This window comes from Mobula hypostoma, chromosome 6 (assembly GCF_963921235.1).
Source record: "Mobula hypostoma chromosome 6, sMobHyp1.1, whole genome shotgun sequence".
Classification (NCBI taxonomy): domain Eukaryota; kingdom Metazoa; phylum Chordata; class Chondrichthyes; order Myliobatiformes; family Myliobatidae; genus Mobula; species Mobula hypostoma.
The window spans coordinates 76,671,429-76,959,786 of NC_086102.1; the positions used below are offsets into that span (position 1 = coordinate 76,671,429).

General features: G+C 41.1%; 2 protein-coding genes across 4 annotated transcripts; one reads left to right on the forward strand and one right to left on the reverse strand.

Annotated features, from left to right (window-relative positions):
- Positions 1-403: 403 nt before the first annotated feature.
- fancb (FA complementation group B) lies at positions 404-31,743 on the reverse strand. Of its 2 annotated transcripts, none has more exons than XM_063051031.1 (9): positions 31,659-31,743; positions 25,342-26,763; positions 24,340-24,495; positions 23,759-23,857; positions 15,747-15,875; positions 14,903-15,069; positions 11,317-11,774; positions 5,303-5,531; positions 404-3,577 (listed from the first exon to the last, which is right to left on the reverse strand). In XM_063051031.1, the coding sequence occupies exons 2-9, from the start codon at positions 26,272-26,274 to the stop codon at positions 3,139-3,141; spliced, it is 2,610 nt and encodes an 869-aa protein (XP_062907101.1). In that variant the 5' UTR covers positions 26,275-26,763; positions 31,659-31,743; the 3' UTR covers positions 404-3,138. The 2 variants fall into 2 exon arrangements, with proteins under 2 accessions (XP_062907101.1, XP_062907102.1); XM_063051032.1 differs by lacking the exon at positions 31,659-31,743 and adding an exon at positions 31,508-31,603.
- Positions 31,714-161,638, forward strand: mospd2 (motile sperm domain containing 2). 2 transcript variants are annotated; one of them, XM_063051034.1, is made up of 15 exons: positions 31,714-31,731; positions 31,894-31,951; positions 61,397-61,552; positions 66,108-66,194; positions 72,397-72,551; positions 77,220-77,280; positions 83,599-83,637; positions 83,722-83,846; positions 98,904-99,080; positions 107,778-107,866; positions 123,267-123,363; positions 132,278-132,374; positions 145,268-145,400; positions 154,695-154,800; positions 159,470-161,638. In XM_063051034.1, exons 3-15 carry the CDS (start codon positions 61,507-61,509, stop codon positions 159,593-159,595), a joined length of 1,338 nt encoding a protein of 445 aa, XP_062907104.1. In that variant the 5' UTR covers positions 31,714-31,731; positions 31,894-31,951; positions 61,397-61,506; the 3' UTR covers positions 159,596-161,638. The 2 variants fall into 2 exon arrangements, with proteins under 2 accessions (XP_062907104.1, XP_062907103.1); XM_063051033.1 differs by having other exon boundaries at positions 31,725-31,798.
- Positions 161,639-288,358: the final 126,720 nt, after the last annotated feature.

Below are 288,358 nucleotides of genomic sequence, written 5' to 3' on the forward strand. Positions count from 1 at the left end.
TCATGAAACACACACCTCCAATATTTTCCTTTTCCGAATCAGCAGTTCAGTCCACACGGAAATTCAAGCAGTCTTTTGGTTTGGCTGCTGTATCTGGCGTGCTGGGAGACAGGCAAGTCTTGCTCATAGAATACAACAGCATAGAATACATGCAGGTAGATTAGGAAAATCAGGTTGGTGCAAGAGAAAGAAACTCCAGAATGCCTACAAAATGGCTTTTTATAGCAGTTTGTGTTCAAGCCCACTAGGGAAAAAGCAATTCTGGATTGGATGTTGTGTAATGAACCAGATTTGATTAAGGAGCCTCAGGAGGTAGTGATCATAATACGACACAATTCGCCCTGCAGTTAGAGCAGAAGAAACTAAAATTGAATGTATCAGTACTACAACTGAGTAAAGGTAACAACAGAGACATGAGATGAGCTGACCAAAGTTTATTGGAAGGGGACATTAGAGATATTACAGCAGCAATGTCTGGAGTTTCTAGGAGTAACTTGGTAGATGCAGGAACAATACATCTCAAAGAAGCATTCTAAAGGGAGGATAAGAAAAGTGGCTGATAAGGAAAATTAGAGACAGTATAAAGACAAAAGACAGAGCATACAATACAGCAAAAACTACTGTGAAGCTAGAGGATTGGAAAGCTTTTAAAAATCAAGAGGCAACTAAAAATGCAATAAATATAGAAAGGATAAGATATGAAAGTAAGTTGGCAAACAATGTAAGAGGACAGCAAAAGTATTTTCGGATATATGAAGAATAAAAAGAAGCAAAAGTGAATATCAGACCACTGAAAAATTATGGTGGAGAGGTAGTAATGGGGTACAAAGAAATGGCAGACGAACACAAAAACTATTTTGCATCAGTCTTCATTATGGAACAGCATGCCAGAACTTCGAGTGTTGGGGGCTGAAGTGAGTGCAGTCACTATTACTGAGGAGAAGGTGCTTGGAAACCAGATGAACTGTACCCCAGGGTTCTGAAAGAGGTAGCTGAAGAGATTTTGGGGGCAGTGGTAGTGATCTTTCAAAAATCTCTAGTTCTGGAATGGCTCTGAAGGACTGGAAATGACAAATGTCACTCCGCTCTTCAAGAAGGGAGGGGGGCAAAAGAAAGGTTGATTATATACCAGTTGGCCTGACTTCAGTGGTTGGCAAGATGCTGAAGTCCATTATTAAGAATAAGGCTTTGGGGTACTTGAAGCACATAATAAAATAGGCCTAAGACAGCATGGTTTTATGAAGGGGAGTCTTGCCTGACAAATCTGTTAGAAACCTTTGAAGAAATAACAGACAGGATAGAAAGGAGAGTCAATGGATGTTGCTTGCTTGGCTTTTCAAAAACCCTTTGACAAGGTGGTGTACATGAGGCTACTTAACAAAATAAGAGCCCATGGTATTTCAGGAGAGATTGGAGCAAGGACAGATTGGCTGATGCTAAGTGTCTTGAGGGACCTAGTGGATGATTCCCTGAAAGTTAACTTACAGCTTGCTGGTAGAAAGGAAGGCACTTGAGAGTATTGTAAGAAAATTTGGGCCCCTTATCTAAGAAAAGACGTGCTGCCATTGAAGAGGGTCCAGAGGAGGTTCACGAGAATTATTCTGGGAATGAAAGGGTTAGCATATGTGGAGCATTTAATGACTCTGGGGCTATATTCACAGAAATGTAAAAGAATGAGGGTGGATCTCATTGAGACCTACTGAATACTGAAAAGCCTTGGTGGTATGGTCAGGGAGAAGGTATTTCCAATATTGGGAAAATTTAGGAACAGTGGGCACACCCTCAGAATACAAGGACATCCCTTTAGACCAGAGATGAGGAACTCATCCTGCAGAATTCATTGCTACAGATATCTGTGAAGTCTCAGTCATTGGGTATATTTAACGCGGAGGTTAATATGTTCTTGATTAGCAAGGGTATCAAAGATTACGGGGAAAAGGCAGGAGCGTGGAGCTGAGAGGGAAAATAAATCAGCCATGATCAAATGGCAGAGTAGACCTGATGGGCCAAATAGCCTAATTCTGCTCCTATGTCTTACTATCCGGACAGAGTTAATCAGAGTCTGGTTGCAGTTAGCCTTAAAAGCATTGTGTTTTTTTATATAGCAATCTAATTACTCCAGGCAACCAGACTTCATTGATGAACTGACCGTCACTCAGACAATGTGAGTTTAGAGAAAATTACTGCTGCCTCCACAACTCCTGGTTCGTATTGATCGATATATCATGGGCTGTATATACGTATTTGGAATGTTACACAACAAAGTTTTAACTTCTTGAGATGCTGCCAGTTGGTACCAGCAAAGTGCTTGTAGAAGAAAAGGTGAGAGCAATGTTGACACAATTTGCCAGAACAGTTCTACAGACTTGCTGCACTTTCGATTTCTGTGCTGAACTCATTTTAAAGGAATTTCCAACTTTGGTTTAATCTAGTTTACTTATATTGGAAGGACTGAAGAGGCCTTCTGACAGAAACCTGTAAAGTAATCCATTGGCAGGACCTTAGTTCATTCTACCTGAAACACAGTTACCATACGCGGTCTACCGAACCTCAAGAAATGACCAGTATACGACCACAGGTATTTGGAAATGTACACTGGAAACCATGTGCTGCTAATACATAGAGTGTTAGTAGAGTTAAAGATAATAGTTACTGCAAGGCATATGCCTGGATCAGCACAATCTGATCCAATAAATACTCTAAATTGTATACTTGATAATGTCTGAGAATAGAAAGGATTAAACAGAATTGAAATTTAATTTTGATGTAGCATTTGTATCTTTGATGCAAATAATTCCAACAGGAACTACAATATATATTAAGACAAAAATACAATTTAAAAAAAAAAGTATTTTAACACCTATTAACAATTAGGTTTCTCCTACCATCTTCCTCAATTACCAACCTCTCATACGACCTCCCCATTTCCAAAGCAGTAACTAAATAGAGAAGCTTGTTATATTGACAACAACGCACACAGCTCTACATGAGCATGAAAACTGTTCTGGAGACAGGACAAAGACTTTTTACAACAGCATTTCAAGGGATGAAAACAGCAGAAAGGATGAAAGAAATATGCACTTTTTGTCTAATCAAATTAACTTCTCTGTTGAATTCATGGAAATTAGATCTCAATTATTAAACAGAAAATGAAGTGTGGAATCTACTGAGCCTCCATGCAGAGCTATCAGTGTTCAGCTGCATGTTAGTCAGCTCCTTTGTTATTTCTCTGTACTGAGGAACTGTGATTGACAGGTTCATCCCCAAAATACTTTGTTCTTGTTCGACTTTGAACTTCTCTCTGTACTCCCGTAATTTTGCCTCACTGTCTAACAGAGGAGTGCTAAGAAAAGTGTTCTTTTTTTTCTCTGCTTTAGCTCTCATTGTGAATTCATTCTCAGCTTCTACAATTGCAGAAATAATGCGATTTCTGAAGGCCAGTGCCTCTTGTTCAAGATCATGTCCCAAAACGTCTGTCATTTGGTCTTCAGTTCCAGCACTCATGTGTGTTATTTCACAACCTTGTGTAAGGATTTCAATAAGACTACGAAGGAACGTCAGCAAAACTGATTTATTCCTAGGAAAATAAAATCAGAAAATTATAAATTGATGATAGAGGTGGAAGAAAATTTATTCTTGAAAGTAGAGAAAGAAAGCTTAATTTATATAACTTGTTTCAATATCTCGAGATTCCAAAATGTTATTCAGCCAATGCAATACATTTTTTTTTATCAAAGTGCAGTCACTGTTGTTTTACACTGTCTAATCTGCAACCAAATCCCACAAGCAGCAAATGAGATAAATGTTTTTTTTTGGCATTGGCTGAGGGATGGATATTGGTTTGGACCCCAGGAGAATGCCGTCTTCCTCTTCAAGATATCATGGGATTATTTTTTATGCATGCACCTGAATGAACAAATAAATACAATTTAAAAGCTCAGCTGAAAACAACATTCTATTATAACGTACAATGTCCTCAGTATTGAAATAGACGTTGAATCATCTTGGAGAGATGAACTGGCTGAATTACAATCTTTCAACAAGTGAAAGACAGCACAAGGGTGCATGACTGAACCTATTACATCGGTATTAAGGATTCTCAATTTTTTTTCAATGACTACTGTGAAATTAAACAGTTGATATAAAAACCCTATTTTGTGTGGGACAGCAGTACATTCTATTGCAGTTAAAGAACAGGTATCTGAGGAATAAGGAACATTATTTACTAGGGATTATTTATTTTATTAATAGATTTGGTGAACATTAAAAACAAAGGATCAAAAGGGGAAAGCTTATTTCAGTCTTATACCAGAAATTCTTGTGCTGTATTTCATTTGTCAAAAGAGGTGTAATTCAGCCCCAATCTCCAAGATTACTCAACATCCATTTCAATACTGAGGAAATCTTACATTAAAAGAGAATGCTGTTTTTAAATGAGCTTTTATCCTATAATGACAATAATTCCTTAAAATCATTCATACTGTATAAGAGAATTTCATTTATACTCAGTGGACACTTTTTTAGGTATACCTCTACACCTGCTTGTTAATGCAAATAGCTGATCAGCTAATTGTGCGGCAGCAAACATGTTCAAGAGATTCAGTTGTTCAGACCAAACATCAGAATGCGGAAGGAATGTGATCTAAGTAACTTAGATTGTGGAACGATTGTTGGTGCCAGAAGGGTGGTTTGAGTATCTTAGCAACTGCTGATCTCAGGGGACCTTCACACACAACAGTCTCTAGAGTTTATACAGAATGGTGTGAAAAACAAAAATAAAATCCAGTGGGTGGCAGTTCTGTGGGTAAAAATGCCTTATTAATAAGTGAGGTCAGAGGAGAATGGCCAGACTTGTTCAAGCTGACAGGAAGGTAACAGTAAGTCATATAACCAGACATTGTAACAGTGGTGTGCGGAACAGCAGCAATGAATGCACAACACGTCAAACCTTGAAGGTCTTCTGCTACAAAAGCAGAAGACCACAAACATAAACTCAGCGGCCACTGTGTGTATAATTACATTTGATATAACTTATTCTGACTTTTCAAAAGTGTTGTTTTAAGGAACGCGTTCCCTGACAAATTAAAAGGAAATTGCAACTGTGCAAAAAAATCTACAATGATGAAATAATTTATTTCTGCAAATTTCTGTATTGCTGGTGTAGCAATAAAATCATTCTGAACATTTCAATGGCATGGTAACATGTTTATTACGGCAAATTTGCTACTTGAGAATAAAAAGCAAATGAGAAAGAAATATTATTAAGTACTATTGTAGAAAACAAAATCTCACTGAACCTTACCTCCATATCACTGTTAAAATTCCTTTAAAGGGATTTTGGAGATGCCAGTTAAGGAGAAACCCCATTTTTAAGCACTGCCAATATGCTGGATAGATTTTCAGAGGCTCACATTGCATTGGACCTAATAGCCAATCTTTCACTGGAGGAAGTGTATAATCATGGGAGAATATTCTGAAGAATGACCTTTGGGAAGCGGCTATAATAGCATAAAAGTCTTCTGCAGCCTCGTCTAAGGAAATAAAAATATAATTCAAGTGAATAAACTGAGGGACAGACATATAAATGCATGATTAATACAGTGGATTCCAGTTAAATGGGCCATTGATTAATCGGAGCAGCTGTTTATTTGGGACAATTTATAAAGAACAATTGAGAAGATAGCTGGGATTTCCTTTGTTTATTTGGGCCAGTCTGCTGCTTAAATGAGACAGAAGACTGTTGTTGAACATGTTCTAACCAGCATCATTTGTGCGCACTTGTATGGCTGTTAGATGCCTCACTGTACTTAGAGCAAACAGTTTTTAAAATAGCGTGAGTTGCGTGTGTTTGTGTTCAAAAAGCAGTAGTATCTGTCACTGATAGCTGGCAAGGAATAAGCAGTAGGGCGATTCAGAACTGTTTTACTCACTGCAGTTTCATGCAATGAGGCTTGGACATGCCAGAAACAGCTGGAAGTAAAAATGAAATGATTTCACTACTTCAGCAAGTTAGGAACTGTGAAGAATTTGAAGGCATTGATAATCATCTTGATTGTTATAATGAAAATGAAGATTTGGAGGATGCAATTATCAATAATATTGTATTAAGGCAGTCCATTATCTGCACTTATTTTGTTCATTGCCTACATTGGATGAATTCCTCCATTGATAACTATTAGGAACTAATACACAATTTTACAGTGCTATTGGAAGTGTGCTAATTTGTTTTGGATTTCATTTAAATACATCATTTGTTATTCAGTTACTTTTTTTTACCTTTTTAATTATTTACCAATTAACCAGAATCCACTGTATTTTATCAATATATTTAAATAGTTATTCCATGAAAGCTTAACCTGAAAATGTGGCATACCGAATTCTGTAAACTGTAAGAGAGCTTGACAGAAATATTTAATCAGATAGTAGAATTTTTTACATAAGTCTGCCAGGTTAGTTAATCACTGCACAGTAACAAAACGTAAGAAAACAACACTGCTCATGACACGGCCTATTTAAAATTTACAATAGTGTAAAATATCTACAACAGTAGGCAGTGTTTTTCTAAGAGAAGTCTTACTGAGAAGGATAATAGCAGCAGTAACACAGCTAATTTATAAGTGATGTTTCATAAAACCTAAATCATAGCCAAACCCAAGGATTATTTAAAATTGGATTTTGTTTCCTATTAGAATAAACCTCACTTTTTGTATTTCATTTGAAAATTGTTTTGGCTCATCTGGGAGGACAGAAAGTTTACAAAAAGGTGAAGTAAAAAATCATTGCATTAATTACAAAAACTGAAGCTGTTTAAACAGGTAATGCATCTGAAGTAATTTAGATAAAATGAATCAGAATTTAACCACTATGCCAAAAGGTCCTAGAGCAATTCTAGTTGTCAGCTGAAGGTTCATTTTCCAATCAGAAAATGATGCACACTGTGCATTTGAATGAGGGTAATACATTAATCAGTCTCAATCTATTTTGTTTTCTTTTGAAAAATCATGAAAACTATTGTGCATTAACAGACTATACAATGCTGCTAGATTTTAAATTTTATTTACAAACATCTTATTTTCTTTCATTTCATGCACAACCCCTCACTGGGCTCATATACAGACTTTGCTTGTTAGCTAACTCTGCTAACCGCCACATGACTCAGCGGTGAGAAAGCCACCTTTCATGAGCAATATATGCTCGAGTCAGCATGATTTGGGGTTCAACCAAATAGGAAAGTGAAGATGAAAGTTAAGGAGCATTGGTTGTCGTGAATGCTGTGTAAATACTGCCCCATACAGGATGATAGGTCACCAAGAAATGACAGATTGTACACCAACATAAAATTATACAGAGAGTATATTTACCAATTTTTCAACTTTATCAAACAGTTAACAGGAAAAGTAAAGAATAAAAAGGCCCATTACAGTTAAACCAGTCCAATGTGCACATAAATGTTGGAGCTCATTTCAGGAGTAGTTGGGTGTATCACTTTACTCACATGCTGATCCCATTTCTGCATGAAAGACACCAGTCACAGTTCAAACTTCCTGTGAAGACCATCTTGAATGAACTGGCTAACTCAGGAGTATTGTCACTTCCTCCTTAGAACTATTTGTCTAAATAAAGCACTTCTTACAATGGGCTCTCTCCTTCAAGCACCATTCTGCACCTTCCCTTGTGCCCCGCTCTGCAGCCCTGCTGGAAGACGCCGGACTGCTGTCCTCCAGAATCTGATCCTGTCCAGCCCCCTTGAATGTTCCATGACATCCCACTAGGCAGTAAGTTATAAGTACCACGACGACCCCAAATGGCTGACACAACATTCCTAAGTTGGACAACATGACTCCTATCTTTAGCCAAAGCCAAAACATTCTTACTAGCAGAGCAAAATGCTTTTGCAGAAAACTGCTAAAATAAAAATGTCACAGCATAGCAGTAGAAATAATAACCATATCACTACACATGCTTTTATCATTTACTGCTTCATTCACTTCACTTAATCAGAAGTAGATAATATAAACTGATAGATTTGAAAGACTGTTGCTGAACAGTTTTCAACTAGTGCTAGTCGTGTGCACTTGCATAGCTGTTAAGACTCGAGACCATGCTTAGAGTGAACAGTTTTTAAAGTGTCAGTTGCATGTGTTTGTGTTCAAAAAGCAGTGATTTTTGTCACTGATAGTTGGCAAGAAATAAACACTATGACAATTCAGAACTGTTTTGCTCACTGTGGTTTCAAGCATAATTGACGATGCCAGAAACAGCCAATGGACATTATAGCGTGAACAGTTTTTACAGCATCCATTGCATATGCTTGTGTTATGTTATCCATTTGGGCTGACTCAAAAAGCAGTGATTTTTTATCATTTTCCTTTTTACTTTGACCATGCAGGAAGGCAATGAAGGCAGTCCATTATCTGCACTAGGTGTCTGCGCTGATTTGGTTCATGTACAGTCAATTAAGAGAAAATGGTAGCAATAAATTCTTCCATTGATATCTATTAGGAACTAATACCAGTTTTATAATACTGTAGTAGTATTGACAGTATTCTAATTTGTTCTGTATGGCCTGATCTTCTTCAGCTTGAACTCTCCATTTATGGTCAATATGGATTAGGGGATTGGTACTCCTCACCAGCGGGTTCATGGACTCCCTCAGCTCAATGACCAATGGAGTTTTGTCCTGCATGTACCCCAGGCTGATGGATCTCAGTGGCGGCTGCAACATGTTCTTCCCGAAGAGGTCAGTGTCTGAAAACACCGAGACAGCCCCAGCCATTTGCAGATATGCGAGTTGGCTATCCCAGTTAGAAAGAGCTGTGCAGCTGGATAATAAGGTGTAAATGCCACGTTGAAGTGGTTTGCACGATCAAGAATTCTTCTTTATCGTACAAGAAGTTTGACTAGTCTTATAACAGCAGCAGAGAAATTGTCCTTAAGCTCACAGGTGTGCGTTTTCAAGGTGCTGTATCTTCTGCCAAATGAAAAGGAGGAGGAGAGAGAATGCCTCAGATTGAAGAGGTCTTTAATTATGTTGGCTGTTGTTCCGAGACAGTAGGAAGAGTAGACAAAATCCATGGTTAAAGAATTATTTTTGAGATAGACTGCACCTATGTGCTTGGATCAGGACAAACCGGTGTTTTATGACTTAACTAAAAAGTCAAAACTGCTTTCTTTTTTAATTTGAACTCACAACCTATTATAAAATATAAGTACATTCAACAAAGCCATAACTAACACATTGGTCAGGCTCCTTAACAAAAGAGATGTAATGACAACTATTTGAAATGCTATTAAATCAGGGATGATTACAAATTTTCCTTATAAACAATAAAGTCCCCAATTAGCTGCTATAACAAGATGAAGGTCACTTTCGCTACTGGTTTAAAAATAGTTAAAATATTTCATTTTCCTGAAATGCAAACTAAAAACTACACAATGACTGCTTGTTAAGGAGCTTAAATTATTTAAGAAAATATCGGAATAGATTTAAGATTGGGAGTTAGTGATGTTCAAAGATTTATTTTAACTTTTTAAAATGGTGAAGGAGAACCAATGTAATTATTTTCAGAAAAAGAACTGTAACATAATGTGTGCTAATCTCCTTTAACTAATGCTCTCATTGTCACACTGTTTTAGATTCACTATGATTAACAAACAAAAAATTGACATACATTTATTTAAAAAATAGTTCATAGGCATTCCGGACAGAGCATTGGAGGCTGCTCTTGCTCCCTTGAGTGCCTAAACATTTAAGAACGGAAGACAACACAGTGAACAAAGTCTTAAACTTAACTCTCAGATGATCAAATAAAAATATAACAGAATATTGTTTGTGAATTCCATCTCCAGCCACATATGGTGAAAATCGTGAGCAAAATTTGTACAAAATTCCAGTCAAAGAAATGGTTTCATATTAATTGTTTTCTTTTCTACATGGTTACTGAAATTATCAATAAGTACAACTCTAGACAGTCATATTTATGTATTATGTACTGATGTATTTCCTATTACAGGTCAGTTAGAAGCTTTTAAAAATAAATGTAAAAGCTAAGGTATTTCAATCCTGACATAGATGAAATTATTTAAAATCCTTTCTGTACCAAGATTTCAAATTGATTTGTTTTATTAGAGAAAAAGTACATGTTCAATATTGACACAATGAAAGGAAATAGAAAGATAATTTGCTCAGTGAAGGGGAAATTTTCAAGTCTACTTCAAGCAACAGAAGTTCTATAAAATGCAGTCTTTTCGAGATGCATGTTATGAAATATATGACAAAAGCCACAAAAAAGATAAATCTGCAACCAACTGATGACATATTAGTGGATGTTAATGAAGTTGATCAAGTGCTTTACAAGTTAGCTCACTAGTTTTAGGCTAACAGCAGAAATCAGAAATTATTCTACTGTAAATGAAATTGAAATATTTAGAGATGAAGCAAATATATAATGAGACATATTTTAATACTGTTTCATTTAGTCTCCAATTTAATAATCAACTGCTAAATAAATGTTACTTTAAATTAATACTTATGGGAAACACAAAGTTGTCAATTCCAATTTATTTTGACTGTGAAAACAGGTTACCTTATCCAACTAATGAATGAGGAAAGTATCAGTTTTGCACACTCTTTATTATTAGACAGGGAAGGGTTCAAACTTGACCTCTCAGGTAAAATAATCATGAATGTGGCCCTATGGTGAAATGATACCTCTTGGAAGTACGCAACTTTTCAGTGTACTTTCCTGAAGAATGGGAATATATTCACACTGAAGACAAACTTTATAAATGCAGGGGACAGTAAGTTTGCATGATTGATCTTAATTTATATTTATAAACAAGCTTAAAAAAAAGAAATGGGAGCCCTGGATGACTTGTCTACAAAATAATGGGTATTCTGGGCAAGTATAGATACAGACATTTGCTAGCTAACATAATCCAGTATCCATTATTGCCTGTAAAACTAAAACTTGAGAAATTTGACAATAATTTTAAAATAGCTTCTTAATTGATTTACAACTTTTGAGACTTGATGCATAGTTGTCAAGTCTGACATTAAATTGATAAATAAACTTCAAGGCTGTTAAATTATGTATACAGGTAGATGCAGGCAGATTGGGTTCCCTAATAAAGTACACTGAATGTATAACACCTTGTAGCCCAACCTGCTCATGCCAGTGTTTCTCCACCACTCAAACCTTTTCCATCAGATAAAGAAAGACCTTTCAATGTCAATCATTTCAGGCAGCTCAATAAATAACAAAAAATCTTTACTTTTACAAAAACTAATATCAATTTTAAAAACTTTAAAGTTACCTGTACATAGTGAAGGATTCTGCATTAAGACTGTTGTATACTTTTCATTCCAGGTGTCCTCCAGGTTTAAGGATACCTTCCCACATGGTGAGATACTTTCTATTTTTGATAATTCAGTTTTCTGGTTAGAACCCATCATCATACCATGCAGTAACACAGAACAGTGAATATTACTGAAAACCAGCAGTGGAGAAAGATTTGTTGCAACTGTGATGGTCTGTGTATGATCTTTGTAAATCTGAAAACATGGATCTTCTATATGGCAGCTGTTCAAATTTTTTGTATCTTGTAAGTCCAGTCTTGATTTCTTTAATGGAGGCTCTACTGGACATTGAGGAAGTAATGATGATGTTCCAGGTTTTCTTAGCTTCAGTACTTTACTTTGAGAGTGAATCATTGCAGTAGTATTTAGAGGGTCAGGATCCATCACTAGTGACAAACTCACAGAATCAAATATTCTGGAAAGAACCAGACACAAGGTTCAAATTAATTAATCAGTGACCACTAAAAGATGGTTCAAGAAACAGCTCTATCATAACAACCTGTCTGAATTCTCACTGGAGTGCTTTAGAAACTGATATTTAATGTCTTTATTGTTGTTAAGTAGGTTAAAAACAAAACTAAATATTTAGCATACAACAATAAGGAAGGAAGGAGAACACTTGGGGAAATACAGAAATTATGCAATTTCTACTGAAAATATCTATTACAGCATAAATTCAGTTCACTGGCATTTTACAATCCGGCAGACTTCAGTAGTTGATCTTGCAAAATGAGCAACCAAACCTTTGTAAAGGTAACGTAGAGGGAGTTGCCAAGCCAACACAGACATTGCCTAGGGAGTGATTTGGTTGATGCAGGAGCAGCACTAAGGCACAGACAGGCCAGCACTGTAGGCAGAATAGAGAATGTGGTTGGTCTGACTAACAAGTAACCCTTGTGCTTGATTACCTGGCAGCTGGACAACTGAGCTTTTACCGCGTACATAATATTTATATCTTCTGTTCTAGTAACGTATCATATGTAGAATGGTTTGACACAGAATGGAAAAAGGTCTGCTTCAAAGTAACAGACACAAAATGCTGTAGGAACTCAGCAGGTCAAGCAGCATCTATGGAAATGAATAAACAGTCAACGTTTTGTGCCAAAACTTTTCTTCAGGACCGAGAAAGGTCTTTATGTGTTCTACAACCATTGATTATACTTCGAATATAGTGTTTTGTATATTAAAAAAGATGCAGAAATATAATTTTCAAGAATTATATCACTTACTAAAACTAGAATCTCAAGTAATCATACTAAATATAGCACACTTAATGGCATTTTTTTGAAATGCCCACCAAGAATATTTGTGTTTTTCATTCCTCTGCTATCTGTAGCCAAGAAGAATGAATTGATCAACTTTGCTGAAGCCAAATGGCAACTCAACAAGGGGTATCTCCTTTTACTTACCCCTTGAACAGGACCCCAATAAGGGGCATCAGGCCACTATCTCCCACACCATCACCAACTTCATTGCCTCTGAAAATCTTCCACTCACTGCCACCAACATCATGGTTCCCATACCCTGCATTGCTCATTTCAACCTCCTACCCAAGATCCACAAACCTGACTGTCCTGGTAGGCTCATTGTTTCTGCCTGCTGCTGCCCCACTGAACTCATATACGCATACTTCAGCTCTATTTTGTCCCCTTCGGTTCAGTCCCTTCCTACCTACTACCTACATCTTGACACTTCACATGCCCTGGCCCTGATCATCTCATTTCCACTATGGATGTCCAGACCTTATACACTTCTACGCCCCCAATCGAAAAGCTTTAAAGCTCTCCACTTCTTTCTGGACAACAGACCTAACCAGTCTCTTCCATCTCATGGACCTGGTTTTCACCCTCAACAATTTACCTTTTGGCTCTTCCCACTTTTTCCACACCCAAGATATAGACATGGACACCCACATGGGCCCCAGCTATGTCTGTCTTTTCAGCAGCTATGTGGAACTGGCCGTATTCCAAGTCTACACTGGAAATGCTCCCCAACTCTTTCTATGCTACATTGACAACTGCATTGGCGCTGCTTCCTGCACCCATGCTGAGCTCATCAATTTCATCAACTTTGTCTCTAACTTTCACCTTGCCCTCAATCCATCTCTGACACCTCTCTCTCCTTCCTCGATTTCCCTGCCCGCAGAGATGAGGATAGACTATCTACTGATAACTTTTACAAATCTATTGACTCTTACAGTTATTTTGACTATACAGTACCTCTTCCCACCTTGTCACTTGGAAAAATGCCATTCCGTTCTCTCTGTTCATCTGTCTCTGTCGCATCTATTCTCAGGATAAGGCTTTCCATTCTAGGTCATCTGGTACACCCTCATTTTTCAAAGAATTGTGTTTCCCTTCCAGCACTATTGATGCTGCCTTCACCTACATCTCCTCCATGTTCTGCACGTCCGTTCTCACCTCACTATCCCACTGCCATAACAAAGATAGGGTTCCCCTTGCCCTTCCAAGCTTATTTCATTCTCCCTCTCCATCCACTTTCCTTCCTGTTCATTTGTTCTCTCCTATCACCTGCTAGTTTGTACTCCTTCCCCTCCTGCACCTTTCTGATCTGGCTTCTGCCCTCTTCATTTACAGTCCTGATGAAGAGGCTCGGTCTGAAATGTTGGCTGTTTATTTCCCTCCATAGTCACTGCCTGACCTGCTGAGTTCCTCCAGCATTTTGTATGCCCTTTCCCCAGACTCCACTCTTCTACATAATAATAGCTATTTACATGGGACAATTAACCTATCAATCAACACATTCTTGGATTTGGGAGGAATCCACATAGCCATAGAAACACAAGGCATAGAAACAGGTCTATCATCAATCAGCCATTTTAACTAATCTTACGTTAACGCATTTAAAAAAAATTCTCTCCACATTCTCACTAACTACAAGGCTGACTCTACCGCTAACCAATATACAAGTAGCAATTTAGTGGCCAATTAACCTATTCAAAGGTCGCTAGTTCGAGCCTTGGCTGAGGCAGTGTGTGTGTCCTTGAGCAAGGCACTTTACCACACATTGCTCTGTGACAACACTGGGGCCAAGCTGTATGGGTCCTAATGCCCTTCCCTTGAACAACATCGGTGGCGTGGAGAGGGGAAACTTGCAGCATGGGCAACTGCTGGTCTTTCATACAACCTTGCCCAGGCCTGCGCCCTGGAAACCTTCCAAGGCTCAAATCCGTGGTCTCACAAGACTAACAGATGCCTAACCTATTCATCTGCATGTCTTCAGGATGGAGGAGGAAACCCAGTCATAAGAGAATGAGCAAACTGCATACAGACAGCGTCAAATTGAATTTGGTTGATGGAACTGTGAAATAGCAACTCTATAACTGTGTCACACATATTTTAGTAATATTTTATAATCAAGGTGTTCACAATTCATTGTAAGGTAATAAAATAAAATAAAAAGAAACTATGCATAATACAATCATTTCCACTGACTACAGATATCCTTTTCTAACTCCCAGGAAGTTTAATTCCATTGGCCACTGGTGATTATCAGATTTCGTCTTTTGCTAAATTTACTTACAGTGTGGTGGATTCAGATATTTGTACTCCTACTATCCAGCTGTCATCTACTACACGTTGCCAGATCTTCTGTACTGGGTTATTTAATGTCTGATCGGTAGAGGAAATCTTTTCTGTGGAGAGCTGTAGGTCAGTACCCTCATCATGCCAGAGAGAAACTAAACCTTCCTATGGAGACACAGAGGTTTTATTGCTAATAATGATCAGATTGAATTCTACTTTCTTGCAACAAACAGCCTCATTATGATACTTTAAAACCATTATAAATTGACAACTGCAACAGATGAAGTACAAATATTGCAACTGATGATTTGTGCAAATGAATTGAAAGAATTCCAAATTCAGTCACAGTGTGATTCTTAATACTTACTTACTGCCTGTAACGCCATTGGTGCTTAGGGCATCAATGAAGGTCCTCCATCTCCTTCTGTCCTTAGCCGCACACAGATATAGAAGGATTCTTCATTATTGTTTCCCTAGTAATGTTTTTGGCCAGTCAGGGTTGTTAGCCCTGAGCTGAACCCCCGAATCTGGAGGACTGGCAGACTGCTCTTAGTCTGGCCTCTATCCTTTGACCTTTTTGCCATGGGTGACCCTATCAAGAGTCAAAGCACAAGGCCCTGACTCTGACCAACATAGCTCTCCAGGTTCTTGAGGCACGCAAACCTCCAAACCCTACGACACGGTTGTGGTTCTCTTGGAGGTGGATTTGTAATATGCAATTTAAATTTATTATTCTTTATGAAGATTCATGGAATGACACAAGATACCAGTACAACATTTCACCCATTAGCTAAAGGCCTCATTAATACGTTATTTGTTGTTAATGCCTGTAAGTTTCTTACCTCTTCAGCACTGGGTAACGGGGAATGTTTTCCCTCAATAAGATTTATTAAGGCCTTGGAAGACAGAAGTAATACTCTTTCTTTGGCTCTTAGCAGATGCTTCAGCTCTTTAAGAGATGTCAAGCCTGACTAAAAGGAGTGAACAAAAAATATCCACATTGAGAGGGCAAATTACAACAGCTCTATATGCAAAGATGTTATTTAATATAAGATATCCAAAATTCAATGTTGGCACTCTGAAATTTGCCCTAGAACTCTATTTTCTCAAATTAAAGTTTAAGTGCTCAGGCGACTTTAGTTGAGTAAGTATGTAAGGAAGGAATATATTCTGTAACACATTAAAGTACGATATATGAATAAATGATAAAGCATAGGGGTAGAACATTTTTCTCCCGCTGAAGGGTCACGACCCAACACGTCAAGTGTACTCATTTCCATTACTGTTGCCTGGCTTGCTGAGTTCCTCCAGCATTTTGTGTGTGTTGCTAGCATTACATCCTTTTATATTCTAGCCTTCTCAAAATGAACGATAACATTCCATTTGCTTTCCTAAACATCGATTCAATCTGCAAGTTAACCATTAGGGAATCCTGTCTGAGGTTTCCTAAGTTCCTTTGCACCTTAGATTTTTGAAATTTCTGCTCATTTAGAAAATAGTCTGCACTTTTGTTCCTGCTATCAAAGTGCATGATCATACATTTCCTGATATTGTATTCAATCTGCCACTTCTCTGCCCATTCTAATCTGCTTCCTCAACTCTACCTGCTCCTCCATCTATCTTCATATTGTCTCAAACTTGGCCACAAAGCCATCAATTACATCATTCAAATCATTGACATAAAAAGCAATACCAACACCAACCCCTGTGGAAAACCACTAGTCACCAGCAGCCAGAAAAGGCTCCCTTTATTCCCACTCTGCCTCCTGCCAATCATCAATCCTCTATCCATGCCAGTATTTTTTCTATAATCTCATGGGCTCTTAATTTGATAAGCAGCCTTAGGTGTGGCTCCCTGTCAAAGGACTTCTGAAAATCCAATTACACAACATCAACTGATTCTCCTTTGCCTATCCTATTTGTCAATTCCTCAAAGAATTCCAGGTTTGTCAGGCAAGATTTTTCCTTAAGGAAACCATGCTGACTTTGGCCTATTTTATCTTGTGTCTCTAAGTACCCTGAGACCTCACTCTTAACAATCGACTCTAACACCTTCCCAACTACTGAGGTTAGGCTAACTGGCCTATAATTTTGTTTTTTCTGTCTCACCCTCTTCTTAAAGAGTGGAGTGACATTTGCAATTTTCCAGCCCTCTGGAACCCTGCCAAAAAACGAGTAATTCTTGGAAGATCATTACTGATGCCTTCATAATCTCTTCAGGCACCTCCTTCAGAACCCTGGGGTGCAGTCCATTTGGTTCAGGTAACTTATCTACCTTCAAACTTTTCAGCTTTCCAAGTATCTTCTCCATAGTAATAGCAATTGCACTCACTTCTGCCACCTGACACTTTTGAACTTCCAGCATACTGCTACTGTTTTCCACAGTGAAGATGGATGCAAAATACAAACGGTACTTATTTATTTCATCTGCCATTTCCTGTCCCCCATTACTACCTCTCCAGAATCATTTTCCAGCAGTCCAATATCTAGTTTTGCCTCTCTTTTACATGTTAAGCCTGAAAAAATGTTGGTATCCTCCTTGATATTATTGGCTAGTTTACTTTCATATTTCATCTTTTATCTCCTTATGGCTTGTTTTACTTCTGCTGGCTTTTCAGAGCTTTCCAATCCTCTTTCTTCCCATTAATTTTTGCTCTATTCTATGCCCTCTGTTTCGCTTTTAAGTTCTGTTAGACTTCCCTTGTCAGCCACGGTTGCATTAGCCTGCCTTCAGAATACTTCCTCTCCTTTGGGGTGTATCTACCCTACATCTTCCGAATTTTCCCCCAGAAACTCCAGCCATTGCTGCTCTGTCGTCATGTCTGCTCGTGTTTCCTTCCAATCAACTTTAGCCAGCTCCTCTCTCATGCCTCTATAATTCCATTTACTCAGGATTAAGGAAAACCCCAAGGCATTCTACAAGTATGTCAAGAGCAAGAGGATAAGACGTGAGAGAATAGGACCCATCAAGTGTGACAGTGGAAATGTGTGTACAGAACCAGAGGAGATAGCAGAGATACATAATGTATACTTTGCTTCAGTCTTCACTATGGAAAAGGATCTTGGCGATTATAGGGATGACTTACAGTGGACTGAAAAGCTTGAACATACAGATATTACGAAAGAGGATGTGCTGGAGCTTTTGGAAAGCATCAAGTTGGATAAGTCACCGGGAACGGTCGAGATGTACCCCAGGCCAGTGGGAGCTGAGGGAGGAAATTGCTGAGCCTCTGGTAATGATCTTTGCATCATCAACGGGGACCAGAGAGGTTCCGGAGGACTGGAGGGTTGTTAATGTTGTTCACTTATTCAAGAAAGGGTGTAGAAATAGCCCAGGAAATTATAGACAGGTAAGTCTTATTTCAGTGGTTGGTAAGTTGACGGAGAAGATCCTGAGAGGCAGGATTTATGAACATTTGGAGAGGCATAATATGATTAGGAATAGCCAGCTTGGCTTTGTCAAAGGCAGGTCGTGCCTTACGAGCCTGATTGAATTTTTTGAGGATATGACTAAACACGTTGATGAAGGTACAGCAGTAGATGTAGTGTATATGGATTTCAGCAAGGCATTTGATAAGGTACCCCATGCAAGGCTTATTGAGAAAGTAAGGAGGCATGGCATCCAAGGGGACGTTGCTTTGTGGATCCAAAACTGGCTTGCCCACAGAACGTAAAGAGTGGTTGTAGATGGGGCATATTCTGCATGGAGGTCGGTGACCAGTGGTGTGCCTCAGGGATCTGTTCTGGGACCCCTACTCTCTGTGATTTTTATAAATGACCTGGATGAGGAAGTGGAGGGATGGGTTAGTAAACTTACTGATGACACAAAGGTTGGGGGTGTTGTGGATAGTGTGGAGGGCTGTCAGAGGTTACAGTGGGACATTGATAGAATGCAAAACTGGGCTGAGAAGTGGCAGATGGAGTTCAAACCAGATAAGTGTGAGGTGGTTCATTTTGGTAGGTCAAATATGATGGCAGAATATAGTATTAATGGTAAGATTCTTGGCAGTGTGGAGGATCAGAGGGGTCTTGGGGTCCGAGCCATAGGACACTCAAAGCTGCTGTGCAGGTTGACTCTGTGGTTAAGAAGGCATACGGTGCATTGGCCTTCATCACATCGTAGGATTGAGTTTTGGAGCTGAGAGGTAATGTTGCAGCTATATAGAACCCTGGTCAGGCCCCACTTGGAGTACCGTGCTCATTTCTGGTCACCTCACTACAGGAAGGATGTGGAAATGATAGAAAGGGTGAAGAGGAGATTTACAAGGATGTTGCCTGGATTGGGGGGCATGCCTTATGAGAATAGGCTGCATGAACTCAGCCTTTTCTCCTTGGAGTGACAGAGGATGAGAGGTGACCTGATAGAGGTGTGCAAGATGATGAGAGGCATTGATCAGAATGGCTAGTATGGGAGGACAGTTTTAAGGTGCTTGGAAGTAGGTACAGAGGAGATGTCAGGGTAAGTTTTTTTATGCAGAGAGTGCTGACAGCGTGGAATGGGCTGCCAGCGACGGTGGTGGAGTCAGATACAATAGGGTCTTTTAAGAGACTCCTGGATAGGTACATGGAGCTCAGAAAAATAGAGGGCTATGGGTAACCTTAGGTAATTTCTAAAGTAAAGACATGTTCAGCACAGCTTTGTAGGCCGTAGGGCCTGTATTATGCTGCAGGTTTAATATCTACATGCTCAAGCTTTTCAGTCTGCTGTAAGTCATCCCTACAATCGCCAAGATTCTTTTCCGTAGTGAATACTGAAGCAAAGTACTCATTAAGTACCCCTGCTATCTCCTCCGGTTCCATACACACTTTTCCATTGTCACACTTGATTCGTCCTATTCTCTCACGTCTTATCGTCTTGCTCTTCACATACTTGCTGAATGCCTTGGGGATTTCCTTAATCCTGTCCGCCAAGGCCTTCTCATGGCCCCTTCTGGCTCTCCTAATTTCGTTCTTCTAATGTTATAATCTTCTAGATCTCTAATATTACCTAGTTTTTTGAACCTTTCGTAAGGTCTTCTTTTCTTCTTGACTAGATTTACAACAGGCTTCATACACCACGATTCCTGTAACCTACCATCCTTTCCCTGTCTCATTGGAACGTACCTACGCAGAACCCCACGCAAATATCCCCTGAACATTTGCCACATTTCTTCCGTACATTTCCCTGAGAACATTTCCAATTTATGCTTCCAAGTTCCTGCCTGATAGCCTCATATTTCCCCTCACTCCAATTAAACGCTTTCCTAACTTGTCTGTTCCTATCCCTCTCCAATGCTATGGTAAAGGAGATAGAATTGTGATCACTATCTCCAAAATGCTTTCCCACTGAGAGATCTGACACCTGACCAGGTTCATTTCCCAATACCAGATTAAGTACAGCCTCTCCTCTTGTAGGCTTATCTGCATATTGTATCAAGAAACTTTCCTAAGCACACCTAACAAACTCCACCCCATCTAAACCCCTTGCTCTAGGGAGATGCCAATCAATATTTGGGAAATTAAAATCTCCCACCACAACAACCCTGTTATTATTACACCTTTACAGAATCTGTCTCCCTATCTGCTCCTCGATGTCCCTGTTACTATTGGGTGGTCTATAAAAAACACCCATTACAGTTATTGACCCCTTGCTGTTCCTAACTTCTACCCATAAAGACTCAGTGGACAACCTCTCCATAAATTCCTCCTTTTCTGCAGCCGTGACACTATCTCTGATCAACAGTGCCACGTCCCCACCTCTTTTGCCTCTCTCCCTGTCCTTTCTGAAACATCTAAAGCCTGGCACTCAAAGTAACCATTCCTGCCCGAGCCATCCAAGTCTCTGTAAAGGCCACAACTTCATACCTCCAGGTACTGATCTATACTCTAAGCTCATCTGCTTTGCTCATAATACGCCTTGCATTAAAACAGACACATCTGAAATCATCGGTCTGAGCGCGTCCCTTCTCTATCACCTGCCCATCCTCCCTCTCGCACTATCTCCAAGCTTTCTCTATTTGTGAGCCAACCACCTCTTCCTTCATCACTTCAGTTCGGTTCCCACCCCCCAGCAATTCCAGTTTAAATTTTCCCCAATAGCCTTTGCAAACCTCTCCGCCAGGATAATGGTCCGTCCCCTTGGGATTCAAGTGCAACCTGTCCTTTTTGTACAAGTCACACCTGCCCCAAAAGAGGACCCAATGATCCAGAAATCTGAATCCCTGCCATCTGCTCCAGTCCCTCAGCCAGGCAATTATCCCCCACCTCAGTCCAATCCTATACTCACTCTCACATGGCACAGGCAGTAATCTGAGATTACTGCCTTTATGGTCCTGCTTCTCAAATTCCTTCCTAAACCCGTTTTCCTACCTATGTTTTCAGGACCTCTTCCCTTTTCCTACCTATGTTTTCAGGACCTTCTCCCTTTTCCTACCTACGTCTTTGGTACGAAGATGTACCACGACCTCTGGCTGTTCTCCGTCCCACTTCAAGATATCGTGGACGCGATCACAGACATCCCTGACCCCGGCACCTGGGAGGCAAACTACCATCCATGTTTCTTTCCTGCGTCCACAGAATCGCCAGTCTGACCCCCTAACTATAGTTTCCTATCACTGCTGCCATCCTCTTCCTTTCTCTACCCTTCTGAGCCACAGGGCCAGACTCCGTGCCAGTGGTGCAGCCACTGTTGCTTCCCCCAGGTAGGCCGTCTCCCTCAACAGTACTCAAACAGGAGTACTTATTGTTAAGGGGGACAGCTGCTGGGGTACTCTAGTATCTGCCTCTTGCCCTCCCCTTTCCTGTTACCCACTTATCTGTCTCCCGAGGCCCCTATAGCTCCTCTCTATCACCTCCTCACTCTCCCTGACCAGACAAAGGTCATTGAGCTGCATCTCCAGTTCCCTGACTTGGTCCCTAAGGAGCTGCAGATCAACGCACCTGGCGCAGATGTGGTCATCCGGGAGGCGGGGAGTCAGCTCTTTCTCCCAGTTATTATCTTGATGAATCTTTGTTCTTTAAGAGTTGTCCCAAATAAGCAGCCGCCCTGATTAACGATGACCCAATTAGCTGGAATCCACTGTATTTTAAACAACACAGTATATGTTTATATTGTGTACAATTACACGTATGTCATTAAATCAGGATCCTGAAATTAAATCAGAAATCTTTTACTCTGTTTCTTTGAAGAAAAGATGCAATTCCAAAACAAAACCTAAGCTGAGTTAACAGGTAGAAATTTCTACATCTCCAAAAAATGGAGAAGTTTAATCTGTATTTTTTTTTAAACAGGAGTCAAAGAGATGTAGTTTAATCTTATTTGACAACATATGGGTAATTTTTTATTTCTAAATAAATGCAGTATTTTCTATTCCTCTCTTGAACCATGAGTAGGTTTTGTTTGAATTCCTTTAAGTAACTCCTGTAGGATATTTCAAAAGAAGAGTATTTGTTGAAATTAGTCTTTTGCCACATTTGTTTAGTTACTTGTGTTATCCATTTGCATAAGTCAAACAGCTACCTGGACGATACCTCCTCCCACTCTGTTACTTGTAAAAGCGCTATCACTTCTCTCAATTCGATCGTCTCTGCCACATCTGCTCTCAGGATGAGGCTTTTCATTCCAGAATGAAGGAGATGTCCTCCTTCTTCAAAGAAAGGGGGTTCCCTTCCTCCACCATCGACACTACCTTCAACTGTTTCTCTTCCACTTCACGTGCGCCTGCTCTCACCCCATCCTCCCGCCACCCTACCACGCATAGGGTTCCCCTTGTCCTTACCACCTCACCAGTCTCCAGTCCAGCGCATAATTACATAATTCTCTGAAACTTCCGCCATCACCAATGGGATCCCACCATCAAGCACATCTTTCCCACCCCCCCACTTTCTGCTTTCCAAAGGTATCGCTCCCTACGTAATTCCTGTATTCATTTGTCCCTCCCCACTGATCTCTCTCCAGGCACTCATCCTTGCAAACAGAACAAGTGTGACACCTGCATCTAGCCTCTACACCTCCTCCCTCACTACCATTCAGGCCCCCAACAGTCCTTCCAGGTGAGGCGACACTTCACCTCTGAGTCTGTTGGGGTCATATACTGTGTTTGGTGCTCCTAGTGTGACCTCCTGTATATTGGGAGATTGGGAGACCGCTTCACTGAGCATCTACGCTCCAGCCGCCAGAAAAAGCAGGATCTCCCAGTGGCCACCTATTTTAATTCCCCTTCCTGTTCCTATTCCAATATGCCTATCCATGCTCCCCTCCACTGTCGTGATGAGACAACACTCAGGTTGGAGAAACAACACTTTATATGCCATCTGGGTAGCCTCCAACCTGATAGCATAAACATCAACTTCTCAAACTTCTGGTAATGCCCCCCAGTCTCCTTTTCCCTATCTCACCGTATCTCCTTACCCGCCCATTGCTTCCCTCTGCTGCTCCTCACCCCTTTGCTTTCTTCCATGGCCTTCGCCCTCTTCTATCAGACTCTCCCTTCTCCAGCCCTGTACCTCTTTCACCAATCAACTTCCCAGCTCTTTACTTCCACTCTCCCCCTTCAGGTTTCACATGTCACCCTGTGTTTCTCTCTTCCCTGCCCCACATTTTAAATCTATTCCTCACTTTTTTTTTCCTCCAGTCCTGCCAAAGGGTCTTGGCCCGAAATGTCAGCCGTACTCTTTTCCATAGATGCTGCCTGACCTGTTGAGTCCCTCCAGCATTCTGTGTGTGTTGACTAGATCCCAATGTTACATTATAGTGTCTGGAACAGCAATGTCCTCTGCTGACTCAAGTTTTCATTGTTATCAAGTACAATTCAAATAAGCATCCCGGAATACTGAACATCTTTCAAACACAAATATTTTACTTAAAATTACAAACCTGCAGCCTTGCCTCCAGGGCTTGAACTGTGTGGTGACGGTTCACATCTGCTGTGTTATTAATTTGCACTATTTTGTCTTCGGCAAGCCCAGAGTTAGCCTAAATCACAAAAATATTTTTAAAAAGGATTAGAAGATTGTGGAAGTGGAAATGTCAAGAAATACCCCATTTCCTAATTCTGTGAACCTGCTACACATGCAAACTTATTAAACTGAGTTACTTTTATGCATTAATTCTTCTACGTCATAAGGAATTATGGAAAATTTGAAAGATGCCTTCAGCCCACTTCCATTATATAATACATAATTATGTTCGACAAGAGACAATACTTTAAGTCTTGTGTAACTTATTAAATTCTCAAATGAAAATATTCGAAGGGTCAGTTTTAATAGTTTGCTAATTTGAGTAGCCATCATCATGGCATGGAGTAAATGTTTAAATCTACCACATTTTTGCAACACAGGCGTAGCTCTTTGAACTTTGTGTAAAAATGAAGGGTAGAAGGCAACAGGGAGCTGAAGATTGAGTAAGCTTAATAGAAAATAGCAAAAATATTCTAAAATAAGAGATCTTTAACTTACTCTGTAGCTATATTCGCCGAGGTCAGTCAGTATAAAATCTTTCAGACAATTTTCACTAGTGGAACATCCCCTAGGGAACAATAAAATTTGCTCGGTCCCAATACCCAAGAAATCATCCAACTGTATTGACCATATGTCTTCCCAAACAGCAACAACCTAAAGTAAAATAAAGGTAACTCATATAACTAAATGCATCTTAAATTTCATGCAATTATCCAAGGGACTGCTATTTAAACCAATAAATCACCAACATAAAGCACGTTATTTGAAAAATTGCAGAAATTGTTTTTAAAAAAATCAGTCATTCTTACTTATGGAATCTTAATGTCCAAGGAGTACAAATAACTTGACAAATGTTGTACTGTTCTGGCCAGGCAACTAAATCATTTTACAATGAAGTCACTTTGACTATCATGCCACCCATCTCCACTTTCGGATTCTTTCCTTATTTGGCAAAGATGACAAACAAAACTTTAATACTGTAATGCAATCACAAACGAGAGAAAATCTGCAGGTGCTGGAAATGATCACCAATACAATTTTAGCTTAGTTGAGCTATTACAAAGCATCAATATCATCATGCAATTAAACACATTATATTCAATAAAAGTTAATTTCTCCAAATCCCTACGTGATACAAATAATCTTTAATTGTATTTGTGTTCAGCTTCAGGCGGTCTTTCATAAACAAAAAAAAATTCTGAGGAAGCAACACTAAAAAAAATTGTTATCCAGTGTTATCAAGGCAAAGATTGTCACTTTTTGTTTATCAATGCTTCACTGAATCCCAGTCATAGAATATATATTGTTTTGAACAGCTTAGTTCAGCAAAAATTCATGACACTTTACATTCACACCTATTGCAGTAATTCTTAATTTCTTTGGAAAAGCAACACTCTTCAACAGCAGAAGTTGTCACTGCATTTGTTTAAGCCAGCCTATGAAAAGTTGGTGTGTAGGACCTGCCAGAGACTGAAAACAAACATAATCACGCAACCGTACCTGCCAACTTTCCTTTGAGACAGCACAAACATTTCCACTTCTCGAAGATAAAAGGATGAGATGATTCTCTCTGCCAGTTGTGGCCATTTTTATTTCACAGGCATCTTCAAAAGGAAGCTGACAAACATTCTTGGGGATGCAATTTTCAAACATAATCAGTTGATTTTTGCATGTGATTGCTATAATTGTGGTCTTTAATGGATCCTCGGCATTAACAAAAGGACAATTGAGTATATGTGTAACCACTGTGCTGTAAGCATTTGGAACGAAACGGCGATTGCACATTTGTTTCTTTTTCATGGAATAAGTGATAAATTCACTACCCCAGATCTGTTTATCAGCTTTAGGTACTACAGCTTTATCTTGTTTTATAGGTCTATCCATTTTCCTTGTACCCAGAATAATAACATCTCCATCAGAAAGCTCTCCAATCCATGTAACTGCAGTAAACAAAAGTGGAATGCTTACAATGCCATTAGTTTGCATCGATACATGTAAAACTTGATTGTCACAACTCCAATAAACACTAGGCCCAGTCAAGAGTGTCAGATTCTCTTTCATTTCATAGTCCAGTTCAAAGTCCAAATGATGCTCAATTTTATTTGAATTCTGTAATATTAGTAAAATATATCCAAAGTTAGAACCTTTTTTATGCTTCTTTAGCAAGATACAAGGAAAATGTTGTCCTGTTCTTGAATCAATAGTGCAACTACAGGCAACAATTTGTGAATTGGAACTTTTTTTATCTGTGGCATATTTCCCTGCAAATTTGTTCATCCATTTCCCGGATTCTGAATTAAACACCATTCTTCTGAACTTCAGTATGCAAACATTTTTCCCACTGGGATGTTTTTCCTTGGATACAATAAAAGAGATCACCTCTCCATTTAAAGTTGTTACATTTACATTCTTTTTAATGGATTCCAGCTCCATTGTAAATATGACTTTGTTTTAAAACTTGAACAGATCTGGACTTGGAGATGAAAATTACAATTACCAAAACAAGTTCTTCAATGATGTTGTAGTGTGGTTTAATTTCAGGTTCATTCTGAAATGCTATAAATGATTTTTGTACAGCAGACTCAGCTTTGATAGCACATTATTCGTAATACTTCTTTAGCAAAAACAACATGCATCATCTCAAAAGTATATGGTAAATTCCTTGGTGGGTAGATAACAACACCATATTTATGACATTGGAACTATTCTTCAATGAATGTTATGATATTCCATTCTGGATATTGTTGCCACAATTCAGCAGACACAAACATGCATCAATATCTTAGGATCTTGTTCTGCACATACAGCACACCATCTTTGGACTGTGGGGAACTTCATTTCAGAGACATGATGAGATATAAGCAGGGTAGTCATTTCAGAATATTATTTCCAAACTGTGGAAGTGGCACTTTGGTACATCACCTGCAACAAATGGAGATATAACTAATTCAGGCACCACCAAATGTACAATGTTGTATGGTCGGCTACCTATCACAATCAACCTCTTCCATGTCCCTGAGCTTAAATATGACCCCCAATCCAGCTGTTGGTTGACAGGCTTTATGCTTCTAGATCAGAGGTTCCCAAACTGGGGACCACAGATCCTTTGCTTAATGGTATTGGTCCATGGCATGAAAAGAAAGGTCGGAAACCCCTGCTATAGGCTGTCTGAGTATACTACAGCCCTGCTATTCCAGTCAAACTTATATTCAGTTAGGAACACCCTTGTTCAAGTCAGACCAGCAATATCTATTAAATGTAGAGTGCAAGTCAGCCAGAAAAATCTGAGCCATGTATCTGGCTTGTGCCTCGATTTAAAACAACCGTGATTTTTCTATTTCATAAAATAGTTGTGTTGCTGCGTAACAAAGGTACCTCGGCTGGTTTTATGATTTTTAAAGAATGGAGGTTTACTGTCAGGGTGGCTATGTCTGGATTCCAGATGCTGGTCTTGTGAAAGATAGAGATTCAACACAAACAACGCCCCCCCCCCCCCCACCACCACCAACCTACCTCCTGACTATGTACCCTGTGGATGCCACCTACCCTCGATCCTGCACCTGAAGGACTCTGCCAAACTTACATCGACTTGGGAAGACTCCTATCTACACCCTATTCCTGTATCCAGTGAATCTCACATACCCTGACCCGAACTTCGTGATCCCTCCCCCCACCGACCCGAAGCCCAGTGATCCCTACCACCCCTCGACCCCGTAAACCCTCCTGTTCACTGAGCCTGTATTCAGTGACCTGCTTGCACCCTGCCCTTTAACACTGTGATCCCTCCCACCTGTCCCATCACATTCTACCTATTAACCCAGGTGCACTGTCCCTGCACCCAGTTTCCCTCTGATCTTGTACCCAGTAATCTCTCCCACTCTCTCACCCTACACCTGGAAACACACCTGCCACCCCTGACCCTGTACCTATATAATCCACCTGCCCACGGTAACTTATCTGTACCTGATCCTGCACCCGATGATCCATCCACTTCTAACCCAGCACCCTACCCTCTGACTCTGTACCTGGTAATCCAATTGCCCTCTGACCCTGCACCCAGTGACCCAACCGTCCCCTGTCCCCGAACCCAGTAACCCACCCATCCCATCTCCTGTCCCCGAACCCGCTGACCCACCAGTGCCCTGTCCCTGAAGCTTTTATAGATATGTGAAAAGAAAAAGATTGGTTAAGACAAATGTAGGTCCCCTACAGACAGAAACAGGAAAATTGATTATGGGGAGCAAGGACATGGCAGACCAATTGAATAACTACTTTGGTTCTGTCTTCACTAAGGAGGACATAAATAATCTTCTGAAAATAGTAGGGGACTGAGGGTCTAGTGAGATGGAGGAAGTGAGGGAAATACATGGTAGTAGGGAAGTGGTGTTAGGTAAATTGAAGGAATTAAAAACAGATAAATCCCTAGAGCCAGATGGTCTGCATCCCAGAGTGCTTAAGGAAGTAGCCCAAGAAATAGTGGATGCATTAGTGATAATTTTTCAAAACTCTTTAGATTCTGGACTAGTTCCTGAGGATTGGAGGGTGGCTAATGTAACCCCGCTTTTTGAAAAAAAGGAGGGAGAAACCAGGAAATTATAGACCGGTTAGCCTGACATCGGTGGTGGGGAAAATGCTAGAGTCAGTTATCAAAGATGTGATAACAGCACATTTGGAAAGCGGCAAAATCATCGGACAAAGTCAGCATGGATTTGTGAAAGGAAAATCATGTCTGATGAATGTCACAGAATTTTTTGAGGATGTAACTAGTAGATTGGATAGGGGAGAACCAGTGGATATGGTATATTTGGATTTTCAAAAGGCTTTTGACAAGGTCCCACACAGATTAGTGTGCAAACTTAAAACACACGGTATTGGGGGTATGGTATTGACGTGGTAGAGAATTGGTTGGCAGACAGGAAGCATAGGGTGGGAATAAACGGCACCTTTTCAGAATGGCAGGCAGTGACTAGTGGGGTACCGCAAGGCTCAGTGCTGGGACCCCAGTTGTTTACAACAGCGGTTCCCAACCACCAGGCAGCGGACCGGCACCGGGCCGCAAAGCATGTGCTGTCAGGCCGTGACGAAACAATATGAGTCAGCTGCACCTTTTCCTCATTCCCTGTCACGCACTGTTGAACTTGAACATAGGGTTGCCAGCTGTCCCATATTTGCCGGGACATCCCGTATATTGAGCTAAATTGGTTTGTCCCATACGGGACCGCCCTTGTCCCATATTTCCCCCGCTAAGGTAGAGTGTTCCTATGAAACCATTCGTGCCGAAATGGCGTGAAGTGAAGAAGCAATTACCATTAATTTATATGGGAAAAATTTTTAAGCGTTCCCAGACCCAAAAAATAACCTAACAAATTATACCAAATAACACATAACACTTAAAATAACTAACACTAACATATAGTAAAAATGGGAATGATATGATAAATACACAACCTATATAAAGTAGAAATAATGTATGTACAGTATAGTCGGGAACATGAAGGCAAAACCGATTTGTGGGGAAAAATCGGCACGTACGCGCATGCGCACACAGGTGCCCGCACAAGGCTTCATGGTCATTGTAGTCTTTCTGGGGTAAAGTGCCCAGCATTTGACTGCTACTTTTATCCCTTATTTGGGAGTGAGAAAGTTGGCGACCCTAACTGTAAAAGACATGTTGAGGTGAGTTTAACCCTACTTGAACACTCCCCCCCCCCCCGCCCCCCGGGGCAGCCGGTCCGCAAGAATATTGTCAATATTACACCAGTCCATGGGCCAAAGGTTGGGGACCTCTGGTTTGCAATATATATTAATGACTTAAATGAGGGAATTAAATGCAGCATCTCCAAGTTTGCGGACGACACGAAGCTGGGCGGCAGTGTTAGCTGTGAGGAGGATGCAGGGTGACTTGGATAGGTTAGGTGAGTAGGCAAATTCATGGCAGATGCAATTTAATGTGGATAAATGTGAGGTTATCCACTTTCGTGGCAAAAACAGGAAAACAGATTATTATCTGAATGGTGGCCAATTAAAAAAAGGGGAGGTGCAACGAAACCGGGGTGTCATTGTACACGTTATTGAAAGTGGACATACAGGTACAGCAGGCAGTGAAAAAGGCGAATGGTATGCTGGCATTCATAGCAAGAGGATTCGAGTACAGGAGCAGGGAGGTACTACTGCAGTTGTACAAGGCCTTGGTGAGACCACACCTGGAGTATTGTGTGTAGCTTTTGTCCCCTAATCTGAGGAAAGACATCCTTGCCATAGAGGAAGTACAAAGAAGGTTGACCAGATTGATTCCTGGGATGGCAGGACTTTCATATGAAGAAAGACTGGATGAACTAGGCTTATACTTCCTGGAATTTAGAAGATTGAGGGGGGATCTTATTGAAACGTATAAAATTCTAAAGGGATTGGACAGGCTAGATGCAGGAAGATTGTTCCCGATGTTGGGGAAGTCCAGAACGAGGGGCCACAGTTTGAGGATAAAAGGGAAGCCTTTTAAGACCGAGATGAGAAAAAAAACTTCTTCACACAGAGAGTGGTGAATCTGTGGAATTCTCTGCCACAGGAAACAGTTGAGGCTAGTTCATTGGCTATATTTAAGAAGGAGTTAGATGTGGCCTTTGTGGCTAAAGGGATTCAGGGACTATGGAGAGAAAGCAGGTACAGGGTTCTGAGTTGGATGATCAGCCATGATCATACTGAATGGTGGTGCAGGCTCGAAGGGCCAAATGGCCTACTCCTGCATCTATTTTCTAGTTTCTATGAACCCGCTGACCCACCAGTGCCCTGTCCCCGAACCCGCTGACCCACCAGTCATCTGTCTCTGTCCCCGAACCCGCTGACCCACCCGTCGCCTGTCCCCGAACCCGCTGACCCACCCGTCCCGTCTCTGTCCCCGAACCCGCTGACCCACCCGTCCCGTCTCTGTCCCCGAACCCGCTGACCCACCCGTCCCGTCTCTGTCCCCGAACCCGCTGACCCACCCGTCCCGTCTCTGTCCCCGAACCCGCTGACCCACCTGTCCCCTGTCTCTGTCCCCGAGCCCGCTGACCCACCCGTCCCGTCTCTGTCCCCGAGCCCGCTGACCCAGCCGTACCGTCTCTGCCCCCGAACCCGCTGACCCACCCGTCCCGTCTCTGTCCCCGAACCCACTGACCCACCCGTCCCGTCTCTGTCCCCGAACCCGCTGACCCACCCATCCCCTGTCCCCGAACCCGCTGACCCACCCATCCCGTCCCCGAACCCGCTGACCCACCCATCCCGTCCCCGAACCCGCTGACCCACACGTCCCATCTCTGTCCCCGAACCCGCTGACCCACCCGTCCCGTCTCTGTCCCCGAACCCGCTGACCCACCCGTCCCCTGTCCCCGAACCCGCTGACCCACCCGTCCCCTGTCTCTCTGTCCCTGATCCCGCTGACCCACCCGTCCCCTGTCTCTGTCCCTGATCCCGCTGACCCACCCGTCCCCTGTCTCTGTCCCCGAACCCGCTGACCCACCCGTCCCCTGTCTCTGTCCCCGAACCCGCTGACCCACCCGTCCCCTGTCCCCGAACCCGCTGACCCACCCGTCCCCTTGTCCCTGAACCCACTGACCCACCCGTCCCCTGTCTCTGTCCCCGAACCCGCTGACCCACCCGTCCCCTGTCCCTGAACCCGCTGACCCACCCGTGCCCTGTCCCCGAATGCAGCGCTCTTTCTGGCCTTCACGGAACCCTCTCGGCCGCGCTTTCCCGTCCGGTTGGAAGTGCGAGGGGGTGGGGCGGAACGGAACGCCAGCGAGAGGCCGTCCACAAAATGAAGCGGGTGACCAGCTTACCTCTCCTTCCTGGCCCGCCACTTTCCAGTTGGCGCGCGGCCCCTCGCGACGGTGAGGCTGAGCGGTGCACGAGGTGAGAGGTCAGGCCGCTCACGTGACTGAGCCTGGAGCGCGCTGTGATGGCTGCCGATCGGCTGCCGGTGAGAGCGGTGTCGGGGTACGGTGAGGTGGTCGGTATTGAGGGCTCGCGGGTAGCCGTTTTCTTACTAACCACTTGTGTTCTTGTCTTTTCCAGGACAAAGAGAAGTTAATAAGCGAAACGAGGCAGCGCTTTACGAGCGAGTATTTACAAGGTACCGTGCATGTTGCGTATGTGGGTAGTACTGGTGTTGAATCTGAGCTCTCATCCCAGTTTATCTCTGTGCGCTCGACATAATTCGTATTTCTACGTGCTCGCCTCCTCCCCGTTCAATTCTCCGTAGTGTTGAGTGAGTGCTGTTTGGGTGAGTGGGCAGGGCTGGCTGAGAATTGCTTTCTCTTAGTGGAAATGTGCAGCTGTATGTACCTGGGGTTACTGGTTAACCCTGTTTGTGTTTTCAGCTGCACCTTCCTTCAGTCACCTTTCTGGGGGCAACTGCAGAAATATTGAGAGCTCTTCTCTAATTGCCACTTTCTATGTAAATATATGCAAATTCTCAGCCTGTATAAATAAATTCCAAGCAATCCCCTAGTATGTCATCTGACTGAGTAAAATTATTAAAACCGACGGTAACGTGTCACAAAATGTTTTCTTCAATTTCTGCTTGTGTGTTAGTGTGACAAGCTTGTCAGGCCAGTTGTAACTTTTTTTGAAAATTGAATAATTTAAGACCATAAGACATAGGAACAGAATTGGACCGTTTGGTCTATTGAGGCTGCTCTGCCATCCAATCATGGCTGATTTATTTTCCTTCTCAACCCCTTTTTCCTGTTTCTCCCCATAACCTTTGGCCAAGAATTTACCAACCTTTGCTTTAAATATAGCTATTGACAGTCTCCACAGCTGTCTGTGGCAATGAATACCACAAACTCACCACTGTGGATAAAGAATTTTTTTTTTCTCTGCAGTAAAGGGACACCCTTCTATTCTGAGGCTGTGCACTTGGGTCCTAAACTCTCCCATTATTGGAAACATTTTCTCCATGTCCACTATATCTATGCCTTTTTATTAGGACTTGAAAGATCTTGAAATATTTGCACATCTCTAACAATATTTTAATGTGTAAATTAGTATTTTGTTGTTTCAGGAGCATCTATGTCTATTAGTTGTGGTGGTGGATACATTTCCTTTATTTGTGGTCAACTGCAAACTGTATATAATGTCAAAATCCAATGCTTCTGCTTCTGCTAACATAATGACAACTTGTGACCTAAGTGCCCTATTTTATCCTGGGTTCATAGCTTCCACAGATTCAAGTTTGACTTTTGTATTGACATTCTGATATATATTTTGGAATGGTTGATATTCAGCTGAAAGTTATTCCCTTCTCAGTTGTCATTAAAGTAATGGAAAGAATGGCTGACTGTCTTTTGGAGTGGTTTATTACTGCCCCGACAGCCTTGTACAGCCATGATCCAAACTCAAATGAAGGAACAGAGTTCTGAGTACAAGGTAAAAATGGCTGTAAATCAAAATAACATTCGATTGATTACAGAAATTATTAGGCTTCAAGACAAATGCCTTTGGGTAGAGTCATAATTTGAATTAAGTGAGAAAGTTATAGTTGTGGGGGGGGGGCGGGAGTCAATCAGCAGAGCTGCAGGAATCCCCTAGGACTGTGTCCTGGACCCAAACACCTTCAGCTGCTTTATCAATGATATTTCTTTGATGGTAAAATCAGAAGTGGTGATACAGATCCACAATCCCTTATCCGAAATTCTGAAATCCAAAAAGCTCCAAAAACCGAAGTTTTCTTCATGGAGTGTGGAGCGTGTCGTAACGAGGCTTGTTTGGCGTGCCAACAGCAGACGTCACTCAGGTGTGACGTGGCAGCACTAGCAGAGGCTGCCAGATGTCAGTTGTGGCTCAGTGCTTGTACTGGTTATGCGTGCATTTGCTGTTTGCTGATATTTTGTGTTCACTGTTGACTTTGTGTTTACTTCTACTGTGAAAATGTCAAAAAGAGCTGCAGATACCCCTATGGGTAACAATGAGAAAAAGAGAAGGAAGCATCTATCATTATCAATAACGCAGAAAGTGGAGTTATTGCAGAAGCTTGATCGTGGTATGTCTGTGCGGCGTCTTACTAAAGAATATGGTGTCAGAACTACTACTGTATATAATTTAAAGAAACAGAAAGACAAGTTTCTGAAGTTTTATAGTGACAGTGACGACCATAAACTAATGAAAAATAGGAGAACACTGCATAGGGCAAAAAATGAAGATCTTGACCATGTGTTGATTGATTGGATTAGACAACGAAGAGATTATGGCAGTTTACTGAGTTAAAGAGAGATTGCTTAGACATAAACCTATGTTAATGAGACAGATGACACTTAAAGTCTTTAAAAACCGTAGTGCTGCTTCATAACTTGAGAATCCTGTAAGTATTTAGCTTTGTTTGCCAGACGTAATGCAACTTAACTGGAGGTACTTGTATGTACTTAGCTTAGTTTGAACCTGTATATGTCCTAGAATATTTACGTTCTACATTTATTCCAATAAGTCATTTACCATGTCATTCCCTACTCCTCCCTCCCCTTTCTAGATCTTTCTTTCTCTGTCTCTGGAGACAGCTTATCCACTGATGTCTACTATAAGCCTACTGACTCTCACAGCTATCTGGACTATTCCTCTTCTCACCCTGTCTCTTGCAAAAACGCCATCCCCTTCTCGCAATTCCTCCGTCTCAGCCGCATCTGCTCTCAGGATGAGGCTTTTCATTCCAGGACGAGGGAGATGTCTTCCTTTTTTAAAGAAAGGGGCTTCCCTTCCTCCACTATCAACTCTGCTCTTAAACGCATCTCCCCCATTTCACGTACACCTGCTCTCACTCCATCCTCCCGCCACCCCACTAGGAATAGGGTTCCCCTGGTCCTCACCTACCACCCCACCAGCCTCCGGGTCCAACATATTATTCTCCGTAACTTCCGCCACCTCCAACGGGATCCCACCACTAAGCACATCTTTCCCTCCCCCGCTTTCTCTGCATTCCGCAGGGATCGCTCCCTACGCAACTCCCTTGTCCATTCGTTCCCCCCATCCCTCCCCACTGATCTCCCTCCTGGCACTTATCCGTGTTAGCGGAACAAGTGCTACACATGCCTTTACACTTCCTCCCTTACCACCGTTCAGGGCCCCAAACAGTCCTTCCAGGTGAGGCAACACTTCACCTGTGAGTCGGCTGGGGTGATATACTGCGTCCGGTGCTCCCGATGTGGCCTTTTATATATTGGCGAGACCCGACGCAGACTGGGAGACGGTTTTGCTGAACATCTACGCTCTGTCCGCCAGAGAAAGCAGGATCTCCCAGTGGCCACACATTTTAATTCCACATCCCATTCCCATTCTGACATGTCTATCCACGGCCTCCTCTACTGTAAAGATGAAGCCACACTCAGGTTGGAGGAACAACACCTTATATTCCGTCTGGGTAGCCTCCAACCTGATGGCATGAAAATCGACTTCTCTAACTTCCGCTAATGCCCCACCTCCCCCTCGTACCCCATCTGTTACTTATTTTTATACACACATTCTTTCTCTCACTCTACTTTTTCTCCCTCTGTCCCTCTGAATATACCTCTTGCCCATCCTCTGGGTCCCCCCCTCACCTGTCTTTCTTCCCGGACCTCCTGTCCCATGATCCTCTCGTATCCCTTTTGCCTATCACCTGTCCAGCTCTTGGCTCCATCCCTCCCCCTCCTGTCTTCTCCTATCATTTTGGATCTCCCCCTCCCCCTCCAACTTTCAAATCCCTTACTCACTCTTCCTTCAGTTAGTCCTGACGAAGGGTCTCAGCCTGAAACGTCGACTGCACCTCTTCCTAGAGATGCTGCCTGGCCTGCTGCGTTCACCAGCAACTTTTATGTGTGTTGCTAGTCATTTACCATGTCTTTGATTCGGTTTGTTTGAAGCTGTATATTTTTATGTTTTATTGAATGTTTTTGTTGGAAATAAAATATGCTAGTGTATTTATGGTCTATAATTATCCCACTATTTCATTTATCAGTATATTACTCTAAATAAACTGTAATAGTATTTGTAAAAGAGTGCGGATCGGGAAAACCCAGAAGTTCTCTCTCCAGCACTGGTTGTTTGAGCATGTACAGACTTCTTCTCTTGTCATTATTCCCTAAACAATACAGTATACCAACTATTTACATAGCATTTACATTGTATTAGGTATTATAAGTAATCTAGAGATGATTTAAAGTATACGGGAGGATGTGCGTAGGTCCGGAGCTCCCCCACACCGAGACGGATTAATTATCAATATAATTATTAATTTTCTGAAATCCGAAAAATTCTGAATTCCGAAATGCAACTGGCCCCAGGGATTTTGGGTAAGGGATTGTGGACCTGTATAAGCTGATTGCAGTATGTTCGATTCTATTTGCAACTCCTCAGGAAATGAATTAGTCTGTGCCTGCATGCAGTAAAAGCTGAATGACGGATGTGAGAATGAATTCCAGTGGCATGCATTCTTCATGGGCAGGTAATGACAGTCACTAACAAGAGGGCCTGACACTGACCTCGGATATTCAATAGCATTGCCAGTGTGAATTCCCTCACTATCAAAATCCTCAGAATCTGGTTTATTATCAGTGCTATACATCATGATATTAATTGCTTTGCGGCAGCAATATGGAAATTAATGAGAGCGAAACAGCAGCAAAATAATGTAGTTGATGGTGTGGAGGGTAGTGCTTGTGATGGAGCTGCCTGAGTCTGCCACTCTTTGCAGCTTTGTCGATCCCGTGCCTTGAAGCCTCCATACCAGACGGAATGCTCCCCATGGTACATCTGTAGGCATATGCTAGAATCTTTGGTATTATACCAATTCTCTTCAGACATCTAATGAAGCCTTGCTACTGGTGTGCCTCCCTCATGATGCATTGATTTGTGGGCCCTGGATAGATCCTCTGAGATGTTGACACACGGGAATTGAAGTTGCTCACCCTTTCCACAACTGACCCCCACTTCCCCTTACTGAAGTCTGTAATCAATTCCTTGGTCTTATTGGCGTTGAGCGCAAGGTTGTTGTTGTGACATGGTTGAACCGACTGACCTGTCTCATTTCTGGTCATCATTGATTTGGACACCTAAGTGGATTAGCCACATTTAGTTAGTGACTGACACCCCAGATCTTTTCCTCTGTCTACAAGGCCTGAGTCAACAGTGTGATGGTGTACTTTCCACCTGCCTGGATGGGTGCAGTGCAAACAGCTCGTATGTCAATGCAGACTATTTGATTGGCATCTCTCAAACATTAATTTCTTACTGCCACCATACTGTGGCTGTAGTGTGAACAGCTGTAAAAAATTATCTGCAGTTACTTATTCAGGCAACTGCTAACAGCACCTCTCAGATCCATGGTACCTACCACCAAGAAGAACAGGGGCAGTGAGATTGGTGAACATATTTTGCCAAGCTTCATAGATTTATAATTATTCTTCATGAATTAGTTTCCATTGAATTCAGATTATTTTGGCTTAATTTCTTTGGATTAATTTGTTTATTTATTTATCGAGCCACACCGCTAGCAATTCCCTCCAATTTAATCTGAGTTTAATCACAATTTACATAGTCATAGTCATACTTTATTGATCCTGAGGGAAGTTGGTTTTCGTTAGTTGCACCATAAATAATTAAATAGTAATAAACCATAAATAATTAAATAGTAATATGTAAATTATGCCAGGAAATAAATCCAGGACCAGCCTATTGGCTCAGGGTGTCTGACCCTCCAAGGGAGGAGATGTAAAGTTTGATGGCCACAGGCAGGAATGATTTCCTATGACGCTCAGTGTTGTATCTCGGTGGAATGAGTCTCTGGCTGAATGTACTCCTGTGTCCAACCAGTCCATTACGTAGTGGATGGGAGAATGACCAATTAACCTACCAACCAGTAAGTCTTTAGACTGGGAAGAAACCGGAGCACTCGGAGAAAACATACAAACTCCTTAGGGGTAGCAATGAGAATTGAACATGGGTTGCTTGTACTATAAAGCATTGTGCTAATCACTATGCTACAGTGCTGCTCCATTACCTTGGCCTCCAGTACAATAACTTAACCATTGCCTTACTGTACCCCTAAACCTAAGGGCCACCAATTATTACTTTGAAAATGTGCCATTGTATTTGTGATTGTTATCATTCTAATCAGTTACTGCTATTTCTTTGCCATTGGCATCTTGCTCAACATTGGTTAATAACCGTCAAGATGATACTTCCTGCTCCAAGAGATAGGAATTGCCTTCATTGTGTTTGCATTCTGTCACCTGTTGGGAATAATGTCTAACAACCATGCACAAATCGTTGTTTAAATTAATACTTATTTGCTGCCACTGATTTCTGGGAGAGATCTGCGTGGAGCTATGAGAATGTGATGTGGCAAGAGTAATTTGGCTACACTGGTTATCTTTGTCTTCAATGGCATATTGGCATTTGGTTTGAAGGCAGAAGTAGTTGATAACAGCAACATCTTTCCGTTGAGATCTGATAATAGCTGAAGTACAGTACTGAATGCAGTTAACACCAACGTTCAGGGCCTTGTCTATTTTTTCACTGTATTTTTGGGATTGTCTGATCTATTGAATAAATATATTGTGCAGGATTACAATACTACAAAACACTAGGACTTAAGAATTTGAAAATCTGGAGAATAGCGTCTAGGATTCTATGCCAAATTAGAAATGACATAGTTGTGATCCTTAGGGATAACTACACGCCCCATCACTAAAATGTTCCCACATTCTATGGTTTCTCTTTCAAGGACTCTTCAACTCATATTCTTAATATTTTTTGCTTTATCATTTCTTTCTTTTTGTATTTGTACAGTTTGTTGTCTTTTGTACACCTGGTGTAGTCTTTCATTAAGTGAGTATGGCCACAAGAAAATGAGTCTCAGGGTTGTGTGTGTGTATACACTTGGATAAATTTACTTGGAACTTTGATTAGAAGGCAAAAGATTGGGACTTGAGGGAAGATGTTATCTTTTCAATAAATATTCTACTTCACTTCTTTTAAACTTTATTGTTATTGTTTTGCCAATAACAGAACAAACACGATAAAAACAGGGTCATCATAGGTGCAGTAAAATCCGTATCTTATAATAGAAAAAATGAATAAAGAAATGGGTTACATTGCTGTATCAAGGTTAACCAGACTCTTGTGTCTATAATTGTCCTTCAAAGTCTAGAGGACCTTAAGATTTTAAGGTTCATTTTGCAGGTACCCTCATAGGAAGAATTAAAACAAAATTATTCAAATGAAATAAATGTACAGTGAAGAAGTCATTTCGGGTTCAAATAAAATGTCCAATTTTCCCAGTATCTTTCAAATTTTTTAGTGGCATGTCCCAGAGAGAAAGTCAATCATTCCATAACATAAATTTCTTGAACTATTTCTATCCATTCCAGGACTGTAGGAGACTCTTTGCTTAGCCCTTTCCTAGTAATTGCTTTCTTACTGGCTGCTAGTAGTATTTGTAACAAATATCTTTCATGCTTTTTGAGCCCATTTGGTACATTACCCAAATAAATAACTTTAAAGTCAAAATTAATCTCTGGGCTGATTATTGACCTTATCTCTGTTATCACATCTAACCAATAAGACAATCTTTGGACACTCCCAGAAAATATGAAAATGATCAGCCAACATATTATCACACATTCTCCAACATTGACCCCTTGTTCAGGTTGGTTACTTCGTTACTCCTTTATTTTTGGCGTTATAAAAAATCTTAAGGTATTCTTCCAGGTGAACTCCCTCCACAGACCTGAACTTGAAGTAGTCGAATGTGTTCTGCATATGTTTAACCAATCATCTTCTATCAATTTTATGTTGGTTTCTTTCTCCCATTTTGATTTGACGCACATTGTGGAGAGACCCCTGTTAGATTGTAAAATCGAGTAAATCCTGGTTATCAGTTTCTTTTTAATATTACCTTTATACACATCAATGAATATATTAATCTGTCTTAACCCTTTCTCTCCAATAGTTTAAATATTTTTTTTGAAATATTGTCTTAGTTGAAGATATCTAAAGAAATCTTGTTTCTCTAAGTTAGTGGTCGCCAACCTTTTTAACCCCAAGATCCCCTACCTCGGCCTTAGTGAAAGGGAAGATTAACCTACTAAATCGTGTAGTCACACGCATGTGCACCGGGCTGAAAAGACCGGAAGTAAAAGCCCTCAACCTGGAAACAATCTCTCTTTACAAACAGCTTTCAGTAGCTAGAGTATTGCTATATTACCATTATCTTAATTAGTATTACTTATTTTTATAATGCTCACATTACAACACCTTTAATTCTATGTTTCATTATTTAATTTTATTTCAACACGAAAAATAAATGAATAAAAGTTGACTGTTGCAGTCACTGGGGCTGAATACTTTCTGCTAGTTCCCTGAAATTTGGCTCATAACTATGGACAGCCAGTTTGAGACCATCTGTGAGGTGTCTTTTATTAAGACAGCTCCTGTACTTAGATTTCATAATTTTCTCATCTGTAGCAGCACAGTGTCCCTCGCAAACCTCCTGACAGACTGAATATTTGAATGGACAGTTTCCTTTGTTAGACTGAATGTTGAATCTGTCACGTTTTTCAGGTGTTTTGTATTGGTAAGCTGTTACTGAGACACTAGTATAAGTTTCAGAGGTACGCAAGATAATGACACCACTGTTTTTTTTGTTTCCCAGTTATTTACATTTGGGAAATGTTGGAATTTAAAGGTGGAGAAGTGTTGTAATGTGAACGTTATAAAGATAAGTTAATACAAATTAGGATAATGGTAATATAGCAATACTCCCGTTACGTGGCTATGGAAAGCTGTTTGTAAAGAGAGGTTGCTTCTGGGTTGCGGGGTTTTACTAACCATCTTTTCTACTGTGTTGCATGGTGGGGGAGCTATACACACATGCGCACTAGGCAGAAAGAACGGAACTAAAACCCCGCAACCCGGAAACAATCTCTGTTTACAAACAGCTGTAGTAGCTGGAGTATTGTTATATTACCATTATCCTAATTAGTATTACTTATTTTTATAATGCTCACATTACAACAGTATTTGTATTTATTTATTTTTCATTTTTTTCGGGATCTACTGGGAAAGTCTCAAAGATCGACCAGTCGACCGCGATCACTACTCTAAGTGATATGTTTCTGTGAGTTGTTGAAAGGACTCCAAACCCTTAATGGAGAATATTGTACAGTATGAGGTGAATCCCTTACTTGTCCAATGTGTAAATCTACCATCCAATTTTGCTAGAAGGAATTCTGTGTCATGTGCCACCCACCAAGAATTAGAGATCAGACATTATAGCTGCCTAAAAGGATAAAGGTGGATTGCTGTGCCTTGCTTTGAAGACTATTATAGAGCAGCACAGCTGCACAGTCTGGTCTGTTGGTGTGACCCTAATTGTGAGGCAAAGTGGAAGGATTCAGAACAAAGTCTAATAAATATCCCTCTCCAGTCTTTACTGGGGGATAAAACACTCCAAAAGAAGCATATAAATAAACTGATTAATTGGACAACAGTCTCTTTAAACATCTGGTATAAAGAATTTAAAGACCCAAAATTTGTATGAAATGTAAGAATTCTACTTCACTATTTTAATTAATTTTTTTATTTAGCAAAAATTGAATTCCTCTAATGGAGCCATTTTAAAAGCCGTTCTCAATTAATTGCAGCATTTGGAGTTGACAAATTTCCAACTATAGCTTTTCTGACTGGCAAAGGCTTTTCGAGAGAGTTTTCTGTGCTTTCAAAAGGTCAGTCATTGTTCTGACCATGCTGCTGGACTGTAATGTGAAGGTCTATTTGTTTTGACGTGCTGCACCTAGAACAAATGAATGCAAGCTCTGGGGTGGTAGTTGTGGTGATTTTTGTGATGGGAAAGAATTGAACTAGCAATAATAGGTTTGTAATTTTTCTTGGCTTTTGGGGAAGCTTAGAAGCCTCAAATTATAATGCACTACTTCCCTTTCAAGTGATAATATGCTTAGAAATGTTACTTGCCTTTTGCTTTAGAACATAAAATAATACAGCACAGGAGCAGACCCTTCGGCCCACAATGTTTTGCTGAACCAACATATTGGAGAGAGAAAAATAGAATATTTCACTTCCATTTGACTTCTGTCTGTGATCTTGGGCACTATTACATTAAGGTCCAACCCAAGCTTGTGCAATAGCACCTCATCTTTCATTTTGACATATTGCAACTTTTTGGACTTTATCAAATTGTATAAGTTCTGACACCTGACTGGCCACTTCTGCTCTAAGTCATCTTTCAGACATTCGGTGTACCTTTTGTTTCCAGTAGAATAGTTGTACCTGTTAGGCATGTGTGACAGTTCTGCATTTGTTAATATTTTACAGTTCTTTATGTATTATCACTGTACAGCCACTATTAATCCACCAGCCACTAATTAGACCTGCAGCAACCCTGGTTTCGTCCTATTTTGGATACATTTCCTTTCATTTATTCATTTCTCCCTCAACTCTATGTTGCAGAGGCTAACGAGCTTTTCTCTTTCTCAGTTCTGACAGAGGGTCTTGGATTTAAAAAGTTAACTCAGTTTCTCTTTCTATGGATACTGCCAGATCTGCTGATTCCAGCATTTTCCATTTTTTATTTGTAACTTATGTTGATGTTGGATTCTTCAGAAGCACAGTCAATAGAAACAATTCAAATATGGGGTTATGTTTGTCAGACAGTGGTTTAATTTGTCTTCAACTAAGCTTTTAAGTCTATCTAATTAAATAAGTTTAAGAATAATTCATACTTTTTATACTTGAACCCATTTTGTTAATACTAATTTGGAAACAATTGAGAATGTCTCCTTTCTGAAGGTTAGGTATCTACATTTGTTAAGAGACTGGTCAACAAAAACTGAAGCTTGTAAAGGAAGTCAAGTGTATTGAATTTAAACGCAAACAACAGGAACGCCTGCTGCGTTCACCAGCAACTTTGATGTGTGTTGTTTCAAGTGTATTGACTTGGCTACAAAATTCATTAGTGTGTGTTGGAAGGGGGCAATAATTGACCCCTTGGATTGGACTGATGTGAATTGTGATGCTCTCGAAAGATGTGTTTGACCTTAACTATTCCTTGCCGGTAGATTAAGGGAATGTGTTTACAATCCAAAGGCCATTAGAAGTAGTATAGATGAAACTATACAGCTGTAAATAGTAGACTGAAAATTAGGCAGAGTTCTGGCAAATTGAATGTGGTGTAGACAAATTTGAGCTTATAACCATATAACAATTACAGCACGGAAACAGGCCATCTCAGCCCTTCTAGTCCGTGCTGAACTCTTACCCTATCCTATTCCCACCAACCTACACTCAGCCCATAACTCTCCATTCCTTTCCTGTCCATATATCTATCCAATTTAACTTTAAACGTCAACATAGAACTTGCCTCAACCACTTCTGCTGGAAACTCATTCCACACAGCTACCACTCTCTGAGTAAAGAAGTTCCCCCTCATGTTACCCCTAAACTTTTGTCCTCTAATTCTCAACCCATGCCCTCTTGTTTGAATCTTCCCCACTCTCAATGGAAAAAGTCTAACCATGTCAACTTTATCAATCCCCCTCATAATTTTAAACACCTCTATCAAGTCTCCCCTCAACCTTCTACGCTCCGAAGAATAAAGACCTAACTTGTTCAACCTTTCTCTGTAACTTAGGAGATGAAAAATTATCTTGAAATTTTAAAAAAAGTAGTCTGGAAATGGGGAAAGTTTAATATTTGAAGTGTATTTGCATAGATTATTGAACTGGAGAAGGATGGATAGAGAAAATAATTCAGAATTTCTAACACAATTTTGGTCTTTTGGCCATTAAGAGATGGGGTTTTGGTGTGGACTGCAGTCAGTTCACAGACCAGTCATTATCTGATTAAAATGACAGAACTATTCTAAAAGGCTGAATAACCTATTCCTGTTTCGTGATATTTTCTTGATAATTCTATTCTTATTTGCATTTTATAAAATTACTTAAGTAGAATTCAAATTACAGATTTGAAATGCTCTAAGACATTGAATATCAGAAGATTTAAAAGAAGTAGGTCTTGGGACTTGCTAGTGAGTTCCAACAGCACCCTAAAAGTGACCAGATTTCAAATTGTTAGTCAAGAAGTGATTGGCTTATTGGTGGCACACATTGCAACCGCTGTGAAAGTAGGCCAGCCTAAGAGTAAGCACTGAAGCTTTGGCTCAAGGCTTTGGCATGAAGAGGCAGAGTAAATGGCCCAGTTGTGGGGTGTGAGAGCAGCACTTTTATATAAAAAGCTTCAGTGGGGACATGCAAGAACAAGTAAAGTTTTATTTTGTTGTTCATTCTTCATCCTTGATTCAGTATAGGCAGGATGGTAGTTAGGGTAGTGCAATGTCTCTCAACCTTTTATAGCCCAATGCTCCTCCCCCCCCCCACACAAAGCACTTTCATACTTGCCAATGCCCCCCAAAGCACCTTCATACCCCTTTTAAGCACAATATACTTCCTGGTGTCCCCATAGTGTAAAATCATGTCTACCATATGTTAAGAAGAGAAAAAAAGATTTTGCTTTAAATTTTTATTTGTCTTCAAACCTAGCTTACAGAGTACTTGTGTGTTGTATAGCTGCTTTCAGTATCAATGTGATCTTTGAACTTTATGGTGTTTAGCAAGAGTTGAAATATCTGGTTCAAGTTGTGACAGCAAAACGCGTAACAATGTGGTTCTGTTATTTGTGAATGTGGTTCACTGTATTGAAGCCTCTTTCAACAAGGTAGGATGGAAATAAAGTGAAGAGCAGTTTCGCTGTTCTCCAAAAACCAGGAAACTTCATATGACGGTGTAGCTGCACACCACAAAAGGCAGCATTTTAGAAAAGCATTTTTGCTTCATCATTCTGAATTTTGGTTTCTTCTTGCAAGTTCTCTTCCTGTTCATTTACCATCAATGAAATGGGTTAATTACTATAGTCCAGAATTTCCAGATCGTTCAAATCCTTGATTAGATTCTGAAAATCATTCAGTGATTGCAGGTGTACACAGTACTCTTGCAAATCACTGTTTGTGAAAGATAATACCATGCAGGGGGACTGAGGATATTCTTCTCCCAATGCTTTGCTTGTATTTTTCCAGTTTTGTGCTAGAAATGGATACTGCACATTTTGCCTGGATTAAATTGAAATTCTCACCCTGTAATTTCATATTTAGAATGTTAATTTTGTCACACAGATCAGCTTGGTATGCCACACTTCTACGTAGAATTTCAGTCTTGTTTCCCAAGCTTTTGTTGACTTTGAGCAAAAATTCAACCATAGTGTCAAAAAGATCAAAGAAATGTTTTAAGCAGTAGCATTTTGACAGCCAATGCACTTCAGTGTGAAGTAGCAATCATTCAAACTCTTCATCGTTATCTTGGCATAACTGGCAAAATATTCTGTATTGAATGGATGAGCTTTAATTTGATAGCAGATATTACAAGAGTCATGCCTGAAAAAAGTCGCTGATTGAGGTTTTTGGCTGCAAGATATTGTTGATGAATTACACAATGGATTGCAAACAGACTTGGAATTTTGTTTTTCATAAGTGCCACTAAGCCAGCATGGTAACCTCTCATGCATGGTGTTCCATCTGTTGCACAAGAAATCATGTTCCTAATTGAAATATTTTTCTCAATATACACTTTGAGCTTCTTGTAGATTGATTCTCCGTTGCTATTTTTTTTCTCTCTTTACACAAGGGAATCCCTTCATAAACTTTTCCATTTTTTGATAAACCGGACATATGCCATTAGCAATGCCTCGTTTTGTACAGTTGGTTCATCCAGTTATATCCCAATTTCTGCTTTTTGTAGCTTTGTGAACAGTTGATGCTCAGTTTCTTCACTCATTTCATCAATATGATGAGCTACAGAGTTATTATTCAGAGAAACTGCTTTTAAAATACTGATATACATCAAAGTTGCTGGTGAACGCAGCAGGCCAAGCAGCATCTATAGGAAGAGGCACAGTCGACGTTTCAGGCCGAGACCCTTCGTCAGGACTAACTGAAGGAAGAGTGAGTAAGGGATTTGAAAGGGGGAGGGGGAGATGCAAAATGATAGGAGAAGACAGGAGGGGGAGGGATAGAGCCGAGAGCTGGACAGGTGATAGGCAAAAGGGGATACGAGAGGATCATGGGACAGGAGGTCCGGGAAGAAAGACAAGCGGGGGGGGGGTGACCCAGAGGATGGGCAAGAGGTATATTCAGAGGGACAGAGGGAGAAAGAGGAGAGTGAGAGAAAGAATGTGTGCATAAAAATGAGTAACAGATGGGGTACGAGGGGGAGGTGGGGCCTTAGCGGAAGTTAGAGAAGTCGATGTTCATGCCATCAGGTTGGAGGCTACCCAAAAGGAATATAAGGTGTTGTTCCTCCAACCTGAGTGTGGCTTCATCTTTACAGTAGAAGAGGCCGTGGATAGACATGTCAGAATGGGAATGGGATGTGGAATTAAAATGTGTGGCCACTGGGAGATCCTGCTTTCTCTGGCGGACAGAGCGTAGATGTTCAGCAAAGCGGTCTCCCAGTCTGCGTCGGGTCTCACCAATATATAAAAGGCCACATCGGGAGCACCGGACGCAGTATATCACCCCAGTCGACTCACAGGTGAAGTGATGCCTCACCTGGAAGGACTGTTTGGGGCCCTGAATGGTGGTAAGGGAGGAAGTGTAAGGGCATGTGTAGCACTTGTTCCGCTTACACGGATAAGTGCCAGGAGGGAGATCAGTGGGGAGGGATGGGGGGGACGAATGGACAAGGGAGTTGTGTAGGGAGCAACACCTTATATTCCGTCTGGGTAGCCTCCAACCTGATGGCATGAACATCGACTTCTCTAACTTCCGCTAAGGCCCCACCTCCCCCTCGTACCCCATCTGTTACTCATTTTTATGCACACATTCTTTCTCTCACTCTCCTTTTTCTCCCTCTGTCCCTCTGAATATACCTCTTGCCCATCCTCTGGGTCACCCCCCCCTTGTCTTTCTTCCCGGACCTCCTGTCCCATGATCCTCTCGTATCCCCTTTTGCCTATCACCTGTCCAGCTCTCGGCTCTATCCCTCCCCCTCCTGTCTTCTCCTATCATTTTGCATCTCCCCCTCCCCCTCCAGCTTTCAAATCCCTTACTCACTCTTCCTTCAGTTAGTCCTGACGAAGGGTCTCGGCCTGAAACGTCGACTGTGCCTCTTCCTATAGATGCTGCTTGGCCTGCTGCGTTCACCAGCAACTTTGATGTATGTTGCTTGAATTTCCAGCATCTGCAGAATTCCTGTTGTTTGCGTTTAAAATACTGATATCCATTTTGGTGAGCACTTCTCTTTCAATATTTTTATTAATTTATATACAGGTTTCCCCCGCCATCCGAAGGTAGAGCGTTCCTATGAGACAGTTCGTAAGCCGGAATGTCGTAAAGCGAAGAAGCAATTACCATTTATTAATTTGGGAGAATCTTGTGAGCATTCGCAGACCCAAAAATAACCTACCAAATCATGCCAAATAACACATAAAACCTAAAATAACAGTAACATATAGTAAAAGCAGGAATGATATGATAAATACACAGCCTATATAAAGTAGAAATACTAATTGCCGGCAATGTTCTCCGTAGCGAAAATCTCACGCAAGCACTCTTGGCAGAAAATCTCACGCAAGCGCTGTTGGCAAAAACACTCTCTCCAGTAACCTTGAAGCTATGAAGCTGCCAAATCATACCAAGTAACATGTAAAAATACACAGCCTATATAAAGTAGAAATAATGTATGTACAGTGTAGTATCACTTACAGGAATCCGGAAGACAGCTTGCCGAGCACACTGATGATGGTGTGTTAGGCTGAATCGTCGGAGTTTGGGTGATGCAGTGGCCCCCACCCTCCGGGCTGCCGACCGATACGCGAAGCATGCAGGGGTACAGCAGTAGCTGGAACGCACTCAGCACATCTTTCAGGAAAAAAAAGCCAAAATAAACAAGCTAATTAATTAGGTGCCACCCGGCACGTAAGTGTCGGCCCAGATCAGAGGCAGTCGCAATGCGATCAATTGCGCATGCGCCGGTCGTGCATGCAGCCTGGTACAGCCGTTCCGATCTATTCTTACTTTTTTCTTCTTACTTTTTAATTTACGTTATTTTTTTTCTCACGGTAATACGTCGAAGCTGCACCCTCTCTAACATGCTGGTAGAGAGAGTTTTATTTGGGTTTTCTTTAGCGCTGGAAATGGTTGCATCCCGACACGCGGGGCAGAAGCAAGGTCACATTGTGTATTCCACGGACCAGCAAAGACCGGCTGGCTTAGTGAACAGAGCGGCGGACACCCCTGCTGAAATCCGGAGGAAAACACAGAGGGGGATCACAAAGCCGAGGAAAGAGGACCAGGTCGAGACAACAGGGACTTTTGGAGAAGAGGAGTTCGGTGGGTAATACCATTCTGGCTGACCGGAAGTGCACTGAGAGCAGTAAGTGTAAAGGAATTGGGTGCTTACTGTTCTGGCTAACAACGGATGGTGCAATCCGGGGTATATTGCGATCGAGGAACGTGTTTGCAGACTGGATATTGAACTTTTCACTGTTGGACTTCGGCCACATTCCACTGTGATACAACACTTGGCGGCACGGGAGGTCGTTCCTGCCTGTGGCCATCGAACGTGCAGCTCCTCCCGTGGTGGGTCAGACACCCTGAGCCAATAGACTGGTTCTGGACTTATTTTCCATCTGGCATAGTTTGCATTTTGGTGTTTGATTGTTGGGGATTTTTGTATTGCTATATTTACGCTCTATTCTTGGTTGGTGCGGCTGTAACGAAACTAAATTTCCCTCGGGATTAATAAAGTGTATCTATCTATCTATCTATCAATCGACAATCGCCTCTGATTTGGACCAACATTTACGTGCCGGGCTGCACTTAATTAATTAGCTTGTTTATTTTGGCTTTTTTCTTAAAGATGTGCTGTGTGCCTCCCGGCTACCGCTGCATTCTCCGCGAATCGGTATCTGTCCGCGGCCCAGGGGTGTGGGACACTGGGGTGTCGTCTGTTTCCATTAGGGCAGGCAGCTCATCTTCTCCTATGTCTGTCTGCCTGCCTCGATGTCAAAGGTGGAAGTTCCTCGTCTGCTGTGGCTGATGTGGAAGGCTTGCTTGACTGCTGAGCCTCGGGCATTTTTCTGTCATACAGTTCTTTGTAAGGACTCAAACTATCCTGCAAATATGCCCTAAACTGACGTACCTTTTCAAAATTAAAGTCGTACTTTATCATTGCAACGAAAATCTCACGTAGTTGCTTCACGTTCAGTTCCTGGACGACTTCACTTTTGCTACTGAATTCGGTTTTGATTGTTCCCCTTTCCTCTTCCAATTGCATCAGCTCTTCATCTATCAGTTCTTGGTCATGAGATGCCAAAACCTCTTCAACGTCATCTTCGTCAACTTCCACAAGCCAAACTCACGTTGTCCTTACTTCGTTCACCACGATTGAAACACTTAATTATGTCTAGTTTTTCGCTAAGTGTAACACCCTTATGAGCTCTTTCAGGCTTTTCCGATACCTTAGAACTCATCTTGCTAACAGATGCTCACAGGCACGTGTTTAAGCAATGCTGGCGAGAATGCCATTTCGAATCCGGGGGAGAGCGGCTGCTTGGGGCGCGCGCTGCCTTTCTTCGCAACAGTGAAAACACCTGTCAGCGAAAACAGGTAACTAATGTAGGTCTTTTGTAACAGTGAGGTTTTATAAAGCGAACGTTCGAAAAGCAGGGGACACCTGTGTGTATCTATATGAATACAGAGTACAGGGAAAAAAATATATATGTCAATACATTGAGCTAAATCGTGTATAAAGACTCCTTACCCTATATTTGTACAAGTCAATTAGTTCGTAGCATTGAAAAATAATAATTCTATTATATTAAAAAAATCTAACCCACTACCAAGACCGAAGCTGATTAGTAGAAAAAAAAAGAAAAAAGAAAAGAGATTGTTAGTCATCATCTGTACCTCAACAGCAAATCAAAGGTTTTTAAAATAATTCAGAAAAGGCCACAATGTTTGAAAGTCTTGATCAGATTCAAAGATTGAACATCGAATCTTCTCTGAATTTAAATATGACATCACATCATGTAACCATTGGGCGTGAATAGGAGGGGCCAAATCTTTCCATTTAAGCAAAAGCATCCTTCTGGCCATTAGAGACATAAAAGCCAAAATGTGCAAATCAGATAGCAAAATAATATCCTTTCCTCCAACAATACCAAATAAAGCAGTCAAAGGATTAGGCTTGAAATTTACTTTAAAAAGTATTGAAAAGGTTTGAAATACTTTCCAATATTTTCCAAGACTTGGACATGTCCAAAGCATATGAATGAGTGAAGCTTCTCCATTATTACATTTATCACAATACGGAGATGTATCTAAATAAAAACAAGACAACTTATCCTTAGTCATATGGGCCCTATGGACCACTTTAAATTGAAGGAGAGAGTGACAGGCACATAACGATGAAGTGTTGACCAATTTAAAGATTTGATTTCAAGTTTCCTCAGAAACTGAAGTCTGTAAATCTTGTTCCCAAAGATTTTTAATTTTATCTAAAGGAACACTTCTCATTCCCAACAGCAAATTATAAATATTAGATATAGATCCATTATAAAAAGGTTTCAGATTAAAAATTACATCTAGTAGATTCTTATCATGACTTTTATGAAATGTACTTATTTGAGACTGTAAAAAATCTCTATTTGTAGATTGAAAAAAATGAGTTTTAGGTAAACTATATTTAGTTCACAATTGTTCAAATGAGAAAAGACTTCCCTCTACAAACAAGTCCTGAAAGCATTTAATACCTAACCTATCCCATTCTTTAAAAGCCACATCAATCATGGAGGGTTTAAAAAAAAATAATTAGAGAAAATGGGACTCAAAGAGAAAATCTCAATAAGCCAAAATACTTTTGGAATTGTATCCAAATCCTCATAGTGTGTTAAACTATCAGGTTATCAGTTAACTTACTCAAAGACAAAGGAAGTGAGGATCCAAGAAAAGAAATTATAGAGAATTTATTAACAGAATTAGCTTCTAAGAAAACCCACATCGGGTAATCCTCACAATTTAGCAGTTCTGATACAGCAGGCATTATTGTTCACCAATTGTATGAGACCTTCCCCACTTTGCTATCATTTTGGAAATGTTATAAGAAACAATGAAACCACTATCAAGGTCATTTTTAACTTTCTTGGCAAATAATGAGTGGGCAACACTTTTCAAATGCTTCTTTCATCTCTGGAACTGAGTAATATCATAAGTAGCCTTTTCAGGGTGTCTTTTACGGAAGTGTTCCTGCAATCTTTTTGATTTCATGGCTTCATTAGTGCAGTATTACAAATAAGGCACATGAGGTGTCGTTGATCTGACTGGAACAGAATAAAACCATATTCCAGGTATGTAACAAATAACTGCACTTATGAAGCTGGAGTTTCTTTGAACACCTCAGAGGAATCCTTGGTCGGCAGGTTCACTGATTGGCTCTATTCAACATTTAGTTCCGATCAGTGCAGTGTTGCTGCATGACCTGTTTTCTGTAGATCCGTAGAGAAAGTTGAGAGAGTGTACTTAACTTAGCAGCTGTTAAATTGCATGAACTAATTACGTGCCATGAGTCAAGGGGAACTGTTGAGTACCCTGGTTGCTAATTTATGTTATGCATCCCCAATAATGGCTGTTTGGTCGGTAAGATTGGATGAGTTTGCTGAGTTTCAGAGGCATTATGACAATGAGTGCTCATAGCCTGTAGAGCTAAGCTTCTTCCTGAGTTCCAGTGCCTTATCCTTTTTTTTTGGTGGGGCCGGGGGGGGAAGTGCCTGCTCTATAAATAGAAGATCAGGTCTAGTGTCTCAAGTTGAGATGCTGCTTACTCCCCCTCCCCCCATGACTTCTATTTCCCCTATTGTCCCCTTAGGACACGTAACCACCCTGTTGGGAATCAGTGGGGTAGTGGAATACTGCTCCTGCAAAATGTGGGAAGTCAGGGAACTTCTATCCCCTGACAACTCCAACTATAGAAAGAACACATATCTGCAGCTGCTGACAGATTGGTCCGGGAACTGGAGTTGACGTTCTCGTTATTATCTGGGAAGCTGTGGGCTTCATGGATGAGATTTTCACTGAAATGGTCACACCCATGGTACAGGCTTCAAACTGATGAATGATCATCAGGATATGTAAGGAGAGTTGGTCGTCAGTGCAGGCTTCCCCTATTACTAAGGCGAATGGCAATAGGGGAAGCCTGCACTGACGACCAACTCTCCTTGCATATCCTGATGATCACCCATCAGTCTGCAGCCTGTACCATGGGTGTGACCATTTCAGTGAAAATCTCTTTGGATACTGCTGAGGTGAATGACCTATCAGGTCACAGCCACAGCAGTCATGTCCGTGACAATGTGACCACTTCTGAGGCCCAGCAGGGAAGGGTAAAGTTAGGCAGAGCAATAGTGAGGGGGAACTCATTAATCAGCGGTGCAGACAGGAGATTGTAGCCATGAAAGAGATACCAGGATGGTGTTTGCCTCCAAGGTGCTTGGTTTGAGGATATCTTCGAAACTGCAGAACATTCTCAAGTGGGAGAGTGAGTAGTGCACACTGGCACCAGTGACATGGGTAGGAAGGGGGAAGAGGTCCTGCACAGGTAGCATGAGGAGTTTGGAAAAGATGTTGAAAAGCAGTAGAAGTAGTAGTAGAAAAGAGAACAGTACAGACACTTTGGCTCGAAGTGTTGTGCCAACCTCTAATACGCTTCTCTCCTTGTATGGCCCATAATCCTCGATTTTTCTTACATCTATAGACCCAATAAATCTCTAAAATATCACTATTATATTAGATTAGATTTAGATTAGATTCAACTTTATTGTCATTGTGCCGAGTACAGATACAAAGGAAATGAAATGCAGTTAGCATCTGACCAGAAATGCAAAGAATAGTGTTATTTACAAAATAACTGCGAATAAAAAGTGCTGCAGCACACAAATATAAAAGTACTGAGACAGTACAATATGGGTGCAATACTGCCTAGCGCTGTGATGTGAGGTTCAGCAGGGTCACAGCCTCAGGGAAGAAGCTCTTCCTGTGCCTGCTGGTGCGGGAGCGGAGGCTCCTGTAGCGCCTACTGGATGGGAGGAGAGTAAAAAGACCATGGTTAGGGTGAGATGCATCCATGATAATGCTTTTCATCCTGCCCAGGCAGCATTTATGGTAGATGTTCTCAATGGTGGGCAATTGGGTGCTGATAATCGACTGGGCAGTTTTCACCACACGATGGAGTGCTTTGCGGTCCGATACGGGACAATTGCCATACCACATTAAGATGCAGTTGGTGAGTATGCTCTCAATGGTACAGTGGTAAAAGTCCGTCAGTATCCTGGGACGGAGGTGAGCTTTCTTGATGCTGTTGCGCCTTTTTGATCAGGATGGAGGAGTTCAGGGACCAGGTGAGATCCTCGGAAATGTGGACACCAAGGAATTTGAAGCTTGATACATGCTCCACTACAGCTCCATTGATGTAGATGGGGACGTGGAAGTGGCTCCTAGCATGCCTAAAGTCCACAATGATCTCCTTGGTCTCCTGGGTGTTAAGGGCCAGGTTGTTGTCGGCACACCATGCAACCAGGTGCTGGACCTCGTCCCTGTAGACCGTCTTGTCATCCCCTCTGATCAGGCCGACCACCATGGTGTTGTCTGCGAACTTGATTATGGAGTTAGAACCATGTACAGGAACGCAGTCATAAGTGAAAAGGGAGTACAGAAGAGGGCTCAGCACGCAGCCTTGAGGCATGCTGGTGTTCAGGGTGAGAGGGGAGGAGGAGAGGTTTTCTCACTTAACTGATTGGGGTCTGTTAGTCAAAGTCCAAGGTCCAATTGCAGAGGGATGAGCTGATACCAAGCTGGCGATGTTTGGTATATGCATCTACCACAATTCTTGGCAGTATATTCCAGGCACCTACCACTCTGAAAGACCCATGTCTTATGTGTCCAAGTATCTTCCACTCACTTTAAATAGTTGTTCTGTAGTATTGGTCATTGCCACCCTGGGGAATAAATGCTGACCGTTCACTATCTGTGCCTCAATCTTTTAACCTCTCATTCTCATTCACTCTATTCAGAAAACACTTGGTCATTCAACCTTTGCTTATATGATGTGTTCTGTAGTCCAGGCAACATCCTGGTAAATCTCTCTGCACCCTCTAAACCTTTTACATTCTTCTAGTGTTGAGGTGACCATAACTGAACACAATACTGTATGTTCAATGGTTCAATTTAATATCAGAATGTATACAGTGTACATCCTGAAATTAATCTTCAAAACATCCACAAAACAGAAAAAAGAACAGATTAAAAGAAAAAAATCAGAACCCCCAATGCCCCCCTCCCCCGTTCATGTACAAGCAGCAGCAAAAACACTGACCCCCCCCCCCCCACCATGCAAGCAATAGTAAAGCCCCCAAAGCTTCCATGATCTGGAGTCCATCAACAGTCCATCACAACACTTTGGTATCACAGACAGGTCCACTCTCATTAGTGAGGGAGAGAGAGGTCACCTGCAACAAATGAGAATGAGGGACCAGAGGAGAGTAAATAAACAATAGAATGTTTAAAAAAATAGGAAAATTCATGTTTTGGAATGGCCAAGTCAGAGTCCAGTTGAGATGTTGTGGCATGACCTGAAGAGGACTGTTCATCAATATTTCTGGGATACCTTGCATGAACTGAAACAGTTTTGTATGGAGGAATAGTCCAAAATTCCTCTTTGCTGTTGTACAAGTCTGATCAGCAGTGGTCCCCAACCACTGGGCCGCAAGGCATGTGCTGCTGGGATGCAAGGAAACGATATGATTTGGCGATAGGAGTCAGCTGTACCCTTCTTCATTCCCTGTCACGGCCACTGTTGAGCCATTACGCATGCGAGGTCATGACCTGCGCGTCATCCATGTCAGCGCGGGAAGAAGATCAACTCCTCGAGCTTGCAAATGGCGATGGGCTGAAAAGTATGTTTGATATAACATCTCTCCCGGCATTCTGGATCAAAGTCAAGGCTAAATATTCTGAGATAGCCACGAAAGCACTGAAAACGTTGCTTCCATTTCCAACATATCTCTGCAATGAATGCAATGAAAACTAAATTGCAGAATAAACTGGACACAAGGAACCCCCTTCGAGTATCGCTGTCTCCCATCATCGTGTTGTTGCAGGGAACAAGCCCAGGGCTCCCACTGATTCAGCGATATTGATGTGTTGCAATGATTTTATATGTTCATGTGGGGAAAATATGTGCTGTGTGTTTAATATCCAAACATTACTTAAAATGTTATGATGCTATTGACTTATAAGTGACTTGTATAACCATATAACAATTACAGCACGGAAATAGGCCATCTCGGCCCTTCTAGTCCGTACGCTAATCTCACCTAGTCCCACAGACCTGCACTCAGCCCATAACCCTCCATTCCTTTCCTGTCCATATACCTATCCAATTTTTCTTTAAATGATAATAACCCGCTTCTGCCACTTCTACTGGAAGTTCGTTCAACACTTACTTCAAGCTCCCCTGTCTGCCCCGATAATTGACATCACTGTATTCATGCGAGGAAAATAATTTGTTTAATATTAAATTCGTTAGATAAACCCATTTAGAAATGAAATTGAGTGTATTAGTCAGTTATCACCGGTATTCCAGTCATGATTAACACCCCACCCCCCCCACCTCCCTCCTGGACAGAATTGCCAAAAGTGATTTGCAGGAAAAAAAATCGGCGGATACACACATGCGCACTGGTGCCCGTGCAGGGCTTCATGGTCATTGTAGTCTTTCTCTGGGTAAACACAACGTATTTGACTGCTACTCTTGTCCGTTGGCAATCCTACCCCCCCCCCATCCCACCCCCACACCCCGGTCGGCTGGTCCACAAGAATATTGTCAATATTAAAGCGGTCCGCAGTGCAAAAAAGTTGGGGACCCCTGAGCTGCAGGAAATATCTGGTGAAGGTTATTGCTGCTGAAGGAGGTTCTACCAATTATTAACTACAAGGGTTCACATACTTTTTTCAGTCTGGACTGTGAATGATGTGTTCAATAAGGACATGAAAAGTACAATTGTTTGAGTGCTGTTAGTTTAGGCAGATTGTGTTTGTCTATTATTGTGACATAGATGAAGATAAGGTAACATTTTATGAGTAATTAATGCAGAAAACCAGATAATTGCAAAGGGTTCACAAACCTTTTTCTTGCAGCTCTAAATACTCCCCGTCAACCCCTTAGCCTCCCAAATGATCCAGAGTTCTGCCTGTTTTGGCTCCAATTATCTAACGCAGTCTCCAAAGTCTTGCACTTCTCATAGCCACAGCCATCAGGAACACAGATCTCCCTGAATTCCCACACTTCCTGCAAGAGTATACCACGTCCTTTCTGACATTCCCACTGATCTAACAGTGCAATAAGAGAGAGACCTTACCAAAACCTCAACTTGGTCTCCACTCACTTCCTCCACCTCTTCACACCAATATCTCAAGGTCCCATTGTTGCACTGAGCCACTCCTGCAATTACTGCTCCCCTTAAGCTTACCTTCTTCATATTAGCATCTGCTGCCTAAACAGCTAATCAATGAGACTTGCACTTTTAATTCCTTCCAACTCTTGTTGTTGCTCCTGTAACATGAAACTCACTAGCAATGAGACTTGCTCTTTTAACCCCTTCCTGCTCTCGCGCCTTTAAAGTAATCTTTGGATTACTCCTGGTGCCACGTGCTACTCAGGGAAGGTTTAGAAAGGCAGATCAGATGAATGAGTGGTTGAGGAACTGCTGCAGAATATAGGGATTCATATTCTTGGATCAATGGAATCTCTTCTGGCACAGGGGTGACCTGTACAAGCAGGATGGGTTGCACCTTAAGTGGAGGGGAATCAATATTCTAGTTGGGAGGTTTGCCAGCCTTCCTCAAGAGTGTGTAAGCTAGTTTGGTGGGGTGGGGGAGGTGGGAACCAGAGCACCAGGTCAGAAATTGGAGGGATTGAGAGAAAGGTAGATGCCATGACTAATAAGAAACTGCGGGAGTGGGGTAATAAGTACAATGGGACAGATGGGTTGAAGTGTATGTATGTTAATGCTGGGAGTGTAATAGAAACATAGAAACATAGAAAATAGGTGCAGGAGTAGGCCATTCGGCCCTTCGAGCCTACACCGCCATTTATTATGATCATGGCTGATCATCCAACTCAGAACCCCGCCCCAGCCTTCCCTCCATACCCCCTGACCCCCGTAGCCACAAGGGCCATATCTAACTCTCTCTTAAATATAGCCAATGAACTGGACTCAACTGTTTCCTGTGGCAGAGAATTCCACAGATTCACCACTCTCTGTGTGAAGAAGTTTTTCCTAATCTTGGTCCTAAAAGGCTTCCCCTCTATCCTCAAACTGTGGCCCCTCGTTCTGGACTTCCCCAACATCGGGAACAATCTTCCTGCATCTAGCCTGTCCAATCCCTTTAGGATCTTATACGATTCAATCAGATCCCTCCCTCAATCTTCTAAATTCCAACGAGTACAAGCCCAGTTCATCCAGTCTTTCTTCATATGAAAGTCCTGCCATCCCAGGAATCAATCTGGTGAACCTTCTTTGTATTCCCTCTATGGCAAGGATGTCTTTCCTCAGATTAGGGGACCAAAACTGCACACGATACTCCAGGTGTGGTCTCACCAAGGCCTTGTACAACTGCAGTAGTACCTCCCTGCTCCTGTACTCGAATCCTCTCGCTATAAATGCCAGCATACCATTCGCCTTTTTCACCGCCTGCTGTACCTGCATGCCCACTTTCAATGACTGGTGTATAATGACACCCAGGTCTCGTTGCACCTCCCCTTTTCCTAATCGGCCACCATTCAGATAATAATCTGTTTTCCTATTTTTGCCACCAAAGTGGATAACTTCACATTTATCCACATTAAATTGCATCTGCCATGAATTTGCCCACTCACCCAACCTATCCAAGTCACCCTGCATCCTCTTAGCATCCTCCTCACAGCTAACACTGCCACCCAGCTTCGTGTCATCCGCAAACTTGGAGATGCTGCATTTAATTCCCTCATCCAAGTCATTAATATATATTATAAACAACTGGGGTCCCAGCACTGAGCCTTGCGGTACCCCACTAGTCACCGCCTGCCATTCTGAAAAGGTCCCGTTTATTCCCACTCTTTGCTTCCTGTCTGCTAACCAATTCTCCACCCATAGCAATACCTTACCCCCAATACCGTGTGCTTTAAGTTTGCACACTAATCTCCTGTGTGGGACCTTGTCAAAAGCCTTTTGAAAATCCAAATATACCACAACCACTGGTTCTCCCCTATCCACTCTACTAGTTACATCCTCAAAAAATTCTATGAGATTCGTCAGATATGATTTTCCTTTCACAAATCCATGCTGACTTTGTTCAATCATTTCACCGCCTTCCAAATGTGCTGTTATCACATCCTTGATAACTGACTCCAGCAGTTTCCCCACCACCGACGTTAGGCTAACCGGTCTATAATTCCCCGGTTTCTCTCTCCCTCCTTTTTTAAAAAGTGGAGTTACATTAGCCACCCTCCAATCCTCAGGAACTAGTCCAGAATCTAATGAGTTTTGAAAAATTATCACTAATGCATCCACTATTTCTTGGGCTACTTCCTTAAGCACTCTAGGATGCAGACCATCTGGCCCTGGGGATTTATCTGCCTTCAATCCCTTCAATTTACCTAACACCACTTCCCTACTAACATGTATTTTGCTCAGTTCCTCCATCTCACTGGACCCTCTGTCCCCTACTATTTCTGGAAGATTATTTATGTCCTCCTTAGTGAAGACAGAACCAAAGTAATTATTCAATTGGTCTGCCATGTCCTTGCTCCCCATAATCAATTCACCTGTTTCTGTCTGTAGGGGACCTACATTTGTCTTTACCAGTCTTTTCCTTTTTACATATCTATAAAAGCTTTTACAGTCCGTTTTTATGTTCCCTGCCAGTTTTCTCTCATAATCTTTTTTCCCCTTCCTAATTAAGCCCTTTGTCCTCCTCTGCTGAACTCTGAATTTCTCCCAGTCCTCAGGTGAGCCACTTTCTCTGGCTAATTTGTATGCTTCTTCTTTGAAATTGATACTATCCCTAATTTCTCTTGTCAGCCACGGGTGCACTACCTTCCTTGATTTATTCTTTTGCCAAACTGGGATGAACAATTGTTGTAGTTCATCCATGCAACCTTTAAATGCTTGCCATTGCATATCCACCGTCAATGCTTTAAGTGTCATTTGCAGTCTATCTTAGCTAATTCACGTCTCATACCTTCAAAGTTACCCCTCTTTAAGTTCAGAACCTTTGTTTCTGAATTAACTATGTCGCTCTCCATCTTAATGAAGAATTCCACCATATTATGGTCACTCTTACCCAAGGGGCCTCTCACGACAAGATCGCTAATTAACCCTTCCTCATTGCTCAAAACCCAGTCCAGAATAGCCTGCTCTCTAGTTGGTTAAGGGTGATGAACTTGGTCCCATGTACTGATCTATGCATATGTTGTGAGCATTCGTTTGAGAGAGAGGCAAGAATGGATGTTTAATCTTCCAGGGTTTTGACATTTTAGAGAAGATAGATGGCGATAAAAGAGGGTAGTTGCTGTATTAATCAGGGACAGTATCACAGCTGCTCTCAGATGGACATGGAAGGCTAAACCACTGAGTCTATATAGGTTCATTCACTCTGGGCAGTATATTGGGCAAGTCCACATCTGACATGTGGTGCATGTTTAAAGACCAGCTGCGTAAAGTACAGGACAGGTACGTTCCAGTCAGAATGAAAGATAAGGATGGCAAGGCAAGAGAACCTTGGATGTTGAGAAAGGTAATGAACTTAATTAAGGAGGAAAGGGAAAAGTGTGTAAAGCTTAGGAAGCTAGAATCAAACAGAACCCACGTCAAAGTTGCTGGTGAACGCAGCAACTTTGATGTGTGTTGCTTGAATTTCCAGCATCTGCAGAATTCCTGTTGTTATCAAACAGAACCCTTCAGGATTATAAAGAAGCCAGAAAAGAACTTCAAAAATTAGGAAAGCCAGAGGAGACCATGAAAATCCTTGGCTAGTAGGATTAAAGAGAACCCTAGGGCATTGAATTAAGAGCAAGAGGATAACTAGGGAGTGAGTTGGATCACTCAAGAATAAAGGAGGAACATGTGTTTGAAGGTGGAGGATGTGGGTGAGGTCCTAAATAAGTCCTTTGCATCAGTATTTACCAATGAGGAGGACATGCACGAAAGGGATATAATTGTGGAACATACTAATATGCCAGGGCATTTTGAGATAAATGAGGCATCGTTAGGTTTCTTAAAGCTCATTATGGTAGCTGAGTCTCCAGGACTTGATGGGATATACCTCAGGTAATTTAGAGAGGCAGGAATTGAGATAGCTGGTGTCTTGACCAGTATCTTCATGCTCACCCTAGCCACTAGCCACAGGGGAGATCCTGGAGGGCTGGTGAGTAGCTAATGTTCCATTATTCAAGAGGGAGATGGGGATAATCCTGGAAACTATAGTCCTGGGTCTCAGATGAGGATTAAGGAAGTATTGGGGAGAATTCTTCACTTGATCTAGGTTGGTTTGAGTAGTCTCAAAGATTTGTGCATTTTTAAATTTAATACTTCTCAAATTTTATCGGGATCCTTAATGCCTTTACAACAGTTTTTAATGAGTTCTATATAATGGACTGTTAATAAAGCCTTTTTAATAAGGAATTAGATTAAACACAGGTTACTAATTAATCATAAAGTGTCATCAATTGCTTTTAGGTTTGGTGTCTGAAAATATTCACTTTTGTTTGAGGTTTTTGTATAGATGAAATTGCTGTTCAATGACTAAAATTCAAAGTTACTCCTATCATTTTGGATCTCCGCCTCCCCCTCCAACTTTCAAATCCCTTACTCACTCTTCCTTCAGTTAGCCCTGACGAAGGGTCTCGGCCTGAAACGTCGACTGCTCCTCTTCCTAGAGATGCTGCCTGGCCTGCTGCGTTCACCAGCAATTTTTATGTGTGTTACACCAAGAGAGTAGTTGTTTTTAAAAAAATATAATATCTATCTCTTATTTGCCATGTTGTATTTGCATTCTTGCTACATTATGTGTCAGAATTCTTGCAGTTTGGTTTGGTGTGCTTTATGTATGTCACCTTTGGAACCCACACCACTTTGTCAGCTATTGTTTAAGTATTAATGCAAATAGACTTCATTTGAAATTTACTTTTACAACTATGTTGTTACCTCTATTTGACCCTGAAGCATTGCAGAGAGATATGACAATGTAAGCAGAGTAGAACTTAATGAATGAATTTACAGACATTTGAGATTTAGCAGGGACTGAGGACTTGCATGGTATGACTTGGTAGAAAGGTAATGAACCTTGGTTCACTAATACAAAAATACAGATCAATATGACTGATGACCAGTTTAATTATGTTTGGGAAGGGTTTCTTCACATTACTAATATGGTTTTCTTTTTCTGTAGATAAAACTGAGAAATACGATTCTCGAGATGTTGAAAGATTAAAACAAGATGATGTGTGGGTTGAGAGCTATTTGCAATGGAGACATGACAATGTGGATGATACTTTGAAAATGATTGATGAGAGTTTTCAATGGAGAAAAGAATTTTCTGTTCATGGTAAGTTGTCGGCAACGTGAAATTTTTGTTTACTTCAAATTTTCCCAGTAGACCTTTAAACCAGGTTCTAAGAATACTTCTGCATTTCAGCCTATGAATGAAAAGCATATCTAAAAGCTTGTAATTCTTTCATGGCCGCTCATTCAAATACTGTACAACTTGGTGGCATCTTAAACAATTATACTGTAATCAGTTTTTATTAAGTGCAGTGATGTCTGTTTTGTACTTGCCAAGATTGCACAATGGACAAATAATTGGTTAACCACCTTTCAGTGTCCTTTATTTGGATCTTTACTTGGCAGTGTGCGGGTAGGGAAAGGTACATGTTGCCCAATTCCAGTATGTAGCAGTAAGCGAAAAGATTATGCTTAAGAGATGTGCATGAGGATTTTAAAGTAAAACCATAATGTACAATCTTCAAAATATTAGTGTTATATATTATTCCTCGTGTAGCACACAACCTGGATTGATTTTATCCAGCTACTGAATTTAAAACTTCGAAGTTTTTTTAAAATCTATTTTGGATATTGTCAGATAAACAGACTTCAGGCATCCTTTCCTTAGTAACAGAAGTAAGTGATTTGGTGCTGTAATTTGATTTGTAATTTTTTTTTTAGAACTTTGATAGGATTTTTAACCAAGAATTTATTTATTTGTGAACACAATTGTTGTAATTTCATGTATGAATGTGAAGGAGGTAGGTTCCTGTGCCAAACAAATGTTTACACAAAACTTGGGGAAAGACTAATGTCAAAATAGTGTAATTTAATTATTGCTAAACTGAACATAGGGGTAAGATGAGGGGGAACTTCTTTACTCAGAGAGTGGTAGCAGCGTGGAACGAGCTTCCAGCAGAAGTGGTTGAGGCAGGTTCGATGTTGTTGTTTAAGGTTAAATTGGACAGCTATATGGACAGGAAAGGAATGGAGGGTTATGGGCTGAGTGCAGGTCAGTGGGGCTAGGTGAGAGTAAGAGTTCGGCACGGACTAGAAGGGCTGAAACAGCCTGTTTCCGTGCTGTAATTGTTATGATCACTTTAGAAATTGCTTGAGCAGACTAATTTTCTGAAGTATTGTGGAAGTTTCATTTTGTCATTTAGTAAGAAGAAATAACTATGGTAGATCTTTTGATTTTCAGTTTCACAGTTCCGTAATTTAACACAGTTTGAATGAATCATTGTTGGTATTGGAAGTATAAAGCTAATTGCAAAATTAATGGATGATTTGTTAATATATATTTAAACCAGCACATTAAAGACCAAATTCTTTGTTTAATATGTAATTTTCAAAATAAAAGTTTGTTATTCTAAGATAATTAAGTAATTAAGTTCAATTATTCTCGTTGTTTAAAATAATAGCTCTACTTTCATGAGTTTTTTGAAGCCTGATTTAACTATGGAATGATAGAGATCTAGACGATTATAAGGCTAGCAGGAAGGAGCTTAAGAAAGAAATTAGGAGAGCCTAAAGGGGCCATGAGAAGACCTTGATGGACAGGATTAAGGAAAACCCCAAGGCATTCTACAAGTGTGTGATGAGCAAGAGGATAAGACGTGAGAGAATAGGACCAATCAAGTGTGACAGTGGAAAAGTATGTATGGAACTGGAGTAGATAGCAGAGGTACTTAATGAATACTTTGTTTCAGTATTCACTACGGAAAAGGACCTCGGCGATTGTAGGGATGACTTACAGTGGACTGAAAAGCTTGAGCATGTATATATTAAGAAAAAGGATGTGCTGGAGCTTTTGGAAAGCATCAAGTTGGATAAGTCACCAGGACAGGACGAGATATACCCCAGGCTACTGTGGGAGGTGAAGGAGGAGATTGCTTAGCTTCTGGTGATGATCTTTGCTTCATCGGTGGGGACGGGAGAGGTTCTGGAGGGTTGCGGATGTTGTATCATTATTCAAGAAAGGGAGTAGAGATAGCCTAGGAAATTATTGACCAGTAAGTCTTACTTCAGTGGTTGCTAAGTTGATGGAGAAGATCCTGAGAGGCAGGATTTATGAACATTTGGAGAGGCATAATATGATTAGGAATAGTCAGCATGGCATTGTGAAAGGCAGGTTGTGCATTACGAGCCTGATTGAACTTTTTGAGGATGTGACTAAACACATTGATGAAGGTAGAGCAGTAGATGTAGTATATATGGATATCAGCAAGGCATTTGATAAGGTACCCCATGCAAGGCTTATTGAGAAAGTAAGGAGGCATGGTGTCCAAGGGGACATTGCTTTGTGGATCCAGAACTGGCTTACCTACAGAAGGCAAAGAGTGGTTGTAGACGGGTCATTTTCTGCATGGAGGTCGGTCACCATGGTGTGCCTCAGGGATCTGTTCTGGGACCTCTACTCTTTGTGATTTTTGTAAATGACCTGGATGAAGAAATGGAGGAATGGGTTAGCAAATGTGCTGATGACACAAAGGTTGGGGGTGTTGTGGATAGTGTGGAGGGCTGTCAGAGGTTACAGCAAGACATTGATAGGATACAAAACTGGGCTGAGAAGTGGCAAATGGAGTTCAACCCAGGTAAGTGTGAGGTGGTTCATTTTGGTAGGTCAAATATGATGGCAGAATATAGTATTAATGGTAAGACTCTTGGCAGTGTGGGGGATCAGAGCGATCTTGGCGTCCGTGTCCATAGGACACTCAAAGCTGCTGCACAGGTTGACTCTGTGGTTAAGAAAGCATACGGTGCATTGGCCTTCATCAATCGTGGGACTTGGTGTAGTGTGCTCAGTACATGGTTGCCTCACTACAGGAAGGATGTGGAAACCATAGAAAGGGTGCAGAGGAGATTTACAAGGATGTTGCTTGGATTGGGGAGCATGCCTTATGAGAATAGGTTGAGTGGGGTCGGCTGTGGCACAACAACATCGGTGCCGGTCCTGGGAGTGGAGGTTCCCGGATTTGAAACTAGTCGGGTCCGCTCCCAAGTACGCTTTCCATCCGTGCCGGGTTGAGTGTCGAGACTGCAACTCGACCTCGTGTAACAAAGTGAAAATGCTGCGAAAATGTCTATGTGGGGAGTGGTGCGATACACAGTCTTCCTCTCCTCCCCCCTCCCCCCTCCCCCTCTCTCCCCCCACCTTGGAAAGAGCCATGAAAAATCCATCATCATGGATGCATGCACGGGACACATGCAGGCACACACGCACAGACCCGCACGCTTGACCTTTTTTCCTTGGAGCGACAGAGTATGAGAGGTGGCCTGACAGAGATGCATAAGATGATGAGAGGCATTGATCATGTGGATAGTCAGAGGTTTTTTCCCCAGAGTTGAAATGGCTAGCACAAGAGGGCACTGTTTTAAGGTGCTTGGAAGTAGGTACAGAGGAGATGTCAGGGGTAAGTTTTTTACACGGAGATTGGTGAGTGCATGGAATGGGCTGCTGGTGACGGTGGTGGAGTCAGATACAATAGGGTCTTTTGAGAGACTCCTGGATAGGTACATGGAGCTCAGAAAAATAGAGGGCTATGGGTAACCCCAGGTATTTTCTAAGGTAAGGACATATTTGGCACAGCTTTGTGGGCCGACGGGCCTATATTGTGTTGTAGGTTTTCTATGTTTCCATGTTAACAGATATTAATGACCCATGTTTTATATGAATATTTGTTGTTCTTTACACCTGAAGACACTGGAATTTCAAAATCTAAAATTAGCCAGTTGACCTCAAAATTCAAAGCACTTATGTGCCACTCTATGCAACCCTGAGATTCATTTTCTTGTGGGCAATTACAGTAAATACATGAAACACAATAGAATCAAAGAAAGACCATACCCAACAGGGCAGACAACAACCAATGTGCAAATACAAAAAGAAAGGTGGAAAAACTAATAATTAGAGTAAAATAAATATCACGAGCATGAAATGAAGTCCTTGAAAGTGGGAGCAGTTTAGTGATGAGAGGAATGAAGTTGAGTGTAGTTATTCCCTGTAGCTCAACAGCCTGATAGTTGAGGGGTAATAACTGTTCCTGAACCTCATTTGGTGGATCTTGAGGCTTCTATACCACTTTCCTGATGGCACCAGTGACAAGAGAGCATGACCTGGGTGGTGGTGGTCCCTGATGTTGGATGCTGCTTTCCTGCGCCAGCGCTCCGTGTAGATGTGCTCAGTGCTGGGGAGGGTTTTACCCGTGATGGACTGGGCCATATCCACTACTTGGGGTATTCCCCCCACCCCCTTAAGAATAGGTGCATAGAGTTGACCTCAGCTGAGGGTTCTTTTATTAATCAGGAAAAACAGGCACTGGTTGTCTGTAGAAGTGATCTTTTTTTGGTCCAGATCTGTTAATCTCTTAAATTTTTTGACCTTGTATTTTTCAATTGAATTCACAATGAGAATTCTCAACTGATAACCCTGGTTGTAATTTTTTCCCCTTCAGTTTACAATGCCTTAATAACTGTATGAGAGACTAAATAATTTCATCATGGTGTTGTATATAATTTGTGAATCATATTTTTGAAGTCATTCCCAGAAATCTTAGGTTTAAGAACATGTTGACTTGTAGAGGCAATGGGAAAATAATTTTTATTCTGTATACTTGTAGATTTAAGTGAGTCCAATCTTCCTAAATGGACCTTTGAAACTGGAGCTGTTTACCTTCATGGATACGATAAAGAAGGCAACAAAATATGTGAGTTTCAGTTTGTTTGCTGTATAATTTGCACATTAGGTGGATAAATGAAGTTAAGCACACATCATACATGACCGAATTGAATACTGAAATAGGTTTGAGGAAATACTGGTTATGTTTTCTTTCAACTGATGACACAAAATGTTTCTGCCCTCTTAGGATTACATTTCCCTCTTTTCATTGCAGCCAATAATATGAAATTTTATGAGATATTACTTGGTTAAGTAAGGCAGGATTGGAAAATTTAGAATCTGTTTATTGTTGTTATCACATATAGCAAGATACAGTGGAAAAACTTGAAATGCATACTGGTCATTACAAAGTGCATTGAGATAGGTCAAGGTAAAACAATAACAATACAGAATAAAGTGTAACAGCTATGCAGAAAGTGCAGTGCAGGTAAACAGTAAGGTGCAATATCATAATGTAGATTGAGGTCAAAAGTCCAATTTGTACTTGAGGACTATTTAATAGTCTTATAACAGCAGGGTACAAGCAGTTTCTGAGCCAAGTGGTACGTGCTTTCAGGCTTTTGTACCTTCTGCATGATATGCAGCTTGTTGATCATGTTGGTTGATTTGCTGAGTCAATGAGAAGTATACAACCAACAAAGACAAAATGCTGGAGGAGCTCGGCAAGCCAGGCAGCATCTATGGAAAAGAGTGAACAGTTGGCGTTTCAGGCCGAGACGCTTCATCAGGACTGCATCAAAGAATCCTTTTTTTCTTATAAGTAATGCTCTTTTATATGAATTTATTACCCATTTAATTTAAAGAAAAATAATTTTCATTTTAAAACATATAGTCTTACATCTTTCAAGAATGGCCTATTATCTGCTTTGCATCATAACACTTTATTTGCTCCTGACCGCTGTTAAAGGGATCATTTTCATCACAAACTCCTTTTGACAACACCTGTCTCTCGTTCAGATTTGGGACCTGACTCTGCTGGCTGCCTACTTTTAGAAATGTATGAAATTCAGATTTGTGCTCTGATTGAAAGAAAATTGAGACTTGTCCTGTTTGTCTTAAACTAGATGACATTAAAAATTGCGTTGTGCAATTTATTTCCATTTCCTGTTGATACACACACAAAAAAACATGAGTTTTCTTTTGAGATAGCTGCTGGCTGTCCAATATCTGAGTAAAAAATTATCAACTATTGGGCCCAAAATTCTATATTGACGCTGTTGAAGGGTCTCAGCCTGATATGTCAACTGATTACTCTTTTCCATAGATGCTACCTGGCCTGCTGAGTTCTCCAGCATTTTATGTTTGTTGTTTGGATTTCCAACATCTGCAGATTTTCTTTTGTCAGTGAGAAGCATAGACAGTCCATTGTGGGGAGGCTGGTTTCTGTGATTTGCTGAACTGTGCCTGCAGCTCTCTGCAGTTTTTTTGTGGTCATTAACAAGGCAATTGCTAAAACAGGCCATTATGTATTCAGATAGGATGTTCTCTATAGAGCATAAATATATATTGTTAAGAGATGACTGAGCCTGCCAAGTTTCTTTAGCCTTCTGAGGAAGTAGCGGCGTCAGTGAGCTTTCTTGGCAGTGACGTCTACTGTTTCAGAGACAGTGACCACAACTCCCTGACCTTTAGCATTGCCTTGGACGGGGTTAGGAGCAGATGGTACGGGAAAGCATTTAATTGAGGGAGGGTGAGTTTTTATGCTATTAGGCGGAACTTGGGAATGTAAATTGGGAACCGGTCTACTTGGAAATGTACAACGGAAATGTGGAGGTTGTTTATGGAGCACTTGCATGGGGATCTGGAGAGCTTTGTTTCATTGAGGCCGGGAAATTATGGTAGGGTGAAGGAATCATGGTTGGCAAGAGAAGTGTAACATTTAAAGAGGAAGAAGAAAGCATATTTACAGTTTAGGAAGCAAGCATCAGACAAAGCTCCTGAGTTATAAGGTAGTCTGGGAGGAGCTTAGGAAAGGACTTGGAAGAGCTAGGGACTTGGTACAACTAGAAGGTGGCATGAGAACATCCTGTCGAATAGGATTAAGGAGAACCTCCGCAGCATTCCACACATGAAAAACAGGAGGAGTGCTAGAATGGGGGTAAAGCTGATCAGGGATAAAAGTGGAAACATGTTTGAGGAGGTAGTGTATACTTAGTTTCAGTAATTTTTTAAAAAGGTTTTTAAAACAAAAGGACATGCTGGAACTTTTGAAAAACATTCAGATAAATAAGTCTTTGGGACTGAATGGGATATACCCTGGGTAATTACGAGAAGTGAAGGAAGAGATTGCTATGCTTTTGGCAATTACCTTTGTGTCCTCACTGGCCACAGGAATAGTACCAGAAAGTTAGAGGATTGTAGATGTTATTGCTTCATTCAAGAAAGGTAATAGAAATAATCTCTCAACCGGGGGTTCTAGTCCAGCGGGCCTTGCATCCGTATTGGGCAAACTATTGGAGTGGATGCGTGGATGATTTACGAGTATTTGAAGAGCATTACCTGATTAAGGATAGCCAGCATGGCTCTGTGAGGGGCAAGTTGTGCCTCATGAGCCTGATTGACTTTGAGGAAGTGACAAAACAAACTGATGAACGTAGAGTGGTGAACATATATGGATTTTTGTAATGCATTTAACAAGGTTCCCTGTGGTAGGCTCAGTCAGAAATTTGGGAGGCATGGGATCCAGGAAATGGATTTGAAATTGGCTTGCTTTTAGAAGACAGAGGGTGGTAGTAAATGGAGCATATTTGACAATGAGGATGTTCAAAATTACTTATTATTTTCCCTGACCTTTCTTGTTGGGAAAGGTGTATTTTTGACCATCAGTTTTAAAAATTGTATTGTGATAAGTTGATCAACACACACACAGAATGCTGGAGGAACTCAGCAGGCCAGACAGCATCTATGAAAAAGAGTATTGTCAAGGTTTTGGGCTGAAATGTCGACAGTACTCTTCCAAAGATGCTGCCTGGCCAGCTGAGTTCCTCCAGCATTTTGTGTGTTGCTTGGATTTCCAGTGTCTGCAGATTTTCTCTTGTTTGTAATAAGTTGATAATTTTTTTAGAATTTGGCAAAACATATCTGGGCATATGACATTGTTTCGTTTTGCTCGTCTTTTCCTGATTCTGGCATGAGTCTTATTTTTGCATTAGTCTTGATGAAACTGCTATGCATGTATTCTAATGTATAGTAACTTGCATTCACTAAAGGTTTTTGAATGTGTCCATGTGCTCTTGGCCTTTGGGCCATGTTTTTAAACATTTTACTGTTGAATGCACTTAATTCTTTAGAAGATCAATTGCTCATGTCTGAAGACCAACTGTTTTCAAGGTTGGTAAGTCAGAAGGAGGAACATAAGATTATTAAGTAGAAGTGAGAGTTGTCCTCTCAATACCATTCAATAAGGTCATGGTTGATTTTCTTACTTCAGTGCATTTTTCTGTGTTAACGTTCATATGTCCCTGATCTTTTTTTTGTTCCAGATAGATGATTAAAAAAAACGGAGTTTCAGTCTTGAATAATGTAACTGAGCCTTCACAGTCCTCTTAGTGAAGTAGAAAGATGTACTGCTCTCAGAGTGGGGAAATTTCTTATCTCTATCCTGACCAGCCTAACATTTGTTTTGAGAATGACCCCTTGGTTTTAGGCATCCAGGCAAAAGAACCACGAATTCTACATGTATCAATTCTGTTTATTCAGAAAAATACAAGCACACAGATATAGTTTGCTCATTTGTTCCACATGCAACGAATCTGCTATCCTAGGAATCAAACTGATGAATCTCTGTTAGAATCTATAATAATATCCTTTATTTTGGGGTAAAAATAACAAATCCATATATAGCATTTTCGATGCAATCTCACCAGGGATATCTGTAATTGAGGCAATGTTGTTGTAAAAGGATTTGGATATAAAAACATACCTACTTTTATACCCAAATCCTCTTGCAGAAAAACCAAGGCATCATTTGCCCTTTATTGCTTGCTGAACCTGTGTGATAGCATAAATAATTTGTACATAAGGACTTGACTCCCTCTGAATGCTGCTGCCATTTAAAAATACTTTCTTTATTTTTCCCTACCAAAACAGTTCTCATATTTTTCTATAATAATTCCATTTTCCATTTTTCTTGCCCATTTACATCATATTTCTATTCTGTTAGGCCTTCATTGTCCTTGTAGCCTGCACTGCCACCTGGCTTTGTATCATCCAGCATACTTGAAAATATTGCATTTGATCCCCTTACCTATATCATTGAAATACACTCAATGAGCACTTTATTGGGTACTCCTATACACCTGCTCATTATTGCAAATATCATGTAGCAACAGCTCAATGCATAAACATGTGCAAGCATGGTCAAGACGTTCAGTTGTTCGGACTAAACATCAGAATGGAGAAGAAATGTGATTTAACTGACTTTGACAGTGGAATGACTGTTGGTGCCAGATGGGGTGGTTTGAGTACCTCAGAAATTGCTAATCTCCTGGATTTTCACACACACGTCTCTGGGGTTTGCAGAGAATGGTGTGAGAAACAAAAACAACATCCAGTAAGCAGCAGTTCTGTGGGCGAAAATGCTTTGTTAATCTGAAAGGTCAGAGGAGAATAGCCAGACTGGTTCAAGCTGACAGGAAGCCGACAGTAACTCAAGTAACCATGAGTTGCCATGGTGGTGTGCAGAAGATGATTTCTGAACACACAGCATATTGAACCTTGAAGTGAATAAGCTACAGCAGTGGAAGACCACACCAGGTTCTACTCCTATACCTGATCAAGTGGCCACTGAGTGTAGATTGTGAATTGTGATCCCAGCATCGATTCCTGTAGCATCTACAGCAATAGTCTCCCAACTCAAATGCTGTTTTTGGCCCATTATTTTTTTAAATCTCACATAGCACTTTTTGAAGACCTTCCACAAGTCAACACGCTGTACATCAGCTAACTCACCTTTATCTCTGGCCTGTACCCTATCACAGATGTTTCTTCTATTTACTCCACTGCTTCCCTGGAAGTTGAAGTTTGATTTTGTTTATTACTTCGTTGCTGGTGTTGACTTGTTCTTTCTCTGGATATGCTTCTTCACATGCTGGAAGCATTTAGAATATTTTGTTTCAAATTTCCACCATCTACAGATTTGTTTTTCTCCTGTCGCTTTTCTGAATTGACTAAGCAACCAGTCAAAGTGAGGCTTGAGGAGGACAGGTAGATTTCAGACAAAGCCAAAGCAAAGAAGCATAGATAAAAATTCAATTAAACTCATTTAGTACAGAAAGCAAAACATATCTTAAGGGACATTAGAGACAAATGTTGAGCCATTATTGAAAGATAAATTCATTGCTTTTTAACAAAAAAAGAATTATTGCATGTAGGACTTTGGCAGTGCTAGAAATTGTTATGCCATTAAATTAATTCATAATTTTATTTTTTACTAACATTTTCCAATGTGTTTAATTTTGCATCCGGAATGCCAAATTTCTTTGTGTAATAACAATGTAGTGATTGCTTGTGAGGAGCTAGCCACATTGGTCCCTTTAACCATGTATGTATGGAATCAAAAACTGAGATCCAGTAAATCCTGACCTCTTCAGTTACTTTACCTCAATGTCTGGGCCAGTTAGTGTCTTTCTGTTGATATTTAAAAAAAATTTCACTGATGATAAAAACTGACTTCCAGGGTTTAATAATACAAAATAACTTGACTCATTTCAGCTGAAATGGCAAAATAACCAATGCCTGTTTTCAATCAAGACATGTTTTTTTTGCTGATAGTCATAACTCTGATATTACTGACCTTTTAGAAATTCTGGTATTTGCATTTTTCAGTGTAAGCGCAAAAATAAGACTTATCAGTAGTTCCATAAAAGTGATCAATATTTCCGAGTTAGTTTAACAATATTGTAGAGAGCAGTACTCACACTGTCGTGATTCACAGTATATTATTGTCCCTCACAGTTGATGAAGCTTAGTTGACCTCAATATGCCCTCTATTGTGCATATTGTCCTGCTTATTATTTATTGTAATGACTGCACTGTTTTGTGCACTTTATGCAGTCCTGGGTAGGTCTGTAGTTTTGTGTTGTTTTTTACGTAGTTCAGTGTAGTTTTTGTATTGTTCATGTAGCACCATGGTCCTGAAAAACGTTGTCTCATTTTTATTGTGTACTGTACCAGCAGTTATGGTCAAAATGACAATAAAAAGTGACTTGACTTGACACATTGTTTTGCAGTTTGGTTTAGAGTGAAACTGCACAACAAAGATACAAAGACAGCTTTGGAAAAAAAGAAGTATGTTGCCTTCTGGTTAGAACGCTATTCCAAAAGAGAGCAAGGAAAACCTCTTACGGTGGTATTCGACCTGACTGAAACTGGAATAAGCAATGTAGTAAGTGCCACATAAGCATCTTTTCTTACTAATTGCTGTTGAGTGGAGGATGAGATACTGATTGGGTGGGAGGTGCTTGGGTTTCATCTTTCTAACTAATAAATCTCTTGTAGCACTTTAACAATTCTGTTTTTATTCAATTTTTAATCCATATTTTGATTCCCTTAGTCTCTAGCAAATTCAAAAGCATATCTAAAATAGATCATGGAATAGTATTACAGACATCCCACCTCTCCCGGAAGTTCCGGGAGTCTCCCACAAATTGATGGTGCTACTTCCCTGAAATGAGTTTTTTCAGGGTAGGATGTCTGGTATTATGAAGTGTAACCATATTGAATTTGTTTTTCCTATGTCATAAACTGTTTATGGAATGAGCAAATGAAGGTGCTTACCCTTTTGCAGTCAGTAAGGTGGTTTGCAGAGCTTTTTTTCCAGGGCCCAGTTTCAGTATCATAACAGGCCTATTGCTTAATCTTTTCGCTGTGTATAGATATCTAGCTGAGTAGAAATTAATACATTTACAAGAGCAGCTCTGTTAATGCCTGGCAATAAGCTGTCATCCTTCACTGAGTGGGTGCATATTTTCTATAGAAAGTCATTTCCACTCTTAATGTCTAAGCACAATGATTCTTAGCAGTATTGTGGATGTGTCTGAAATGCAACAGTTCAGAATAGATATTAATCTAAAACCTCACTTCATTCTCTAGTGAATGTGAAAGATGCTAATGCACCATTTGAAAGAGCAGGGGCATTCTTGCAGTATTCCAGCAAATGTTTCTGTCAGTCAATGTCACTTGCAACTGGGACCAGCACACAAGTGTCACCAGCACAACAGCACCTCAACCTTCTTTGAAGTTTGCATAGATTCAGCATGTCACCAAAAACTTTGACAAACTTCTGATGTAGTGGAGAGTATCTTAACTGAGTGCATCACTGTTTGAAACGCCAATGCCCTGGAACTGAAAAGGCTACAGAATCTGCTGGATATAGCCCACCTATCACAGGCAACCCCCCCCCCACCACTACTGAATACATTTGCATGATGGACTACCACAGGAAAGCAGCATCCATCATTGAAAACTCCCATCCCCCCACACCACCACCACCATCCAGGTCACGTCATTAGATAGGAGGTACAGAAGCAAACCACCAGGTTCAGAACAGTTATTACCCTACAGTCATCAGGCTTATGAACTGGTGTGGATAACTTAATTCATCACTACTCTGAACTGATTATAGAACCTACAGATTCACTTTTAAGAATTTACAATTTGTGCTCTCAGTATTTTTTTATTTACACAGTTTAGATTAGATTATGAGGACACTCAGTCCTCGTTTATCGTCATTTAGAAATGCATGCATGCATTAAGAAATGATACAATGTTCCTCCAGAGTAATATCACACAAAAACAGGACAAACCAAAGACTAACACTGACAAAACCACATAATTATAACATATAGTTACAGCAGTGCAAAACAATACCATAATTTGATAAAGAACAGACCATGGGCACGGTTAAAAAAAAGTCTCAAGTCCCGATCAACTCCTATAGTCCCCGATAGCAGGCGACAAAAAGGGAGAAACTCCCCTGCCATAAACCTCCAGGCACCGACAACTGACAATCGCCAATGCATTGGAAGCACTCGACCACAGCCGACTGAGTCCGTCCGAAAACTTCAAGCCTCCGACCAGCCCCTCCGATACAGCCTCCCGAGCGCCTTCGACCTCGTCCCGGCCGCCAAAACAAGCAAAGCTGAGGACTCAGCGGCCTACTCCTCTGGAGATTCTGGACCACACAGTAGCGGCGGCAGCGAACCGGGCATTTCAGAATTTTCTCCAGATGTTCCTCCACGCTTTCACGTCTGTCTCCATCAAATCAGAATTGTGCACGGTACCCTACTAAACGAATACAGATATCATACCGGAGTGGCCGCGCGCGCTGTGTCGTGCCGCCATCTTCTCTCCTTCCTCCTCCAGTTTCTTTTGCACATTGGTGTTTGTCAGTCTTTATGTAGAGTTTTATGTAAAATTCTATTGTATTTTTTTTCCTGTAAATGTCTGCAAGAAAATGAATCTTGACATGGCTTAATGTTAATAGGGGGAGGTTGAGATGCAAATAACAATTCCCATAATGAACCTTTTAGTTTCATAAATTCAGTGTTGGCAAATTTTAATCTTTTAAAAACAAAATTTAAATGCAATCTTGCTTTCATGTTCTCTGTTGCTACTACAGACCAGTTGAAGAACCAAGACCAAAATCATTTAAAGGTCTGTGATTCTTTCAATTGGATCTTTCAAAAGGTCTGTGATCCCTTAACTGTCAATCTCAGTAAAAACAATGCACTACAGGAAGGAAAGGTACATCGCATCCGGAGTTTCTCTGGTTAGTGGACGATTTCCCTCCAAGCTTCTCTGAGTGATTTTCCAAAGAGATCACCAGCTCGTAACCCAGCACAGATAGAAAGCGTGCAGAGTCGGCTGGGTTTGAACTCGGGAACCTTTCGTCCCAAAGTCCGACACTGATGCCACTACGCCACCAGCCGGGTCTGCGCTACAGTAGAGAGGAGAAAAGTGGTGGTGTTTTCCTGTCATAAATCCCACTCTATTACATTTCAGCATGTTTTGAGATGGGAACATTTTCAACTGGTACGATTCCATGTTTTGGTTTTTTAAGTAAAGAGTTGGATAAACTTTTTGATTTGGAAAGGCTTAAGTTTCTTTTAGGAGTCACATTTTCTTCCTTTCCAATGCTTCCTCCTATATATATTTTAGATTCGATAATTAACCTTAATCCATGTCAGAAAGGTGCATCGGCTATGATTTATAATATTATTATGAAACTTAGGAAAGCTCCATTTGATAAGATTAGGGTAGATTGGGAACAGGAATTGGGGCTTACCATTTCTGTGGATGATTGGGGGCAGATTTTACAATTAGTTAATACTTCCTCTATTTGTGCTAAACATTCCCTAATTCAATTTAAAGTGGTTCATAGAGCACATATGTCCAAAGATAAGTTAGCGCGTTTTTACTCGCATATTAATCCTTTCTGTGATAGATGTTCGGGGCAGATAGCCTCTTTAACTCATATGTTTTGGTCTTGCCCTACTTTGGAAACTTTTTGGAGAGATATTTTCAATATTATTTCTAAGGTATTAAATATAGATATCTCTCCTCACCCTATTACTGCTATCTTTGGACTACCTAAAATTTCTAGTAATCTTTCCCCTTCAGCCCGTAGAATGATTGCATTTCTTACTTTAATGGCGAAAAGATGTATTTTACAACATTGGAAAGAGCTTAATGCTCCAACTACCTTTTTTTGGTTTTCTCAGACGATTTTATGTTTGAATCTGGAGAAAATTAGAAGTAACCTTTATGATTCTTCATTTAAATTTGAACAGATTTGGGGACCTTTTATTCGATATTTTCATTTAATGTAATATTTACCCTTCTTGTTTTTTTTCACTGTTTTAATGGAGGTCGGGATTGAGGACGTGATTTTAAGTTTAACTCTGTTTGGTTTCAAGTTAGCCCATTGCTTTGCTTTGCTTTTAGGTAGTTGCACGGTGGGTTTTTTTTTGGGGGTTTTTTTTTTCTTTTTTCTTTTTTTTTCCATTGATATATATAAAATCTAGTATACTATTATGTTATCTTGGTTTCTTATGCTTAAATTACATTGTTTGTAGTATTTTCTTTTTGGTATTGTTATCTTTTGGAATTTTATTGTACTTTAACATTGTATTAATGTTTATATGGCTTACCTTTTTTGTATACTTACTCAATAAAAAGATTTAAAAAGAAAGAAAGAAAGGAGTCACATTAAATTGATGAAAATCTGCATGTCTAGGTTTCAGTATTGAATTTATTAGGTAGCATCAGCCTGAGAAGTCACTTTTTTAAAAGAAGTTCTTCACACTTTCCAGCAATAAACAAAATACGAGATAAAATCACAACAGAATCAGGTTTATTATCACCGGCATGTGTCATGAAATTGATTAACTTAGCAGAAGCAATACAATGCAATTCATGATAATACAGAAGGAAAAAGTAGATCAATTATATTAAGTATATATAATATATGCATATTAAATAGATTAAAATAGTGCAAAACAGAAATGATATTTAAAAAATAAAAGATGAGATAGTGTTCATGGGTTCAGTGTTCATTTAGGAATCGTATGGAGGAGGAGAAGAAGCTTGTTCCTGAATCTTTGCCTTTCTGAGGCACCGCTCTTTGAAGATGATTTGGGTACTATGGACACTTGTATCCAAGATGGAGCTGAATAATATTACAACTTTCTTTAGCTGCTTTTGATTCTGTGCAATAGCTCCCCACCCCCCATACCAGACAGTGATGCAGCTTTTCAGAATGTTCTTCACCGTACATCTATAGAAGTTTTCAAGTGTTTTAAGTGACAAACCAAATCTCTTCAAACTCCTAATGAAATATAGCCGCTGTCATGTCTTCTTTACCCTATCTGCATAGATGATTGGGACCAGGTTAGATCCTCATTAATAGAAGTCTGATATTCAGATTTTATTTTTGAGTAGCTGTGAATTACAAATTTACTTGTTTTACAGATGTGGAAGCGGTTGTTCATATCTAAGATGGGATTTTTCAAAAAGTTTTTTCTCATGTAATGTATTTTCTTTTAATTTCTAGGATATGGACTTTGTGCGTTTTATCATCAACTGTTTTAAGATATATTATCCTAAGTACCTTTGTAAGTACTTTGCCACATTTTACCACTTTAAATATTCATTTTTTTGTTCGATTTTTTTTCTCAACAAAAAATTTTCATTTCATAGTGATGGTGGATGATTATGAGGGACTGAAGAAGAACATATAATAAGACATTAAAGCTTTCTATGCTTGTTTGAATCTTGAGTCTGCTTTAGTTTTCAAATGGGCCTCTGACTGCCCCATGTATTTGGAGAACAGCGATGATTTACTTGGATTCAGGAAGGTTGCAGATCCTTTGGCCCAACAAACACATGCTGCCTAATTACACATGTGATCAATTAATCTTCTAACCCGTATGTCTATGAAAACTGGGAGGAAATCTGGGCACCCAGAGGAAGCCCGAACGATCACTGGGAGATCATATGAAATCCTTATAGTCAGCAGTGGAATTAAACCTGGGTCACTCGCACTGTAATAATGTTATGCCAACCACTATAATACTATGTGCTGGTAAACTTCAGCATTGATAACAAAGTAAAAGCCTTTAAATGTAAAATAGGAAAAACTGAAAGGGGTTGAGAATGCCGGTGTCACAGTAGATAGGATGATATCAATCTTTTTTAAATTTAAACTAACATCACCCAATGTATATTCATTTCTAGAACTCTGATATTTTCAGTTGTTGTCACACTGTGACCATGTAGTAAGAATTATAATGCTGTTCAAGTATTAATTCAGCAAAAATATTCTTGTTGCTCAAGAAAAGGCTTCATTCTCAGTAACTTGTCTCACTTAGCAACATGTATTTATTAAATTTTGTTCCAGTGTAATAAGCAATAACATTCAGAAGTCTCAAAGTTATTGTGAATTGCGGGAGAGGAAATTTGACAGGAGTTGTGTGATAACTGCAATGGAAAAAACTGCATGCAATATTCCTGGTCATTATGGGGTACTTCCATTATATCAGTTTGAAGAAGTCTAACAAGCTATCATCAACATCTCACCTGCAGAACATTTTCAACATACTGAAATCGCTGTCACATAACTGTCAAGAACTTTTCCCATGCCATCATGCAACTTGTTCCATCCCACACTTTGGCATGTTTGATCACCTGGCTGTACTTCTCCCAGCACATAGGCTGAAGACCGCAGCACAAGCAGTAAGGGTGGCAATGGTATGGTTAAGGGAGGTGGAGGAGCATATACGGGATGGCTGTGAATCAGTAGACTGGACCATATTCAGGGATTCATCTTTGGATCTGAATGCCAACGACTTCATTCATTTCAAGTTTTCCCAAGCTAGAAGCCCTGAATGAACAAGGTGATTCAATCTCCTGAGGGCTAGATCTCTGGTGGTCAAGATCATTGGTTGAGAAGCCTACAAAAGTGGTCCCCAACCTCCGGGCCTCGGACCGATACGGGGCCACGAAAAATGTACTGGTACAGCGGTAGCTGGAATGCACCCAGCACATCGTTAAGAAAAATGCGGAAGTAAACAAGCTAATTGATTAGGTGCCGCCCGGCACGTAGATGTCGGCCCAGATCAGAGGCGATTGCTGATTGCGTCACCTCTGATCTAGGCCTACATTTATGTACCGGGCGGCACCTAATCAATTAGCTTGTTTATTTCAGCTTTCTTCTTAAAGATGTGCTGGGTGCATTCTGGCTACTGCTGCACTGCTGTATTCTTCGTGGCCCCGTATCGGTCCGCAGCCCGGAGGTTGGGGACCGCTGTCCCACAAAAAGTCTAGGTATGACCTACAGAAGATCATGAGAATGATAGGTAGTTCTGTGTAAAATTAGACACAATCAAATACACAACAATTATGGCAGGGTTTGCATGTCATAATTTCCTATAAGGCAAAACTAACAGCATAAATAGCTGTGATGCTTCAGTCCCGGATGAGTTTCGTGACCTTTATGCACACTTTGAAAGGAAGAATAACACGACACCTGTGTAAACCCCCAGAGCATCTTGTGATCTCTGTCTTGGAGGATGATGTCAGAATATCTAGGCGGATGTTGAAAATCTGTGCAGACTAGCTGGCTGGAGAATTGTACATCTTCTGTGGTTCCCACCTGCTTCAAAAGTCACACTGATGCACAAGAAGGGAATGAGCTGCCTCAATGATTACTGACTTGTAACATTTGTGTGATAAAGTGCTTTGAGAGGTTTTTTGTTGCTAGGAGTACTGCAAATCCTGTCTGAGCAATACCTGGACCCACTGCACTTAGGCTAGCCACCGTAACAGGTCTACAGTGGATGCAATTTCACTGGTCCTCACTCTACTATGGAGCAACGAGACAACAGCAAATTGTCTGTTGGGCTCCTGTTTAGTGATTATAGCTCGGTGTTCAATACCTTCATCCCTTCACTAAACAACAGATTTTAAAACCTGGACCTGTACCTCCCTCTGCAACTGGATCCTCAACTTCCTTTTCAGGCGACCACAGTCAGTACAGTGGGGTGCCATGATAGCATAGCAGTTAACGTGACACTATTACAGCTCAGGTCGTTGGAATTTGAAGTTTAATTCTGACATTCTCTGTAAGAAGTTTGTACGTCCTCCCTGTGAGTGGATGGATTTCCTCTGGGTGCTCCAGTTTTCTCACACAATCCATAGATATACTGATTAGTGGGTTAATTGATCAATGTAAATTGTCCTGTGATTAGGCAAGGGTTAAATAGGTGGGCCCTTGGGTAGTTCAGCTCTTGGATCAAAGGGGCCTGTTCTGCACTGTATCTCCAGATAAGTAAATAGATTAATGAAAACATTTCTTCACTGATGATCAACACAAGTGTTCCTCAAGAATGCCTGCTTAGCTGACTGCTCTACACTTGTGACTGTGTGGCTAAGCACAGCTGAAATGCCATTTATAAATTCGCAGGTTACATCAGTGTTATTGGTAAAGTGTTAAATGGCAGCAGGGAGACTACAGGAACAAGATTGATTGGCTGAAAGAATAGTATTGCAACAACAAGTTCACACTCTAAGTAAGCAAGACTAAGGAATTGATTGTGGACTTCAGGAAGGGGAAATTGGAAGTAGATGCACCAGCCTTCATTGGGGGGCTAGCAGCTTTATATTCATGGGTGTCAGCATCTGCAAGGATGTGTCCTGGGCTCAACACTTTGATGCCAGCGGCTCAGTTTCTTTAGGAGTTTGAGGAGATTTGGTATGTTCTTAAAGACACTTGCAAATTTCTTTTGATGTAAGGTAAAGAGCATTCTGACTGGTTGTATCCCATCCTTGTAAGGTTTCAGTGCACAGGATCAAATGAGGCTGTAGACTTGGCAAGCTCCATTGTGGGCACGACCCTCTTTATCATTCAAGAGGTGGTTCCTCAAGTAATCAGCATCCAACAGTAACGGCCTTCACCATTTGGGACATGCTCTTTTTTTCTACTGTTAGGGAGAAGATACAGGGGTTTGCAGACCCCACTCAACAATTCAGGAACAGCTTTTTTATTCTCTCCAACAAATGTCAGAATGCTACCTTTTTTTTCTTTTTTGCAGTATTTATCTGTTTTGTAATTTATCTTTCTTTCTTTTTAAATCTTTTTATTGAATAAGTATACAAAAAGGTAAGCCATATAAACATTAATACAATGTTAAAATATAATAAAATTACAGAAGGTATCAATACCAAAAAAAAATACTACAAACAATGTAATTTAAACATAAGAAACCAAGATAACATAATAGTATACGAAATTTTATATATATATATCAATAGAAAAAAAGAAAAAAAAAACCCAAAAAAAACCCCACCGTGCAACTAACTAAAAGCAAAGCAAAGCAATGGGCTAAGTTGAAACCAAACAGAGTTAAACTTAAAATCACGTCCTCAATCCCGACCTCCATTAAAAACAGTGAAAAAAAACAAGAAGGGTATATATTACATTAAATGAAAATATCGAAGTGTTTTGTAATTTATGGTAATTTTATTTTTACACTGTACCGAATAGCAAACCTCATGTCATACAAGACAGAATTATAAATGTTTTACGCTAACCTCCTCAAACTGAAATTTATGCTGTTTGGAATTTTGATGCTGTAGAAAGCTATTGGTTTTTTTTGAACCAACACCGGTGTTCATTGAAAGAGAACAAATAAGAGATTTTAAAGTTTTTTCAGTTTTTATATGTTTATGTTAAATTTATTCTATGGGAAACTTGATTTTTCTAGCTATCTGCTATTTTACAAAATAATAAAATAAACATGGATATTCTTTCTATTTGCGAATTTCACAATATGAAAAAAAATACCTTTACCTGCTTTTCACTTGTGAATATTGCAATTGAAACTCCTTTTAAATCGCCCTGGTTCAAACTGCAAATCTGAAGAACTAGATGGGCCAAGAGTCTATTTCTGTGCTGTAGTATTTTGACTTTAAGAACATTGGAGCACTGGATCAGTACTTATGTGGTTAAGGTCAATTTCCGGAACGTTCAACAGATGAAGCCATTGCCATCACTCTCCACCTGGCCCTAACCCACCTGGACAAAAAAGACACGTACATTCAAATGCTGTTCATAGACTTCAGTTCAGCATTCAACACAATCATTCCTCAAACTGATTGGAAAGCTGAGCCTACTGGGCCTGAACACCTCCCTCTGCAACTGGATTCTAGACTTCCTGAATGGGAGACCTCAGTCAGTCCGGATCAGAAGCAGCATCTCCAACACCATCACACTGAGCACGGGGCCCCCCAGGGCTGTGTGCTCAGTCCACTGCTGTTCACTCTGCTGACCCACGACTGTGCTGCAACACACAGCTCGAACCACATCAAGTTCGCCGATGACACGACCGTGGTGGGTCTCATTAGCAAGAACGATGAGTCAGCATACAGAGAGGAGGTGCTGCAGCTGACAGACTGGTGCAGAGCCAACAACCTGTCTCTGAATGTGAACAAAATAAAAGAGATGGTTGTTGACTTCAGGAGAACATGGAGCGACCACACTTCGCTGAACATCGACTCCTCCGTAGAGATCGTTAAGAGCACCAAATTTCTTGGTGTTCACCTGGCGGAGAATCTCCCCTGGTCCCTCAACACCAGTTCCATAGCAAAGAAAGCCCAGCAGCATCTCTGCTTTCTGCGAAGGCTGAGAAAAATCCATCTCCCACTCCCCCCCCCCCGCCCCCCCACATCCTTACTACATTCTACAGAGGTTGTATTGAGAGCATCCTGAGCAGCTGCATCACTGCCTGGTTTGGAATTTGCACCATCTCGATTCACAAGACCCTGCAGCAGATAGTGAGGTCACCTGAGAAGATCATCGGGGTCTCTCTTCCTGCCATTACAGACATTTACACCACATCCTGCATTTGCAAAGCAAACAGCATTATGAAGGACCCCATGCACCCCTCATACAGACTCTTCTTCCTCCTGCCATCTGGCAAAAGGCACCGAAACGTTCGAGCTCTCACGACCAGACTATGTAACAGTTTCTTTCCCCAAGCCATCAGACTTCTCAATACCCAGAGCCTGGACTGACTATTATTTATTGTAATGCCTGAACTGTTTTGTGCACTTTATGCAGTCCTGGGTAGGTCTGTAGTCTAGTGTAGTTTTTGTATTGTTTCATGTATCACCATGGTCCTGAAAAACGTCGTCTCGTTTTTGCTGTGTACTGTACCAGCAGTTATGGTTGAAATAACAATAAAAAGTGACTTGACTTGACTTTACTAGAGAAACTACAATAGGAGTTCATTAGGGTTGTCGCTTTCTGGGTGTATGACAGTAACCGACATGCAGTGCTTCAGCGTTCACAAAAATAAAAACAGGACTTTAAGCCATCAGTTATTCAGAGAACATGCCGGGATTCAGATTAAGATTCCTCTTAAAAAGAAAAATGATGAAAAAAATCAATACTTTTTTACTACCTGTTGTTCTATAAAACTATTTATCCATTTCCCAAATAGAAATGATAGGCTGTATCATACTAAGTTTTGTACTACTTGAACGCATGCTGTTCAATGTTTTTAAAAGCAGGGTTTTATTACTCTTGGTAATAATTTTGATTGTCTTGAATGTCATATCTATTAAGAAGGCCCAAGGTATGAAATATTTTTCTGGCGCAGATCTAATTGTTGTGCATTCTTTGCTACCCATGTAAAATATATATTTAGATGCAATTGATACATGAAAAGTCTCTAATTAATCTGCTCTAGATTAATGTTTTAACAAGCTGGAGCAATGTTTTAACTTTTAATTGATTTTTCAGTCTTGAATTTATGAAGATCTTGCAGTTAGCTCATTGATTAGATTACCTGAAAGCATTATATTGAGGAATGCTTTAAATTATATTGTGGTTTCCTGCTTTCAAAATTTTGTAATGTTTGCTTTTTTTGCAGCCAAAATGATCATATATGAAATGCCATGGATTATGAATGGTAAACAATTTATTTAAAATTAAATTATTAACTTTAGATGGATGAACGTTGATCATCGCATAAAGGTAATTCTTTTATCTGCAGCTGCCTGGAAGATTGTGAAAACCTGGTTAGGACCGGATGCCTTAAGCATGCTGAAATTTGCCAGCAAAACAGAAGTACAGGAGTACATAAATGTGGAATATCTGCCAACACACATGGGAGGAATTGTAAGTTGTATCACTGATTACAAATGCTTGCCATATATGTTGTTGATAAAATAATACTTAACCTGTTTGTTTGATAGACAATATTCTCCAAAATTTCCATGTTTAAATGTGGTTTGAAGATTTTATTAATTTAAAAATAATGTTGACTTCACATGAACTGGGTCTGAAGTACAAAGATACCATGTTCTTAAGTATGGTGCATAATTTGAATGTATTCCAGTTATCATATGGAGTGTAGGCTAGCATTAGTATGACGTTCATCACTATATCCTACATTATATTGGCCTTTTGAATTATTGAACATCGTGCAAATGACATGGACTTGGGGCCTCTGAACTTTTTTGGACACCACTATATCTGGTTTTTATTATTTTAAAAAAAATGTGGTTCTTTCCTTTAGGTCTGCACATGGGTTGATTTGATGTGTCAGCAGAAGTTGAAATTTTGCTCTCTATGGTATCATCTTTACAGAAATAGAGGAAATATTTGAAGACCCCACTCTGATCCTTGGTGTTTAAGTACCATACTCTACCATTGGAAAACTACCAAATAGTGTTACTCCCTGTTCTTGAACAGATGATTTTGCTTTCAATACCATAAGCTTTGTACCTCCCAGTCTTGTTGACAATGCAAGTAATATCAGTAGATATTCTTGATCTACAATTTTAGTTGCATCTTAATTCATAAAAATGAAACATTGTGAATGCTGGAAAATAAAAGCAGAAGTTGCTGCTAAGTACTTGGTGATCCAGAAAATCTCCATGGTGTGGGAAATGTGCCACTTGACTTGCTGCTTTTCTGTTCATTAATGTAGCATGCCAAAGCTTTGAAAAGTGCTGATATATCTGAAGATTTTTGGGGTTGAAAGACAGTAGAGTAATGAAGCGGTAATCCTCTGAAGGGATTTAAAATGTGAGGAGTCCTGTAACCTCGACATCGGAGAGAGTTCAGAGAAGATTCACTAGAATGATTCCAGGAATGAGAGGGTTAACATATGAGGAACGTTTGACCGCTCTTGGACTGTATTTCTTGGAGTTTAGAAGAATGAGGGCAGACCTCAGAAACATTTTGAATGTTGAAAGGCATGGACAGAGTGGATGTGGCAAAGTTGTTTCCCATGGTGGGGGAGTCTAGTACAAGAGGACATGGCTTAAGCATTGAAGGGCGCCCATTCAGAACAGAGATGCGAAAAAATTTTTTTAGCCAGAGGGTGGTGAATTTGTGGATTTTGTTGCCACGGGCAGCAGTGGAATTCAAATCATTGGGTGTGTTTAAGGCAGAGATTGATAGGTATCTGAGTAGCCAGGGCATCAAAGGTTATGGTGAGAAGGTGGGGGAGTGAGACTAAATGGGAGAATGGATGAGCTCATGATAAATTGGCGGAACAGACTCGATGGGCTGAATGGCCGACTTCTGCTCCTTTGTCTTATGGTATATCAGGTTGAAGCTTAACCAGTTAACATAGGCCACTGATAATGGGCAATAGATAAGAAAGATGATGTAAGATGAGATTTTTCATTTTTCCTTTTAAAATAGGCCATTTGGCCTATCAAGTCTATGCCAGCTCACAGAACTACCCCATGTCCCACTAATTTTTCTTTAACCTTTATCTCTTCATGTTGCCAATTATCTCTTACTTCCTCTCTATTCCCTCCACCCTATTCTGTCACGTTTACAGCAGTCAATTAGCCAGCATGTCTTTGGGATGAGGGAGAAAACCAGATCACAAGGCTGAAGCTTGTGGTCACACAGAGAATATGCAAATTCCACATCAACAGCACAATGGATCAAGGTTGAGCCTTTGTTGTCAACTGTGAGGTAGCCACATCATTAGCTGTGCTACCTTGTCCTGAAGCAGGATATGAACAGAGTTTGCAGTGATTTCGTATTTACAGAGGGTTGGCTGTATAAGACTGGTTAGGATTGGGGAAAGACTTAGAGTTAATTTTCCCATAGACGTTAGTTTTTAGTAGCAGATTTCAATGGCCTTTGGTGTTGAACGAGGATTGGTTTGGGAGTGGGAATAAACAGCCAGGTGATAACAAGTACGTGGTTAAAATCTCATTAAGGTTAGTTTGATAAATTGTGATCAGCTTTTCAGAAAATCACTACAGGGTGGAAGAAGTTGGTGACTAGGGAATAGTGTTAATGTTTGAATGAAGATAGCATATGGAATAAAGTAGATGATCTGGAAGCACAGTTAGAGATTGGCAGGTATGTGGGCATTACTGAGTTGGGGCTGAAAGATTATAGTAGTTGGGAGCTTAACATCCAAGAAGACAATTTGTATCAAAAGGACATGTAGGTTGGGTGGGGTGGCTCTATTGTTTTTTTTAAAAAAGAAAGTAAATTTTTAAAGTTGACATAGGATCAGAAGATGTAAAATCATGAGTTGAGTTAAGAAACTGCAAGGGTAAAAAGACCCCGATGAGAGAGTTATATACAGGCCTTTGAACAGTAGCCAGGATGTAGGCTACAAATTAAAATGGGAGATAGAAAAGGCATGTAATTAGGGGAATTTTACAATCGTCATGGGGGATTTCAATATGCAGATAGATTTAAGAAAAAAAGTCAGGTTGGTGCTGGATCCCAAGAGTGGGAATTTGTAGAATGCCTACAAGATGGCATTTTAGAGTGGAAGAATGGGGTTGAGAAGGATAATAAATCAGCCATACTGAAATGGCAGAGTTACCTAATTTTGTTTCTGTCTTATGGTCTTGTGGAACGGAGTTGGTGTTGTGGCCAGGAAATAGTTTTGGTCTTCGTGCTGAACAGAAACAAATTTAGCTGAAGAAAGTTATGTATATCTGACAATTCGGGTAAATTGGGATGTAAAATTAGGTGTTGGTTAATGATGTCAAGGATTAGAATGGAGATGAAAAAATTGAAAGTATGAGGGATGGATCTTTTGAGGGCACCTGGAGCAACAGTGAAGGCCTGGAATGCCCAATACACAAGACAGTATGGGGAATTGAGTGATCTGCAAATTTGTGGTTTCAAGTACATGAGAGGAGTTTAGTGCTTTTGAATGGAGAGACTAGAGAAATGTGCATGCTAAAGGCAAGTATATAATGTACTGCTTCGGAAGGTTTCACTTGGGGTGTGGGAAAGGGAGAGAAACAAGAGACCATATAACCATATAACAATTACAGCATGGAAACAGGCCATCTCGGCCCTTTTAGTCCGTGCCAAACTCTTACTCTCACCTAGCCCCACCGACCTGCGCTCAGCCCATAACCCTCCATTCCTTTCCTGTCCATATAGCTGTCCAATTTAACTTTAAATGACAACATCGAACCTGCCTCAACCACTTCTGCTGGAAGCTTGTTCCACACAGCTACCACTCTCTGAGTAAAAAAAGTTCCCCCTCATGTTACCCCTAAACTTTTGCCTTTTAACTCTGAACTCGTGTCCTCTTGTTTGTATCTCCCCCACTCTCAATGGAAAAAGCCTATCCACGTCAACTCTATCTATCCCCCTCATAATTTTAAATACCTCTATCAAGTCTCCCCTCAATCTTCTATGCTCCAAAGAATAAAGGCCCAACTTGTTCAACCATTCTTTGTAACTTTGGTGATGAAACCCAGATAGCATTCTAGTAAATCTTCTCTGTACTCTCTCTATTTTGTAGACATCTTTCCTAAAATTCGGTGACTAAAACTGTATACAATACTCCAAATTTGGCCTTACCAATGCCTTGTACAATTTTAACACTACATCCCAACTCCTATACTCAATGCTCTGATTTATAAAGGCCAGCATACCAAAAGCTTTCTTCACCACCCTATCCACATGAGATTCCACCTTCAGGGAACTATGCACCATTATTCCTAGATCCCTCTGTTCTACTGCATTCTTTAATGCCCTACCATTTACCATGTATGTCCTATTTTGATTAGTCCTACCAAAATGTAGCACCTCACATTTATCAGCATTGAACTCCATCTGCCATCTTTCATCCCACTCTTCTAACTGGCCTAAATCTCTCTGCAGGCTTTGAAAACCTACTTCATTATCCACAACTCCACCTATCTTAGTATCATCTACATACTTACTCATCCAATTTACCATCTCAGCATCCAGATCATTAACGTATATGACAAATCATTGGACCCAGTACAGATCCTTGAGGCACACCACCAGTTACCGGCCTCCAATCTGACAAACGGCTATCCACCACCACTCTCTGGTATCTCCCATCCAGCCACTGCTGAATCCATTTTACTACTTCAATATTAATACCTAACGACTGAACCTTCCTAACCAACCTTCTGTGTGGGACCTTGTCAAAGGCCTTACTGAAGTCCATATAGACAACATCCACTGCTTTACCCTCGTCAACTTTCCTAGTAACCTCCTCAAAAAAATCAATAAGATTTGTCAAACATGACCTTCCACGCACAAATCCATGTTGACTGTTCCTAATCAGACCCTGTCTATCCAGATAATTATATATACCCTCTCTAAAAAATACTTTCCATCAATTTACCCACCACTGACGTCAAACTCACAGGCCGATAATTGCTAGGTTTACTCTTAGAACCCTTTTTAAACAATGGGACAACGTGAGCAATACGCCAATCCTCCGGCACCATCCCCGTTTCTAAAGACATTTGAAATATTTCTGTCAGAGCCCCTGCTGTTTCCACACTAACTTCCCTCAAGGTCCTAGGGAATGTCCTGTCAGGACCCGGAGACTTAGCCACTTTTATATTCCTTAAAAGCTCCAGTACTACTTCTTCATTAATCATCATAGTTTCCATAACTTCTCTACCTGTTTCCCTTGCCTTACACAATTCAATATCCTTCTCCTTAGTGAATACCGAAGAAAAGAAATTGTTCAGAATTTCCCCAATCTCTTTTGGCTCCACACGTAGCTGTTCACTCTGATTCCCTAAGGGACCAATTTTATCCCTCACTATCCTTTTGCTATTAATATAACTGTAGAAACCCTTGGGATTTATTTTCACCTTACTTGCAAAAGCAAGTAAACTTATATCTTTTAGCGTTTCTAATTTATTTCTTAGCTTTTCTAATTTCTTTCTTTCTTTTTACATACTTCATATTCCTTGAACACCTCACTTACTCCATGCTGCCTATATTTATTGTAGATATCTCTCTTTTTTCGAACCAAGTTTCCAGTATCCTTTGAAAACCATGGCTCTCTCAAACTTTTAACCTTTCCTTTCAACCTAACAGGAACATAAAGATTCTGTACTCTCAAAATTTCACCTTTAAATGACCTCCATTTCTCTATTACATTCTTCCCATAAAACAAATTGTCCCAATCTACTCCTTCTAAATCCTTTCGCATCTCCTGAAAGTTGGCCATTCTCCAATCAAAAATCTCAACCCTGGGTCCAGACCTATCCTTCTCCATAATTATATTGAAACTAATAGCACTGTGATCACTGGACCCAAAGTGCTCCCCAACACATACCTCCGTCACCTGACCTATCTCAGTCCCTAACAGAAGATCCAACACTGCCCCTTCTCTAATTGGTACCTCTATGTATTGCTGCAAAAAACTATCCCGCACACATTTTACAAACTCCAAACCATCCAGCCCTTTTACAGTATGGGCTTCCCAGTCTGTGTGTGAAGAATTAAAATCTTCCACAATCACAACCTTGTGCATACTACAAATATCTGCTATCTCCTTACAAATTTGCTCCTCCAATTCTCGCTCCCCATTTGGTGGTCTATAATACACCCCAATAAGAGTTGCTACACCTTTCCATTCCTCAATTCCACCTAAATAGCCTCCCTAGACGAGCCCTCTCCTTTATCCTGCCAGAGCACCGCTGTAATATTTTCTCTGACAAGCAATGCAACACCTCCCCCTCTTGTTCCTCTGATTCTATCACACCTGAAGCAATTAAATCCAGGAATATTTAGTTGCCACTCACACCCCTCCTGTAACCATGTTTCACTAATAGCTACCACATCATACTTCCAGGTATTAATCCATGCTTTAAGCTCATCCACCTTTCTTATAATGCTTCTAGCATTAAAATAAATGCATTTAAGAAATTTTCCACCTCTTTCTCTCCGTTTATCACTAATGGTGCAAACAACTTTACTATTTTCTTTTTCTTCCTTCTTCCGTACATCTTTTCCTACACTCTGGTTCCCCTCCCACCTCATATCTAGTTTAAATCCACCAGAGCCTCTCTAGAAAACCTACCTGCAAGAATATTTTTCCCCTTCCACTTCAGATGTAGACCGTCCTGCCGGACAGGTCCCACCTTCCCTGGAAAACTGCCCAATTATCTATAAATCTGAAGCCCTCCGTCCTGCACCATGTCTTCAGCCATGTGTTGATCTGTGCTATCTTACTATTTCTATACCTGCCTTCATGTGGCACTGGTAGCAATCCTGGGATTGCTATCCTGGAGGTCCTGTCCTTTAACTTTGCGCCTAACTCCCTAAACTCACCTTTCAGGACCTCCTCACTCTTCCTATCCACGTCATTCGTCCCTACATGGACCACGACATCTGGCTGCTCACCCTCCCTCTTGAGAATTCCGAGAACTCAATCCGAGATATCGCGGACCTTGGCACCAGGGAGGCAACCGACCATCCGGGATTCTCGATCTCTTCCACAGAGCCTCTTATCTGTCTCCCTAACTATGGAATCCCCTATCACTACTGCTCTCCTCTTTTCCCTCCTTCCCTTCTGAGTTGAGTGTCCCACTTTGGTGCCAGAGACGCAATCACCACAACTTGTCCCTGGTAGGTCGCCCCCATCAACAGTATCCAAAACGATGTACTTATTGTTTGTGGGAATGGCCACAGGGGTGCTCTGCTCATTCTGTCTATTCCCCTTCCCTCTTCTGACAGTCACCCAGCTACATGTCTCCTGACTCTTTGGGGTGACTATCTCCCTGTAACTCCTCTCTATTTCTGCCTCTGTCTCCTGAATGATCCAAAGTTCACCCAGCTTCAGCTCCAGTTCCCTAACTCGGTTTGTCAGGAGCTGCAGCTGAATGCACCTTTCGCAGGTGTAGTTATCAGGGACGATTGTGCTCGCCCTGACTTCCCACATCCTGCAAACAGAACACTCAACTGTCCTAACTGCTGCCTCCATTACCTACTGTTAAGGTAATTAGATTTATTAAAAGAACTTACCCGGCCTTACCTCACTTGGAGTGAAGCTCTTCCTCAGCCTCTGCTCGCCAAAGCCTTCCTACTCTGTCTCCCTCTACTCCGTCGCCTGCTCCATTAATCTACTCTCTTTTAAATATTCCCGCTGCCTCACGGTCTGACTTGCATGCGCTCACGCAGTCATGCCCCATTCAACTGTGGAAGACAAATTATCATCTTTTGAAGTGGTTTTTTTTAGTTAATTTCTAGTTTCTAATATTGAGGCACTGTTTTCTCCCACTGTGTATGGCAGCAGCTGATTTATTTGTGGTTGGTAATTTGGTAAATTAAATTGTTAACTTTGTTGGTCACGTACTGAGGTACAGTGTAAAACTTGTCTTGCATGGAGTCTGCAGATCATTTCAGCAGTGCATTGAGGTTGTAGAAGGTAAAACAATAACAAAAGGTAAGTTTTCGTGACCGTAGTATCTGCGTAGTTAGGCCGGCTTGCTTAGAGGTCTCTTGGTAACCTGGTAGCGCGCCCCTCAGGAATCTGTACAGAGTTTGGATATGCCCCTTTGTAACTCAACTTTTCTGATCTGTTCCCTGGTCCATTCCTTAACATTATAGTTCTTTCCAAAGTGTTAAACTATACCTCACAGATAACAAGTATTGCTGGACCAGGTTCTGTTCCACCATAATTCTAAAGTAAGTTATTTGAATACTTTTTTCCTCAATACAGCCAACTGTCTCTAACAGAGGCTCAGTAACTCAAAGCAAAATTGTGTTTAAAAGTTGTAATAAGCTTGTGCTATTTCACTTTACACCATTATGCATCTCTGCGCTTGAGCTAATGTCTGAGGGTTAATTTACAAACTTCGGTTTTAACAAGGAACTGGGAGTAATTAGCATAAGGGTTATTTTCAGAAACACTGTTGAAGGAAATTTGTACAATTTCCAATCTGATTCACAAATGGTAAAACCTGCATGTATATTTAAGCATGTCAGATTGGTTCCCAGTTTTGAACTGTGAAACTTAATAGCTGTAGGCTAAATTTGGTATTTCCCTTGAAGCTTTTTACAACGTAAAGTTTATGATCATTGTAGCTGGACCTGGGGTAACAAGCTGTCAATGAAATCTTTGAACCAGGAGCCTGAGTAAATGCAGTATGAAAGGAAAATGGAAATTGCTTGAATTAAAATAGGATTTCTTAATTATTGATTTGGCGGGCGTTCTGGATTCCATTGGCCTATTTAGTAGAAATTTGATTTCATTTAATGAGAAACTTGTTCATGGAGCGCACTTCCTTTCCTACACCAATTGTGAGCTAGTTTCTTTTTCAGTGAACCAATCTAATTTGAAGCTTTCAGAAGGGGTCAGAGGCTATTTTTGTTTTTTTCTGATTTAGGCTGCAGTAAGATTCATTAAAATTTTAGTCATGGCTGACTGTATTTCTGTTTATTTTTGTCGGCTATATTCATGAGTACAATGGATACATTTCCAGTGAGAGTTTTCCTACTAATTTCAGAAATTTCAACAGTAGCACCTAACCTTTTGAAATAGTAAATAGTATCCAGCGCTCTTGATGTGGCCGCCTCTACATTGTCTTAAACTGGGGACAGCTTTGTCTAGCACTTCTGCTCCATCTGCCAAAAACGGAACTTCCCGGTGGCCAAACATTTTAATTCCAATTTCCATTGCTGTTTGGATATATACCAAGTTGAGGTCACCCTCATTCTTACCTGCCTATCACTTCCCCAGAATCCCCCCCTCCTTCCCCTTCTCCTACTCACCATTCCTATCAGATTCCTTCTTCTCAAGCCATTTATTTTTCCCACCCACCTGGTTTCACCTATCCCCTTCCAGTTCGCTTCCTTACCCTCCCTCCACATTTTTATTCTGGCATCTACCCCCATTCTTTCTGGTCTTGAAGAAGGGTCTTGGCCCAAAATGTTGGCTGTTCATTCATTTCCATAGCTGCTACCTGACCTGCTGAGTTCCTCTGGTATTTTCTATGTGTTGCTTTCAATTTCCAGCATCTGCAGACTTATTTTAGTGTTTTTGAAACACTAAATGGTGGCATCAGTTAGTCTCGCAAGACCATGGATCTGCGCCTGGAAAGTCTTGCTTCAGTCTGTCGTGGTGAGGCAACACTGGAGTGTCCTCTCCAGGACGCAGGCCTGGGCAAGGTTGTATGGAAGACCAGCAGTTGCCCATGCAGCAAGTCTCCCCTCTCCACGACACCGATGTTGTTCAAGGGAAGGGCAAGGGCCGATGCAGCTTGGCACCAGTGTTGTCACAGGAGTTGCCAGAACGAGGTTGAAGGCAACGTCAGACTGCCTTAGGGACTCCAGCTCTGAATTTGTCCTCAGCGTTTACCCCCGAAGCCTTTCCCGTGAGTGGGTATGACCGCAAGGCAGCGGAGGTTTGAAATCAGAGTTTTTCCTCCCTTAGATGGACTGCCTTCCCAGGCTGACGAGCTCCATCTACCCAAAGCACTGGTTTTAAGGCGCCAGGACCCGCCTTCGCCCCTTCTCCTGTCAGTAGAAACAGTTCCTCCGGGCTTAGAGGCTAAACCACACGAGAAGGCCAGGAGTTGGACTTGGTTGTCAGAGGCTATTTGAGGCACATGCCGTGAGGAGCACTTTTAGGTAGTGGGAGCTTGTCCCCACTACCGCTCCTCGGCTTGACAATCTTGGAAGCACTAAGAGTTACAAAATACACGTGGACTAAGATGTTAACTGTCCTGTGCTATCACCAGTGGGATCATCAGTTGATCTGCCACCTGTCTTCAGGAGTTTCGGCCCGCTTATGATCAAGACTCCCTCGAGGTGGTGGGCCAGCAGTGCTGAAGCACCACCTCCCACTGGTGAGCTTAAAAACTTGGCATCTGCCTCTGTAAGTCACTTCCATCTAACAGATAGTCTGCTCTTCAGGTGTCTATGCAACTACTGAAGGGTTTGCAAAAGATGGATACGCTGTCTGACTATCTGCCCCTCTGGACATACTTGGTTCACACCCATGATGATCCTTTCTCTGCTGCCTCAGCTACAGGCCTGCTGGTTGACTTGATCTCTCTCCTAGTGAAGCCAAGGTCATGCAGCCATTTCTGGAGAGTGAACGCAATAAACCCACGGCAGCCTACTTCAAATGGATAGCATGAGACCTTCCACCCTCTGTCTCTGCACTCTGATCTTAATTCTGCATACTTGGTTAACTTGCGCTCATGGGCTTCATCGATGTTGTCTTCCCAGGGGACTGTGAGTTCACCAATAACCACTTCTCTACTGGTGACAGACCATACGATTATATCTGGACGCAATGTGGTGAAAGCTATTTGCTCCGGGAAACTGCCTTTCCTGTCCAGGTCAGCCTTGACACACCAATCACTGGCTGAAGAAAGTATGCTTGATCGTGAGCCTGTGCTGTGCACCCTTGACTTAGAGCCTTAAATACAGCACAGAATAAAGTGGACCTGCAGACTAAGACCTTTCTGCCATCTGTGAGGTAGAAGTCAGAAATGTGATGGAACACACTCCACTTGCCTGTATAAATGCAAGCTCAGAAGTCTCAGACAAAGCATCCTGTTATATCGAAATAATCACCCTGAGTATTCATCCCTTCCATTACCAGCTGTAGTATCTACAACTTCTATATAAAAAATACTCTACTGTAACTTGTGCAGGTAACTCTGACAGCACTTCCCAAACTGTGACCTCTGCTGCCAAGAAGGAGAAGAGTAGCAGATGAATGGGACCGTCTTCTCCTACAGCTTTCTCTATACCCCCACCTGCCATGTCATATGCAATTCTGTTTCGAAAATGTCACTGGTCCTTCAATACTTGGTCTGATTCCTAGAATTCTTTTAAAATAATTTTTCCTCATTCATCTTCATTATGTGCCGTGTCATATGACATAAGTGATCATGGTCCATGGCCATGATTGTTATTGGCAAATTTTTCTGCAGAAGTGGTCTGGGCAGTGTCTATACAAGACAGGTGGCCCCAGACATTATTAATACTCTTCAGAGATTGCGTGGCATCTGTGGTCACATTACCAGGATTGCTCATATGACCCAATCACATGATCCTGATTGGGTGGGGGAGGGGGGAGGTGGGTGGTGAGGTGCTAAGCAGGTGCTACACCTTGCCCAAGGGTGATCTGCAGGCTGGCAAAGAAAAGGAGCACCTTACACCATTGGTAGAGATGTATCTCCACCCTGCCACCCTTTGCCTTCTCTAAACTGCACTAACATGCTTACTTAAAAATGAGATCAGAGCGGTACATAGTACTCTAGATGTACTCTCACTCTGGTCTTGTATAACTGAAGTATAATCTCCATTCATTTATTTATAGTTCCCTTTGCAGCAAGCAAAAGTATTCTGATGGCTTCCCTAATTGCATTGTGGCGTTCTATGAATGATGCACTCAGCTGCCTTTGTAGGCATGAGATGGTAAATGCTGGAATCTGGTGGAACTCAGCAGGTTAAGTAGCATCTGAGAAGAGAAAAGGAATTGTCAATATTTTGAGTAAAAAAAAATCTGCATCAGAACTAAGTGGAGAGGGAAGGTAGTCGGTATAATGTGGAGAAAGGGAGGGGCGAAGTGGGACTCGAAAGTGATAGGTGAAGCAAGCAAGGGTGAAAAATGATGGATTCTGCGTGCCTCTATTTTTGAATAAAGGTGTTTCTCCAATGTTACTTGTATCCCCTGTGTGAAGACAATGGTAATGTACCCATTGAATTCATTTGCCGCCATCTGGTTTTCCTGCAAGTGGATTCCCACCATTGCCGGTAAGGAGTTTGCACATTCTGTGATTGTGTGGATTCCAACAATGTGCAGTTTGGTTTAGTGAGTTGTTGGTGCCAGAAATATAGGGTCACTTGCGAGCTACTTAGCGCGACCCTCGATGATTCGATTTGACACCAGTGATGCATTTCACTATGTTTCGACAAATATGTGATAAATAAAACGCTAATCTTGGAATCTTTCATCCAATGTGGATAGGAATGCATTGAAAAATGTTGGTGTTCAACGGAGTACGTCGGTGCCCTTGTACACAATTCATACAGATACGACTATGTAGAGATGAGATATGCCCTCCAATTATCTCAGCCCCTGGCACGACCACACTTGGAACATTGTGTGCAGGTTTGCTCTCCCATCCCAGTAGGACAGACTTAAGATAAAGGAAATGCAGTGAATGTTTACTAGATTGATTTCTGGGACTTTAACCTCATCATAGAGGAGAAATTTGACAGACTGGTCTTGTACTCTAAAGTATTTAGAAGAATAAGATGTTTTGCCACTGTAATGCAGTCTTAATAGACTTGACACAGCAGATGCAGGATGCTGCTTTTCCTGACTGGGGTGTCCAAAACCAGAGGTTACAATCTCAGAATAAAAGGCCAGCAATTTAGGACTAGGATAAGAAATTTTTAGAGAGGGTGAATGTTTGGATCTCTCTACTTGGAGGAATGTGGAGGCTTAGAGATTATTTCAGACAGGGATTGATAGCTACTTAGGGAATCAAAGGATATGGAATCAGGAGAGAAATACTGAGAAAAACAGGCATGATGTTCAGACAGGCCTGTTTCTTCGAAGTTGTGCATGGTGATGAAACTAGCAATCTTCTGATGTGTGGGAAGAAATGACTACTAAGCTAAAATTGACATATATAGCACAGTTCTCCGTGATAGTACCCTGAATTAATTCATACTTGTATCACTTGTTAGCAAGACCTTTCCAGATGGAAATTTTATATTCCTTAGTTCCTAATTAAGATTATATAATTGTACCCATTTAAATTTAGGGAAGTGGAAAGAGTAATTAACTATTTAATTATCTTTTTACCTGCAGTGCTTACTCATGCTGGCAGTACATTTAATACTTATGCAGTGGAGATGGGGCCTCAGTTTTCCTTTTCCCAGAAGGTTGTACACCACCAATATGCAATTGTGCAAATAGCCTTGTGGAAAATGCATGGTCATGCAGTTTGGTAGTAGAAATAAATGTGCGGACTATTTCCTAAACAGGGAGAAAATCCAGGAACCTGAGGTGCAGAGAGACTTGGAAGTCCTTGTGCAGAACAACCTGAAGGTTAACTTGCTGGTTGAGTCGTTGGTGAGAAAGGCAAATGCCACGTTAGCATTCATTTCAAGGGTCTAGGATACAAGAGCAAGAATGTGATGCTGAGGCTTTATAAGGTACGAGTGAGGCCTCACCTTGAGTATTGTGAACAGTTTTGGGCTCCTCATCTTAGAAAAGATGTGCTGGCATTGGAGAGGCTCCAGCGGAGGTTCACAAGGATGATTCCAAGAATGAAAGTGTTATCACATGAGGAATGTTTGATGGCTCTGGGTCTGTACTCACTGGAATTCAGAACGATGAGGGGGGGAATCTCATTGGAAGGCCTAGACAGAGTAGATGTGGAAAGGATGTTTTCTATGGTGGGAGAGTCTAGGACAAGAGGGCACAGCCTCCGGATAGAGGGGCGCCCTTTCAAAACAGATGCGGAGAAGTTTCTTTAGCCAAAAGGTGGTGAATTTGTGGAATTTGTTGCCACATGCAGCTGTGGAGGCCAGGTCGTTGGGTGTATTTAAGGCAGAGATTGGTAGGTCCTTGATTGGATATGGCATCAAAGGAAACAGGGAGAAGGCAGGGAGCTGGGGTTGAGGAGGAGATAGAAAAAAGGATCAGCCATGATTGAATGGTGGAGTAGACTCGTTAGGCCAGATGGCCTAATTCTGCTCCTATGTCTTATGGTAATGGAATTAAATAATTGCTTCAATAGAAAATCCTGCAAAATATGTTTAAATTTTTTAACAAGGTTGTATATATTCCCCCTCTTGAATTAGATGATTCATGGACGACTCACATTTCAAAGTGATGTTATATTGTTCTTTTGTAAGCTAGACCGAAAGAAAAAGTGCAAGATATTTAAGTCCAACAGTATTTACAACCTTAATATCTCTTGGATGAAGCAGATAATTTTTTTTAAGTGCATCTGAAAAAATGTATTTTTCTGGGATTTTCTGCTTTTACTTCAGAATTATTTCAGGTATAACAATTTCAATTTGTTTAACTGATCTTTTTTCCTTTCAGATGTTAAGAGGCTGTATCTTTTCCCGCACCTTAAGATTTTGTATGCATTCCCTTTCGACCTACCTTGGCCAGATGTAGAGTGCTTATAGTCCTGGTGTATGATCTTATTCCTATGCTGCTGCTTCCAGTTCCTGCCAATATTTTTGGATGTTCCGTTTGTTAGTTCTGTAAAACTTGTTAGATATCCTTTCTTGCCAAAACTACCACTGCTAATATGAAATGGAGGACAGATCAGGAAATCTTTTTAAGGAACGTAACCTCTGAAACTTTTGTATCTAACTGACAAATTAATTTGTTTACAATCCACATATATTTTAACCTGCAATGTTTATTGAAACACAACAGCATTTTCCAGAGCTTTGCTTCTCTGTTGCAAAATGTATTGATACTTTAAATGGGCTTATGGAGAAAACACTTCGTTTTGAGTGTTTAATTAACAAGAAGGTGCTTTCTTTTTCCAAAAACAACCTTCTTGCAACAGACTGTTTAGTATTATAACGAGTGGTGCTGCTTGTCTTACATCTCCAGTGACCCAGGTTTGATTCTGACCTCTAGTTCTTTCTATGTGGCATATCTTTATGTCCATATGAGTCTTCACCAGGTGCTCTGTGGGTTTTAAGGTTATTTGGCTAATTAAATCGCCCTCAAGTTTAGTCGGGCAGCAGATGAATTTCAGATGGACAACTTGGATGTAGGTTACAGGGAAGTAAGTGAGGAATGGAATTTATGGAATTGCTTTGAGTTAGGAGTCAGGGAATGGGCTAAATGGCCTTCTGCCCAAAAAATGTGATGTCTAAATGTGGAAGCTAGATACATTTGATTGTTTTCATCTAAACTTTGATCTGATATAATTATTCCCTTTTTAGGATCCTTTTAAATACAGCTACCCACCATTGCCAGATGATGATTTTCAAACACCCATATGCGAAAATGGTCCAATCCCTAGTGAAGATGAAGTGGATGTTAAAGAAAAAGGAGACGGAGATTGCAAAGATGCTGTTGATACCAACCACAATGAAGAATCTTTGCTGAAAACTAAAAAGGTAGCATTTTATATTTCCTTGAATTGTCTCCCTAAATGATAGTTTAAAATCTCCAGTGATCATTTGAGTTTTCAGGACTTGACTTCCCTTTCATAAAAATCTTAAACATTTTATTTGATAATTGCATTATTTCATAATTTTTTTCCCATGTCATTGGCTTAATATGCTGATATATGATAGGTTACAGTCAGATAGTTAGGAAGCCTAGTTGAAAACAAGTACAAACGTGGGGAGAAGTGGGTAGATAAAGTTCATCAGACTTTGGGCATCAGCAGCATTGGGTTGTGTGGCCTCTGGCTCCCTTACAGTTGATAAAGTTAATTTATGAAGGACAGAAAATGCAGTATGATTCTGTAAAGGTTCCTTCATTCAGTAATGGTCAAAATGAATCATTAATGTTTATAAACAAAACATATTTAATGTCTTTTCAGTTGTACTCGAAGGCTTTGGAAATTCAAAAAAAGATTGAAGTCTAATGTATAGCTGGCCCATGCCCTTTTTTTTTGAAAAGATAAGGTGAGGTTAAGCAGTAGTAGCCACAAAAAAAGTCTGAGGCAGATTAAAAACAAATTAAACATGAACATAATGTCTGCAGATGCTAGAAATCCAGAACAACACAAAACGCTGGAGGAACCCAGTAGGTCGGGCAGCATCTATGGAAATGAATAAACAGTTGATGTTTTGGGCTGAGACCCTTCATCAGGACATGTGAGGACAAATATGCAAATTGAGCAAGCTACCAAAACAAAAGGAAACAAAAAGTATTGAGATGAAATGAACAATGTGAAGAACTTTTTGGTGACTCAAAATAAAACCGAATATTCTTATGAATGCAATGCCTAAGAGGGTTGTAGTGCTATTAAAGACACATTTAAGTAAGACTGCAATAGACAGTAGCAAGGTGCCTGACTTGTAAATGAGTATTATTCCATTTCACATTTTGTAAAATGTGCAATAAGTCTCTAGTACTTTAAGAAACATAGAAGAAAAAGTCAAGGTAGAGGCTAGTAAACTTTATTATGGTACAAGAAAGTGTAGATTTATCATGGACACACCTCTCTGATTGCTTTAAATCCAAGCTGGTAATGACTTGATTTTGGGCTACAATTTTTTTTAGATCTGAAGTCCCCAATTTGAATTTGAGTAGGAGAGTGCAAAATATGTTCTTAATGGATCTCCATATCTCCAAGGGAACACAGTGAGTTTTATTTACCCAAGGTGAAGTTCATGTTAAATTGTTATTCAATCATACATGAATACCCAAGAATACAGCCAATCGAAACAGCGTTACTCTGGGGCCAGGGTGCAAAACACAATACCAAAAGTTGTACACAGCACAAGGCACATATAAGATAGTAAGCACTTAAAACAGTCACGTAACAAAAAATATAGTCCTCGTCCCTGAGTCCATGAATGTTGCAGCAGTCTGCAGTTGAACACAGTACAGTTTATCCTCTGCTGAGTAAATACTGGGAGGCAACATCGACTCCAGCACGCTGGTGGAGCATCCAGCTGTGATGCCTCTCCCTGGGTGGCGGTAAACAAGCGATACTGCAGCTTGAGACTTAGTCCTCGCCATGACTGAGGCCACATAGCTCTCTCGCCTTCTGCCTCTGCTGTTCACCAATGAACTAGTCTTGCAGCATTGGACACCACCAGTGTCCAACAGGCAACCAAACAACTAAGACAATTTCTCGCTGTTAGACTGCACGCCTCCGTCGCACACTGATGCTTCTGTCACTGGCAACATCACGGTCTGCACTAAGTTTTCAGTTTCTCCGCCAACGAAGAACTCGCTGATGGGGCAGTACTTTGAAGTTCTTAATATCCAGCAGGGTCTTGCGGTCACATAAAATAAGTTTTTTAAAAGAAAAGGCGATAGTACCTTCAGTTGGCCCCGTAGAAGTCACTAGTCCGAGAGCATTACCATCTTGCCCGAAGGAGAGATTTATCTTATTGAAACTTTGTGAGCAGGTTTTTTAAAAAAAAATTAAGAATAATGTAACAGCAATCTTTATCTTGGCAGTGCTAGTATTATTGATAAATGACCTGATAAAAGCTCTTGGACTCTGTTTTGGGTGCTCTAATACTGGAAGGAGTTACTGGTCCTGAAATGTTTACAGTATTCATTTCTAGAATGTTGGTAAACTATTCCTGGTAAGTTCCGAAAAATATATAACTTGACTGTATTAATGAATTTAGAATCTTTGAAAGAACATTTTAAAGTAGAGGACTTGTAGAGAGACAGACGTTTGAGACCATTGAGGTAAAAAGCAATTTCGAAGTTCAAAGTAAATGTTTCAGTGATTGAGTAAACAGGGCTGAAATAGCTAGCACGAGAGGGCACAGTTTTAAGGTGCTTGGAATTAGGTACAGAGGAGATATCAGGGTAAGTTTTTTACGCAGGGAGTGGTGAGTGCGTGGAATGGGTTGCCAGCGATGGTGGTGGAGACGGATACGATAGGGTCTTTTAAGAGACTCCTGAACACGAATATGGAGTTCAGAAAAACAGAGGGCTATGGGTAACCCTAGGTAATTTCTCAGGTCAGGATATTTTGGGCCTGTATTGTGCTGTAGGTCTTCTATGTTTCTAATATTTGTTATCAGAGTACATACATGTCACCACACACTATCCTGAGATTCTTTTCCCAGCAGGTATATGTAGCAAATCTATGGAACGGTAACTATAAACATGATCAATGAACAATAAGTTATGCAAATACACATAAATAAATAGCAATAAATAATAATGAGAGCATGAAATAACATGATAGTCCTTAAAGTGAAACCATTGGTTGTAGGAACACCAGAAATAGAACGAGTGTAGATATCCCCTTTTGTTCAGGAGCCTGATGGTTGAGAGATTTTTATTTTTATTTTATTACATAGAAATAGACCAATAGGTGAGCTGGTGGGAGTTTTTGTATGCATTTTTTTAAACTTTCCTTATTTCAATCTCGGGTGCCCACCTGCTTTGAGGACCACTATCCTGATAGCTTTTTAAAAAAAAATGTAATGTGCGTAAATGACTCCTGGCCAGTGACTCTGACATCCACCATCAGCATGTGGCAGGTCATGGCAAACATCAACTACAACCTCCTGAAGAGTCTAGACCCACTGCAATTGTTCTTACCATCAAAACAGATCCACAGTGGATCTTTCAGTCCTATACTTATCTCTACAGCAGTTGTTCAGTAAAGACCCCTACCTTAGACTATAACTTATTTACTACAACTCTGCCTTCAATAGTATAATTCCAAGCAAACTAATCTTCAAGATCCTCAACCTGGGACTTGACTCATCCCTTGGCATTTGGGTCCTTGACTTTGTGAGCAACAGGCCACTATCAGTAGGGATAGGCAGCAACATCTATATGACCTGGCGTTTTTGCGGTATCTTAAAGGACTCAGTGAACTGTGCTCTTGAGAATGCAGCCCTAGCTGTGGTGGCTGTTGCAGGAACGGACTTGGGGCTGAGCCTGAGAGCAGAAAGTGTGCCAGTGTTTGTTCAGTTTAAGTGCTGAGCCTGATTTGAAAGATCAGGGTGTCAATTGCGAGGGTGAAGGACAAACCGATGGTCAGCTCACTGCTCTGCGAGGATTACTTGCCTCAGTGCTGACCTGATTCTGCAGCCATCTGGCTCCTGGACTGGCTTCACTCACCCCAATGCTGATCTAGCTCCGTGGCTGTGGACTTACTTTCGGGGAGTCTGCAGTTCATGTTTTGTGTGCTATTTGTTTACTTTTTTGTTGTTTGCATGATTTGCTCTTTTTTAAACTTTGGCTGTTTGACAGTCCTTGTTGTGTAGAGATCTTTTTAATGGGCTCCATAGTGTTTCTTTGTTTTGTGACTGCCTGCAAAAAGATGAATCACAAAGGTGTAAATACAGGTTGACCACCAATTTTTCAGCACTCTCAGTTCCTGAGCCTTGCCAATTTAAAAGAGATCATGCAAAAATGGACTGTAGAATCTTAAAAAGGATTATTAATTAAACAAAAATTACATGTAAATTTATTAATTACAGTGCTTACAAGGAATGTTGCTTCTTGGTTATCTTTTTAGACATCTAGGCGAAGTTGTTTCATGTGTTTTGATCTCTCCCTGTGTAATTTTTCTTGCATCAAATAAAAATTATTTAACATGCTTCATCATAAAGATATGTTTCTCTAACCCTTTGATTAAGTCAATGAACAACTCAATTAATTTGTCCACAATAAATCTTTCAGTTTCATCTGTTTCATCATCATCGCTACATTCATCACTTGCAGTGTTTTTGTCAGCATTCAGAACACTGTCTATAATTTCCGAGTCTGTAAGGTGATCCACAACGGGTGTTTCATCATCGACAATCATCTAGTCGTGTAGATTTTCTTCATTAGTACTATTTACTATATCTTTGAAAGCTGGTTATGTAACATTTTTTTTGCATGCGCAAGCAAATCAGGAACAAAATCCTGTAAAATCCTTCATGTTAAATTATTTAATAAATGTGTACAGATTTGCCAGCATTCACCTCATCTAACAGACATTCAATGAAAAGTGAGTGATACCTGGCCTTTAGAGAGTGCAGTGTTCCTTAGTCTTGGATTTGGATAAGCAATGTACAGTTTAATAGTAAATACACTGTAAAATCATTATTCTTACACAGGAGTTCAGCTTTGTTGAAAAGCTGAAAAGTTATCCAAAATAAGAAGAGTTTTGCAATTTTCGATTAGCCCTCCAGATGTGCAATGTGCTGTGGCTTCTGGCAGAAAAATTTTAACACCTTTCAAGGCCCTAGGGCATTTACGGTGGTTTACACCTGTGAGTACCTGCTGTGTTGGAGCACCCCAAAATGGTAACTCTGTCTTTAGATTGTTTCAATCCTGTGGGATTTCCTTCGTCTTCTATTGCTAATATTTTCCTAGGTGTGCATCACCAGTATAATGCAGTTTCATCTGTGTTATACACCTGCTCAGGACTGATGTTTTCATCAGCTATGAGTTTCTTAAATTCATTCGTACTCGTTAGCTTCTTTGTGGTTTGCAGACCATTTTTCTCCACACACTTTATGCCGGGAAATTCCATGGCATTTCTTAAACCTTTAAAGCCATCCTTGGCTACAGTTGCACGCATGTTCTAATTTAAGTTCTTTATGGAACAACTTAGCTTAGTTCATTCTCATACTACCCTACAAGTCGACACCATCGCTCCAACGCTGGTGAAACCATTCAGTCATCACTCGATCATGCTCAGTGCTCTTACCAACTTTCATAGTTTTTCTGATGCTCATTTGCTTTAGCAAATCACTGTTTGCATAGAATTGCAATTTTTTTCCTTTGGTACTTTATATCATACACAGTTGACGAACCAATGCCATACAAGTCACATAGCTTACAGAAACACCTTGGTCCAGTTTTTTCAACATTTTAACCTTCTCTTGGATCGATATGGACAAGTTTTTACGTTTGACACCACTACTGGTACTTGTGCTTATCTTTGAAGCCATAGCTAGGGTTAAATTTATATAAAATAAGTTCAAAATATCGGAACTACCACCAAGTGCAAAGTAAATAATAAAAATAGCGTGCTTTTGTCAACACAGTGCCATCTGGTGGCCGTCCTGTAAACTACGTCTCGTAATTTCATCCAAATTAAAAGAGGTGCCGAGCAATCCATTTGTAGAAAATCGGTGGTCAACCTTTAGTATACATTGATAATAATTGTACTTTGAACTCTGAACTTTTGAACAATTATCCTTAGTACTGCTGCCTGCATGGATGTATCCTCAGCCCCCTACCAGGCTCTGCTTTGATTTCATGTACAAGTTTGTAGATAACACAGCCAAAGTGGGATAAATGTCAGCTAACAACTAGTTGGAGTATCAGAAAGAGATGAGGAGCCTAGTTGCATGCTATCTTGACAATAAACTTCCCTTCAATGCCATCAAAACAAAAGAACTGGTCATTGATAACAAAGGGCACCGTACTTGCTGCTGTTTATATTAATGGTGCTGAGGTAAGGAGTTGAGAGCTTCAAGTTCCAAGGAGTGAAGATCATCGCTAGCCATTCCTGGTCCAACCACATAAACACCATAGCCAAAACAGATGTACCAGTACCTCTAGTTTCTCAGGAGGCTAAAGAAATTTGGCATGTCCCTTTTAACCTTTCCCAACTTTTATGGATGCACCATAGGAAATATCCTATCGGGGCATCACAGCTTGGCTTGGTAACAACTGTCCATGAGACTTCAAAAAATCCTGCAGTGAATTGTGCTCAGCACATCACGGAAACCAGCCTTCCCTCCAAGGACTCTATCTACACTTCTCATTATCTCAGTAAAGTGGCCAACATAATCAAAGGCCCCACCTTCCCCTGACATTCTCTCTTCTTTCCCTACCCCACTCCAAAATACATTTGTAGATTGTCATGTGTACTTTTTTTGAGTCTTTTGTCACATCTTTTTTGATTTTATTAATCTTCCTGGGCCATGTCATTTAGAACATAGAACGCTACATCCAGTATAGACCTTTCAACCCACAGTGTTGTGCCGAGCTTATAACCTACTTTAAGGTCAATCTAATCTCTCCCTCCTACATAGCCCTCTATTTTTCTATCTTCCATATGCCTATCCAAGAGTTTCTTAAATGTCCCTAATGTATCTGCCTCAGCCACCACCCCTGGCAGCATATTCCATGCACTCACCACTCTATGTGTAAAGAACTTGCCTCTGACATCCCCTTCATACTTTCCTCCTATCACCTTAAATTTATGACCCTTCCTTTTATCTATTTCTGCCTCTGGCTGTCCACTTGATCTGTCTCTTATCTAAGTCGCCTCTCATCCTCCTTTTCTCCAGAGAGAAAAGTTCTAGCTCATTCACATATCCTCGTAAGACTTGCACTCTGATCTAGGCAGCATCCTGGTAAATTTCTGTGTCCTCTAAAGCTTCAACTTCCTGTATTGAGGTGACCGAAATGAAGTGTGGTCTAACTGCGATTTTATAGGGCGGCAACATTATCTCATGTCACTTGAACTCATTTCCCCAACTAATGAAGGCCATCACATTGTACGCCTTATTATCCATCCTATCAACTTATGTGGCAACTGCCAAGTGATTTATGGGCATGGGCCCCCAAGTTCCTTTTGTTCCTTCACAGTATTAAGAACCCATTAGCCACGTATTCTGCCTTCAAGTTCAGCCTTCCAAAGTGAATCACTTCACACTTTTCTGGGTTGAACACCATCTTCTATTTCTCAGCCTAGCTTTGCTCCTTGCCAATGTCCTGTTGTAACCTAACAAAAGCCTTCTACACTGTCCACAACTCCACCAACCTTTGGGTCACTTGTGAACTTACTAACCCACCCTTCCACTTCCTCATCTAAGTTATTTATAAAAAATCACAAAAGAACAGGGTTCCTAGGTCAGATCCCTGCAGAACACTACTGGTCACTGACCTCCATTTACAACCACCTTCTGCCTTCTATAGGCAAGCCACTTCTGAATCCACATAGCCAATTTCCCTGGATCCAATGTCTCCTAACTTTATAAATGAACCTAATATGGGGAACCTTATTAAAAGCCTTACTAAAATCTATATATAGTATGTCCACTGCTCTACCTTCATCGATATGTTTTGTCACTTCCTTGAAGTCAGTCAGGATCGTGAGGCATGAACTGCCCCTCACAATGTCATGCCGACTATCCCTAATCAGACAGTGCTTCTCCAAATATTCGTACATCCTGTCTCTAAGAATCTTCTTCAATAATTTGCCCATCACTGAAGTATCACACCCTGGTCTACAATTCCCAGGGTTTTCCCTATACACCTTCTTGAATAAAGGAATAACTTTTGTCACCCTCCAATCATCTGGTACTGTTCCTGTTGTAAATGAAGATGCAAAGATTATCACCAAAGGCGAACAATCTCTTCCCTTACTTCCTGTATAACCTGGGGTATATCCCATCCAGTCCCAGGGACTTGCCTATCCTAATGTTTTCCAAAAGTTCCAATATGTCCTCTTTCTTAATGTTGACATGTTCTAGCATGCAAGCCTGTTTTACGGTGTCCTCACAAACATCAAGGTCCTCTTGGTATATATCATCTAGGAGAACTACCAGAAATTACGCAACATTATCTTATTCACTCCTTTTTATGAAATTTTCTTGACCGTATGTATTAATGTTCCTGACGACTTTAGAAAATTATATATGGAGGTGAAAAATTCACAATGAACAGTGCATAATACACCATTTTCATTAATTATTAATATCTATTGTATGCCATAGAGTTAAGATGCAACAAAGCCAGCAAAAATCCAGAGTAATTTGTTGTTCAGCTCAGATCAATTGGGCAAATACCTGCCTCCTTTCGTGCTCATGAACTGCTATATGATACAAAACTAATATGTTTGGGATATATGAGTGTCTTTCTATCTCATTTCAAATATTAAATGCATTACAAATCCAGTACCTCAAGGATGGCTTTCTTTCCAATTATGTAATCTGAAAACATAAGCTTGTAATGTGTGATTTCAAAATATTCAACATGTACAGATGTTGCTGACTGTGGTAACTGCACTGTGGAATTTTTTCACTCAGATACATTATACTTCTACATTCATCCAGAAGTCTGCATGTCTATTTTTTTTCATATGAAATAGATCTAAATTGAATAACTTTTTTCTCTTTAGTTAATGATTTTGTTTTTACATGCAGGTCACCTTTGAAAATGAACGATCAGATATGAAGTCTAAATCAGTTAAGAAACCACAAACTATATTTAGAGGATCATTGCTGCATATAAGGTACATTGGTTACATTCACACATCTCTTGTCATATACTCAATATCAAACTAAATAGCATGCAATCGAGGCAAATATTTATAGTGATTAGATCAGAACTGTCTTTCAGTTATTTGATTAATTGTATTCCTGGTTGGAATTTGGCTGTCACTGGTTTAATGGCAATTGAATATCTATATTCTGAATTGTTTTTGTTTTAAGGCCCTTTTAAAACTTAATTAAAACAGGAAAATGATGGAGTTTATAATTATAAGCAGCATCCAAACAGCAGTGAGAAAGGGATAATTTGGTGATTTCAACAGAATAGGGAGGATCAAGGAGAAGGTAGTGCCAGCGAGCAACGCTACCAAAGATGACACCCTCAAGGCGGCTTATGAAGCTACTCTTTTCACTTCTTTTGTGTCTTCCTTTTATTCCAAATGTGGCTCTACTACTGGTGATCTACATTCTGGTGGTGTATGTTTGGGCCAATTGAGCGACCTGACTTGGGCTTTGCGGTTTCTGAGAGGGTTCCATGAGGCTGCAAGCAAAGCATGCAGGAAGCCTGGAAACGGGTTGTAGGCCTATGATCGACTCCATTTCTCACCGATCTTGCGGACCAAAGCACCGAGGAAGATTGAAATTGTCGAGGCGCATGTGGAGGGTGGCTAAATATTCAGTATAGCCTACCAGCTTCTTGCTCACTGCTGAAGGAGGAAGGTGTCTGCATGTGACTGTGTGTCTCTGTTTCTCCCCCTCGTTGCTGGCAATGAATCGGCAGAAAAACTCTCTTCACCATAGAGAGAGAGAGAAAGAGCAATCACTCAACTACAGAGACCACCGTTTCGCAGCATCTGCCGCCACAAAATCCTGCTGTTCCTTCTCCTGCGACGTCTCAGTCAGCAGTACCTGCCTGGAATCGGTTGTTCACAGGACCGCGCAGGGGAGGCGCAAGTGTTCCAGGCGGCTGCTGGAGAATGTTGGAAAACAGTCAGTCATTGAGCTCCAGGAACAGGCATTTATCCACCATGAAAAACTGCAGTTTGAGTGCTGTTGCAGATCACAGACTGCGACAGAACCCTAGCCACCTTGAAAAAGGGGCAAGAAAAGGCATTAAAGAGAGGAATTTAAGCTGTTTCCACAGAGAAGTAGCCATTTGGTGCCATCTTAGCTCCACTCAGAATCCTACTTTTAGTAGGATTTTCCGTTCAAGGGCTTTGGTGTTTCTATACCAGGCTGTGATGCTACTAGTTGATATACTGTCTATTACACATCTATAAAAGTATGTCTTAAGTTTTAGATAACTTGCCAAATCTTCACAAATTCCTAAGGAAGCAGAGGACATTCCTTTACTTCGTAATTACACTTGCGTTCTGGGCCCAGGGCAGACAGCTTCTCCAAAATAATAACACTGAGGAGTTTAAAGTTGCTGACCCCTTCCACCTCTGATCCTCCGATGAGGATTGGCTTGTGGACCTCTGGTTTCCTTCTCCTGAAGTCAATAATCAGCTCCTTGGTCTTTCTGACATTGAGTAAGAGGTGGTTGTTGTGGCACCACAGCCAGACTTTCAGTCTCAATGAATATGCTGATTCATCACCACCTTTGATTCACCTACAACAGTGATGTTGTCAACAAACCTGAATATGGCATTGAAGCTGTGCTAAGCCACATAGTTATAAGTGTAAAATGAGTAGAGCAGGGGGCTTGTGATGCACTTCTGCTGTTGGTGATCAGAGATGTTGCTAATCCAAAGTGAGGAAGTTGAGAATCCAAGTGCACAAGGAGGTATGGAGGCCAAGGTCTTGAAGCTCATTGATTAGTTTTGAAGGGATGATGGTTTTGAATGCTGAGCTGTCATTGATAAAGAGCATCCTGATATATGCATCTTTGCTGTCCGGATGTTCCAAGGTTGAGTGAAGAGTCAATGACTTGGTATCTGCTGTGACCTGGTGGTCCAGTAGGCAAATTGGAGTGATCCAAAACACTTCTTGCCAAGCCAGGGGCAAGAGGGTGTGACTGTAAGAGAGGTGGGTAGTGGGATCCAAGAGACCGTGCTGGAGGAGCCTCAGCCCTTGAACTTGTCCAACAGGTCTGAGATTCTTGCTCCGTGTGGATGACATTGGGGGCTGTAGGAAGGATGTGTAACCTAACTGTGGCACCATAGTTCAGGGAGCCATTCAAGAGCGGGGAGAGAAGAGAAATATAGAGGTAATTGGGATAATGTAGTCAGGAATGGACAGTTCTCTGTCGCGAGGATAGAGCATCCTGAAGGCTGTGTTGCCTGCCTGGTGCCCGGGTACAGGACATCTTATCTGACCTGCATAGGAATTTGCAGTGGGAGGGGAAAGATCCGGTTGTCGTGGTCCATGAGGATACCAATGACAAGGGTAGAATAAGGAAAGTCGTTCTGCTAGGGGAATTTGAACAGCTCGGGACTAAATTAAAAAACAGAACCAAAAAGGTGGTTCTCTCTGGATTACTATCTGAGCCACATGCAAATTGGCATAGGGTCAAGAAGATTAGAGAGTTAAATGTATGTGTCAAGGATTGGTATGGGAGAAGTGGAGTTGAATTCATAGAAACATAGCACAATACAGGCCCTTCGGCACACAAAACTGTGCCGAACATGTCCTTACCTTAGAAATTACCATAGTCCTTTGTTTTTCTAAATTCCGTGTACCTATCCAGGAATCTCTTAAAAGACCCTATCATATCCACCTCTACCACCGTTGCCAGCAGCACATTCCACGCTTTCTGCGTTTTAAAAAGAAAATTTGCCCCTGACATTTCCTCTGTACCTACTTCTAAGCACCTTAAAACTGTGCCCTCTCATGCTAGCTATTTCAGCCCTGGGAAAAAGCCTCTGACTATCCACACGATCTGTGCCTCTCATCATCCTGTACACCTCTATCAGGTCACGTGTCATCTTCCGTCGCTCCAAGGAGAAAAGACCGAGTTCACTCAACCTATTCTGATAGGCATGCTCCCCAAACCAGGCAACATCCTTGTAAATCTCTTCTGCACCCTTTCTATGGTTTCCATATCCTTCCTGTAGTGAGGCGAGCAGAACTGAGCACAATACTCCAAGTGGGGTCTGACCAGGGTCCTATATAGCTGCAACATTACCTCTCGGCTCCTTATATTCAGTCCCACAATTGATGAAGGCCAATGCACCGTATGCCTTCTTAACCACAGAGTCAACATGCGCGCAGCAGCTTTAAGTGTCCTATGGACTCAGATCCCAAGATCCCTCTGATCTTCCACACTGCCAAGAGTCTTATCATTAATGCTGTATTCTGCCATCATTTTTGACCTACCAAAATGAACCATCTCACACTTATTTGAGTTGAACTCCATCTGCCACTTCTCAGCACAGTTTTGCATCCTATCAATGTCCCGCTGTAACCTCTGACAGCCCTCCACATTATCCACAACACCCCCAACCTTTGTGTCATCAGCATATTTACTAACCCATCCCTTCCACTTCCTCATCTAGGTCATTTATAAAAGTCATGAAGAGTAGGGGTCCCAAAACAGATCCTTGAGGCGTGCCACTGGTCACCAACCTCCATGACCCATCTACAACCACTCTCTTTGCTTTCTGTGGGCAAGCCAGTTCCGGATCCACAAAGCAATGTCCCCTTGGATCCCATGCCTCCTTACTTTCTCAATAAGCCTTGCATGGGGTATCTTATCAAATGACATGCTGAAATCCATATACACTACATCTTCTGCTCTGCCTTCACCAATGTGTTCGTCACATCCTTAAAAATTTCAATCAGGCTCGTAAGGCACGACCTGCCTTTGACAAAGCCATGCTGACTATTCCTAATCATATTATGCCTCTCCAAATGTTCATAAATCCTGCCTTTCAGGATCTTCTCCATCAACTTAGCAACCACTGAAGTAAGACTCACTGGCCTATAATTTCCTGGGCTGTCTCTATGCCCTTTCTTGAATAAGGGAACAACATCCGCAACCCTCCAGTCCTCCGGAACCTCTCCCGTCCCCAGTGATGATGCGAAGATCATCACCAGAGGCTCAGCAATCTCCTCCCTCGCCTCCCACAGTTGCCTGGGGTACATCTTGTTCGGTCCCGGTGATTTATTCAACTTGATGCTTTCCAAAAGTTCCAGTACATCCTCTTCCTTAATATCTACATGCTCAAGCTTTTCAGTCCACTGTAACTCATCTCTACAATTGCCAAGATCCTTTTACGTAGTGAATACCGAAGCAAAGTACTCATTAAGTACCCGGTTCCATACAAACTTTTCCACTGTCACACTTGATTGGTCCTATTCTCTCTCGTCTTATCCTCTTGCTCTTGACATACAGGTGGCTCCCGTTTTCCGAACGTTCGCCTTATGACACCTCGCTGTTACGAAAGACTTGCATTAGTTACCTGTTTTCACCAACAGAAGGTGATTCCACTGTTACGAAAAAAGGCAGCATGTGAGCAAAGGCAGCGGGCAGTAAAAGAAGCAGCGCGCGATAACAGGCAGCGCATGCCAGATCAGCCAAGCTCCTCCCCCGGAACTGCATTCTACCCGGCATTGCTTAAACATCTGCTTTATGGCAATTTATTTTGAGCATCCTTTAGCAAGATGAGTTGTAAAGTATCGGAAAAGCCTAAAAGAGCTCGTAAGGGTGTTACACTTGGCGTAAAACTAGACATAACTAAGCGTTTCAATCGTGGTGAATGAAGTAAGGACACTATCTGCGTGTTGAACTTGCCTGCGTCCACCATTTGCACTATTTATACGCAGAGAGAGAATTTTGAAAGCTGCCGATGTTACTGTTGGTTCTGCTCGTAGCAGAGTGGACTCTTAGTCGACATCTAATAATGCACAAAATGGAAAGTCTATTGCTTGAGTGGATTGATGGGTGTACAAAGTACGGTGTTCCGTTAAGTTTTCTTATACTTAAGGATAAATCAGTCAGTCTTTTTAATAGGCTGAAACAGAAAGCACTGGATGATGGTGATTAAAGGTAGTCATTTCTTTTGTACGTTTCCCTGATGACTTCTGTTTCCAATTTATGCTTCCAAGTTCCTGCCGAAACAATGGAGACTGGAATGGATGAGGGTGGATTTGGCTAGTGTAGACTAAAAACACAGGCTATATGGTGGGTATGGTTGAGGAACAGTAGAAGACTTACAAAGAGATTCTTCATAGTGCTCAACAAAAGTATATTCCAGTTAAAAGCAAGGACAGTAAGGGTGGGAAGAGCCAGCCTTGGATAACTAAGGAAATAAAAGCAGGCATCAAACTAAAAACTCATGTATACAAAGTCACCAAGAATAGTGGGAAACTGGGAGATTGGGAAAACTTTAAAAAGTCAAGTCAAGTTTATTGTCATTTTGACCATAAGCTGCTGGTACAGTACACAGTAAAAATGAAACAACGTTCCTCCAGGACCCTGGTGCTAGATGAAACAACATAAAACTACACGAGACTATGTGAGACAACACAGGGCTACAATGGACTGCGTAAAACAACATAAAAACTGCACTAGACTACAGACCTGCACAGGACTGCATAAAGTGCACAAAACAGTGCAGGGCAGTACAATAATTAATAAACAAGACAATAGGCACAGTAGAGGACAAATTACAATATAATGATAAATGATGTAGATGTCAGTCTAGACTCTTGAGTATTGAGGAGTTTGATGGCTTGGGGGAAGAAACTGTTGCACAGTCTGGTCGTGAGAGCCCGAATGCTTTGGTACCTTTTGCCAGATGGCAGGAGGGAGAAGAGTTTGTGTGAGGAGTGCGTGGGGTATTTCACAATACTACAGGTTTCCCCCGCCATCCGAAGGTAGAGCGTTCCTATGAAACGGTTCGTAAGCCGAAATATCGTAAAGCGAAGAAGCAATTACCATTTATTTATATGGGAAAATTTTGTGAGCTTTCGCAGACCCAAAAATAACCTACCAAATCATGCCGAATAACACATAAAACCTAAAATAACAGTAACATTTTGTAAAAGCAGGAATGATATGATAAATATACAGCCTATAGAAAGTAGAAATACTTTTCCACAATCATTACTGAACTGTTCTCCGTAGCGAAAATCTCACGCAAGCGCTGTTGGCAAGAACACTCTCTCCAGTAACCTTTAAGCTATGAAGCTGCCAAAGTATACCAAATAACACATAAAAATACACAGCCTATATAAAGTAGAAATAATGTATGTACAGTGTAGTATCACTTATGGGAATCGGGAAGACAGCGCAGAGCGCACTGATGATGTTGTGTTAGGCTGAGTCGGAGTTTGGGTGGTGCAGTGGCCCCCACCCTCCAGGCCGCCGAGCGATACATTGCCGAGAAGCATGCAGGAATGCAGCGGTAGCCGGGAGGCACACAGCACATCTTTAAGAAAAAAGCCGAAATAAACAAGCTAATTAATTAGGTGCCGCCCGACACGTAATTGTCGGCCCAGATCAGTGCCGATTTCCAATTGCGTCGTCTCTGATCTGGGCCGACAGTTACGTGTCAGGCGGCACCTAATTAATTAGCATGTTTATTTCGGCTTTTTTCTTAAAGATGTGCTGTGTGCCTCCCGGCTATCGTTGCATTCTCTGCGAATCAGTATCTGTCTGTGGCCTGGGTGTTGGGGTGGTAGGACACTGGGGTGTCATCTGGTCATCGTCTGTTTCCACTAGAGCAGGCAGCTCATCTTCTTCTATCTCTGCCCACCTCGATGTCGATGGCTGATGTGGGAGGCTTGCTTGACTGCTGAGCCTCGCGCATTTTTCTATCACACAGTTCTTTGTAAGGACTCAAACCTTCCTGCAAATATCTCTTAAACCGATGTACCCTTTCAAAATTAAAGTTGTACTTTATCATTACTCATTTGGTTTCGATTGTTATCCTTTTTTCTTCCCAATTGCATCAGCTCTTCGTCTGTCAGTTCTTGGTCATGGGATGCCAAAACCTCTTCAACATCACCTTCGTCAGCTTCCACAAGCCAAACTCACGTTGTTCTTACTTTGTTCATCACGATCAAAACGCTTAATTATGTCTAGTTTTACGCTAAGTGTAACATCCTTACGAACTCTTTCAGGCTTTTCCGATACTTTAGAACTCATCTTGCAAACGGCTGCTCACAGGCATGTGTTTAAGCAATGCCGGGTAGAATCCGGGGAAGAGCGGCTGCTTGGGGCGCGCACTGCCTTTTATCGCGCACTGGTTTTTTACTGCGCGCTGCTTTTGTTCCATAACAGTGAAAACACCTGAAAGTGAAAACAGGGTACTAATGTAGGTCTTTCATAACAGTGAGGTTTCGTAAAGCGAACGTTCGAAAAGTGGGGGACACTTGTATTAGCTTTGTGTGTGCAGCGTGTGGTGTAAATGTCTGTAATAGTGGGAAGAGAGACCTCGATGATCTTTTCAACTGACCTCATCTATCTGCCGCAGGGTCTTGTGATCCGAGACGGTGCAATTCCCGAACCAGGCAGTGATGCAGCTGCTCAGGATGTTCTTGATACATCCTCTGTAGAATGTGGTGAGGAAGATGGGTGGGAGATAGGCTTTTCTCAGACTTCGCAGAAAGTAGAGACACTGCTGGGCTTTCTTGGCTATGGAGCTGGTGTTGAGGGACCAGGTGAGATTCTCCCAGGTGAACACCAAGAAATTTGGTGCTCTTAACGATCTCAACGGAGGAGCCGTCAGTGTTCAGCGGAGAGTGGTCGCTCCGTGTTCTCCTGAAGTCAACAACCATCTCTTTTGTTCACATTCAGAGACAGGTTGTTGGCTCTGCACCATCTGTTAACCGCTGTATCTCCCCACTGTATGCTGACTCATCGTTCTTGCTGATGAGCCCCACCACGGTCGTGTCATTGGCAAACTTGATGATGTGATTCGAGCTGTGTATTGCTGCACAGTCGTGGGTCAGCAGAGTGAACAGCAGTGGACTGAGCATACAGCCCTGGGGGGGGGGGGGGCGCGGGGGGGCGCAGTGCTCAGTGATGGTGTTGCAGATGCTGCTCCTGATCCGGACTGACTGAGATCTCCCAGTCAGGAAGTCTAGGATCCAGTTGCAGAGGGAGGTGTTCAGGCCCAGCAGTTTCAGCTTTCCAATCAGGTGCTGAGGAATGATTGCGTTGAATGCTGAACTGAAGTCCTTGAACAACATTCGAATGTATGTGTCTCTTTTTTGTCCAGGTGGGTGAGGGCCAGGTGGAGGGTGTCGTCTATTGAGCGGTTGGGACGATACGCGAACTGCAGGGGTACAACAAAGTAGCACTAAGTGAGCAATAAAGAAAGGGAAGCTAGATTATGAAAATAAACTAGCACAAAATGTGAAAACAGATGGTAAAAGTTTTTTTATTTATATAAAGCAAAAAACGGGTGGCTAAAGTGAATGTAGGTCCCTTGGAGGATGAGAAAGGGGGAATTGATATTGGGTAATGAGGAAATGGCAGAGGCTTTGACTATCTTGTGTCAGTCTTCACGGTGGAGGACACGTCTAACATGGCAAAGAAAGATGTTATAGATGTGATGAGAGGTGAGGACCTCGATACAATAGCTATCACAAAAGAGGTAGTGCTGAGCAAACTTGTGGGCTTGAAAATAGACATTGGTCCTGATGGAATGCATCCCAGGGTACTGAAAGAAATGGCAGAAGTTATAGTAGAAGCTTTGGTGATAATTTATCAAAGTTCTCTGGACTCTGGCAGGTCCCAGTGGATTTGAGATGGTGAATGTCACGCCACTGTTCAAAAATAGATGTATGCAAAATGCAGGTAACTATAGGCAAGTTAGTTTAACATATGTAGTTAGGAAAATGCTTGAAGCTGTTAAAGAAGAAATGACAAGGCATCTGGAAAGAAATGGATCCATCCGGTAGATGCAGCATGGATCCAGCAAAGGCAGGTCCTGTTTGATAAATTTACTGGAGTTCTTTGAGGATGTAATGACCACAGTGGATAGAGGGGAACAGATGGACGTTATTTACTTGGATTTCCAGAAGGCAAAGTATATTCCATAAGGTGTCGCATAAAAGACTTATCCATAAGATAGGGATGCATAGAATTGGGGGTGATGTATTAGCATGAATAGAGGATTGGTTAACTAATAGAAAGCAAAGAGTTGGTATATACCTGTTACTCTGGTTGGCAATCAGTGATGAGCGGTGTGCCACAGGGGTCAGTGCTGGGCCCGCAACTCTTCACGAAATACATTAACCATCTGGAAGAGGGGACTGAGTATAGTGTGTCTAAGTTTAATGATACTAAATTGAGTGGAAAAGCAAATTTTATAGAAGATGGGGAGCGTCTGCAAAGAAATATATATAGGTTAAGTGAGTGGGCAAGGGTCTGGCAGATGGAGTACAATGTTGATGAATGCAAAGTCATCCACTTTGGAAGGAAAACATGAAAGAGCAGATTATTATTTAAATGGTAAAAAAAAAAATTGCAACATGTTGCTGTGCAGAGGGACTTAGACAATAGACTATTGGTGCAGGAGTAGGCTATTCGGCCCTTCGAGCCAGCACCGCCATTCACTGTGATCATGGCTGATCATCCACAATCAGTATCCAGTTTCTGCCTTATCCCCATAACCTTTGATTCTGCTATCTTTAAGAGCTCTATCCATCTCTTTTTTTTTTTTGAAAGCATCCAGAGACTTGGCCTCCACAGCCTTCTGGGGCAGAGCATTCCATATATCCACCACTCTCTGGGTGAAAAAGTTTTTCCTCAACTCCGTTCTAAATGGCCTACCCCTAATTCTTAAACTGTGGCCTCTGGTTCTGGACTCACCCATCAGCGGGAACATGCTTCCTGCCTGCAGCGTGTCCAATCCCTTAATAATCTTATATGTTTCAATAAGATCCCCTCTCAGCCTTCTAAATTCCAGAGTATACAAGCCCAGTCGCTCCAATCTTTCGACATATGACAGTCCCGCCATCTTGGGAATTAACCTTGTGAACCTACACTGTACTCCCTCAATAGCAAGAATGTCCTTTCTCAAATTTGGAGACCAAAACTGCACACAGTACTCCAGGTGTGGTCTTACCAGGGCCCTGTACAGCTGCAGAAGGACCTCTTTGCTCTTATACTCAATTCCCCTTGTTATGAAGGCCAGCATGCCATTAGCTTTCTTCACTGCCTGCTGTACTTACATGCTTGCTTTCAGTGACTGATGTACAAGAACACCTAGATCTCGTTGTGCTTCCTCTTTTCCTAACTTGACTCCATTTAGATAATAATCTGCCTTCCTGTTTTTACCACCAAAGTGGATAACCTCACATTTATCTACATTAAACTGCATCTGCCCACTCACCCAGCCTGTCCAAGTCACCCTGCATTCTCATAACATCCTCCTCACATTTCACACTGCCACCCAGCTTTGTGTCATTGGCAAATTTGCTAATGTTACTTTTAATTCCCTCATCTAAATCATTATTATATATTGTAAACAGCTGCGGTCCCAGCACTGAACCTTGCGGTACCCCACTGGTCACCGCCTGCCATTCCAAAAGGGACCCATTAATCGCTACTGTTTGTTTTCTGTTAGCCAGCCAATTTTCAATCCATGTCAGTACTGCACCTGGAGTACTGCATGCAGTTCTGGTCTACTTACTTGAGGAAGGATATACTGGCTTTGGAGACGGTGCAGTGAAATTTCGCTAGGTTGATTCCAGAGATGAGGGGGTTAGACTATGAGGAGAGATTGAGTTGCCTGGGACTGTACTCACTGGAATTCAGAATGAGAGGAGATCTTATAGAAACACATAAACTTGTGAAAGAGATAGATAAGATTGAGACAGGAAAGTTGTTTCCACTGGTAGATGAGACGAGAACTAGGGGAAGTAGCCTCAAGATTCAAGAGAGTAAATTTAAGACAGAGATGAGGAGGAACTGCTTTTCCCAGAGAGTGTTGAATCTGTGGAATTCTTTGCCCAATGAGCTATGGAAGTGACCTCAGTAAATATAGTTAAGACAAGGTTGGATAGATTTTTGCATAGTAAGGGAATTAAAAGTTATGGGGAAAAGACTGATAGGTGGAGATGAATCCATGGCCAGATCATCCATGATATTATTGAATGGCGAGCAGGCTCGATGGGCTAGATGGCCTACTCCTGCTTCTACTTCTTGTGTTCTTGTGTACTGCTCAGACAGGAGTTAGAAACGTAGAAACATAGAAAACAGGTGCAGGAGTAGGCCATTCGGCCCTTCGAGACTGCACCGCCATTTATTATGATCATGGCTGATCATCCAACTCAGAACCCCGCCCCAGCCTTCCCTCCATACCCCCTGATCCCCGTAGCCACAAGGGCCATATCTAACTCCCTCTTAAATATAGCCAATGAACTGGCCTCAACTGTTTCCTGTGGCAGAGAATTCCACAGATTCACCACTCTCTGTGTGAAGAAGTTTCTCCTAATCTCGGTCCTAAAAGGCTTCCCCTTTATCCTCAAACTGTGACCCCTCGTTCTGGACTTCCCCAACATCGGGAACAATCTTCCTGCATCTAGCCTGTCCAATCCCTTTAGGATTTTATACGTTTCAATCAGATCCCCCCCTCAATCTTCTAAATTCCAACGAGTACAAGCCCAGTTCATCCAGTCTTTCTTCATATGAAAGTCCTGCCAACCCAGGAATTAATCTGGTGAACCTTCTTTGTACTCCTTCTATGGCAAGGATGTCTTTCCTCAGATTAGGGGACCAAAACTGCACACAATACTCCAGGTGTGGTCTCACCAAGGCCTTGTACAACTGCAGTAGTACCTCCCTGCTCCTGTACTTGAATCCTCTCGCTATAAATGCCAGCATACCATTCGCCTTTTTCACCGCCTGCTGTACCTGCATGCCCACTTTCAATGACTGGTGTATAATGACACCCAGGTCTCGTTGCACCTCCCCTTTTCCTAATCGGCCACCATTCAGATAATAATCTGTTTTCCTATTTTTGCCACCAAAGTGGATAACTTCACATTTATCCACATTAAATTGCATCTGCCATGAATTTGCCCACTCACCCAACCTATCCAAGTCACTCTGCATCCTCTTAGCATCCTCCTCACAGCTAACACTGCCACTCAGCTTCGTGTCATCCGCAAACTTGGAGATGCTGCATTTAATTCCCTCATCCAAGTCATTAATATATATTATAAACAACTGGGGTCCCAGCACTGAGCCTTGCGGTACCCCACTAGTCACCGCCTGCCATTCTGAAAAGGTCCCGTTTATTCCCACTCTTTGCTTCCTGTCTCCTAACCAATTCTCCATCCACATCAATACCCTACCCCCAATACCGTGTGCTTTAAGTTTACACACTAATCTCCTGTGTGGGACCTTGTCAAAAGCCTTTTGAAAATCCAAATATACCACATCTACTGGTTCTCCCCTATCCACCCTACTAGTTACATCCTCAAAAAATTCTATGAGATTCGTCAGACATGATGTTCCTTTCACAAATCCATGCTGACTTTGTCCGATGATTTCACCGCTTTCCAAATGTGCTGTTATCACATCTTTGATAACTGACTCCGGCAGTTTCCCCACCACTGACGTTAGGCTAACCGGTCTATAATTCCCCGGTTTCTCTCTCCCTCCTTTTTTAAAAAGTGGGGTTACATTAGCCACTCTCCAATCCTCAGGAACTAGTCCAGAATCTAACGAGTTTTGAAAAATTATCACTAATGCATCCACTATTTCTTGGGCTGCTTCCTTAAGCACTCTAGGATGCAGGCCATCTGGCCCTGGGGATTTATCTGCCTTCAATCCCTTCAATTTACCTAACAACACTTCCCTACTAACATGTATTTTGCTCAGTTCCTCCATCTCACTGGACCCTCTGTCCCCTACTATTTCTGGAAGATTATTTATGTCCTCCTTAGTGAAGACAGAACCAAAGTAATTATTCAATTGGTCTGCCATGTCCTTGCTCCCCATAATCAATTCACCTGTTTCTGTCTGTAGGGGACCTACATTTGTCTTTACCAGTCTTTTCCTTTTTACATATCTATAAAAGCTTTTACAGTCCGTTTTTATGTTCCCTGCCAGTTTTCTCTCATAATCTTTTTTCCCCTTCCTAATTAAGCCCTTTGTCCTCCTCTGCTGAACTCTGAATTTCAGTCCTCAGTCCTCCCAGTCCTCAGGTGAGCCACTTTGTTTGGCTAATTTGTATGCTTCTTCTTTGGAATTGATACTATCAATTGATAGGTTCAGGCAGCATCTATAGGAAGAGGCGCAGTCGACGTTTCAGGCCGAGACCCTTCGTCAGGACTAACTGAAGGAAGAGTGAGTAAGGGATTTGAAAGCTGGAGGGGGAGGGGGAGATGCAAAATGATAGGAGAAGATAGGAGGGGGAGGGATAGAGCCGAGAGCTGGACAGGTGATAGGCAGAAGGGGATACGAGAGGATCATGGGACAGGAGGTCCGGGAAGAAAGACGGGGGGGGGTGGTGACCCAGAGGATGGGCAAGAGGTATATTCAGAGGGACAGAGGGAGAAAAAGGAGAGTGAGAGAAAGAATGTGTGCATAAAAAAGAGTAACAGATGGGGTACGAGGGGGAGGTGGGGCCTAGCGGAAGTTAGAGAAGTCAATGTTCATGCCATCAGGTTGGAGGCTACCCATGCCCCACCACCCCCTCATACCCCATCTGTTACTCTTTTTTATGCACACATTCTTTCTCTCACTCTCCTTTTTCTCCCTCTGTCCCTCTGAATATACCTCTTGCCCATCCTCTGGGTCACCCCCCCGCCCCCCCGTCTTTCTTCCCGGACCTCCTGTCCCATGATCCTCTCGTATCCCCTTCTGCCTATCACCTGTCCAGCTCTCGGCTCTATCCCTCCCCCTCCTGTCTTCTCCTATCATTTTGCATCTCCCCCTCCCCCTCCAGCTTTCAAATCTCTTACTCACTCTTCCTTCAGTTAGTCCTGACGAAGGGTCTCGGCCTGAAACGTCGACTGCGCCTCTTCCTATAGATGCTGCCTGGCCTGCTGCGTTCACCAGCAACTTTGATGTGTGTTGCTTGAATTTCCAGCATCTGCAGAATTCCTGTTGTTTGAATTGATAGGTTCAGTCATGTTGTTCTCTCCTGGTAGTTTGGATGGCAGTTTTATCTTAAGGACTTGGCTGAGTTATATTAATGATGAACATCGGATTTCATGATGTTCATCATTAATATAAAATGCAACTGAAGATGCATTCTGTCCTTGCTACTTTCATGCATTTCTAAAGAATTGTTCTGAAGATTGAGGAATGCAGATTCATTAGCTGAGAGAAAACAAGGGGTTGTAATCAGAAGGTTTCTTTGCACATATTTGTTATAACGCATTGAGGGTTTGAACAATCAAGTTTGAAGACTCCCACTGCCACTTCACCTGTATCAATCTCCAGGTAGGTCAAAAGATCTTTAAGCCTGAGTTATGATTCTCCTAGCACAGCTCAAGGCATTTAACTTACAACTCCAATTTATATTGACCTTGAGTCACACAAGTCAAGCTGGGTAAGGGAGGCACACATTCCCTTTCCTAAAGCAGCGGTCCCCAACCACCGGACCGGTAACGGGCCGCAAAGTATGTGCTACCGGGCTGTGAGGAAACGATATGAGTCAGCTGCACCTTTCCTCATTCCCTGTCACGCACTGTTGAACTTGAACATAGGGTTGCCAACTGTCCCGTATTTGCCAGGACATCCTGTATATTGGGCTAAATTGGTTTGATCCATACAGGACCACCCTTGTCCCGTATTTCCAACGCTAAGGTAGAGCGTCCCTATGAAACCTTTCGTGCCGAAATGGTGTGAAGCGAAGAAGCAATTACCATTAATTTATATGGGAAAAATTTTTGGGCATTCCCAGACCCAAAAAGTAACCTGCCAAATCATTCCAAGTAACACATAAACTCTAAAATAGCAGTAACATATAGTAAAAGCAGGAATGATATGATAAATACACAGCCTATAATAATGTATGTACAGTGTAGTCAGGAAGATTAAGTCAAAACTGATTTGTGGGGGGGGAAAAAAATCAGCACGTACATGCATGCCCACATCACGCATGAGCACACAGGTGCCCCCGCAAGGCTTCATGGTCATGGTAGTCTTTGTCAGGGTAAACACTGTCCTGTATTTGACTGCTACTTTTGTGCCTTATTTGGGAGTGAGATAGTTGGCAACCCCAACTGTAAAAGACATGTGGAGGTGAGTTTAACCCTACTTGAACACCACCACCCTGCCCCCCCCCACCCTGCCCCAGCCGGCCGGTCTGCAAGAATATTGTCAATATTAACCCAGTCCGCAGTGCAAAAAAGGTTGGGGACCCCTGTCCTAAAGGGTTATTCATGATAAGTAATTTTGTGGGCAACATTATAGATGCTAGCTCATGTAACCAATTTTCTGTGTCCACACAATATATGTGCTTTTTTTCAACAAATCATGTGTTAAATAGTTCTTTTTATTTGAAACAGTCCTGCTGAAGATATTCACTTTGGTTGTAAAGAAAGTGGAGAAACAAAATGTTTGATAGTTTTGACCAATGTGACAAGGAACCCTGTTGCTTTCAAGGTAAGTTGTTTGATAACCATTCAGTTTGCCGTCATGTAATGAAAGTTGTATAGTTGTGGAAGTTAGCTGAAATTAGAGCAAATGTTCTTGAATTATGTCAGAAGAAATATGGATTTAACTTATGTTGTTTTCCTATTGTTATTCCGTGGTGAACAAATAATACTTGATTCTTTGGGGCAATGGATTGTAAACAGGTTTGTTGTCCATTTTTGATGTGTTGCCATGGGAATTCAGAATCTGGAGTCAATGTTAAAGACAGCCAGGGCTGGCCGCTCCCAGATTGTGCCTCTATGTTTTTCATTGGTCGTTTGCTGGTTGGGTGGAGGTGCTGATGGAGGAACCTGACATGTAGCTAAGAGGTAGGATTCTGTGCAGACACACAGAAGGTGGTTTATGTTCAACCATGTTGCACAATATCCTCTTGCAAGACGCAACCAATTAAGTACTTTAAGGATTATCTATTATGTAGAAAATGGAGTTGTTAATTTATGTATGGCAAGATTGCACCAACTGCTGCTACTTTGAATACTCTTAAATATTTTGCTTCATGACTGTATTAAGCTGCAAGCTGCTGATTTTCATGTTACTTTGAAGCACTCACTTAACATTGCATTGAATATTGATTCTGAAGTTTTGAGTGGCAAAGAATACTTTGTCATTCACAGTAGTTTGCTCTAAGATGTATTTGCATTAACCATCTAATAGACAATAGGCAATAGGTGCAGGAGTAGGCCATTCAGCCCTTGGAGCCAGCACCACCATTCACTGTGATCATGGCTGATCATCCACCATCAGTATCCAGTTCCTGCCTTATCCCCATAACCTTTGATTCCGCTATCTTTAACAGCCCTATCTAACTCTCTTTTGAAAGAATCCAGAGAATTGGCCTCCACTGCCTTCTGAGGCAGAGCATTCCACAGAACCACAACCCTCTGTATGAAAAAGTTTTTCCTCAACTCCGTTCTAAATTGTCTACCCCTTATTCTTAAACTGTGGCCTCTGGTTCTATACTCCCCCAACATCGGGAACATGTTTCCCACCTCTAGCGTGTCGAATCGCTTAATAATCTTATATGTTTCAAATCAGATCCCCTCTCATCCTTCTAAATTCCAGTGTATACAACCCCAGTCGTTCCAGTCTTTCAACATATGACAGTCCCACCCTCCTGGGAATTAACCTTGTGAGTCTACGCTGCACTCTCTCAATAGCTAGAATGTCCTTTCTCAAATTTAGAGACCAAAACTGTGCACAATATTTCAGGTGTGGTCTCACCAGGGCCCTGTACAACGACCTCTTTGCTCCTGTGCTCAATTCTCCTTGTTATGAAGGCCAGCATGCCATTAGCTTTCTTCACTGCATGCTTACTTTCAGTGACTGATGAACAAGGACACCTGGATCTCGTACCTCCCCTTTTCCTAACTTGACATCATTCAGATAGTAATCTGCCTTCCTGTTCTTGCCACCAAAGTGGATAACCCACATTTATCCATATTAAACTGCATCTGCCCACTCACGCAACCTGTCCAAGTTACCCTGCATTCTCATAACATCCTCCTCGCATTTCACACTGCCACCCAGCTTTGTGTCATCTGCAAATTTGCTAATGTAACTTTTAATCCCTTCATCTACATCATTAATGTACGTTGTAAATAACTGCGGTCCCAGCACCAATCCTTGCGGTACCCTATTAGTCACTGCCTACCATTCTGAAAAGGACCCATTAATCCCCACTCTTTGTTTCCTGTCTGCCAAGCTATTTTCTATCCATGTCAGTACCCTACCCCCAATACCATTTGCTCTAATTTTGCACACTAACCTCCTATGTGGGACCTTATCAAAGGTTTTCTGAAAGTCCAGGTACACTACATCCACTGGCTTTCCCATGTCCATGTTCATAGTTACATTCTCAAAAAATTCCAGAAGATCAGTCGAGCATGATTTCCCCTTCGTAAATCCATGCTGACTCGGACCTATCCTGCCACTGATATCCAAATATGCCGCTATTTCAACTTTTATAATTGATTCCAGCGTCTTCCCCACCACTGATGTCAGACTAACTGGTCTATAATTGCCTGCTTTCTCTCTCCCTCCTTTCTTAAAAAGTGGGATAACATTAGCTAAAACAACAGGAATTCTGCAGATGCTGGAAATTCAAGCAACACACATCAAAGTTGCTGGTGAACACAGCAGGCCAGGCAGCATCTGTAGGAAGAGGTGCAGTCGACGTTTCAGGCCGAGACCCTTCGTCAGGACTAACTGAAGGAAGAGTGAGTAAGGGATTTGAAAGTTGGAGGGGGAGATCCAATATGATAGGAGAAGGCAGGAGGGGGAGGGATAGAGCCAAGAGCTGGACAGGTGATAGGCAAAAGGGGATACGAGAGGATCATGGGACAGGAGGTCCGGGAAGAAAGACAGGGGGGGGGGAACCCAGAGGATGGGCAAGAGGTATATTCAGAGGGACAGAGGGAGAAAAAGGAGAGTGAGAGAAAGAATGTGTGCATAAAAATAAGTAACAGATGGGGTACGAGGGGGAGGTGGGGCCTTAGCAGAAGTTAGAGAAGTCGATGTTCATGCCATCAGGTTGGAGGCTACCCAGACGGAATATAAGGTGTTGTTCCTCCAACCTGAGTGTGGCTTCATCTTTACAGTAGAGGAGGCCGTGGATAGACATGTCAGAATGGGAATGGGATGTGGAATTAAAATGTGTGGCCACTGGGAGATCCTGCTTTCTCTGGCGGACAGAGCGTAGATGTTCAGCAAAGCGGTCTCCCAGTCTGCGTCAGGTCTCGCCAATATATAAAAGGCCACATCGGGAGCACCGGACGCAGTATATCACCCCAGTCGACTCGCAGGTGAAGTGTTGCCTCACCTGGAAGGACTGTTTGGGGCCCTGAATGGTGGTAAGGGAGGAAGTGTAAGGGCATGTGTAGCACTTGTTCTGCTTACACGGATAAGTGCCAGGAGGGAGATCAGTGGGGAGGGATGGGGGGGACGAATGGACAAGGGAGTTGCGTAGGGAGCGATCCCTGCGGAATGCAGAGGGGGGGGAGGGAAAGATGTGCTTAGTGGTGGGATCCCGTTGGAGGTGGCGGAAGTTACGGAGAATAATATGTTGGACTCGGAGGCTGGTGGGGTGGTAGGTGAGGACCAGGGGAACCCTATTCCTAGTGGAGTGGCGGGAGGATGGAGTGAGAGCAGATGTACATGAAATGAGGGAGATGCGTTTAAGAGCAGAGTTGATAGTGGAGGAGGGGAAGCCCCTTTCTTTAAACAAGGAAGACATCTCCCTCGTCCTAGAATGAAAAGCCTCATCCTGAGAGCAGATGCGGCGGAGACGGAGGAATTGCGAGAAGGGGATGGCGTTTTTGCAAGAGACAGGGTGAGAAGAGGAATAGTCCAGATAGCTGTGAGAGTCAGTAGGCTTATAGTAGACATCAGTGGATAAGCTGTCTCCAGAGACAGAGACAGAAAGATCTAGAAAGGGGAGGGAGGTGTCGGAAATGGACCAGGTAAACTTGAGGGCAGGGTGAAAGTTGGAGGCAAAGTTAATAAAGTCAACGAGTTCTGCATGCGTGCAGGAAGCAGTGTCAATGCAGTTGTCGATGTAGCGAAGGAAAAGTGGGGGACAGATACCAGAATAGGCACGGAACATAGATTGTTCCACAAACCCAACAAAAAGGCAGGCATAGCTAGGACCCATACGGGTGCCCATAGCTACACCTTTAGTTTGGAGGAAGTGGGAGGAGCCAAAGGAGAAATTATTAAGAGTAAGGACTAATTCCGCTAGACGGAGCAGAGTGGTGGTAGAGGAGAACTGATTAGGTCTGGAATCCAAAAAGAAGCGTAGAGCTTTGAGACCTTCCTGATGGGGGATGGAAGTATATAGGGACTGGACATCCATGGTGAAAATAAAGCGGTGGGGGCCAGGGAACTTAAAATCATCGAAAAGTTTAAGAGCATGAGAAGTGTCACGAACTTAGGTCGGAAGGGATTGAACAAGGGGTGATAAAACCGTGTCGAGGTATGCAGAAACGAGTTCGGTGGGGCAGGAGCAAGCTGAGACAATAGGTCGGCCAGGACAGGCAGGTGTGTGGATCTTGGGTAGGAGGTAGAAACGGGAAGTGTGGGGTGTGGGAACTATAAGGTTGGTAGCAGTGGATGGGAGATCCCCTGAGCGGATAAAGTCGGTGATGGTGTGGGAGACAATGGCCTGGTGCTCCTTACTGGGGTGACGATCGAGGGGTAAATAAGAGGAGGTATCCGTGAGTTGTCGCTGTGCCTCGGCAAGGTAGAGGTCAGTACACCAGACTACAACAGCACCCCCCTTATCGGCGGGTTTAATAATAAGGTTAGGATTAGTGCGGAGGGAGTGGAGAGCAGAGCGTTCCGAAGGAGTGAGGTTGGAATGGGGACGAGGTGCGGTGAAGTTGAGATGGTTGATGTCCCGTCGGCAGTTAGCGATAAAGAGATCCAGAGCAGGCAGAAGACCAGAGCGGGGTGTCCATGAAGAAGAGGAGGGTTGAAGACAGGAGAAGGGGTCATCGGTGGGGGTGGAAGAGTCCTTGCCGAAGAAGTAGGCTCGGAGACGGAGACGGGGGAAGAAAAGTTCCGCATCATGGCGAACACGGAACTCGCTGAGGTGTGGGCGAAGGGGGACAAACGTGAGGCCCTTACTGAGAACAGAGCGTTCTGCCTCCGACAGTTGAAGGTCGGAGGGGATGGTAAAGACCCGGCACGGATGAGATCTGGGATCAGAGGGGGGAGGGGCCGGGTCTTTATGTGCTGCTGTTGTGACTCCCGTCTCCCCATCCCCCACCACCACTCCTCAGCCCCGTCTTCCTCAGATCCCACCGTCAGCTCCTGGGCCCTTGGAGGCTCCATCTTCCTCTCACCCCAATCCTCCCCTCTCCATTGACACCCCCAGCCTCCCCCCTCCCCCCTCGATCCCAGATCTCATCCGTGCTGGGTCTTTACCATCCCCTCCGACCTTCAACTGTCGGAGGCAGAACGCTCTGTTCTCAGTAAGGGCCTCACGTTTGTCCCCCTTTGCCCACACCTCAGCGAGTTCCGTGTTTGCCATGATGCGGAACTTTTCTTCCGCCGTCTCCGTCTCCCAGCCTACTTCTTCGGCAAGGACTCTTCCACCCCCACCGATGACCCCTTCTCCTGTCTTCAACCCTCCTCTTCTTCATGGACACCCTGCTCTGGTCTTCTGCCTGCTCTGGATCTCTCTATCGCTAACTGCCGACGGGACATCAACCGTCTCGACTTCACCGCACCTCGTCCCCATTCCAACCTCACTCCTTCGGAACGCTCTGCTCTCCACTCCCTCCGCACTAATCCTAACCTTATTATTAAACCCGCCGATAAAGGGGGTGCTGTTGTAGTCTGGCGTACTGACCTCTACCTTGCCGAGGCACAGTGACAACTCGCGGATACCTCCTCTTATTTACTCCTCGGTTGTGACCCCAGTAAGGAGCACCAGGCCATTGTCTCCCACACCATCACCGACTTTATCCGCTCAGGGGATCTCCCATCCACTGCTACCAACCTTATAGTTCCCACACCCCGCACTTCCCGTTTCTACCTCCTACACAAGATCCACAAACCTGCCTGTCCTGGCCGACCTATTGTCTCAGCTTGCTCCTGCCCCACCAAACTCGTTTCTGCATACCTCGACACGGTTTTATCACCCCTTGTTCAATCCCTTCCGACCTATGTTCGTGACACTTCTCACGCTCTTAAACTTTTCGATGATTTTAAGTTCCCTGGCCCCCACCGCTTTATTTTCACCATGGATGTCCAGTCCCTATATACTTCCATCCCCCATCAGGAAGGTCTCAAAGCTCTACGCTTCTTTTTGGATTCCAGACCTAATCAGTTCTCCTCTACCACCACTCTGCTCCGTCTAGCGGAATTAGTCCTTACTCTTAATAATTTCTCCTTTGGCTCCTCCCACTTCCTCCAAACTAAAGGTGCAGCTATGGGCACCCGTATGGGTCCTAGCTATGCCTGCCTTTTTGTTGGGTTTGTGGAACAATCTATGTTCCGTGCCTATTCTGGTATCTGTCCCCCACTTTTCCTTCGCTACATCGACAACTGCATTGACACTGCTTCCTGCACGCATGCAGAACTCGTTGACTTTATTAACTTTGCCTCCAACTTTCACCCTGCCCTCAAGTTTACCTGGTCCATTTCCGACACCTCCCTCCCCTTTCTAGATCTTTCTGTCTCTGTCTCTGGAGACAGCTTATCCACTGATGTCTACTATAAGCCTACTGACTCTCACAGCTATCTGGACTATTCCTCTTCTCACCCTGTCTCTTGCAAAAACGCCATCCCCTTCTCGCAATTCCTCCGTCTCCGCCGCATCTGCTCTCAGGATGAGGCTTTTCATTCTAGGACGAGGGAGATGTCTTCCTTGTTTAAAGAAAGGGGCTTCCCCTCCTCCACTATCAACTCTGCTCTTAAACGCATCTCCCTCATTTCATGTACATCTGCTCTCACTCCATCCTCCCGCCACTCCACTAGGAATAGGGTTCCCCTGGTCCTCACCTACCACCCCACCAGCCTCCGGGTCCAACGTATTATTCTCCGTAACTTCCGCCACCTCCAACGGGATCCCACCACTAAGCACATCTTTCCCTCCCCCCCCCCTGCATTCCGCAGGGATCGCTCCCTACGCAACTCCCTTGTCCATTCGTCCCCCCCATCCCTCCCCACTGATCTCCCTCCTGGCACTTATCCGTGTAAGCGGAATAAGTGCTACACATGCCCTTACACTTCCTCCCTTCCCACCATTCAGGGCCCCAAACAGTCCTTCCAGGTGAGGCAACCTGGAAGGACTGTTTGGGGCCCTGAATGGTGGTAAGGGAGGAAGTGTAAGGGCATGTGTAGCACTTATTCCGAGTCGACTGGGGTGATATACTGCGTCCGGTGCTCCCGATGTGGCCTTTTATATATTGGCGAGACCTGACGCAGACTGGGAGACTGCTTTGCTGAACATCTACGCTCTGTCCGCCAGAGAAAGCAGGATCTCCCAGTGGCCACACATCTTAACTCCACATCCCATTCCCATTCTGACATGTCTATCCACGGCCTCCTCTACTGTAAAGATGAAGCCACACTCAGGTTGGAGGAACAACACCTTATATTCCGTCTGGGTAGCCTCCAACCTGATGGCATGAACATCGACTTCTCTAACTTCCGCTAAAGCCCCACCTCCCCCTCGTACCCCATCTGTTACTTATTTTTATGCACACATTCTTTCTCTCACTCTCCTTTTTCTCCCTCTGTCCCTCTGAATATACCTCTTGTCCATCCTCTGGGTTTCCTCCCCCCCCACCCCCGTCTTTCTTCCCGGACCTCCTGTCCCATGATCCTCTCGTATCCCCTTTTGCCTATCACCTGTCCAACTCTTGGCTCTATCCCTCCTCCTCCTGTCTTCTCCTATCATTTTGGATCTCCCCCTCCCCCTCCAACTTTCAAATCCCTTACTCACTCTTCCTTCAGTTAGTCCTGACGAAGGGGCTCGGCCCGAAACGTCGACTGCACTTCTTCCTAACATTAGCTACCCTCCAATCCGCAGGAACTGATCCTGAATCTGTAGAACATTGGAAAATGATTACCAATGCGTCTACGATTTCCAGAGCCACCTCCTTAAGTACCCTGGGATGCAGACCATCAGGTCCTGGGGATTTATCAACCTTCATTCCCATCAGTTTGCCCAACACCATTTTGTGCCTGATGCGAATTTCCTTCCGTTCTGCTGTTACCCTCGGTCCTCCGGCCACTATTACATCTGGGAGATTGTTCGTGTGAAGACAGATCCAAAGTACATGTTCAGCTCATCTGCCATTTCCTTGTTCCCCATAATAATTTCACCCGTTTCTGTCTTCAAGGGCCCAACTTTGGTCTTAACTAATTTTTTCCTCTTCACATACCTGAAGAAGCTTTTACATTTATATTCTTTATATTCCTGGCTCGCTTACCTTCGTGCCTCATCTTTTCCCCCCGTATTGCCTTTTTAGTTATCTTCTGTTGCTCCTTAAAAGTCTCCCAATCTTCTGGCTTCCCACTCATCCTTGCTATGTTATACTTCCTCTCTTTTATTTTTATACTGTCCTTGGCTTTGTTTGTCGTCCACGGTTGCCCCTTATTCCCCTTAGGAACTTTCTTCCTCTTTGGAATGAACTGATCCTGCACCTTCTGTATTATTCACAGAAATACCTGCCGTTGTTGTTCCACTGTCATCCCTGCTAGGGCATCTTTCCAGTCAACTTCTGCCAGCTCCTCCCTCGTGTCCATAGTCCCCTTTGTTCAACTGTAATACTGACACTTCTGATCTTCCCTTCTCCCTCTCAAATTGTAGATTAAAACTTATCATACTATGGTCACTACCTCCTAATGGCTCCTTTACCTTGAGTTCCCTTATCAAATCATATCCACACCAGGTTGAATATTTTCCCTGTATATTCAAGTTGAATTCAAGCAACTAGTGAGCAGGCGTGTTAACTGCATTTAAGTTTTGTAGTAATTGCTTGAAACTTGCATTTCTATTTTGATTTCTTTTACATCCTAAAAGTGCAGATTTTTTAAAATACATCTTTAAAATGTTTTTAGATAGGATTGTGAAGTCATTTTTGCCTGTGGCCATCAAACTTTACAACTCCTCCTTGGAGAGTCAGACACCCTGAGCCAATAGGCTGGTCCTGGACTTATTTCCTGGCATAATTTACATATTACTATTTAACTATTTATGTTTTTATTACTATTTATTATTCATGGTGCAACTGTAACGAAAACCAATTTCCCCCGGGATCAATAAAGTATGACTATGACTATATTATGATTCTCAAAATGGAATAAAACTGATTAATATTGAAGTTTTTATTTTGCTTTTTTTGAAATACAGGTTAGAACAACAGCGCCTGATAAATACAGAGTGAAACCCAGTAATGGTAGCTTTGAACCTGGTACTTCAATGGATATTTTGGTATCACTTCATGGAGGTAAATGCTATTTTTATATGTTAACTATTCTCTGTCAAGTGCATTGCTAAATGTAAAAAAACTCAATTAGTAATAAAAACTCAACTGATTTAGGCAAACATATTTGGTAATCATTAAGCCATCTGGCTTTTATACTTTTCCTCAGTATTCCATCTAATTAAAGATGTGCATTTAGTGGCCACTTTATTAGGTACGGGAGTGGAACCTAGTGTGGTCTTCTGCTGTAGCTTATTTATTCAAGGTTCGACACCCTGTGCATTCATAAATGCTCTTCTGCACACCACTGTTGCAATGCTTGATAATTTGAGTTATTGTCACCTTCTTGTCAACTTGAACCAGTCTGGCAATTCTCCTCTGATCTCTCAGAATAACGAGGCGTTTTTACCCACACATCTGCCACTCACTCAATTGTTTATTTGTTTTTTGCAGTATTCTCTGTAAACTTTAGAGACTGCAGTGCTTGAAAACCCTAGCAGATCAGTTTCTGAGATGCTCAAACCACAATCATTGAGATGGCACCAACGATCATTCTTTGGTCGAAGTGACTTAGATCATATTTCTTTCCCGTTCTGATGTCTGTTCTGAACATTGGCTGAACCTCTTGACCATGTCTGTACCCTTTTATGCATTGAGTTGTTGCCACGTGATTGGCTAATTTAAATATTTGCATTAATGAGCAGGAGTTCCTAATAAAGTGACCACCGAGTGTACATTTTGCTTGGTCCAGCTAGCTAGTTTTTTAAAAAAATTCTGCTCAGATTGCATGTATTGGAAGTTTATCTTGAAGAAGCAGCATGTTTTACTGAATTGCTATGGAATATATAAGTGCTGAATGCAAGCTTTTATTCATGCATCTCGGCTCTCAACTCTATTGTCCTCCTAATAAAAACATATCATCAGTAATTTGAAATCAGCAATTTAGTTAATTTTCCAAGAAGAAGAGATCAAAAAATGATTTTTTTGTGAAAAAAGGAAGAAAGATCTTTGTAAATGTCTTTACTAGACTGTTTTCAAACAAATAGCAGAAATTGGTGTGAATATTGCCTAAACTCTGAAGGATCATGCAGAAAATAGTAAAAATATATTTAGTGTTGACATTTGGATTTCAGGGTTTTAAAAGTTAGTAGTAAATGTAATTCGCTTCTGCTTTTCAAGCTTGTGATCTTAAATGAAAGAAAATGATACTGCTTGTGTAACTGGAAATAGTCTTTCAGTTCACCTGTTTGTTCTTTTTGTAATAGCAAATGATTGCAAGCAATAACAGTTGTGTAAAACATCTCAATTAGAAAGAAACCAGAGATCACAGATGCTGAATCTTGAATTTAAAAAAAGCAATGATGGGAGATCTGTGGTTCAGGTAGCATCTGTGGGGCAAAAGATGCAAATTAATATTTCAAGTGGAGACCATGTACTAGGGAAGGCAGAGCAGCAGCAGAGTTCCCATGGTCCTTTCTTTCTCCCCCTTGCATCCACCACATCATCATCTGCCAGCTCTAGTGGGATTCCAAAACCAGTCACATAACCCCCCCCCTTTCTTTTTGCTACGCATTTTCTCCCCCCCCCCCACCTTTTCCCCACCTTCTACTTCACGAGACTAATTTATCCTCTCATTCCTCCCCATTCCCTGCATCTCTTTCTGATCCCTGGCACTGAAGAATGTGTTACACCTCTCCTGTCGCCTCCCCCAGGAACTAAACATTTCTTCCAAGTGAGGCAGAAGTTCACCTGCACCTCTTCCATCCTGGTCTACTGTATTTGGTGTACACGACGTGGCCTCCTCTGCACTGGTGAACCAAATGGGCAGCATGATAGCGTAGCAGTTAGCGTAAGATTTTACATCGCCAGCAATCTGGGTCCAGTTCCTGCCACACTCCGTAGGGAGTTTGTATGTACGCCCCGTGACCACGTGGGCTTCTTCTGGATGCTCCAGTTTCAACTCAAGATATCCAACATTTTCCCATCAAAATCCAAGGTGTGTGCTATCAGGTCCTAGGATAAATAACAACTTCTGAGAATTTTTTTGTTCAGAAGCAATTGTTTTTATACAGTAGCTTCTACTTTCTGTTTTGTATCGTCCTGCAGTGCTGCTATCAATGCTTCTTTTCATGGAGCATTTGGGAAATCATTGTAATTTATGAACTGCAACTCTAACTGGTAGATAATATTGTTCTAAGGATTATTCCTATCAAGATTTGCTGAACCATGGTGATATCCCCTAATGCCTACCAGAACTAATATTTACCCTGTGAAAGACTTGTTTTTATTAAGCACTGGGCCTTTGGTTAAGGTAAAATTGAAATTATTGCAAATTATGCTTCTTTATCACATTTTTTTCTCATATCTGACAAAATGTGCTCTTAACTGCTCATAGAAATTCTGATGCCTCAGTGAAGAGCAAAATATCATGAGATGTTTGTTCCAATAATAGCCTTGCAATATCTTAGTATTAAATATTAAAATACAACAATGCATCATTTTGAAATTTTTTTTAAACCTAGCTTTGAGAATTTATTTGTGAATGTAGTTATGATGTTTTTAGAATAGGCATTTAAATATGTTGTGTGTGTTCGTCCATCGTCAACATCGATGAGGACCTCGACACCATTATTGATGGTGTCGAGACTAGTGCGTGACTTGGATTTAAGTGAGGGACAGTTGCGCAGCGTCAGCCTCACTCTCTCTTCCCAATTCCCATCTGGATCCAGTGGCAAGACAGAGTCGAGACGGCTGGAGATGGGACTAGGCGCAGTGGATGACCAGGACGTCTTCTGTGTCTTGTCCTGCTCTACACGTTCCACGACGCTTGCAGAGACCGCCTTCTTGACCGTTGGACCTTCCATTGGTCTCGTCCGCTCAATCCGCCGGAGTCTGTCTTCACATGCTGGGATAGACAACTCCCTATCTCACCGAGGGTTTGAGACCCGTCGACTACCCCTCACCTGGTTTAGCCGGCTTGTCGAAGCGGTTGCCTGGGGTGTGGCCACTGTCGCATGCAAACAGCTACGGGGAGCCACAGGTGAGAGCTGAGTGCCAGGTGGGGAGCAAAGGTGGACTAACCGCCTTGAAAAGGACGTGACATGTTACCCCACCAGAGGTGCTACCCCTCCCTGACACCCCATACACCCCATTTATGTTATAATATGTTAATATACTGCTCAAAGCTTAATTCATAAGGAATATTTTTTGCTCACTTTGCCAGTTTAATAAAAATATTTTGCCATTCATAAGTAAATTACATAAATGTACTCTAGAAATTTCTGAGCTCAGATAAACAATGGTTTTGTCTGATAGTTGGAAATTCATATAAATACTTTGGTGTTTCAACAGTAGACTTTAAATATGTAGTGTGCATTTTGTTGAATATTCAGCTGTTCCTTTGGCCAGTCATCAAAAATATATTTTTAAAAATCGGAGATGGTAATATGAACTAAAAATGGTAGAAGCACTCAGCATGATTTGTGAAAGGAGAAACAGTTAATATTTTGGATCGTTATTGCTTTGTTAGAAATGGAAAGAGAAGGAAACCAAATGGGTTTTAAGTTGCAGAGCATGGTGAAGAGTGATGGATACGATAAAGGGAATGTCTGTAAGGGTGAGGCTCAGGATGCCATGAGGTAAATTGTAAACAAGCTCATCATTTCAGTGGTTTAATGGAGACAGATTGAACAATGGAACACAAGTTATGAAATGAGGGCCATTAATAAGGCTGAACACAAAGGAAGGTAATAGTTCCAAACTGTAGGACATGCCCTTGGCCCTTCATAGATCATTGAGTTAGAATGCAGTCAGAAATTTGATTTCTTGTTTGAAATGCCATGTTTCAATGGCGAAATTTTGAGAGTGCAGAGTTTGTATGTTCCTGTCAGGATTAAAGGCAAATTGAATAGGAATAAGGAACCTTGGTTCTCAAGGGATATTGCAACTCTGATAAAGAAGAAGAGGGAGTTGTATGAAATGTATAGGAAACAGGGGGTAAATCAGGTGCTTGAGGAGTATAAGAAGTGCAAGAAAATACTTAAGAAAGAAATCAGGAGGGCAAAAAGAAGACATGAGGTTGCCTTGGCAGTCAAAGTGAAGGATAATCCAAAGAGCTTTTACAAGTATATTAAGAGCAAAAGGATTGTAAGGGATAAAATTGGTCCTCTTGAAGATCAGAGTGATCGGCTTTGTGCGGAACCAAAGGAAATGGGGGAGATCTTAAATAGGTTTTTTGTGTCTGTATTTACTAAGGAAGCTGGCATGAAATCTATGGAATTGAGGGAATCAAGTAGTGAGACCATGGAAACTGTACAAATTGAAAAGGAGGAGGTGCTTGCTGTCTTGAGGAAAATTAAAGTAGATAAATCCCCGGGACCTGACAGAGTGTTCCCTCGGACCTTGAAGGAGACTAGTGTTGAAATTGCAGGGGCCCTGGCAGAAATATTTAACATGTCGCTGTCTACAGGTGAAGTGCCGGAGGATTGGAGAGTGGCTCATGTTGTTCCGTTGTTTAAAAAAGGATCAAAAAGTAATCCGGGAAATTATAGGCCGGTGAGTTTAACGTCAGTAGTAGGTAAGTTATTGGAGGGAGTACTAAGAGACAGAATCTACAAGCATTTGCATAGACAGGGGCTTATTAGGGAGAGTCAACATGGCTTAGTGTGTGGTAGGTCATGTTTGACCAATCTGTTGGAGTTTTTCGAGGAGGTTACCAGGAAAGTGGATGAAGGGAAGGCAGTGGATATTGTCTACATGGACTTCAGTAAGGCCTTTGACAAGGTCCCGCATGGGAGGTTAGTTAGGAAAATTCAGTCGCTAGGTATACATGGAGAGGTGGTAAATTGGATTAGACATTGGCTCGATGGAAGAAGCCAGAGAGTGGTGGTAGAGAATTGCTTCTCTGAGTGGAGGCCTGTGACTAGTGGTGTGCCGCAGGGATCAGTGCTGGGTCCATTGTTATTTGTCATCTATATCAATGATCTGGATGATAATGTGGTAAATTGGATCAGCAAGTTTGCTGATGATACAAAGATTGAAGGGGTAGTAGACAGTGAGGAAGGTTTTCAGAGCCTGCAGAGGGACTTGGACCAGCTGGAAAAATGGGCTGAAAAATGGCAGATGGAGTTTAATACTGACAAGTGTGAGGTATTGCACGTTGGAAGGACAAATCAACGTAGAACATACAGGGTTAATTTTAAGGCATTGAGGAGTGCAGTGGAACAGAGGGATCTGGGAATACAGATACAAAATTCCCTAAAAGTGTCGTCACAGGTAGATAGGGTCATAAAGAGAGCTTTTGGTACATTGGCCTTTATTAATCAAAGTATTGAGTATAAGAGCTGGAATGTTATGATGAAGTTGTTATAAGGCATTGGTGAGGCCGAATCTGGAGTATTGTGTTCAATTTTGGTCACCAAATTACAGGAAGGATATAAATAAGGTTGAAAGAGTGCAGAGAAGGTTTACAAGGATGTTGCCGGGACTTGAGAAACTGAGTTACAGAGAAAGGTTGAATAGTTTAGGACTTTATTCCCTGGAGCTTAGAAGAATGAGGGGAGATTTGATGGAGGTATATAAAATTATGATGGGTATAGATAGAGTGAATGCAAGCAGGCTTTTTCCACTGAGGCAAGGGGAGGAAAAAACTAGAGGACATGGGTTAAGGGTGAGGGGGGAAAAGTTAAAGGGAACATTAGGGGGGGGCTTCTTCACACAGAGAGTGGTGGGAGTATGGAATGAGCTGCCAGACGAGGTGGTAAATGCAGGTTCTTTTTTAACATTTAAGAATAAATTGGACAGATACATGGATGGGAGGTGTATGGAGGGATATGGTCCGTGTGCAGGTCAGTGGGACTAGGCAGAAAATGGTTCGGCACAGCCAAGAAGGGCCAAAGGGCCTGTTTCTGTGCTGTTGTTTTTATGGTTCTATGGTTTAAGTGTTAACCCATTATTAGAATATTTAATCCAAATTTAAAGGGGATGCAGCACTGTTCCCTTTAAGCTGTGCGGATGTGCAGCCGTACAATAACTGAAATGCTCAAACATGCATAGCCTTTGTTGACGTGCAGCTGGGATTTTCTTCTATATTATGTTAATATTAATTTGAAATTTTGCATATATAAATGTGAAATCTATGTTAATATAATTAAAAATGTAATTAATTATGTTAATGATATAATCCATAGTTTCTAAATTATAAAAGTACCATAACCTTTACTTCAATACATTTTAGAGCATCGATGTATTTACATTGTCAGTGTTTCAAGTTACAGCATTGTTACAAATTGTAACAATAAACACAGAATGGAAGTCAGTAGTTCATTATTATATATGTGGCTTACCCTTTTGTATACTTATTCAATAAAAAGATTTAAAGTAGTTCATTATTATAAACAGCTGGTCTGTTGAATCTGACACCATCAAGTCAAAATATTTTACTTTTGCCAATCTGCTTGTCAGTTGTTTTGAATGCCTGACATCGTTTACTTGTGTTTCAGTTGTGTGTTTGATGTGAAAAATTCTCTATTTTGTTTTTTTGTGAGTAATCTTTCAAAGAAATCATAATCTATTTAGAATTTTTAAATTAAAGAATTGTTTGAGCAAGGTAAAAGTTTTGTTATAAAATTGTTTGCATGACTGGTTATTTATTAAAATTATATATTTCTGACTTGCATTTTTCAAATTATTATTTTTAGTATTCTCAAAATTATTTTTAGGATATTAATGTTGAAAAGAGAATCAGAAGAGTTAAATGCTCTGAAGATCAAAGTTTGTTCAAAATTTGCAACTCATGGAAATTGAACTACCATCTTCGCATCAAAAAAAATTGATATTTTTACAAATCAATATTCTGACAATGCTGTTGTACGACTTGTGCAGAAGTGGAAGTTGGAGGAGAGTTCAGTGATGGGAAAAATGGAAGTTAGATTACTTAACATGACATCTTAATCAGAGAATTCATAGATGCAGTAACCAAATTACACAACCAGAACAAATGTAAATTTTGCACAGAAGAGCATGAAGTAAGAGTGAAACAAGATGCACAAAACAAGTCTAGCTCTTGATATGTTTAAAGTGGTAATTGATAAGTTTCTTAGCAATTAATATTAATACTTCTATGCATTCAGTGAAAGAAATTAATTCACATGTGACCAAATATGTAAATATACCAGAGAGTTGGCCCAGCAAGGACTGTGCATTTGAATTTGTTGAGTACATCAGCTTTGTGCTTCAGAAACAGATAATGGAAGAACTGTAGAAATCTGCTTTCCATACACGATTTGCTGACGAAAGTACAGACATTTCTGTACAGAAAATGTTAATTTTGTGTTTAAGTTTCTACCAGAAAATGAAACTTCCTATAAGACTGTGTGGGTATTTTGAAACTAGCTACATTTGAGAGTATCACTATTGTTGAAGCAATAAAAATATTTATATCATCAGCAATCTATTCAAAAGATGGTGTTGTTTATGTCAGACGAGGCAAATTTTATGTTTGGAAAGAATGGTGGGGCAGCAATTTTTCCACACTGCACCCAGAGAAGACCTGGGATTAGATGATGCTTGGCGAGAAAAGTATCAGTTATGTAGAACATTGAAACACTGTGACGAGTAGGGTATACAATATTCAGTAGGTTATTAGTTAAAAAAGGAAAGCTAAAAGAACTAGCTGATATCATAGTATGTGATGTTGTTTCATTTAGACCACTAGATGAAATAAGATGGCTGCCAAGGCATTTTGCCGTTGCTGCTTTAATGAGGAATTGCAAAGCTTTGATCCAGTAATGCAAACAGCAAGGTAACAAATGTAACGATCTAATCAGCAACTACTGCCTGAAGATTTTAACCAATTCACAATATGGAGTAGCATTGAGCTGTCCTTACTAATGTTTTAGAAGATCTGGCATCTCTTTGTAAATTCCTTCAGAAAAGCTGTTTGAGTACAATTGTAGTGCTGCAGTATGCAAAAGTTACAGTCGCAGCATCTTGGTGATACTGTTTATTGGAGTGGTAAAGTGAAGAATCCGCTTGAATCTATAAGTTCTTACATTGTTACAGTACCTATTCTTTGATTCTTTCAACGTGTGTTGAATCACTTAGATAATAGATTTCCTGACAATGACTAAGAGAATGGCAAGTTTTTGACCCTGTTGCTATTTCAAAAACAACCAATTCTGAATTTGGAAAAGAGAATGTTGCATAACTGACAAAAAATACTTTATTAAGAACTCCAAAGGCATTGCCTCAAAATAATCACTACAACATCGTGATTTCAAATTTGTTGTTTCTGAGGAAGTCAATACATTCACTGCTATGTTGAACCACATGCTTAGAAATGAAGATTTTGAAGAGTTGTCAATTCTTGTTGACATTGTTGGAATATTTCAAGCTTTTAGTGTTGACTGTGAATGTGGATGCAGTCGTATGAATTCAATCAAAAGTAAATCTATAAACAGATTAGAAGCAGAACATTTGGATGATCTAATGCAGATTAAGACGCATCTTTCAACTAGATGCAATATTAATCTGGACAGTGTTTATAGGAAATGGATTTGTAATAAAGACAGATGAGAAAACTTTTATGAAACGTGAAAGAATTTCCTTGTACGGTATTATACCCTTCAAATAATAAAATCAAAAAGTATGTGATTTTTCAGTTTTCTTTCTAAATATTCATTGTATGCATATTACAAAAAAACATTAAAATTTTAATGCAGTTTTTAGGCCATGTAAAAATTTCCTGCTCAGAGCAATGGTTGGTGCGCACAGATGTATAATAATAAAAAATTTAGAGGGAACATTGAATACATGTGTATTAGCTTCTATAATTGCAAATCATCTACATCTGCGATATTGCATTCAATTATGGTTGCCTCATTTTAGGAAAATGTCAAGGCTTTGGAGACTGTAGATATTTATAAGGATGTACATTGATAAACAAGTTTGATAAACTTGGTTTGTTTTCTCTGGAGTATGGGAGGCTAGGGAGAGATCAGATAGACATTTGTAAGATTATGAGAGGCATAGATAGAATTAGACCATAAGACATAGGAGCAGAATTAGGCCATTCAGCCCAGACCCCACTCAACCCTATACACCTGTCTTCTCAAATAAACGGCCAATATCTTTGTTCCCAGGTTTCCGATGTTTAATATCTAGGGGGGGGTGTGTTTAAGGTGGAAAGGGGTGGGTTCAAAGGAGATGTGTGGGGCAAGTTTTTTTTTGCATTGTGGTGTTGCCTTGAGTGTGCTGCCTGGATTGGCGGTGGAGGCAAATACAATAGAGAAGTTCAAGAGCCTCTTAGATGGGCTCATGAATGTGCAGGAGTGGAAAATATGGAAATTGTGTAGGCAGAAGGGATTAATTCAGTTGGGCATTTGATCACTAATTTAATTAGTTCAGGACAAATTGTGGGCTGTAAGGCATGATCGTGGGCTGGATTAAATTGACTATTTTTTACATCCTTCACATACATGAGGAGTAATAATCTTTACGTTATGTCTCTGTGCAATTTGTAGTAATTTGTAATAAGTAGTATATACAGCAGAACAGTCAAGATAGCTTAGAAATACAATTGTCAGCGTGAATTAATCAGTCTGATGGCCTGGTGGAAGAAGCTGTCCCACAGGCTGTTGTTCCTGGCTTTAATGCTGTGGTACTGTTCCCCGGATGGTAGCAGTTGAAACAGTTTGTGGTTGGGGTGACTTGGGTCCCCAATGATCCTTTGGGCCCTTTTTACACACCTGTTGCTGTAAATGTCCTGAATAGCAGGAAGTTCACATCCACAGATGCACTGGGCAATCCACACCACACTCTGCAGATTCTTGCAATTGAGGGAAGTACAGTTCCCATACCAGACAGTGATACAGTCAGTCAGGATACTCTCAATTGTGCCCCTGTAGAAAGTCCTTTGGATTTGGGGACTTATGCCAAAGTTCTTCAACTGTCTAAGGTGAATGAAGCGCTGTTGTACTTCTTTTCACCACACAGCCTGTGTGTACAGACCAAATGAGCTCCTTGGTGATGTGTATACTGAGGAACTTAAAGCTGTTCACCCTCTCAAACCCAGATCAACTGATGTCAATAAGGTTTAGCCTGTCTCCATTCCTCCTGTAGTCCAAAACCAGCTCCTTTGTTTTTTGCAACTTTGAGGGAGAGGTTGTTCTCTTGACACCACTGTGTCAGGGTGATGATCTCTGTAGGCTGCCTCGTTATTATTTAAGATGAGGCCAATCAATGTAGTGTCATCAGCAAATTTAATTAGCAGATTAGAGCTATGTGTGGCGACAGTCATGGGCTTACAGAGAGTAAAGCAGGAGGGCTCAGAACACAGCCCTGTGTTGAGGGGCAGAGATGAGAGTCCATTCTTATCACCTGGCGATCTGACAGGAAGTCCTGGATCCAGCTGCACAGGCAGGGTGTAGGCCGAAGTCTCTGAGCTTCTTTTCAAGCCTGGAGGGAATTATGGTGTTGAATGCTGAACTATAGTCCAAGAACGACAATCCCTCTTCTCCAGGTGTGTAAGGACAGTCTGTAGAGTTGTGGCTATTGCATCATCTGTTGATCGGTTGTGTCGGTAGTCGAATGATAGGGGTCCAGTGTGGGTGGTAGCATGCGACAGGACACCAGTCGTTCAGATATGTTACCTTGGTCTTTCTGGGTACAGGAACAATGGTGGATGTTTTGAAGCAGGCGGACACTCTACACTGGGAGAGGGAGAGATTAAAAATGTCTATAAGCACACCTGTCAGTTGTGCCATGCACTTCCAGAGTACCCGCCCTGGGATGCCGTCCGGTCCCGCAGCCTTGCAGCTGTCTATATTCTGTCTATAAATTAATGATAACCCTATCTGTTGACGGCACCCTTCTTTGTTGACCGCAATCATCAGCAAAGGCAGACTGGGAATTACTGCAAGGAAGATAGAGCCAAATTAGAAGCTTGCAAGGAAACCCAAACAAGTTCCAACTGTTTGAGGACAAGCCAGAAAAAAGTGGCCACCCATGTCATACTATTGGATACAAACTAAACACTTATACTTGGAAATCCATTTTCTGATGACGTCACATCATTTCATGTTCTAACTGAAGACATTGATGACTTCTCAGCTATATGGATAAATAAATTTGAATATGAGCTTCTACTGATTTGTGATTGAAGTTGTGAGACTAAAAATAAATTTATGTATTTTGAGTTTGATGTTTTTAATGATTTCTGATATTTTAATAGATTTCTAAATGTTCAATTTTAACTTGATGACAAATCCATTTTGAAAACTTACAGTTCAGAACATGATGAGTAGAACTTTCCTGGCTGTTACAGCTTTGAGGCAATTTTTCGGGTGTAGCTTATTCAGTCCACCTCCAGAAGCCCTTTTATCATGGAAGGTAATATTGTCTGTGATGTGTTTTAGGCTAGCAACATAGATCCACCAAACTAGGCAAGTGTATGTGAAGAGTGATTGTGAAGGATAGGGGAGCAGGCTAGCACGATCCTGCCCTGTTCTGTATCCAGCTACTTGACTTGTTGCTAACCTTGAAATGCTGTCCACGAAGATTTTGTGCCTTGGACTTCCTTGTTTCACCATCGATTATCATTAGTATTTCAATGTTCTTCCATGGTATTTAGCAGTAGTATTGTCATCAAGTTGGCCGAAAAGCCAATCATACTAAAGAACTTTTACATAGCAAACCAGGCATTTTAGCAGTTAACATTTTTTAATATATGAAGCAATATTTCAAGCATGTGAGTTTTATTACATTATTTTTAAATGTGAAAAATCCATTATGTTTTCAAGTATCCAAGGCAATGGATATCAGCCTATGGGCAAATGGCCTTTGACCATGATTATGACTAATTGCATTTTTTATACACTAAACAATATTACCAAATAATAGCGCTGTCGGAGCAGGGCTGCCAGGATAATCAAGGACATGACACACGCAGCCAACAGACTTTTCGTCCCTCTTCCCTCCGGGAGAAGGTTCAGGAGCTTGAAGACTTGTATGGCCAGATTTGGAAACAGCTTCTTTCCAACTGTGATAAGACTGCTGAATGGACCCTGACCCAGATCTGGGCTGTACCCTCCAAATATCCGGACCTGCCTCTCGGTGTTTTTTTTGTACTACCTTACTTCCCATTTTTCTATTTTCTATTTATGATTTATAATTTAAATTTTTAATATTTACTAATTTTAACTATTTTTAATATCTTTGATATTTGTAATCCAGGGAGTGTGAAGTGCAGAATCAAATATTGCTGTGATGATTGTACGTTCTAGTACCAATTGACCAATTGTTTGGCGACAATAAAGTATAAAGTATAATACCACTTCTAGTCCTCCCTCATGGAATTGTTTTGGGAAGAAGGAGCAGACTGCAATAGATATTTTAGGGCTACTTTTGTAGACTACTACAGCACAGAAACAGGCACTTCAGCCCATCTGGCCCATGTCAAATTGTTATTCTGCTTTGTCCTATCGACGACCTCTCCCCCCCCCACCACCTTGAACCATAGCTCTCCTGACCCTTCCCATCCATGTACTTACCCAAGTTTCTCTTAAAATGTTACAATCAAACATGCATCCACCACTTCCGGCAGCTCATTATACACTCTAAAGTGCTAAAGTCCATGTAGATATTGTCCACTGTCTCTAATCCAAGAGCTAAATTACATTGAGCTAAATTACAGCACAAAACTTGGTTTACTGTTTCGAATACAGTTTTTAATGTTTAATCCATTGTTATAATGGTATTAGAATACTGAATCAAAATTTAAAATGCTGTAAGTGTAACTAACTTGCATAGCTGCAGTCCCATCTGTCTATTATGTGATATTTTATAATATTGGTCAATGATGTAGTGTACTTCTATAGTTTTAAGCTATAAAACCTTAAAATTGCTTTTTGTTTTCCTAGGTGTTGAGGCATCCCCACAGGACAGGTTTTTAGTGATGGCAGCTGAGATGAGCCAAGCAGCAGGAGCTGCAGCCCCTCCTGATCTGAGCCAGTTCTGGAAAGAAGTAGCTAGAGACCAAGTGATGGAACACAGGTGGTGAAGTTTTTTTTTGCCTGAATGTAGTTTTAACGCATCCATAACTTTGACTAAATTGAAATTGGTGGATTGGTTTTTTTTTGTTGTTTGCAAGAAAATTATCCCTAAATAGCCTTTCTAGCTGAGGCAACACTTTTTACCTGCAAGCCTATCAGGGTCATCTACTGCATCTGGTACTCCCAGTGTGGCCTCCTCTATGTCAATAAGATCCAACATAGACACAGGGGATCTGTTTCATCAAACACCTTTGCTCTGTCTGCCACGACAGGCGGAATTTTACAGTGGCTTACCCATTTTAATTCCACTTCCCTTTCCTATTCCAACACGTTTGTCCATGGCCTCCGCTACTGCCACAATGAGGCCACACTCAGGTTGGAGGACAGCACCTCATATTCTGTCTGAATAGTTTCCAACTTGACGGCATGAGCAGCAATTTCTCTAACGTCGGATAATTTCTCCTTCCCTCTCTTCTTCCCCCCCACCTCCCCATTCTGCATTCTAGACCCACTCTTATCCCTTCTCTTCTCCTCACCTGCCTATCACCTCCCTCTGGTGCCCCTCCCCTTTCACTTCTCTCATTGTCCACTCTGCTCGCCTATCAGATTTCTTCAGCTATTTTCCTTTTCCACCTATCACCTCCCAGCTTCTGACTTCATTTTCCCTCCCCCACCCACACACCTTCCCTCTGAGCTTGGCTTCGTCTATTACCTACCACCTTGTTCTTGTCCCCCTTACCCAACATTTTGTCTGGATTTCAAGCATCTGCAGAATCTCTTGTGTTTATCCTGAAATGGTATTCTAACTGGCAAATTTGTAGCAAATAACAAATGTATGTTATGAAATGAACTGAATATTGAATGTTGATAATGCCAAAAGGAAATACACTTAACCTTTAGCCAAACGGTGCATGGTTCTGATATTTTAGATTATGAGTTAACAGTTTATCTCTAAGATGCTTGAATTGCACTGATACTGTTTGGCTCCTTCATGTTCTAAATGTTAATGAAGTAGTTTTTTTTTTGTCCTAGCATGTAACATCGACCTGAGTTGTTTCATAATAATTTTCAGTTATTAGTTCTCAAATTGTTCAGTGTGCTTTCCTATTTGTAAATCTCATTGGCCGATGTTAGTCATCCATCTCCTGAGCTGATCATCATGTTATTCTTCCAACAATTTGCAGGTTAATGACGGGGTAAAAATCCAATTCCTTGCACTGTCATGTAGCATGCTCTGGATGTTTCTTGGATTTGTTGATTGAAGTTTTAGAAAAGAATTGTGCTTTGCTGTATAAAGTTTAGATCAGTACTGATTATTTGAAATCTGAGATGTTTTATTTTTATATGATATTACAAAGAAGTGAGTCCTTTAAAATCCAAGCGTAAAAATTCCTCTAAGCAAATTGTCTGATAGCATGATTTCATGTGACTGCATTGATAATGTGATGTTCAGAGGTTTACTTTACCCACTTAAAAATTTCATCAAATCGAATAAATGGAGATGAGGGGCAGTGAAGTATGATCCAGCTACCCATGTGTAGTCATGCTCATTCGTGACCATCCACTTGAGTAAGCAAGCTGACTGCAGGCTTTTTTCCTACTTTGGTTGCCAAGTCATTCAGAGATTGATTATTTCATTAGAAATAGAACAGTTAGTCTAATATTTAATCAAAAGTGGCAATGATTTTTAAAATATACCTTTTATTTCATGTGAGCAGTGGATTTCCAGCAGGTTGTTTAATTACATTTGAGGATGCTCAGGAAGGTTGGCGATTTTCTGGACGCTCTTCATTTCAGAACTATTTCTATATTATGAATAGTACATAAACTTAGTCATGCCCATTCCTACCATGAAACTGAGGTTCCTCATTGTCTGATCCAATGTGTGTTTTTGTTGCAAGTTTTGCAATTGCCGAGCTTTGGTGGGTAACAGAAATGTAATTGATTGTAAGGTGTAATGCATTCTGAATGTGAGTAATCCATTTCAGTAAGAGGGACTTGCAACTCAACTTTCTTGAGTGACTAAATTGAGAATGCAGGAGTGTACAAATGCGAGCCACTCCAGTTGAATATACATAAACTATATTTTTTGTGTTTGGTCTTTAGAAATATTTGACAATGGAAATAGAGAAAGGTCATCTTTTTCTCTTTCCCTGTCCAAGCAGTTTGGTTGATCCTGCATTAAATAGAAAATGATATTTGATCTTGAGTGGAGCATATCCAAACAGGAATTGAGTCATGGCTGCCACTGTTCTCAGCTTTTTTTTTATATATTTAGAAAAAACCGTTGGTTCTGCGACAGAGCCCAGAAGCTTGAAGAACACTTTATTTTGCTGTCTGGTGATATAGCGACGTTCCCTTCCTGCTATATCTCAGCATAGGTGTAGTATATTGCCAAGCTGATGCATTCTGCATTCTCAAAACAAATTGTACCATTGCTTCTAATATAGTGGAATATCCAAATTCCTTGACATTAAGATATCAGAGGATCTGCTCTGGGACCAGCACACAAGTGTCATCACAAAGGTAATTTATTAGGAAGATTTTTTGCACTTGGAATTTTAACATCTCACTGATTACAATCAAGGTTCTTTGTAAAACCATGTCCAAATCAGACATCTCAAATTTCAAATAATCACTACTGATCTAAGCTTTATACATAAGTGTGCCCACTACTGAGCACTATATACATAGGTGCTGCCACAAGAAAGAAGCAACCATCATCAAGGAAAACCACCATCTAGGCCATGCTCTCTTCTCACTACCACCATCAGTCAGGAGGTATTAAAGCCTTGCGTCCTTCACCATCAGGTTTAGGAACACTTATTCCCACACAACCATCAGACTCACTACTCTGAACTGATTCTGTGATCTAGAGACTCACTTTCAAGGATTCTTTACAACTCATGGTCTCAGTTTTTTTTTTGCACAGCTTGTCTTTTGCACATTGGTTGTTTGTCAGTTTATGTATTCTATCGAATTTCTTTTTTCCCTGTAAATGTCTGCAGGAAGATGAATCTCATGGTAGTATATAGGAACACACTGTATGTGTACTTTGGCAATAAATTTACTTTGAACAAAACAATGCCAGATGGTCTCGGTGCTTATCCAGTTGCAGAGAAAACTGGCTAATAGGGTTTGGAGCGGCAGAGTTCAACTCAGACTTCATGTATAAGAAGTTTGTATGTCCCTCCCGTGAGTCCATGTGTTTCTTTCAGGTGCTCAAGTTTCCTCCCACATTCCAAAGTCGTACAGGTTAGTTGGTCGTTGTAAATTGTCCTGTGATTAGGCTAGGATTAAATGGGTAGGTTGCTGGACAGTGTAGCTTGTTGGGCTGGAATGCCCTGTTCCATGCTGCATGTCTAAATAAATAAGGTCAACACGTTTGAAAGGACAATATATTCACATTGTGGTAAAGCCAAAATGGATTATTGATCTGAGGTAACAAAATATTTAGAATTCCGTTAATTAAACAACTTTAAATTCCTTTTAAAAGTTAATTGGGCATTAACTGTAGTTGCTATGCTGTCATGAACTGAATGCCTTTGGACTATTTATGATGCTATGAGGTCCCTTAGTGTTTATTACTCAAGTAAGTTCATCCTGCTCTTAATTTAAATTATTTGGTAACTCTAATTTTAGGCACTAGAATGATTTGTTATTCATGTCACATTCAGATTTTTGATTAAAGCCACCTTTTAGAACAAAAGATCATATTAAGTTATCAAGAGAGAATACATACTGGAGATTTGTGTTGAAGCGAATGGCATATTAAGTAAGGAATATGCTTGAATGAAAAACTATAAAGTATAAATTTAAATAAAACTAAATTATAGTGATGAATTTCAGGACTGTTGGGATGGTACTGTAATTGAAGTGTCTGAATCTGTAGGATTGAAATAGTTTAGATTATTCATGATTTAAATAATTGTATCACAATTTACTCATATTATTTTAATATAAGATTTACTAGTGCCCATTCATATAGAGATGTTCATAGAAAAGCACAACATAAAAGGGAAATTTTGAGTTCATCAAATTTTTGGCACTTTTGAAGACTGAGCTGAGGCAAATCCTTTCATATTTTTAAGACATTTGCCTATTCCACAACAATGCCTTCAAAAAGTTGCCATTAAATTTATCAAGTAATGGACTCAAAATCCTAGTCATGCATCGTGTGTTTAATCATGAAGCCCTGAAAATTACAGTTCAAATTGGACTACACCTCCATTATGCTGCAGAATTGTCATCTTACTATTTACCACCTCATAGAAATGTTTTGAACAGTCCTAAGTTTCTGTTTTACTAAGATGATGACTAAACATTCCCCATTTTAGTGAACAGTTTTTAATGTGAAAGTTGTTAATTACCAACGATCAAACGCACTAACCCTGTAACAAAACAATGGTAGCTTGAGTAGCTGATAATTTCTTATTTTGTTTGTGACTTTAAAATATGACCTGAATGCAAGAGATTCTGCAGATGCTGGAAATCGATTTACACACGCTAAATGTTGGAGGAACACTGTCCTGATGAAGGGTCTCGGCCTGAAACGTAGTCTCTTTATTCCTTTCCATAGATGCTGCACAACCTGCTAAGTTCCTCCTGCATTTTGTGTGTGTTAATTAAAATATGACCTGTACATTTCCGCTTAATCTGTTCATTCATTCGGTCTTCTCATCAGATTCATATCTAATTTGACACTGAATTCAGTACTCTAGCTTCCACTTTAATGCAGGGAAAAGGTACTGTAACTCATAAATAATCCTCCATTTTGGTTGAGGCAATGTGTGCCATGTGCTGTTGATTCAATACCATTGAACTCTTTGCAGCAACACACTCAAGTCCACTAGCTCTTTAAATTTTTGTACACTAGCCTATTTTCATTATGTCCAGAAATACACTGTGACTCAATGCACTGATGTTTTCTGCTGTTCCAACTACATTTGAAGTGTAGAAGTAATTATGCAATTACTTTCGACGAAGCAGAGAATGTTGTTTTGTTATGTGGAACTTATTGCAGTTTTGTGAAACTTGTTCATACAGTACTCTTGTTCCTATGATATGAATATAATTTGAACAATGAACAAATTCAGAAATCAGGGATGCAAAGGGACTTGGAAGTCCTAGTGCAAGATATCCTAAAGCATCACTTCAGGTTGAATCCGAAGGTACACGTTAACATTCTTTTCAAGAGGACGACTATAAAAGCAAGGTTGTAATGCTGAGACCTTATAAGGCATTAGTCATATTGTACTTTGAGTATTGTGAGCGGTTTTGTACCCCTTATCTAAGAAAACATGCTGACATGAAAGAGGGTCCCAAGTAGGTTTATGAGACTGATCCTGGGAATGAAAGGGTTAATGTATGAGGAGTATTGGGCTCTGAATCTGCAGTTGTTGACATTTTAATTAATAAGGGGGTGTCTCATTGAAAAGTATAGATGGAGCAAACATACTAGGAGAATCTAGGACCCAAAGGCATGGTCTCAAAGTAGAAGGATGTACCTTTTGAACAGAGATGAGTAGGAATTTCTTTGACCAGAGGGTACTGAATCTATGGAATTCATTGCCACAGACAGCTGTGGAGGCCTAGTCACTGAGTATATTTAAAGTAGAGGTTGATAGTTTCTTGACTAGTAAGGGCATCAAAGTTTAAGAGGAGAATTGGGTTGAGAAGGAAAATAAATCAGCCATGATCGAATGGTGGAGCAGACTCAATGGCTTAATTCTGCTCCTATCTTATGGCCTTGTAATAATATTTGTAGAACTGAGCAACAGAAGTAAGTTCTGAACAATGGTGTAACTTTTATTGGATCAATATTTTATGTAAAGAGTGTTCGTTAGGTATATTTTTATCTTTTTGATTAAAAAGAAGCTTTGAAAGGTCTGTGTTAAGATCAGGGGATAGAAATATCACAGCCATGATATATGTACAGAAAATCAAATGTATTTATGCTTTAAGTTGCTTGAAGAATGTCTTCAAAACCAAGCAATTATTTAAATGTTATCAGAAGCTTTTGAGGGATGAAGATAAGCAGTGTTTGAATTTAAACAATGTATTATGCACAGCTATCCAGAGCAGATTGTTTTGATAATACTGTTAGATTTCTGGTTTGTGCTGACCATGCTATAACACATGTACTTTATCCTTCCTTCACCTATTGCTGCCCTTGCACTTCATCTGATATTCTACATGTTGATGAAACAAAAAAAAACTTGTTTTACAATCTCAATTCATATAGCAGCCTATAGCCAGTGGGTTATTTTGAGATGTGTTTACTGGTGTGATAATGAAATTTTAGCAATGAGTTTGAACACTGCAAGTCCCAACAAAAAGCAGTAAGAAAATTACCAGATTTTATGTGATGTTATTTGAGATTACAAGTGTGTAATCTCTTAATACGGAGATTCAAAGTTAGTTGAGGGGAACAATGTAATACAGCAAGAAGACATTGGTAGAATTTTGAATTATTTAGCATATCAAGACATGTTATAGAGTTATGTATTTTATATATATATATAAATAATATCCCATTTTCCAACGCAATAGCATTCCATGCCTTGAAGTTTTTTCTAGTGTTCATTTAGATGTTAAACTGTTGAGGGTTTCTCCCACCATCTTCCCCTCAGGTTGTGTATTCTGGTTTCCAACATTCAGTGGTTGAAATTTTTTCCCCTTGGATCCGCTCGAATACTCCTTTACTTATATATTTCAAATACGGTGAAAGTTGTTCGCTTTTTGTTCCGTCTGTGCCTTTCATAATTTTGCATTTCTGGGTCAAGCACCATTTAACCCACTGCTTCAGCTTCCAATTCAGCTTATCCATTCTCTCCTCTAAACTGAAACTCAGCACAGTGACATCATTTCCATACTGTGACAGCCAGGAAAGTTCACAGTACTCTAGCTATGACCTAACTAATAGTTTGGTTCAAGCAACACACATAAAAGTTGCTGGTGAACGTAGCAGGCCAGGCAGCATCTACTGGAGAGAGGTACAGTCGACGTTTCAGGCCGAGACCCTTCGTCAGGACTAACTGAAAGAAGAGCTAGTAAGAAATTTGAAAGTGGGAGGGGGAGGGGGAGATCCAAAATTATAGGAGAAGACAGGAGGGGGGGGATGGTGCCAAGAGCTGGACAGTTGATTGGCAAAGGGATATGAGAGGGTCATGGGACAGGAGGCCTAGGGAGAAAGAAAAGGGGGGGGGAACCCAGAGGATGGGCAAGGGATATAGTGAGAGGAACAGAGGGAGAAAAAGGAGAGAGAAAAAAAGAATGTGTGTATATAAATAAATAACGGATGGGGTACGAGAGGGAGGTGGGGCATTAGCGAAAGTTTGAGAAGTCAATGTTCATGCCATCAGGTTGGAGGCTACCCAGACGGAATATAGGGTGTTGTTCCTCCAACCTGAGAGTGGCTTCGTCTTTACAGTAGGGGAGGCCGTGGATAGATATATCAGAATGGGAATGGGACGTGGAATTAAAATGTGTGGCCACTGGGAGATCCTGCTTTCTCTGGTGGACAGAGCGTAGGCGTTCAGCGAAACTATCTCCCAATCTGCGTCGGGTCTCGCCAATATATAGAAGGCCACACCGGGAGTACCGGACGCAGTATATTACCCCAGCCGACTCACAGGTGAAGTGTCGCCTCACTTGGAAGGACTGTCTGGGGCCCTGAATGGTGGTGAGGGAGGAAGTGTAAGGGCATGTGTAGCACTTGTTCTGCTTACAAGGATAAGTGCCAGGAGGGAGATCGGTGGGGAGGGATGGGGGGGACGAATGGACAAGGGAGTCGCGTAGGGAGCGATCCCTGTGGAAAGCAGAGGCGGGGGGAGGGAAAGATGTGCTTAGTGGTGGGATCTCGTTGGAGGTGGCGGAAGTTACGGAGAATAATATGTTGGACCCAGAGGCTTGTGGGGTGGTAGGTGAGGACAAGGGGAACCCTATTCCTAGTGGGGTGGCGGGAGAATGGGGTGAGAGCAGATGTGCTTGAAATGGGGGAGATGTGTTTGAGAGCAGAGTTGATGGTGGAGGAAGGGAAGCCCCCTTCTTTAAAAAAGTATCGTTACCTCCCTACTGTCACATGTTCTGTGCCCTGGCTAATGAAACCAAGCATCTTACAAGCTACCTTCATCACCTTGCTGGTACATTTGTGAATCCATGGACTTCTGTCCTCAGTACCCTAGGAGCTTGCCATTCATTTTGTGCTCCCAAAAAGGCATCACTCTATCCAACTCTTGAAATCCAGGATTCCTTGGGTTTGTTATCATGATCCTTCAACCTTACAGGAGCATGTTGATCCTGAACTACCACTATTACACTTTTGTAACATCAGTCAGATGTTCAAGTGGCTATTCTTGGGTAACACACACAAAATGCTGGAGGAACTGAGCAAGTCAAGCAGCATCAATTGAGGCAAATAAGTAGTTCGTGTTTCAGACCAAGACCCTTCATCAAGACTGGAAAGGAAGGAGGCAAAATGTAGAATAAGAAGGTGGAGGGAGGGGTACAAAAATTGGCAGATGATAGGTGAAGGCAGTTGGGTGGGAGGGTGGGTGGGGGAGAGTTGATGATGTAAGAAGCTGGGTACTGAAGAAGGAATCTAATACAAGAGGACAATAAATCATGTAATAATGGAAGGAGGAGGGGAACCAGAGGGAGGTGATGGGCAGGTGAGGAGAAAAGAAGGGGTGAGAGGAGAACCAGATTAGGGAATGGAAAAAGAGAGCAGGGGGAATGAAAGATAAATTACCGGAAGTTAGAGAAATCAACGTTAGTTGAGAAATAGAGGCTAGCCAGACAGAAAACGAGATGTTGCACCTCCAAGCAACACACATAAAAATTGCTGATGAAAGCAGCAGGCCAGACAGCATCTATAGGAAGAAGTACAGTCGATATTTCGGGCCGAGACCCTTCATCACGACTAACCTCCAACCTCATTGTGACAGTGAAGGAGGCCGTTTTCAGTCGAAGTCCAGGTCCAGTCTTATGATAACGAAATTGGCCAATTTGGGACCTCGGTTTGCACTCTACCCTTGCCCTTTCAGTAAACTGTGAATTATAGTCAGTATCTTCAAAATGCTGTCCTACTGACAAACAACATAAACTGCAATGTTCCCAAAGCTGCTTTAGGAAGTCTTAAAAAATAATGTTTTACCTAATTTGAAATGGGCAATGCTACATTTCTCTAAATTACGTAGTGTAGCCATTAGATTACTTGTGAGGTATGTTTTGCTAATAACATTTTGTACAATAACTTAATTTTGAAGTTTCTTTTGATTATTGTACTCTGCAGATTGAGGTGTCATGTTGTTGAAAGCTCTAAGGCTCCTACTGTTGCCAAAGAAAATCTCATTAAAGGGCATATAGCTTTTTCAAACCAAGACGATTTGCATTCAAAGGTAGGTAAACAAAGATTTTGTTCTATTTGTATAGCAATGCATATGCAAAATGAAATGTTAATCTAATTCTGATCTAATTTAGATTTTGAAACATAAAACTTGGTAATGCATAATTAACACCCATAATTTACGATACCTCTATGCATTTTATTGACAAGGCAGTTACTGTAATCTGGCAGTTATGCTAGAGTCATAAAGTCATAGAATACTACAGCACAGAAACATACCCTTCAGCCCACCTAATCCATTCCAAACTATTAATCTACCTAGACCCATCGACCTGCATCTAGACCGTAGCCCTCATACCCCTCCTATCCATGTACCTATTCAAATTTCTCTTAAATGATGAAGTCAAACCTGCATCCACCATTTCCGCTAGCAGCGCAATCCACAATCTCAGACCTTTCTGAGTGAAGAAGTTCCTCTTCATGTTCCCCTTAAACAATTCACTTTTGACCTTTAATCTGTGACCTCTAGTTCTAGTCTCACCCAACCTCACTGGAAAAAGCCTGCTTGTATTTACCCTAACTATACCCCTCATAATTTTGTCTCCCTTCATTCTCCTACATTCTAGGCAATAAAGTACTAACCTATTCAACCCTTCCCTCTAACTCAGGTCCTTACGTCCTGGTAACATCTTTGTAAATTTTCTCTGCAGTCTTTCAATCTTATTGATATCTTTCCTGTAAATAGATGACCAAAACTGCACACACTCCAACTTGGGCCGCACCAATGTCTTGTGCAACTTCAACATAACGTCCCAACTCCTGAACTCAGTACTTTGATTTATGAAGGTCAATGTGCCCTATCTACTTGTGGCACCACTTTCAAAGAATTATCAATTTATATTTTCAGATCACTCTGTTCTACTACACTCTTCAATGCCCTACCACTCAGCGTGTAAGTCCTACTCTGGTTTGTCCTCCCATAGTCTTAACACCTCACACTTGTCTGCATTAAATCCCATCTGCCATCTTTCAGCCCATTTTTTCAGCTTGTCCGGATCCCACTGCAAGCTTTCCTTGCTCTCAACTACACCTCCAGTCTTGGTGTCATCTGCAGTTTACTACATTATCATCTAACACTCACAACACGCTGGAGGAACTCAGCAGGTCGGGCAGCATCCATGCAAACGGGTGGCTACTGGGTGATCCTGTCTGTTGTGGCGGACGGAGCGGAGGTGCTCGACGAAGTTGTCCCCCAATCTGTGTCAGGTTTCACCGATGTAGAGCAGGCCGCACCGGGAGCGGCGGGTGCAATAGATGACCCCAACAGACTCACCTGGAAGGACTGTTTGGGGCCCTGAATGGTTATCTCCCAGTTGCCACCCACTTCAACTCTGCTTCGCATTCCCATTCGGGTATTCCATACATGGCCTCCTCTACTGCCATGATGAGGTGAAACTCAGGTTGGAGGAGCAACACCTCATATACCATCTGGGTAGTCTCCAGCCCCTTGGTATGAACATTGAATTCTCCAACGTCCAGTAATTCCTTCCTCCTCCCTTCCCCTATCCCAGTTTCACTCTGCCCCCTCCCCCAGCTGCCTACTACCTCCCTCATGGTTCCGCCACCTCCTACTACCCATTGTGCTTTCACCTATTCCTTCTTCACCTTTCCAGCCTTCCCCCCCCCACCCCTTTATCTTTCCCATTACTGGTTTTCCCCTGGAACCTATCAGCCTTCTCCTTCCCACCCTCCCCCCACCTTCTTTATAGGGCCTCTGCCCCTTCCTTCTTCAGTCCTGACGAAGGATTCCAGCCCAAAATGTTGACTGACCGTTACCATGGATGCTGCCCGACCTGCTGAGTTCCTCCAGCGTGTTGTGAGTGTTGCTTTGACCCCAGCATCTGCAGAGTATTTTGTGTTTACATTATCATCTAGATGGTTGATATAGATGACAAACAGCCACGGACCCAGTACAGGTTCCTGTGGCACATTGTGACAGGCCTCCTGTCAGGATCAGGTTCATTATCACCGGCATGTGACATGAAATTTGTTAACTTAGCAGCAGCCGTTCAATGCAATACATAATATAGAAGAGAGAAAAAAAATAAAATAAAAAGAATAAGAAATAAGTAAATAAATCAATTACAGTATACATATATTGAATAGATTAAAAACATGCAAAAAGCAGAAATACTGTATATTTTAAAAAGTGAGGTAGTGTCCAAGGGGTTAATGTCCATTTAGGAATCAGATGGCAGAGGGGAAGAAGCTGTTCCTGAATTGCTGAGTGTGTGCCTTCAGGCTTCTGTATCTCCTACCTGATGGTAACAGTGAGAAAAGGGCATGCCCCTGGGTGCTGGAGGTCCTTAATAAGTGACGCTGCCTTTCTGAGACATCACTCCCTGAAGATGTCCTGGGTACTTTGTAGGCTAGTACCCAGGATGGAGCTGACTAAATTTATAACCCTCTGCAACATCTTTCAGTTCTGTGCAGTAGCCCCCCCCCCCCCATACCAGACAGTGATGCAGCCTGTCAGAATACTCTCCACGGTACATCTATAGAGGTTTTTGAGTGTATTTATTGACATGCCAAATCTCTTCAAACTCCTAATGAAGTATAGCAGCTGTCTTGCCTTCTTTATAACTACATCGATATATTGGGACCAGGTTAGATCCTCAGAGATCTTGACACCCAGGAACTTGAAGCTGCTCACTCTCTTCAGTTCTGATCCCTCTATGAGGATTGGTATGTGTTCCTTCATCTTACCCTTCCTGAAGTCCACAGTCAACTCTTTCGTCTTACTGATTTTGAGTGCCAGGTTGTTGGTGCAGCACCACTCCACTTACTGGCATATCTCACTCCTGTCCGCCCTCTCGTCACCACCTGAGATTCTACCAACGGTGGTTGTATCGTCAGCAAATTTATAGATGATATTTAAGCTATGCCTAGCCACACAGTTATGTGTATATAGAGAGTAGAGCAGTGGGCTAAGCACAAACCCTTGAGGTGCGCAAGTGTTGATTGTCAGTGAGGAGGATACGTTATCACCAATCCACGCAGATTGTGGTCTTCCGGTTGGGAAATTGAGGATCCAATTGGAGGCGAAGTTATAAAGGCCCAGGTTCTGCAACTCCTTAATGAGAATTGTGGGAATGATGGTCAGAGAGGCAACCATCTACTACCATGCTCTGGATTCTCCCACAAAATTATTGTCTAATCCAATTTTCTACCTCATCATGAATGGCAAGCAACTGAACCTTCTTGACCAACCTCCCATGCAGGACCTTGTCAAGGCCTTGCTAAAATCCATGCAAACAACATCCACGGCCTTGCCGTCATCAACTTCCTTCCTTGAAAAATTCAGTCAGATTGATTATAGGATGGTAACTTTAAAATGCTTACATCTGATATATGGCCCAGTACCAGTATGAAGTTATTGTGAAAGTGTTGAATTGTTGTACAAATGCGCGATTTCAGGAATAAATTTTTCATTCCTCCTTGGCCTACTTGTAATTTCTTTCCCATGATGAGATGAGTTGTGATGCTGGAAAGGCAAATGGAATGATGTTCTGAGCATGATATGGTCCAAACCCAAGAGCCATTATTTTGTTTTAAAAGTCACTGTATTTTTGTTGTAGAGTTTTATAATGGGTTGGAGCACAATATTACTTTGATTTCACCAACTTTCTGTGGCTAGCTTGAGGCTTCACAGTCATCTTGTGCCACTAAAGTGACCAGGTTTTGAAGACTGATTCCGACACTAGTCTACAGACTGCCCTTACTGCCTATTGGCAGTTTGCTGTTAGTGAGTGCCTTTTTAAAAGTCAAATGTTCCAAACATTAAAATAAATCGGAAGAATTTAAACGTTTGAATGCATTTGGAGAGATCATCTACATATCTAGGCTCATGTTACATAGGGATACCAAATGACTGTCACACCATTGACATTAATTGCTAGGTACCCTCAGGTCTTGGTGCTTATTCAACCCCAATGCTCGCGTGCACGCACACCACACACACAGACACGGAGACACACGGACTCACAGATGGTTTTGGAATGTGCAAAGAAACTGGAGGACGTTGAAGAAATCCATGCAGTTGCAGGGAGAATGTGCAAATTTCATCCTTTTGGTTTGATTATGCATAAGCAGCTTGTCCTCCGTGGGATTTAAAACGAACTTTGTGTCCATGCCAGAGATATGTAGGTTTAGAGTGTTTTTTAATCTACAAAAATGCCTATAACTAGAAGTCCATTTGGTCTATCTTATCAGAAGAAAAGAATGGTCTCAGATTTCAAGGACTTGACTAATTGGAAAAGAAGACAAGTTCTACAAACAAATGAGCTGTGCCTCATTGTAAACTTCAAATATTTATCGCACTATATTCCAATTTTGTTTCTGATGATCTGATCTTTTTGAAGTGCAACAGTTCAATGTTTGGCTTGAACTCTATATTAATAATCAAAAATAATTCTTGTCTTTGCCACTTTGATAACTTGCTGGTGTTTATAATAAGTAACATAGCATTCAAAAATAAGAGTGAATTTATTGGATGGAGCAACTTAATTGGGTGAGATTGATAAGTTTTTATTATCTTCAATATGTTTAACAAATTTTCAACTTTTGTGTTTATCCACTATACATGATTTTAATGGTATATTGTCTACAGTAATGCAAATTGAATTATGTTCTGTATTTTATGTTGTATTTTGTTTTAACAGATAAATAAGTTATTGGTGTTCAATAGACAACTGGAAGACCGGATTGATCGTTGTCTCATTTTTCTGCAATTATTAACTATCATGGTTGCAGTTTTGGTCATTCACGTTCTATCCTGGCATTTCTAATCCTCAGACAATTGCATGTCAACTTTCAGCCAACTTTTTGATCCATACAAGATATACCAAAGTTGCTGACTTGTTTTGCATTTCCTCTTCACAAGTTGCCAATAATATGTGATATGCTGAAGGCTACAAGATGACCAATTTTGTTTTATATTTTGCCATTTTTGAAACTCTTTGATAAGATTTATAATGTAAGAAATTAATGTTAATGTTGTAAACAAGCTGTCTAGTAATGAATCATGTCTGTGATTTGGCAGTTGGTCTGCAATATACCTTGGTGCTACTAACAACACGATGCAAAAATGACTAAACTACTATTCTCCCCGGGATTATTTGGGTATAATGCTGAAACCTATAAGATGAATAAAAGCAGGTTGATCTCTCGGTGCTTGTCAAATGTGACAAGCAAAATGTACAACTGATGTGTTTCTTATAGCCCCTTAATTTATCTGCTCAGTCCTGAAGTTCCTAGAACAAGTTGAATCTTCTAGCAAGAGGGTTCTGGAGAAATGACTAGCCATTTAATATCCCCTTTTAAGTGCTATAGTGATGACTATCGAATGTACCTTTTTTTTTATAATCAGAAGGAGAAAGTTAGAAAATAATGTTTACTAAAGAAATGATAATGAGATTTTCTATTCCAGTGAGTTATTAACAGAAATGCAAATTACTGGGTTTATACTGAATGTTTGGAGTAAATAGTGTAACTATAGTTAACTCAGTACATGAACATTGATTTTTGTTTAAACTAATTGAATGCCACAAGACTTAAATCGTAAATAATCTTGGTCCGTTTTCATTTTCGTTTTGGAAGATAATTTTCCTTTTGATCTAAATTTTCTTCCTGTTTGATATTTCGTGCCATGCACAAAATTCAAAATCCTATAACTAAATGCTAAATAGCAGGAGTCCATCTCTTGGCACAAGAACAAGAGCACAGTGATGGGAAACCAATGCCAGTGAGCAATGGCAGAGTTGCCCTTAAATCTCATATAACTTATGTTTGTTTATGTGTAAAGTTATTTGCCTTTTCTAATGTTGATAATATTTTCAAACTCCAGTCTTTGTGTTGCTGCCTTACTGGAGGAGTGGTATTTCGTTTCAAAAACCAGGAAAGGAAGATATATTTGATGATAACTTGGTTTAGTCCTCAACACCTGAGGCTCTTGGGAGAATGCTATAATTACTCAAGACATAGATATTTAAGAAGAAACAAGTGCCACCAACTTGAGGAAGTTTAATTCTAGGTCTGTCATTATTATCTGCAATCTGGTTACCTATTTTGTTAAAAGTTTTGCCCCGTAAGTTAACTCACATTCAATGGACACCTGATAAATAGTGGCAATAGAAAATTATTAAAGTATGTAGTGCCAAAAGCAAATGATATTTGTACGTCAATATTCATAAATGACAAACATTTGACTAGGTTTAACTATTGACATTATAGAACCAGCACCCAAATGATCCACTGGCATACTGTTAGAAATTTGATTCATAGCGATGTAAAAGAATAATATCAAAAAATAAATTTCAAGCAAAAATGCAGATCTGTTAGTAACAAGCAGAAATTATGAAGCTAAATTACTTCTGTGAGTGTACAAGAGACTTGCTGGATTGTGGTGATTGCATTATTTAGTGTTTGCTTTCTTCCCACATCTGGTTTAAAAACTAATATAGTTGTATACCACTGAAGCTGAAAGAATTTCTGTTATTTGGGACTTCACATTTGAAGTAAAAATTAAGCATTTACGAAGTAGTGTCTAATTTGAGTTTCATGATAAGGATTGTGCTGTAATGCATGATATATTATTGTTCAGATTATCACTCCAGAGCTAGAAATCTAAATTAAAATGCACTTTATGATATAATAAAATTGCTGATCGTGTCTTAACACTGCAGAAAATTATTTGCAAGTGTTTTATATTATTTGCAAATAAACCTTTTGTTTGTAACCAGATTTCAAGAACAAATGAGTATTTATTGTAGACTGTTATTACAGAAATGTAATTATGAATAAAAATTTAGTAATAAAAAGTGCATGTACAAGTTGCAAAGGTTGTGTATTATTCTTGATTACTGTATTAGAAGCTAATTTTTTATATACGAGTACAATGAGTATGGTAGGATTAGTCTATGAATGTTTGATTAATGATTGGTACAGACTGGACAGGCTGAAGAGCCTGTTTCCATGTTCTCTCTCTGACTGTAAAAATTGGCCCTTTGATCAAGTGAAGAACATCATGTAATTGCTGTTTTTCAAAAATCGGTGAGCAACATCTGCAATGGACAATGATTATGTTTACTCCATTGAATATACTTTATATTGATGTTAATTACTTTGCACCCTTCTTGTACAAAATCTTCTTTGGGTATTTCATCTCTATATTAATCTGAATTTATTTTCCTAAACTGATTTATTTCTAAAGTAAATATTTCTGCTGGCCTGGAGAATAATAATTTCAATGTTCACAATTTTTTTGTTTTCTTTTTTACTACTACAGGCTTAGCGTGGAAATTAATTATGTGTTCTACATTGCTTAAGAAAAATATTAAGGTTCATTTGTTATCCACACTTGTATGGAGATCATGGCTGCACCACCAGTGTAGTTCCAGACAATGTTTCAAATCCAAACAAAGCAAAAATAATTCTTGTTTAATCTCTATTCTGACACCAGTTGGGACCACAACAGTTGCTAGCTTTTTCTATAACAGCAGTGTTGAATTTTTGAATTGGGCTTCTATGTTATGCATGTAGGTAATGTTTGCTGCTAATGTTTACAGAAATCAGTGAGACAGTGGAAAAATTGAGAATAATGTAAACCTTCCTGTTGGATTCTGATGTTTTAATCCAAGGTTTTTTTGGAAGTCCGTAAAGGGGTACAAAACTTGCTCTTCACAATCATTGTACTATGCGTAAATAGAACAAAGAAAGTTGGAAAATGGATAGTAGTAGAAGCAGAAGCTAGTAGCAGAAGGCAGAACAAAGACAAAGATGGTGCTGTATTGTTAGCTATTTTTGTACCTATTTTTGTACTCCATAGATAAGAAAAATTCCATTCAAAATCGCAGATAAGAGTTAACCAATCAGCAAGTTATATTTAAATGATGCAGCACCAGAGAAGCTTCAAAAACTTTACAGAATCATGCAAAGGTAAGCACTAGGGGCACACTAGACAGCTGCATATACATACTGTGGCCAGTAGGAAGCATACTAAAGCAGTTACTTGTATATAGATGGTTTTATTTATATATTTATATATATATATATATATATATATATATATATATATATATAAAGTAGCCAATTAATTGTTAAGCTGCAAAGAAAATAAACAGTAGGATTGAAAAATCTCCCTCCCCTCATTTAGGATCATTACATCTGAAAATTCTGAGGCAGAAAAGCTTGTGGTATCTATATTAAGTATAAAACAATCAAAAACTACTTTAATTGTATCAAAGGAAATATATTCTTCACAGTATTCATAGAATTATGTCATGGTTTGGCAGAATAGTAGGCACACTTACATGAAATTGAACTATTTTATTAATGATCTCCCTTATACAAGTAAAAAAGATGTGAATTATGATAAGGCATAATGAATAATATGACTCATAATATTGAGTAACCCCAGCTTCCAAGACTTAAATGAATCCAATCAAAGAAATCCCATCCATCATCTCCTTCTGAAATAATCTGGTTTACTTCTAGACTCAAGTTGTAAAGGTAATATGCAAATTTCCCATAGCAGGGAAAATGTACCCTAAGTAACAAAGATCCTAATCAATTACGCGGAAGAGAGGTGTAGGCTCCATTTCCATACATAAAGTACGTATTGTTCCATGAACTTAGATCTTCCCTTATTACTCAACAGGAGCCTTGTTGAATTGTAATATTCTGATGGGTATCGTCAATGAAAATCCCAGAGTCAATACCCCATTTAGGACAATGTGAAGTATAATCAGAATCAGGTTTATTATCACCAGCATGTGACGTGAAATTTGTTAACTTAGCAGCAGCAGTTCAATGCAATACATAATCTAGCAGAGAGAGAAAAATAATAATAAATAAAATAAAACATAATAAATAAATCAATTACATATATTGAATATATTATTTTAAAAATTAGCAAAAACAGAAATACTGTATATTAAAAAATCAATTGTATGAACTATACCCTGGTGGAATGGTACCTTCTGAACTCAAGCAAAAGGTAACTGCTATAGTGAACACATGGAAAGATGTAATAGCTTTGTCATGAACATTAGATGTAGATATAGAGATATCCCAGGATAAGACATGAATAGGGTCAGATATGATATGAGATCCCAAATCATGCTGATTATATTTACATAAATGATCCAGTTTTAGACGGCATGTGGGAGTCATAATAATCATATATGTGTCTCCTTTGAGAATAAGAAATTGTAGACATAATATCAACATCACCATTACTAGAATGTTTAAGAACATTACATGTTTGTTCTGAATCTGAGGGGAATGCCTTCTATGGAATATTTTGAAGTATGTGGTATATATTGACATACCTATCAGCTAGAGGTATTAGCAGCATGAGCAAATTCATGTGATACTCACAAGTGCCTATTTAAATGATGGAACACTAGAGAAGCTTCCAAGAGTTTCCAGAATTATACAAACATAACCCTCGAGGGGACACGTTGAACAACTACAACGAGACCTGGGTGTCATCATACACCAGTCATTGAAAGTGGGCATGCAGGTACAGCAGGCGGTGAAAAAGGCGGATGGTATGCTGGCATTTATAGCAAGAGGATTCGAGTACAGGAGCAGGGAGGTACTACTGCAGTTGTACAAGGCCTTGATGAGACCACAGCTGGAGTATTGTGTGCAGTTTTGGTCCCCTAATCTGAGGAAAGACATCCTTGCCATAGAGGGAGTACAAAGAAGGTTCACCAGATTGATTCCTGGGATGGCAGGACTTTCATATGATGAAAAGGCTGGATGAACTAGGCTTATACTCGTTGGAATTTAGAAGATTGAGGTAGGATCTGATTGAAACGTATAAAATCCTAAAGGGATTGGACAGGCTAGATGCAGGAAGGTTGTTCCCGATGTTGGGGAAGTCCAGAACGAGGGGTCACAGTTTGAGGATAAAGGGGAAGCCTTTTAGGACCGAGATTAGGAAAAACTTCACACAGAGAGTGGTGAATCTGTGGAATTCTCTGCCACAGGAAACAGTTGAGGCCAGTTCATTGACTATATTTAAGAGGGAGTTAGATATGGCCCTTGTGGCTGAAGGGATCAGGGGGTATGGAGGGAAGGCTGGTACAGGGTTCTGAGTTGGATGATCAGCCATGATCATACTGAATGGCGGAGCAGGTTTGAAGGGTCGAATGGCCTACTCCTGCACCTATTTTCTATGTTTCTATATACATACTGAGGACATAGGAAGCACACTAAACAGTTACTTGTATATAAGTAATTATTTTTTAAAAAATACAAGCGGACAATCAATTGTTAAGCTGCAAAGAAAGTAAGGATTAAACAGATCCCACATTCCCTACATGCTGAAATCACGATATAAACTTTGGGTGGGGCGGGGGGGGGGGTTGCTGTGGAATACATTTCAATTGTGGAACTTTCCAAATACAGTTGTTTTAATCTGGTATTTCAGAAGTCCGTTGCAGTAAGTAGATTAATTTAAATGACCCTTGCTTGTACCCATGTTTATACACTGTTTCCCACAAGGTTTGCTGTACAGTGATAGTAAAAACAATAAAATATACTGATTTAGTGAAACAATGGAACTTATTTGCAAATATTTAATGGTATTTGAAATAATATTTTAAATAGCCCTATAAGAACATTACATAACCTTAGACTTCTGTAAAATTAAAGATAAATAGTTAATAACAATTTTAGAGAGCTATTGAAAATTAACAGTGAATTTCCCAAAGGCTTCACTGTTAATCTACTTCTAATGCATTTATTAATGCCGGAATTGAAACATGGAAGTTAATTTAATAATAATAACTTATTTATAGGGCAATTTTCATACAGTTGAGGTAGTTCAACGTGCTTCACAATGGGATACAGTGCAAACATGAAAATAAAAGACAAGAAGATGTTAGTTAAAAGCAAAGTTAAATAAATAGGTTTTGAGCTGGTGCTTAAAACTGTCAGCTGAGTCTGCATCTCTTATTGTTTTAGGTATTAAATTACACTGTTTAGGAGTGTGGTTCAAATTAATTTAGGACCAGTGGAAGAGGACCTGAGAGCTCAAGCAAGATCATAAAGCAAAAATGATTCTGTGATGTACTCTGGTCCCAAACCATTAAGAGCTTTAAAAACAAGTAAGAGAACTCTAAAATCAAGTCTAAAGGACACGGAAGGCCAATGCAGAGTAGCTAGTATGGGAGTGATGTGTTTTCTCACCCTGATTTTAGTTAGAAGTCAGCAGCAGCATTCTGAATGAGTTGAAGTTTGTCAATAGATTGATTTGGAAGGCCAGTAAAAAGTGTATTGCAGTAATCTAATCTATTCGGTATAAAGGTGTGAATTAATTATTCAGCATCATTACATGATTAAAACTGATGTACCTTTTCAATATGTTGCTCCACTGACTCTCTTTATGTGGAATTCTAAATTCACATCTGAATCAAGGATAACACGCAGGCTAGTTACTTGTGATTTTACAAAGGGAGCCAAGTTTCTAAGTTTTAAATTATTTACTTGTACATTATGCTGGAATCTGAATGTTAAGGATTTATAAAGCATTTACTGTATCTTTAATGTAGATAATTAGCTCCTGAAGCCAGTCCCATTAATCAAAACTGAATAAACATTTGATGGCTTTTTAAATTTTTTTTGAAGAGATTGTGTTAATTTGGTCATTGGCATATTGGATCTACAGTTTTAGCCCTAAACTTTATTTTCAGTTCAATCTCAGCAACGAATGGACACATCTACCCCTCTCCCTGAATGACCCAACAGTTTCTCTTAAAATACTTCACAGACTAAGGATTTTTAATCACTTGGGATGCACTGTGCAAAAAGAAACATATGGACCTTTTGCCTATTTCTTCAAAGCCTGCCTTGGTACTTTACAATTCCTTCTTCCCTGTAAATTATGTGGTTGTGCAGTAGAAGATTAGCCATTATTGAATGATGGAACAAGGATGAAGGGCAATGTAGCCCACTACCTTTTTTTCTCTATGCATTTTTGCATCCCCAAATTTGTTTTATTTCTCTAAAACAAAAGGCTGCTGCCCAAAAAAAATCATGAAAGTGATTTTCTTCAGCCCCTTGCTTTGATCTTCGCTTTCGTTTCCTCTTCCGTTTCCTCTAGGCTTGTTTTCTGTGTGTCCTGCGCGTGCCCAGGAGAGGAGATTCGCCCAAATATCCATGTTAGTGTGGACAGAGATATTTTGAAAAATGCTTAGTGTGTACGCCTGTCGTTTTTACTCGAAAACGGCGTTTTCAAAATTATCCGGCGTAGTGTGGACGTAGCCTTAGAAACTCACTGTCCTTACACCCCTTCTTCAATGATAATTGCCTGCTTGTAAATTTTTTGAGTACATGAGATGCAGGCAGATTCTCCATGAAACAAGAAGCTTAAGCTAATTATATTATTTGAAATGGAATCATTTAGTAACCTAGGTGATCATCACAATTTACTCAAACTAACCCCCACCTGCACAAGGAAAATAAGAATCTGGTTTATTATTCGTACTAGATTCCCATCTCTGATCAGTTTTCCACGGGGTTCGCTCTCTACGTGACTCCCTAGCCCACATATTCCTCCCCACTGATCTCCTTCCTGGCACTTGTCCCTGCAAGTGGAACAAGTGCAATACCTGCCCCTATACACTGGGTGCAGTTTAGTGGCCAGTTACCTTACCAGTGCTTTGGGATGTGGGAAAAAACTAAAGCTTCAATCACAGAGAGAACACGAAAACGCTACTCTAAGTCAGCATTGAACCTAGATTGTTAGAGCTGTCAGGCAGCAGCAGTTCTGCTTACTGTGCTATTCTGCCAGAACAAATGCAAAATTGTCTCTTTTTTTCAATCTTTCAAATTACTGAGTACCATTTGACGACAATTGGAATCTGAGGATCTAATTCAGAAAAGCAAGCTGCCGCCAGACACATGCAACGAGACCAGAGTGCTCCAGCTCCCATCTACGTCAAATGGGTTATTTTGGGCTTAATGTTATTCCACCCCCGCCGCATTTATTACTTATTTTGAAAGATATCACACTCTATGACATGGTATCGTTTTGCTACATAAATTGCGATTTGTTTCTGTCCACTAACACATTTTAACGCTGCATTAAAACAACTGATACCAGAAATCCCTGTCATTTTAAGCATTCTGTAGCTAATTAAGCTTTTCTTTTCAGCTTCGCCCTTCAGAGAATTTTTAAAACACTAGCTCAAAACAATTCCTAGTTTAAAAAAATTCTAAAATGACCTTTCAAAATCCTGCCCCCCTGCTGTTTTCTCAAGCCTAATTTTTCTCGAGTGCAGTTTTGAGAAATAACTTTTAAAAACCATCTATTTACACTGCGGGTCCAAACCTACTTGGGTTGAATGCAATTAGTCCCTTCTATCGATCGAACATTGACAGACAATTGCCATGGGAAATAATTGGTGTGTGAGTCTTACAAAGAACCAATAATCAAATAACTGTGGGCGCCACGGTAGTGAAGTGGTTAGCATGATGCTATTACAGCTCGGTGTATTTCAAAGTTCAATTCCAGTGCCGTTCTAACAGAAGTCTCTGTACTTATTCCCTGTGGAATGCGTGGGCTTTTCCCTGGTATTCCAGGTTCCTCTCACAGTCGAAAGATTTATCGGCTAGGTTCACTGGTCTTTGTAAATTGTCCCATGATTTGGTTAAGGTTATCGGGGGTTGTGGCAATATGGCTCAAAGGTCCAGAAGGGCCGACTCCAAGTGGTAGAGCTAAAATAAATAAATAATAAAATAGCTATTAATAGTCCTTCGATGTTGTTAACACTTCGTTTTCATGTAAACCACGGGAAAAAAAGAATGGCAGATTCAGGAAATATTAACTGTTTCTATTTCTATAGATTTTTTTTGTAGTTGGGTTGTTCTCCTACTTATTTCCTATTTTCGCTGATCCCACCGCCTATAGTTCTCAATACTAGCTCCTGTCAAGATGTGCTCAGACTTGCTCCAACAAGTGTGTGGAGAGGAGAAGGGGCAAAGGTGGGCCACTGGTGCCTTAAAACCAGTTGCTCCGGGCAGATGGGGTTCGTTAACCATGGATGGTAGCTCATATAGGAGAGGGAAGACTCTGATTTCAAACCTCCGCTGCCTTGCGGCTATACCCGCTCAAGGGAAAGGCTTTGGGAGTAAACCCTGAGGAAAAATCCGGAGTCGGAGTCTCGAAGACGACTGACTGCTGTACCCAGCACCGGCACGGCAACTCCTGCGATGCTGCTGGCACCAAACCGTACTGACTTTCGTCGTTCCTTTGGACCTGTCATCAGCAGAGAGAGGGGGGTCCCACTGCATGGGCAACAGACGGATCTCCATATCAACTTTGCCCTGGCTTGTGCCCTGGAAAGGCCACTCCAGCCCAGTGACTACCAGAGGCGCAGTACCCATGGTCGACCATGACCAACGGAGGCCACCACACACAAAAACCCCAGGGTTGCTGAAATGAAGAAAGAACTAGAAGCACTCAGTAGGTGAAACAATACCTTAGAATAGAGCAAAGGGCTAGCTTTGAAGGAAATAGTAATTTATATTGAGTGTTTCTGTTATGACCGTTCAGTTGTGCAGTAACATCTCCAAAGACTGTCTGAAGGGACCCTTTGTAGCTCTAAAGGTTGACTGACAATTCAGTCAAGAGGAAGACTTGAGGCATTATTTCACTCTGGCCAAGTGGTGATTAATGCTTTGAACTTATTCAACTGTCCAGACTGCAGGTCCCAAAAGGAATGACTCTTAAATTTAAATCAGAAATTTGTCAAAATAATGTATGGGGAATCTAATTTGGGAAATTTGACCAGACATGACCCATGAGAAGTGGAGCTCATGCTAGGCATTAGCTACAATCCATTCTGAAATCTTCGTATAGTTGTGAGCCTATTTTGTGGTTCTGCAGCAAAAGTCTTGATCTGGATTTCAAAAGTTGTGAAATATTAATATGATCTGTTCAGGTAAATCAGCTGGAAGATCTGAAATCCCAGTCCAGTATAGATAGGAAGCGGTACACTGCTTCAACAGGCGGGCTAAACCAGGTGAGGGTAGCTAGCGGGCCTCATTCCCTGGTGAGATAGGGACATGCCTGTCCTAGCACGCGAAGTTAGCTCTGGTAGACTGCACGGATGAGATCTACAGAGAGCCCTAACAGCCAGGAAGGTGGTTCTGCAATGATCCTTGGAGAATGAAGTACATGACAAGGCACAGATGTCATGGTCATCCACTGCAACCAGGGAAGACCCCAGTTTGTGATGCTTGTTTGTACCACTGGACCCAGATTTCTGAGGTCAAGAGAGTGGAACTGCCCCAGTGTCATAGCTTTTCCACATTTAAAACTCTCCCACACCAATCTCCTGTCAGTGTTAGACATGATGAATAAAATGGGATTAAGAGCAAGTTAACCAGTCCACGGAGACTTCTATGCTGTTCACTCTGATCAATTCTGATCTGGATCTTCATTTCTTTGTGATATTCCATATCATTCAAAGTTTCCATTGTCTTTGCCTCACAAAAATCTTTCAGTCTTGCCCAAGCTTCATAATCTTCTCAAGGAAAGAATTCCAAATTTGTTATCGTTTGAGTCAAGATATGCCCCTCTTTTGCTTCCTTTGTGAACCTGATCTTGATTCACCCCTGGAAGCACACACCCATCCCAGAAATTATAGAAATTATTATTTCTACCTATTTATCTAATTAAATCATTTAATATGCTAATGGGAACCATACTATTGCTCAAACTAAAAGCAAGCTGTTTATCAGATGGCTTGCATAATTAAGCCTACATTTGCTTCAATTTAATTCAATTTAAATCTTAAATATAAATAGTAGGAGAGACACTTCTATCTTAATACTAGGAACCTAAAGTTGGGTCACCAAAATCTTTTCAAAACTTTTGAACTTTAATTCCCATCTACACTCAGCATGGGAAATGATTAAATGTGATTGCTGTTTGATGACAAGATTGCTTTGATGAAAAGCAAAGAATGCATCAGCTTGCCATCAATCCACAGTATAACTTGATCGGTAGTCATTTATTCCTTGGATGATCAGTAGAAGCTGTGAAGACAGATGTGAGTATATGCAAGGTCCTAACATTGCAAGAGGGGTAAACAGGATTTTTGGACTACTGTGTCTGTGCCAGCCTTCAAACCACCCATTTTTGCCAGCCCTATATCAATCCCATTTTATTTTAAAATTCTTCCCATGGTCTTGTCACTCCGCCCCACACACACACAATTCTGCCACTACCTACATGTAACACTAGTGAGTTACTAACAAGCAAATTAGCCCATCCACACTTCTTTGGGATGTGGGAGGAAACTGATGTGGTCACTAGGAGAACGTGCAAACTCCACAGGGACAGACAGCACCAGACGTTGGGATTGAATCTCCATCGTCTGGTAGTGTGAGGCAACAGCAGCATGAGTTCTCCACTCCTTTAAATGTCGGAGAAACGGGTGGTCTGACAGTTGGCACACACCCAGTAATCCAAAAGGCTTGTTACTCTGAACCTGTAACTAAATAAACTCAGTGAGATCGAGAAACAACATACATCAAAGTTGCTGGTGAACGCAGCAGGCCAAGCAGCATCTATAGGAAGAGGCGCAGTCGACATTTCAGGCCGAGACCCTTCATCAGGGTCTCGGCCTGAAATGTCGACTGCGCCTCTTCCTATAGATGCTGCTTGGCCTGCTGCGTTCACCAGCAACTTTGATGTATGTTGCTTGAATTTCCAGCATCTGCAGAATTCCTGTTGTTGAGATTGAGAAAAATGTCTTTGTATAGCAGCTGTGAAAAAGTCAGAGTCAGAATCAGATTTAATATCACTGGCACACGTCGTGAAGTTTGTTAAAATTACCACAGCAGTATAATGAAATACATGATAAATAAATTCAAAGTAAACAAAAAAACTGAGTTACATTAAGTTTATATATGTCTATTAAGTAGTTAAAATAAGTGGTGCAAAAAAGCAAATAAAAATGTAGTGAGATAGTGTTCATGGATTCAATGTCAATTTAGAAATCAGATGGCAGAGGGGAAGAAGCTGTTTCTGAATCACTGAGTGTGTGTCTTCAGGCTTCTGTACCTCCTTCCTGATGGTAACAGTGAGAAGAGGGCACGTCCTGAGTGGTGGGGATGCTTAATGATGGATGCTGCCTTCCAAAGGCATCGCTCCTTGAAGATTTCTTGGATACTACAAAGGCTGGTACCCATGAGAGAGAGAGAGAGATGACTAACCTTACAAGTTTCTGCAATTTATTTTGATTTTGTGTAGTAGCACCCCCACCCCATTCCAGACGGTGATGCAGCCAGTCAGAATGCTCTTGATGGTACATTTGTAGAAGTTTTTGAGAGTTTTAGTTGACTCCTAATGAAATATAGTTGCTGTCTTGCCTTCTTTATAGGTGCATCAATACGTTCTGTTCAGGTTAGATCCTCAGAGATATAAACTCCCAGGAACTTGAAATTGCTCACACTCTCCACTTCTGATACCTCTGTGAGGATTGGTTTGTGTTCCCACATCTTACCCTTCCTGAAGTCCACAATCAGCTCTTCGGTTTTGCTGATGTTGGGTGCAAGGTTGTTGCTGCGACACCACTCAACTAAGTGGTATATCTCCCTTCTATATGCCCTTTCATCACCATCTGAGATTCTGCCAACAATAGTTATATCATTGGCAAATTTATCGATGCTGTTTGAGCTATGCCTAGCTACACATTTATGGGTGCAGAGAGAGTAGAGCAGTGGGCTAAGCACACATCCCTGTGGAGCACCAGTGTTAATTGTTAGCGAGATGAAGATGTTATTTACAATACGCACAGTTTGTGGTCTTCCGGTGAGAAAGTCAAGGATCCAATTGCAGAGGGAGGTACAGATGCCTAGGTTCTCTAGCTTTTCGATTAGAACTGTAGGAATGATGATGTTAAATGCTGAGCTATAGTCAATAAACAGCATCCTGACATAGATATTTGCACTGTCCAGGTGATTACGTGTGCTGTAGACCTATATAGCGATAGGCAAATTGCAGTTAGTCACGTAGTTGGATGAGAACCTAAAAGATAGTACTACCTTACAACTTAGGAGGTTACCACTTAGGAAAATAAGAAACTTGGTGTGATTTTATTTCTGAATTATTTGTGCATAACACTTAGTTTTTTGCAGTTTTCTTATTTCAAAATTACTTACCAGCACCTCTATATTCTCCTGAACCTATAACATAACAGTTCTCAGGTTGTTTGGCGGGAAAAGTTTAAACTGTTTATTTACATATTTCATACCAATCTTTAACCAGGGTTTCTTAACGGGTTCTGTGAGAGACTGTGATTTAAAAAAAAACATTGTTTGTGAACTTCGCATGATGCTTGCGCTCGCAATGGTGGGCAGTGACTGATCAGCTGCAGAGGCAATCTCAATCCAGTATGGCAGTGCATAGCTGGACCATATTTATTTGGCTGAATCTATTCTCAGTTTTCGATATGAGATAGGGGAGGCCATTGATAACTGGTGAGCGCTGTATTACACGGAGGGGAGGACAGAAGGCTGATAATTGATGAGTGCTGTATTGCACAGAGTGGAGGATGGTAGGCTGATAGATGGTGAGAGCCGTATTGCACGGAAGGGAGGACAGTAGACTGTTGAAGAGCATGTTCATTTTCCGAACATTGAATAGACTCACCCAACTTGGGCTGTGACGTCAGCCTCTCCCTCCTGGATTCCCTCCCCCAACTTCCCTTACGCACCACCGACTGATTTATGGGAGTGAATGAACTCTATTGGTGTAGTAAAAAATTGGAGGGAAATTTTCATTCTAAAGTTGGTCTTGTGTGGCAATATTTGAAGAGGAGGTGTGAGATGGAAGAGGAGGATTCTAGGCCTGTGGACAAATCTGATAAAGTTGATGATGGTGAATTACAACCTTCTGATTCATTTCACTGCACTAGTGCAACAATGAACACAAAAAATGTCTGTCCTTACAATGAAAGCAACTTACAATGGGTTTTACATGGACTGGTGATCCAAATTGTCCTATTCCATTGTTCCTAGGCTATGGCAAATAACTTGCCAATGTAGCAATTGCTCCAGCAAAATTGAAAAAAAACACTTAACTACAAATCACAACCACATGATATGTAAAAGTGCTGATTATTGTAAATGACTTTCGGAATCTCAAAATGAACAGTTTAAAGCTTTTGAAAATAAAGTCCCCATCGGTAAAAGGATTCTGGAAGCAAGTCATTTAGTAACTTTAAGACCAATTCACTCGAGAATGTTTAAAAACCCGTGTGAAAACCTGGACAAGGAGCACACCAATCTCCTGCTACATACAGAAATCCGGTGGCTTAGCAGAGGAAGAGTTCTCAACAGGGTATTTAAGCTGAACGGTGAATTGCAGGAGTACTTTCAAGACAGTAGTAGGCCAGATTTTTCTAAGTGCCTTGAAGATGAAAAATGGTTGCAGAAAATAGCCTACTTAACAGACATCTTTCATCATATGAACTAGTTGAATAGTCTCTGCAAGACCCTGGAGAAAATGTTTTGACTGCAAATGACAAGATGCTTGGATTTAAAAGGAAACTGAATCTTTGGAAAAATCATACTGAAAAGGGAAATCTTGAAATGTTTCCATTGCTGCTTGGGCTTGAGAATGAGGAAGGATATCAAAAAGTCTCAAGTCTTATTGAAAACTATTTGGAAGAACTGCAAAACAAAATTGAACGGTATTTTTCCTCCCTTTCAACACAAAGGCTGAGGAACCCTTTCTCGGAATCTTCTGCTCAGCCTGAGAACTTGACTTTGAGAGAAGAGGACAAACATGTGAGCTACAGTCTGATCATGCACTCAAGATGAGATTTACTGACCTGCAGACAAGTTCTGGGTTTCTGTGGAAGAGTATCCTGCCATTCAGAGGAAAGCAATGAACATTTTGCTGCAGTTTTCAACTTCTTACATGTGTGAGCAAGCTTTTTCTTGTTTAACAAGCATGAAGAGCAAGGATGGAAATTGTCTCATTTCAGTTGAAGGTGAAATTTGCGTGTGCTTATCAACCCAGAATTGAAGTATTTATTATAGACCGTAAGACATAGAAGCAGAATTAGGCCTGCTCTGCCATTCAATCATGGCTGATCCTTTTCTCCCCTCCTCAGCCCCATTCCTTAGACTTCTCCCCATAACCATTGATGCCATATCCAATAAAGAACTGATCAAACTCTGCCTTAAGTACACCCAACAACCTGGCCTCTTCAGCTGTCTGTGGTGATAAATTCCACAAATTCACCACCCACTGGCTAAAGAAATTTCTCCACATCTGTTTCAAATGGATTCCCCTCTATCATGAGGCTGTGCCCTCTTGTCCTGGACTCCCCCATCAAGGGAAACATGATTTCCACAACTGCTCTGTCTAAGCATTTCAACATTTGAAAAGTTTCAATGAGATCTCCCTTCATCTTTCCAAATTCCAGTGAGTACAGAATCAGAGCCATCAAATGTTCCTCATATGATAACCCTTTCATTCCCTGAATCATCCTTGTGAACCTCCTATGAACTTTCTCCAATACCAGCACATCTTTTCTTAGATGAGGAGCCCAAAGCTGTTCACAATACTGAAGGTGAGGCCTCACCAGTGCCTTATAAAGTCTCAGCATCACATCTCTGCTCTTTCTATTTTAGACTTCTTGAAATAAATGCTAACATTGCACTTGCCTTCCTCACCACAGACCCTACCTGTAAGTTAACCTTTAGGGTGTTCTGCACAGTGACTCCCAAGTTCCTTTGCATCTCAGATTTTTGGAATTTCTCGCTGTTTAGAAAATAGTCTGCACATTTATTTCTACTACCAAATTGCTTGACCATGCATTTTCCAACATTGTTTTTCATTTGCCACTCTCTTGCCTATTCTCCTAATCTGTCTAAGTCCTTCTGCAACCTACCTAATGCTCCTTCATATCATCTGCAAAACCTGACAACAAAGCTATCGGTTCCATCACCTAAATCATTGAGGTACAGCATAAAATGAAGCGGCCTCAATACTGACCCCTGTGGAACACCACTAGTCACTGGCAACCAACCAAAAAAGAATCATTTTATTCCTATCTTTGCCTCCTACCAATCAACCATGCCAGTAGCTTCCCTGGAATACCTTGGGCTCTTAACTTGGTAAGCAGCCTCATGTGTGGCACCCTGTCAAAGTCTGAAAGTCCAAATATACAACATCCACTGCATCCCCTTTATCTATCCTACTTGTAATCTCAAAGAATCCCAACAGGTTCATCAGGCAAGATTTTCCCTTAAGGAAAACTGATGACTTTGTCTCATCTTGTCCTGTGTCACTAAGTACTCATAACCTCATTCTTAACAATTGATTCCAACATCTTCCCAACCACTGAAGTCAGGCTAACTGGTTATAATTTCTTTTCTGCCACCTCCTTAAAGAGTGGGGTGACATTTGCAAATTTCCAGTCCTCTGGCACCATGCCAGAGTCCAATGATTTTTGAAAGATCAGTACTAATGCCTTCACAATCTCTACCACTACCTCTTTCAGAACCCTGGGGTGCAGTTGATCTGGTCCGGGTGACTTATGTACCCTCAGGTCTTTCAGCTTTTTGAGCACCTTCTCCCTTGTAATAGTAACTACACTCACTTCTCTTCCCTCATACACTTCAACATCTGGCACACTGCCAGTGTCTTCCATAGTGAAGACTGATGCAAAATACTCATTTAATTCATCTGCCATCTCCTTGTCCCCATTATTATTTCTCCAGCCTCATTTTCTAGCAGTCCTATATCCACTCTCATCTCTCTATTTTTTACATACTTGAAAAAGCTTTTACTATCCACTTTGATATTGCTTGATAGCTTGCTTTCATATTTCAATTTTTTTCCCTACTAATGATTCTTCTAGTTGCTCTCTGTAGGGTTTTAAAAGCTTTCCAATCCTCTGTCTTCCCACAAATCATATTTGCCTTTTGAGTTTTTAAAAATTATGAAAGGGAAAGAGATTAATTTCAAGAAAGGTAAGCTAAAAATTCATTCTCTACTCAAAACAGCATTGACAATTATTTTTGGATTATTATATCTACAACTTACTGATCATGCTAATGTACTGTGAGCTGTAGATATAACAATTTTTATGCAGGTTGAAAAATTATTTCAAGGCTTCTTTCAGGGCAAAAAGTTTGAGATGCCTTAAGGTATTTCCTTGTCCATTCATCGCTCCCTACTACTCTCCCTCCTGGCCCTTATCCCTGCAAGGGGCAGAAGTGCTACACCTGCCCATGCACCTTCATTTAGGATCCATAACAGTCTTTCCAGGTAAGGCAACACTTCACCTGCAAATCTTTTGGGGTTATCTACTGTATCTGGTGCACCTGATGCTTTTTCCTCTATGTCGGTGACAGCAGACGTAGATTGGGGGAGGTGGGTCCACTTTACCAAGCACCTCCGCTCCATCCGTAAAAAGCGGAATTTCCCGGTGGCCAAGCATGCGACCACTTCGGTGATGAATATCTGTTATCTGTCAAGTAGGGGACTGTGCACAATTCTGATTTGATGGTGCCAGACGTGGGAGCACAGAGGAACATCTGGAAAACTTCTGAAATGCCCACTTCGCTGCTGGTGCTACTGTGTGGTAACCGGAATCTCCGGAGCTGAAGGCCCCGAAATCCTTGGCTTTGCGTGTTTCAGCGGCCAGGGCGAGGTCGAAGGCACTTGGCAGAGGATGGTGCTTGGGAGGCTGTATCGGAGTGGCTGGTCGGAAGCTCAGAGTTTTCGGACGGACGGACTCAGTGTCGGCTGTGGTCGGCTGCTTCCAAGGCATTGGCAAGTTGACAGTGCCTGGAGGTTTATGGCAGGGAGTTTCTCCCTTTTGCCGCCGCTATCGGGGACTCGGGGACTTTTGAGATTTTATTTACCGTGCCCATGGTTTGTTCTTCATCAAATTATGGTATTGCTTTGCACTGCTGTAACTATATGTTATAATTATGTGGTTCTGTCAGTGTTAGTCTTTGGTCTGTCCTGTTTTCTGTGATATCACTCCGGAGAAACATTGTATCATTTCTTAATGCATGTATGCATTTCTAAATGACAATAAAAGAGGACTGAGTGTTCTCATAATGTAAAAAAAATTAATTCATGTCCCCATTCCTATTACAATATGTTGGTCCATAACCTCCTCTTCAAGAAAACCACTCTCAGATTGTAGAGCAATACCTCATATTCCATCAAGGTAGCCTCCGACCTGAACATCAATTTCTCCAATTTCCATATTTTTTTTCCACTTTCCCCCTTTTCTCTTCTTCCATTCCCCACTCTGGCCTCTTACTTCTTCTCTTCACCTGATATCTCCTCCCTCTAGTGCCCCTCCTGCTTCAGCTTCTCCCATGGTCCACTATCCTATCAGGTTCCTTCCTCTCCAACCCTTAACCTTTTCCACCTATCACCGCCCAGCTTCTTACTTCATTACCACTCTCCCAATCTCTTGGCTTCACCTATCACCTTACAGCTTCTCCTAATTTCCTCTCCCCCCCACCTTCTTATCTTCCCCTTTCCTTCTCAGTTCTTATGAAACATTGACTATTCATTTTCATAGTTGGTACCTGACCAGCTGAGCTCCTCGAATGTTTTGTGTGTGTTGCTCTGGATTTCCAGCATAGGTAGAAACTCTTGTGTTTAAGGTATACCCTTCCTTTTTGGGAGCTCTCAGGCTCAAGCTTCAGGTAATGTTTGCTTTCATAAACCCTATTCTCTCCTCTTTCATTATTCTTGACTGTTAACAGTGACAAATGTTGAGAGTTACAAGGCACTACAGGATAAAGATACATAGTAATGACAGCTCTTCACTCTTTCAATAATGCCTCGTTAGCACAATTGACAATCCATGCACATCTCTACTGGATCTGTGAGTAAATGTGTAAAAGAACAAAGTTATTAAAGACTGAGTTTAAGTTTTATCCCAAATTTGTCATTTGGGTACTATTGGAAATAATTCGGAAGAAGTGTAGCTCGGGTGGCTGATGTTTGGGTTGAGTTGTTCTCTGGTCTTGGTTTTCTGCAAACAGTTCTGTGAAGAAACACATAGACCTCAATCCTATCTATGAGCCGATGCGGACAAAATTCCAGACCACAACGCATGAAGTTCACCACACAGCCAATCAGCAGCGAGATTTCCTCCCCACATCACAAATGAGTTTCCGAAATGATGCCCAATCAGCTGATTGAAAGTATATAAAGGCCAAGCAATCGGCGAACACACCACAATTAGCAGTGCACTGGAGAACAACTCCACCCAGCTATTAGTGTACTATGTGCAGGTGATTCCATGTTACAACAGTTCTGGTGAAGGAAATTCACCCTTATAGGTACCAAAATATCAGAGATAGAGAATTAAAATTCATTCTGAGGGAATTTATATAAAGAAAAGCAAATAACTAAATCAAAATGTTATACATTTTTCCTTGATGCATGCATAAATGATGTGGTATTACATTAAATTGTGATATGGTTGGTTTTCTAATGAACTCAACATCTCCTGTAATGAGGGGCCATCTGTATGTACAATCTGCTGCATTTTCATATTGTGTACATTCATTGAAATTGTGATGGTTTGTAACTAATTCCAATTGTCCACCTTAGTTCTACATCACATGGAATACCTGGCTGGCTCAAATGTATTGATTTCAGATTCAAAAGGCTTTTTCAAAATGGCCTTACACTTGCCTCAATTGAAATCCATATTTGGATCTGCCAGTTAATATATCAATCTTCTGCTCCACCTCCCCCTCCCTTTCCCACTGTGCTGATCCCTACACCACTTACAGTTGCCACAATCTTTTTGGCTTTGTTGAACTTGGCTATATGACCAAAAGATAGAATTCCCCTTCTCCTGACCTTCCGTTCCATCAGCCTCCACATTCAACAGATTGTCCTCCTTAATATCTAGTAGGTGTGCGATCACTCGAGTCGAGTATGATCGAGTTGCTTATTCCCTTGACGGAGAACACGGGCGCAACTTTGTTTAACATGGGGAGGCTAATACACTGGCAACTGCCACTGTCCTTCACAGATCAGTGCCGGGGTCCAGGTTAAAAACTAAAATAAATTCTCAGAAGTAACTTGCTGGTTTTAGCTGCGTGTGTTTTCTCTCATGTTGGAGTAAAGACATAAAGACCCTTTAGTATGTACTTCTCATCACAGAATTACATAGAACTTGTTACCACTGAAAATGCAAAGCAATACACCTTGGATGCTGGTTCATTCAGTAATTGTGCAGAGAACTTAGTCCTCTCTGCGCGAAATTCGCACGTTGTCCCAGTGCCAGTGTGGATTTCCTTCCACATCCCAGAGATGTCCTGGTAGGATCATTTCTTCCGTGCCCATGGTCTGTTCTTTATCAAATTATGGTATTGTTTTGCACTGCTGTAACTATATGTTATAATTATGTGGTTCTGTCAGTGTTAGTCTTTGGTTTGTCCTGTTTTCTGTGATATCACTCTGGAGGAACATTGTATCATTTCTTAATGCATGCATGCATTTCCAAATGACAATAAAAGAGGACTGAGTGTTCTCATAATCTAATCCAGACATCCCACCCTGCAAAAACTCATTTCAGGGAGGTATCACCCCGCCCCCCCCCCCGCAACACTATATCCACCCCCCCCCTCCGCACCCCACCCGTCGACATCCAAGGGTGTATGTAATACTTTGTTTAGTGATTTTGTCTAATCTGTAAACCAAGTTGGGTATATGCAGCAAATGTGCCATTAAAATATGTACTTATATTATATTATCATGTTTATTCTATTGCAACTTTAAGCAAGTCTACAGGCAGTTTGGCCTCATCACGTAGGACATCAATAGCGTAGCTCCTTAGCAGCTAGCCAGCTAGTTTAAATAACGTTAGCTATGCTAATGAACAAATGACACCTGTTAAACTCACCTCATGTCTTTTACATTTTACCCCACCATGGACAATAGAAAAGTCACTGTTACAAACAGTGCAGCGAGCAGCACTGTCATTATTTTTGAGGTCGACTGTAAAGCCCGCCCACAGAGAAAACTTATAAGTCTACTTAGCAGGGGTCCTCAACCTTTTTTTTGCGCCGCAGACCGGTTTAATATTGACAATATTCTTGCGGACCGGCCGACCCGGGGGTGGGGGGGGGTGGTGGAATCACGACCAGAATATAGGTGATAAGTCAATAGCATCATAACATTTTAAGTTACATTTGGATATTAAACACACAGCGCATATTTTCCTCGTATGAACATATAAAATCATTGCAACACACAAATATCGCTGAATCAGTGCAAGCCCTGGGCTTGTTTTCCTGCAACAAGACGGTCCTATCGAGGGGTGATGGGAGACAGCGATACTTGAAGGAGGTTCCAGTCTATTCTGCAATTTAGTTTTCGTTGCATTCATTGCAGAAAACCCCGCTTCGCAGCGATATGATGTTGGAAATGGAAGCAACGTTTTCAGTGCTTTCGTGGCTATCTCAGCATATTCAGCCTTGACTTTGATCCAGAGTGCTGGCAGAGATGTTATGTCAAACATACTTTTCAGCCCGCCGTCATTTACAAGCTCGAGGAGTTGATCTTTTTCCTGTGCTGACATGGATGACCCGCGGGTAATGACCTCGCGTGCGTTCAAGTTCAACAGTGTGTGACAGGGAATGAGGAAAGGTGCGAATGACTCATATCGTTTCATATTGCCAAATCATATTGTTTCCTCACGGCCCGGTGGTTGGGGACCACTCTTAGCACGAAGAGAGACTAATCAGGATGCTCGCTCTCCCTCTCCCTCTCAAAAAAATCTATTTCCGGGATATTGTATATAATTTCCCGGCGTCAGGGAGCCACTATCGATATGCGGGAGACTCCCGGATCTTTCGGGAGAGGTGGAATATCTGCTAATCTAATCTAATCTAATCTAATCCTCCTCCTAGTGAGTTCTTTACCCTCTCTTCACTTTGCCTCCTCCCCATCACTCTCTCTCCTCTTGATCCTCATCAGTAAAATGGCGCGATTAAGGGGCGACTGTTTGCGTGCAGCTCCGATGGGAATCATCAAATTATCCCGTTTAGGACTACTACAGCTGAAATTCACAGTCACAGCCGTGCCTATAGTCCTTTATTATTATGTATTGCAATGTACTACTGCCGCAAAGAAGCAAATTTCACAACATATACCAGTGATATTAATCTTGATTCTGATTCCTCTGCTTATACAATTTTGTCCCCTTTCCCAGAACCTCCTTCTTCCAACCCCTGCATCATCCATCTTCATCTCCACCCCCCAGGATCCCGCATCCATTCCACACTCAGTTGATTGACTCTTCCTCCTACCCTATCCCCCCATTTGGTTCTGGTTCCATCTGCTATTTGCCTCTCTCCTAATGGTTCCCATTATCACTTCATTTACTTATCACATTCCAACACGGGTAGAATCAGAATTTGAATCACAATCAGATTTGTTATCACTGACGTATGATGTGAAATTTGTTTTCTGGCAGCAGTGCAACGTAAAGATAAATTGCTATAAATAATAAAATAAATAAGTAGTGCAAAAAAAAAAGTAACAAGGTAGTAGTAATGGGTTCATGAACTGTTTATCAATCTGAAAGCAGAGAGGAAGAAGATAAGACCATAAGATTTAGGAGCAGAATTAGGTAACTTGACCCATTGAGTCTGCTCTATTTCTCATGGCTGATCCATTTTCCTTCTCAGTCCCAATCTCCTGCCTTCTCCCTATATTCCTTACTGCCCTGACTAATCAGGACTCTATCTTCCGCTGCCTTAAACATACTCAATATCTTGATCTCCACATCCACCTGTGGTAACGAGTTCCACAGTATCACCAATCTCTGGCTAAAGAAAGCCCTCCTCATTTCCATTCTAAAAGGATGCCCCTCCATTCTGAAGCCGTGTCCTTAGACTCTTCCCCTGCCCCCCCCATAGGAAACATTCTCTCCATGTTCACTCTTTCAAGGCCTTTCAACGCTCAATAGGTTCCAATCAGGTCACCCCATATTCTTCGGAATTCCAGTGCGTTTGGACCCACAGCCATCAAACACTTCTCATATGATAAGCCTTTTAATTCTGGAATCATTTTCATGAACCTCCTTTGAATGCTCTCCATTGTTAGCACATTCTTTCTTAAATAAGGGGCCTAAAACTGCTCACAATACTCCACTGGTGGAACTGGGGAGATTTAGCGTAGTGGTAATTACCACTGGATCAGTAATTTAGAGACCCAGTTCGAATCCCATCATGACAGATGGCGAAACCATGCTGACTACAGCCTATTTTATCATGTGTCTCCAAGTAAGCTGAAACCACATCCTTAACAATCGACTTCAACATCTCCCTAACCACTGAGGTCAGACTAACTAGCCCATAATTTCCTTTCTTCTCCCTCTCTCTTTTCTTGAAGAGTAGAGTGACATTTACAATATTCCAGTCTTCCAGAACCACACCAGAATCTAGTGATTCTTAAAAGATTATTACTAATGACTCCACAATCACTTCAACCACCTCTTTCAGAACCATGTGTTCCAGGTGACTTATCCAACTTCAGACCTTTCAGTTTCCCAATAACCTTCTCCTTAGTAATGGCAACTGCACACATTCCTGCCCGCTAACATTCTTGAACTTCTGGCATACTGCTAGGGTCTTCCACACTGAGGAGCGATGCAAAATATTTACTTAGTTCATCTGCCATTTCCTTGAACCCATTATTACCTCTCCAGCATCATATTCCAGCAGTCCAATATACATTCTCGCCTCTTTTTCACACTTTATGTATCTGAGAAACTTTTGGTATCCTCTTTAATATTGTTGGCCAGCTTACCTTCCTATTCTATGTTTTCCACCATAATTACTTTTTAGCTGCCTTCTGTTGTTTTTTAAAAGCTTCCCAACACTCTAACTTCCCACTAATTTTTGCTTTATTATATGTCCTCTCTTTGGCTTTTATGTTGGCTTTGATTTCTCTTATTAGCCACGGTTGTGTCATCTTGCCTTTAGAATACTTCTTCCTAAATCATTGAGTATGGGTCTTCAGACTCCTTGATCTCTTCCCTGATGGTGGTAACAGGAATCAGAATCAGGTTTATTATCACCGGTATGTGACATAAAATTTGTTAACTTAGCGGTTCAATGCAATACATATTATAGAAGAAAAAAAATAAAGTAATAATAATAATAATAAATAAGTAATCAATTACAATATACGTATATTGAATAGATTAAAAATCATGCAAAGAAACAGAAATAATATATATTAAAAAAGTGAGGTAGTGTCCAAGGGTTCAATGTCCATTTAGGAATCGGATGGCAGAGGGGAAGAAGCTGTTCCTGAATCGCTGAGTGTGTGCCTTCAGGTTTCTGTACTTTCTATCTGATGGTAACAGTGAGAAGAGGGCATGTCCCAGCTGGAGAGGGTCCTTAATGATGTATGCTCCCTCCTTGAGGTACCACTACTTAAAGATGTCTTCAGTGGTAGGGACGGTTGTGCCTGTGATGGAGCTGGCTACATCTACAGCTTTCAGCAGATTCTTGCAGTTCTGTGTATTGCAGCCTCTGTAACAGACTGTAATGCAACCAGTCACAATTGTCTTCACTGTACATTTATAGAAATTTGTAAGAGTCTTTACTTCCTGCTTATCTTCCTCCAGCTTAAAGCTTCCTTTCTCCACCTGGCTCTCAATTTTTTTTCTCTTCGTCTGCTTCCATCTATCATCCACCTGCCACTGTCTTCCCAACTCTCGCCCCCACCCAATCTAGTGCAACTTGCCTGACATCTTACATCCCTACTTAGCCCATCAATTACCTCAAGCTCCTGTCTCACCACTCCCCTTTCCCTTTTTATGCTGGCCATTCTCTTCTCCACCTTCAAACCTTAAGTAGTGTTTCAACCTGAAATGTCAGCAGTTCCTTTTCTCTCACAGTTGGGCTCAGCCTTCTGAGTACCTCCAACAGGTTGTTGCTGAAGGCATTGAAGAAATTCATGTTCGATTGGTTGAATCAGTTGGTCTGTTTTGCTGGTTGGGGGAGCGTGGTTGGTGAGATATACTCCAGAACCCTACTTTTACAATAGTAGGCTTAAAATTTGCTCACAACTGGTAGAGGACTTGAGAGCTCAGGTGAAGAAGCAGTTCATATGAATACTCTTGTTTGGTTTCCCAATAACCATATAACCAGATAACCAGCACGGAAACAGGCCATTTATTCCCTTCTAGTCCATGCCAAACACTTACTCTCACCTAGAACCACCGACCTACACTCAGCGCATAACCCTCCATTCCTTTCCTGTCCATATAGCTATCCAATTTTACTTTAAATGACAATATCGAACCTGCCTCTACCGCTTCTGCTGGAAGCTCGTTCCACACAGCTACCACTCTCTGAGTAAAGAAGTCCCCCCTCATGTTACTCCTAAACTTTTGTCCTTTAACTCTCAACTCATGTCCTCTTGTTTGAATCTCCCCTATTCTCAATGGAAAAAGCCTATCCACGTCAACTCTATCTATCCCCCTCATAATTGTAAATACCTGTATCAAGTCCCCGCTCAACCTTCTACGCTCCAAAGAATAAAGACCCAACTTGTTCAACCTTTCTCTGTAACTTAGGTGCTGAAACCCAGATAACATTCCAGTAAATCTTCTCTGTACTCTCTCTATTTTGTTGACATCTTTCCTATAATCCGGTGACCAGAAATGCACACAATTCTCCAAATTTGGCCTTACCAATGCCTTGTACAATGTTAACATTACATCCCAACTCCTATACTCAATGCTTTGATTTATAAAGGCCAACATACCAAAAGCTTTCTTCACCACCCTATCCACAAGAGATTCCACCTTCAGGGAACTATGCAACATTATTCCTAGATCCCTCTGTTCCACTGCATTCTTCAGTGACCTACCATTTAACATATATGGCCTATTTTGATTAGTCCTACCAAAATGTAGCACCTCACATTTATCAGCATTAAACTCCATCTGCCATCTTTCAGCCCACACTTCTAACTGGCCTAAATCTCTCTGCAAGCTTTGAAAACCTACTTCATTATCCACAATGCCACCTATCTTAGTATCACCTGCATACTTACTAATCCAATTTACCACTCCATCATCTAGATCATTAATATATATGACAAACAACATTGGACCCAGTACAGATCCCTGAGGTACACCACTAGTCACCGGCCTCCAAGCTGACAAACAGTTATCCACCACTACTCTCTGGCGTCTCCCATCCAGCCACTGCTGACCTTCCATGCACAAATCCATGTTGACTGTTCCTAATCAGACCTTGTCTATCCAGGTAATTATATATACCATCTCTAAGAATACTTTCCATCAATTTACCCACCACTGACGTCAAACTCACAGGCCGATAATTGCTAGGTTTACTCTTAGAACCCTTTTTAAACAATGGAACAACATGAGCAATATGCCAATCATCCTGCACCATCCCCGTTTCTAATGACATTTGAAATATTTCTGTCAAAGCCCCTGCTATTTCTACACTAACTTCCCTCAAGGTCCTAGAGAATATCCTGTCAGGACCCGGAGACCTATCCACTTTTATATTCCTTAAAAGCGCCAGTATTTCCTCTTCATTAATCATCATAGTTTCAATAACTTCCTTACCTGTTTCCCTTACCGTACGCAATTCAATATTCTTCTCCTTAGTGAATACCGAAGAAAAGAAATTGTTCAAAATCTCCCCCATCTCTTTTGGCTTCACACATAGCTGTCCACTCTGATTCTCTAAGGGACCAATTTTATCCCTCACTATCCTTTTGCTATTAATATAACTTTAGAAACCCTTTGGATTTATTTTCACATTACTTGCCAAAGCAACCTCGTATCTTCTTTTAACTTCTCTAATTTCTTTCTTAAGATTCTTTTTACATTCTTTATATTCCTCGAGCACCTCATTTACTCCATGCTGCCTATATTTATTGTAGATATCACTCTTTTTCCGAACCAAGTTTCCAATATCCCTTGAAAAAAATGGCTCTCTCAAACTTTTAACCTTTCTTTTCAACCTAACAGGAACATAAAGATTCTGTACCCTCAAAATTTCACCTTTAAATGACCTCCATTTCTCTACTACATCCTTCCCATAAAACAAATTGTCCCAATCCATTCCTTCTAAATCCTTTCGCATCTCCTGAATATTACCCTTTCTCCAATCAAAAATCTCAACCCTGGGTCCAGACCTATCCTTCTCCATAATTATATTGAAACTAATGGCATTGTGATCACTGGACCCAAAGTGCTCCCCAACACATACCTCCGTCACCTGACCTATCTCATTCCCTAACAGGATTTCCAACACTGCCACTTCTCTAGTTGGTACTTCTATGTATCGCTGCAAAAAACTATCCTGCACACATTTTACAAACTCCAAACCATCCAGCCCTTTTACAATATGGGCTTCCCAGTCTATGCGTGGAAAATTAAAATCTTCCACAATCACAACCTTGTTCTTACTACAAATATCTGCTATCTCCTTACAAATTTGCTTCTCCAATTCTCACTCCCCATTATGTGGTCTATAATACATCCTTATAAGTGTTACTACTCCTTTCCCATTCCTCAATTCCACGCAAATAGCCTCCCAAGATGAGCCCTTTTATCTATCCTGCCAGAGCACCGCTGTAATATTTTCTCTGACAAGCAATGCAACACCTCCCCCTCTTGTCCCTCTGATTCTATCATACCTGAAACAATGAAATCCAGGAATATTTAGTTGCCACTCACACCCCTCCTGCAATCATGTTTCACTAATAGCTACCACATCATACTTCCAGGTATCAATCCATGCTTTAAGCTCATCCACCTTTCTTATAATGCTCCTAGCATTAAAATAAATGCATTTAGGAAATTTTCCACCTCTTACTCTCTGTTTATCACTAACGGTGCAAACAACTTTACTATTTTCTTTTTCTTCCTTCTTCCCTACATCTGTTCCTACACTCTGGTTTCCCTCCCCCCTTGTATCTATTTTAAATCCACTGCAGCCTCTCCAGCAAACTTACCTGCAAGAATATTTGTCCCCCTCCAGTTCAGATATAAACCGTCCCGCCGGAACAGGTCCCACCTTCCCTGGAAAACTGCCCAATTATCTATAAATCTGAAGCCCTCCCACCTGCACCATGTCTTCAGCCACATGTTGATCTGAGCTATCTTACTATTTCTAAACCTGCCTGCACGTGGCACTGGTAGCAATCCTGAGATTGTTATCCTGGAGGTCCTGTCCTTTAACTTTGCGCCTAACTCCATAAACTCACCTTTCAGGACCTCCTCATTCTTCCTACCCACGTCATTGGTGCCTACATGGACCACGACATCCGGCTGCTCACCCTCCCTCTTGAGAATACTGAGAACTTAATCTGACATATCGTGGACCTTGGCACCAGGGAGGCAACAGACCATCCGGGATTCTCGATCTCTTCCACAGAACCTCTTATCTGTCCCCCTAACTATCGAATCCCCTATCACTACTGCTCTCCTCTTTTCCCTCCTTCCCTTCTGAGCTGAGGGTCCAGTCTCGGTGCCAGAGATGCAACCACTGCAACTTGTCCCCGGTAGGTCAACTCCTTCAACAGTATCCAATATGATATACTTATTATTGGTGGGAACGGCCACAGGGGTGCTCTGCTAATTCTGTCTATTCCCCTTCCCTCTTCTGACAGTCACCCAGCTACCTGTCTCCTGACTCTTAGGGGTGACTATCTCCCTGTAACTCCTGTTTATTTCTGCCTCTGCCTCATGAGTGATCCAAAGTTCATCCAGCTCCCACTCCAGTTCCCTAACTTGGTTTGTCAGGAGCTGCAGCTGGATGCACCTTTTACAGGTGTAGTCATCAGGGACAATTGTGCTCGCCCTGACTTCCCACACACTGCAAACAGAGCACTCAACTGCCCTAATTGCTGCCTCCATTACCTACTCTTAAGGTAATTAAATTAATTAAAGGAACTTACCCGGCCTCACCTCACTTGGAGTGTAGCTCATCCTCAGCCTCTGCTCACCGAAACCTCTCAAGTCAAAGCCTTCCTACTCTGTCTCCCACTACTCCGTCGCCCGCTCCATTAATCTGCTTGCTTTTAAACTCTCCAGCTGCCTCACGGTCTGACTTCCACGAGCTTGCGCAGTTGTGCTCCATTCAACTGCCGAAGAAAAAAATCAAAAATGAAATTGCCAGTGAGGGCAAGGAGGTGTAAGAAGGAGAGAGATGGTGCAAGAACCTAACCTCTCCTGAGTCCAGACTTGGCTCCTTTAATTAATAGCTGGGACTTGTGCTGATTTCCCATTTGGTCAATGGCTGTTGTCAACAAGAGTAACAGGCATGGTTTAATTGCAAGGTAAAGGTATTCATTCTTCATAAACTGTCCTTGCTCTGAGTTCTGCTCCAGTGATAAGCTAACCACTGTTCAATTACGTGATTAAACAGCTGTATTGAAGTTTAATAACAAGCAGTCTGCATGGTGTGCCATGGCAACCCTGAGATTTTATATGAAACAATCTTCAGCTTGCGTCTACGAGAGCGGGGACAAATTGATTATTTTCAGAGGTTCGAGCAGAAAATGGAACATGATCGTAACTGACATCCAGAGTTTTATTTTCCGGTGTAAATCATGAAAGGTCTTTATAGTGGTTAAAAGAAATGAAAAGGACATTGAATGGCATGTTAGTATTCTGCTCACTGAACTCTTGAGCAGTGTGTGGATTGACAAGAAACATTTGATTTTTTATGAGCATTACTTGAAATTCTGCTCAGTAATCATTGAGGAAGAAATGGACTCAAGTGCTACTTGATGTATTAAGGTAACATTTCAGATCTTACGGACCATGTGAAATGTCGACTGACTTGCAGGTTGTTGAGGGCAGCTTGTTAAAAGTTGTGAGTCCTCAACAATACAAAAAGCTAAATAAAGCCGATTTTGTGTCTTCATAATTTTTGATATTCATTTCTGAGTTCGAAGAATTCATTAAAATGTAGGTGTAAGCCTGTTTTTTAAAAAAAAGATTAAAGAATGTAAGCTTAGCTGGCCTGATTTAATTCATTCTGGCCATCAATCTGTGAGTGCGGAACCCGTGAAATTGGTTAGTTGCACACGAGATTACTGTGGGGAAATACAGATTTTGCAGAAATAGGAAAGGGTCAGCCATGACTGAGCTTTGTCTGAGTCATTTGATGGGTACAATAGAATGAGTTTCATCTTCAGTCTCACCCAAGTACTTTTTCCAGGGTATCCAACCTGCAGTCCAATGCCCAAGTGCCCAACTAAACACTGAGCCAACATACGTTCCAGTTTTCGTTCAGTTACATTTCCAGTTCTCAGTTCCGTCCTATTTGAATTTGATGGGCCTGTGGCTTTGAAAGTACTCCTTATGTCAATTGGTGTCTTACGATCCAAAATCACCTGCAACCTGATGCAAACTAATGGGAAAACAAATTGAAATATAAGGTGTTTAAGGCCACAATTTAGCTCCTAAATTGAAAACCTCAAAACCTTTTTGCTACTGAATAACAAGAAAAATGTGCATTTTCATGGCATCTCCACTGGTTAAACTTCCCAAGTGTTATTGGACAAGTTAGAACTGTTCGAGAAAAGCATAAAACAAGCCATTGGAGGAACTCAGCTGGTCAATCTACATCTGTGAGGAAAATCGGCAGTTGATATTTAGGATTGAGATCCTTGAACTGGAATGTACAATATCTGGACTGCTGTAAGAGTCTTGACATCAAATGTCTGATGATTTTCCTCCACAGATACTGCCTGTCCTGCTGAGTTCCTCCAGCAACTCAGTTTTCGCTCCAGTTTGAAGTATTGGCACACTCTTGAGTCACCAGAGGGACATCTTTCCAGATGTCTACAGAACATAAGGGAGATGAACTGAGGACATGGATTCCTTCTCAGGACTGGAATATTGTGACCACAGAAAAGTGGCAGAGAGAAGGGCGGGACTGTTGCAACTATAGAGGTAATGTTGCAGCTATATAGGACCCTGGTCAGACCCCACTTGGAGCACTGTGCCCAGTTCTGGTCACCTCATTACAGGAAGGATGTGGAAACTATAGAAAGGGTGCAGAGGAGATTTACAAGGATGTTGCCTGGTTTGGGGAGTGTGCATTATGAGAATAGGTTGAGTGAACTCGGCCTTTTCTCCTTGGAGCGACGGAGGATGAGAGGTGACCTGACAGAGGTGTACAAGATGATGAGAGGCATTGATTGTGTGGATAGTCAGAGACTTTTTCCCAGGGCTGAAATGGCAAGCACGAGAGGGCACAGTTTTAAGGCGCTTGGAAGTAGGTACAGAGGAGATGTCAGGGGTAAGTTTTTCATGCAGAGAGTTGTGAGAGCGTGGAACAGGCTGCTGGCGACGATGGTGGAGGCATAAATGATAGGGTCTTTTAAGAGACTTCTGGATAGGTACATGGAGCTTAGAAAAATAGAAGGCAAAGGGTAAAGCTGGGTAATTTCTAAGGTAAGAACATGTTCGGCACAGTGTTTTGGGTCGAAGGGTCTGTATTGTGCCGAAGGTTTTCTATGTTTCTATGACTGGCAGCAAATTTTCTGGGATACCAATGCTTTGGGCTTAACAGAGGAACAGGTAAGAGTGGAGAGGTGTTACTTTTTTGAAGAGGGAGAACATAACAGCAGTGCTTAGAGAGGATATTCTTGAGAGATCAGCTGACCAGGTCATTTGTGTTGAACTTAGAAATAAGAAGGGGATGGTCACTTTAGTACGGTTAGAAAAATAGAGGGCAATGCAGTAGGGAAATTCTAGGTAGTTTCTAGAATAGGTTAAATGTTTGGCACAACACTGTGGGCCAAAGGGCCTGTAATGTGCTGTAGATTTCTATATTATATTATAGACCTTCCAAAAGTCTGAAGAAACTTGAGGAGCAGATGTGTCGACCCAGAGTGCAAGACAGCCTGGGTGGGGTGGAATTTGTGAGGTGTATTCAAGACAGGTGCCTCATGCAACATATAGAGGAAACTACTTAGAAGGAAGAAATACTCAAATTTCCCAGAGAGAATGAGTTGCATCAAGTAACTGAAGTGGCAACTGAGGAGAACTTTGGGTTCAGTAACAATTTTACTGTTTTCTAAGTAATTACAGAAAAATATAGAACTGTTTCCCAGGTTGAAGTTCTGAACTGGAGCAAGGCCAACTATGGGGCATTAGGTAGGATCTAGCTATGGGTAATCCTGTTTAAAAGCAAAGCAACAGTTGGCAAGTGGGAGGCTTTTAAAAGGCTCTTATGAAAAGTCCACGGACAGTATATTCTTGTTCGGGTGAAGGGAAATTTGGCTGATGAGAGATATCGAGACTCTGGGAAGGAAAAAGAAGGTGGTATACATTGTGTTTAGGCAACTTGGTGCAAAAAGATTACCCAACAAATATAAAAAGTTTAAGAGCAGGCTTAAAAGAGAAATCAGGAGAGCATGAAGAGGATATGGAATGGATTTGACAGGCAAATCCCAAGAGGTGATTCAGTTATATTAACAGAAAAATAGTGACCAGGGAGAGACTACGTTCTGTAAAAGGGACTGCAGGAGATGGCTGATAGTTTTAATGTCTATTCATCCTCAGTGTTTACTAAGGAGAATATCATGGATGCCAAGGAAGTTAGGGTAAAAAGTGGTGAGATCTTGGATTATGTGTTTAATACAAGGAAAGAGATATTTGCAGATTTAAAGCACCTTAAGATGAGCAAGTCCCAAAGGCCAGACCTTGTGCACCTCCAGACCTTATGAGAAGCCAGGGAAGAAATTATAGAGATATTTGTTGTTAGCTACCAGTGAAGCTTCTGAAAAGACTGGAGTGTGGGTAATATTGCTCCATTGTTCAAGAAGATAGCAAGGACAGGTCAGAGAACTATAGGACAGTGAGCCTGACTTCATGTGTAGGGACGGTACAAGATCTACCATCACCTGTATAGTCAAAGCCTGATCAGGAATAGTCAGCATGGTTTTGTGTGTGGGAAATCATGTCTGATAAGCCTTTTAGAATTTTTTGAAGAGGTAACTAAGGGGATAGGTGAAGATAGGGCATTGGATGTTGTCTATACTGTCTTTAGTAAGGCCTATGACATAGTGCCAAATGGCAGGCTGATGTTGAAGGTTAGGATTCAGAGGAGCTAGGGAGATGGATTCAGAATTGGCTCACTGATAGCGGAGCGTGATGGTTGAAGTTTGATTCTCTGACTGGAGGCTTGAGACAACTGGGTGCCCCAATGGTCGTGTTGGGACCTTTGTTATTCCTTATTTATGCAAATAATTTATATATGAATGTACATGGCACAACTCGCAATTCTGCTGATGATACTAATTTTGCTGTGGTTGGATTAGACCAGTCAGGTCAAAGAGCCTGTTTCCATGTTCTATTACTCTATGACTCTGTGACATATGATGTGGCTATAGGCTCTGTCACCTAAACAACATGTATCTGAGTTACTCAAAATCTTTAGACACAGAAGCCAACAATGGTTCAAAGAAACGTAGATACATAATAGTTCCAAGTTGGGTTTCATGGTCAGAAACGTGGTGGAAGATTAAGGCAGTGGTAAAATTGAGCCCAAAACTGAGAAATTAAAATATTGGGGTATAGCCAAATCAAGAAAGGTGTGCAGCAAAGACAGGCATGACAGGCAGATAGGATGGCAGGAGTTGGAATATGGACTGTAGAGTTTTGGATCAGTTCAAATTTGAACTGGAAGTCTTCTCTGCTATGATGGGTTTGAAAGCTGTGAATAAATTCTAATGCTACCATTAAAGGTACTGAAGTAGAAGGCATTTCTGCAAACCTGTTCACTTCCCATAGCTCAACAAAAACTATTAATGATGTAGTAATACTGCTCTGCCTTGATGTCTTTTATTTCAATAATAATTTGAGGACTTTTTTAAAATTGCATAAAAGGAGAAATAAGGAGGGTTAGATAATGTCACCTGAAACTTCTCTGTACCTGTCTAACTCTCCCTTTGAATCACAGGCTACACTTTCAATGGTGCCAGCTTTTCTATGGCATTACTTATTCCAGCAGACTCTCCTAAACAATTGTCACCTTCAGAATATGGAAATTTCTCTAATTAGCTGTTGTAAGAATTTTTACTTGTATGACAACAATGAGTTTCCTGATCTAATGTTCCCAGGTTAGTTCACGGTTTGAATTAAGTCAATAAATGGTTAGCAGGAATCGTGTGGAGAGCTTGCACAATTTGTTTGTAGTATTACTTCTGGGGAAAGGAAATAAATCAGACAGCATGGCCACACAATTCGCATAGATGAGCAAAGCTGGGGAAAATTATTGGTCTGAAAATATCACAAACATGCAAGCTAAATGTACTGACTTCTGACATAAAACAATAATTATTTTCTCCAAAGATGCTAATGAGTATGTGCAGCATTTTTCAGTTTTTACTTCAAATGTTCAGCATCTGCAACTTCATGTTTTTTAAAAAAACACTTACCATAAGAAAAACAATGAGAGGCAATGGTTATTTCTTTCTTGGAGGAACAAAAAACCTCCATTTCTTTCACATCCTCAGAAGATGTGTTCCATTAATTCATCACCATTCTAGTTATATTCTAAATTTTAAAAAAGTACAATACAAAAACAAAATTGTTTTAATGTCAATTACAGTTAATTTAATTTCGAGTTTCTCATGAAATCTAATGTAAAATTTTCTGGCAATTAAAAGCATGAATATAATCTCCTGACTTAAGATTCTGGTGAGAAGCTGCACGCACACAATGGTTGGGACTGGGGTGTAACATAATTGTGGAATCAGGGAGACTGTTTCTTCCTTCTTACTTATTGGCTGCTGGTTAATCCACTCAACACCAAACAAAATATAACTTGTGGATGTTCCAAGCATCAGCCCTTGGGAATTGTAATCAGGGAGCCTAACTAAAAGCTTTAGGTTAGAGTACCTGCATTCTCTTTGTTTCATCATCTTAACCAATGAGTCTATGGTTGAAGTACTTGCCCATACTGTAAAATGCACAACACCACACAGCATTTTCAGCTGTTATTGCCACATTTACTCGGCTCTGCACTGAACTGAGGCTGAGGCTGTGCTCTGCTCCGGCTGCTCCAGGCATCATGTCTATGGACTCAGTTTTGTCCTGAATGTCATTTGCTTACTTTTATTTTTTGCACAATACATTTTCTCTCTCTGCCCATTGGGTGTTTCACAGTCTTCTTTTTTTAAGGGTTCTTTTGGGTTTCTTTGTTTTGTGGCTGCCTGTAAGGAGATGAATCTCAAGGCTGTATAATGTTTCATAAATGTACTTTGATGCACACTGGATGTTCCGCCTTAAATTCAGCCTGATGAAGGGCTGGCAGAACTTTGATTTGCTTGTTGTCATCATCATGTATTATACCCACTTTAATATTAGTTAATATTGGTGATGGAGCATGGAGCACAGGTATGTGCTAAATGGAACTTGGGTACATATGATGTAGGAAGAAATTATGATGTTTTAAAATGAAGTCTCAAAAACAGTGAAAGGTATACAGTTAAGTCCGTGATATCTTAAATGAAATATTCTGTGTCTTGCTTATAAATTCATAATATTCAGCATTGTGACAGCTTTACTTTCTCTTATTGCATCTCATTTTAAACTGTGTTGTCCATTAATCATTGAACATTAATAAAATAAATTGTATCAATTGACAAAATTACTTGAGCTTTTATCCCCTCTACTTCTTTGAGCCGTCTTGGCATAGCATATTATTGTCGTAGTGTAATTAACCCAATAACAATTTCTAGACAAGTTGCAAAGAAAATCCCAACAGTTTACTGATTTACTATATATTTATTGTGATACAGCACAGAACAGGCCCTTCGAGCCACACCACCTTGTAACCCCTGGTGTAACCCTAGAGTATCACAGGACAATTTACAATGACCAATTAACATACCGACCGGTACATCTTTGGACTGTGGGAGGAAACCGGAGCACCCAACCAAAACCCACACGGTCACGGGAAGAATGTACAAACTCCTTACAGGCAGCGGCAGGAATTGAAACCCGGGTGTCTGGTACTATAAAGTTTCCTCAGCACTACCGCCCCCTCCACCTATCTTTGTATCATCAGCAAACTAGCCACAAAGCCATCTATTCCATAATCCAAATCGTTGATGTACAATGTAAAAAGAAGAGGCCCCAACACAGACCCCTGTGAAACACCACTGGTAACCGGCAGCCAACCAGAATAGGATCCCTTTATTCCCACTCTCTGTTTCCTGCCAATCAGCCAATGCTCTATCCATGTATGTAACTTTCCCGTAATTCCATGGGCTCTTATCTTGTTAAGCAGCCTCATGTGTGGCACCTTGTCAAAGGTCTTCTGAAAATCCAAATATACAACATCCACTGCATCTCCCTTGTCTAGCCTACTGGTAAGTTCCTCAAAAAATTGCAATAGGTTTGTCAGGCGGAATTTTCCTTTAAGGAAACCATGCTGAGTTCTGCCTATCTTATTATATGCCTCCAGGTACTCCGTAACCTCATCCTTAACAATCGACTACCCAACCACCGATGTCAAGCTAACTGGTCTATAATTTCCTTTTTGCTTCCTTGCCCCCTTCGTAAATAGCAGAGTGACATTTGCAATCTTCCAGTCCTCCAGAACCATGCCAGAATCTATCGACTTTTGAAAGATCATCGCTAATGCCTCTGCAATCTCCACAGCTACTTACTTCAGAACACGAGGGTGCATTCCATCTGGTACAGGAGATTTATCTACCCTTAGACTATTCAGCTTCCTGAGTACTTTCTCTGTCATAATTGTGACTGCGCACACTTCTCTTCCCTGACACCCTCGAGTGTTCAGTATACTGCTGATGTCTTCCTCAGTGAAGACTGATGCAAAATGCTCATTCAGTTCCTCCGCCATCTCCTTATCTCCCATTACAATTTCTCGAGCATCATTTTTTATCAGTCCTATATCTACTTTCACCTGTCTTTTACTCTTTATATAGTTGAAAAAGCTTTTAATCCTCTTTGATATTATTTGCTAGCTTCTTTTCATAGTTTATCTTTTCCCTCTTAATGATCTTCTTAGTTTCTTTTTGTAAGCTTTTAAAAACTTCCCAATCCTTTGTCTTCCTACTAATTTTTGCTTCCTTGTATGCCCTCTCCTTTGCTTTAACTTTGGCTTTGACTTCTCTTGTCAGCGACAGTTGCAACCTTTTTCATTTGAAAATTTCTTCTTTTTTGGAATATATCTGTTTTGCACCTTCCTCACTTCCTGCATAAACTCCAGCCACTGCTGCTCTGCCATCCTTCCCGTTAGTGTCCCTTTCCAGTCAACTTTGGCCGGTTCCTCTCTCATGCCACTGTAATTTCCTTTACTCCACTGAAATACCGACACATCAGATTTCGGCTTCTCTTTCTCAAATTTCACAGTGAACTCAATCATGTTATGATCACTGCCTCCTAAGGGTTCCTTCACCTCAATCTCTCCAATCACCTTTGGATCACTACACAATACCCAATCCAGTACAGCCGATCCCCTAGTGGGCTCAACAACAAGCTGTTCTGAAAAGACATCTCGCAGACATTCTACAAATTCTCTCTCTTGAGATCCAGTGCCGACCTGATTTTCCCAATCCACTCGTATGTTAAAAACCCCCACTATTGTCATAACACTGCCCTTCTGACAAGCCTTTTCTATTTCCTGTTGTAATTTGTAGTTCACATCACTGCAGACAGTTCAACACATTCCCCAAAAGTAAAGGACTGAATGTTTGGAGGTCTCGCATCAAAAAAAGAACAGCTTTTATCATTGCCCACAAGAAAATATTTCTCACTTTTCTTTTTGAAGTGTTACCTAATTACAGGGACTTTGGCTGCTTTCCACTGTTTATTGGTGGCATGACAATTTAATTTATATATATATAGTACTCCTCTCATTATAATGAAAAGTGCAACATTGTAAAGGTAGACTTTCTTGGGTTAGCATTAGGGTTTTCCATGAAACATTTTCAATGTCAATATTGCTCCACTGTAAGCTACATTTGAATGTATTGTTAGGGTGCACTTCCTTTGCATAGATATTCATCTGAGCAATTATAATTTACATGCTTCCAGAGGTACTCTCAATTAGCAGGATATCATACTTCCATGGGAGAATTTCCTAAATTCTTGGTTACAGATCCTTAGTTAATCAGGAATGCAGACTGTGTGTGTCTGACTAATTTTTACATTATGTGGGAGATCTGTGGGACTGGTCTGGTTAAAATTTAGAACTAATTTTTGAAGCTCACATTTTAATTGAAAAGATAATTACTGCAGGCAGAGCAATAAGGATAGTATATTCAACGAAGCAGAATTAATTTTAAGCTTCATTTTAACTAATGCTCCTGGATTATCATGTTTCATGTCTCATAGAGTTTTTAAGAGTAAACAAAGAAGATAACGAGTTGCAAAGCAAAGGGCAGCACTGTTAATTGTTAAAACTTTAACACTGTTCCATAACTTTTTTTGAAAAGTAATGTAATCAGCATTCTCTCAATACGAGTCTATTGATAATTAAAGGCATAATATACCGTGGAAATACGAGTTCACTTTGTGCAATCTCGCTTCTTTTTGTGTCTGTTTTGGCCATGCTTTGTTGCTCTGGTTTCACACTGTCCTCACTGTGACTCACTGCACTTTTAGACTGTGTGATCTCCTTGTTCAAATAGCTATGTATACATTGCCATCCACAGAGGGATATTTTCATCTAGTGATTGATTGGTGATGTTCTCCAATAGATCCCATGTTTGTACATGGAAATTCATTCTGCTGAACCTAGATAATCCACTCTGTCAGTTAATTGTTCTAATGCCCTCCTAGTTGTCAATTCTTAATTGCATGTAGATTCCACCATCACATATAATAGACTTCACAATTCATCCATTTTATTTTCTTATTTGCTCATTCATTCATTCATTTCTATTGTCATTTTGTTCTAAGTTACAAAGATCCAGCTGCTTTTTGAAGAGATCCAAAATGAAACAAAGCTTTTACAAAGGATGTGTTTCAATGGTGCCACATTTTAATGCATTCAGTTACAATGCCACAGAACAAAAGTGCAGTGATTTCCTACTTAAATTGAGCACATAGAGTTTTTCAGGATTTTGAAAAGAAGGTGCAGGGTTCTGTGCTGTTTTGCTGAGAATAGGAAACATTCTGGAAAGTGAATGACTGAGTGATTGCCAAAAGTGGAATCATATTGGTCATGTCAACAAATAATCTGCTGGAGGAACTTAGAAGGTCAAACGCCATCTGTAGGGAAAAAGGAATTGTTGACGTTTCAGGTTGAACACTGCATCAAGATCTTTCCTCCCACAAATCCTGCTTGGCCTGCTGAGTCTTTTCCAGTATTTTGTTTGTTGTTGCAGATTTCAGCATCTGCAGTCTCTTGAAACAATGCAATACAATACAGAAGTGCTGATAAGAGATCAGGTCAAAAATTTAATGGGGAAAGATTCAAACAAAATGAAGGAATATTGAAAGACTGAGAATGGTTGAAAAATATGTCATTTGAAATGACAGTTAAAACTGTCATAGTTAGTAACTTCAAAACATTAATCTAATTCAAAGGAAGACACGGGAGTCCGGGAATATCTTCGCGTTTACGTTAAGTGAGGGACATATCATGTGGTAGCATGTTGATGTACGCTATTCAAGTATTTATATATATAACCTGTAATGAATGATTTAAATAAAAAAGAAAGCTTAATCAAATACATGTATTACTCAACTATTACTGAAATATGAAATATGCAACATTCCTCCCTGTTTAAGTATAAACTCCAACTCAATAGAGAATACATCTCAACTATGTACACAGTATATTATAGAATACAACTACTATCTATAGAGATCCACAGCAGAGTAAATTTTAGTTGTCCCATTCAGGCCTAAAGATTGAATTGCTGTGGAGGATTTCTTCCTCTTGTGGGATAACATCTTTCCTGACAAGGGGGATCACTCTGCTTGGCAGGTGAGACTTGCGGCTGTGAAACAATCTCAGGTTCTGGAGCCGCCTCCGTGGTGGTTGTAGGCTGCAGGAAATAGTACTGACAGCTCTGGACACATTTCTTCTCCTTTTTCTTCTTTCTAGGATGTGCATCTGGGTCTTTGGAAGGTGCATTTAATCCACCAGAGTATTGTCTTCTAATCTTTCCATTGCTTCCATTACAATATGAACTCTCCTCTTGGATACCTCATTCACAGCATCATCTGACGAATCCTCTGTTTTTGTATCTCCATTGACACCTTTCTTTTTGGCCTTCCACTCATTCAGCTGGGCTTTGGTCTTTACATCTACTTTTACAAGCAGCTTTTTATCTTCCACTTGAAGTTCATGAGATAACCCTAACACGTGCAGAATAGATTCTGTTTCTTTATACCCACAAGAGACGAATGCTTTCAACTTTCCTGAAGAGTCCTTGAGCTCTCTTCCAGCTTAAAACCAAACCACATTCTACAAGTAACTGCATGATTAACGTATCAGGAGCTTTCTCAGATACATTGCCGACAAAATCTGTTATTGTCAGTCCACTGCTTTTGTTACTTTCATGATTCCTCTGAGCGGCATGGTCGATATACTTTCATGGTTCAATATACTTTCCAACCAGAGGCACAGAGGTTGGCTCCAACACCTGCTTGTTCTCTGTTGGGCAATGATTCATGGTGTACAACATGAAGGCTATTGTGGCATCATGCAGTAACTTTCTTAATACACTTTCAGTTGACTCTCTTGCAGGGGATGTGGCATGCGAATGGTGGATGGGTCTGCAATCAATTTGTAGTTGTCTCAGCCATTCACAGGCCCACGTTGCTGGCCGTCCTATTTTTACCACACACCATCCCAATGTGTCTTGTTGGTTGTTGTATTTCACTGTTACAAATGTCATTCCCACAGGAGTTATCCTTTCTCCAGTCTAAGTTCTTAGTTGGATGTCTGCAGGCTTCAATTCAATATCTTTGAAATGCTGTTCAAATTCAGTTTGTGGAATGACTGAAACAGCTGAACCAGTGTCTAATTCCATTTTAAATAATTTGCTGTTCACTTCTGGTATAAACCATACTGCTTGTCTATTGCTAGATTTGACATTGCAAATCTCAAGTCTACACAGTCCTGTGTCACCCTCATCATTATCAGGTTTTCCGTCAACAACATGCAGATTAGTCCTCTTTTTGAAGCTGCACCTTGACTTTTTAGCCTTTTTCTCCACTCAGCAATCCATTTGTTTTTGGCTGCCCAAAGGTGTCCTACTTGGTTGCATTTTCCACAAATTTCTCCATTAAACTTGCATTTGTTTAGTGTATGTGAGCCCCTGCCACAACGGTAACACAATTTGTTTGGCGTGGACGGTTTCTATTCAGACACTGCAATTTTGTTTGCGCTCATTTTCATTCCTGACTGCAACTCAATTGCATTTCTGTCTGCAATTTCCATTGAATTAACAATTTCAACTACTATTATAAATGTAAGTTGTGTTTCAGTTAAGAGCCATTTTTGAATGCTTTCTTGCAAGATTCCTCAAACTAAACGATCTCTCAGTGCATCATTAAACCCGTTACTGAACTGACAATGCTCAGGCAATCTCTTCAATTCAGCTACATAAGCTGAAATGGACTCCTCTTCTTTTTGATTCTGCTTATGAAACCTAAAGTGTCCTGCAATAAACAATGGTTTTGTTTCTAAACGCTCCTACATTACTTTCACAATATCAGCAAGGCTCCTATCTGCTGGTTTGGTTGGTGCAGTCAAACTTCAAAGCAAACAGCCTTTAAATCCAATGCACTCAGCAAAATTGGTACTCATTTCTCATTGGTTATTTATTTTGCTTCAAAATAATGTTCAATTAGCTTAGTATACATATTCCAGTTACCTTTTGTGTAATCAAGTGCATTGATATTTTCAATGCAGCCAGCCATTTCTGCTTCTTTTATAATTACTACCCCCTGGTACCTGTACTCGTTATGAACCAGTGAATGCTTCTGTTCACTGCCTTTTGAAAAAAAACTCAGCAGTATCTGCATGTGCTAGGTTTTTTTTTATTTGAATGTCTGGCTGCACTTCAACAGGTTGCTAGCCATTTTGGGTTCATTTTAAAAATACCTCATCAGCACTGTTTTGTAACTTCAAAGCATTAATCTAATTGAAAGGATGCCACTGGGGTCGAGGACTGTGAGTTTAACTTCGTGTTTAATTTAAACGGGATCTGCACCTATCATATGGTAGTGTCATGATGTATGCAACTTGCGTATTTATACGTACAACCCATAATGAATTATTTAAATGAACAAGAATCCCTAATCAACCAATCTATCTGCAAGTACTCAAATATTACTGAAATATTAAATACACAACGACAAACACTACTTTTGCTCTGGTCTTGAGGAGTCCATGTTTAAGGCCTGAGCTGGAACTCTGTAATCCCTGCTGCTATGCTGTCACCACTTGGAATGCTACTACTGCTACTACAGCACTTGGAATGGCTGGGTAAATATTAAGGGGGATTGATACCCATCACCGTGTGGTGACTTTTGCTGGACATTACATTTTATGCATTTTGGAAGTGGATTTGATTTTGCTCATGGGGGAGAAATAGAAAGCTTCTGTCAATGCTGAGAAGGAAGCGTTTCCTCAGTGGATGAATGACAAGCATTTGGACACAGCAACAATCATTAAACAAGGGTGCCATCAGAATTATTTCTTCCTCTGTTGAGTATTGAACCTCTTCCACCAAAGAGGACTTGGAGGCTCAGTGACAAGAAGAGGCTGGATTCACTTTGGAGAATCAAAAGAAATGTGGTCAGTGCAAGGAAATGGTACCAAGGTAAAAGGTTAGCCATGATCTCTCTGAATGATGGAGCAAGTTTGATGGGCTGAAACATACAATCTTGCTCTGATTTCTTGTGTTCCATTGGAGTATGAATCTTAATGCATCTGTTAGGCTTGCAAGACCATGAATCTGCAGCTGGAAAGTCTTCACTCTCCAGGGCACAGGCCTGGGTAAGGTTGTATGGAAGACCAGCAGTTGCCCATGCTGCAAGTCTCCCCTCTCCATGACACCAATGTTGTCCAAGGGAAGGGCAAGGGCCAATACAGCTTGGCACCAGTGTCGTCGCAGAGCACTATGTGGTTATGTGCCTTGCTCAAGGACACAACACACTGCCTCAGCTGGGGCTCGAACTCACGACCTTCAGGTTGCTAGTCGAATGCCTTAACTACTTGGCCTCATGCCCACATGAATATGAATAGGAATATGAATAGCTTTCATAAATTATGGCGTGATGTGTTGTTAACAGAGATGCTTGAACAGACACAGCAAGTGTCAGAAGTTAGAATCCTGCTACATGCTAGAAACTCATTACACTCTATTCAAAGGTTTCAGACACCTGATATTTCAATTCTTTGTGTGAGCGCTTTTAACAGACGGGTAAAGAGGATCTATTTTCTGTGTACACCACTTGGCTGTGCTCTGCAGTGTACTGCCTGTAATTAATTAAATTAGATTCATTAATATCTTTGAAAAATAGATTAAAAAGTTAGTTGACAGTGATTCTAAACGACAAAGGAATTGGCACCAGATATCAAGGCAAGTGTTCAGGTTGCATGAGCTAAGGTCCTCAGAGACTAATACATCAGTCACAGTATGAGTCAAAATAAAATCTGAAGCCTGGAGAGGTGACTGTTTGAAGATAAGTTAATATCCACTGTAACTTTCTTCAAGTTATCTGGTTCTGAAAATTGCAGCAGGTTTATCAGCTGCAGAATCTGCAGCCCAAAAAGAGCAATAGCGGGCAAATGTTTAAGTTTAATGTTCCAATTCATCAGAAATGATAATTGTATTCTTCTGTGGATTAGAATTCAGGAAGCAACCTGGATAGCTAGCGTTACACCTGTTCTGAAATGCTTTTTGGGCACAAAAAGACACGTAGGGTATAAGCTACCATCCCGGAAATGTATGTGCCTGAGGGAGGAGAGAATGCCGCCATCAAAGTCATTTTTATAGCCTGCTCATCAGCATTGAAACATCACTCATAGCTGGTTGTAAATTATCTTCTCAGTGGCATATACTGTTAGAAAGGACATAGATCATAAGACCACAAGACATAGGAGCAGAATTGGGTCATTTGGTCCATTGAGTCTGCTCTGCCATTCAATCATGGCTGATCCTTTTTACCCTCCTCAGCCCCATTTCCCAGCCTTCTCCCCATAACCCTTGATGCCAGGTCCAATCAAGAACCTATCAAGCTCGGTCTTACATACACCCAATGACCTGGACTCTTCAGCTGCCTCTGGTGATAAATACCACAAATTCACCACCCTCTGACTGAAGAAATTTCTCCCCATCTCTGTTTTAAATGGATGCCCCTGTATGCTCCCCCCACCATGGGAAACATCTCTTCCACATCTACCCTGTCTGGGCCTTTCAACATTCGAAAGGTTTTAATGAGATCCACCCTCAGCCTTCTAAGCTCCAGTTAGTACAGACCCAAAGCTATCAAAGGTTCCTTGTATGGTAACCCATTCATTCCCAGAATCTCCTTTGAACCTTTCCAATGCCAGTATATCTTTTCTCAGATGAGGAGCCCAAAACTGTTCAAAATACTCAAGGTGAGGCCTCAGCAGTACCTTATAAAGCCTCAGCATCACATCCCTGTACTTGTATTCTAGTCCACTTAAAATGAAGGCTAACATTGAATTTGCCTTCCACACCACTGACCCTACCTGCAAGTTAACCTTCAGGGTGTTCTGCACCAGGACTCCCAAGTCCCTTTGCAACTCAGATTTTTGGATTTTCTCCCCATTTAGAAAATAGTCTGCACATTTACTTCTACTACTAAAGTGCCTGACCGTGCATTTTCCAACATTGTATTTCATTTGCCACTCTCTTGCCCATTCTCCTAATCTGCATAAGTCCTTCTGCAACCTACCTGTTTCCTCAGCACTACCTGCCCCTCCACCAATATCATTTCATCTGCAAACTTGGTAATAAAACCATCTGTTCCATTATCTAAATCATTGTTACATATAGCATAAAAAGCAGTCCCAACACCGACCCCTGTGGAACACCACTAGTCATCACTGGCAGCCAACCAGAAGAGGATCCTTTTATTCCCAGTCACTGCCTCCTACAAATCAGCCAATGCTCTAACCAAGCCAGTAACTTTCCTGCAACACCATGAGCTCTTAACATGGTGAGCGGCCTTATGTGTGGCACCTTGTCAAAAGCCTTCTGAAGTCCAAATATACAACATCCACTGCATCCCCTTTATCTATCCTACTTGTAATCTCCTCAAACAATTGCAACAGGTTCATCAGGCAAGATTTTCCCTTAAGGAAAACTGATGACTTTCTCCTATCTTGTCCTGTGTCACCAAGTATTCTATAACCTCAGCCTTAACAATTGACGGATACGTGTGTAGGGGAGCACATTGGTTCCAGTGATCACAACACCATTAATTTCAACGCAAACAACAGGAATTCTGCAGATGCTGGAAATTCAAGCAACATACATCAAAGTTGCTGGTGAACGCAGCAGGCCAGGCAGCATCTATAGGAAGAGGCGCAGTCGACGTTTCAGGCCGAGACCCTTCGTCAGGACGAAGGGTCTCGGCCTGAAACGTCGACTGCGCCTCTTCCTATTGATGCTGCCTGGCCTGCTGCGTTCACCAGCAACTTTGATGTATGTTACCATTAATTTCAACTTGATCATGGACAAGGATAGATCTGGTCCTAGAGTTGAGGTTCCAAACTGGAAGAAGGCCAAATCTGAAGAAATGAGAAAGGATCTAAAAACCGTGGATTGGGACAGGTTGTTCTCTGGCAAGGATGTGATTGGTAAGTAGGAAGCCCTCAAAGGAGAAATTTTGAGAGTGAAGAGCTTGTATGTTCCTGGCAGGATTAAAGGCAAAGTGAATAGGAATAAGGAACCTTGGTTCTCAAGGGATATTGCAACTCTGATAAAGAAGAAGAGAGAGTTGTATGACATGTATAGGAAACAGGGAGTAAATAAGGTGCTTGAGGAGTATAAAAAGTGCAAGAAAATACTTAAGAAAGAAATCAGGAGGGCTAAAAGAAGACATGAGGTTGCCTTGGCAGTCAAAGTGAAGGATAATCCAAAGAGCTTTTACAGGTATATTAAGAGTAAAAGGATTGTAAGGGATAAAATTGGTCCTCTTGAAGATCAGAGTGGTTGGCTATATGCAAAACCAAAAGAAATGGGGGAGATCTTAAATAGGTTTTTTGCGTCTGTATTTACTAAGGAAACTGGCATGAAGTCAATGGAATTAAAGGAAACAAGTAGTGAGATCATGGAAACTGTACAGATTGAAAAGGAGGAGGTGCTTGCTATCTTGAGGCAAATTAAAGTGGATAAATCCCCAGGACCTGGCAGGGTATTCCCTCGGACCTTGAAGGAGACTAGTATTGAAATTGCAGGGGCCCTGGCAGAAATATTTAAAATGTCGGTGACTACTGGTGAGGTGCCAGAGGATTGGAAAGTGGCTCATGTTGTTCTGTTGTTCAAAAAAGGATCGAAAAGTAATCCGGGAAATTATAGGCCGGTAAGTTTGACGTCGGTAGTGGGTAAGTTATTGGAGGGAGTACTAACAGACAGAGTCTAAAAGCATTTGGATAGACAGGGACTTATTAGGGAGAGTCACCATGGCTTAGTGCGTGGTAGGTCATGTTTGACCAATCTATTAGAGTTTTTCGACGAGGTTACCAGGAAAGTGGATGAAGGGAAAGCAGTGGGTGTTGTCTACATGGACTTCCGTAAGGCCTTTGACAAGGTCCCGCATGGGATGTTAGTTAGGAAAATTCAGTCGCTAGGTTTACATGGAGAGGTGGTAAATTGGATTAGACATTGGCTCAATGGAAAAAGCCAAAGAGTGGTAATAGAGAATTGCTTCTCAGAGTGGAGGCCTATGACTAGTGGTGTGCCACAGGGATCAGTGCTGGGTACATTGTTATTTGTCATCTATATCAATGATCTGGATGATAATGTGGTAAATTGGATCAGCAAATTTGCTGATGATACAAAGATTGGAGGTATAGTGGACAGTGAGGAAGGTTTTCAGAGCCTGCAGAGGGACTTGGACCAGCTGGAAAAATGGGCTGAAAAATGGCAGATGGAGTTTAATACAGACAAGTGTGAGGTATTGCACTTTGGAAGGACTAACCAAGATAGAACATACAGGGTAAATGGTAAGGCACTGAGGAGTGCAGTAGAACAAGAGGGATCTGGGAATACAGATACAAAATTCCCTAAAAGTGGCGTCACAGGTAGATAGGGTCGTAAAGAGGGCTTTTGGTACATTGGCCTTTATTAATTAAAGTATTGAGTATAAGAGCTGGAATGTTATGATGAGGTTGTATAAGGCATTGGTGAGGCCGAATCTAGAGTATTGTGTTCAGTTTTGGTCACCAAATTACAGGAGGGATATTAGTAAGGTTGAAAGTGTGCAGAGAAGGTTTACAAGGATGTTGCCGGGACTTGAGAAACTCAGTTACAAAGAAAGGTTGAATAAATTAGGACTTTATTCCCTGGAGCGTAGAAGAATGAGGGGAGATTTGATAGAAGTATATAAAATTTTGATGGGTATAGATAGAGTGAATGCAAGCAGGTTTTTTCCACTGAGGCAAGGGGAGAAAAAAACCAAAGGACATGGGTTAAGGGTGAGGGGGGGAAAGTTTAAAGGGAACATTAGGGGGGGCTTCTTCACACAGAGAGAGGTGGGAGTATGGAATGAGCTGCCAGACGAGGTGGTAAATGCGGGTTCTATTTGAACATTTAAGAATAAATTGGACAGATACATGGATGGGAGGTGTATGGAGGGATATGGTCAGTGTGCAGGTCAGTGGGACTAGGCAGAAAATAGTTCGGCACAGTCAAGAAGGACCAAAAGGCCTGTTTCTGTGCTGTAGTTTTTCTATGGTTCCAATTGACCCCAACATCTTCCCAACCACTGAGGTCAGGTTAACTACTCTATAATTTCCTTTCTGCTGCCTTCCTCCTTTCTTAAAGAGTGGGTGACATTTGCAATTTTCCAGTCCTCTGACACGATGCCAGAGTCCAATCATTTTTGAAAGATCATTACTAATGCCTCCACAATCTCTGCTGCTCCTTCTTTCAGAACCTTGGACTGCAGTTCATCTGGTCCGGTTGACTTACATATCCTTAGGTCTTTCAGCTTTTTGAACACCATCTCTCTTGTAATAGTAACCACACTCATTTCTCTTCCCTCACGCCCTTCTGCATCTGGCACGCTACTCTTGTCTTCCACAGTGAAGACTAATGCAAACTACTCGTTTAGTTCATTTGCCATCTCATTGTCCCCCGTTATTTCTCCGGCATCATTTTCTCTTGGTCCTATATCCACTCTCATCTCTTTCTTATTTATTCATACTTGAAAATGCTTTTGGTATTCACTTTGATATTGTTTGTTAGCTTGCTTTCATATTTCATATTTTCCCTCCTAATTATTCTTTTCATTGCTCTCTTTAGGTTTTTAAAAGCTTCCCAATCCTCTCTCTTCCCACTAATTTTTGCTTTGTTGTATGCCCTCTCTTTTGCTTTTACATTAGCTTTGACTTCCCTTGTCAGACACAGCTGTACTATTTGCCTTTTGAGTATTTCATCAGATCTATCCTGTGCCTTCTTCATTTTTTCCCAGAAACTCACGCCATTGCTGCTCTGCTGTCATCCTGCCAGCATCTCCTTCCAATTTACCTTGGCCATCTCCTCTCTCATACCATTGTAATTTCCTTTAGTCAACTGAAATACTGCTATGTCAGACTTTACTTTCTCCCTATCAAATTTCAAGTTGAACTCAATCATATTGTGATCACTGTCTCTTTAGGATTCTTTTACCTTAAGCTCCCTAATCACCTCTGGTTCATTACATAACACCCAGTCCAGTTTAGCTGATCCCCTAGTAGCCTCAATGCCATCTTGTAGGCATTCAGCAAACTCACTGACTTGAGATCCATTTCCAACCTGATTTTCCCACCGTAACTATCATAACATTGCCCTTTTGACATGCCTTTTCTATTTCCTGTTGCAACCTGTGGTCCACATCCCAACTACTGTTGGGAGGCCTGTATATAACTGCCATCAGGGTCATTTTCCCCTTGAAGTTTCTTAACTCAGAGATTGAACATCTTCTGATCCTATGTCACATCTTTCTACTGATTTGATGCCATTCTGTACCAGCAGAGCCACACCACCCCCTCTGCCTACCTTCCTATCCCTCTGATACAACATGTAACCTTGGGCATTCAGCTCCCAACTACAACCATCCTTCAGCCGTGACTCAGTGATGGCCACAACATCATACCTGACAATCTGTAATCTTGCAACAAGACCATCCACCTTATTTCTTATATTCTGTGCATTGAGATACAACACTTTGAGTGCTCTATTTGCCACCCTTTTTGATTTTGCATCCCTAATGCACTGATACTCACCCTGTTGGCTGCAATTTAGCTGTATCATCTGCCTGCCCTTCCTGACAGTCTGACCGCTTTCTTTGTTTTTTCACCATCTATTCTATCCTGAGACCCTTCATTCTGGGTCCCATCCCCTGCCAAATTGATTTAAACTTTCCCCAACAGCTCTAACAAACCTGCCTAAGAGAATATTGGTCCCCTTTGGGTTCGGGTGCAACCCGTCACTTTTGAACAGGTCATACTTCCCCCAGAAGAGATCCCAATGATCCAAGAACCTGAAGCCTTGCCCCCTACAACAGCTTCTCAGCCACGCATTTATCTGCCAATTCATCTTGTTTCTCCCCTCACTAGCACTTGGCATGGGTAGCAATGCAAAAATTACTATCCTGTAGGTCCTGCTTCTCAGCTTTCTACCTAGCTCTCTAAATTCTCTTTTCAGGACCTCATTGCTTTTCCTTCCTATGTCATTGGAACCAATGTGTACCAGGACATCTGGCTGCTCTCCCTCCCTCTCCAAAATGCTGTGTACACAATCCGATATGTCCCTGACCCTGGCACCTGGGAGGCAACATACCATCTGAGTGTCACGTTCATGTCCACAGAATTTCCTGTCTGTTCCTCTGATTATTGAGTCCCCTATCACTACTGCTCCCTTCTTCTCCTTCTTTACCTTCTGCACTACAGACCCTTGCTCAGTGCCTGTAACCTGGTCTCTGTGGCATTCCCTTGGGACGTCATCCCTCACAACAGTATCCAAAATGGTATACTTGTTATTGAGGGGAATGGTCACAGGGGTGCTCTGTGCTAGCTGCCTATTCACATTTCCATTTCTCCTGACAGTCACCCAGCTACTCACCTCCTGCAACTTTGGGGTGACTACTTCCCTATAACTCTGATGGATTATCTCCTCACTCTCCTGTAGAAGTTGAAGGTCATCCAACTGCTGCTCCAGATCCCTAACAAGGACTTCAGAGAGCTGCAGCCAGATGCTGGGTCTCCCAGTGCTCCAACATCTGGTATGGCGAACACACAACAGCCATTTACTACACTCGGTACAGTAAGAGAAAACAAAAAAAGTGAAACTTAACAGAATCTTACTCAGAGCCAACACCTCTTTTGAGCTGAAGCCTCCTTTGAGTCAAAGTCTGTCACTGCTACTCCCTCCACTGGCCTACTGCCAACAATAGTTGCCTCGCTTGTCCCTTCTGTACTTTTAAACAAGAATAGCTGACCTGTGAGAAACTCCGTCGCTGTGGCCTTCCTGCCACTGATTAAGCTGTCAGAGTGATCCTGAATTCCCACGAACCTCTCCTTTTAAACAAGCATCACCGACCTGCGAGAAACCTCTTTGCTACAGCCTGCCCCTGCCGCTGATTGGGCCCTCGGAATCCTTGATAGGTTTGGAGGGAGTGGGTTCAATTTCTATAAGAAAATTTTTACCATAAAGATCAGGGAGGGAAACCACATACATGTTATGACAGAGGTGGGACGGAGCAAAAGACAAAGTGATGAGTGATGTTGGTTTCTGGGACTGGGGAGAAGTTAAATGGACCATGTCTATCATCTCAAGTTTAGTAGACTAGTAGGTGGTTGCCTTGAAACATAAAAGTTGTACATGGTGGTTGCAGAGTTGAGCATCTAGAACCATTGGTATGGTCTCAATGAAGGGATCAGCTAATTAAGGGTGGCACGATGGCTTAATGGTTAGCACAATGCTTTACAGTGCAAGAGACCTGGTTCATTTCCTGCCACTGTCTGTAAGGAGTTTGTATGTTCTCCCTGTGACAGCATGGGTTTGCTCTGCTTTCCTCCCACAATCTAAAGACATGAGCTTATAGATTGTGGAGTCGGTCCAATGTTGAGGTAAGTGAAATTAACCACACTGGTTTAAGAGCCTGATGGTTGAAGGGTAATAACTGCTCCTGAACCTGGTGGTATGGTTCCTGTACCTCTTGCCTGATGGTAGTAACGAGGGAGAGCATGGCCTGGATGATGGATGCTGCTTTCTTGAGGTAGCAATCCTTGTACATGTGCTCAATGATAGAGATTGCTTTGCCTGTGATGGACTGGGCTGCATTCACCACCTTCTATAGACTTTTCTGTACTTGGGCATTGGTGTTCCGTACAAGGCCAGGATGCAACCAGTCAAGATATTCTCCACCATGCATCTATAAAAGTCTGTCAAAGTTTTAAATGAATTGAGTTTTATATATTAAAAGAATTTAAAAGAATAGAAGTGTTGAGGATTAGTGTAGGAAAGTACCCTGTGGTTGATTATCAGCTGTGATCTTACTGCACAATGAAGTGGATACAAGACCTGGGAGACCCTCTCCTGCCTCTGTTTCATCTGACATGTTACGTCTTGTTAAGATGTCAGGGCATTGAGCATTAGAGTTCAAACATTTCAGCTGCAGAGATACTTGTGAGTCTACACCTGGGGCAGTGCGTATAGCTTTGGTCACCTAGTTTTAGAAAACCATGTTTTTAGAGCGATGTCATTAAGATGGAAAGAGTGCAGAGAAGATTTATAATAATAATAATAATTTATCTATAGAGCACTTTCATACAAACATTGTAGTTCGAAGTCCTTTACAATAGGATATCGTGCAAATGTAACAATAAAAGACAAAAATATTAATTAAAAGCAAGGTTAAATAAATAGGTTTTGAACTGGTGTTTAAAAGTGTCAAATGCGTCTGCATCCTTTGTAGTTTAGGAGTGTAGTTCAAAGAAGCTGACTTGGCAGTTATTTTGTTATGACAATTGTAGTATGCTTTCAGGAATCAAGGGGAGAGGCTGACCAGGCTAGGACTACATTCATAAAAATTGGAGACTGAGGGGTGACCTTGTTGAGGTGCATAGAACTATGAGGGTCATAGATAGGGTGAACATTCATAGTCTTTTTCCATCTGGAAAGGGAAACAAACGTTAGAGGATAGAAGTTTAAGGTGAAATGGGAAAGAATTAAAATGGACCTGAGGTGCAACTTCTAAACATGGAGACTAATGTTGCGTAAAATGAGCTGTCAGAGGAAGGTGCATAACAACGTTTAAAAGGCACTTGAGCAGGTACATAGATAGGAAACATTTAGAGAGATGTGGGACAGATGTAGGCAAATAGGACTAACTTACATGGGCAATTAATTCAACCCGGACGAAATGCGCCAATAAGCCTGCCATGATGCCTTGATAAGGTGCACTGATGAGCAGGATGTTCAGCCAGTGAGTCACCTTCCAAAAGAGTCTTCAGACCAATTCACTCCCTCAGTGAAAAGTTTTTTTTAAATGAGGTAATGTTCAATATCGAATGACTTTAGTCACTGATTCCAAATTGATCTACGTGTGTTCTCTTTAACACAATAATAAGGGAAAATCATAAACACAAGAGATTCTGCAGATGCTGGAAATCCAGAGCACCACACACAAAATTTGGCCCAAAACCTCATCTTTTTATTCTTCTCCTTAGATACAGCCTGACCTGCTGAGTTTCTCTAACAATTTTGTATGTGTTGCTATGTAGGAAAATCATAAAAACATAGAAACATAGAAAATAGGTGCAGGAGTAGGCCATTTGGCCCTTCAAGCCTGCACCACCATTCAGTATGATCATGGTTGGTCATCTAACTCAGAACCCTGTACCTGTCTTCCCTCCATACCCCCTGATCCCTTTAGCCACAAGGGCCATATCTGACTCCATCTTAAATATAGCCAATGAACTGGTCTCAACAGTTTCCTGTGGCAGAGAATTCCACAGATTCACCACTCTCTGTGTGAAGAAGTTTTTCCTAATCTCGGTCCTAAAAGGCTTCCCCTCTATCCTCAAACTGTGGCCCCTCGTTCTGGACTTCCCCAACATCGGGAACAATCTTCCTACATCTAGCCTGTCCAATCCCTTTAGAATTTTATATGTTTCATAAAGTGGTTTTACTATCTGTACATATTAACTCCATTCCCACTGATACTTTTCATCCTGTGCTGAAAACCATCCGAGCATTGGTGGTCAGCAGATATCTGAGGGTCAGGATTGCCAGTTGTCTTGTGCCAGAGTTTTCTATTTATCAATGTGAATGGCTTGACTGGATGTTCCCATGATGATAAACAGCTTGGTGAATGTAGCTCAACATCACACTGCCATAACCTTACTTCATTTTGTTCATATTGATCATTGGACATAATGCCAAACATAGTCTTGGCATGTGTTAAAATACTCATATAGAACAGTGCACAACGCAGAACAGGCCGTCGAAGAATTTCAACACTTAATCTGAGTCCAGGCTACCCAAAGGACTCTTCACTACACTGCTTTTCAGTGGAAAGTGGGGAAATAATACTCTACTGGACTTGTCTAAATAAATATAGAACTGTTGTAGTCAAATCTTTATAGAGGACTCCTATATATTACCATTACCTCTAATGCTTGTTAGGAAAATTATACTATTAAACCTTCCGGATTTTCTTTCTCTTATCCTTAATAGATAAGGGAGAACAATCTGAAATTGATCATATTTTTATCCATGTTCCAACCCGAAATGTCAATGATTCCTCCCCCACCCCACTGATGTTGCTTGACCTGCTGAGTTTCTCCAGCAGATTATTTGCTGCTCCGGATTTCAGTACCTGTAATCTTGTTTGTCTCCTTTTAATCATATTTTACTGTGTCTCTCTTTTCAATACTTCTTGTTTGATCTATCTGTTTCCTTTTTCTTTGTGCTCTTTTGCTTATAATGTTTGCTCCTTTGACCAGTCTTATTTCAATTGGTTTGTTTTTTCCCACTCTCTTTCTCTCTGACATTTTGCCTCTATTATTCCTTACGTTACCATTTTTTCGTATCCCTCCCGAGCGTGTGCGGTTTCGAATCTTGATTAGATCCTGAGCACAGCAATTTTATAACGAAGGTCAGGGCACTGTTCTGCAGGGAAAGAAGAAATAGTAAAAGTGCTAAATAAGAGTTTAAAATTTTAATTAGTCCTGCTGGATAAAACCAAAACTGCAACAGTTAACACACGCAGAATGCTGGAGGAACTCAGCAGGCCAGGCACCATCTATGGAAAAGAATACAGTCAACGTTTCAGGCCGAAACCCTTTGGCAGGACCAGAGAAGAAAAGCTGAGGAGTAGATTTAAAAGGTGGTGGGAGAAAGAGAGAACTACTTGGTGATAGGTGAAACCTGGAGGGGGAGGGATGAAGTAAAGAGCCGTGAAGTTGATTTAAGTGAAGTTGAAAGAGACAGAAGCCCATGGAAGAAAGGAAAGGGAGGAGGAGCACCAGATGGAGTCGATAGGCGGGTGAGGAAATAAGGTGAGAGAAGGCAAAGGGGATGTGAAATGGTGGGGGGGTGGGGCATTACCAGAATTTTGTGAAATCAGTGTTCTTGCCTTCAGGCTGGAGGCTACCCAATGGGAATATAAGGTGTTGTTCCTCCAACCTAACTGTGACCTCATCACGACAGTGGAGGAGGCCATGGATAGACATATCGGAATGGGAATGGGAAGTGGAATTAAAATGAGTGGCCACTGGGAGATCCTGCATTTTCTGGTGGATGGAGCATAGATGCTTGGCAAAGTGGTCTCCCAATCTACGTTGGGTCTCACTAATATACAGGAGGCCGCGCAGGGAGCACCGGACACAGTATATGACCCCAATAGTCTCACAGGTGAAGTGTCGCCTCACCTGGAAGGACTGTTTAGGGCCCTGAATGGTAGTGAGGGAGGAAGTGTAACACTTGTTCCGTTTGAACAAGTGCTCCTGGTATGGCCTCCTGTATATCAGTGAGACCTGATGTAGATTGGGAGACCGCTTCACCGAGCACCTACACTCCGTATGCCAGAAAAAATGGGATCTTCCAGTAGCCACCCATTTTAATTCCACTTCCCATTCCCTTTCTTATATGCCTATCCATGGCCTCCTTCACTGTCGTGATAAGGCCTCATTTAGGTTGGAAGAACAACACCCAATATTCTGTTTGGGTAGCCTCCAACCTGATGGCATGAAGATTGATTTCTAGAACTTCTGGTAATGACCCCCCCCCCCTTCACTATTTCCCATCCCCTTTTCCCTCTCTCACCTTATCTCCTTGCCCATCCATCAAATCCCTCTGGTGCTCCTCCCCCATTTCCTTTTTTCCATGTCTCTTTCACCAATCAACTTCCCAGCTCATAACTTCATCTCTCGCCTCCCCCCAGCTTTCACCTATCACCTTGTGTTTCTCTCTCCTCTCCCCACCCCCCCACCTTTTAAATCTACTCAGCTTTTTTTCTTCAGTCCTGCGGAAGGGTATTGGCCTGAAACATTGACAATAATCTTTCTTTTTTTCTTTATCAATCTTTTTATTAATTTAGAGAAAGCACATATATACAAACAATAGGAGGATTATCTCAGATATCTATATCGATAACAATACTTTCCTTTGTCGCCAAACAATTGATACTAGAATGTACAATCGTCACAGTGATATTTGATTCTGCACTTCCCGCTCCCTGGAGTGCAAATCCATAGTAAATATTAAAACTTTAAATTATAAATCATAAATAGAAAATATAAAATGGAAAATAAGGTAGTGCAAAAAAACCAAGAGGCAGGTCCAGATATTTGGAGGGTACGGCCCAGATCCGGGTCAGGATCCGTTCAGCAGTCTTATCACAGTTGGAAAGAAGCTGTTCCCAAATCTGGTCGTATGAGTCTTCAAGCTCCTGAGCCTTCTCCCGGAGGGAAGAGGGACGAAAAGTGTATTGGCTGGGTGGGTCGTGTCCTTGATTATCCTGGCTACCCTTTATACATATAAAAGGTAAAATAAACATTATCAAGATCATAGATAGTATTAATCTAATTGTATATAATAAAAAACAAGATAATCAATTCTCCTCTTATCATTTAAGGAAAAAAAAGATAAAAAAAACTTTCAGAATTTTATATTTATATAAAAACACTATTCTCTATAAACAAAAACAAAAAAAATTTTAAAAAAAAGGAACTGGGCAGCCCATATTGAGGGTAAAGGCAAGAATAAAGAAAAACTTTCTGATCAAATTCAAAGTTTTGAGAAAGTAACTGGAAGAGCAATAAATCAAACCATATGGAAATATTGAATAAAAGGTCGCCAGGTTTCTTCAAATTTAAAGGATGCATCAAATGTCCGACTTCTTATTTTCTCTAAACTTATACAGGACAATAAATAACAGTAGGTGGATTAGAGTCCTTCCATTTAAGCAAAATGACTCTCCTAGTCAATAAAGTTGTAAAAGCTATCATCCATTGAGCGGAAACAGGAACATATCCTGCTTCCGGTGGAATAATCCCAAAAATTGCTGTAACTAAATTCGGTTGTAGATCCAAATTCAAAACTTCTGATAAATTTTTAAAGACATCTTTTCAAAAATTACCTATCTTGATACAAGACCAAAACATATGGGTTAAAGTTGCCACCTCAATATTACATCTGTTGCAAATAGGATTAATATTGGGAAAAATATTGGCTAATTTATCCTTTGACATATGTGCCCGATGTACTACCTTGAACTGTATCAAGGAATGACGGGCACAAATAGATGAGGTATTTACCAAATGAAAAATTTTATCCCATTGATTATCTGAAAGTGACTTTCAAAATCCAGTTTGAATGCACCTTTAATTTTATCGTTAGATACCTTTCGCAAATTCAATATCTGTTTATAAATTATAGCTATCAGTCCTTTTTAAAATGGTTTAACCTGAAAAAGAGTATCTGTCATATTGGGTGGATAAGCAGAGGGAGAATTTGGAAGTAAACTACGCAAAAAATTCCTAATTTGTAAGTATCTAAAAAAGTGTGCATTAGTTAAGTTATATTTGCCCACTAACTGAGTGAAGGACATTAAACAATCCCCCATAAACAATATCTAAAAAAGTTATTATTCCTTTGGTTTTCCAAATTAAAACGGTCTGATTGGAAATTGATAGTTTAAAAAAATAATTAAGATGGATTTTATTAGAAAGAACAAAGTATTAAACTCAAAAATATGAAGCTGAAACTAAATTCTTAATGTATGTTTAATAATGGGATTGAAGTCCTGACTACCAATCTTAGAAAGCAAAAAAGGAAGAGAAGCTCCCAGTAAAGAGGCCAAAGAATACCACTTCACCGAGTTTTTCTCCAAATCCACCCATAAAGGACAGTCATTTATGTTTGAATAATGAATCCAAAATGAAATATATCGAATATTAATTACCCAGTAATACATCCTAAAATTTGGCAAAGCCATACCACCATGCTTTTTTAATTTCTGCAATAGAGGTTTACTCAATCTGGGATTTTTATTATTCCAAACATAAGATAAAATTTTAGAGTCTGTTCTATCAAAACACCTTTTAGGAACAAAGGAAGAGATTGCTTGAAATACATACAAGAACTTCGGTAGCACTATCATTTTAATAGCATTAATTGGACCAATTAAAGATAATGTCATAGGAGACCATGTAGAAAGTATTTGTTGCGTGTATTCAATTAATGGAAGAAAGTTAGATTTATACAAGTCCTTAAAATTTTTAGCAAGGCTGAAAGGAATTTGATCCAAGTAGTTATTAATAGGAAATAACTCACTTTTGTGCAAATTTAATTTATATCCAAAAAAACTACTAAATTCAGAAAATATAGATAACATAGAAGTAATAGATTTCTCAGGATCTGAAATATAAACTAACAAGTCATCTGCATATAACGAAACCTTATGCACTTTATCTCCTCTCTTAATACCTTGAACATTGTTGGAGTCCCGAAGGGCAATAGCAAGAGGTTCTAACGCCAGATTCAATAACAGCGGACCAAGAGGACAATCCTGCCGGGTACCTCTGTATAGCCTAAAATAAGAAGATTTTTGATTGTTAGTTATAACTGCCACCATAGGAGCTTGATAGATCAGCTTAATCCAGGAAATAAAACCAAAATTAAATCTTTCTAAAACTTTGAATAAATAGGACCACTCTACCCTATCAAAGGCTTTCTCCGCATCGAGGGAAACAACACATTCGGATTCTTTAGCTAGAGAGGAATGAATAATGTTCAATAATCTCTGAATATTAAAATATGAGTATCTATTCTTAATAAATCCAGTTTGATCCTTAGAAATAACCTTAGGTAAAATATTCTCAAGCCTGTTAGCCAAAATCTTCGAAAGAATTTTAGAATCCAAATTTAATAAGAAAATTGGTCTGTAAGAGGCACATTCAGATAAATCATTTTCTTTCTTGGGAATTAATGAAATTGACACCTCATAAAAAGTTTTTGGAAGGGTCCCAGAGGATATAGAATCAGTGAAAAGTTGGCATAAATGAGGTGTAAGTATTTCAGTAAAAGTCTTAAAAAATTGTACTGTAAATCCACCCGGTCCCGGAGCTTTACCTGATTGAAAAGAGGATATAGCCCTCGCTATTTCCTTTCGTTTAATAGGTGCATCTAGTATATTCATACCTTGAATAGAAATTTTGGGTATATTCAATCTTTGCAAGAATCTATTCATAAAGGTAGTATTGTTTGGAAAATCAAATTTATAAAGGTTAGAGTAAAAATCCAGAAATACCTTATTAATTTCCTGAAAATCTGATGTTACAGTTCTATCAGTTCTTCCTATTTTCAAAATCTGCCTTCTAGCCATAGATGCTTTAAGTTGACCAGCCAACAATTTACCTGACTTATCCCCATTTATATAAAGTTGACTTTTAGATTTCAAAAGTTGCTGCTCAGTGGGAGAAGTCAGAAGCAGATCATACTATGTTCGAAATTTGACCCCTTGCTTATATAGGTCTTCACTAGGTGTTACTGAATAAACTTTATCTATTTCTTCAATCCTGTTAGTTATCTCTAAAAGTTCCGCTTTAGTTTTCCTTCTCAAAGCTACTGAATATGAGATTATCTGTCCCCTAAGAAAAGATTTCATCGCATCCCAAGTAACCAAATTTGACATACCCTCAGTTGTATTTAATTCAAAAAATAGATAAATTTGCTCTTTAATAAAACTTACAAATGCTGAATCATGCAGCAGTGTAGCATTAAATGTCCACTGAGATGCATTCCGTATATTATCAGGGAACTTCAATATTAGTTTCATGGGCGCATGATCTGACAACGCAATAGCGTAATACGCACAATCAGCTACAAAAGGCACCAGTTGCGTATCCAACAAAAAATAATCAATTCTTGAATATTTATATGTACATGTGAAAAAAAAAGAAAAATCCTTATCTTTAGGATGGAGAAATCTCCAAATATTAACCAGGCCGTATTCTAGTAAAAAAGAATTAATACAGGTCACAGCCTTATTAGGAAGCTACGGATTGGTTAATGATCTATCAATCAAAGGATTGAGACAACAGTTAAAGTCACCACCCGTGATCAACTTATATTCATTTAAATTAGGCAACGCAGAAAATAACCTGTTAAAATATTCAGGGCTATCTACATTAGGTGCATATACACACACCAAAGCCATCTTTTGACCACATAACAAACCACTAACAATTAAGTCTCCTCCAATTGAATCAGTGACAGTATTAAGATGTACAAAAGGGATTTAAAAATTAATAAAAATAGATACCCCTCTAATTTTAGTTACTGATAAAGAGTGAAACTGAGATCCCCTCCAAAATTAAAAAAAATGGATTTCATCCTTCCTACGGACATGGGTCTCCTGTGCAAAAATAATATCAGCTTTAACAGTTTTTAATTTATTAAAGATCTTTCTACACTTAATAGGTTGGTTCAAGCCACTCAGGTTCCAAGAGATTATATTAATTTTTTTAACATCCATAATAAGGCTTTAATTTAAGATTTTATAAAATAAGTTGGTGCGTCAGCACAGACCACACCTACAGGGGAGAACAAATTATGGATTTGATCAGAGAGAAAAAAGACAACATGATTGAGAGGAAAACCTCTCAGGACTGCCCAGTCAAGAAAACCTAAGCTAATAGCCCTACCTCCTCCCCCAAAGCCCAAAAACCATCCAATAGGTGGACAGCATGCTAAACTATAATCCCTAAATCCCTGTCTCCAGTAGGCAGACTCTTCGTAAAAGGTTATATGCTAACACCACTGACTGAAGACACAACAATACATATGTGAAGAAATAAACAAATTCCAAATATTTTGATATTATGTTAAAATGTAGTTAACAGCAGCCATCTTAAATTCATTTAATAAAAATTGATTATATATTCAAAAAAGATAGATCTAACCAAATAATATGTTACAACTAGTGTTAAACTCTTACAAATCCTAAAGGAAAAAATAAAACAGCCAAAACGATGTCTGAGCAGTCATAAAATGCATTGAACTTTCAACGATCCAGCAACAAACGACTCCCAGCAGAGGATTAAGTGTTTAAGTTGCTTGCAAGACAGGCTTAAACTCCTTTATAAATTTCCAAGCCTCTTCTGGGGAGTCAAATCATTTTGGGGGGAAGGAGGCATTAGGCGGGGGAATTCTTAAACGAGCTGGATAACGCAAAGAGGGACGACAGTTCTTCTTATAAAGTTCAGTCATCACTTCCTGAAATTTAATTCTTTCTGCATAAACCTCTGGGGCAAAATCTTCAACTTTGTGAATCTCTACTCCATTATAAATTAGCTTCCCCCACTTCCTAACATCTCGAAGAATTGCTTCTTTAGTAGTAAAGTAATGCAAACATAGAATCACCGGGTGAGGTTTCAACTCAAAGGAAGGCTTCGGGCAGAGGATTCAGTAAGCTCTATCTATCATTGGAGGAGCTTCAAGTAGCTCAGTAAAAAGTGAGTATAGCGTATTCATGTAAAACTTCAGTGGTTCACCGGTTTCTATGTTTTCATGCAAACCCAATATGCGTAAATTCATCCTACGACTTCTGCTTTCCAGATCCGTCGTTTTCTTCTTAATTCTTAATAATTCCAAAGAAAGCTCAACAATTTTCTTTTCCATAGCAGATATCTTTAATTCTTGTTCATTAATCACTTGATTCACTGTCTCCTGTTCTCTTCCAATTCTATTAGTGTCCTTTTTAAGCATCTGATATTGAAATTCCAGGTTCCTCAAAGATTCCTGGACCGCAGAAATGGTTTTTTTCAAGCTTTTCATTAGCATTCATCAGTTTATCAATCTTGGTGTCCACCATTCCGATCTTGGTATTAATATCTTGCATCAAAGAAAACATTCTTTCTGAAGTAGAGACTGCCTCTAATACTTTGTTTGTTCAGCTTCAGAAACAATTTTGCCACCTCATAATTCGATTCCAGTCCGGGTTCCAGCCATCGTAATTAAATCGTAAATCCTTCACTAAAAGTAATAAATCTTCAAAATTTAAACAAAACTAGCAGTGGAAAGTAAGTTGTGAAAGGAAGGAGTAGTGCCAGCACGCATCTTGCTCCATAGGCTGCTGAAAGGAGACTCCCCACAATACTCTTTTCCATAGATACTGCCTGGCCTCCTGAGTTCCTCCAGCATTTTGTGTGTGTTGCTTGGTTTTCCAGCATCTGCAGATTTTCTCTTGTTTGTGACTGCTACAATTAAATCTGGTTCTCCTATTATTTCACATCAGGCTGATGACCTCAGATCTAGGGAGAAGAGTCATGGGATAAAGGGTTCGTAATTGAGCTTTGATATGCGAAGTATTATGTTAAGGATGGAAATCCTTGGAATCCTATTGATGTGGTTTGGATTTAGAAATCAAAAGAATTTAGGGATTGAGTGTAATGGTTGTTGAGTTACTGGATCTCCTATGATCTTTCTGATTGGAATAACAGGCTCAAGAGGCTGTATGACCAACTTCTATTAAATATGGTAGCATAGTGGTTAGCACAACGCTTTACAGTATCAGTGACCTAGTTTCAATTCCTGTAACTGTCTGGAAGGATTTTGTATGTTCCTGTATCAGGTTCCTACCACAGTCTGAAGACATACCGGTCGGTAGGTTAACTGGTCATTATAAGTTGTCCGGTGATAGGCTAGGGTTAAATTAGGGATTGCTTGGCAATACGGCTCAAAGGTCTGGAAGGGCATATTCTGTGCTGTAATCAAAATAAATGAATATTAGGAAGACCAACAATTTATGTAATCTTTTAGAAAACAAAGAAAAATAAAAATTACAGCAGCACATGTTGAGGTAATATAAACATGCAAGTGCCAAATTTCACTGTAAGCTTCAATGTACTGTACAGTGACAAACGAGGGCAATCTGATTTTATAACTGGAGCTGGCAAGAGGAGTCTGCAGTCGTGTTCAGTCCAGGTGTTGGTGGGGTGTCCTGAAGCTGGATGTGTTGCTCAAGAACTCGACGTTCAGTAGGCCGTGTACGACACACAGGTTGTAGTGGAGTGATGGAAAATACCCCACCCTAAGCACCTGTACAACCAATCCAACACAGCTGGTTTGAAAACAAGATTCTTGCCAAATTTTACTGAGAAAGTTTTTGAAAGAGAAAAAAAAATTATGAAAGAAATAGCCTTTGGGAAATGTTGACCTGTAAATAACATTTTCAGTCTCAATATCTATAATTCCCATGGTAACAGCACTCAGAGGGCTGGAAAAGCACAATGTCTGCTTTGCCTGTTGGCCCACAGATAAAAGACAATAGTATAACACTCCATAGAAGCTTCTTTCTTTTAATTATACAATATCGAACTGTAGCGCACGAGAACAGGCTCCTTGCCCCACGATGTCTGCATTGACCATAATGCCAATTTAAACTAATCCAATCTGTCTGCACACAGTTCATATCCCTCTGTCCTAGTCTGTAGGCATGCCTGTCTAAATGTCTCTTATACACTCAGTAACCACTTTAGAAGGTACACCTTTACACCTGCTTGTTACTGATGATATCTAATTAGACAACCACATGCCCAGCAACTCAATGCATAAAAGCATGCAGACATGGTCAAGTGGTTCAGTTGTTGCTCAGACCAAACATCATAATAAGGAAGAAATGTGATCTGAGTGACTTTGACCTTGGAATGATTGTTGTTGCCAGATGGGGTGGTTTGAGCATCTCAGAAACTGCTGATTTCCTGGGATTTTCACGCACAACGGTCTCTAGAGTTTACAGAGAATGGTGCAAAAAGCAAAGAGAAAAGTCCTATGAGTTGCAATTCTGTGTGCAAAAATGTCTTTTTAATGAGAGAGGTCAGAGGAGAATGGCCAGACTGGTTCAAGTTGCCAAGAAGGCGACAGAAACTCACCTGTTACCACAGTGGTATGCAGAAGAGCATCTCTGAATGCACGACATGTTGAACGGTGCTACGCTTAGGAAGGTAATTTGCAGAGTTAGGTGCCTTATGTGTTTCAGGAGGAAGATAAGCTACTAATTTAAAACATTTAAATCATTCCACTATATAACATTTGTTGAACATTTTACATTGTGAACTGTTGTTTTCCCTCAGTGCACGTCCCAAGATGCATTGAGCTCATTGCTCCAAATCAGGGTCCTGACTGTTTTGGTTCACAGGATCTGCTCGAAAAACAGGTGACTCTGGGGTCAAGGTTTGGACAGTCAGACAGAAAGCCCTGGGGGTTGCTGAGAAGGAGGCCAGAGACTTCAGCTGTGGGAACAGGTAGGGGAATCTGGTCCATTTGAGGTAGAGGCCTGATACTGTACAATCTACAATTCCAGCTATTTCATAATTGAAGTTGGGTGTGCCTAGCAGAGTTACAACAGGGGAAGAGAGCTTGTTCATTCAATTCTGGCAACTTAATGGAAATTTTGGTTTCAGAATGCAACACATCCGCAAACTTTGATAGAGGTTTTGTTTTGGTAGTCAACCTATCTTATTTCTGGGGATTACAGTTTGAAACAAAAGTTATTCTTGTCATTTTTGGTTCCTTTGCCAATCAACCTCATTCTGAGTCCTCCACTTTACAAAACAAAACTTTAAAAATACTTTATTTAACATTCCAGCAGTCAGCTTGAGATTTCAAGAATCTAGTGAAAAATAACTAGTTTATTAATATTCATGAAAGAATGAGTGTCTACCAGATCCACAAATGTTGATGAATACTTTCTTCTATAGAATAGTAAAATATAATTGTTTGAGAAAAACAGCTTTTTGAGTTTGTAAAATAGTTTTCAGAAACATTTATGATACTATGACAACACAAAGATCAGGGATCAACTTTATTCATCATATACAAGTATTAGCAATTTGCTGTGGAGAGTGGATGAAAATGCCACCAAACAATGAAATTCAACTATTAGAGCAAAAAAGTTATATAAAAATAAAGACACTGCAGTAGCCTGGAGTTAAAAGCAAATTGCTGGAGGAACTCTGCAGATCAGGCAGCATCTGTGGAGGCAGAGGGACAGCTGGATTTTTGGTTCCATTTTTGACTTTTCTTTGCTTCCACAGATGTTGTCTGACCTGCTGAGTTCCTTCAGCAATTTGTCTTTTTCTGTTACAGCACCTGGTATTTACAATTATGCTTACTACTCAGCTTTGCTCGGGGGATGCGAACCTTGCTCTGGAAATGGAAGATTGGGTGTTGAACACAGGACACAACTGCGTGCATTCTCTCTTCTTCAATGGAGTACAGAGCAAATGCCACACTATACACATGCAATGATGAAATGGTTGGTAAATTGGTTTATTATTGTCACGTACTGAAGTATAGTGAACAACGTTGTTATCCATGCCATCTGTTGGATTGGGGTGTAGAATTGTAATTTTTCTTGCAGTTTAATGCTTGTTTATACTTTTATATAATCACATATATACATGCAACTGTTCAGTAAAATTTCCAGTAATCACAGTACAGTTACTTTTGTTTTTTTTAAAGAAACTTCTTACTTGTCTGCAGCAGGTGTCACACCACATGAATCTGTTTGTTTTATAGGTCAATTATTATCAATGGCAGTTTGTTATCTCCGGCCTGAGAATGAGAAGACCACAATTACATTTTAGCCTGTTTTCTTTCTTTGTCCTCTCAACACTTTTTCTTCTTTGCTTTTGTAATACTTAGTAAGAGGATCATAAGCAATAAGTTTTATGCTTCATTCTTGACTTCCAAAGAACCTTTGGATCATAAAAGCATCAGCATCCAACACATCCATACAGATTGTTGTGTATTTAATATTTAAGTAATATTTGAATAAATATACATTGATTAAGCATTCTCTTTAATTTAAATAATTCATGAGATATATGGATAGACAAGTAAATTACATACATCATGATGACAACATGTGCCTCACTTAAAGTAAAACACGAAGTTAGACCATCATTCCTGGACTCTTGTATCTTCCTTTGCTTTGAAGTTATAAAAAGCAACACAAATCATTTCATCACATCAGTACATTGAGGTAGTACAAGGGAAAATAATAAGACAGCAGAATGAAGTGTTCCAAATGAAACATTGCACCAAGACTCTACTTGTTTATTCAGGTACAAAAACAATTGTTATAGCATCCAAATGATTGCAAGATACTGCTGTTACATTGCCTAGTGCTTCTTTCTTAAGCACCTCCACATTTAACAGTTTAACACTGATTTAGTGTAAATCTCACTCTTTGTGGCATCCTGTAGCATGGACAATGGTGACTGCAAATGCCTAATAGACTTGTTACTATAGTATTTTTCAGAAGATCTGAAGTTGTAAGAGCTGTCTACAATTCTAAATGCTTCTTCTGCATTTTGTAAATTATAATACATAATATGCAATATATTACTATTGGACAGTGGATTTTATTTTCTTAGTGCTTTCCTCTTGTAAACATCTTTTAACTGATGTGAAGGAAGAAATAAATTCCCATTCAAGACATGAAGTCAGAAACGCCAATATTTGTTATTTTTCAAACACTATTATTTCTGTGTTCTTACACCACCTTCCCTCGTATGAAGCTTATCAGCTTTCCTCTGTTATGAAGGGAGCAAGTTCTCCCAGAAGAGATCTTTGTGAGCAGTTCCAGTGCTTTTGACTGAAGTACCAGAATTTGAAGCTCCAAAGTCTTATCTTCCTGGGTCAGCTTTTCCCTTAATCCCACAGCTCTGTGAGGATTGACATAACTGCCTCTCACTGGAAGCACAAGGTCACTATAAGAGCTGTAAATCAGAGCACTTTTGCTGGGCCAGGGAGCCTATTGCTTCACAGGCCTGGATAGTGGTACGTGTTAATCTTCTTATATTGAGTTTATGGGACAACAAAGCAATGAATCTCCAACTGGATAAGCCAAGTGTCAACAGCATTATTAGCACAGGTCTGTGTCACGCACCATTGCAGCCACGTTAGTAATCTGCCTAATGCAATTCTGGCCCTTGCCGCATGTAGCTGGGAGATCACTTCAAAATTAAACATGTTCGAAATATGATAAAACATATCACAATGCAACTAATCCTTGTCAGCATGTAATAGCATCCTGCAGTGTGACTGTCAGAGTGTTCAGGTAATCTTCTTTTGACTGTGCGTATTTCACAAGGCAGCAGTGACTGTCTCATTGCCTTTACTGACATATCAACCAAACCAGAGAAGAAACCATTCAAACAATTAGGTACCTGAAGCTAATTTATTGCAAGTCAGACCCGAGCATGCTGTGTAAATACCAGAGATGCGAATGAAACATGTGGCACTCAGTTGCTGGAGCTATGTTAGCTTTTGTTTCTGCTACTGACAACATATGGTAGAACAGAGACCATCAATTCAGGGGTAGCAGTCATATTGAAACCCATGGTTAATCCCTCTGGTTCATTGCAATTTTCTCTGAGGGTGCTGTGTTGGGAACAAGGAAAAGAGTTGTTCTTTCATGAAGACAGAGACAATTGTGTTTTCATTGCTTGAAGTGCACAGTCACGTGTAAGAAATCACAAGGCAGCCTTCAAAATAGACATGGCCCTTTTAACACCAGCACAAAACAAGCTGAAGCATAATTCAGTGTGAACAAGATCTCCCAACATTAAGTCATGGAGTTGTTGCATGTTGCTTTAATCCCAGCAGAACATTTGGGTCTCTCTAGTGCTTTCCTCTGGGCATGTGATCAAACAAAAGTGGGGGAAGAACAGGAATTAATGTCTATATGTTAAAGCCAGCATGCTGCCCCAAGTGTACGATGCAATATGGCACCACAGTTGTGTCACGGTTAGTGCAACACTATTACAGCTTGGGGAGTTCTGGAGTCCAGTTCCAACACTGTCTATAAGGAGTCCGTACATCCTCCCCGCAGATATTCCCCGGGTATTTCGGTTTCCTCCCACAGTCCAAAGACATAGCGGATAGGTTAATTGGTCATTGTAAATTGCCCCATCATTAGGTTAGGGTTTGTCAGGTGTTGCTGGGGGAGCTGTGAGTCAAAGGGCCTGGATTGCTAAGTAAAAATAAATAAATACAATCATAAAGTCCAATGGAGTTAAGAGACTGTGGATGCTGGAATCTGGATCAGGAAACAATCTGCTGGAGGACCACTTTGAGATGAGCAGGAAAGGCATGGTCGATGTCTCGGGCTGAAACTCTGCCTCAGGACTGCAAAGTCCAATGATCTCTTGCACGTTTGTTCTGCAACTCTGCTGCAGAAGTCTGCATTGTGGGCTTCAGTGGCTAATGGGAGTATGCAAGGAAATGCTAGCTGTGTGAAAGGGTGTGAGGTGCAGCTGTCCATCATCTGCAAGGCTCAGGTCAGGAGTGTAATGGAATACTCGCCACTCGCCTGGATGAGTGCAGCTCCATAAACACTCAAAGAAGCTTGACAGCATCCAGTACAAGGCAGCCCACTTGACTGGAACCCCTTCCACAAGCATCCAATCCCTCCACCATCGATGAACAACAGTAGTGTACTATCTACAAGATGCACCGCAACTACGCACTAAGTTCCTAAGGCAGCACCATCCAGATCCACAACCACTACCATCTAGAAGGATGAGAACCACAGATACCTGGGAACACCACTGCTTGCAAATCCCCCTCCAAGTCACTCACCATCCTGACTTGGAAACATATCACCGTTCCTTCATTGTCCCTGGGTCAGAATCATGGAATTCCCTCCCCAACAGCACTGTGAGTGTACCTGCACCTCGGGGACTGCAGTGGTTCAAGACGGTAGCTCATCACCACCTTCTCAAGGGCAACTGGCGATGGGCAATAAATACTGGCTTAGCTGGTGATGCCCACATCCCGTAAATGAATAAATTAAAAAAAAAAGTTCAGGCAGATCATTCTATACATAACTACATGAAGGTACCATAAAAAGGGAAAACAGAATACAGAAAAGAATGTTACATTTATAAAGAGTGTACAGTGCAGGCAGACAAGTGACATGCAAGGGGCATGAAACATAGAAGTTTGAACCGCTTTCATACAAACTTCATTGGCAGTCATCTGGTTCAAAGGAGACCTCAAGGTTTCATAGCACTTCCAAAGTTAATCCTCCTAACAGATAACTCATGTCACCGTGCTCTCACCTCGGTGAAGCAAAGGAAGCCTCAGAATTCAAACAGCCTGTCCTCCATTGAGTTGCATAGAGCAGAATGTGCTATTGCCACTGCCAGTGCATTCGTACCCACACTGCTGTTTGCTGGTCAGGCAGCCCAGGTCACTGCCTTCCCTGGGATGGTAATGGGCCGGTCTACTGAAAAGAGGGTGTGAACATAATCAGGCAAAGGCATGTGGAGGGTTAACAGGAATGATAGTCAAAGGGTGATCAGCTTTGACCCAAGGCATTGACAATACCCTTCCTGCCATAGATGTTGCCTGACCAGCTGAGTTCTTCCAGCAGATTTTGCTACCGCAGCAGATTCTAGTATCTACAGTCTCTTGTGCCCCCTGAAAAATTGAATATTGCTTGAATCTTTATACTCAGAAGCATAGATCTGCTTTGGAGAGTTGATATGATGTTGCTATTTCCCAATATGGAAATGCATATGGAGAGCGGGGACTCTGGCGATTGACCATAGAGCAAAGGCACGTTGGGAACTACATTTTAAGGGATACTTGGATTTCTGGTCACTGAAGCTGAAGTGTGATCAGGTGACTGCACTTACCTTTTTCAAAATGAGGCACCTACCATTTCTACCTCCTTCCTTCTCTCATTCCTTGCTTTGCTGATCTTGACAAGGATGAGACTGAATGTTTACTGAGTTGTAGAATATACACACCCATGGGTCTGGAGACCCTATTTTGCTCTACACTGCAAAACTCAGACTGAGTAAGTTGTCTCCATTGCTCTGTAGTTGTAGGTGGCAGCACATCTTTAGCTATTAGTGCATGTTATCCTTGTGTTGGTTTGTACCACAGCCAATAGCTAGATGGTGAGATGGCGGCACTCATCTCCAAATGGCTTAACCAACTCTCTAAAACAGCGGTGTAAAATGTTAAGAAAGCTACTCAGCTATAGAACCCAACAGCACCAGAACTGGCCCTTTGGGCCCATAATGTCTGTGCTGAGCACATTGCCAAATTCAACCACATCTCTTCACCCTGACACGATCCATATTCCTCCATTCCCTGCATATTCAAATTCAACCACATCTCTCACCATGACACGATCCATATTCCTCCATTCCCTGCATATTCAAATTCAACCACATCTCTTCACCCTGACACGATCCATATTCCTCCATTCCCTGCATATTCAAATTCAACCACATCTCTCACCCTGACACGATCCATATTCCTCCATTCCCTGCATATTCAAATTCAACCACATCTCTCACCCTGACACGATACATATTCCTCCATTCCCTGCATATTCAAATGTCTACCTAACAGCCTCTTAAACACCACTATAGTATCTGCTTCCAACATTACCCCAGCAAATCTAGGCACTTCCCACTCTTAAAAAAAAACTTGCCTCACATATCCCCTTCTCCATGTCCTCCAATATATCTGGCAAAACCATCTCACTGCTCTGGGTATGGTTACAGAGTAGCTGTTCTTTCAGAGAGGGGAATCCTCTGTTGCTCTGGATTATCTCAGCAACAAAATCCAGCTTCCTCAAATCAAGGTGAGTGCAGTCAATGTCTTTTGTCACGTAGCCTGTGATAGGTTAAAGAACCAGCAGAAATGGAAAACACCTTGGAGACCAGTATTGCTATTAACTAATGCTATTTATTAGTAACTATGCAATACAGTAATATAAATGCAGATACATCAAACAGGTTAGCAATGATTATATATAAGTAAATGTGGAAATATATGAAAACCAAGCTTCTTCACGTCTAGGGGTAAATAGATAGTCTTATGATGATGAGTAAAGTTCAGTTCAGTTCGTGGTATTGAGTTGAGTAGGGATGGAGAGAGAGAGAGGGGGAGATTTGAGTTTTCACGTGAGCTGATGCCGTCGATCTTTCCGTTGTCCTCCAAAATCTTCAAAATCCTTCAGAAGCCACCGACAGTGACCATAACAAAGGGGACCATTCTTCTGTGGTGGAATTATCAACCCAGGCAAGGGTTAACCACACAAACAACTCCCCACCGGTCACTCCCTTTTCACACTGCAATAGCTACTGATCCATCCACCTGATCGATCCTCCAAAACCCACTATTTCTGTGGGCACAAAAAAAGCTCATTCAGTGTTCAAAACCATGTGTCTGTGTGTTTATCGTCTGACCTATTTATCTCACTGTGCTGAATACTAGCTGTCCATCAAGTGGCTCCTCCCTTCTTGCTCTGTAAGAACTTGGAAACGGCTGGTGTCCTTGCAAAAATGTAAACATGCTGTGAGCAGTCTTTGCCTCTCTCTCTCTTTCTTTCTCTCTCTTTTTGTGTCTGTGTTCCACAACTCTCTCTCTCTCTCTCTTTTAAAAGCACAGTTCATAGGGGTAATTCAGGACCCCGTCACACTCTGTACAGAACTGGACACAGTAGTCCTGCTGACTGCATGGTATCTAGTTGCCTGTTGAAGGAATTCCCTTCACCCAGAGCAGAAAGCATCAATGTCCATATGACAGGGGTGTGCTATATACAATAGAATTGATGGCCACTGCCACCATTACCTATCGACAATGTAGTTGTGATCCTGCTCTGACCTACCATTGTAGCCACAGAACAGGGTATATCTGTCAGAACCTCAAACTTTTCGCTCTTGGGAGGAGCCTGCAGCTAAGAGCCTTTTCCAGATTCATGACCATATATTTTATGTTGCATACTGGCCATTTATATTGATTTAACACTTGTGTGGGACACAATGCCTTCAGAGAATCAGCCTTATTGTGGCAGTGTTCTTTGAACATTGTTGCTTTTGAGGACCTTTCCCCTCCCACTGTCGAACCTGATCCAAGTGGCATCTCCTGTGTCTTCCCACCTTGTTACATACCTGTGTGAATGATTTGGGAACAACAGCATTCTGAAGCTGCCAGAGCAGTCATGCAGAATTCCATAAACTGCCACAAAGTCTTCGTGCATCTGGCACACTGTAAAGCAATCAGCAGCAAACCTGCAAGTACTTAAGTACTTGCCAATCCCTTTAAATAGCACAGCTAAATCCTGCCAGATTTGGACAATAGTGTTATTGAGGATTGATTGGCAAGCATTTGTCCAGCATTCTGTTTTAAAGTTAGATTTCCAGCATATGCAGTTTCAGATTTGTTGTGTTTACTGCAGGTATTTTGAACAAAAGTGTATTAAAGTATGACAGGATACCCTCCTCCATTCTACCCTGTCTTCTCACCCCAGATACCATCTTGTCAAATGACAGAATTTTCACTGATCAGGTAATTTACTTTGAACAGCAGGCAATTACTAAATTAAGACCTCAATGTTAATAGACACTACCATCTTTAGATAACCAGGACATGAATGCAGCTTCTTACAACCAAGAGAGGTTTTCTATGATAAATCATTTGCGTAAGCATGTTCCACAGAGGCATCCTATCAAAGGACTGAAAGAAATCTATATGTTTGACAGGCACTCAACTTACAGGGAAATAAAATATTTTTCAGATAATGAGCAGCAATTAGTGCAAGAAAAAGAGATCTTGAAGCTCACAATTAAGAAATAAGATTCATGAAAAAAGCAATAAAAGAGAAAACCCTGAGATTAGCCCTTCCAAATGTATTGCCCCAAAGCAATTAAAACTTCTGTTGCAGCATTTGGTTGAACTTCAGGAAAAGGTAAACATAACAATAAATATACAATTCCTAACAAGTGCAACTATACAGGGGTAAAATATTTCTAATTACTTAATGTGGGTGTGTAGTCTTCATTATCAGAACTTGGGCATTTCTAAGCAGAAAACCATCCACTAGTTAAACTTTCTAGTTGTTAGATTCCACTAATACTATCCTAATCTACAGTGAACTAAGAGAGAAACAAGAATCTAATTATACCTCCAGTCAGTGAATCATATCTTGTCGATGACATGCCAGATTTTGCCAACACACCTCCTGGGCACATCCAGCTGCAGAGACTCATCAGGGATTGTGGTACGGTGGTGTAGCACTGAGAGTAATTGACTCCAGACACCATGAAGAATGACAGCATTGTCATAAGAAAATTTCCACATCACCACCTGTCTACCCCCTTGACTGATCAGTGTCCCTCCACGTTGGACAATGCCTGAAGTGGTACTTTAAGCAGCAAGAGCATAGAATGTCCTCTGGCTGGGGATTTTCAATAGCCATCAACTAGAATGGCTTGGTAGCATCATCACTAACTGAGGCAGCTGAGTGCTGAAGGATGACTGGGCCTTGGCAGGTGGTGAGTAAACCTATATGAAGGCTAAACTTACTTGACGTTGTCCTCACCATTCAACCTCAGATTCTGTCCAGGGTAGCACTGGAAGAAATGACAACTGAATAGGTCTTTGGAAGACAAGGCCCTGCCTTCACACTGAGAATATCCTCACAATACAAAGGAATGAAGCCAGACTTGGCAGTGCAAAACTGGACCAGCTCTAGCACAATAGAATGTAGACTGTCACAGTGAGTAACCGCAGAGCCTGGCGCATATATACCTAATTTACTCTCAACAGGGGCCATCTCTGTTCTAAGAGAAGCACCAGGTGTTTCTAAAAATAGGTACAAAGTAAGGGTGCAGCACTTGAGTGCCTTTAAATTTCCTGACAACACTACTGTCATTGACCAGATCAAAGGTGGTGACAATTTAGCATATAGGAGTGAGAGTGAAAATCTGGCTGAGTGGTGCCACTACAACAACCTCTCACTCCATGTCAGCAAGACCAGGGAGCTGGTTATTGACTTGAGAAGGAAACCAGAAGTCCATGAGCTGGTTCTCATTGGGCAGATCAGAAGTAGAGAGGGCCAGCAACTTTAAATTCCTCAATGTTATTGTGATGGCTTCCTTGTAACGTTTCACTGCTAAGGCTAGTGTAGTGGCTTCTCGCTAATGTTAATTGCTGAGGTAATGTTTTCTCTGTGATAGAAATGTTTGGGTTATGACTATAGATAACGGGCCTTTGGAATTCAGTGGCTATCCAATGAAAGAAATGTTATTCTTTCTTGTGTGTCTGGAAGCTGTTGGTTTCGCGGGTTTTTGCCAGAAGGCGCGAGGGGGATGAAGAGAGAAGACGCGAACGGAGAGCTGCGGTGGGCTGCCCGAAAGGATGGAGTCCGAGTGGGAGTCCGAAGGTCAGCAACGCCCAAGGAAAACGAATGGTGGAAAGAAGATCTTGCTGAGTGAGCTCCAATGATTGTGCACAGACAGTTTAATAAGTGTAAGGGGGTTTCGACTTTTATGTTACTGCGGAGGCTAATTAAAATGGCGTCCTTGTTATGTTAATGTGGGGAATGCGGCTTTGTTGTGTTAAACGCTGAGAAAGTTTGCGCTAGCAGCTTGTTTTGGTTTAGAGGGTGATAAGAGGATACTATTAACCAATTGGGATAGTTGTTATGGTTTTGGTGTATTTGAAGATACTGTATGCGCGGGGTTTTGGGGCAGAAGGCGGGAGAGCGAGACAGAGGATAGACCAGGTGCTGTGATGTCCGCTAACGAGGTCAGACCCCGAGAGGGGCGTTCGGCGAGGAGAAGAGATGGAGACGGACTTGTGTGGAGCGTCTGGTCGACCACCGTTGTTGGTCCCAGGCGGCCAGACGAGGTGGTCCGAGGGGTCGCTGGGTGAAGAAGAAGGTCCTTGAGCTCCAACTGTATTGTGCACGAAGAGATTGATCTTTGATAAGTGTGGCGCCTTTTATTTTCCTTTTATATTTTATTCTCTCTTAATTATATAGTTCCAGTAATATCTATAAACTGTAAATCATTTAATTGCATCTGGTGTATTGTCTGTTATTTGGGTGGGGTGGGGTACATCACACAGCATCCACACAAACGAATTATCCAGTTTGGCGGGGCCGAGGCTGTTTCCCTAGATGACAGTGAGCCGAGCGACCCTGAGGGTGGCCGGGAGGGCTACATAAGATTGGCGCCCTTTTTCTTTTATACTTTGTTTCTCTACTAACCACATAGTCAAAGTAAGAGTTAAAGCTCAATCACTTAATCACATATTGTGTATTGTTAGTTATTTCGGGGTACTGGTTTGTAACAGGGGACACATTGTGCAGGATCCACCCAAATGAGATTTCTTAAGTTTGGCCGGGCAGGGGGGTTATCACGCCTGAGATCAAGCCGCTAGGTGAAGCGAGTGTTACGTTATCATTTCAGAGGGTTTGTCCTGGGCCCAGTATGTATGTGCCAATATGAAGAAAGCACAGCAGCACTTCTACTTTTTTAAGTTTGTGAAGTTTCAGCATGCCATCTAAAACTTTAACAAACTTCTGTAGACGTGTGGTAGAGAGTATATTGACTGGGTCTGGGTGCATCACAGCCTTGAATAGAAAATCCTACAAAAAAAAAATAGTGGATTCAGCCCAATCCATCATGGGCAAAGCTCTTCCACCACCACTGAGCACATCAGTACAGAGTGCTGTCGCAGTGAAGCAGCATCCATCATCAAGGAGACCCCACTGTCCAGGACATGCTCTATCCTCACTGCTGCCATCAGGAAGAGGTACAAGAGCCTCAGAACCCACACCTCACTAGGTTCAGGAACAGTTATTACCCCTCAGCCATCAGGTTCTTTAACCAAAGGAGATAACTTCACTCACCCCATTACTGAACTGTTCCCACAACCTATAGGCTCTTCATCTCATGCTCTCAATATTTATTATTTATTTACTGGCATAATTTTTTTTGTATTTTCACAATTTGTCATCTTTTGCACATTGACTATTTGTCTGCCCTGTTGGTGCCAGTCTTCCATTAATTCTGTGCTGACTCTTGTACTGCCTATGAATGCTACAAGAAAATATATCTCAGGTATGGTGTATGGTGACATATGCTCTTTGATCCTATGTTTACTTAGAGCATGAATATGCAGCAAATGGAGGGTATGGATCATGTGCACACAGGAAGGATTAGTTTAGTCCGGCATGTTTGACAGAGGTAACTTGGACATGGAGTACTATGAGCAGATTTGGACCCTTTTTTAGGAAAGGATGTACTGGCATTAGAGAGGTTCTTGAGAATCATTTCAGAATGAGAGGGTTAAAATGAAGAGCATTTGATGGCACAGTTTAGAAGAATGAAGGGGATCTCATTTAAAACTATTGAATTTTGAAAGGCCCGGATAGAGTGGATGTCAAAAGGATGTTTCCAAAAGTAGAGCATTCTAGAACCAGACGGCACAGTCTTGGAATACAAGGATGAGCCTTTAGAACAGAGATTAGGAAGAATTTGTGAAGTGAGGGAGTGGTGAATCTATGGAATTCATTGTAACAGCCAGCTGTGGAAACCTAGTAAATGGACATATTTAAATCAGAGGTGGATAGGTTCTTGATTAGTAAGGGCATCAAAGGTTACAAGGAGAAAGCAGGACAATAGTGTGACGAGGGATAATATATCAGCCATGATGAAATGGCAGAGCAGACTGGATGGGCAGAATAGCCTAATTCTGCTCCTATATCTTATGGTCTTATAGACAATGTAGATCAAAGGCCTGCTCCTGCCTCATACTGTTTTGTGTTCTAAACAGTGGAAATAGTAAATGGGCAGCAGTAAGCATTTCATAACCAAGACATCAGATTCAGCCTGCAGTCCTGTCACTCTCCATTGTTCTCAGTGGTTGACAATTAAACCACTGAGGGGAGGAGTGAGCTACAGGAAAATCCTCATCCTGTGTGATTTGAATGCATTTGAATTTGAATGCTAAAGAAAAGGCCACAAAAACCTCAGCTATGTTCAGCCGGAAGTGTCAAATGGATGATCCATCCTGCTCTCTTTGTGAGATCTCTGGCACCACAGAAGTCAGCTCAGTTCAGCTCATATGATACCAAGAAGTGGCTGCAGGCACTGGATACAGCAAAGGCAATAACATCCCAGCAGTAGTACTGATGAGCTGACTTCCAGAAATAGTTCTGCCTCTAGCCAAGTTACACTAACATCTACCTGACAACTTTTTCTCAGTCAACAAATGATGAAAGTGCTCTCAAGCAGCACTTGCTTTCCAAATAATCTGCTCACTGATGCCCGGTTCAAGTTTTATCAGAACTACACAGCAGGATGGCTTTTCACAGTCTTTATCCAAACTTAAACCAAGGAGCTGAATTTCAGAGACAAAGTTAGAGTGACTGACCTCGGGAGGGAGGACGACAAGGACAGCACGCACGTGACAACGTCCAGCCTGTAGGTTCCTTTCAAGCTACACACACCTTGATTTGGATATTTCCATTCCGACATCAGTAGATGTATGGGAGCTATCGGGACCATCACAGAAGCTGCTGAGCAAGCCTCCAGATGGCTCTGGAGAAAGATGTGAGACCCATGGACAAATGCTGCTGGGACACAAGCCAGGGCCTGATCAAACATGGCTGGGTCACCTGGGCAAGGATGTCTGATGTTGAAAGACCCGAAACACCCGATGACCCCAGGTTCCATCACTGATGATGTGTCCCAACGCATTCCAGCATCAAATAGTAAAATGCTCCACTCTATATCATTGTAGAATGCCTTCAAAAGATGAAGATGGTGGCTCACCATAACCTTCATAAAACCAATTGGGGATATACAGTAAATGCTAGCCTTGTCACTGATGTCTAGATCCTGAAGAATTAATAAAAACAAAGCTCTGAATTTACATCTGAACAGAAATTCAGACTTATTTTGGTGGGAAGTATAGGGTCAGTCATAGAGCACAGAAACAGGCCCACCCCAGCTGATCAATGCTACATGCAGTCTGCTCTCTGTTAGTAGCAGCTAACCATGTTCAGCCCATAAACATCCAAGCCCCTCTCCTCCATGCACGTATCCATATGCCTCTTAAATGTTGTGATTGTTCCTACCTTGGCCACTTCCTCCAGCAGTTCATTCCAGGTAATCACTACACCATGTAAAGTTAACTCCCAGCTCTCTTAAATGTCTCCCCTCTTATCTTGTATATATGTACTCCAGTTTTGGATTCCCCAACCCTGGGGAAAAGCAGGATGTCCACATGATTTCATAAACTTCTGAGGTCACTCTTCATTCTCCTGCACCAACCTCTCCCTATAACTCAGGGCACTCTAGTCCAGGCAACGTTCTTGTAAGTATCATTTGTACCTGCTCCATCTTTACAGGGTGCCGGGAAATACATACACATTTCCAATTGCAGCCTCACAATAATTATACAACTGCAACATAATGTCCCTGTATGGCATGCCCATTGAAGGGTAGCACCCCTGGAGAAAAGGGCTGTCATGTCTCCCTCAGGACAGCTAATCCACCTTTGGTCCTCACCTGACACTCAGCTCTCACCTGTGGCTCTAAGTAGCTGTTTGTATGCAACAGCAGCCACACCCTGGTCAACTACTTCAATAGGCAGGCTAAACCAAGTGAAGGTAGCTCCGAAAGCCGGTGAGATAGGGATATGCCTAACCTAGTATGCAAAATCAGTTTCAGTAAATTGGGCAGATGAAATCACTGGTGAGATTCAACAGCCAGTAAGTTGGTTCTGCAGTACACCATGAAGAGCGAAGGATATCGTGAGGCACAGAGCAGGTCATGGCCATCCAATGCACCCAAATTGGTCTCCGGTTGTGACGATCACTCATACCACTGGAATGAGGCTTCTGAGGGCAAAAGAGTGGAAATACTTCAGTGCAAAGGCTTTTCCTACATAGGTTCCCAATCTTCAAAATCAATGGACAATGAACATACAATGTCCCTGCTCCAAAACTCAATACCCTGATTGAAAGCTAGAATGCAAAATCCCTTTTTCATGAGCTTGTCTACCTGCACAGCTGCTCAAAACCAATTTTGAGTCCACCTCAAGCTCCAAAATCCCAAGCAGCCTAACCTTCCAGATCAGCCTGCCATGCAGAACCTTTTCAAAAGCCTTATTAACATCCATATAGACAACAGCTAATGCTCAACCTTCATCTGTCTCCCTAGTTATCACTTCAAAAAAAAACTGCAAAGGAATCAGACAACTTCCAAATACAAAACATGCTAACTATTCCTGAACAGACCTCGATTATCCAAGTGATGGTAGATCCTGTCCCTCAGAATTCCCTCCAGTAATCTCCTTACAACTGAAGTCAGTTTCAGCAGCTTCTAGTCACCTGGCTTGTCACTGCTGTACTTCTAGAACAATAGAATAACATTAGCCACTTTACTAAAAGCAAGCAACAAAGCAAATCTCCACAATTTCTTCCTAGCCTCTCACAAGATCTGGCAGTGGGGGGGGGGGGGGCAGGTGTGCACTTAGTAAAGCCCTGGGAATTTGCAGCCCTGGTCACCGTTTTGAATATAACTGAAACACCTGAAGATTACCTTTAACTTGTCTGTCAAATCTATCTCATACCCTCTTTTTGCCTTCCTAATTTTCCTCTTCAGCCGATTCTTACACTTTATATTCATTGAGAGATTCATTTATGCCTGGATTTATGACCATGATGTACACTTCCCTTTTGCTTACCAGAGCCTGAATTTTTTTGTTAGCCAGGGTTCCCTGAACTTGATACATCTACCCTTCACCCCAATTGGAATCTGCTCTCCGTAGATTTGTGATATGACTCTTCAAATCCTCCCACTTGCTAACCGTTCCATTGCCTTTTGATAGAGTCACCCAGTCAACTGCCATTAGATCCTACCCAATGCCCTCAAAGACAGTCCTGCTCTAGTTCAGGACTTTAACCTGTAGAACCGTTTGATCTTTTTCCATAATTCTATGCCACTGTGTTGGGTTTCTTCGTGTTAAAACTCAACACGAAGAAACTCAAACTTCAAACGATGGCGACTGAAACTGAAGGAGGGTGAATTTTCTGTTCTTGTCCGGCCATTGAGAGACATGGACGAGGAAATGCATTTCAAATATTTTCAGATGTCGGCGGGTAGATTTGACGATTTGGTTCATCGTCTCCAACCATTTATTTCGCATCAGTGTACGCACAGTATACTCAGAGACTGGCAATCACCATTCGAGTTTTAGCTTCAGGTGGAAGTCAACAGGCTGTAGCAGCTAGCTACAAACTGGCGTCAAGCACAGGGTCCTCCATAATTATGGAGGTCTGTAAAGCTTTATGGAAAGCATTGCAGCCAGAGTGCCTTCCCTGCCCTTCAGTCGCCCAATGGGAAGCTGTTGCAGTGTAGGAGGAAATGTGATGCTACCAAGTGGACCAATCACAGTTGTTCGGTCTGCGTCGCCGCAATACGCAGTTACATTTTTGGAGAGGTGCGCGTTAGGCTATGGCGTATGTTTGGCGTAGAGTACAGTGTAGGGTACGCAGCTACACCGTACCTGTGGCATACATTTGACGCACAAATATAAATCAACCTTTTTACCTGCCCACTTTCACAACGACTGCTCTGCTTGACCCTAACTTTTATTAATGGCTGCTGTCAGTTAGCTAATTAGCCAATTAACAATCCATTTGAAAATGTGTCTCAGTTAGAGTCCTGTTAAACAGCAACTGCCATAAAACCTCCAGAGAAGATGACCTGTTAAGTGCATCCTACCTCTTAAATCTCATGCCTCTCACATCAAGTCCTGGCTCCTGCAAGAATAGTTAAGAGTGTCTTGGAAGTCCCAGTAAAATAAGTACAGAAAGTAATGAAGAAGTTAAGTAGTTTTATCTTTCTTGCAAAAGAATTGGATAAAAGAATAAATCTTAGTGTGATTACATAAAAGCTGTTGAGACCAATCTTGAGCAGAAATGGCTTTCATACATAAAGAAGAAAAACACCCAGTTTCGAAGTTCACCAAATTAATTCCAATGATGAAGAGACAATGCCCAGTGGAGAGATTAAGTATAATGGAATTATACCTTCTGTGTTTAAACATTGTCTAATCATTCATGATGGTAACTAGATGGGTGAAAAACAATTAGCTTCTTCTCACCTATGATATAAATGAAAAGCTGCCTGGTAATATTGCATCCTTTATTAAATCAAGAGAACTCAAAGTACTTTTCAATATAGTCACTGTTGTAATAAAAGGGCACAGCAAGAGTGGTTAATCAGCATAGTATTAATGACCCATTTCTTTGTGAGAGTTTTTATCAAAATCAGCTGCTCGGGCAACACCTGTGAAAATAGAGGCAGTGTTAACATTTCAGGTTTAAGACTTCAGAACTACTCTGAGAAATGTTTTTGACCTTTCTACTTCTGTCTTAACAGCTTAGTTCCTTAGTTACGTTGCTTTGAGATACAAATAGGCCAGGTCATAGGGGAAAAAAATTCCTGCTCTTAAAAATAACGCCCAGCTGAGAGAACAGACAGCATTTCCTGTAGTGGGAGGACTTCAGATGAACACTGGGGGACAATTCTCAAAACAAAGTGCATTATTTTATTGTCAACACACTTATAGGCCATTTACTCTATTACAACAACTAGTTTGTTGAGCTGTTGATTCCACATTTCCCCACTGTAAAATACCTAATTGAACACACTTAAGAAGTTTTCCTAAGCAACCTAGACTTCCTACTATAGAGTCAAAATCATTCAACACAGAAACAGGCCTTCTGGCCCAACTGTTCCAAAATGACCAACATTCCCACCTAAGCATCCACCTTCTGCAGCCTCTTGTAATTCTGAACATCATGTTTGGTCCATATCCCTCAAACCTTTCCTATCCATGTACCTTTTAAATGTTAGTGCACCTGTCCCAATCACTTCCTTGGGCACTTCATTCCACATACTGACCATTCAATGCATGAAAAAGTTGTAAATCATTTTGGCAACATACATCAAAGTTGCTGGTGAACGCAGCAGGCCAAGCAGCATCTATAGGAAGAGGTACAGTCGACGTTTCAGGCCGAGACCCTTCGTCAGGACTAAATCATTTTGGAGATTTTTTTAGATTATGAGAACACTCAGTCCTCTTTTTTGTCATTTAGAAATGATGTGAGTGATATCACAATAAACAGGACAAACCAAAGACTAACACTGACAGAACCACATAATTATAACATACAGTTACAGAAGTGCAAAGCAATACCATAATTTGATGAAGAACAAACCATGGGCACAGTAAAAATAGTCTCAAAGTCCTCGAGTCGATCGATTCCCGAGTCCCTGATAGCAGGCGGCAAAAGGGAGAAACTCCCTGCCATAATCCTCCAGGCACCGTCAACTTGCCGATGCCTTGGAAGCAGCCGACCACAGTCGACACTGAGACTGTCCGTCTGAAAACTTCGAACCTCCGGCCAGCCCCTCCGATGCAGCCTCCCGAGTGCCATCCTCTGCCAAGCACCTTAGACCTCGCCGCGGCCGCTGAAACATGCAAAGCCGAGGATTTCGGGGCCTTCTACTCCAGAGATTCCTGTTACTACGCAGTAGCAGCGGCAGCAAAGCAGGCATTTCAGAAGTTTTCCAGATGTTCCTCCGTACTCTCACATCCATCTCCATCAAATCAGAGTTGTGCACGATCCCCTACTTGACAGATTACAGATATCATTCATTCAACGGAGAGGCCGCATGCGTTGCCGTTGCGCCGCCATCTTCTCCTCCTCCTTTATCACTTTAAAGATCAGTTGCTGAAAGGTTTTGTTCCGTGTACAATATCAGTAATGAGCCAGAGCTATGATGGTTGTTGTGGATACAAAAAAGGGAGAATCATTGATTTAAAAGAAAGCTCACTCACACTCATTAACCCCATTTGAATCTTTGCAATGTTTGATATGGCTCTTTCGACTCAATCAGGCCCTGCAAACAGTCATTGCCACCTACTGCTCAGAATGGCAGGAGAAGTGGCGTCAGTTTAAATAATTAGGACTTGATATCACAATTAGCACTGGAGTTAGGATTGAGACGAGGACCTGAAAGCAAGCTCTAGTTTCACGGAGGAAAGAAAAGAGTTGAGGAGATAAAGTAGTGAATAGGAGTAGAGGTGTAAAATTATGAATGATTATGCATGCTTCTGATGATTGTGTGATTAATAAACAAATTCATAAGTTTCCATTTTTGATCTTTGGAAGTATTTAGAGATTTTCCAATAATTACATAAAAGTATGTGGTTGCTGGAAACATGAAATAAAAATAGAAAATGCCAAAAACTTCAGCAGTCTCATTCTTATTTGAGAATTTTAAGCAGACAGATATGAATGCCGTTCAATTCTGAATTATATCTTGATATTCTTGACAAACTTGAAATGTCAATCTTGTATGTAAACTTGCCAAATATATATATTTTTTCCTTTAGAAAATCAGGACCTATGGTCTTTCTCTGGTGAATGTTACATCAATTTCTTTCTCTTAAATGAGCTCATTCACAAAATGTTTGACCTGGTGGTACCTTTTACTCTTGCAGCTCTGGTGCTATCTATTTCACCCACACGGCCTTACAAGGCTCTCTTATAGTTACAGTTCAAAACATTAATTAGACAATATATCATGTCTACATTTTTCAAATAAAATTGAGGCGATCTTCTGAACAATCTCTATTCATTATAAAAATTAAAGGACATTGCTTCAATCATCCTTGCAGTATACAGCAGCCAGATGTAACCATCTGCTGGTTTTTAACGTTTTCACATCACCATAGCAAAGCTAGCTTCTCTTGGAATACTTTTAAAAAATTGAGTGCTGGAAATTGGTGTGAAGGAGGAATTTGAAATGCATAAATAAGCATAAGTAGTTTGGTTGTGGTGGGTTTTAATGGCTTGGAGAGAATTTTTCAACAATCAGTGAGGAAAAGAAAACTTGTGAAATTAGTCAAAATGAAGTTTGAGAGTAAGCTTGCTATGAAAGGTATGATAAAGCAAGATTTGCATGCATCCTGAGGGGAACTGCAGAGAACAATCATATCAGACACATCTTGAGAATTTAGCCACGGGGAGTTGCCAGAGGATTGGAGGTTACCTAATGTTAATCCATTGTTTAAGAAAGGCTCTAAGAATTGTTATGATCTTAATAAAGACAACCTTGGCATAAGTAAACACAAGAACATTCGATTACTGAGTTACTGTACAACACTGAATGCATGCATTCAGGTCCCCATCAAAGCTTCCAGTTCCTGGTGAACCGGATGCCTTGCACACTGGGAAATGAAGTTCTTTATTATGTATTCATAATCACTCATTTCCCCTTTAAAGAAAAACAAATACAATACTATGCCCTCTCAAACCTACAAGGAACAATAATCTTTTCCAACAAAGATATCTACATTAACTTCATAGTAATGAGTAAATAGAGTCCCTTATCTATTCAGCAACTTTAAATCAGAGAGTTTAATGATCCTGTTTGGTCTGTTATATGTTTCTACTAGTGTATTGCTTGCATTTGGTGTGTTAATATTTGTGCCTTTCTGAGAATTCTGATCAACATGTTCATTTCTTTCACATTCTTCTGTCAAGATCCTATCTGCTTGTCTCCGTAACACACATCAAAGTTGCTGGTGAATGCAGCAGGCCAGGCAGCATCTCTAGAAAGACGTACAGTCGATGTTTCGGGCTGAGACCCTTCGTCAGGACTAACTGAAAGAAGAGCTAGCAAGAGATTTGAAAGTGGGAGGGGGAGGGGGAGATCCAAAATGATAGGAGAAGACAGGAGAGGGAGGGATGGAGCCAAGAGCTGGACAGGTGATTGGCAAAAAGGATATGAGAGGATCATGGGACAGGAGGCCCAGGGAGAAGGAAAAGGAGGGGGGTGGGAAACCCAGAGGATGGGCAAGGGGTATAGTCAGAGGGACAGAGGGAGAAAAAGGAGAGAGAGAGAAAGATTGTGTGTATATAAATAAATAACGGATGGGGTACGAGGGGGAGGTGGGGCATTAGCGGAAGTTAGAGAAGTCAATATTCATGCCATCAGGTTGGAGGCTATCCAGACGGAATATAAGGTGTTGCTCCTCCAACCTGAGTGTGGTTTCATCTTTACAGTAGAGGAGGCCATGGATAGACATATCAGAATGGGAATGGGACATGGAATTAAAATGTGTGGCCACTGGGAGATCCTGCTTTCTCTGGCGGACAGAGCGTAGGTGTTGAGCAAAACGATCTCCCAGTCTGCGTCGGGTCTCGCCAATATATAGAAGGCCACATCGGGAGCACCAGACGCAGTATATCACCCCAGCCGACTCACAGGTAAAGTATGGCCTTACCTGGAAGGACTGTCTGGGGCCCTGAATGGTGATAAGGGAGGAGGTGTAAGGGCATGTGTAGCACTTGTTCCGCTTACAAGGATAAGTGCCAGGAGGGAGATCAGTGGGGAGGGATGGGGGGCACGAATGGACAAGGGAGTCGTGTAGGGAGCGATCCCTGCGGAAAGCAGAGAGAGGGGGGAGGGAAAGATGTGCTTAGTGGTGGGATCCCGTTGGAGGTGGGGGAAGTTACGGAGAATAATATGTTGGACCCGGAGGCTGGTGGGGTGGTAGGTGAAGACCAGGGGAACCCTATTCCTAGTGGGGTGGTGGGAGGATGGAGTGAGAGCAGATGTACGTGAAATGGGGGAGATTCGTTTGAGAGCAGAGTAGATTGTGGAGGAAGGGAAGCCCCTTTCTTTAAAAAAGGAGGACATCTCCCTCGTCCTGGAATGAAAAGCCTCATCCTGAGAGCAGATGCGGCGGAGACGGAGGAATTGCGAGAAAGGGATGGCATTTTTGCAAGAGACAGGGTGAGAAGAGGAATAGTCTAGATAGCTGTGAGAATCAGTAGGCTTATAGTAGACACCAGTGGATAAGCTGTCCCCAGAGATAGAGACAGTCTTGTCTTTGTTCTTGTTCTTACCATGTGACCATAATTCGCTCTATCTGCCTCATAATAGAGCCCTGGACTTCATCCATGTGATCAGTGAGTCTTTGCACAAGTGCCAACTGATTCTGTCTCAATCACGGATCTGCCTCTCTTGGCTGCATACCATAGATAGCAACTCCTCCTGTTGGCTTGTGTTGAACTGTTGCTGTTATTCTGACCTTGGGGCCTGTGTGGTCTCCCCATCTTCCTATTTGTTTTTCCTCAACAATGTTAGAGAGGATCATGGAGATGTCTTGATTTCCAGTCTTTAACTAGAAGTCGATGAGAGATAGATTTTTTTAGATTATGAAGACATGCAGTCCTCTTTTATTGTCATTTAGTAATGCATGCATTAAGAAATGATACAATATTTCCTCCGGTGTGATATCACAAAACACAGGACAGACCAAGACTGAAAAACCTAACAAAACCACATAATTATAACATATAGTTACAACAGTGCAACAATACCATAACTTGATGAAGAAGTCCATGAACACAGTAAAAAGTTCAAAGTCTCTCACATGTCCCACATCTCACGCAGACGGGAGAAGGAAGAAAAACTCTCCCTGCCATGCCGACCACAGTCCGACTCTGAGTCATCCGAAAACTTCGAGCCTCTGATCAGCTCTCTGACACCGAGTACTGAGCGCCATCTCTGTCCGAAGGACTCGACTTCAATCTCAGTTGCCAACAGCAGGCAAAGCCGGGGATTTTGAGGCCTTCCCTCCGGAAGATTCCCGACTGCGCAGTAACAACAGCAGTGAACTGGCATTTCAGAAATTTCTCCAGATGTTTCTCTGTGCTTTCACGTCCGTCTCCATCAAATCGTAATTGTCCACGGCCCCTATTTAACGGATACAATATCATTTCTCACTGGAGGGCTGCACAGGCGCGACGCGCTGCTCTCTCTCCTCCCGCCTATATTTGAACCAAAGTTGTGTGATGTGAAAGTAAGAATGGCAACTTCTTCATCTTGATCACTCTGTTCAGCACGGGCATCCTGACTGTCACGCTGGTGTAGTTGGTAGCTTTCTTGTGCTTCTCTTGCAAAGCCTCTCTGATCTCTCATGGATGCTGTTACGAGTTTCTCGAATTACATCAGGTAAGCAACCATGAGTGCTGGGTGGCCATCTTTTTGTCTCCAGTATCACCGAGTGACACTTCCCTGTCCCTTTATAAGGGAAAGAGAACATGGGTATGGTATGTCGAATTGTCTGGGTAAACGGTTGGTTTTTGTTGTACTGCAGATCATGGTTTCTTTTCGGGGCTTTGCTATTGCTTGCTCGGTGGATGATGGCTGCTGATGCCTTTTGCTGAAATAAGTGGGGGGAGGGGGAGAGTTGATGCCGCTACTTGTGCGTGGGGGTGGGGAGAAAGGAGCTTTGGGATTCTTACATTTTTACTGTCACCCATTCTTTGCGATACTTGACTGATTTTGTGGATGTCTGCGAGGAGCAAGAATTTCAGGTTGTATATTGTATACATTCTCTGATATTAGATGGAACTATTGAAGTGTTAAACTATTGACAGTGAGTCAAATGATGAGACTGGGTAAAGATTGTGATCAAAGCTTATTCCTGCATTAAAACGCAAGCATGAGGAAATCTGCAGATGCTGCCCGGCCTGCTGCGTTCCACCAGCATTTTGTGTGTGTTTCTGCATTAAAATCCTACTTCCCCACCACTCCATTTGAAACTTTTAACAGCAGGTATCGGGATATTCTATATAACAGGAACAATCATGAGGTTGCTAAATATATTTGTGACTGTAAAAATTTAGCCTAGAAATTGCAACACTTAATGCTCAGTTTTTAATACAGAACTGTCTATTACATGTGATTCAATCAAGATTAGATAGTACCAGCGATCATATCCAGGTGAAATCTAAAATTTGGCTGAAAGGGTGAAGGCTTGGAGTTCAATCAGACCTGAAAGGGCTGTAGCAGGTTGAATTGGAAGCAGGAATGGATAGAGTGAAGGGATAACTACAAGAACTGAACAGTAATCAGCTGCAGGAGGAAGCAGGGAAAAGTGAAGAGGGAAATGTGACAATGTACCGGACATGAAGTTGGATGAAGCAGGAATTGGCAGCGTGAAGTGAGAGCAAGACACATAGGACATAAAGGTGGCCTGAAGTGGACCTGGAGGGACGATGGCAGGATGGGGTTCAGACTGATTTGAAAGGGTGAAGGCACAGGGGACTAATGCGATGCAGAAGCATTGACAAAGCAAAGTGACAACTGGCCAAAAACTATGCAACAGTAATTGGCTGAAAGAAGGGTGGCAAGGAAGTGAACAATGAAACATGAAGAGGATGCAGCAGACATGATGAGTGTAAGTAGCACAGGGGCAGCACAGACATGGTGGTCCAAAGCGTCAAAGCTGTCCAACTCGACTGAAATATAGTCACCTTCTGCACTGAGGACAGTCTGAGCACAGTAAGCAATGACTAAGTCTATGTTCCCTTTGGGTTATGCTGACAGAACTCATTCTTCCTTATAACTGAAGAGATTTTTTTTTTACGTCAGCCTAAGTGAACGGATGAGGCTTTGATTTAAAATCACCTCAGAGGACTGGCAAGCAGGTGTACCACCTACTGAACTGCAGCTGGTAAAATAGATCACAGAAATGCCACAGGGCTTTAACTGAAGCAAAGGAATTTCAGGAGATAGGTGAAATAGAGAGGTGCCAAGTAAAAATTGCTAATAATGGGCAAGTGTGTGACAGTGTTCCTTCCATTATTTAGTGCAGCTATTATTTTTAGTGCATTAACTTGTCTTTCAAAGCAACTATTGTTCAAGCATTAAACGTACATCCACTGCTTCAAAACTAAGAAATGTAATGAATTTAACAAAAACAGGCTATATTTTATTTGCAAGATATTCATGTATAAGATTTCTCCAAGGTTATGTGCTATGTATCCTGCAAAGTGGACACTAAGATATTACTGATTGTCGTTGATCTCTACTCTCTGCTTAGATCCAAAGTACAGTGGTTTATTTGTGGAGTGCTAATGTGTCATACGTTAAATGGACCTATTATCACAATCTAGTGTTGGCGCGTGGCCAAGTGGTTAAGGCGTTCGTCTAGTGATCTGAAGGTCGCTAGTTCAAGCCTTGGCTGAGGCAGCGTGTTGTGTCCTTGAGCAAGGCACTTAACCACACGTTGCTCTGTGACGACACCAGTGCCAAGCTGTATGGGTCCTAATGCCCTTCCCTTGGACAACATCGGTGGCGTGGAGAGGGGAGACTTGCAGCATGGGCAACTGCTGGTCTTCCATAAAACCTTGCCCAGGCCTGCGCCCTGGAAACCTTCCAAGGCACAAATCCATGGTCTCACGAAACTAACGGATGCCTACATATCACAATCTTAAGATCTCTGCATTCTCATTTCATGGCCCTGTGCCAAAAGACCCTTGAGCTCTTATTTAGAGCCTGTTTCAATGATTCTATGGCCTTTACAATCCATTTTGACTACAGTACTTTGTCCAATTACAGTGGATGTCCTGACAACAATGCTAGGTCCACTTAAACATTTTAGCTTTTTACACAGAATAAGGAAACATCCAAGATTTTTGCTATTGCCAGCTCCAGGCAAGTGACAGCATAACATTAAACCTTCTGGATTTAATAAAACTAAGTCTTACATTAGCACAGATTGTTCTTTCAACACCTGCCTAAGGAAAGCTTTTAAATGTCATTTTGGGAATCTTTTCCTGAGAACAGCACTGTGATTACTATAAGAATGGAGAAGTGCCATACATTAAAATGATTGAATGATTTGCTGTATCCCTTGGCCTGCAAACCTCATTCACACACTGGTTTGAGTTTCAAAAGAATTCCCTGCTTCTCAAAGGGCAATAGCTGAATTAGAACAAAGCACCTAAGAACTGACATAACTAGAATGACACGAGAAAGAATGAGAGTGCTCAGAATCTTAAGCCTGATATGTAACATGCCCAAACAAAGCAGCAAAGTAACCCGAGGGTAAACTGTGATTTCATCCTCTGTCCAGAATCACCAGTTTGATTGATGACACACCGATGGTGAAACTCGAGCATGGTAACTAATGCTGAAGCGGCAACTGTGCCTGCTTCTTCCTTCGGAAGTCAAACTCAGTTTGGAGAATGACAGTGGATAGTCTGGACATTACTTCCATGTGTGGCAACTATATTGGTAAGAAATTTTACTGAGATAGCATGTATCTGGAAATAAAGTCAGAGTCAGAGCATGAATGCAGGCCCTTCAGCCCAATGAGACCATGTTGACCATGGTGCCCACCCAGGTAATCCCAACTGCCTTCTTTCAGCACACATCCCTCTAAGCCTGTCACTCCATGTGCTTCTTAAACTTATTCCCTGGTACTTTCTTCAACTACTTCCTCTATCAGCTTGGCCCATATACTCACCACCCTCCGTGTGAAGTTGCTCAGTCCCTCTACCTGCACTGGGACCAAGTCCCTCCAGACACCTCCCACTCACGTACCTATCCAAACTCCTCTAAAATGTTACAATTGAACCTGCATCTGGCAGCTCATTCCACACTCATATCACCTTCTGAATGAAGTTACCTTCCAGAATCCCTTAAATATTTACCTTTCACCCTAAACTTATCATCTACATTTTTAGTCTCTTCCAGCTTGAGGGGAAAAGCCTGCACACATTCACCCTATCTATATTAAATTTTGTCTACCTCTTATCCAGACCTTAACAAGCATGAGCCTAAATTAGTGATAATCTAAAATTTTCTCGCATTCATGGTAATTTTGAGCAGATATTGTTATTGATTAATGAATTAGTAGCACTAATTATGGATTTTAAGGAAATAGGATGAGTCCTGTTGTTTATTTACTTGTATTCATTATTTATGTTAATAAAACAAAGGTAGATTGAAGTAACTGAAGCATTTTAGAAAACTTGCTCAAAAATTATTAATATTAACCTTTTAAAGAGACAGTCAAAAAATAACATCATTTTTAAATTGTATTGTTGCTGTGCCTGATATATAGCATAAATGTGAATGTGAAATTTTAAGCTTTAGTGCATATTCATAAAAGATAAAGAAAAAGAAAGTAACCACACTTAACTCTGAGAATTAACTCTAATATGCTGCCGTATTAACGGGCAAATATCTTACATTGGCTTGTAGTTGATTGCTTTGAGAGCTAGGCCCATAGCACTAGTTTCAGCAGTAAGCCTTTTCGTATATTTAGATTTGATCATGTCAATTACCGAATACAAAGATTTATGAATATTCATGAAGGTGCTAAACCACATGGAAAGTTTACAGTGAATGTCCACTGTTCACTCACAAACAACAGAAGAGAAAACTATAAGTAGAGGAAAGTCAGTGTCAATTGGTCCAACTGTTTACTAGCCAAATACCGATCAGTACTCCAGGTCTGCAAGGAATTTAAAACGCATCATGTTCTCACAACCATCCTGCTGGCACCATGCCAGGGTGAGATGTTTCTTGTGAAATCACCTCAGTGCTCTTGGGTTGTAAAAGAATCATTCACTATTTCATTTGGCAGTAAAAATAATAATTATGTATATTGTTGTAGTTAGTGCAGATTAAAGAATCAAGGGGCAGCACTGCAATGCATGTGGCACCAAAACTTTACACATAGTATCGACTCACCATCTCTATGATCTCCTTCATTCTCCTAACCTATTCAACCTTTCCCCTTAACTCATGTCTTCAAGTCCCAACAACATCCTTGTAAATTTTCTCCACATTTTCAAGCTTATTCACATCTTTCCTGTCAGTGGGCGACCAGAGCTACGCACAATACTCTAAATTCAGTCTTGCACTCAATATTGTGATTTATGAAGTCATAAGTGCCAAAAGCTCTCTTTACAACCCTGTCTACTTGTGATACCATTTTCAAGAAATTATGGATCTGTTTCTCCGACCTTTTTGATCTACTGTATACCTCAGAGCTCTACCATCATTGTATATGTTTTAACCTGGGTTGTCTTCCCAAAGTACAACATTGCACTTGTCTGTATTAAATTCTATCTATCATTTTTCAGCCCATTTTCCCAGCTGGTCCCAATCACTTTGCAAACTTTGATAGTCTTCCTCATTATCCAGTAATCTCTTCATCTTAGTGTCATCTGCAAATTTGCTGATCCAGTTTACTACATTATCTCTATTAATGATTTAGAGGACAAACAACAGTGGAGCCAGTGCTGATCCTTGCAGCACACCACTAGTCACAGGCCTCCATTCTCGCTCTGGGTTCTCCTGCTAAGCCAATGTGCTACTTCCTGAATGCCAAGCAACTTAACCAACTGGATCAACCTCCCATGCAGGACTTTGTTAAAGGCCTTTCTGAAGTCCATGTGGACAATGTTCATCACCTTTCCTTCAACCTTCTATCACGTAAAGTAATTGTCATCATCTGTAATCACATTCTGTCTGTCCAAATTCTTATTTGTCCTGTCACTTAAAATACCTTCCGGTAATTTACCTACAACTGATGTCACACTCACCAGCCTATAGTTCTGAATGACAGAACAATATTTGCTATCCTCCAGTAACTCATTCATGGCCAAGGACATTTTAACTATCTCTGCAATAACTCCGCACTAGCCTCCCACAAGGTCCAATGGAGCACCTGGAGACTTATCCCCTCCTAATATACCTCAAAACAACAGCACCTCCTCTTGCATAATCCAGGTATGGTCCATGACCTCACTATTTTTGCCCATGTTCTACATCTTTGTCTGTCTCCTAAGCAAAATGGATACAAAAAATTTAGATCTCCCATCTCCTTCTGCTCATAGTAACCATGCTGATCCTTAAAAGATCCAGTTTTGTCCCTTGCTATTCTTTTGCTTTTAATATTGCTATAGAAACTCTTGGGATTCTCTTTCACCTTGACTGCCAGAGGAGACACATGTCCTTTTTTTGTCCTCCTGATTTCTCTTGAGTGTTCGCTTGCATTTCTTATACTTGTTAAGCAACTCATTTGATCTTAATTGCATAAACCCAATATGCACCACCATTTACTTTACCAGGACCTCAGTAACCAAGGTTCCCTAAACCGGCTAGTCTTGTCTTTTATTCTAATGTGAACATACAGATTCTGTATTCAGTCACTTTTGAAAGCCTCACACTTCCAAGCATACCTTTGCAACTCCCAGATCTCTTACTGTACTGCTCTCCTTGTGTGTGAAGTAGGAAGTAGGCATTTCAGTAGTAAGCTGAAATGATGTTGATGCTTTGCAATAGTTCAACTAAGCTAAAAATGTTTTGTTAATGGTTTTCATTTTTACTCAGTGTCTGAGGCTTCTTGATTAAGTGTCCAACAATAATCAGCCAGCATTGATGGATTCCAGTTGCCCTGATACCATTTCTCCATGACCGCAATGTACTGGTGAAAGTTTCACAATGCTCGTCACTGACAGTGTCAAGGTTTGCATGGAAGAAGTCTAAGTGGAAACACAGAAAATGAATCTTTAGTGACAAGTTGCACTTCATGGTCTTGTATGCTTGAAGCATGTTGTCAACCAGCTGAATGCAGATTGGTGCTCTATAGTTGCCAAGAAAATTTTCAACAAGATCCTTGAATGCCTTCCATGCAATTTTCTCCAGTCCCACTAGAAGTCCTTCGAATTGCTTGTTATTTGATTTGTGGACCAACAATAATACCTTCCTTAATCTTTGCTCCAATTATCCTGGGAAACATCTGTTCTAAATATCGAAATACTTCACCGTCCTTGTTCATCACTTTTACAGAAGTTTTCATTAGCTCCAGTTTTATATGAAGAGGAAGCAAAGATATCTTCGTTGGGTGGCTTATGTACCGGATTTTCTTGCTTTGGAACCAACTGCTTATGGAGTGGGCAATCCTTATTAAGGTAATGAGATCCTTTGGCACAGCTGTCCCCTTCAGAAATGAAACTACAGTACTTGATATATCTGAGCTACATTCTTGCCCTGCCTAAGTATGCCCAGAGATGCCTGGACAAAGTAGAAAACTTTCCAGCTTACATGTGGATCAACATTTTCATTGACTTGAATTATTCACTGAATTGAAATAACAAATATAGATGATTACAAAAAAAGGTGCGTGATAAAGAAATTACATGCTGATTTTCATGACCAGCAGCCCAAAATCCACAGGATACATCCAAAAGTATTGAGGAAGCAAAATCTTTGCTGTCCGGCTCTATCACCCAGATAGCATTCTCCTGTATGAACTAAAACAACATTTACGGATGATAGCAACACACATCAAAGTTGCTGGTGAACATAGCAGGCCAGGCAGCATCTCGAGGAAGAGGTACAGTCGATGTTTCGGGCTGAGATCCTTCATCAGGACTAACCGAAGGAAGAGTGAGTAAGAGATTTCAAAGTGGGAGGGGGAGGGGGAGATGCAAAATGATAGGAGAAGACGGGAGGGGGAGGGATGGAGCCAAGAGCTGGACAGGTGATAGGCAAAGGGGATATGAGAGGATCATGGGACAGGAGGTCCGGGAAGAAAGACAAGGGGGGGGGGAACCCAGAGGATGGGAAAGGGGTATAGTCAGAGGGACAGAGGGAGAAAAAGGAGAGTGAGAGAAAGAATGTGTGTATAAAAATAAATAATGGATGGGGTACGAGGGGGAGGTGGGGCATTAGCGGAAGTTAGAGAAGTCAATGTTCATGCCACCAGGTTGGAGGCTACCCAGACGGAATATAAGGTGTGGTTCCTCCAACCTGAGTGTGGCTTCATCTTTACAGTAGAGGAGGCCGTGGATAGACATGTCAGAATGGGAATGGGATGTGGAATTAAAATGTGTGGCCACTGGGAGACCCTGCTTTCTCTGGCGGACAGAGCGTAGATGTTCAGCAAAACAGTCTCCCAGTCTGCGTCGGGTCTCGCCAATATATAAAAGGCCACATCGGGAGCACCGGACGCAGTATATCACCCCAGCCGACTCACAGGTGAAGTGTGGCCTCACCTGGAAGGACTGTCTGGGGCCCTGAATGGTGGTAAGGGAGGAAGTGTAAGGGCATGTGTAGCACTTGTTCCGCTTACAAGGATAAGTGCCAGGAGGGAGATCAGTGGGGAGGGATGGGGGGGGACAAATGGACAAGGGAGTCGCGTAGGGAGCGATCCCTGTGCAAAGCAGAGGGGGGGGAGGGAAAGATGTGCTTAGTGGTGGGAACCCGTTGGAGGTGGCGGAAGTTATGGAGAATAATATGTTGGACCTGGAGGCTGGCTTTTATTGTGCAAATGAAAGAAAGACAACACAGGACTGTGTATATTTGTCTGACTGGAAACCTCTACTAAACACAAAGTGGCTTCTCTCCTGACATAGTCCAACTAAATTTCAGAATTAAAGCCAGCAGCGCTATCAAAATAAAAGTAACCAGAGCCATCTAAATAAGAGTCAGCAGGGCTATATTTCAGAATAAAAGCCTTAACATTCCCTGCATGGCCTCTATAAAGATGCCACAAACAGTTAATGGAAGAGGTTACAAAGTTCAGGCCTACGTTTTAAGAAGGAGAACAATCTTAGACACAGGCCTGAAGATCTTCTTGTTTGACCCTTGCTTTGTCACTACGAGCTCTACTTTGCAAACCGTTCGATCTTCATTTGGAAAGGTGTGTGTTACTAATGCCATGGCCTGTCATGTCAGGTAACTCTGCTATCCTTCAGAAGCATGACATCACCTTCTTCAATGGTAGAGCAAAAGTGTCTGCAGATACTTTTGTTTCCACTGCCTCCAGAATTGATCAGCTAAGTGCAACAGGGAGTGGAACGTTGACTCAGACCATGAGAGTCCTGCGTTGGGCATTTTCATGCTATACAAGGCGCAGATTGGAAATCTGTGTGGGGCGCCATTCCTCGCACAGACACTAGAGCACTGTGTGATTAAGTGCCTTGCTCAAGGACACAAACACGCTGCCACAGCTGAGGCTTGAACCAGCGACCTTGAGATCACTAGATGAATGCCTTAACCACTTGGCCACGTGCCCAACACAAATTCAACACTTGACACAATTGCTGTTCATAGGGGTTCTTTTGTGTAAAGTTTTCAGTTGGGACAGTGCAAAGTGTTTCTGTGTGAGAAGCATTGTTGGAATAAGAATCAAAGATGAATTTGTATCTGCAGAAACTATGGCCTTGAGTTGATAATTGCCGTTTCTTCTGCCATGGGAGTGCACAGAACCACATGATTCAAGCTGGAAGATCCTGGGTGTATCAGCTTAGAGCCCAAGATGCTTATCAACACTCTAATCATGCGCTCTCATGCACCGCTTATGTATGAAGAGTGTGGGGGATTAAAGTCCCAGCTGGGCTGCTGGGCGGTGCAGCTTAAAAGTACAGAATGTCCTGTTCTCAATCAGTAGATAATTTTCCTGATCACCTGTTCTTCTGACATGGACACTTTGTGAGAGACAATACTGAGACTGTGAATTGTAATATACCTTTTCTTTAAAGTTAACATGGCTTGTGCAAGGGATAAACAGTCAAGGCCTCCCATTTTACAGAATATTTGACTTAAAGCTATAAACAGTAGAGCTGTGGCTGTTCCTTAAACTCATATCACCAACAAAGGCCCATCCTCGATCCAGCTTATGTGCAAAAGGTGCATTACCAGGATCGTTGATACTGTACGCTTCCTGACCTTATGTGCTATGAGTAGATCTCTCCCAAGCAGAAGTGTAATTTGGGCTTTATCATGTATAAGTGTGATCTACTCGGCAAAACACTTGGGGGGGGGGTGATAGAAAGTCTCAGGAGACGATATTTCTTTGTGATTGTCTGGAATGTGATTACACTCAATTAATGTTGGAAATGTAAGAGTAATTCCATGCTTCAATCTGCTAACCTGTTACTCTTCTACCTGATCTTGCCGTTACTCCAGCACAGGTCTTCAAGATGGAGGACGATGAATCACCATTGGATGCCAAATAGATCAAAGAACTTTGACTGGGCTATGGATCTGTTGCTCTGGTCATTGAGCATAGCACACATCTTGAAAGCATTCTCTCATTGTCCTTTAGGATGCACTTTAAGCATATCTTGAATATGATTTAGTGGCTAGACTGGGCACTATAATCCTCTGCGTACCAGGAATTCACAGACAGCCTAAAGTTTCTTCCTGTTCCTCCCCACCGGGCTCTGAAGTGTAATCTAAAATCTTAGATTCCCACAGAGGAGGACCAGGATGTAGGGCTGGAACATGACTATTGTCATTGCATTCATCAGACTTTAATGTGGCCTCGCCATTACGTGTGAGATGTGATGATGGGAAACAGCATCAGAAGCAAAGCCTTTCATTCCGCAGTGGTCTTTAACATAAAGCCATGGCACTTTCACAACAGATTATGGATGGGACAATACTTCACTGGGTCATTTTTAAGTACAGTTTCATTCTGAGCTGTGGGTTGGGAGGCTTTGGTCTAATGGACTGACACTGGAGTCCTAATGCTTATGTGCTTTAGAGGAGGTTTCATGCTTCAAGAAGAGCTGTAGCTGGGAAGTGTGAAGCTGGGGTCATTTCTTATTTTAGCTTGTTGGCAAGAAAAGGTGGGGGTTATGTAACTCCATTCTCCTCTTTATATTTTGAACTTTAAGAAATCTATTTCTCTTGCAAAAATGCATAGCAGTTTTTCAGAAACATGATTACTCCCATCAGCAGTGTCCAAGTAAGTGAAGGAAGGCAGGGAACCATCTTCCTTTGCTGCAGTTCCACTAACAGATCCACAAGTTCTCTTAACTTAAAGTTATCCTGATTTACAATCTCTGGACAGTTGTCCAGCTTCTTTAAAAGTGCTCTTTCTATTATCTCTGGCACAGTGTAACGTTAATCAAGCCTGTCCTAGGTCATTCTTAAAGCTGCAGCTGGGTTGCCGATATGAACTGCCCTAAAGTGCCTAACATGGTCTAAGGATTCCTTACCAAGCCATTTTGACAGAAGTCCAATTCCTCACCAGTGGTACGATCCAGATCTTTGATTGTATTAATAAAAGATGACTTCCATGCTCAATAACTTTCTTGAAGATCATCAAAGTATGATAGGTCAGTGCTCACGTGCTCTTTGCATGCCAGATTCTTTGCCATATCCATCATGACTGAACAGTCAGGATGGATTACTGGTAAACTACCTTTGTAATGAAGTACGTTAAACTTTGGCTGCTGATGTGGATTATTAAAGTCAAATCTTGGCATTAATTTCTCTGTTTTAACAGTAGGGGCATTCAGTATTCGGTGCATGACAGCTAAGAGTTGTGTTACATATGTGAAGGATTAAGTATTTCTGAGCTTTGCTGTAAGCAATTAACTGGAGGGTGATGACTGGCTACAGTGTGCTGACTGTTGTCATCCTCCAAAGGGTACTGCGAAGTGTGAGAGGTAAATTGAATGGAGTGTGGCAATTTTTGATCTTGTGTTGTGTTACAGGCAGACAGACTGCTGGCTAAGACATTCGGCTTGTTCTCTGACAATTGTTCACACACTGATGTGTACCCTGTATTATTGGCTAGCTGCTTTTTTTTTACTGTAAAGCTTCTCTCCCTCTTGCTCTAGTGTTGCCCCCGATACCTCTGCCTGGGCAATAACAGCTACAGCCTCTTTTTCAAGATGCATTGATTCCAAATTAGCTTCTAGCCCAGCTTTGTCTGTTTTAATGGCAACCTGCCTCTCTGCAAATATAGCACGTGATCTTGTAGCTTCAGCCTTCATTCCGGCTCATGTTTCTGCAGCACCAGCTGATGATCTGCACAATCTCAATGAACTGTGATGAGAAGTGTTGTCAGATGCTCTGTCTTGTGAGCTTTGTCTTCCCTGTGGCGTTGAACGTTTTGCTTAGCTCTCATCCACCATGCTTGTTATTTACTGCCAGTGACTATTCATATGCTGTTTGGCCAGCTGTATTCTCATCTTTTATTGTATCGCTCGCCTTGTAGGAAGTACACAATTCAGCAGTAAGTCAGACTTGGAGTCAGGATATAGGGTCCAAGCTCCGGGTGCTTTAATAGGGTGGTACATACACATACAATTGGGCAAGAGTAAAACTGTAAAGAAACCCGGAAAGTACCATAAGTACTTAATGCAGCAAACTTATGACAACCTTCATAAGGAATTAGGAATATATGAAGCTGGACTTATATGTAAAAATCCAAAAATTATACACAACATGAGTAAACAAAGTTTTAAAATATGTGAGAAGGTTAAAACCATGTAGTTATTCCCTAAATTACCAAGGCTGGTCAAACACTACACTGATAATCAGGATTAAACTTTTACATAGTATTAACACACAATATTGCTCAGATAGTGTTCTCCTCATGAACTAAAACAACACTTACAGACGGTGATTTTGATGAAGCAAATGAAAGAAAGAAAACACAGGATTGTGTATACAGGTTTCCCCCACCATCCGAAGGTAGAGAGTTCCTATGTAACAGTTCGTAAGCTGAAATGTCGTAAAGCGAAGAAGCAATTACCATTTATTTATATGGGAAAAATTTGTGAGCGTTCGCAGACCCAAAAATAACCTACCAAATCATGCCAAATAACACATAAAACCTAAAATAACAGTAACATATAGTAAAAGCAGGAATGATATGATTAATACACAGCCTATATAAAGTAGAAATACTTCTCTACAACGAGTGTCTGCACAGATCTCCGTAGTGAAAATCTCACGCAAGCGCTGTTGGCATAAACGCGCTCTCCAGTAACCCTTAAGCTATGAAGCTGCCAAACCTACCAAATAACACATAAAAATACACAGCTGATATAAAGTAGAAATAATGTATGTACAGTGTAGTATCACTTACCGGAATTGGGAAAACAGTGCCGAGCACACTGATGATGGTGCGATAGACTGAGTTGTCGCAGGTTGGGGTGGTGCAGTGGCCCCCACCCTCCAGGCCGCTGACCGATACATTGCTGCGAAGAACGCACCAGTATCTGGGAGGCACACAGCACATCTTTAAGAAAAAAGCGGAAATAAACAAGCTAATTAGTTATGTGCTAGATGGCACCTAATTAATTAGCATGTTTGTTTTGGCTTTTTTCTTAAAGATGTGCTGTGTGCCTCCTGGCTGCTGCTGCATTCTCTGCGAATCGGTACAGTATCTGTCCGGGGCCCAGGAGTTGGGTTGGTGGGACACGGGGGTGTCATCTCATCATCTGTTTCCATTAGAGCAGGCAGCTCATCTTCTCCTACAATTGCCCTCCTCGATGTCGAAGGTCGAGGTTCGTCGTCTGCTGTGGCTGATGTGGAAGGCTTGCTTGACTGCTGAGCCTCGAGCATTTTTCTATCATACAGTTGTTTGTAAGGACTCAAACCATCCTGCAAATATCCCCTAAACCTACGTACCCTTTCAAAATTAAAGTCATACTTTATCATTGCAGCGAAAATCTCACGCAGTTGCTTCACGTTCAGTTCGCTACTGCATTCAGTTTCGATTATTATCCTTTCTTCTTCCAATTGCATCAGCTCTTCATCTATCAGTTCTTGGTCATGGGATGCCAAAACCTCTTCAACATCATTTTCGTCAGCTTCCACAAGCCAAACTCACTTTGTCCTTGCTTCATTCACCACGATCAAAACGCTTAATTATGTTTAGTTTTACACTAAGTACAACACCCTTACTCTTTCAGGCTTTTCCGATACCTTAGAACTCATCTTGCTAACGGCTGCTCAATGCAACGTGTTTAAGCAATGCCATTCTGAATCCGGGGGAGAGCGGCTGCTTGGGGCACACACTGCCTTTTATCGCGCGCCGATTTTTTCGCGTGCTGATTTTTTATCGCGTGCTGCCTTTCTTCGTAAAGTGAAAACACCTTCTGAAAGCGAAAACAGGGTACTAATGTAGGCCTTTCGTAACAGTGAGGTTTCGTAAAGCAAACGTTCGAAAAGCGGGGGACACCTGGTTTGTACTTTAGTCTGACTGAAAATCTCTACTAAATAGAAAATGGCTGCTGTCCTGATGTAGTCTAACTGAATTTCAAAATTAAAGATGGCAGCATGATCAAAATAAAGTAAAACTTGGCAGGGCTGTATTTCAAAAATAATAGCCTGAACAAAAATAATAGTCTGAAGTAATGCCATCAAAATTGGCCTTACTCCAATATAGAAACTTAATCAAGGGGCAGTCCTATCCTTCATAATTATCTTTAAATGAATGCAATTATGTTCACTAGATAAAAAAATTTTCCCTTTCACACACTTATCACCTGCCCTGCTTAATCCCCAAGAGATTAATCTCTTAATCACCTTAATCTCCAGTAATGCACTCTCCATGAATTCATAAATGGAGCTTTCCCCAACACAGTTAACAGACTCTATCCCATTCAATCCCTTTACAGTATGTGAGTCACAGTCATTGTGGAAAGTTAAAAATCACCTACTATCACAACCTTATCCTTGGCAACTGTCAATACTCTACTAATTTCTTCCTGTAAATCCCTCTGACTGTTAGGAAATCTAAAATATAGACCCATTAATGTGATCATCTCTTTTATTTCTCACCCATATTGCCTCAGTAGACAAGCCCTCTAGTATGCCCTCTGAGCACTGCTGAAATATTTTCTCTGATGAGTAATGCCACTCATTTCCCCTTTAATGCCTCCGTCTCTGTGATATCTAAAACATTGGAACACCAGACCATTGAGCTGTCAGTCCTGCAATCAAGCCTCACTATGGCTACAACATCATAGTTCCATGTGCTGATCCATGCTCTAAATTCATCTGCATTACCTACTAATATCTGGTATGCTCTTTGCATTGAAATAAATGCATATCCCACCATACTCAACTAGTTGAATTCTATCTTTGTTTGTGGGACTAAGATTTACTTTCCCCATAGCTACTTCATTTGCTGCCCTAGCATGCTGGTTTCCACCCCCTGCAACTCTAGTGAAAAACACCCACAGCAGTATTAGCAAACTTCTTAGTTCCCCTCCAGTTCAGGTGCAAACCATCCTGTTTGTACGTACCTTACCTGCCCTGGAAGAGACCTCAATGATCCAAAAAATAAGAAACCCTCTCTCCTGCTCTCTCATCAGTCACACGTTAAACTGCGCTATCTTCCCATTTCTGGCCTCACTAGCACATGGCACAGGTAGCAAACCCAAAATCACCTCCCTGAAGGTCCAGTCTTTTAATCTAGCACCCAACTTCCTAAACTCACTTTACATGACCTTGTTACCCTTCCTGTCAATGTCAATAGTATAGGTGTGGATCACAAGTTTTGGCTGTTCACGCTGGCACGTGGGAGGCAACATACCTTCTGCGAGTCTCATTTCCGTCAACCGAACCTCTTGCCTTTTCCATTTAAAAATGATATTGTATCTGTTAAATAGGGGCTGTGGACAATTCTGATTTGATGGAGAATGGACGTGAAAGCACAGAGGAACATCTGGAGAAATTTCTGAAACGCTCGTTTGCTGCTGTCCTTACTGTACTGCGTGGTCAGGAATCTTTCGGAGGGTAGGCTTCAAAATCCCCGGCTTTGCCTGCTGTTGGTGACCGAGGTTGAGGTCGAATAGTTCGGACAGAGATGGCGCTCATACTCAGTGTCAGAGAGCTGATCAGAGCTCGAAGTTTTCGGATGACTCAGAGTCGGACCGTGGTCGGGTATGGCAGGGAAAGTTTTTCTTCCTTCTCCCATCTGCGTGAGATGTGGGACATTTGGGAGACTTTGAGCTTTTACTGTGCTCATGGACTTCTTCATTAAGTTATGATATTGTTGCACTGTTGTATCTATATGTTATAATTATGTGGTTTTGTCAGTTTTTTTCAGTCTTGGTTTGTCCTGTGTTTTGTGATATCACACCGGAGGAAATATTGTATCATTTCTTAATGCATGCATTACTAAATGACAATAAAAGAGGACTGCGTGTCTTCATAATCTAACCACATTCCTCTTTTCTTACTTTCTGAACCACGGAGTCAAACACCTAACGCCCCATCCCCAATATTATCCAAAGCAATGTACTTGTCTTTGGAAACTTCACTAGTGGCTAACAATGAAGGAGAAATTTCGAAAATGTCCTTTGCAATTTCCTCTTTAGCCTGCCACAAAGTCTGAGAATGCATATGGTTAGGCACCAGGGCTTATTCTTCTTAATGCACTGTAAGTATGTCTTTTCTGGTAATAAAAAATACCCTCAACCATTTACACTTGTTTCCTTCCTTGAGCAACCATGATTTTCACAGTAAATGGAAGAAATACCTTAAAAACCCCACTCATCTTCTGCAGCCCTGCTGATGTGAGGGGACCTTCTCTTTCCTTAGATACCCCTTTAAATCTCCTTAACTTTACCTGCCAGATCCATCCCAATACCCTTGTTGACCTCTTGATTTCCCTCTCAATTTTTATCATCATCAAGTGATTCGTTTGATCCCAATCTCCTAAACCCAAAGTACATTTCCTTTTTCTTTAAGAAGAGCCTTAGTATTACTCACCAACCAAGATTTAATAGCTCTTTCATGCTTTCCAGAAGGGAGCTTTAGAAAAAGGCAGTTTGCTGGGAGGGTAGTGTTCACAATGATTTCTCTGTCATGGACACATACAAGTGGTTGGCTGCATCCAATGACTGTTTATGATATTGTGACAGTTCACTGTAGTTTTTAGGTATTGTGAGAGGATAGTATGCTGCACCAAACCAGGCAGTAATGGCTCTCTATGAGTGTTGAATTGCAATGGTATGTTCTGGGGAGGATGCAAACATGGTTTGCCCTGAGTCATTGTGAAGCAGCTATCAAACAGTAAATTTAATGTTTTGGATGAGTTTGCTAAATCAGCATGTGTGCAAGTCAGAGAATGTTACATTGAAGGAGTCCGGTCAATGTCGGAAATCTGAAATAAATGAAATAGAAAATGCTGGAAAATCTCAGCAGGCCAGGCAGCATCTGTGGAAGAAGAAGAAGGAGAGTGAATGTTAGAGGATGAAGACCTTATGTCAGACTTCAGAACTAACTTGAATTATTAACTCTGTTTCTCTTTCCACAGATGCTGCTTGACTTGGTTAGTGTTTTAAGCATTTTGGTTTACTGCACAGGACCATAATGAGCTGCAGAGGGTTGTAAACTTAGTTAGCTCCATCTTAGGTACTAGCCTACAAAGTACCTTCAAAGAGCGGTGTCTCAGAAAGGCAGTGTCCATTATTAAGGATCTCCAGCACCCAGGGCATACCTTTTTCTCATTGTTACCATCAGATAAGAGGTACAGAAGCCTGAAAGCACACACTCAGTGATTCGGGAACAGCTTCTTCCCCTCTGTCATCCGATTCCTAAATGGACATTGAACCCTTGAACACGACATCACTTTTTTAATATATACTATTTCTGTTTTTCTGTATGTTTTTTAATCTATTGATATACTTATATATGTATGATGTAATTGATATACTTATTCATTCAAATTATTATTATTTTTTTCTTTTTCTTCTCATTATGTATTGTATTGAACTGCTGCTGCTAAGTTAACAAATTTCATGACACATGCCGGTGATAATGAACCTGATTCTGATATAAGAGCAAAGAGAGGCTCTTGTACATCATCTCTCTGCCAGTCTTTAGAGTAGTGATTTAATTTAATCAATATGTGTAATTCTGTCGCATTGACCATACATCACCAAAGTCATACTCTGAAGAAGCTCTGCTAAATACATGGTAAAAAACAAAATGCTGGAGGAACTCAATCGGTCAGGAAGCATCTGCGGAGGGAAACAGAATTTGTTTATCATCTGCAGTTTCTTGTGTCTTTGTTAAATATATATTCTACTTTTTGTTAGAACTGCAATTTTATACTCCCAGCTATTACTATCTATCTTATGAGGAATGATTGAACAGAATCAGTTTAAATTCTCAAGAGTGCAAAAGAAAGAGAGATAGTCTAAATGAAACTTTAAAGATGACAAGGCCAATGTTATGAAGCTGTTTTACCTTGCATGAGAATTTAGAATTCAGGGACAGCGTCAGATTTATTGTTTGAAGATTTAAGACTGAGCTGAGAGGAATGAGAGGAATTTATTTTTTAACAGAGGGTTATGAATCTATGCAATTATCTGTCATGGAAAGGAAGTGTTTCAAGAAAAAAAGCATTAGATTAGATTAGATTCAACTTTATTGTCATTGTGCCGAGTACAGATACAAAGCCAATGAAATGCAGTTAGCATCTGACCAGAAATGCAAAGAATAGTGTTATTTACAAAATAACTGCGAATAAAAAGTAAGTGCTACAGCACACAGATATAAAAGTACTGAGACAGTACAATATGGGTGCAATACTGCTTAGCGCTGTGATGAGAGGTTCATCAGGGTCACAACCTCAGGGAAGAAGCTCTTCCTGTGTCTGCTGGTGCGGGAGCAGAGGCTCCTGTAGCACCTACCGGATGGGAGGAGAGTAAAAAGTCCATGAGATGAGATGCATGAGAGTAAAAAGTCCATGAGATGAGGGTGAGATGCATCCTTGATAATGCGTTTCGCCCTGCCCAGGCAGCATTTATGGTACATGTTCTCAATGGCGGGCAATTGAGTGCCGATAATCCACTGGGCAGTTTTGACCACACGCTGGAGTGCTTCACAGTCCGATACGGGACAATTGCCATACCACACTGAGATGCAGTTGGTGAGTATGCTCTCAATGGTACAGCAGTAAAAGTCCGTCAGTATCCTGGGGCAGAGGTGAGCTTTCTTGATGCTCCACAGGAAATAAAGGCACTGTTGCGCCTTTTTGACCAGGATGGAGGAGTTCAGGGACCAGGTGAGATCCACGGAAATGTGGACACCAAGGAATTTGAAGCTTGATACATGTTCCACTACAGCTCCATTGATGTAGATGGGGACGTGGAAGTGGCTCCTAGCATGCCTAAAGTCCACAATGATCTCCTTGGTCTCCTGGGTGTTAAGGGCCAGGTTGTTGTCAGCACATCACGCGGCCAAGTGCTGGACCTCATCCCTGTAGGCCGTCTCGTCATCCCCACTGATCAGGCCGACCACCATGGTGTCATCTGCGAACTTGAATATGGAATTAGAACCATGTACAGGAACGCAGTCATAGGTGAAAAGGGAGTACAGAAGAGGGCTCAGCACACAGCCTTGGCCGGTGTTCAGTGTGAGAGTGGAGGAGGAGAGGTTGTCTAACTTAACTGATTGGGGTCTGTTAGTCAGAAAGTCCAAGGTCCAATTGCAGAGGGATGAGCTGATACCAAGCTGGCGAAGTTTGGCGATCAGCTTGGAGGGGATCGTAGTATTGAATGCCGAACTAAAGTCAATGGACAGCATTCTGACGTAAGAGTTGGGGCTGTCCATGTGGGTCAGGGCAGAGTGAAGTGCCGTGGAGATGGCGTCCTCTGTTGACCTGTTGGTGCGATAGGCAAATTGATGGGTGTCCAGGGTAGTGGGCAGACAGGATTTCAGATGTGATAGAACCACTCTCAAAGCACTTTGCAATGATGGGGGTGAGTGCAACTGGACGGAAGTCATTCAGGTCCGTGGCAGTGGAATGCTTCGGCATTGGCACGATGGTGGCGATTTTGAAGCTTGTGGGGACAACTGCTTGGACCAGGGACAGATTAAAAATGTCCGGGAAGACCCTGGCCAACTGCCCCGCACAGACTCTGAGCACACGGTGATGCACCATCAATAACTCCAAAAGACTGGAAGTAGAGTAACTACTGAAAGGCCTTTATCAGCAGTAAAATGTGACCTCCACCATGCTGAGTATCTGCCCCTGGACTGAGAGGAGGAGCAGTGGCACAATCGCCTTTATTCAGGGGCCTGTGGGAGGAGCCACAGGAGCAGTCAGCAGAGGGGTGTGTCCAGACAGGTAACCCAGTTACAACGTGTATATATGATTTACCACACACGGCCAGGTATTCCATCCAGACCAGCTGCCTTCCGTACATTCACCCTGCTCAGGGCGGCACAAACATCGGAGGTGGAAAGTGAGAGAGGCAGTTCACCAGGTGGGAGATCCACTTTGAGTGTGACCTCCTTGTTCCCTCGATCAAAGTGAGCGTAGAAATAACTGAGCTCATCACGGAGGGAAGCAGAACTGGAAGGGGGCACAGTACTAGGTGATTTGAAGTCTGGAATGACCTGTATGCCATGCCACATACACTAGGGGTCCAAGGAGTTGAAATGCTCCTCGATTCTCTGTTTGTATATGTGTTTAGCCTGAGAAATTCCTCTCCACAGGTTGGCCCTGGCTGAGCTGTAAGCCTCCCGGTCTCCAGACCTGAGGGCTGAATCTCTGGCTTTGAGCAGGAGGCGAACTTCTCTGCTCATCCATGGTTTCTGATTGGGGAAAACTTTTATTTGTTTTTGTGATGTCCCTCTATCTACACACTTGTTGATGTGCTCAAGGTCAGAGTTGGTATATAAATGAATGTTAATCTGAGAGTCTGTGGTAGCCTGGGCAGCAAACACGCTCCAGTCTGTGTGCTGGAATTGGCGTTGAAGAGCAGGGTCAGCACCCTCCAGCCAGATCTTAATAGACTTCATCGTGGGTTTCACACGTTTAATGACCGGGCTATACTTGGTAAGCAGAAATAATGAAAGATGGTCAGACTATCCCAGGTGGGGGAGGGTAGTAGCTTTGTAAGCGTCAGCCACATTTGTGTAGACATGATCTAAGGTTTTATTTCCCCTTGTAGTGCATGATACATTTTGGTGAAATCTTGGAAGCACAGTACGTAAGTTACAATGATTAAAGTCCCCAGCGACAATAAATACTCCATCTGGATGCAATGCCTGCAGCTTGCTAATAGCGGCACTGACGTCTTTCATGGCTACTTTAGTATTAGCATCCGGTGGAACATAAGCTGTGACAGCAATGATGCATGTAAACTCTCGAGGTTGATATAAAGGTCTGCACTTAATAATCAGGTATTCCAGATCAGCAGAGCAATAAATGTCAGCAATGGTAGAGTTAGTACACCATGATCGATTCATGTAGATGCATAAACCACCTCCCCTACTTTTACCTGTCACTGTTGCAGCTCTGTCAGCTCTGAAGACCATGTGCCCTTCCAGTTCCACCACGTTGTTTGGGACATCACTGTTTAGCCACGTCTCCTTAAAAAACTTGACATTGCAATCCATAAGCCTTCTTTGTGTGAGCGTCCAAGTCCTTAGTTCGTCCAGCTTGTTCGTCAGAGAACGAACATTGGTGAGGAAGGTGCTAGGTAGTGCTGGCCGGTGTGGATTTAGCCTTAGCCTAGCACGCAAACCTCCACGCTTTCCCCATCTTTGTTTACGATCTCGACGCCGGCCCTGGGTCCTCCCGGTCAGAGCGAGTTGAATGCAGGTCCGCAATGTCCTTACTAACTCCTGAGGTAGTTGGTTGAAGTTGAATGGATAGTCCAAAACTGTGTTGGTGCATCGATAGTTAATGTCCAAAAGTGACTGCTTGCTGTAAGTGTAGTTCGCATAGCCGAATCAAGCAAACACGCAGGAAACAAGCAGATAAATTAACACTATTTTTCGAAACCTGGTAAGACCCTGAGCCTCGCGATACACACATGCCATCATTTTTGACAAATTCTCAGTGCTAAGCTGAAAGATTCTTAAAGACCTTTGAGTAAAAAGAGGAATTTATGGGGGTAAGAAGGTAATTGAGATTACCAATGAACTCAACGAATGCTGGAGTGTTTTCTGGTGCCAGCACGTGCCAAAGCATGTTGGAAATTATACACAGAGTTAACTCATCATTGCTTCAATATCACATAAGCAATGTTATCTGTCTGTGATGATAGCAGCTCCAGGCAAAAGGCTAACTGGTCACACTGTTCACAAAGGTCCAAATACATTTATCTTGAAACCCAGCTGTGATTTCCACCTTTTTGTTCCTGCCATCTGTGGTTCCTTCTGACTGAATACCTCTTGACAAGGTATTCAGCCTTCATGTGCGGGAGAAATTGAAAGCAAGTGCAGAAGACAGCTTAAGATGTTTATAAAACAAATGAGTCCCAAAGCCATGGGAAAACGATTAAAGGGTCATCAATCAGAACGACTGACTGTTTCTCTCACCATCGATGCTGCCCGACCTGGTGAGTATTTTCAACAGCTTTGACTCTTAGGACACATTTCTGGTATCTGCACTAAGTTGCTTCTGGTTGAAGGTAGCTTACATTCACGCTTCAGTTATACAAAAATTTCTTTTGGATGCAAAGTGAACATGTTTCATCTCAGTAGGTGCAAATAAAGAGCAGACTTGTTTCTACAGAATTATGCAGAAAGTCACGGAAAGCGTCCTTAAATCTAGAGAATTCCAAGCAACTGTAATAGAAGTTAAACAGCAATTCCATCTCAGTAAATGTTTCCTCTCCAATTGCATTACAATTCTGATCAAGACTGAAATGTCTACAACTTTAAGGATTCATTTGTATCCATAGGGAACAAAATGTTTTGGCCACATAATTATAGTTTCCACCATTAAATATGTGTTTGATTACTAATGTGGTGGCTAATATGGATGCAATCTTGAAAACAGTTACAGCTCCTTTGGATGTAATGGATCTGCTGATAACTCCAAGCTCTTGATCCTAATGGTTGGGTTGAGTTTTTCTCCAATCTTGGTTACCCATTTGCAAACGTTTTGTTGCCATACAAGGAGACATCATCTTGATCTTAATATTTGTAGACTAGGAAATGCAGCAGAGTGCTAGGGCCTGAAGGCTAATAATTTCATTTAGATTATTTCTCCAAACAGCTGTAATGTAAGTCATAATTTCAAGTTAATGCTTCAAAATAGAAAATACGGTCAGAGGTGGGTATCTTTATCCGTAAGTGTGTTGAATAGGACAATTGATGTTTGCAAAACAGACGGCTTACATAAAAGAGATTATACAAAAATTATAAAGAAAGCCAAGGTATCCACGGATCTATTAGCCTGACTTTCTGTCAATATAAAATAACGTAATCAAGTATCAAAGGTAAAATACTGCTCTTTTGATTGGCATGTACCAGTCAATGCTAACCTACACTGTTGAAAGCAATCATTCACCTCTTAACTCTTTCAGTGCATTCTTTCCTGACAATGAGGTGCAAGAATGGACAAAAAATTGTCAGACATTTTTCTTTGGGTAATGACACTACATTGTGGATGGAACTAAAGATGATGCTGGAGGGCAATTTCACCCAGCTCTTCAGTGAAACAGTTAAATTCTTCCTATTCTAATGTCTCTGTTTTCCTTTTCAGGGTGCCTGAGGTCCTGTAGGGGTCTTTGATCTACAGCGGCACTCAAACTGCGGTTCCGCAAGCTGGCGAGTTCCCTTCCTTGGAGCTTGCCGACCGGCCACGTTTTAATATGTCGAGGTTCGGCCCAAAGTTGGGTGCGATGCAGTCTTGCACGGCCCTGTTGACACAAATTCTCACTGGTGTCCTGAACTGAAGAGCAGCAGAAACCAGAACAGGAAAGAGAGTGAGGGCGACTGTTGGAGGCCTCTGCACTTGGTGATCGATTTGATTGCTCTCTCCCTCTCGATGGTGAGTGAGAGTTTGCTGCCAATTCTAGAGTTGCGGAACTTGAAATATAAAGCAACGCTCAGACTAACTGTAATATCAAACAGCGACGGTTTGTCTCCCTCTTGCTGTGGAAGGAGAGATATCTGCCTCTCCCCTGTGTGACAGAGAGAACCTGTGAGATGTTGAAGTGTTGGAGTGAACAGTTAGTTTTTGATGTACTATAGACCATGGTCTCTCTTTGGGGGCTTTGCTGTTGCTTGTATGGTGGCTGGTGGGAACATTCATGCCTTCTGCTAGAATAAGTGGGGGGAGGGTTGATACTGCTGCTTGTGTGTGGCAGGGGCTCAGGGGTATTTGGGGTTCTTACATTTTTTTCATCCCTTCATTTTTTGGGGCTTTTTCTTCTGTTTCAAGGATGTCTGTAGAGAGTGAGGATATCAGGTTGTATATTTTGATATTAAATAGAACCATTGAACACTAGAAAGTGGAGTCTTCAAGGGATTTTATTTTTTGCTTTGCATTGGAGACCTTGGCAGAGGAGCAGAATCGAAGAACATATGTGATCTGTCTGCAAGGACAGAGCCCGCGAGACAGACCCTCCAAAGGCAGTGAGAGCAGATGGTGTGGTGGTCAGAGCCCCCAGAACCTGAATGCATTGCTTCAAAATATTTAATAATCTCACACATGGCCAAAGCTAGTTACCGCAGCATCTGTAAGTCTAGATTGTACTTCCAAGCACAAACACGAGAAAATCTGCAGATGCTTGCTGGAAATTCAAGCAACACACACAAAATGCTGGTGGAATGCAGCAGGCCAGGCAGCATCTATAGGAAGAAGTATAGTCGACGTTTCGGGTTGAGACCCTTCGTTAGCACTAACTGAAAGAAGAGCTAGTAAGAGATTTGAAAGTGTCAGGGGGAGGGGGAGCCCGAAATGACGGGAGAAGACAGGAGGGGGAGGGATGAAGCCAAGAGCTGGGAAGTTGATTGGCAAAAGAGATACAAGGCTGAAGAAGGGGAAGTATCATGGGATGGAAGGCCATGGAAGCAAGAAAGGGGGAGGAAGATGGAGAACAGGCAAGGAGTTATTGTGAGAGGGAAAGAGAGAAAATAAATAAATAAGCAAACAAACAAACAAATAAATAAGTAAATAGTGATGGGGTAAGAAGGGGAGGAGGGGCATTAACGGAAGTTAGAGAAATCAATGTGGTTGGAGGCTACCCAGATGGAATATAAGGTGTTGTTCCTCCAACCAGGGTGTGGCTTCATCTCAACAGTAGTGGAGACCATGAATTGACATATCGGAATGGGAATGGGATATGGAATTAAAATATGTGGCCACTGGGGAGATCCTGCTTCCTCTGGCGGACAGAGCATAGGACGGAGCAAAGATATCTCCCAATATATAGAAAGCCACACCGGGAGCACCGGACACAGTATATCACACCTACAGACTCACAGGTGAAGTGTTGCCTCACCTGGAAGGACTGTCTGGGGCCCTGAATGGTGGTGAGGGAGGCAGTGTAAGGGCATGTGTAGCACTTGTTCTGCTCACAAAGATAAGTACCAGGAGGGAGATCGGTGGGAAGGGAGCCGCTTACAAGGATATTGTATTTCCAAGACTTGGTATGAATTTTGAACCATTGTTTTACCAGTCACTACCTTCAGTTGTCTTCAACAAAGGATGATTAGCTGATAACTCTACTTCCGTTTTTTTCTTTTGCAAGCAGCAATACCAGATGGATTACAGCCAATACAGTAGCTGTATTTTCATTTTGCATTTCCCAATAGTCTCGTGCTCACAGCTGCAGAGAACAGCATCTCTCCCTGACCCATACTATCCCCTATTATCACAGAGTACTTTATTTTATCAACCTGAGTTGATAGATGGACAGTGACTCAATACTATTTGAACTATGATTTTACATCTAAATTAAGCAAATGTAACATTAAAAGCAAAGATTAAAAGGTATTATGAAAAACAAGCAAAGATTATTTTAAACATTAATAAACTATTTACAAGTATTATATGCTCCTTTATGGCTAAAAAAAGCAGGAAAAGTGGACCATGGTTATCAAAAGGAATAGAAATTGTATTATATTAAAGAAAGTTTCTCAACTATGCTAAAAGAAAGCAATAAAATTTCAGAATTTCTTTACGAGGACTATGTCATTGATAAAGAAATGAAAAATAGAATGTGAAGTTTCCAGTGAGGAAACACAGAAACGTTCATAAATTGTCTCTATTGAAATGGTAAATGGAAAAGTTGAGAAAAAGTTAACGTGAGGTTCCTTACAGACTTAGATGGGAGAAATTGTATTGGGGAATAATGAAAAAGGCAGGTAAATATTTTGTATCTGTTTTAATGAAATCCTTCTACAAATAGTGGAAGAGTACAGTTCTCCAGTAAATGAAGAAATCGGTGTTAGTGAATTAAAACTAGTATTCAAGAAACCAATGGGATTGAGAAGTGGCAAATGTATTTAAAAAAGGAGATTGGATAAAACAGTGTACTTTAGGCCAGTTAGCCTGCCTTCTGTATTAAGGAAAATATTATTAAGAAAATAGTAAAATGGAGCTTGGAAAATAATCATAGTTTTGGAAAGAATCAATATGCATTTATGAAAGGGAATGATGTCTGTTGGAAACTTTTAAAAAGTTGTAATTAGCAGAATAGAATAGGGTAGCTAGCTGATATAGAGTATTAGGGTTTTTGGAAGGTCTTCACTACGATGGCGGGAGGAGAAAATGGTGGTGTGACGCAGCTCGCAGCGGCCACTCCGGTGGTGATGTCTGTTATCTGTCAAGTAGGGTGTCATGCACAATCCTGAATTGATGGAGACGGACTTGAGAGCACGGAGGAACATCTGGTGAAACTTCTGAAATGCCTGCTTCGCTTCTGCTGCTACTGTGTGGTCCAGAATCTCCGGAGGAGAAGGTCCCGAGTCCTCGGCTTTGCTTGTTGCTCAGCGGCTGGGGTGGGTTCGAAGCACTCGGCAGAGGATGGTGCTTGGAGAGGCTGTGTCGGAGGGGCTGGTCAGAGGCTCGAAGTTTTCCAACGGACTCAGAGTCCATTGCGGTCGGATGCTTCCAATGGTGCTGCATTGGCAAGTTGGCAGCACTTGGAGGTTCATAGCAGGGAGAGTTTCTCCCTTCTGCCGCCTGCGTGAGATGATGAGTCTATTGGGACTTTGAGACTTTTTTTTACCGTTCCCATGGTCTGCTCTTTATCAAATTATGGTATTGCTTTGCACTGTTGTAACTATATGTTATAATTACGTGGTTTTATCAGTTTTAGTCTTGGTTTGTCCTGTGTTTTCTTGTCATATCATTCTGGAGGAATGTTGTATCATTTTTAATGCATGCATTTCTAAATGACAATAAATGAGGACTGAGTGTCCTCATAATCTAAAATCTAAAAAAAATCTACAAGAGATTATTAAGGCAAATTTGAGCTCACAGTTTAGAAGGTAATGTCTTAATGTGGAATAGTGGAAGTGGGATGAGAGGGTGTGACCTCTGGAATGACTCATGGATTAGTGCAGGGCCTTAGCTACTCACAATATTTCAGCAACTTGGATGAGAAGATCAGATGTGACGTACTGAAGTTAGCTAGTATTCAGTGTGAGTGTGAAGTTGTGAGGAGGATTCAGAGAGCCTTTGGGAACATAGATTGTGTAACTGGAAGGGCATGGACAATTTGAGGTTTTCACTTAGAAACAAAAAAATGTTCTTTTAAATGGTGAGAGATCAAATGGTCTTGGTATTCAAGGGGACTGAGGTGTCCTCATTCATTAGTGACTGAAAATTGTATGAGGGTTCTACATCCAATTAGAGAGGCAGATGGCATATGACTACCATTGCAAGAGGTGAAAGAATAAGATTAGAGACTCGTTGCTCCAATTGTTCAAAACAGTGGTGAGATCACATCTTGACTATTACAGTATATGTAGGTATAGTTTCTCTACCTGAGAAGCTACATATTAGTGTGGTGGGAATGCAAGTGTTCACTAGACTGTTTTCTAGAATGATCGTTGTATTGTATGAGGAGAGATGAGGAAGGCAGGCCCATTACTTCCTTGAACTTAGAATGAGAGATGAACTGACTGAAACTGTCACGGTCTCACAATAAAAGTTTAGCCATTAAGGTCAGAGATGAGGGAAAGTTTCTGCACCAAAAGGTATTTCTCTATCTGATAGGCTTGCGGAGAGTTAGGTTTTGATCATATTCAAAATAGAGTTTGATCTTTTAGATACTAAAGGAATTGAGGAATATGAGATTAGTAGAAGAAAGTGGCACTGAAATAAGATATTGGCCATGATATTAACAACCTTTGGAAACTGCATGAGAGCTGAATATCCTAATTTAGCTTACATTTCTTATATTTGTAATGATAATTTGCTAGGATGATGTCACGGTCCCAACCATTAATTCCCTATATTCTCCTAATTCCCTTTTCCCCGTGTTTTCCTGGGCTCCTTGATTGCGGCACCTGATTCTTATCTAAACCTGCAGCATAAATACCCTGGCTTTGCATCCAATCATCGCCAGATCATTGTTTCAGCCAGTGTGGTAATTCACGTTCCTGGCCACCTAGGAATGTGTATTCTAAGTTTTACTTCAGTACTGAGGTTGCCTGTGTAACTCTGTTTCTCCGTGTCAAGATAAGTATTGCCAGCCGCCTGCCTCTCCTGTTTGCCGTTCAGCTCTAGCAACACTCCACATCAAGATAGGGATTGCCTGCCGCCTGCCTTTCCGTTCATTCTCCTATTTGCCGTTCCGCTCAGCCTCGCTCGCTCCCCGGCCTTCCCTGCAACCATTAATAAACAGTCTTTAGATTACTCTACCTCAGTGTCAGTGTCCTACATTTGGATTCACCCATTCCACACAACAGATGGTGCTTGTACTGCTGCTGTAACATCAGAGTCTCTAGAAGTAATTCCTTACTAACCAACCTGTATAAATCTGCTTGCTGGTACTACCAGGTACATGATCACATAAGACCATAAGGTACAGGAGCAGAATTAGGCTATTTGGCCCATCAAGTCTGCTCCACCATTTCATCATGGCTAATCCATTTTCCTTCTCAAATGCTATAATCTCCCTCTTAATCTCCTACCTTCTCCCCATTTCCCTTCATGTTCTGACCAAGCAAGAATCTATCAATCTCCCATTAACCTAAATTAAATAGCATCTCCTCACTTATGTAGAATACTCCCTGGGTCAATTTTTTAATGCTGAGACGCAATTACGATGGAAGAGAATGATACGTTTACTCTATAGAACAACAGATGGTCAGGAGAGCGTTGGAGAATGCATCATCACCTTTTGTTCTCCATGCTCATCTCCGGCAATGTGAGTGGGAAGAGATTTTATGAACCATCTCTTCTTGGTTGTACTTCCATATGATAAGGAAAAAAAAGTACTGGGCGTTCAGACAGAGCTCTGCAGACATCTCACCGGTTTGAGTTTGATGTATCACTTTTTGGTGAAGAATCTGAGCCATCAGGACTGTTTATTTGTAGGATGGATCCCAAGGTTCTGGGAATGCACACATGCACAGAGTAACAGGTGACCAGACAATGATCTATGTATTGCAGTCAATGTGGAAATTGCTGATGATGTTAATCTTGGCTAATGTTAACATCTGTATTCCAGCTTTCTTCTGTCAGAGTCATTGGAGCATGGTTGAAGAGGTGAACAGGAATAAAAGTGAGAATAAGTAAGTATTTCTAAGTTTGGAATGGTGCGCTCTAGGGATCAATGCTACGCCTATTTTTGTTCCTATTGGATGAGGCACTTGAGTGGCAGGAAACTCAAGTCACAATAACCAACTACTATGAATGACACATTTCATTGTATGTTTCAGTGTACACAGGATATATAAAGCTAATCTTCTTTAAATCTTTAATCTTTCAAAGACCAGATTTATTTCTAATTCCCTTCTTGAGTTTGTTTTGGTAATGAATTACTTATAGATTTTTCTTATGCTTCTACAATATACATATAATAATAATCCTAACAAATATCAAAAATCACTGTCAATTTCCAATCTACATTAAAGTCCTGAATTAATGTTCAAAGTTCAAAGTAAATATATTGCCAGAGTACATATATGTCACCATATAGAAACCTAAGATTTGTTTTCTCATGGGTAAATCCAAGAAACATAATAGAATCAATGGAAGACTACACCCAACAGGACAGACAAACAACCAATGTACAAAAAACAACAAGTTATGCAAATAAATAAGGAACAAATATTGACAACATGGGATGAAGGGTCCTTGAAAGTGAATCCATTGGTGTTGGAAACAGCTCAGTGGTGGGGTGAGTGAAGTTATCCCCTCTGGTTAAAGAGCCTGATAGTTGAGGGGTAATAACTGTTCCTCAACATGGTGGTGCAGATCCTGAGCCTCCTTTTCCTCCTTCTTTTTGGCAACTGTAAAAAAAAGAGCATGTTCTGGGTCAAATGATTATAATTACCTTCAACTCACTCTTAGTTAAAAGCTTTTAACCCCTTACTGAATGATCTATTACCTTTCCGTGATACAGACTACTCATGGGCCCCCATTTGATGAACTTGCTGTATAGTGCTGATGTGCAGTTGGTTTGGCCACCCCAGCAGATCAATGAATGGGCAAAATTACATTGAAAAAACAACATTATTTTGTGTGTGGCTTGCAGACAGATCCAAGTGCTAAAACAGGACTGGTGCACTATTTTGCTGGGAAGAGAGCAGACCTTGAAGGACTCAGCCTAGGGCAGCTACAAAACACTGCACAGATAGCTGCTGTGGATGCAGAAAACATGAGGGTTGAGAGAGGGTTCATCGCAATCTTCTTTGGGTCTGAGACCATGCCCATTTTCTGTGTGTCGTCTGCACCTATGTGCCTGTGATGCTGCTGCAAGCAAGTTTATCACTGAACTTTGCTGTAGTAATGCACACGACAGTAAACTTGATTTGATCTTCTTCCTTGATCAAACCTAGTGGCAGCACATCACAGGATGATCAAAAGGGAAGAGACTGTAGTGTATACCTTTGTTATGATTTGTATCAAAAAGCTGTGGACAACGAAGTGAAAATCACAGGGTTTTCTGCATCCTGAACGTAGAATATTGGCAGATGGTGTGTGTAAGACATCAATGTGCCAGGGCAGATTCTGTAATTGGTGTCTCATTGCTCATCTCAGTACAAGAGTCAGTCCCAATCTTTTTTAAACATAGGTTGCAGTGAACTGCCCAACTTTATGCAGAAGATGTTGCAAACAGGCAATGAATTGATAGTGATTTAATTGGGTGTGCAATTGACAATGGGAAAACATCAGGAACTCTCAAATGTGCACTGAAATGCTGGGACAATTTCCTAATGAGTTCAAGGATACCCTGATATTACCATCGAATGAGATCTATCTGTCTCCGTCTCTCTCTCACCAGACTCAGATCCTGCAAACTGGAGTCAGAGAATTTCTAGAGAGTGGTGAGGATCTCCTGAAGCATGTTGTTCTGTCTGCCTACATTTGCTCCCTGATAGGCCAAGTACTGTTTACAGCCATTCACACTCTGCTGAGTTCACAATGGCTCATTGGTGCGGTAACAAGAGGGCTTTGGATGGGATGAACCCAAGGGCAAAGTAAGGTCTCGAATACTTTCAGACTTAGATGCTGCAAATGGAATCCAAAGGCAAAATCACTAGAAATGCCTATGATTGAGCACCGAGTGCTCAGCACAATGCATTTAAGTACAGACTTTCTATGAAGAAATGTGGCAGGCAATGACTGGCAGTCTGAGTCTTCAAGGCACAGCGTTAGCTAACTAACCTCCCCCCCCCGACCCGGGGAATTGGAATGCCAAAACTTCAATTCCTGCCACTGTTCAGTCAGGATCATGACAGTTAAACCAAAATTAGTTCCGTGTGCTGTTAACTCTTCGGGGAAAGTTTCCAAATGTTTAATTTCATAAGTGAGCTCCATCAAGACCTATGTTGGTTTTGCATCTAAAGTTGTGTCTAACCATATATCGTTTTAGAAACTTCATTCTTTGAGGTCTCAAGAGACCATATCTCCCTGTGAAGGAAACAACCGTTCTAGGATGGAGGCTGGGTTCATTTGGAGGTGGTGGGAAGGAAGGGTTGGCTGTTTGAGGGCCTTTTAAGACCCAAGAAGAGGTTGTGATGTCAGAGAAGCCTGGTTAGCATCTAGGTGTAGACGGTGGTGTGATTTGGCTTGAGGTAAAGACCTTGTTGAAAGATATTAGAACCATGACTGGAGGTGGGGAGAGGTCAGGGATCAGAGCTCAGGCTGGTACACAGTGAAATTTGTGGGTGTGAGCTGTCAGTTTAAGGAAAAGATTCCAAAGAATAGGAGGTAAATATTGGGACTATGCAATGCGACTACTGACATCAATAAAAGCGTGAGGAGCAATAAATTTACGGGATTTCTAAGCATACTCTACTTCTTCTTTGGATAAATAACTGGAAGTAAAACAGAAATATAGTGAATATTGTACTAGTGCTACTATTTCTGCCAGTTCTGGAGTGATATCTGTAAATATCATCTCTCAGCCTTACATATAAAAGCAATGTGCTGGTACTGATATACAGACAGTCCCTTGGTTGCATAAGGGTTCTCTTACGGAGAATTGTAAGTCAAAAATATCCATTTCCCATAGTAACACATTACATACCGCACTGCATAAATGCTCATTTCATTGAATACTTGAACACAACCAGAAAAGAACGGAATCTAGACCTGCTGGAAAATGACAGATGAAACTTAATGCAGGCATGTGTGAGGTTTGGCACTTCGGGAAGACAAACCAAGGTATGACTTAAGTGGTAAACATTAGGACACAGAAATACAGTAGATCAGAGGGATCTGGGAATACAAATCTATAATTCCTTGAAAGCGGTGTCACAGACAGATAAGGTCATAAAGAGTGCTATTGGCAAATTGACCTACATAAATCCAAATATTCACTATAGGACCCGGAATGTTATTTTGAAGTCGTGTAAGACATTGGTGAGGCCTAATTAGAGTATTGTGTGTAGTTCCAGTCACCTACCTACAGGAAAAATATCAATAAGATTGAATTATACAATAAGATTTATAGGATTGCTTTTATATTTATATTTAGTGTTTTTTTGGTTTTTATTGTGTTTTTTAATGCTGGATGGGATCTGGAATAATGATCATTTTGTAACTGGAGTAATTACACTCTTGATGAATATCATGGATGAAACGAATATCTAACCAGGATGTCATGAACAGAGCAAGCACAAAAAGAGAAATAATGTATGAGATCAAGAAAAGGCAATGTAACCTCATTGGACATGTGATTAGGAAAGAGGAGTTAGAATGCACAGTAATTATGGGAAAGATTGAACAGAAGAAAGCAAGAGGAAGACAAAGGCAAATGATGATGGAGACAGCAGCCAGAGAACTAGAAATAAACACCAATGAATTGATCCACTTGAGCCGAAACAGGAGTGTGTGGGCCATGCAGTCAAAGCTCAAACTGGGCATGGCGCCTGATGATGATGATGATATATTGATGAATAACAATAAACAATCTTGAATCTTGAAAAAGCTCAGAGGAAATTTGCAAGGATATTCTGGGACTTGAGGACCTTGAATGAGCTTTTGGCGCATTAGCCTTCATAGATCAAAGTACTGAGTACAGGAGTTGGGACGTTATGTTGAAGTTGTATAAGACGTTGGTGAGGTTTAATTTGAAGAATTATGTGCACTTCCTCTCATCTACATACAGGAAAGATACCAATAAGATAGAAAGAGTGAAAAGAAAATTTACAAGGATGTTGCTGAGACCAGAGGACCTGAGTTGTAGGAAAAGATTTCATAGGATAGGACCTTATTCCCTGAAGCGCAGGAGAATGAGGGGAGATTTGATAGAGGTGTATACAGTTATGAGGAGTATAAATAGGGTAAATGCAAGCAGGCTTTTCCCACCGGGCTTGGGTGAGACTAGCACTAGAGGTCATGGGTTAAGTGTGAAAGGTGAAATATTTAAGGGGAACCTGAGGAGAATCTTCTTCACTCAAAGGTCAGTGTGAGTGTGGAATAAGATGGCAGAGGAAGTGGTAGGTACAAGTTCAGTTCCATCATTTAAAAGAGGTTTGGATGAGTACCTAGATGGGAGGACTATGGTCCAGAGCAGGTCAATGGGACTAAGCAGAGTAGCAGTTTGGTATGGACTGGTTGGGTGGAAGGACCTGTTTCTGTGCTGTAGTGCTCTCTGACTGTAACCTATAATAGATCAATTAATCATACCTCAGAATATTTTATTATTATTATTAGTTTAGAAAATGCTTTAAAAATGTATGGCAGAAATTGGGTAAAGTTGAGTTTCTGTAAATTGGGTCATTTGAAATCCAGGAGACCAAAATTTAATAATGCTTGGATAAATCTTACATTAAAAGTATGGCAGAAGGTGGTTAATTCATGTGGAATTAATAACATGCTAAAACTCTTTAGATGGTGTGCATATGATACCGAATTCCTTCCCAACAGAGGAGATAAAAGATTTGAGCTATGGATAGAGAAAGGTCTTACAACCTACCTCTCATATATAGATAAAAGAGTATTACAAAGTTTCCAAATCCTGCAGGACAAACATGGCCTAGAACATAATGACTTTTTTAGGTACCTTCAAATACGAAACTATGTTAATCAGAGTTGTAGATATACAGACCGATCAACAGTAGAATTAGAATTTTTCAAGATTCTGAATTTGGCTTGCAGTTCAATACCTAGTAAATCAGTTTCTCGCCTATATAATGCACTCTCCCATGCTAAAAATGTAAATACACTGTATATTAAAGAGAAGTGGGAGAAAGAAGCGGGGTTGGTACTTTCAGAGGAGGCTTGGGGGAAAATCTGTAGCTTTCAATGGTCCTCGACTAATTCTTTGACTTGGAGAGAACATTGTTGGAAAACCATTATAAGATACTTCAAGACCCCATATCAGGAAAAATATAAAGATACAAATGTGATGTGTTGGAGAAGGCGCGGCTCCAAGGAGGCAAATCATTTTCATATTTTCTGGGATTGCCCTAAATTAAGTCTATTTTGGGAAGGTATTCATAAAACATTAGTTAAGGTACTTAGGTCCCAGATACCTCTGAACTTTGAGACGCTCTATTTGGGGCATGTATTGTTCCTTGAACAGAAGGAAGATATAAAGTTGCTGCAGGCCCTCTTAGCGGCAAGTAAGAAATCAATCACTAGAAAATGGCTAAATCCAATACCACCTACATTAGAAGATTGGTACGAAATTATCTTGGAAATATTTAAAATGGAAAAGTTGACTTACTCCCTGAGAACTCAAAAAGAAACATTTTATCAAATCTGGAATAAATGGATTGAATATATAACCCCAATGCGAGCAGACTTTAGATGACTCTCCTAATGATTTATATTGCTCTTCTCATCAACACAGTAATATTGCTAACGTAAGCACCCCTAGTCTAAATGTTTGTTTTTTTTTGGAAAATAGAGAATTAACACAAGTAAAGGGAAAGATTTGGGAAAGGGATAAAAAAAAAATGAAAAAATTAAGTAAATAAGTACATAGGGATTGGATAATTATGTCTGCGGGCAGGAACAAGCACGAACAAATTGGGATATAAACACCTACAATGGTTGGTATATAGGCTTGTATGCAACATTTTGGACCAGTGGAAATGGTCCAGAAGGGTTGTATGGAAACTATTATTACCATTTTTCTTAACAACTAATTTCATTACTTAGCCTAATAGGTTAGATTTACCACAGTACATAATTATCTATTTAAATGTTTATTTTCCTTTTATATCATCTCAATGTGTACTTAAGAATGTATAAATAATTGTAGTTTTATACATATAAAAAAATGGAAAAGGTTATATGTGTGAAAAAAGTACATGATAATTGTGAATTCCTTATCCAAATAAAAATAAAATATAAAAAAAAAGAAATCCAGGAGACCATAAGAGAATAAGATATAGGAGCAGAATGAAAGCAACACACATCAAAGTTGCTGGTGAACGCAGCAGGCCAAGCGCATCTGTAGGAAGAGGTGCAGTCGACGTTTCAGGCCGAGACCCTTCGTCAGGACTAACTGAAGGAAGAGAGAGTAAGGGATTTGAAAGTTGGAGGGGGAGGGGGAGATCCAAAATGATAGGAGAAGACAGGAGGGGGAGGGATGGAGCCAAGAGCCGGACAGGTGATAGGCAAAAGGGGATACGAGAGGATCATGGGACAGGAGGTCCGGGAAGAAAGACAAGGGGGGGGGACCCAGAGGATGGGCAAGAGGTATATTCAGAGGGACAGAGGGAGAAAAAGGAGAGTGAGAGAAAGAATGTGTGCATAAAAATGAGTAACAGATGGGGTACGAGGGGGAGGTGGGGCCTTAGCAGAAGTTAGAGAAGTCGATGTTCATGCCATCAGGTTGGAGGCTACCCAGACGGAATATAAGGTGTTGTTCCTCCAACCTGAGTGTGGCTTCATCTTTACAGTAGAAGAGGCCGTGGATAGACATGTCAGAATGGGAATGGGATGTGGAATTAAAATGTGTTGTGCTTATTTTGGATTGGTGATGATCTCGTTGATTGAAAGCAAGACGTGGACTTAAAAATACATAATAGACTTTCAGCAGAGTATTCTCTGTCTATTTAATCAATAGAGTCTTGACTTGGTTGATTGTGGGACTGCAGTGATTAGACATGTCAAGCACCAAATCCACTGACAGCTCACTTAATTCGCAAGCTGCTTGCACAACATAGACTCAGTGTTCCTTTTAGACTCGAGCCTAACAAATTACTGCTTCCCTTGTTCTGTTCACTTTCAAAACTTAACCAGTTATTTTATAGAGGTCCTTAATAACCTCATCAAAAATGAATAGTATCTCAAGTACAAGGCATAGTGCAAAAGTGGCTAAATTATGCATTGAACTGTTTTTTCCATAAATTCATTGGTTTAAATTTAGTCTCAGCTAGGACATAATTTCTTTCCATTTGGATTTTTTTCTCAGTTTCTTACTGTCCACATTAAAACCAGATCATTTATCAATGTCAAAAAAATAATTAAGAAAGCCGTCTGAAAAATGATTGCTTTGAGCTGTTTTGTTCAGAGAATTGAAAGCAGAATTTTCCTGGATTGACGTGATAATGGCTGAATCTGGGCTGTTTTTAGATGCAGTTCCCAGTGAGAACCATTCTTGTGCATCTTTTATAGGTTTCATGTCAGTTACGGATCAGAGAATGTCACCTCCATGTCATGATTTTTTTTCTTGGGACATTGAGATTAGTTCTCTTTTCCATATTGTCATTGTTCGCTCCGAGATTTTAACTTGGCTTTTCTGCACTGGGATTACCATTGATATCCCAATGTTTTCCTTATAAACTTCAGGGACTAAGAAGATTAACATCTCACACTCACCAACCGTCAGCCCAAGTTCTAGTTATTGTCCCTCTGTACAGATCAACAAATACCCCGATCTCCTTTATCATTACTCCAGTTTCCACACCATCTCCACAAGACCCTTCAGTCCCCACACCCTGACCTACCTAGGCTCCTCTGATGTCACATCGTCTTCTCAGGTCATTGTAGGGTCTATGTCCAGCCACTAACCCCATTGAGGTCCCTTCCTCTCTCCTGGACACTTCATCCTTTTACATGCTCAGTGATTCAATGACGCACATGATCTCAAAGAACTGCACTACGACTACATAAAACAACTCTTACTGTGAAAGACAATTTTAGGTTGGGTATTTAGAAACTTGAGTTGCATTTGCTGCCATCTAATGGTGTATCCTAGTGCAGGTTTGTGATACATCGCTTGTATCCAGAGAAATGGAGAATATTTTCATGGATTTTCTGCGGTTTTTTTTAGAAAATTTATATTACAGTAGCTCTTTTACTTTCATCATCACCTGAACAGAACTCATAATTCAGCTAATGTAATATATTAATTAATGAATACAACAAAACATTTATTATTATTTTTATGTCTTCTCAGCTTGTGGTAAACCATGTATATATGTTGTAACTGGGTTAACTGTCTGGACACACCCCTCTGCTGACTGCCCCTGTGGCTCCTCCCACAGATTCATGTATAAAGGTGATTTCGCCTTACCCCTCCCCCTCAGTCTGGGGGCGGACACTCACCATGGAGGTCGTGTTGTACAGCGAATAAAAGCCTTTCAGTATTTTACCCAACTTCAGTCTTTTGGAGTTATTGAAGGTGCGCTTCACAGCTCAAGCTGGTAAAACCTAGCATAGGCAAATACCCTCATTTCTCAATCGCTGTGAACTTTTGGACCATTCTAGTGGTTCTTAGTATTGTGGCTTTCTGGAGACTTACATAAATATGCTGTGTAGGCCTAATTGTTTAATGCTATTGTGTAGTGACTTTGGGAAGATACCAGTTGTAGATATTACTACTGGGACAATGTATACCCTGTTCATACTCCAAAGTCTTTCAACATCCTTTTTTTATTCAGCATAGTTCTAGTATTTTTCACTTACTGATTTATGTATGTTATGTGTGTTTGCAAAGGCTATATCCATTAAGTAAGTTGTCCTTGCTTGCTTATCCTGTAATATTATATCCAGTTATTCTGGATTGTCCTATCTATAATAATGGTTAGGTCACAATATAACTTGTAGAACTCTGAATCTAAAACTGGATCAAGTTTGTATTTATAGGAGCATATGGTGTCCTTTAAGTTTGTATTTTAAAGCAAGATTTTGGTGAATGATGTTTGCCACTTGATCGTGCCTGTGTAAGTAATCGACTGCTGCAGGATCCTGTAATGTGTTGGATTGTTCCTGGTTTGTCTTCGCATTTTCTGCATTTATCATCTTTAATTTGTTGGTCTTTCATTATGTATTTTTGATATTTTTTCTCTTGTATTGATCCTGTATTGCCATAAGGAACCCCTTTGTTTCTGGGAAGATGTCTCCAACTCTGACCCAGGCGTTTGATGCATTCTTGCCGGCATCCAGTCTGCTCAGATCGTTTTCTATGGAGGGTCAAGCTCTTCCATTGGTTAGCCTTTCCTTCTATAGTGATAAATTCTTCATTTTTGTGGATTGTGCTTTCTTTAAGTTTAGTGGTGTGTATCAGAATTACATGTATTCGCATGGAGTGCTGAATCCTGTTCTTGTTGATGAATTTATATCCTTAGAAGTTTTAAAAGTCTTGTGTAAATTTTTTTGTCTGTTATTCCTCTTCCTCTTTATGTGCTAGGTAGTGTTAATCTAAGTGCATTCAAGTATACATAGTGTTTTCATCAAATTTGTCATTTCAGTTGTTATTTTCCTTCATAAATTTTCCAGATCAATTTCAGAACAAGGTATTATGCCAAAAGAATGTGTTAATAGGGGTATAGTGAAATTTTTATTGCCTTTGTTATATTTTAATGGTTGAGGGTTTGGCAGATTTTCTTAAGCCTTGAAGAAAATTCCGTTGAAAGTTTTCCCTTTATTGCAGTATGATCTACTTTCTTTGCTTGTTGATATCCCAAATTCTTATATGGTTCATATTTATCCATCAGTTGTATTGTATCCTGCTTCTCTGTTCTATAGTCTCCTAGCTCTATTGCCCCTTTCTTTATGTTTAATGTTCTGCATTTATCCAGTCCAAAGTTCATGTTTCAAATATAATTCTTCTAATTGAATTAATTGCTTTAGCCTTACTGATGAAGGAGCATAGAATTTCATATCATCCATGTATAGAAGATGTCAAGGTATAACTTGTTTGGCTGTTTCTGATTTCATACCTTATTTTCATCTGATTCATTATTTTTATTGTTATTGTTGTATTTTCATTCTTTCTCAGCTCAAACTGGTAAAACCTGAGGGACGGGCATAGCCAAGCAGTCTCATTACTCAACTGCTAGGACCTTCCGGACTATTCTAGTGGTGTTTAGTATTATTATTACTGTTATCTTGGAAAATGTCTTAAAATGCATGGGAGAAATTTGGCAAGGGTGCATTCCTCTTAGTCAGCCCAAAAGTTGCCCATCTTCACTTATTAAATCTGTGTTTTTAATTGCTGTATTAAATTAGTCAGCATGGCAATTATTAAACTTCCAGTATTCCTAGCTTTTGCCCACTAGCTCTGGCAATTTTCATTGTAGGTTGTAATATGATTAGGAATATCATTTTTGTACTCAGCTTGATTATTATGTGTTTGTGTTCAACAAAGAGAGAACATACTGAAGCACAGGAGTGGTCTGATTAATTTACTAGTCCTGCCGAAGGATCTCAGCCCGAAACATCGACTGTACCTCTTCCTAGAGATGCTGCCTGGCCTGCTGCGTTCACCAGCAACTTGGATGTGTGTTGACTAATTTAGATCCCATTTTGTTCATTACTCTTTGTATAATTATCTATCTTAACATTGCTAGACAGAGATTGAATTCACAGCGCACTTGAATGGTGAGGTGTCCAACTCTATGAAGAAAATCACCCTGAGCTCAGATCTAAATGTATGAGCCTTTATCCCAAGTTTTGTGTCCCCCAAGATCTCCAGCTAAGGAAGGCAGCCTTTCAACATCTACCCCTGCCAAGCATTGACTGAATGTTGGAGCCACGAGAGATTGTAGATGCTGGAGTCTGGAACAACAAATAGTCCTGGTGCAGTGTTTTAAGCTGAAACATTGACAATTCCTTCACCCACCCATGCTGCTCCCCGCACTTGCCAAGTTCTTCCAGCAGAACTGCTGATTCTGGTTGAATGTTACTTGTTTCATGAGATATGTTCAGGCATGAATCATCTGTTTGGTTTACAAATTGGTGGAACTCAGTCCTCGAAAGGAATGCAGGGTTACAAGGCACAATGTATCGGGGTGTGTTCGGAATACTCAATGCACTGGAGGAACTCAGCAGGTCAGTCAGCATCAGTTGAAAAGATTAGTCGACGTTTCGGGCCGAAACCCTTCGTCAGGACTGAAGGAAGAACTTTGGGGAGGGTTTGAAGAATGCTGGTAGTTGAAAAAAACAGTAATTTGAAAGACAAAGGGGTGAGGGAGGGGAATCAGGGAGGTGATTGGCAGGAGAACAATGCCCAGTAGTAGAAGGAGGCGGAACTATGAGGGAGGTGATATATACACCTATATACACTCTTCGTGCTCTTTACAGGAATGCACAGTGTATACAAGTATGGAAGCCCTTAGTTGTACTTCTCACTGTACTCCAAGCATACTATAAAGCAACAGTCGAATTTCTCAGATGATTTTATACCTCAGATCAATAACGCAGCATATAAATAATTTGTGGACTGTGCAATTAAATTTCTAGGCAAAAAGTGAATATTTTGTTTTAATGCCTGTAAATAAAATATTGTTTTAATCATTCATGAGTATTTTCTATTCTACTTTTAAAGAATATCTACCTAAATTATTAACTGAATTTTAACAATTGTGACAATTAACAGATCTGTTACTGAAACGATGAAGTAGAATATTAAAACCATTGCACTAACGAAGAAGAAATCTGCCACTATGAAATGTGGCATTTCACTTTTTAACAATGAACTAGCATGAAACCATGCTTTATTCTCCCTTCAGAGTATTTCATTTTGATTGTATTTGCAAATTTTTAATAAAGAAATTAAACTCGTGATTTACTGGGCAGACCTTCAACAAGATTTGTTTATGTGAATGTATTTAATCAGGGTAAATTGTACCACATTTACATGCTAATCATAAATCTTTGTATATCACAAGTTGCTGTGTTGGCATGTGGCCAAGTGGTTAAGGCGTCAGTCTAGTGATCTGAAGGTTGCTAGTTCAAACCTCAGCTAAGGCAGCGTGTTGTGTCCTTGAGCAAGGCACTTAACCACACATTGCTCTGCGATGACGCCGGTGCCAAGCTGTATCGGCCCTAGTGCCCTTCCCTTGGACAACATTGGTGGCGTTGAGAGGGGAGACTTGCAGCATGGGCAACTGCCGGTCTTCCATACAACCTTGCCCAGGGCTGTGCCCTGGAAACCTTCCAAGGCACAAATCCATGGTCTCACAATCCTAATGGATGCCTATGTTGCTTGAATATTCATGAAAAGAATTAGGTATGTTTGAAAAAAATACAAAAACACATTGACAGATTGTAAATCGAGCCTTCCAAAGCAACAATGTTTTGGATATGTAAATGATGTTGTAAAATATGCATCACCTTTGACTTCAAACTGGACTCCATCCAAGTAATACTTCCCTTTGTTATCTAATAAATATGTTGTGATTAAGATTGATTTTGGTTTACTTCTACTTTTTTAATTCTATCTTGCTCATTACCCATTTGTATGATTATTATTTGTCTTGACAATGGATGTAAGATTAGTTTTGAGATCATAACTACATGGAGGTCTCCATAAAAGATCTCCGGAAACGATTATGGGAACTGATGCGTCACATTGCAAACACATGCCAGATCTGTGCTCTGTGCTAGTTACAATGAATTCCGTGTGCAGATAGCACTAACCAGACTGTTTCTCCTCTGCATGCAGGAAAACGGAGCTCAAACTCAGTTCTTGCTAGCACTTCCTGAATCAAGT

Excerpts from the sequence above, each read along its gene's own strand:
- mospd2 (XM_063051033.1), top strand. The coding sequence starts at position 31,778 with ATGGCTGCCGATCGGCTGCCG. Across the intron at positions 132,375-145,267 it reads TTTGGTATCACTTCATGGAG|GTGTTGAGGCATCCCCACAG; the intron begins GTAAATGCTATT and ends TTGTTTTCCTAG. Across the intron at positions 145,401-154,694 it reads GACCAAGTGATGGAACACAG|ATTGAGGTGTCATGTTGTTG; the intron begins GTGGTGAAGTTT and ends TGTACTCTGCAG.
- fancb (XM_063051031.1), bottom strand. The coding sequence starts at position 26,274 with ATGGAGCTGGAATCCATTAAAAAGAATGTAAATGTAACAACTTTAAAT. Across the intron at positions 24,496-25,341 it reads TCTCAAAGGAAAGTTGGCAG|GTTGTTGCTGTTTGGGAAGA; the intron begins GTACGGTTGCGT and ends ATTTTACTTTAG. Across the intron at positions 11,775-14,902 it reads ATATCTGAATCCACCACACT|AATATTTGATTCTGTGAGTT; the intron begins GTAAGTAAATTT and ends GGTTCTTTCCAG.